This window comes from Camelus ferus, chromosome 2 (assembly GCF_009834535.1).
Source record: "Camelus ferus isolate YT-003-E chromosome 2, BCGSAC_Cfer_1.0, whole genome shotgun sequence".
Lineage (NCBI taxonomy): Eukaryota > Metazoa > Chordata > Mammalia > Artiodactyla > Camelidae > Camelus > Camelus ferus.
The window spans coordinates 87,681,584-87,969,941 of record NC_045697.1 but is presented as its reverse complement, the minus strand read 5'-3'; the positions used below and the strand labels follow the sequence as shown (position 1 = coordinate 87,969,941).

General features: G+C 36.1%; 3 long non-coding RNA genes and 1 other non-coding gene across 5 annotated transcripts; 2 read left to right on the top strand and 2 right to left on the bottom strand.

Annotated features, from left to right (window-relative positions):
- The first annotated feature begins 82,745 nt into the window (after positions 1-82,745).
- LOC116658274 lies at positions 82,746-264,761 on the top strand. The gene is made up of 5 exons (XR_004313579.1): positions 82,746-82,873; positions 96,096-96,192; positions 123,113-123,376; positions 259,179-259,266; positions 259,751-264,761. It is a non-coding gene; the product is annotated as an uncharacterized LOC116658274 (long non-coding RNA).
- Positions 108,580-147,709, bottom strand: LOC116658276. Its single transcript, XR_004313583.1, has 3 exons — positions 147,611-147,709; positions 145,107-145,197; positions 108,580-108,905 (listed from the first exon to the last, which is right to left on the bottom strand). It is a non-coding gene; the product is annotated as an uncharacterized LOC116658276 (long non-coding RNA).
- TRNAA-CGC lies at positions 207,852-207,923 on the top strand. The gene has a single exon. It is a non-coding gene; the product is annotated as a tRNA-Ala (tRNA).
- Positions 235,711-241,737, bottom strand: LOC116658275. 2 transcript variants are annotated; one of them, XR_004313581.1, is made up of 4 exons: positions 240,448-241,737; positions 237,813-237,957; positions 236,527-236,768; positions 235,711-236,023 (listed from the first exon to the last, which is right to left on the bottom strand). It is a non-coding gene; the product is annotated as an uncharacterized LOC116658275 (long non-coding RNA). The 2 variants fall into 2 exon arrangements; XR_004313580.1 differs by lacking the exon at positions 240,448-241,737 and having other exon boundaries at positions 237,813-238,912.
- Positions 264,762-288,358: the final 23,597 nt, after the last annotated feature.

The window sequence follows — 288,358 nt, the reverse complement described above, 5'->3', positions numbered from 1 at the left end:
AGGAAAGATTACTTTATTCCTAATAACCTTTGCTATTCTGTAATATAATCTTGGGCACTTCAGTTATACTTTATTTGATAGTATGATTCATGCGCTCTGTTATTCAGGCTGCTCTTCCATGGCTCTCCATCCATCCTTTGGATATATTTATTTTACAGAGGTAATATGTTAATAAATGTTCCACTTTAGCTAGAGAACTTACAATGTGTTCTTATTATCTAAATCAGAGTTTCTCAACAGAGGCATTATTGACATTTTGGGAATGGAACTTTGCTGTAAGGCATTGTTTCTCTTCACTGTAGAATATTTAACAGCATTCCTGGCCTCCCTCCACGTACTAGATACCAATGGCATCTCTCTATGTCTAGGGACAACCCAAAATGTCCCTAGAAATTGTCAAATATCCCCTGAACCAAGAACTTATATAAGAAAAATTTTGTTAAGCACCTATATACAATGTGTACACTTGTCCAATTTTATATCTTCTGCAAATTTTGTGAGACTTCATAGCTTAATGATATTAATTTATATTGCAGTAAGAACAATTTAGTATGACCAATTAAATGCCTTATGTGGACCATGCACTTAAATAAAGGAGCTTCTCTGTTCTGAACAAACAGAACTATACAAGTGGTCTCTAGTTCTTAAACTCAGATTGTGTAGACTCACAAGTCTAGAGGTCTGGGAAAGGAATTCTAGGAAGGGGAATTTAAAGTCTGAAGATAATGTAAAGGAAGAGGAGTTGAAGACAGCAATTAGAAACAAAATGGAATGAAAAGCTGAGTGAGGAAAGAATGCTAAAACCATTAAATCAACAGAATTGATGGCAATCAGAGGGCAATATGGGAAGCTTCTTCCTGGGCATGTAAAGCTGAACTAGCAGATTTAACACAACTTAGAAATATTGTCCAAGTCACAGATACACGTTTCTCTCAAGATACCGTGATGAATGAAATAATACAAAAAAGTAACCAAAAAGAGTTCCTGCAACAGAATATGGTGCTTATTATTCACATGACTTAGATGCAAACTTCTGGGAATCTCTGAAGTTTAAGGATCTTTATCCTTTCAAGAGAACTCTCCCTATATGAAGAATCTTTGATATCATGTCAGTATCAGAATAATTTGGATAACATTTTGAGAAAAAGTATTAGAAGGGGAATAAATAAATTATATGTAAGATTTGTTTCCTGGTCTGTTAGTCTTACTCCCCCAAAGTCAAGAATGTGACAAACACATGCACAAAAGGCGAGACAGTACCCAAGAGGAATTATACCAAGAGATAGAAGCAGACTGGGCTATCAAAATTCAAAAATGACAGGGGGCTGTGGTGAGCTGTTTGTAGCAGACATTCTTAATTCAGACCAAATACTCCCTTGAAGCAGAACTGCACCCCTTGGTTGAGATCTAATTATTAGAAATGCTCTACTCCACTTCCCACCCCCAACCATTAATCTTTGATTTGGCTAAACTAAACCAAATGACATTCAAAAGAGATTCTATTTCTTAGATTCATAGAAGGTTTTTACAAATGAATTTTGTGGCTGGGTGCCAGATGGATGAATTTGGGAATAAATAAAAGGTCTCTGTCTACAGAGTAGATAGCATCTATATTAAGTTTAGAAATAAAACATCAGTCAAAGCATTAAAATCTGATTTTCTCACCACTGTGGAAAGATAAGGAAAAATTGAGAGCATGAGAGATTGTGGTTTCCTCTAAAAGGACATCATATGAACTGATCCACCTATTCAAGTTGGAGCTGCCAGTTCTGTTTCAAACAGGAGACTTTGAGTTTTACTTTCATGTGGTGAAGGAAGGGGAAATATTAGGGGACAATTTTCATGCAGACTCAAATTAGGACTCCAGTTGCTTTCAGGTCTATCTTTCTGACTGAAAAATGAGGATGGTACACTTAGATATTTGTTTTCCAAAGTATGATCCATGAAATATTATCCCAGGAGAATCTCCTTGAAAAGTATTCCTGGGCAAATAGACACACACTATGTTTTCTATAACATGGGTATATAATATGGATAATATTGTGTACCACATATTACGAGTTTTTCAGTCCACCCAATATAGTAGTATCACTATGCTAATTTCCCCCTAAGCAGCTTGACCAAGATCACACTATATGTAAGTGAGAAGGGAACCCAGTACTGTTCCCTTCTTGCAGATTTAGGAAGCACTTTAGAGTAGAACTGATCTCTAAGAGCCTTTTAGTTAAGAGTTGTTTAATTTATATACACCAATGTATTTTGCAAATTATATTGACCACAGAACCCTTTTTTTTCTCACAACATATTTTTAGGTCTGCAGAACTCTCTTATGAATATAAGATTAAAAAGAAGTTTATCAAGAGGTATTCTTACATAATCCGTTCAGAGACAGCAAGTATATCTTCCATTCTGGCCATGAGATTGTGGTTCTTCAGTCTTGAAACTAGATACTGAGAATGAAATGAGCAAACTTATGTCCAGTAGAATAATATTGAAAAGGGATCAGTTAAATAGTTATGCAGCATACGTCCAAGGAAACCCACACGAAAGACTGTGCCTGCAGATGCCAGTAATTATGTGTCCAGAGGGAAAGCCCTGAATCTGTGGTCTAAGCCCTTCCGGCTCTCTACTTACTGCCCTGATGTTGCCAAGCTTTCCAACTGCCTGGTTGAAAGTTTTATGGAGAATTAGACAAATTTTGCTTTTGCTAGCCTTTCTGACAGCTAACTACTATCTAGCTAAAAAAGAATATGGTACACACAAGCACACCATCCATGTTAAGTATGTAAAGCATTTAGAAGTACATAAATAACATAATGCGTGTAAAACATCTCAAATAATGCTAATACAAAGTAAGAGCTAATAATGGGTTATAGTGTGGACAATATTGCACAGCAACATGTTACAAGTGTTCATCCACCCAATGCAGTAATGTCATTATGCTCGTTTACATATAAGCAACTTGACCAAGATCACATTCTGTGCTGGTGAGAAGGGGGCCAAGTACTGTCCAAATACAAGTTTCTTATTCTGAACCACTTCCTCCTACAGAAAGCCTACTGGTCAAATCTCAGCTCCAGCTTGGAAGCTAGTGGCTGCTCCCCTCACTTACATCACGTGGCTTCAGGGTATAACAAAGGAGTCAGTTCTTCTCCTATTCAGGGTCTGAGTGGTTGGTCATCATTGTTACTGTTTCCAGTTCTAAGAGAAAAAAGATGGGTTGGGTGATTTTTTTTTCTTCTAAAACCTGTCTTTTCCTTTGTGGAATCAATTTTATGCATAAATGAGTTTTGAAATAAGTAGGGCCAAAAGACAAAAATCAAAAAAAGACACTACTATTTCATATTTCTCAGCATTTTGCAGTTTATAAAATAATTATAAACCCATTTCATCTTTTATGATTATAAAGCTACTGTGATATGGGTAGACAATAATTCTTGTCATTCTAAATGTGGAGAAATTAAAACTATGGAGAGAGAGACTTTTAATAGTACATAAATTACATTTAAGAAGCAGGGATATAAATTTAGAGTACTATGTGCCATGAAAATCAATGTAGATCTGCCATACAAAGAAGCTTATGTTTAGAACTTCTAAGAATTGAAAAAATATACTTTGAATTATCACTCTTCAATTTTGTTTTCCATTCTTTAAAAAATTAGATTTCCAAGGAAATCCCAAGGCAGTTGGTCAGAATTCAGTGTCTAGAGGCTAACCATTCTCACTATGGTTGCACTCTAGGTGAATAAATCTGTTACTGATATAATAGCATGTTGAGTGCCCTGAATGAGAAACTACAGTCACAGACTGGAGAACAAACTTTCCAAGTATTCTGCAATCAAAGAAAAGCCACAAATAACTTCCCTCCTCCAGGGCCACCAGTCAGCATATAGACCTCCCCTGCCCCTCTTTTCATTTATATGACTATCACCTATAAGAAATCTTGGAAAAATAACTCAGCCTATTAGGGAGATCACAAAACCAAACTGAGGGGGTACTCCAAAAGAATCACTAATAAGCTTCCCTACACCTCTCTCAGAAGAGGAATAGAAAGATTAGGATGATCTCAGGGTGGCGAAAGGAGGCAGAAGCAGAATACTGTGCCCTCCCACCATTTGTCATGGCTAAAATGCATGAGTTTGCTGTGGATTAGGTGAATACTATAGAAGATAGATGAATTTTCACCATCATACCTGAATCGCAATGAGGATGCTGGCTAGGGCAAAAGAAATTGAGAAGAAAGAACAAATGGATCTACCAGCAGGGGCAGATGCTGACAGGAGTTGAAAGAAATTTAGCTGAGGCCTGATGTCCTTTGTCTGGGAATTGTGGTGTGTGTGTGTGTGGGTGTGTGTGTATGTGCGTGAGAAGGGGTTTCTTCCTTGGTTCCTGAACTCATTCATCCTCCCTCTGAGAGATCCAGCGTTTTGGCACAGCAACAGAAAAGACATAAATGACATGCCCCTTTTTTGAACTCCTTTCTCCCTGACCCTATAGACGAAAGGAAACAGAGATTTAGCAGGAGGTAGAGGGAGACAAGTAGCAAGTAACTAACCTGTGCTTTGCACACATATGCCCGTGCTCTAGGGTGGGGGGCAGGGAGGAGAAGTGAAAGAGCAGGCCCGGCTTCCTTCTCATGTAGAAGCAGCCAGCAGGGGAGGGGAAGAATGTTATCACTAGTTCATCAGTGACTGACTTCAGATTATATGGGATACTATAGAACTTTTGTTTCTGCCAACACGAGAGACAAAATCATTTTATCAAATATAATACTGGACTTATAAATCGGAGTAGACAAAAATTTTGATTATTGAAATTTTCTAGGAAGTTATCAAATCTGCCCAAAATGTTATCCAACAGAGAAGAGAGATTTCATTCTACAACTTTGAAGGTGATAATGGTTAAAACATAAAATAATCTCATTTCTTACACTTGGCAAAGTTGAGACTCCTCAGCACACAGGAACACCACTTAAGGTTTTATACATACACCTTCTTAAAGGGTCAGGTTCCCTACCCTGTATTTATTAGAGTGAGAGTTCTATTTTTCTCCTGGAAATTCATTATCCTCTATCTTCTCTCACAATGAAAATAAAAAAATAAACCAAAAAAAAAACAAAAAAACCCCACCAAACCAAAAAACTGACATTTCTCACTCACTGATTTCTATGTGTTTCAGTACGTTGGGATCAAAAATACTCAAAATAATTTTAGTACAAGTTCAATGGCTAAATTCTAAACACAGCACTTTGGGAAATCAAAGGAGTGACAACTAAAACTAATACATACCAGAGAAAGAGAAGAGGTGATGTGGAACACATATGCAATACATATTTAAACATCTAGATGACTGGAAAATATAAATCAGCTTATTTTTTTTGCCAAATCTGACTTAATTGCAACTAAGATTGAAATTTATTAGGCAGATTTGTGGTCTGTTATGGGCTGAATTAGTGTACCCTCCCAAATTCATATTTTGGAGTCCTAAATCCCAGTGCCTCAGAATGTGACTATATTTAGAGATAGTGCCTTCAGTAAGAAAGAAAAAAACCCAGCCTTCTCCTCCTGAGAAGAGAAAAACAGAGCCTCCTGTGTTTCTCCTTTACTCTTACACTGCTAACACACACCAACAATTCTGCCATCAGATGTGTGGGGGTTTTCCTCCACCAAAAATTCTCTGACAGCGGCTGACTGTCCTATAATTTAACTCAATTCTGACACCATCTACTTGGAAATAGTATCAGATCCCACAGGTTAAGGGCTCAGTCTCACGTGATTCTCCCCTCCCCCACTTCAGATGCCAATAGAAAGTAGTAGGTTTCTAGGTTACCCACAACTTCTTTCCAACTTGGCTACAAACCAGAGGTTCCTGTGACCCCCTCTTTGGGTTTGATTAACTTACTAAAATGGCTCACAAAACACAGAGGAACAGTTACTTATATTTATCAGTTTATTAAACAATGTAATAAAAGTTACAGAAGAACAACCAGATGAAGAGATACATAGAGTGAGGTCTGGGAGGGTCCTAAGCCCAGGAACTCCTGTCTCCAGGAAGTTGGGGTGTGCCACTCACCTGGAAGCCCTCTGAACCCCATACTTTTGGGATTTTTATGGCATCTTTATCACGTAGGCATGATTGATCATTAATTCCATTTCTAGCCCTTCTCCCTTCTCAGGAGAATGGGGAGTGGGCCTGAAAATCCCATGTTTTTAATCATGGCTTGGTGTTTCCAGTGACTAGCGATTATTCAGGAGCCATCCAAGAACTTGCCTTGAATCACCTCATTAAAACAAAAAATGTTTCTTTAACTCAGGAAATGACAAGGGTTTCAAGAGACTTTTGCCAGGACCCATGGGCAGAGACCAATATATATATTTTCTGTTATTTCACATGTCTTTAAAAAGGTAACTAAGTTAAAATTAGGCCATTAGGGTAGCCCTAATATGATATGACTGGTGTCCTTATAAGGAGAGGAAATTAGGACACAGACACAGACACATATAGAAGGAAGACCATGTGAAGACACAAGGAAAGAACAACCCTCTTCAAGCCAAGGAGAGAGGCTGCAAAAGAAACTAATCCTATTAGCATCTTGATCTCAGACTTCTAGACTTGAGAGCTATGAGAAATAAATTTTTGTTGTTTAATTCACCCTATCTGTGATACTTTATTATGGCAGCCCTAGCAAAGCAATAAAAGGTATATATCACAAGATTCTAAAGACATAGCAGATTTCCAATTTTAACAAAACCAGAACATCCAACAGGACAGGAACATGTTACCGTAAGGGTTAAACATATATCACACAAAGTGTCAATAAAAAAGAGTTTGCTAGCACTTCTCCTGCTTGAAATACATATCAAAATTTAGAAATAAATCCTCTTAACGTTTCAGCATTTTATTTTCTTCATGCACTTTCAGCTTTGATTGGTTTATTTTCCCAGGAATAGAACTCTTGAGACATAACTGATTTCCAAAAGCATTATTAATAGCCAACTCAAACAGTTACAAAATCATCAACACTTATATGCAATCTGTGGGAAAATAAATCCATTTTTCCAGCTTTATTGAAAAATAAGTGACATATATTACTGTATAAGTTTAAGGCATACAGCATGATGGTTTGATTTTCATATATTGCAAAATGATTATCACCATAGGTTCAGCTAACATTTATCTTCTCATCTAGATAGAATAAAAAGAAAAAAAGGATAAAAGAAAAAAATTCTCTTTGTAATGAGAACTCAGGATTTACTCTCTTAACAGCTTCCCTATATATCATACAGCATTGTTAACTAGAACTTCATTCTTAAAAAAGAATCAGATAGCTACACATGACCAGTTTATGAATCTAAGCTGAAATACAAGAAAACAGTCAAAACCAATGAGTGGGTAGAAATCCTCACACATACCAGGTGCTCATTATTAATATTATTATCTGTATTTAATAACAACACTACTCTGAAATTAATAACTCATTTGGGTCCAAGATACAGCAAATAATTGCTCCCACATATTGAAGGAAATGCTGAACTTACTGTAATTGTTTTTTGTCCCCAGAATTCCTTCTCCTAAATGTTACATGAAAAGCTCTTAGGGGACACAGATTCATATTTTGACACATAAATTAATATTAGCAGAGACATTTTTACATATCCCTTTCTGTCTCCCCAGACTTTATTCTGATTTCAGTTCCAGCTTATAAGGAAGTTAGAGTTGGAGAGTATCTCTTATTTCCAAGTATGATAAGTATCTCTATATCCATTTTATCACTGTTGTCAAAGAAAGAAAGACATTTAAAGGTAAGTAAATAGAGTACTTTTTACAAAGAAAAACAACTTTAATCTCTTAGCTGTCTCTAACTAAAGTTCCATTCCAACATGGTAGTCCTTTTGTTATCCCTAATCTGTATTGTAGCTCTTTCTAAGACTGTACATATCTGTCCACTCTTCCACACTAATTCTAATTTTATCCAAGATTCAATTTTAACTTCACTGGTTATGGAAAAAAGAACATGTTATTTTATCTAAGTATATTTGCCCATGGATCCCCCTTGTCTTATGCCGTGTGCTTTAGAAATATTATGCTGGAGATACTGTGAAAAAAGTATCAATAAGTTTCAGTACAACCTGAGTGACAGTAGAAAAATACAATATTCCCAGCTACGGAAAATTGTGATTTTATTTTGTTAAGAAGAATTATAAAAAGTTGAAAATAAGGCAAAAAAAGAAAAAAAAGGAAGTGCTACTTCTTTTCAACAGCAGATGAGGGTAGCACATTCCTACTCAACAATTACTTAAGTACTTATGAGAATATATTCTTTTTCTCAACTCCTTGTTTATGGCTGATTAAAGTCTCAGACTTAATGGAGTTACATGTTAACTTGCAGATTTTTATCTGGTAGATATGTGAATAATTTCTGTTCAAAATAAAAGATAACCTGAAAGATTAAGGGGTTTTGTTTTTGTTTTGTTTTGTTTTGTTTTGTTTTTTGCCCTTTAGGAGATTAACCAGCATTGTACCTAACTTTACCATCTTACTCAAAATGGCCTGTATTAAACTCTTTTAGATACTCAGCCTCTCAAAGCTTTTTGAATTAGTCTTAGCGGTTCCCTGATTATGACTGGTTCTCTCATTAATTAATGAGTTGAATACAGTTGTTGACATGTGTTTATTTTATATTTGTATGAGTGTCATGTTTTACATTTTGGAAAATTGTACTTTAACAACTAATAAAAAATGGTACTCTTATAGGAAGGGATTTTTTTAATTTTTTTTTTTAAGAGTAAGATTTCATCTTTAAATATTTTGCCTTTGAGATGTTGGAAATATCTTTCTTTTGGACCAAAAGTCTCCATCATGACAGTTCTCTTCCGCTTGAAGCATGCAGGCCTTACGTAACAATAGGCTTTAAAATTGTAGCTTAAATTTTAAAGAAATTTAACAATTCACAAAGACAAAATTGCTATGACATCTTTTGTGATTTGGCGTTTCTAATATATTTACATATGTTGAAGTTTGTAATTTTGTACCAGTCTAAAAACTTCAGAACTTACAAAGTAGAAGCCTCGTAAACCTCTAGATAAAGATTTCTTGGTCTTGCCTGCTATCTAAAAATGTATTCCAAACTTCTCACTGTAATGTCTGGTTGGAAACAAAATATGTCTCTCATCTTCCCACATCAGGATAAATAAGAGCACAAAAAGAATAGTGACCAGAAGTCACTCTATTGTTTTTCTGCAAATTAATTTTGTGGCAGACACTAGCCCTGGGATTACATCTGCAGCAGACAGGATCTTGCACAGGCAAAAAGCAACAAGATGGTTTTCTAAAAGCAAGTTGTTTTACGAATTTGTTGGCTTGTTAAATGAAACAACTTAAAGCTGAACACATGCCATAGTGATTTCACTTCGCCAGAAAAGTCAGTTCCCCTGGCTTTTTAGTTTTAGAGCCCAAAGTAGTCCTCTTTCTGGGCTGGAGTCGCAGATCTGAGCCATTTCTCCTACCTGAGATAAAAAGTAGAGATCAAAAAATAGTAAGTATATAAAAATAACTAACTGAAACAACATGAAAATGATCCAGTCAAGTAAAAGAACCAGTCCATGATTAACAAAACGGCTATTTTTTTTTATAATTTAGTAAAGATTGGTAAATAGTTTCTTATGCCTAGTTATTATTTAATTTAAGAAAGCCAGACATGTTGATTTGGGCAGGATTGATACTCAGTTATGAAAGTGGCTACAGATCCCTTCCTGATGCCCTTCATAATGGTGGTGATATTTTCCTCAAAGGCTGAATATGTACATAAACACATGTATATGCATGCTAATTAAGTAAAACAATTCATTTTAGGTGTTAAAATATAAATGCAAAAATTAAAAGATAAGCAGAGCATATGCTCTCCATTTGATTCTAGGTCTATTTCTAACCCCTGTTGTTTTGTCAAAAAGTTTTAAGTATAAGCCTAAAAATAGGGATCTAAATTGAAATTCTGATTATACTTTAAAGCACTAAGGACAGAGCTGAGCAGTGGCATCCATTTGACCTTCATGGTCAAAGGTGGTGATAAAGTCCTCCTTCATAAGTATAGCACTTGAATACATTATTTAAAGTGATACTTCTGGAAACTGGTAAATTGAATATATACCTTAGATTATGGTAATAAACCTCTTTGAATGCTTCTAATGTGCTAATAATGTAGCTTGGTTAAACACTGTATCTTTATCTTACTTGATCTTCACACTATGAAGTATATTCTGTAATTTTATTCCAGTTTGTAAATAAATATTTGACACTTAGATTAAGTAATTTGCTTAAAGTCAATCTACTCGAACAAAAATGGGATAGGAACTCAGAGAATCAGAGTTTGAGTAGATTTCTAAACACCAGGCTAATGGCCTCCTTCAGTATTATTTAGTATCTGTGTAAATTAATCTTGGCTGAGAAATGCAATTAACACTTAGTTACCTTTTTCTTGTATTATCTCTGACTGCAAGGCTATTGATCATCATAATTAACCAAGATCCTCTTTAAGCCAACAGGTAATTACAGTTGGAAAGAAGAATCTAAACTTTACCATAATTAATTAATTTATAACTAGTAATCCCTTATGGGCATATGTTTTAATTTAGTTCTTTGTTTCTGCAAAAAAAATAACATAAAGAAGGTCATAATTCATTATTTTATCCCCATCCTGTGCATAACACACCTCCATCTTCATAGGAAATTAGAGGTATTTTTTTAATCAAAGGAAATGTATTTCAAATCCCCCAAATTCTGCTGTTACCAGTTCTGTTTTATTTTCAGTCACCCATTACAAGTTCCATGGTTCTGTTTTTTTAATGGAAGCTAATTAAATTCCCATATTCCTTTTACTATGTATGTTCTCTTAAAAATACATTTCTTACTTTAAATATCTATAATGTATATTAAAGATAATCAATAACATTTTGGTATGTTTCTACCCCAAGTGGCACAGAAACTCCCTGTGATCTGAGCCCTCTCAAACCTTTTGTTGTAGTTCCTTTTTGAAGTTTTAAAAAGTGATGACTTCCTACACACCGGTGGGTTGGCATAATACCCCCATGCCTGCAGCTCCTGTGCCATTGTTAGCATTGTGTTTTGATGGGCTCCACACTCACAGCTCTCCAAGGATCCGTGACTGAGTTGAATGAAACCTTTTGCTACTTGGCAAGAGTAGTAAGAACACATAAAACCTGCCAGCTGTCAAGGATGTAAATGGTGATTTTGTTTCACTTTTTAATGAATTAAAGTAGGATTGAAATCTATCCAAAGACAGCATGTTTGGCCTTTGGAAGGAAGAAAAATGAAAGAAAGGGGTGTTTCTGCTATCCAGGCCATGGTATGCAGGGTGGTATTGACAATCAGTATGGGGAGTCAACACTCCAGGAAAGCTATCTAAAGACTGTTTTTGTTGTTGGTTTCCTTCCCCTCTAATCAAATGCACTCCAATGGCCCAAGGCAAACCGACCCTCCCTATCCATTCTTAGAAAAATTTCTATACCTCTGACCTTTCCCAAAGACAAAAACTGGAAATGTTTCCTTAAATGTTATCATCTTTCAAATCATTGAGCAGGATGGGACAGAGGGGAAATTACTCTGAAAACTATGTATTTAAATTTGTTTGTTTGGGGTTTTTTGTTTTTTGTTTTTTGTTTTTTGTTTTTTTTTGCTTGTTTGCTTGCTTTTATTAAAGCCAGCAATGGGTAAAATTTATTTATGCAACTTGATTCACTGAACCACAGTAAGTCCTTATAGTAACTGACAAAACACAATTGCACATCTGTCTCCCTAATGCACTCAGAATTACATTATTTTGTTAATAGTTATAGTGTATTTTTCATACAACCATTTAATTTTACCCTATTAGGTATTCACCTGTATAACAAAATATACAGGTTTGCCATTATTGCCACTTGTGCCAAAGTAGCAGGATCTCTAACTCTCCATAATTTAACTGTTTGTTTTTAATATGAAAACAATCTTCTGGTGGCAACATGGCCAAAAAGCACAAGAAAACAGATGATTTTATTGTCATCCAATCTTCATTTGCATTTTTCTCAATAATGTAATAACTCGGATTTGGACCCATAGTCTTTTCTCGAATATAAATACTTTTAAGTTCTATACAGTTTGCTTGCCCTGTTTCTCTCCGGAATTATCAACTCTCACTATGTTAAAGGTCCTTTGTCTATACATTTGTGATTCACCTTACGAAATTATTAAGGCATATGGTCCAGTATCACATGCTTTTTTTGACAAATAATGAATAAAACAGAATCAGGGGATTTTTCTCTCATTGATAAGGAGCATTTCCACTGAGCCTTGAGTCTATGTATTTAAGCTTGCCTCTTAAATGGCCTTTAGCCCAGAGGGTGTAGAGGTCAAGTATTCAGAGCCCTTTAAGAAGGAACCAGAGCTACTGCTTCCTGGAAAACTAATCAGAATCAACAAAAAACATCTTGATGGCAAATCTGAGACTATCCTCTCAATACAACAATCAACTCAAGGCTCAGCAATGAGCCAAACCAAACTCTCTTGTAACCAACCACTTCTGAACCAAAGCCAGCACTTGCTTAAATGATTAATCACTTTTGCTTGAGAAACTTGGTTGTATTTGCATTTCAAGCTTCCCTATTGCCTTTGGTTGGAGAGATAGTGTTCACAGGGCCTACTGTCTTAAATGTGCCTATGTAGAAGTAAATCCTCAGTGCTTCCCACTGACCATATCTCTGAGTTATTCAGCATAGCTTAAAACTCTTTATTTTTCTTTTATCATTATATATTACATGTAAAACAGTCAGCTAGCCATCGTTAATATTATTTTCCAAACAAAAGCCTCCCCTCCTTCCCTTTTCAACATAGCAAAGATTGCCGTAAGTGACTATAAATAAGTAATGTAGTAGGTTATCAGTCATCATCTCTTCAAGTACCCATGAGATGTTTACGATTGCTGTACACTGCAGGATATAAAAATTCTAAAAGTTTATTCATGCACTACAGCCAGAAAAAAAAAGTATGTATTCAGTCGACTTTTAAAAGTGGTTTACAATTTCTAAATTTCAAAGTATTGAACCTTCTCAATGTTCAGAATAGTGAAGTCAAAATCAGAAGACCTAGCACTTAAAGTCAGAAATTATATGTTCAGGTGCTTGATCTTAGTCTCATGTTCTTCATCTGCCATCTGTCAATGAAAATAATCAGAATGAATAATATATGTAAAAACATGTTTTAAACAGTCAAATTTTCTATTATACTTTATTATCTAAGTAAATAGACTTTTTGGAAAAAGTAAATTTTACCTTAAGACATATTATAAAATATTATTATTTTATATATTATATATTTTAACTTGATATTCATAGACTATGAATATGAATATCAATATAGAATAGGATATGAATATCAAGTTAAAATTTCCTTTGATTTTTGGTCAGTTTATTACACATATAGGTACTTCATTTGTAGCAATTCACACACAAAAGTATTCCTTAACTTGTGTATCAGAATTCAGTCATTTTCTTATGACTTTTTCGTTGAAGAGGATAGCTAATTTTAGTCATTGCATATAATGTTTTAAGAGTTTACTGCTACTCAATAGTTTTCAATGGATAAATTATATTTTAATGGTATGTTTTTTACTCACAGGCCACCTCAAAACTCCTTTAGCTGAAATTATTTTATGTTTTCTGGAGCAAAACACAAATAGACAAGTTGCTGTTTATAGAACTTCTACACACTTTAAAGAAACATTTTTAAACAAATAATTAAATTTGTTCTATTTTATTTACATGTGTATTTTCCAAATCTCAAATTAAAGTTAAAAATTGACATAGAAATGTAGACAAGAAAAGATTTAATTGGTAACATTTCAAAACTACTTTAGGTCTATGATCTATTTAAGGTTAATAGACCATTGTTTTTAAAAATACAGCGTATGTGGTTCACTTGAATTTGGAAGAAGGCAGAAGAAGAGAAGGAAAAAAAGAAATGACTAAATGCAATATAACTGGGTGGCATTTGCTGTGGTAGGTAAGGACATAGAAAATCAACCCATGTAATTTCTGCGTCTATTTTAGAAGCTAATCATCTGTAGACACAGAGATTAAGTAACTTGCCATAGGTCACACAGATAGGAAGTGGTAGTTTACTTTTAAGAGTCAGCTGACTTCTTAACCACTAGGAGATATGGACTTTTTAATACTGGTTTATAATTGGACCTCAAAATATAAGTCTAATTATTGACTTTTCTGAAGCACAATTTAGTAAAAATTAACACACACACACGCATATATAATCAACCTCAGAAAAGAGCAAGATAATAAGACAATGTAATGAAAGTGTTTTTTTAACCATTATAATCATAGCAGTAATAAATGGCAATAATATCTCACATGCATTGAGCACTTATTACATGCCAGTCACTGTATTAAGCATTTTAGAATAAATCTGTTTATTAAAAAATAATATGAGGTAGAGTCTAGTATCTCCAAGTCACAAGAAACTGAAGCAAAGAGAGGAAAAGTTGCCCAAAGTCAACCAAAATTAGCTGTGGTGGAACCAGAGATTTGAATCTAGGAAATGTTATTTTAAAGCTTAGATTCTTAAATGCTACACTCTTTTAGTTTTACATAATTGCTTTACTGTTTCCCACTTACTAAAATTATTCTATAAACATTTGCAACTTATCTTTGACTATATAATGTACCTTGAATAAGGAAGGTCACATTTTTTATGTCTTTCATCTCACATATTGGTTTTACATTACTTTTGAGCAGTCAAATCCCAAATCAACTTCGTCAAGCCCTGAACTTCAAAGGGAATAATTCATACATTTGAAAATGTGTTTCCTCTCTTTAAATTCTTTACTTCCCTAAGTAAATCTTCATCACTGATATAATGTTCAGGCCTGAAATTATTTTCCATTACTGAAATTATGGTCAGAAAGTTCTCCAGGTATTTATTCAATAATTATCTTTTGAGGCATGAATTTTAGTCTGTTCCAAAACTTTGTTTATGTTAGAAAAAAAATGACTTAGAAATTACATTTATTCTATTAAGAGGAATAAATTGATGTGTTAAAAATATTATTCTATGGCTTTTCAAAGCCAGGTGTATTTTCTCTTTAGAAAGAACTATATGCCATTCTCGGTATTCTCCCCATTCGGTATTGTGTGTGTGTGTGTTTTCTAATAAAAAATGGATAATTCTAAAATTAAGAAAACAAAATTTTAAATATATTCACACTAAGAATTTTTAATCATAAACTCTTTTCTAATAAACAAATTATATAGAATCAAAAAATTACATGGATCAAAATACAGAAGTTATAAACGACATAATTAACAGATAGCAAACAAGTTATGTCAAATATTTAGGTTTATCAAAATATTTAAAGGCAAATATTCTTGTGAATTTTTAAAAATTGAGATATAATTAACAAACTATTAATTTCAGGTGTACAACGTAATGATTTGATATTTACATATATTGGAAATGATCTGCACAATAAGTCTAGTTATCATCTATAGTTACAGAATGTTTTTCTTGTGATAAAAACTTTTAAGATCTACTCTCAACAACATTCAAATATGCAGTGCAGTATTAATAACAATAGTTGCCATGTAGTATATTAAATCCTCATGATGTATTTATTTTATAACTGGAAGTTAGGATCTTTTTGACTCCCTTAACCTGTTTCACCCACTCCTCACCCCCAGCCTCTGGCAATCCCAAGCTGTTCTCTGTATCTGTGAGCCCAGTTTGGAGTTTGTTTTGTTTTGTTTTATCGAGATCATACAGTATTTGTCTTTCTCTATCTGACTTATTTAACATGATGCTTTTAAGGTCCATCCATTTGTCACAAATGGTGAGATTTCACTCTTTTTTATGGCTGAATAGTATTCCCCGTATGTATACTCTATGAGTTTTTTCTTTATCCATTCACTCTTCATTGGACACTTAGGTTGTTTCCATATCTTGCCTATTGTAAGTAATGCTGCAGTGAACATGGGGATGCATATATCTTTTCAAGTTAACGTTTTCATTTTCTTTGGACAAATACCCCAAAGTGGAATTTCTGGTTCATATAGTAGTTTTATTTGTAATTTTTTGAGGAAACTCCATACTGTTTTCAATAGTGGCTACAGTAATTTACATTTCCACCAACAGTGCGCAAAGGTTCCCCTTTCTCCACATCTCACCAACACTTGCTATTTCTTATATTTTTGATAATAGTCATTCTGACAGGTATGAAGTGATTTTGATTTCCGTTTCCCTGATGATTAGTGATATTGAACATCTTTTCATGTACCTGTTAGCCATCTGTACATCTTCCCTGGAAAAATGTCTGTTCAGATCTTCTGCCCATTTTTTTTTTTTTTTTTTTTTGGTATAGAATCCTTTGTTAAAATGACTGTGTATCATTTCTAGATTGGAGTGGGAGGTAAGTGCTATTAAACAGTATTTTCAAATAGTTAATTGTCCAAACTGTGAACATAAGAATACTAGAATCCATTTAAAGATTTGATGGGTATAACTAGTGGGTTTCATTTGAATCATTAACACCTGACAGAAAAATTTATGTTATTCCAGAAGGATCCACAAGTTTCAAAATAAGTAATATTCTTATTAGCATCTTTATAGAGACCAACTAGACAGTCTTACAATCAGAAGATTATAAATTACTTTTTAAAATTGAAATATAGTTGATTTATAATATTATATTAGTTTCAGGTGTACAACATAGTAATTCTATATTTTTAATAGATCATACTCCATCTAAAGTTACTACAAAGTAACGATTATATTTCCCTGTGCTGTACAGCATATCCTTGTTGCTTATTTATTTTATGCATAGTAATTTGTATCTCCTGATCCTCTACACATTTTTAGTCAGATTGGGTTTTTTTCCCCTTTTTTCTATTGAGCTGTTTAAGTTCTTTATATATGTTGGATATTAATTCCTTATCAGATACATGATTTTTGTAAATATTTTCTCCCATTCAGTAGGTTGCTTTTTGTTTTATTGATGGTTTCCTTTGCTATTCCTGTGAAATTTTTGCAATGAGCTTACTCTCTCTTGAGTAGATTAATCAGATCTAAAAGTTTTATAAATAATTTCAGAAAAGTAATTTTATAAACCAATTCTGAATGTAAAAAGATATGTCTAACCCCTCACTCAGATAGCTGTGATCTGACAGATTTATCATCTATGACTATCATTCTGTGTAATTAGGATTAGGAAATGAGTAGGAAAAATTTACTACTCTTTTCCCTCTAAAATAAGAAAAATTTTAAGTATCTGTTAAAAGAGATGGAATGGAGAGTGAGAAGTTCAATATATGTCTTATTGGAGTATCAGAAGTAGACACTAAAAAGATTAGGTAAGCAAAGTATTTAGACTTAATGATTGAAAATTTTCCAAAAATTGTGAAAGGCTTGTATCCTCAAAGTCAGGAAATACAATGACTCCAAACACAATACATAAAATGAACCCAAACATATTATAATCAAATATCAGAAGAGAAACAAAGAATAGAACTTAAAGGCAGTCAGGGCAAAAACAGGAAATCAGCTGCTTGGGAACAACATTTGCACTAACTGAGTGACTCCTCAACAATAACAATAAAACCCACTTTGGAACATTTTAAATGTACAAGAGAAGATAACTGTACAACTGGAATTATGTGTACTGTGGAATTATTTATTAAGATGAATGTGATATAAAGACATATTCAAAGAAACAAAAATAGTGCGAGTTTATTACCACAGACCTTCTCCAAAGGAACTTCTAGACTCTGGAATTGAGATAATGTACTTGAGGAAGCAGGAGAACAAACCTAGAATACAAGATGGAAAAAAATAGAATAGTGAGAAGATAAAATGTTAAATATGTGGGTAAATTTAAACAAATATTGATGATGTGAAATAATCATTTCTCTTTTGAGGATTAAAAAAAGGTAGAATAAAGTAGCATATAAACTATTCTCAGTATCTTGTGTTATCTGGGAGGATAGTAAAGCTGCTTATCAGCTTTAGATTTTTGTTAAGAATATTTGTTAAATTCATAAGCTGAATAAGGCAGGTCACACTAAGGAAACAGCAATGATAAATTACAACAACAAAGGATTAGTCTCTGTCTATTTTATATCTTTCATGGGTTAAATATGGCTCTACTCCCTAACCTCTTCCTTCCAAATCAAGGCTGAAGGAGCAACCCCTTACTTAGGATATGCCAGAAAGGAAAGAGAATTGGCAGATACATACCTTGGCTATTAAAGTTGCTAATTAGCAAGTCATATACTGAAACCTGATGTCAAAGGCAGGAATATATCCACTAGAAGACATGGGTCTGTAAGAACAGGTAAAGAAAGAGTGACATGAATTATTTAAAAAAATACATTGTTGCAAGAGCAGTAAGTAAAACAGAAAGATCATCAATAACTGGGCAGCCTTTATCTACTTATGTAGTTCTTGAAACTTCAGGTAACCACTCCCTTTCTCACCCATTGAGATGTAAAGATAGTAATGCATTCTTGCTGGCACTGACTTGGGCTTTTTCATTACCTTGCTAGTTTCCCTTAATCTCATCCATAAATCTTTCCGTTAAACTCTCTTTCATCAACCCTATTGAATGTGCCATTTTTTTCCATCCAGCTAGGTCTCTGACATGAATATGTATTCTATTATAAGCCTTATTTCTTCTAGAAGTGATGCTCACACAAGTGAAGTCATTTTCTAAGCTTGCACAGCAGGACAGGGAATAAAATCCAGATCTGAATCTCAAGTTTTCAAATGCCAGTATCTATAGATGTCACCATGTGGGATGGTAGATGAAGACTGACCTGTGGATGATACTTGGTCTGTTGAAAACTTATTTATAACAAAATATATTTTTGTAATATTTCAGAACAAGCAATGCCATTTAGGGGAAAGTATTATATCAGTATTAAGGGTTCTCAGCAATCTCGCAATGACAGTATTTTTCTGAGAGCAAGTCATATCACAGAAAATCTGGGACATTTTAAGGGAAAGATTTCATATAAGAGGCAGATATCAGCAATAGCATATTTCAAAATGTGAACTTCATTGGGAATGGATATCCACAAAGAGAGCCCAAGAGTTTGCTGCCTATTAGCCTTCTTTCCAATTCCCATAAATCCAGAGCAAAGTTGCCAAAATCTTAATGTCACAATTGGTGCAAAGGGAAACATGTGGTGATGGAGGAAGAGAGGATGGGTAGTCCCCCGTGTGATACTTGGCTAGGTTTCTGGAAAATAACAATAAATTTGCCAAACCTAATCTGAACTTGCTCAGCTCTGTTGAGCCTTTCATCCTTAGTTAATGTGAAGTTTTCACCATCACTGGAAGGCCCGCATATCTTAATCCTGCTTTTTTTGTGGTTTGATGATAAAAACCATAGCCCTTCACAAGTGCACATAAAATTCAATAAAGCCTTAAAAAAAGATTCTGGTTTTGTTTGGCACAGGGACTTTGTCGTCTGGAATAGGGCAAAACTGAAATTTCAAAGGATGAGTTAAATCCACAAGAACCCAAATCACTGAATCAATTCAGCCAAATTCGTCCAATTTAAAACTACCCAACAAAGAATCCGTTATGATCCTACTCTTTACTTGTACTGATATTGAAGATCATCTTTTTTTCTGGCTTTATTGAGATATAATTAAAATATAACATTGTGTAAGGTTAAGATGTACAGTATGATGATTTGATACACATATATATTGCAAACTGATTACCATAATAAGGTCAGTTGACAAGACACATCCATCACCTAACATAATTACCTTTTGTTGTTGATGTTATTGTTGTGAGAACTTTTAATATTAACTATCATAGCAAATTTCAAATATACAATATAGTATTGTTAGCTATAGTCACCATACTCCCCATTAGATATTAGATCCTCAGAACTTATTCATCTTATAACTGAAAGCTTTGACCTTTGACCGACATCTCATTTCCCTGACCCCTCAGCCCTTGGAAATCACCATTCTACTCTCTGTTTGTGTGAGTTCAGCTTTTTTAGATTACACATACCAGCAACATCATACAGTATTTGTCCTTCCTTGTCTGACTTATCTCACTTAGCATAATGCCCTCAAGTTTCATTCATATTATCACAAATGACAGGATTTCCTTCTTTTTGTATGGCTGAATTATATTCCACATATATATACACACACATATATATACATATATATATTATGTAGAGAAGTGCAGACGTTTCATTAAGATAATAATTTCATTTCCTTCAGATATATACCCAGAAGCGGGATTGCTGGATCATATGGTAGTTCTATTTGTAGTTTTTTGAGGAACCTCCATGTTGTTTTCCATAATGGCTGCACCAGTTTACCATTCCCACCAAAAGTCACAAGGGTTCTCTTTTCCCCACATCCTTGCCAACACTTGTTACGTCTTTTTGAAAATAGCTTTTCTAACAAGTGTGAGATGATATCTCATTATGGTTTTGATTTGCATTTTCCTGATGTGGAGATTTTCTTTATTCAAAACTTATATAACTAATTTAAAACTCTGCATTATTAAAATAGTGTTTTAATATCATATACCTATTTTAATAACATAAATCTCAACTTATAAATAATTGTTTTCCTCATAAACAGGCACATTTTCACTTCAAGTATCATTAATTTTTTTGAATTAGTTAATACAGTCACATGATATTCAAAAGTTACTAAAGAGTGTAGAGAGAAAGATATGTTTTCCTTCTACCCTCTTACCTAGTCATGAACTCTTCTCATTGGAGACAATCCAATTACCAGTACTTGAGTATCCTTCTGGAGGCAGCCTAGGAACATACAATAAGCACCTCTCTGTATGTGGGTCTGCTGGTGTATACATATATTTATTTGTTATTTTTATTTTACACAAATGATAGTATGCTCTGTAGTGCTTTGCACTTTGCTTTTTTTCACATAAAATAAGTCTTAGATATTATTCCATAGTAATGCTATAATGGATAAACAGGATTCAACTGCATAAGTGTATCACAATTACAGCTATAATGTAGCTACATTATATAGCTATAATATAATAATTTTTAAACACTTAGTTTGATCCTGGCACTGTTCTTATGCTTTGCCCAGTTCAATTCTTACTATTACTGTTATTAAATTTATTTCACATATGAAGAACTGAGGGACAGAGAGATTCATAAACTCACAAAAGATCAGAGAGAGAGAAGGTATCAGAGGTGGGACAGGTGGGACAGTTTAGTTCCATATCCTGAGTTTGTTGGGAGGTAATTCTTCATGGGTCTTTTGTGTTGCCTCATATCTTATGAACAGAGACACTGGCTGATTTTGTCCCAGACTATTTTTTCAAGAATGTTTGTATAGTAAACAGATTTGGAAATAGAAATTTGAAACTCTCCCAAGCAGAAGGAAGTTTCACTTATTCTCCAAAATCATAAAGATAACATCTCCCTCTATAGAAGAGGACAGATTTTCTTGCAGCTAATTATAAAAGATTTGAGTTCTCTAAGCTGGGGTTCATAAACTGTAATCCAAGTCCACTGTGTGTGCAGCATTCATATTAACCCTTCCACATTGACTCCATGGAACTGTTTGATTACATTCTACTAGGAGCTCAGTTGGGGTTGGAACATCCAAGATGGTCTTATTCATATGTCTGCTGCCTCATGGAGTGGCTAGAATGTTTGAGTATTGGCAGGACCATTCTCTCCTGCAAGGTGACTGGTATTCTTACATGATGCCCAGAACACCGAGAGGGTAGAAATCAGAAACTTAAATCCAGAACAGTCGTAGCTTCATTCTGCCCTGTTATTGTAACCAAAGAAACTCACATGGCCAACCCAGATTCAAAGGGAGGAGAAGGAGATTCTATCTCTGTGTGGCTTCAGAAGTGTGCAAAAATAGAGACATGGGATGAATCATCAGCAGCCCTCTTTGCAGACAATATACCACAGGTTAAAAATATCACCTATGTTTTCTCAAGTATTTTATGGTTTTATATGTTTGTGTGCTTGATCCATAATTTACTTCGTCATGACAAATGTGTTAGAGATAATACTTTAATTTTAACTAGCAAGCTCTTCTGAATTGTAAGTAATGCATCTTTTCCCTAATAATTTAAATGAATCCTTTACAATGGATGAAGGTTCCATACATCCTTATCCACTTCTTATCTCTACTGTTTCTGTAATACATGTAACGGGACAAAACCTGTTTTAATTGTAATACGTGTACTAGCACGAAACCTGTTTTAATTCAAAATTTTGAATCTCTTCTCAGACAAGCTCTTGTCCTAGACTTCCCTATCTTAGTGCATACCATCAAATAAAATATAGGAGTTATCAGTGATATATCTTCATAATCATATGCTCTAATCAGAAACATCCATCATTTCTTACTAGGCTACTAAAAGAACTCCCTCATTGGTCTCCTTTATCCTACTCTCTACCCTTCAGTAAATCTTCCGTATGACAGAGGGATCATTTAAAATTTCATATTAGACTTTTTTACTCAAAACATTCTGGGGCTTCTGTCTCACTTCAATAAAAGGGTTACTTTCCCATAGCTTATAAGGTCTTAATCTTTCACCAGGGCTATTCCTCCAGTCTCTTCTTTATTTACCCCTTTTCTCAGTCAACATTAAGTATATTAAAAGCTTCTTGTTTCTCAAGTGTGCCAACTTTTCCCCAAGTTAGTGCTTTTGAAATTCTCTTTCCTGTAGTTAATCACTCTTCTGTTAAACATTCCCGTTGCTTCTTTTCTGACTTCCTGCAGGCCTCTGCTGAAATGTTCCTTCCTTAGAGAGGCCTTCCGTAACCTTCCCATCTGAAATACCCTCTTCCAGCATTACTCGCCATCCCTGGGCCTACTTTACTGTTCCTAACAGTGTGGTAATTTCATAATATTATAAGTATGAATTTGTTTATTATGTCTCTTCTGCTAGAGTATAATTTCTGAAAGAGAATCAATTTCTTTTTCACTCCAAGGATCTAGAGTGTTACCATCACATCAACAAGAGAAAGGACAAAACCACATTATCAATCAATAAATGCAGAAAAAGCATTTGATAAAATTCAACACCCATTTATGATAAAAACTCTCACCAAAGTAGGTATACAGGGAACATATCTCAACATAATAAAAGCTATATGTGACAAACCTACAGCCAGCATAGTACTCAATGGTGAAAAACTCAAAAGCTTCCCACTAAAATCTGGGACAAGAAAAGGCTGCCCACTATCACCACTCCTATTCGTCATAGTCTTGGACATCCTAGCCACAGCAATCAGGCAAGAGAGAGAAATAAAAGTGATCCAAATTGGAAAAGAAGAGGTAAAAGTGTCATTATATGCAGATGACATGATACTATATATAGAAAACCCTAAAAGGTTCACACAAAAACTACTAGAACTAATTGAAGAATTAAGCAAGGTAACAGTTTACAAGATTAATGTTCAAAAATCAGTTGCATTTCTTTACACTAATGATGAATTAACAGAAAAAGAAAGTAAAGAAGCAATCCCCTTTAAAATAGCATCCAAAGTAATAAAATACCTAGGAATAAATCTAACCAAGGAGGTGAAAGAATTATACACAGAAAACTATAAACCACTGATGAAGGAAATTAAAGAAGACTTAAAAAAATGGAAAGATATCCCATGCTCCTGGATTAGAAGAATCAATATTGTAAAAATGGTCATACTGCCCAAGGCAATCTACAGATTTAATGCAATCCCTATCAAATTACCCAGGACATATTTCACAGAACTAGAACAAATCATAATAAAAATTATATGGAACCACAAAAGACCTAGAATAGCCAAAGCATTAGTGAAGAAAAAGTAAGAAGCTGGAGGAATAACTCTCCCAGACTTCAGACAATACTATAGAGCTACAGTCATCAAGACAGCATGGTATTGATACAAAAACAGACATATGGACCAATGGAACAGAATAGAGAGCCCAGAAATGAACCCACAAACTTTTGGTCAACTCATCTTTGACAAAGGAGGCAAGAATATACAATGGAATAAAGACAGTCTCTTCAGCAAATGGTGTTGGGAAAACTGGACAGCAGCATGTAAAACAATGAAGCTAGAACACTCCCTTACACCATACACAAAAATAAACTCAAAATGGATCAAAGACTTCAACATAAGACAAGATACAATAAACCTCCTAAAAGAAAAGATAGGCAAAACATTATCTGACATACTTCTCAAAAATGTTCTCCTAGGGCAATCTACCCAAGCAATAGAAATAAAAACAAGAATAAGCAAATGGGACCTAATTAAACTTACAAGCTTATGCACAGCAAAGGAAACCATAAGTAAAACAAAATGACAAACTACAGAATGGGAGAAAATTTTTGCAAATGATGAAACCGACAAAGGCTTGGTCTCCAGAATATATAAACAGCTCATATGACTTAATAAGAAAAAAATAAACAACCCAATCCAAACATGGGCAGAAGACCTAAACAAGCATTTCTCCAAGGAAGAAATACAAATGATCAATAGGCACATGAAAAAATGCTCAATATCACTAATTATCAGAGAAAAGCAAATCAAAACTACGATGAGGTATCACCTCACACCAGCCAGAATGGCCATTGTTCAAAAGTCCACAAATGACAAATGCTGGAGAGGCTGTGGAGAAAAGGGAACCCTCCTATTAAAAATTTCTTAAAGAAGAATTTGAATATTTGAATCTTGGGTTGATCAGATGTCTTATTACAAAAATTCAATCTATTATATTATTATTATTCTCATTGTTATTTTTATTTCATCACAGTGTCATTTTTTTCATTTAAAGACTGAACTCAGTATATATCTCCTACAATCTCAAAGGGAATTTGCCTTTGCAATTTGCCAAGTTAATCTATTTTCTAAGACTTTGAATTAGAATTTATAAATTTTGGCTTAAACTTTTGGATGCCCTTTCTGAAAATAATGTCTTAAATTATTTGAAAATACTGAATATATTTGAAATAGCGGAATAAATTAAATATTTTGTTTAACAGCTACAAGTCACCATATATCTACAGTGGGGTCAGCAGAAAACCTACCATGCAAATGCTTATTCATACTAAAGTTTTCTCTAAGCAGCCAAAAGTGGACACTCTATGGAAGCTTATATTCCACTCTGTGAAGTGTACTTTAAAAGACCACAGGTTAAAATCAACTCATGTAGACCAGTCATTGTCCTCCAGTTTGACTGTGCAAGGAGGAAGAACAAAACCTAACCACTTAGGACTTTGAGGGGCATCTTATGAATGGGCTAAGAAGATATTTTCTTAGACCCTGATTCCCTGCATTAAAGCAGTAAGTAGCTACTTCTATTTCAGAGCATTGATTGTTTGTGAACCAAGATCCACATTGCACCTTGGTCATTTTGTCCTGGGACCAAGTAAAATTCCGTGAAAAACACCAAAAATAAAATCAGTAACATCAATTAAAGGGTATTTAATATGTGTTGGGCACTTTGCTAGTTCATTTATGTACATTATATGGTTAAATAAATACTTTAATTATTAAAACACCTTTTCAACAAACACTTAATTCAACAAATCTACTTATTGAGTATCTTCTCTGAGCCAGCACAACCTAAAGAAGCAGTTACTATTGTTTTTCTCATTTTGTGGATGGAGACAGTGAGTTTTAAAGAGAATAATGTTTTGCACAAGGTCACATGTTAAATAGATGAGGTGGGATTTGACTTCAGGTGTTCCTGATGCTTAAGTCCAAAAGTAAAACTCCTCACTGCCTCCCATGATGCCATCATTAGCTACTAAGCATGTTTTACCAACCTCACCTAGCTCTCAAATACACTTCTTGTATTTTTTTGGAAGCAAGCCCATCCAAACATTCACTGTGACAATGTAGAAAGGTCAAGGTCTGGGATGTATTTCTTTGCATACCATTTCTCTCAAGCCACTGTTTTCAAATTATTGCACAAGGTGCCACAATATTCCCTGGCTACACCAGAGGCAATATCTTAATAGATCCAGTTTCTACAATAACAGCCATAGGTCAGAAAATGAGGGAGTTACGGAATGAGTGGTTTGGGGCCTGTGATTTTTGGCCTTGCACTGATGAGAGTGTATAATCTGGATAGATGTTAGCTTTCTAAACAAACATAACCTCTGGTTGCATTAAAGGAGGAAATAAAGTTTAAACTTGTTCTCTTCATTAAGCAGCTTTACAAAACTAGCATTTGTTGAGCTCAAAATGGATATTAATTCTGATGAGTGAAAATAATGATAGGAAAGATGGAGCTACCAGAATAATTTTAAGTCTTTACTTTTCTCAAATTATGGATACTTCACCAAAATTTGTTTGAGACTACTCATTTAAATATCAAATAAGAAGTAATAAACATGAGTGTGTCTGTCTGTGCAAAGGTTTTGGACTAGTGCTGAGTTTTGATATGGAGGCTGGGTTTCAATAATATTATTCTCTTTGGAGAACTTTCAGGACCGGATGCTACCAGTGTGATAGTGGCAATTTATATGCCCCACCTCTTTAGACAAAAGTTCAAAAGTTCACTGAGAAGAAAAAGGTATTGAGATAAGGAAGAATTACAATTTTATTAATGGTGAACATTGTCGTCAAGGAATACTATGCAGCACAGCAGGTCTCAGTTGTGACCTGTGTTAAAACATGCTACACCATGGGAAAGAAACTGCAGAGAGAAAACATCTGGCTCTGTTTTTTGTTCATGTCAATCAATCATTAAAGAATATGAGAAAGAAAAATCACTAGCAGAGAACTATTCTTTATTCCCAAATGAATAATGCAATTGATAAGTAGGAAAAAATAGGTCTACAAAATAAAGTGATTTATATATGAAAAGATTTTGGATAAAACCTACTGTGGCTTTTTAAGGCCATTCATATTTGTTTGAAAAACACCCGTTAATATGTAAGATGAAGATGCAAATATACCATGTTCTTTACTCGTTGTATTAAAATGTATTTACAGTTTTTTGTACTTTAAAAATGTCAGGTTCTAAAATCATCCTATTAGTTTGAAGACAGTAGCCTAATAAAAGGCAAAATACAGAAATGAATAATTTTGATGCATTATAAAGAGCTATATTCTGTACTGACATTGTGTAAAGAAATGTAAAAATCTCATGTGATCTATACAGGGTATTTTTCTTCGACTGGTTTTGAAGGACTTCTGATACCCAGATCCTGATAAAGATAGATTTTATTAGCTCATCTATGCAACTGAAATATTTATTAGCACATATAAAGCTATGTCTTTGATTTTATAAGTAACCTACTTATTAATAACTTACTAATATAAAACTAAAAATAAAGCACTAGTGAAAAACCACATATAAATGCTGAAAGAGAAAAAAAAAAGTGTTGAAAAAGATCTTAGAACAGATTTTTCTGCTACAAACCCTATATATATTCCTAAAAGTTTTGCATAATACAAAATCCTACACTAAAATTACCATGGGTTATGTATGTAATAGAACCAAACAGCTTAAATGTTCATAACTTTGTAGTGTGATCATTAAACAACAACAATTTCAGTAATAATACTAGCACAGATAAATTCCCATAGACATTTGCAATCAGAATTGAAGTCCACAGTTGTTTCTTGCATCCTTAAACCCTGGGTAAGTGCTCTACCCTTTTAGGTGTGGGTACTGGAGGGCATTTCCTTGAGAGTAGCACTACTAAAACTAAAAGCCTGGTCCAAGAGGTAAATTTCTATATAATTTGATATTTTTAAGCCTGGGACTGTCTCCACAGCTTCTCCATCTATACTGGCAGCTTCCCCAGATAACTTAATTCTGCGAAGTATAATAGTTTTTGAAGCACATTGAACAAATACATATTGTAACAGAACAGAACAATTCAATGTGATGTGTTGGAAAGGGAGAAATTCTGTTTCACACAAGCTGAACAAATTTGATGGTGCTAGTTTTTGTTTTGTTTTGTTTAAAATAAACTTTATTAATATAACTTTAACATACAATAAAATACACACATTTTAAGTCAATGAGGTTTGACAAATGTATTACACTTGAGTAATGGCCGCACCAATCAAGATCCTTTCAGTCCTGTGACTTTTGAATCCTTTAAGTTTTTAAGGTGGTAGACTAGTCTCTGGAATCCTCTTCTGGAATGAGGTATTGGTTTTGATTTATTATCTTGGTAAGGGAAGAGGAACTGCTCCAAGGGCTTCTACTTGGCCTCTCCTATTAAAATATCTCTTACTATACAGGTCAAGAGACCAGTGAAAGGGTTCTGCCAACAGCTAAGTGCATCCATTCCAATGATACATTCCGAAACGAGGGAATACCCAGCAGCTACCTCTGTCAACCTAACAGTTCCAGTGTGAGATGGACCTGAGTAAAGATTTCATTTATTACCTGACTCATACATCCCTTCTCTAATAGGGCTGCCATGACAACCCAGTGGAGCCACACAGGGTATCAACAACTCAGATCCAGTATCCATTATCTCTCAAAAAAGCTAAATATTCCCCTTTGTCTGAAGTATATTTACTTGAGTAAATGGCCATAGGTCTCTTTGTAAAAGGACTGAGGTCACTACAGTGTAGACTTGCCATGGGGTTGGTTGCAGGTCCTGCCTCATGGATGTCTGGCTTCTCTTTCAGTTGATAAGTGGAATCTAAAAAATAATACAAATGAATTTATTCACAAAACAGGAACAGATTCATAGACATAGAAAACAAACTTATGATTACCAAGGAGGAAAGAGGGGAGTTCTTCTGTGTCTGAGAACTAGCCCAGGTCTGAAAACTGGACAAAGATTTTCTATAGTGGTGGATGACCTCAGTCCTATCTGTTCTTGATCTTTTAATGATATACTTCTGTAATTTAGCCTTCCCTGGGTACCTTTGCAACCTTTCCATCCTTTAAGGTTGCTTCCAATTAGCTATGTGCTGCCACATGTCTCCTTGTGTTCTGTGATCCCATTATCCCATTACTGTCAGGGAGCACAGTTTTGTAACAGCCTCTTCTACTATCAGCCCTGGAAGACCAGTACTGAACTGAGGACCTCCTCATTAACGCATTCAGTTACTAACTTGATAAACTGAGGATTCCCCCATGGCATCCAAGGAACATGGTCAACTAATAGATATGTTGATCTATTATAGTAGACACTTTCTAGTATAACCACTTCTCTGAGCTTTTTAGTTCTTTCTTCTACAGTTTGGTATGGCAATTTTGGCATTTTTACTTCATTGAATATGGGTGATCACTTTTTCCAAGCTTCCTGGAACCATCTTTGTATGTATTAGGATATTTATGGCAATGAATCGTCATTGGGGGTCTTTTCCAGCTTTAGAAAACTGCCCTTATGTTGACAAAATTGCCATTTTCTGGCTTTATATTCTTCTCCACTTGATTCAGCACTCTCAGGATCCACTTCCAGGCATACTTGACACTCCGTTCTTGCAGAGTCATTTATTCAAGCTCTTCCTCTCACACGCACTTTCACTCTTACACCTTATAAATCTCTGAATCACTTAATAGCTTCATATTCTTTTCTTTAATTGAAGAATAGTTGACTTAATGTGTTAGTTTTGGGTGTACAGCAAAGTAATTCGGATATATGTATATATATTTCAGGTTCTTTTCTATTATGGATTATTACAAAATATTGAATATAGTTCCCTGTGCCATACAGTAAATCTTTGTTTATCTATTTTATATATAGTAGTGTGTATCTGTTGTTCCCATATTCCTAATTTATCTCTCCTCTTACCCTTTGGAAACCATAAGTTTGTTTTCTATGTCTATGAGTCTATTTCTGTTTTGTAAATAAATCCATTTGTATTATAGATTCCACATGTAAGTGATATCATATAATACTTGTCTTTCTCTGTCTTACTTCCCTTAGTATGATATTCTCTGTGTTCATCCATGTTGCTGTGAATGTCAGAATTTCATTCTTTTTATGGCTGAATAATATTACATTATGTATATTTTGTGTGTGTGTGTGTGTTTGTATACCACGTCTTCTTTATCTATTCATCTGTTAATGGATGCTTAGGTTGCTTCCGTGTCTTGGATACTGTAAACAGTGCTATTATGAACATTGGGGTGCATGTATCTTTCCAAATTAGAGTTTTTGTCTTTTCCAGATATATGCCCAGAAGTGGGATTGCTGGATCATATAGTAGCTCTATTTTTACCTTTTTAAGGAACCTCCATACTGTTTTCTATACTGCCTTCATCAATTTATATTCACATCAACAGCATAGAGGGGTTCCCTTTACTCCATACCCTCCCCAGCATTTATTATTTATAGACTTTTTGATGATAGACATTCTGACTGATGTTGAGGTGAGACATTGTAGTTTTGATTTGCATTTCTCTAATAATTAGCCATGTTGAGCATCATTTCATGTACCTATTGGCCACTTGCATGTCTTGTTTGGAGAAATATCTATTTAGATCTTCTGCCCACTTTTTTATTGTGTTGTGGGGGTTTTTTTGATATTGAATTGTATGAGCTGTTTTTATATTTTGGAAATTAACCTCTTGTCAGTTGTGTTGTTTGCAGATATTTTCTCCCAATCTATAGGTTGTCTTTTTGTTTTGTTGACTATTCCTTTACTGTGCAAAAAGCTTTTAAATTTGATTGTCTCATTTGTTTATGTTTTGCTTTTATTTCTTTTGCCTTAGGAGACTGATTTAAGACTATATTGTTACAATTTATGTCAGAGAATGTTTTTCCTATGTTCTTTTCTAAGAGTTTTATGGTGTAATGTCTTATATTTAAGTCTTTAAACTGTTTTGAGTTTATTTTTGTAAATGGTATGAGGATGTGTTCTAATTTCATTAATTTACATAAGGCTGTCCAGCTTTCCCAACACTACTTGCTGAAAAGACTGCCTTTTCACCATTGTATAGTCTTGCTTCATTTGTCAAAGATTAATTGGCTGTAGGTGTGTGGGTTTATTTCTAATGACTGTAGTCATGTGGGTTTATTTCTGTGCTCTTTATTATGTGCTATTGATCTATATGCCTTTTGTGCCAGCACCATGCCCTTTAGATTACTATAGCTTTGTAGTATTGTCTGACGTCTGGGAGGGTTAGGCTTTCCGCTTTGTTCTCTCCCCTCAGGATTGCTTTGGCAATTCTGGGTCTTTTGTGGTTCCATAGAGATTTTAGGACTATTTGTTCTAGTTCTGTGAAAAATTTCTTGGGTAATTTGATAGTCACAATAAATCTATAGATTGCTTTGGATAGTATGGCCATCCAATAGCATGAGATATCTTTCTATTTCTTTGAATCATCTTCAATTTCCTTTATCAATATTTATAGGTCTTTTACCTCTTTAGTTATTTATTCCTAGGTATTTTTTGATGCAATTTTACATGGGATTTTTTTTTTTACTTTCTCTTTCTGATATTTCATTGTTAGTGTAAATGCAACGGATTTCTGTATATTAATTTTGTATCCTGCTAACTTGCTGACTTCACTTATTAGTTCTAATAATTTTTGTATGGGGTCTTTAGGGTTTTCTGTATACAGTATTATGCCATTTGCAAATAAAGACAATTTTAACTCTCTTCCAATTTAGATACCTTCTATTTCTTTTTCTTATCTGATTTCTGTGGCTGGGACTTCAATACTACGTTGAATAGAAGTGATAAGAGTGGGCATTCTTGTCTTGTTTCAGAATTTAGCAGTGAGGCTTTCAGCTTTTTACTGTTGACTATTATGTTGGCTGTGGGTTTGTCGTAAATGGCTTTTATTATGTTGAGATACGTTCCCTTTATACCCACTTTGGTGAGAGTTTTTATCATAAATGAATGTTGAATTTTATCAGCTCCATATTCTTGAGGTAGCATTTGCAAAATAAAGTAGTACAAATTATTCTTTGGTATATTTCTAAAAAATTTAATAAAATTTTCAGCAGATGATTATATGCATTCACATACACATGTAAAATCATTTGTCAAAGTTTTGGAATTAGTTCATCAGATTAGCTGGTGCTTATTTAGAATAGTAGTCTTCAAAGTGAGATGGGTGCACAAAATGATCCACTGGGGTGTCAGAATAATAAGAAACTACTAATGTGTTGTAACATTTAATATATGATGGCTGGTGTCCTCACTCTGTAAGTATGCCACATAGTTAATTATATATCACATTTGAGGGAAGAGTGTGGGATCCCTATCCCACAGAGGTAGATAGCGGTCCTTTTTCACATTCTTCACTTTCACAGCATTGTAGTTTACAAGGCTCCTGTTAAAATAGATTTTCACTGTTACTTAAAATAACACATTTCCACAATACTTTGTATCAGATGAAAAGTGGCAATAAAACTCTTCTTTTTTAAACACATAAAGATTCACTGCTTATCTAAAGTCTTTTTTCCCCTTAGATGTCTTAGTTTTGGGTTAGTCACACTCCTCTGTTTGTGACACAATTGTAATTGGTCCATAGATGTCCCCTCTTTTTTATTACTTATTAACCCTTTTATCTCCATGCCCTACCATCTACCATAAGGAACTATTCTAATGCTTTTAATGGGGTAGAGTTTTTTTCTTCTAAGTACTCCTATAAAATATGTATTACTGTTTTGTGTTCATGTATTTTAACTTATATAAATATTAATATACATATATTTTATTATTTTCTTACTTGTTTTACTCATCACTATGCTTTTAAGATTTATGCATGTTTATTTCTATTTGTATATGTAACCTGAGACCTCTAAGTGCTGCTATAGTATCTGTAGTGTGTACTCACCATGTTTTACTTAACTGCTCTATTAGTAAAGAATACACGAATTATTTCTGACATTTCTAGAAATGTTTGTACATATCACCATTTGTACATATTATCTTTATATTATCTAGAATATAAATCTGGAAGCAAGTTTGAGGGTCATAGAATATGCATGTTATTGCCAACTATTCTCCAGAATAGCTGTCTGGGAAGTGGAAGTCGATATACCCCTACCAGCAATACATGGAGGTTACCTATAACCCCTTATAGTTACTGGTACTTTGCATTTGCATTTTTTAAGATATTGCTGAACTGATGGTATAAGTAAGAAGATATAATCTATACTTACGATTTTATATCTAGAATTGTCTTAATTTGTGTTTTGTTATTTACTAATGAGTTTGTATTTCATATACTTTTTAATCTTTTGTAAATCTTCCTCTGTAAATTGCTACTTAAATCATTTGCCCCCTTTTCTATTTAAATTAAAAAAAATTTCATAGAAGTCTTACATGTTCTTTATTAGGTAAATTCCTAGAGATTTTATATTTTCCACTTACCTATTTCTGAAATAGATAAATACAATTGGATCTTTTTTCCAGTCAATCTTGTGTCCAGAAACCACACTGAATTTTCTTGTTCTAATTTTTTTGGCTTTTCTTTATAGTTAATCATATGTAAGAACATTATAAAATTATCTTTCCCTTCAAGACTTACATCTGTTATTTTGTTTCCTTTTTAAAAAAATTTGGATGTTGATCAAAACCTAGTCATAAGTTAAACAGTTCCAATGATAGACAACATATTTGTTTTATAGATAGGCCTAACATTAAAGGAAAAACATCTGAAGTTTTATCAACAAATACAATATTAACTGGTGCATTGTTATATGAAAACTTTTCAAAAATGAGGAAAATTTATTTTTATTCCTAGATTTTCTAATTATTTGTTGTAAATATATATTAAACTTGACTTTAATCATATTAACTTTTCTGTCTTTTAAGACACCCATATGATTTATCTGCCTCAGTTTATTAGTGAAGGTATTTCACAGAAAGAGTTCCTGCTATCCATCATCCTTTCAGTCCCAGGATTAAAAATGCCAATTGATTATGGTATATTTTGTGATATATTGTTAGACTTACCTAGTTAATATTTTGTTTAGGATATTTGCTTCTATGTTTCTAAGACAAATTATTCAGTACGTCCTTCCTTTTCTTTTTTTCCTTGCTAGTTGTGGGATCAAGATTATACTTACCCTATACAATAAGCAGGCAGATTTTGCAGCTTTTTATTTTCTAGAAACACATATACAATATAAAAAATAACTATTTTTTAAAAGTTTGAGTAACATCAAACTATTTTGAGAAGAATTTGAGGAATTATGGTAAAGCAATCTAGATTTTGAGAAGTTTGTGGGAGGCTCTGACTATGATTACAACTTCAGTTTCATTAATACTCACTGTTTTGTTTAAGTCTTTTATTTCTTGTTTTACATTTTGTGTGTTTTATATTTTTCTCCAAGTTTATCCCCTTTAATTAAGTATTCAGATTTACTAATAAATTCTTGTTCATAAGAATCTTTATTATTACCCATTTTTGGTCATTTCTTTGAGTTCTAACTTCCTGAAAAATATGTACACCTATAAAGCTAAAAGTTTTCTTCTGAATATCATTTAGCTATCATAGACATGTTATCTTTCAGGTCTAAGTACTTCACAATTTTCCATATGATTTCTCTTTTGATCTAAAGTATATGTGATTTTTGTTTTCAGAAAAGTGAAATTTTGTTAACTATCTTTTTGTTATTAAATTCTAATTTTATTCTATTATGGCCAAAGAACATGATTTATAAGCTATTTGTTTTAGAATGTATTCAATATTGCTTTGAACAGTAGTAGAGGTCAATTTTTATAAATTATTCATGTATGATAAAAAGTATATTCTTTCTTTATTAAGTTTAGAGGTTTATAAATACCTAATAGTTGGATCTTACACATTACATTATTTATACCTGTCATGTTTGCCATTTTACTTTTTGTCCTGCTTGATATTCTTAGCTATTGAACAGTTATATTAAAAATCTCTAACCACAATGGTTAATATATCTATTTCTTCATACATTTCTTTTATATATATATGTATTTTTTTAATTGAAGTATAGTGAGTTTACAATGTTGTATCAATTTCTGGTATACATCACAATGCTTCAGTTATATAGGAACATACATATATTTGTTCTCATATTCTTTTTCACCATAGTTACTACAAGATATTGCATATAGTTCCCTGTGCTATAGTTCCCAAGTTCACTATGAACTTGTTTAATTATTTTATATATATTAGTTAGTATCTGCAAATCTCATAGTCCCAATTTATCCCTTCCCACCCTCTTCCCCACCCACACTACCATAAGTTTGTTTTCTATGTCTGTGAGTTTGTTTCTGTTTTATAAATAAGTTTGTTTGTCTTTTTTTATTCTTTTAGATTCCACATATAAGTGATATCATATGGTATTTTTCTTTCTCTTTCTGGCTTACTTCACTTAGAATGACATTCTCCAGGTCCATCCATGTTGCTGAAAATGGTGTTATTTTATTCTTTTTTTACAGTTCAGTAGTATTCCATTGTATAAATATACCACAGCTCCTTTATCCAGTCATCTGTCAATGGACATTTAGGTTGTTTCTATGTCTGGGCTATTGTAAATAGTGCTGCTATGAACATTGGGGTGCATGTATCCATTTGAATTAAGGTTCCCTTTGGATATATGCCCAGGAGTGGGATTGCTGGATCATATGATAAGTCTATTTTTAGTCTTTTGAGGAATCTTCATAGTGTTTTCCATAATGACTGCACCAAACTACATTCCCACCCACAGTGTAAGAGGGTTCCCCTTTCTCCACATCCTCTCCAGCATTGATCATTTGTGGACTTTTGAGTAATGGCCATTCTGACTGAGGTGATATCTCAGTGTGAGGTGATACCTCATTGTAGTTTTGATTTGCATTTCTCTGGTAATTAGTGATACTGAGCATTTTTTCATGTGCCTTTTGGCCATTTGTATGTCTTCATTGGAGAAATGCTTGTTTAGGTCTTCTGCCCATTTTTGGCTTGGGTTGTTTTTTTGTTATTATGTTGTATGAGCTCTTTATATATTCTGGAAATGTCTTCATGAATTTCTGTTAGTTGTAACTTTATATATTTTGAAACTATATTATGAAATATGTCATCATGATGAACCATGATATCTTCATTCTATATTGTTCCTTTTTCCAGTATGCAAAGATCACATTTGTCTCTTTTCATTGTTTCTTGCCTTGAATTATACCTTGTGAGATACTAGTACCTGAAAATTAACTATACATTTCCCTTTAAAAAAGACCTGTGGTCCAAATTTTCTGACCACTGCTATGAATTCATTTGACTATACGTTCCATTTCAGTGAATAAGACCTAACTGCTTTTTAAAACAAATGTGTGCTATGAAGAGAGAACTTTGAAAATGGATACTTGGAAATTTTGTTTGTTGTTTTAGATTTTGGTTGCCAATAATAACATAGAAAGAACCCTTACTCCTCAAAATTTTCCACTTGATGAATGTGGGAGAAGAGAATGGGCATGTGTGGCTCAGGCCCCCTCCCTATTTTTGGGATCTGTCCTTTGTCCATGCAGCAATTGCTTCTGGTATGCAACAGGCTTGGCAAGAAGATCTGAAGTCCGGGGACTAGTTCAACTCAAGAGGATGTAAAAGAGCAAGCTGATTCGATTGTTTAACTTAGTCACATATTTAACTTAAGTTTATTAGTAATAAAGCTGACATTTTAATCTCATCCGCCTGACTCCCACATTTACATTCTTAAGTCATTCCAAACTTGGTGAGAAAAAAAAGAGTATTATTAGTATTATTATTATTACTACTACTACTACTATTTTTCCTTTGGGTCCTCAAATCCCAAATAGTCCTGTTATGGAAGTGAAGAAACATATATGATTGCTATATTCCCAGTGCTTTTGCTCAATTAATTGGCTGCAAATATTTGATAATAGCCATAAAAATGACAGTGAAAGTGGGTAGTTGGTATTTGGCCTTTGGTTTCTGAAGCTCCTGGAAGGCAGGGAATGACCTAACGATTCTTGGTCCAGGAACATCTGGGATCTGGGGAAAGAAAATGAGAAAATGGAAATTTGAAAATATAGAGATTCATTAAGACCAGTCATAGTTTTTAAATTTATCCATGGATTTATCTTATTGCATTCTATCATCACAATGCCTTAATGTTTCTGCTAATAATGGAAGTACCCAATTGGTTTATTATCCAGTTTTTAAATTATAAAATTATAAATTATAAATTATAAATAGGCCTCTGGCATTCCTTCAGCTATGTAGAGTAGCTAAAATTTATCAAAGACCTAAATATTTCATGTTTGCAGTAGATTAAAGATGGTCAAAAATTCGTTGACACTCTTCCTGTCAAGAGATTGGTTCTGTGTCCCTCACTATAAATTTAGTATGCTTTGATGACAGATGTGTCTCTTGGAACATTACTTTTTGGAATCCTAAACCACCACATAAACAGTCTGATGTTTCTACGCTAAAAGGCATCCCAAGCTAGCCACATGGAGATACCATACAAAGAAAGGAGGAAACAGCTGACAGACAAAATCAACATGGCTAGTAAAGCCATCTTAATCATCTCCAGCAGTTAGAGCTACCCGATTTGAGATCCAAGACATCCTGAAGAAGAGAACAGTCATCACTGCTGTGCTGTGCTGTGCCTAAATTCTTCACCCACAAAATCATGAACATAATAAAATAGTTGTTTTATGTTATTCAGCTTTGGGGAGATTTGCTTCATAGTTATAGATTATGGGATAATCATTGAGTCAGAATTTGTATATACATATATAAATATATTTGTGTACATGTATGTGTATAAATGCATGCGTATGTGTATATATAATATATGTAGGTATCTTAAAGGAACTATCTGAAATAGATTTCAATTATCCATTCAATTTTTTTAGTTATAATTATGTCAAACTTACAATAAGAATGTATATTATTATTTCAAAGAAATGTCATTTAATTCAATTAGTATCCTCATTTGTCAAATACCTGGAAGCAAACTGATATGCCAAATAAGACTAAAAAAAATATTTCTTAATTCTTGATCTCGATAAAAGCCACATTGCTTTTATCTATCTTTTGTGCTTTATAAGGGTCGTGCATTTTTTATAATGGGCCAGTCTAAAAGACACTGACTCAGAAAGCTTGATTCTTTTTTAAAGTGTTACCTATTTCTGCTTTTTCTTTGTTATAAAAATCTGTCTTCAAACACAACAATGGGTTTGGCCAGAAAAACTCTTTTTGAAAAAGAAGTAATTTTAATAACATGAGTAATAAATATTGCAGTTTGTTAAAACAAAGCACAGTGTTTGTTCTCTGAAAGCATTTATATGAATGTATAGGTTATTTGTAACACTGAAAATCCTTATTTAAAAAAAAAAGGCTGCAACATGATTTTAATAAGAATATTTCAGGAATTTGTCTATCTTTTGACACATCTTTGACTAGAGAGTACTTCCATTGAAGAGAAACTAAGTTATTAAGAAAGCAATACCTAAGTATAAATGAGTCAATGTCTTAATTATGGAGATATTCTTTCTATTTTAAAATGGAATTATAGAAGGAGGTACTGATGTCTCTTAATAAAAGAGGGGAAAGTACATTTTGAGCATTTAATTCTCATCAATAAAGTGACTTTAATTTTAAATGAAAGAGAACTCTCATTTCCAAGGTCAAAAGTGGTGCTAACAAGTAACTCTTCTTCCTGGGGCTTAGTTCTGAAGTTCAAAAGATTATTAGGTGACTTTTACCAGTCTCTGGAAAGCAAAGGATTTTTTGCCTCAGTTAAATGGTACTTTTCCAATCTATTTGTGTGGGGGATTCAGGCATTGAAGTTACTAATTATCATTATTAGGTGTGACGAGATTTCCGTTTATCAATTAAAAATGCACTTCAGTCTGAACTCCCAGGGTTTTGATCTTCTGCTATAACAGAATGATAAAAAGTGTCATGGATAGTCAGTTTTAACTTACGTTTCTGCTTTAAGTAGTCCTGCAAACATAGACTTGTCCATCTATCCCCCTGAGACAGATTTCATCCCTTTGTGATTACTCAGAGTGGCCACTAAAGGTCACTCTTACTCCATTTTCTCAGGCCAGTTTTGAAACATGAGCCCAGGTATTAAAATCTGTGAATCTCCTATCTTTGCACTAGCACAGGATGCACTTGGGATGGAATATTTGGGGGCCAAGGAGTACTAGTTAGCATACCCATCCAATTCAGAAAGAAGCAAAATCTACCTGTGTAAGTGAGAAGTTTGAAACAGAAGGTTTGTGATACAGCCTCGCACTGATACATTTCTAGGAACTTCATCAAAGTTCATAAAGTTTATTTTAAACTGGACACTGGCAGATGTGAAATTCAGTGATTATATTCTGGCCCACAATGAAAATGTTTTATTTAAAAGAGAAATAAATCTTTTTCAGGAAACACATTTAAAACCTCAAATATTTATTGAGTTAATAAATTACAACTGATCATATTTGGAGAGGGGAAAGAAAGTTGAAAATAGCACTTGCCAAGAATTTAACAGCTTAAATCATCTGTAAAAGTAAAGACATTACATGTAAGAGCTATTTCCTTTTTACACATTAGAGTTTTGGATATTTAGGAAATGCTCATATTTAAAAGTCTTGGATTTCTTAGGTAAAGGAAAGATCATATTTTTCTGCACAATATACAGGAATTACTTCAAATAACCAGTATAAATGCTTAATCTCACTAATAATCAGGAGAACATAAATTAAATCAATTAAAGATCTGTTTAACTGTAAAAATGACCAAAAAAATTTAATGGGGAAATATCAAGTATTAATATTGTGGGCAAGTACATCACATTTTTCTGGGATGGTAAATAAGTGGTGACATTTGGCACTCTCTGGTGAAATAGAATGTGAATTCTTACAGATCTGACAATTTACTTCTAGGATTTACCTTAGGGAAACACTCATTTGTTCAAGGAAGTATGTATAATAAGTTATGGTGAAAAAAGTAGCACAATCTAAAGTTAATTATTGAGAGACTGTCTAATTCTGTATCACAGAATATCATTCATTAGTTAAAAAGAATTATTCTTTATGAGCTATGATGGAAAGTTTTTTAAAGACATTTAAATGATGAAAAATTGAAATGCTATTAGATATGTAGAGTAGAATAGTGTACCTCTTAATTTACAAAATTATAATGTTGGTTTGAGTCACATAAAATTGCTAATGGTCAGCTATGTTCAATCTACAAATTTCATATGGTTCAATACATACATAGAAATACTGAGAAAGTAAACTAGCTTTTTCTATGACCTAAGATTAGAGTAGTGATATGAGGAGACTTTTAATTTTTAAATATCTTAAAGTGTTTTTTTAATTTTTTAAATATTTAAAATATTTTTGCAAGGAGAATGTACTTATATATTGTGTAAATACAAGTTATTAAACAGATATGTGATTTTCCCCCAAATTTTAAATCATTTACATTCATATGTATGTATTATATAAATTATATATAATATATATATTTGCTATATATATATATATCTCCAGGTAAAATATTAAGCATTCCTGTTAGCAGATGTCAGCAAAAGTCAACTTGCCTGTCAATAAATAAAATATGTTGGATAAAAGTAGCTTGAAGTCCTATTCTGGGTCCTCTAAAAAAGCCAACTCTCTCCCCAAGACATACTGTACAAATTTGTAGGGCTAACTTCCCATGCTAACCTCTGATTCAGATCATCTTATGCTAAACTATTCTAGTTACTTTCAACAGACTTTTCAGAAGCAAGGAATGGGTTTTTCCCTTGCCCTTTCCCTTCCCCTTTTTCACCCACAGAGTAGTCCCAACAATAACAATGAACTTTGTAGATGTTTCTGGTGATTTAGAAAGATAGAGGGGTTTACATCACAGCATATAATTGTGTTTAAAGAATACATTCCTTTTCTTAATAGTTTCCTGTTTTATTTCTGCCCACTCGGGCTCTGACTTCCCTACTTGTTTTTCACCCATCCTTCCAACTACCTTTCATGGATTGTCACTAGGAATCACAATTACCTATATCTCTGTTAATGGACAGAGCAATTCAACTCTCTCCAAGATCTTGTTCCAACTCAGGTTGACATTCATTTTTGCCTATGCCAACCTTCCAGGATCCTCTGATGAACAATGTCATCTTATCCTTTAATGCTATTTACTTTCTCTAGAACACAACTCTGAGTTAAGTTGTGGTTATAATTTTTCACTTTTTACTGGTATATAGATTAAACAAAGTATGGCCTTGGTCCTCATAGATCTCAGAATCTGGGAGGAAATAGATAAGCCTAAACAAAGTTTAGTTATTATATAAATTTGGATAACTTTGATTTAAAACTAGTTGAATATGTTTCTTAACTGCACTTCTGAGCACACTGAGAACAGTTATTATGCATAGGGATTCTTCAACAGACATATCTAGTATATGTCATTTCAAACCTCTTTGAAGACAAAACTCTTACAGAAAGAGAGTTCTGTAAAACCTGCAATTGAAAACTGGTTAGCACCTAATTGCAATACAGTGCAAAAAATGTTAAACCACTAATATAAGACAACAAAAGAAAAAAATCAGTAATTGTTCCTTGGAGGAAAGAATCAGGAAAAATTTCAAAGAAAAGTAACATTTAAATGTGAACTTGAAATATAATTTTCTGAGCATTTCCTTGCTCCAATTAATTCTACAAATTGTTGTCAGAGTAACCTTCCCAAAGCACAGTTCTGATCATGTTACTTCTGAGGTCTGCACATCAAGTATCCTACTTAAGGTTCCTTTCATTCTTGTTCAAACTTACTATTATAGACTTACTTTCCTCTTCTTTCTCTCATGTGGTATATGCTCTATACAAATTAACCCTTGATATCAATCCCTCATATATTATAGGTGCTCAATGAAGTAATATTTTCAATGAGCATGAATGATCTCTCCAAATGGTAGCAAATGTACAGTGATCTTGATATATTTTTAAACCTTTAGCATATAATAACTTATTTGATAAAAATAGTCATAAAAACAGCAGAAAGTTATTATTATCCATGTAACCGGCATACACAGTACACTCAATTCCCTTAAACTTTTGTCTCCCTCTGATCCTTAAACATTGTTCTCAGTGGAGAACAATGCTCCCCTACCCCAAAGTGAAAACTTCAGTTAGTTGCAGGGCTTTTCTGCCAATTTTTAATTATAGAATGCCTTATGGTCACAAGTTATGAAGACAGCCTCAGTTCAGTAAATGGTGCCACTCCAAACATAACCTACCATTCAATCTCATCTTTTGTAGCTGACACCAGCCTTCAGCTAGATGCCAACAAAAAAGAGACCATGAGCTTGCTGCTTCCAATTGTTGCCTGCTCTTCTTCTCTGATACTCCAGCGTGCTGTTTCACTCCAACCAGAATCTAAAATGATCGGGAAGAGGACAGGTAGGTAGGGGCAGGAGGATACTTTTCACTCCACACTGAGGGGCTTCTATCTCCTGAGGTTGGCAGATACTAAAATGGATTCTTTTTGGTGGAGTTTCCTGAGGATCTTAATATGAACTCAGCAGAATCCTGCTCTCTTTGGCAGATGGGTCTTGTGTCCCCTGCCTCGGACACCTTCTTGGGATTCCTGTCTCTTCACTGGGTGTCTGTCAGCATGCATCCAGTCTTTCTGCTAAGATTTCCGCTCTCTTCCCCACGGCCCTATTGAATAGGACCTCAAGTGACCCCTCCGTTTTGCATGGCCCACTTATGGAGAGAGGAAACACTTGTGAATCCTTTGCCCCCCAAAATTGAATGAACTCTGGGCTTGCAGCTCTCCCCTACATCTAGGCTTCCCCACACAGTTTGCCAGCCTTTTCATTGCTCTCAAGATTTCCTGGACAAGAGAGGGATCCAGTTCAGAGTTCTCTCAGTCACAAGTCCTCCATTTCTCCACCCTCTGGACTTTCTTGTATTTTCTAGTAGATAAAGAGAGTCAGTAGTCAAGTTCTTGGCTATTTCCTATGAAAATTTTCATATGCAGATTTATCTCACAGATTGATATATGATAACTTATGGGAAGAGACTGCAGTGAAAACTGAAGAAGGAAGGATCAGATTCTGATATCCCCTTATACTCATTTTTACCAGAGGGAAAAAAGGAAAGAGAGAAGTTAGTTTTCTAGACCTTACCAAGCATGTCACAGGTTTTTGGCACTGTGTAGGCCCTGATTATGATTAAGATCAGATCACCTGACAGTGAGATGGGTACAAAAGCTTAGAGAAATTTTATTTTGATTTAGAAAAGTAAATAAATGAAATTGGCATTTCTTTACTCAAGTGTTTTGGTGTCAAATTTATACTGGCCCCACAAGATAAACCAAGGCCTCCTGCCTCCTTCCAGTGATTTTCCTACTATGGGATGTTTAAACACCTAAGAAAAAAGGTATACACATCCTGTGTGGTACTTTGTAGAAATGGATACAGTTTGAGTTATTTTTAGTCTATGGTGGAAGCCATAGCAAATGGTGAAATTTAATCAGAAACCATGATGATAGTTTATTAACCAAAAGTTAAAAAAGAAAGTTTTACTTATATTTTTAAATCAATTAAGTATTCCCCAAAAGTGATACTCATGACCTAAATAAATGGAAATACAACTTAATTTTGTGTTTTTGTTTGCTAAGGAGCAATATTACATAAAACCTCCACACTGATGATGAACAAGATATGTTAAAGCAGAAATTAATTTATAAAGAAAATATGGTCATTTTCTTATTTATGTTTACTCTAATGGTACCTATTAAAAGGGTATTTCTATGAATCACAAATGAAAAATATTAATGAATATATCAATAATTATATAATAGATCTTGACTCGTAGAATGAACATTGTCACCATTTCTATTCACTACTCACCAAATACAGGATCTTGTTCATAAACTTCTTCATGCAAGTATACTGTCTGTCTCCAAAGAGAAATCAGGTGAAAATAAAAGCTCTGTTTCCAAAGTCACTTTTATTTAAAGAAACAATCTAATTCCTCACACATCTCTCCAAAACAGCAAACAACTAAAATGGCATAAGATTTGCCAGAGTCCAGAATGTCAATAATTTTACTTTGGCTAATAATTAAGGGATTTACTTGCCTTTTTCATGTGATTCAGCTTAGTAGAGAGTATTGTTTCAAATTTTCACATGCACAGAGATTTCAATTTAAAATTTTTTAAATCTTTCATTTTCCTAATAGATGCTACTGCAACTAAATACTTTCAAAGCATTCAATTCTATATTTAAGGAAATAATTGTTTCTGTTTCCTAACTAATGGTACCTACAACACCCATGTCAAATTTAAGAGGATTTCCAAGGTTATCAAAACTTTTCAAAACTTCCAAACTCTATTCTTTACTAATAGTTTTCTCCACCCAGTATTTATACCTCCTTTCCCCATACCAAAATAATTCTAAGATCTTGAGCAAGGAATGTCATTTTATTAATGACATTTTAATTAATGACATGAATGATATCATTTTATTAATGACATTGCCAGTTATCTCAGACTTTCTCTTATTTTTATCCTTAATGATCAAGGAAATATTGACATGACAAAATGGACTGTGCTCTGATAAGATCTGGCTGTTTAGAATAGAAACTACTGTGAGATTTATCTTTTTAAAATGCTTACTAATTGTACAAAGTGCTACAGGTGTTAGTAGAAACAGAATAGCGAATCTATAAAAACCCACATACTAAGGTCCTCTGCTTTATGACAAAGGCAACTTTTTTTCCTGCTGTGAAGTGGGAAAGCATGGTCTTATTTTTTCAAATGTACTTCAGCAATTGAATATAGAGAGAAAAAGTATCTTGACATTAACCTCATGTCACACACAAAAGTCAATTCCAGGTGTACAGAAGATGTAAATGTGAAAAGGAAAACAATAAAGCTTTTAGAGTCCAATACAATAGCCACTGGTCATCAACTGTTTACAATGTAAAAAGTCAGTTCCTTGCTCACACTAGTCACATTTTAAGTTATCAGTCAGTACATATGTCTAGTAATTACTACATTGGACAAAGCAGGATAGAACATTTTAATCATCTCAGAAAGACCGTGTAGTAGCAACAATCTGTTTACTAGGACACAAAAAGCGCTAACAATAAAGGAAAAAATTATATACATATTAGAAGGGAAAACTAGAAACTTCTGTTAATATACTTTACCTTCATGAAATCATAAAAATGAAAAGAATTTTAGTGCTATAAAACTATAAACCATAAATAGACATTTAATGTGGTAAGTGAGATATTTTACATCAATTAACTTGCTTTTTTTTTATTTAAGAGTGCAGAGCTGTACATTCAGGTCCAGTTCTATTTTCAGTATTTCTTGGAACTTTACTAATACCACTACCAGTGATGTGTACTACATTATCATGTTACTCAGTAAGTTAGTACATTAAGGATTTGTTTATTAGTTTAGGAGAATCATTATCCAGGCCCAGATCAGTTCCTCCCCAAGTTTATACCATCTTAATAAATAGCATTACCATTCATTTTATCTGGTTGCTCAGTTAAAAATAGAGTAGTCATGCATGATTTTTCCTTCTCGCACACAAAAACTTAATCCATTTCTGGATGTCCTTAAGGGCACCACCTACATTCACTACCAGGTTTATCTATCAATAGAAGAATGTTTGAAGTAACAATCCAGAGTTAAGGATTCAACAGATTTTGTTTTTCCCTCAGGCACTCTCTTGACAGGCCTGTAATGAAAAACAAGAGAAAGATGGTCAGAAGTCAAAATTTCAAACATTTCAAAGTTCAGTTTGTGCCATATTGTTCTTACCATGCTAAATCTTTTACCACTCACTTGAAAGTGAATTTATTACATGTTCAAAGAGGTTGTTCAGATGCCTGCTCTGCTTGGTTTTCATCAGTACAGAGAGGCTGAGATGAATAAAACTTACAGGAGAGAATATCAGAGAAAGGACTTGAAGCAGTAAGTGTGCAGAAGCTCTTTACTCTGGGACAAGAGGAGAGGAGAGAGAGCCACTCTCTGATGGAAGCCCCAAAAGAGGTGGGCTCACCTCCACATGAAGGAGTGTGGCACAACTTTCTGAGGCTGTGACAGAGACCAGATTATCCTATGATGTCACTGTGGCTGGTTTGGAACTGGTTTTGGCCACACCACTCATGACCTTATGTCATTATTTGGCCTTGGAACAAAATTCTCTGAGTCTTTGGTTTTAGCCATTGTTTCTTTTAATAGTAGTATAGGCAACTTTGTCATCATCTAATTGTTTAATATCAATAATAATAGTAATATTTGTCAATATCAACTGTTTACTTTATGCCAGGCATTGTTTAACACGCTTCACATGCATTGAACACCCCCTTTTACCAACAACTCTCGAAGTAGGTACAGTCAGCCCTGCAAATCCATGGGTTCTGCATCTTCTGATTCAACCAAACTCAACTGAAAATAATTTTTTTAATTTTTCAGAGATTTCCAAAAAGCAAAACTTCAATTTTCTGCCTGTCAGCAACCATTTACATTGTATTCACAACTGTTTACACAGCATTAGATTGTATTAGATATTATAACTAATCTAGAGACGATTTAAAATATCCTGGAGGATGCATGTCAGTTATATGCAAATACTATGCCATTTTATGTAAATAACTTGATTTTGGTATCTGAGGGGGGTCCTGGAGCCAATCCCCCATGGATACCAAGGAACAACTGTACTATAATTGTCCCATTTTATAGATATTGAAACTGAAGCATAAAGGGAGCTAAGTTATTTGCCCAAAATTACACAATCGATGAGAGACAAAGCTTGGATTAGAACTCAGGCATCTGACTTCAGATTCCAAGATCTTAATCATTTACAGAGTTTTAAATGTAAATGAGAGGTCAGGAAGACAATAATAGATGTGACAGTTGGACTGGCTAAGTCTAAGGTAGGGAGCTATGGAAATCTCTGGTAAATTGGAAGGATTTGGCCAACTCAACAAGTCATATTAGTAGTTGGATATATTTATTAAAATGAAAACAATCTTAAGGGCTAACACTTTAGCTAAGTTGCTGGTTAAAGATACAAATACAGGCTTCTCTTTTCCAAATTTCCTAAAAAGTTTAGCCCCTCCTCTTTCTTCTACCATTAATGAAGTTCTAAACTTCTCTGAAGACACAGATATAAGGTTTCTGCACGCTCTGAATTTCTTGGCTTTAATCTGAACTGTATTCTAACTCCTTTCCATGTGCTATTGTCTCTCTTTTAAGCTTCTGTAATTTTTTTCTTTGATATTCTCAAATTTCACTATAATGTGTCCAGGCATAGTTTTGTGGGGGTTTTTTCCCCATTGTCTTTCCTCTTTGCCATGCTATGGACCCTTTCAGTCTGAGATTTTTTTTTCTATTTTTAATTAATTCTGAGAAATCTCTCTTGATTATTTCCTCAAATATTTCCTCCTCTCAACTTTTATCTCTTATTTTCCAGGAATATTATATAGGATATTTCATTTATGCTTCTCTCCCACATGTCACTTAATTCTTCTGTAAGTCTTCCATATGTTTATCCTTTTCTGATTCCTTCTGGAATGTTTTTTAAACTAAACCTTCAATTTGTTACTTAATGGATTACTTATTTACATAACCTATTATATTCTTTATTTAATCTATTATAACTTTCACTCATAATATTTCTGCTTGGTTCTTATGGTTTCTTATCTGTGTTGCATATTTTAAATAAATTCCTTTATCTCTTCTAATTATTATGCTAAATTATATTATTTAGTTATTTATTCTACTTTCTGCTTCCACTGAAATATGAATTCAAGTTTATTTGTAGTTTTGAAATAGTTGTGCTCTCTTTAATTCTCTCTCTTTCTGTCTCTCTCCCTCCTCTCTATGTGCCTATGAAATCATATTCCCTTGGGGTTATTGGATAATCTAACTGGAAATGCATGAAGTGGGAGGGAGGTGGATCCTGTATTCCCTGCTGGTTCAGCATTTTGGTAGAAATTGGAACTGAAATCTCTCTTCTACTCTTTTTACTGTTTTCCAGATATGATAGAGAACATGTGCTCTGACCACAAAGCAATAAATTTAGAAGTTAATAATAAAAAATATAAATAAAATTCTTAAACTTGGAAATTTTTTAAAATTGCCAAGTAGCTCATGAGTTAGAAAGAAATCAAAACAAAAAAATTTAAAGAGTTAGAAGTATATGATAATAAAACGCATCTCAAAACGTACAGGGCTGCATAAGCCATGCCATAAGGGAACATTAGTCTTTTTACGTGTGTATGTCAGGAAGTCAGAAAGGCTGTAAATTAATGATTTAAGTGTACAACTTATGAATGTAGAAAATGAATAACAAAATATACCTAAATATAGTATAAAGAAAAATAAAATAAAAATAACAGCATAAATTATAAAATAGAAAACAAAGATACATCTGAGTATCAAAAATGTAATAGATTAGGGGTGATATAAGCAAGATGGCAGATTAAGAAACACCAGACCCTCCTTCCTCCCTCAGAGAAACAAATTCAACAATGCATGGACCAATGTAGAATATGTTTTGAAAATTTATTAAAAATGGACAAATGCTTTGAGAACTGTAACTTATCAAATCAGAATTAAGAAGAATTCAAAAGCCTGATTAGTCCTGGAACTATTAAAGAATTGAAGTAATAGTCAAACAAAAATATTCCCAAAATAAAACTTTAGGCACAGATAGTCTTATTAGCTATTTCATTAAACTTTCAAATAATGGATAATTCCTATGTTAGGAAATCTGAAAGTCTTAGGATAAAACTGACTGTTCTATAACCATGATAGCAAGTAAACAGCAGAAGTGGCTTTAACCATATTTAGTTGATCAATGACAACTCACTTAGTCAACCTTTACGTGAAAGCCAACCGATAAGTGAGTCTCAAGCGTCAGTTAGGCGGCAGCAGACTCACTACAGATCATGCTTCTAAAACTAACATTGACCTACACCTACCTGTGTGAGCAACAGCAACAACAAACACACACCTAGGAAACTAATAGAAAACCCACTTCTGCCCCATGCCCAGCCCAGTACAACATAAAACAAACTCTTAGCCAAAATCCTGTGTTTCAGAGCAGCAGTTTACGTCTCCCAACGAGACCATGCATGACTCCCATAGCCTTTCACTTTGTAACATTCTATAGGGTGCTCAAACAAATGAGCATGTTAACCAGATACCTGTGCCCAAATTCCATTTGTCCTTCAAATTTGCTGCCAAATGAGCCTAATTAAAAATGAGCACTCACTTAATTTGTAGCATTTTTGTTGATAACTTATTTTTGTTTTTTACACTACAATGTATAACCAATAGGTTTTTATTGTAAGGCAATCAGGCTTAAATTATGGCATATGCCAATTAGGCCTTTTTTTTTTTAACTTTTTTTTATTGAGTTGTAGTCATTTTACAATGTTGTGTCAAACTCCAGTACAGAGCACAATTTTTCAGCCATACATGAACATACATATATTCATTGCCACACCTTCCCTCTCTGTGAGCCACCAAAAGATCTTGCACACACTTCCCTGTGCTATATAGTACAATCCTGTTTATCTATTCTACATATGCCTGTCAGTATCTACAAATTTTGAACTCCCAGTCCATCCCTTCCCACCACTCTCCACCTTGGCAACCACAAGTTTGCATTCTATGTCTATGAGTCTGTTTCTGTTTTGTATTTATGTTCTTTATTTTATTTTATTTTATTTTTAGATTCCACATATAAGCAATCTCATATGGTATTTTTCTTTCTCTTTCTGGCTTACTTCACTTAGAATGACATTCTCCAGGGACATCCATGTTGCTACAAATGGTGTTATGTTGTCATTTTTATGGCTGAATAGTATTCCACCGTGTAAATATACCACTTCTTCTTTATCCAGTTGACGGACATTTAGTCTGTTTCCATGTCTTGGCTATTGTAAATAGTGCTGCTATGAACATTGGGGTGCAGGTGTCTTTTTGAAGTAGTGTTCCTTCTGGATATATGCCCAGGAGTGGGATTCCTGGGTCATATAGTAAGTCTATTCTTAGTGTTTTGAGGAATCTCCATACTGTTTAAAACAGTGGCTTTCCTTGCTTCCCTCTCCCACTCTTAATGATTTAGATGTCTTCTTTTACAATTTTGTCTTTATTCTTTTTTGTAATTCATGGCAGTTATCTCCTTTCCAGTTATGAGTTTCTCATTTTTGTAGCATCCTGCTTCTTTTCTATTTAGACTAGACCTGTCAATATTTCTTTCAGCATGGGTTTAGTGTTGCTAAACTCTTTTAGTTTTTGCTTGTCTCTGAAGTTCTTTATCTCTCTTTTGATTCTAAAGGATACTTCGATTCCTGGATAGAGTATCCTAGGCTGCATCTTTTTTTCATTCAGGACTTTGAATATATCTTGCCACTCCCTTCTGGCCTGTAGTGTTTGTGTAGAGAAATCAGCTGAGAGCCTTATGGGGGTTCCCTTGTAACTCAGTCTTTGTTTTTCTCTTGCTGCTTTTAGGATCATTTCTTTATCCTTGACTCTGGCCATCTTGATTATGATATATCTTGGTGTGGGTCTGTTTGGGTTCTTCCTGTTTGGGACCCTCTGAGCCTCTTGTACTTGGATATCTGATTCCTTTAGGTCTGGGAAGTTTTCAGTCATGATTTCTTCAAAGACCTTTTCAAGCCCCTTTTGTTCTTTCTTCCCCTTCTGAAACCCCTATTATGTGTAGATTGGCACACTTTATATTATCCCATAGGCCCCTTATATTGTTTTCATTGTTTTTTATTTGTTTTTCTCTCAGCTGTTCTGATTGTGTGCTTTCTGTTGTCCTGTCTTCTAGGTCACTTATTCATTCCTCTATATTATGTAGCCTGCTTTGTACAGCCTTTAGGTCAGCTGTCATCTCAGCAAATGAGTTTACTAATTCTTGGTTCTTCTTTATAGCTTCTATTTCACTTTTGACATATTTTATATCTCTAAACACTTCCTTTTAGTTCCTTCAGTACTTTGATTACTCCTTTTTTGAAATCTTGATCTAATAGGCCATCAATGTCTATTTCCTTGATCATGCTTTCAGGGGATTTCTCTTGATCTGTTAATTGGGAGTGGTTCCTCTGCTTCTTCATATTGCTCATATCTCTCTGGCACTGTGGCTAAATGAGTATCAGTTATCTAGTTCTGGAGGTGCTGTGCTCTTAATGATTTTATCGAGAGGTCTTTGTGTCTTCGCCCTGTTTGTTGAACTCAGCTTGCTGTTTCCAGAGGCCTTCTGCTGGCGCCCTCATCTGTGCTGCTCCCAGAGGCTGTCGGCTAGCAGATAGCGCTCCCTTCCAACCCTGGGTCAGGTGCTGAGCTCCTACCTGGTGGGTAGGCGAGTCACTCCGCCTCCTGATGCCGCAGTCAGATGCTGCGCTAGGGCGAGGCAGGTGGGCGGATCACGTCCCCCTCCAGCACCGTGGTCAGGTGCTGTGTTCCTGCCAGGAAAGCGGGTTGCCACCCGCCCTCTCCCGGCGCTGGTCGCTCCGCTGCTCTGTGAAGCTGCTCACTCCACCTCAGGTCAGTGCTCCGAAGGGCTCGGGGAAGACCGCAGAATGGCCCCACCCCTGCTCCGTGCCAAATCTCAGCTCCTTGTTTGTCTTGGCTGCGCGAGTTCTCTGAGGTTCCAGGGCAGAAAGATCCTATCTGCCTCAGGCTGTAAACAAGTCTCCGTCCTGTCTAGGAGGTTGTGGAGCCCCCGGGTGCGGATTTAGGGCTCAGCCCTGCCCCCGCCCCCACCCGGGCGCTTCGCACAGGAGATGGCGGCTGTGGATGAGCTCCACCTCTCTTCTTGCAAGAAGCACCAATTATGGCGGTGCAGGTCTGAGGAGACAAAGGCTACGGTGCCCCTCCCCCCAGAGCACACCAGCCCAGTTGCTTTGCTTTTTTTGCAATTTATAGGGGACCAAGGTTGTTCTGCTCCATATCCCCTCCCAGCCACAGCACACAGCCCCCTGCAGTCCCCTGGGGCTGCCCCAGTGCAGCTGCCTCAGTCCTCTGCCCGGCTCGGGTGGCCTGTCCCAGCCCCCAGCTGCCGGCTCGCGTCTCGGGCTGGGTGTCACAGGGACTCTTTGTGCCCGTTGAACTCAGTTCTGTCGGTCAGGGGGTGCTCGGGGCAGATCTGAGCCTCAGAGGCTCCCCCTCCATCCCACTGGCCTCTCTGTTGGAGAGGAGAGACCCAGCAAATGAGCGCCAGTCCTCCTTTGCCGCTCCCACCCCGCAGGATTGGTCCCGCACTGTTTTGCTTTTTCTTTTTTGTTTTTTCCTTTTCTCCTACCAGATTTTTGGCGTCTTTGTCTTTCAAAGAGGGCGATGTTCTGTCGGAGTTCAGCAGGTGCTCTGGTTAGCTGAGTAGGTCCGTAGATGTGAGTTTTGGTGTATTTGTGGGAGAGGGTGAGCTACAAGCGTCCTTCTACTCCACCATCTTGCTTGTCTCTGGTTGTATTTTCATTTTCATTTGTCTCAAGGAATTTTTTTTTAATTTCAACTTTGATTTCATCATTGACCCATTGATTTTTTAATAGCATGTTGTTTAATCTCCATGCTTTCCTTTTTTTCTCCTTTGTTTCTCTGTAGTTGATTTCTAGTTTCATGGCATTATGATCAGTAAAGACGCTTGAGATAATTTCTATCTTCTTAAAATTGTTGAGGCTTCTTTTGTGCCCAAATACATGATCAGTCCTAGAAAATGCTCCATGTACACTTGAAGAGAATGTATATCCTATTTGTTGGGAGTGTAATGCTCTGAAAATATCCACCAAATTGAATTTTTCTATTGTATCATTTAATTTCTCTGTTGCCTTATTTATTTTCTGTCTGGAAGATCTGTCTAGTAATGTTAATGCGGTGTTAAAATCTCCGACAATGATTATATTCCCATCAATTTCCCCCTTTATCTCTGTTAGTAATTGTTTTATGTACTCAGGTGCTCCTATATTGGGTGCACATATATTAATGAGTGTAATATCCTCATCTTGTATTACTCCTTTAATCATTATAAAATGTCCTTCTTTATCTTTCTTTATGGCCTTTGTTTTAATTAGGCCTTTTAGTTTGGAGGAACATCATATATTGAAAATTAGAGATAGGCTTTTGTATAAAGTCACTAGATGTTTTTGTTGCAGTATTTAATAAATATTTTTTCAGTTAATTTGCTTATCATTTCCTTTCCCTTTTGTTTGACTGTTTGTACAAAGTATAATCTCATGTATTTTTGTTTTGCCCTGGATTGTCTTGAGTTAAACACATAACACAGTGTGCTTCATAGGGAAACTACAAAAAAAAAGTTAGCAGATCATTAATCTTCATAGGCTGTAATGGCTAATGTCTTTAAGCAAGGATTCTTCATACAGGAGAAAAACAAATCTTTGGAGATATCCAAGATTTGACACCAGATTTGGAAAAGAGACAGTGAGTACAATCAGGTAGTAAAATGCATCAGGTTAAGATAAAACTAGACAGTTCAAATTGGCACCTGACAAACTCTTCCACGAGGCAACCTATCATATTTGGAACATGTTGACCTTGTTAGTAAACAAATACTAAGAAGAAATATTTTCTATGATAGCAAAAGATATGACTAATTGATACCTCATCTGTAACTTTATTTCCTTTATCAGGCCTGGGAAATCTTCCAGGGAGCCTTCCAATTCCTTTCTATAATATTTTAATTGTACCTGTTTCCTCATTGTCATCTAATGTAACCTAATAACTGTTGTCCAGAGTATTAAATTATTCTACATTTTGTAGAATCTTTGTCCCAATAGATGATACAACAAATGATTCAAAGCCATGAACAGGATAAAATCATGCTGACTGAAGCTCAATGAAAGATCAGACTTCTGCAAACAAAACCACATTTTCAAGAAAAATCACTTTTGTTAAAAGTGGTGGAAAGCTGGACAGTCCCTGATGGTCTCATGAGCAGCTTTGGTTGATTAAGAATGAAATGGGAGACCTGAGAATTTTATAAGCTCCCACACTACTAAGAAATTGTTGATGTTCTATTACCATGGGTGGTATGATACAAAATATATATTTGGTCTTTGCTTTGTATTCCTGGCACAAAACTTCAAAAACCTTTGGAATTTCCTGAGTGACAGAAATGCTTTTTATTACTCATAACAAGCCTTGTTTTGGCAATGAAGTTAAGCTAGCACGGTGACTCATGGTGGACCCACAGAAAGTTTCAACAGAGGGGCTGGCCAAACACATAATAAGAGAATCAGACCTTTCATTCCCACCTCCCAATATCTGGGGGGGGGGGGAGCTGGAGATTGATTTAATCAAGTGCTAATAATTTGATCAATCATACCTATGTAATGGGGCCTCAGTAAAAAATCTTGAACAAGGTAGTCCAGGGCACTTCCAGATTGGTAAACATCTTGATGTTTTGGGAGGGAGGTGTGCCTGGATTCCAGAAGGAAAGAGAGTGTGAAAGTCCTTTACCTCCCCTCTCCCAATCCAACCTTGTTCTGTGTCTCTCTTTGCTTAGCTAATCCTAAGTCTTATCCTTTACAATACAACTGTAATCTTCAGTACAGCACTTTCCCAAGTTCTGTGAGTTTTCTAGAAAATTATCAGATCTGAAGGGGCAAGGGTTCTGGAACTCCTGAATTTGTAGAAAGTCATCCAGAAGTGCAGGTAGCCAAAAGACCTAGGACTTTCTTCTGGTATCTGAAGTGGTGGCAGTTTTGTGGGACTGTGCTCACTAACTTGTGTGATCTGTGCTAACTCCAGGTAGTTAGTGTCAGAATTGAACTGAATTGTAGAACACTCAGTTAGTGTAAGAAAATTCGTGTAAGAGGAGATTTTAAACCTGTTTAGTTAACCAGTGACAGCTGAATGAACACACCTTTGAGAGCCAACCAATCAGTGACAGCCTTACATTATGAAAGTCAGCTAAGTTTCAATGGACTTACTCCAAGCTATGCTTCTAGGACCAGTATCCCACTCCCATCTCTCTAAACAACACTGACCATGCTTCTGTAACATTGACATCTGCCCATTTCTGTCCCTATATCCATCATAACCAGAATCAAATCTTCCTGCCAAAACCATGTATCATCAGCTATTTGTTCCATCCAGTGTGACTGTATCTGGCCACTGTAGCTCTCTGTAGTTAAATAAGGCATAAATCAAGCTTTTCTACTAAAGATAGTGCATGGTAGTCTGATGTTTTGACACATGTAAACTCTTTCATGGATTGTGAAAAAAGAAACACTCCTCAAGTTATTCTAAGAAGTCATTATAATTTTTGAAACTGTCAGAAAATGATAATACAAGAAAAGAACTTTACAGACATATTTACCTGATGACTATAGGTGAAAAATTCCTAAACAAAATATCACCAATTTCCACATGGCAGCATAGTAAAAAAAAAAAATACATTATGATTAAGTTCAGTTTGCCCCAGGTATGTAAAGATAGCTCCATGTTAACATTAACGGATTACATCATAACAATTAATACAGAAAAACTTTTGATAACAATGTAAAAGTATGCCTAAAATTTAAAATAAATCCTTATGAATTAGCAATAGGAGGCAACTTCTTCAACTTGATAAAATAATTTATGAAAAACCTACAGCGATTATGATCCCAAATGGGGAAATTTTAGAAGCACTCCATTTAAAGTTAAGGTGAACAAGTTACTCCTATCATCACTTTCATTCAATATGTATTTGAGCTCAAAATGCAAAAGACAGGAGAAGAGCATTATTATCTAAGGAATAAAAAAGAGAAAATAAATTTGCATAATTAGCCAATGATATAATTCTTTACATAGAAAACACAAGGAAACTACAGGTAAATTATTAGAAAAAATAAGAAAATTTGAAAGATGGATGGATATAAGATTAATGTATAAAAATCAATTATATTTGCACACACTAGTTATCAGCTCAGAGATCATTAATATTTTTGTGATTGATCACTATGTGGCTTTTAGAATATAAGTTAAAATAAGTGGCATTGAAAGTTTTAAAAAAGACTTCTAGTTCAATATACTTATTTGTTTGAATTAGGGTTTTTTAAAATTACTTATTGCTTATGAGATTTAAAACTAGGAATTAGAATGATTCAACCAATAGGTGATAGTCATCAGTAGGTAAATAGATAATTAGAAAAAAGATATTTTATCTCATGGAAAAATGCATTTCCAATAATATTTTATTTATGTTTAATATGATATATCGAATAGTGTAATATATTATTTTTGTTTGATTTTATGTTATTATATTTATAATGGTAAGTCTAATGATAACTGCAGTCATTTCAATAAACTCAAACACCATTCACTCTTTTCTTTGCCCAGAGGGACCACCACTCTTTGTGCTCCAAATACTTCTGCTGTGGCTTGGAACACGCCCCCAGGCAAAAAGCCAAGGTGAGCTTGGAGGTCACTTCATATGTTTCCTTGCTTTCAAGGAATCACAGTCCTGACTTATTTGGGGTCCAATGCTTAAAAACAGTTCCTTCATATATTTTGTCCAGATTTATAGTTATTTGCTCAGAGGTAAGCTGATACTTGTTAACTCCCTTATGGCTACAAATAGAAATTAACAGTAATGTTTTTACATGTCACTCTTTATAAAACTCTAAAAATTACATCCTCTTCAGATATTTAATTTATGGTGAAACATTTGAGATAGAAGCCTAAAAATGTGCAAGTGTTTTAAAGTTGCAAAGGCTAAGGTGGTGAATTATGAGATCTATTTGTACATTTTTGTTTGTGATACAGAGAAAATTTGTAGGCTCTGGGATATGTGGTCCTGAAAATGGGAAGAGAAGTCCCATGCTAGAAATGAAGATTTTGGAGCTGTTAGTATAGAGTCTCATTTTGGGGTTCTCAAAGTAGATGTAATTACCTAATTAGAGGCAGTCTTTTAAGGAAAAGGAAAAGGACCTAGAAATGAGTGCTGAGGAAATCCAATATTTAACTGTTATTCAAGGAGGAAGTACCAGAAAACAAGACAAGGAATAAAGAGAAAAAAGGTAGGAGAAAAAAAATATGAAAATGCAGCTTACAAAAGCTAAGGAAAATTTAAGAAAGATGAGTGGTCCACTATCTTAAAAGTGTAATGAGATCAAGAAAGACAGACTGAAAGGAGGCCACTGAAAGGATCTAACAGCGCACAATAGTCTTGAGTACATTTAAACTGAGATGCTAAGTTTTCAGAGGGAAGTGTGGAGATTCAGAAAAGATAGCACCACATGCAAGATTGCTTAATGGTACAACACAATGTGGTCCAAAGCACACATGACAAGATTTGCCTTAGATGGAGTTTTGGCAACATTGGTTCTAAAGGGATTAAAAATAGCCTTCCTTAAGGCTCTCTAATTCACTTAGGTGTCTAGATATAATCAAGAGCATTCGTAACATCAAGTACATATTGTTTAACAAAGGGGGAACTAACCTATTTTTTCAGTCGAAAAAGATGTGGCACCACTTACCCATGCCTCCTATTTTACACCCTGGTTCCAGTGCAGGATGTGTTAACAGTCCAGGCTTCTTTCTCTGGTTGTTTTGACTTCACCTCACTGGTTTTTTGTTTTTGTTTTTGTTTTTGTTTTTGTTTTTGTTTGCCAACCTTCTGTTCAGAGAAATTCACATGGGTTGGGTTGGATTGGAGGGCATTGTTCAAACAAGAAGAAAGTGCCAACTGCAGCAGTCTCATCCCATTATGGTTCTTTTGTAAAGTTTTTATCCTCCTTTTATCCTGCTAGGTTATGCATTTTAGAGCAAGTTAAGCTTTCCAGTAGGTCCATCTCTTCCAAGAGTGTTGTATCAGAAACACTGTATCTCAATAACTCATTTCCAACTCAGGGAAGCAGAGAAAATAGTCATTATTGGATCAACAGGTTTATTTTGCTTAAGGAGACAAAATTTAATAAATAGCAGGAATAAAATTATTGAGCTAAATATGTTTAAGGTTTTAAATAAAATGTAGGACTTCTATGTTCTTATGAAGGATAAATATTCATAAATGATATTTTGTGTAAAAAGAGCATGGATTTACACATTTGGTGATGGAAAGTTTAGGTGGATCCCATTTTATAGCTACTCTCTTCCTTATGAAATAGGAAGAATGATAATTTGCTAAGAAGTAAGAAAGTTGAGGCTAATGCTGAAGTTGAAGGGAATGGGACAAGTTTAAAAAGTATTCCCTCAAAGTAAGAGAGACATAACTAGAAGAATAGTGAGGGACTACTTGACATTGTTGATCATTAAGTCATATTGATACCAATCTTCTGTCTATTTTATTTCCCCCCTTCACCCTTCACCCCGAGGTGTTTAGCAGGCTACATTTAGGAAAAGAGAAAGCAGATACCTGGAATCATGAAAACTAGAATCTTTTCCAGTGTAGTTAGAAAAAAGAATGGCAACATGGTTCAGAGTATTGACTAGAAATGAATAAAGACAAGAGAGGGCTTTTGCACTTGAGGCAAGTTGAGTGGCCAAAAAAAAAGAGTAAGATGGCAGGCAGGCAAGTTTAGCAGGCAAAATGGAAGAATATCCAAGAGATTGTGTGCAGAAAGCAGATGTCAAGAACTGTGAAATATTCAAGATTTAACCCTATGTGCCATACTTCTATGAATGTACATAGAAGACACAGACCATTAGTGTGGAGATGAATAATGATTGATTACTCACAGGAATAAAATTAGCCAGAATACATATAATTAATTTGTAACAGTTTTCCAGGATCTATTTTCCATAGGGCAACACAAAGGGCCATGTGGACACACATGGACACACATTCAGTGGCTTGATTACAGGAGAGGAAAGTTGAGTTTAGGGAATACAAAGTTTTTATAATGGTCAGTGAGCACTTGGTAGAAGATATTTTTATTATACTGGATGGTAAACACAACTGCCCTTTGCTCTAGAGGACAATATCTTTCAAGATTGTAAGCAAACATGCTTCTTGTCCTGGAGGGAGACTATTTCTATCAAATTCTTTGAAACAATTTTCTATATACCCATTCTTTTAAAGATAGTTCAGAACAAAGGGCAATCAATACTTCACTTTCAAAATGTGCAGAAATGTGAGACAACCATGGAGACTTGTCTTCCAGTATTGGGCATCTGATTTATGGGTTTTGTGAGAGAAATAATTTCAGGTGATGACAATTTCCTGGCTATGGTTTTGAGAGCTTATGGCTGAGAAGTAAATGAACCAAGAGTTGGATATGTTGCTTATTTGAATATTGAAATTTCCTATGATGATGGCAAGGGTTTGAGTTGAAAGGAAAACAGGAATTAAAGTCTTCAATGAGAAGTAAAAGACATAATATATAATAATGAATTATACATAATGTAAGCTTAAGTATAGGACATATAGGACATAAACAGTGGGGGTTAGAAAAGTAGAATGTCTATCTTATAGCTAGATGGTATAGCCTCAAACAGAGATTTAAGACAATGAATATAACTAACAGCATGAGGAAAATGGCTTTTACATTAAGCTAGTTGAAAGATGGAGGGAAAGAAAATATCTTTTTGAAATGACACCATTGTCCTAATTCTCAAGCTTCAGTGGATGTTTCTAATAAAACCCAGTGAAGACAGTTCATTTAGGAACCTGATACCACTTAGCACATCATCCTGTGTCTAAAGATTGAAAAAGATTCAGCTGAAATGCCCATGTATGGATGACTAGAAGACATTCCGAATCTACCCAACTCTAAAGTACTTCTGGAAGTATTTCATGTTGCAATCATTCTCTGTGTACTGCTTAAAAGAAGAATAATCCATTCATGTATTCCCTCACAGAAACAATATAGATCTAAGTAAAGGACCAATATATTTTATTTAAGAACCCAGCCTTTAGAGTTAGGCAGAAATAACTTTTAATCCCAAGACTTAATCCTTGTTTAACCTAGAAGAAATCAGTTAAGGTCTCTTTATTTGGTTTCTTCATCTATAAAATAAGATGATGAGAGGAGAATGATGATGAACATTATGATGATAATAAGGTTGTTTTAGAATTAAATGAGACAAAATATAAAAGTCTTGATAACTAGAAAATCCATGAATGGTAATTATTATCACAGTTATCATTTTATTACTATGGTGACATAAAGTTCATCTTGTCAACAGACAGACTTACCTTCCTCACTCAAATCAGAAGATTTGGTATTTGTCTTTAAGTAATCTTAAATCATATCTGAAATTATAGTGATTCTTCCTAACTTGGAATACTGCATTAGTGTTTCCATCTCAATTTAAATCAGTTCAGATCAATTTAGCAGATTATACGATTTTTAAGACCTATTCCTGTTCTGGGTTCTTGGAATAAGTATATGAAGAAGTTACTGTCTGCACATAAAGTATACAAAATTTATCACATGCTATGACACAGATGTTACCTCTCTGAACACCTTTAGTTGATTCTTAATAACTGCCTGAAAAAGACTCTAAGACCACATATAGATTCAACAGGGGAAAAAAAATCACCCTGTTTATTCTGAGAGTTTGCTAGAGATTAGGGGAAGGTTGCATGCATCCTAAGCCAGATAAGAGCAGAATGAGGTAACATTTAATTTTATCTGTGAGTACAGCTTTACTGCTTTACTGAGAATTTTGACATTTGAATTAAGCTTGAAAAAAATGAGTAGGAACACAGAAGAAAAGTTGAAAAAGCATTTGAAGCAGAGAGATAATAATAAACAAAGACATGCATGAGACAGAAAGGATATTAAGTACTTGGGAAATAGAGTCTTGAAAACATAAGAGTGCACATAGCAGTAGGATATGGGAATATACAGTAAATGGGCTTGAATGACATGCCAAGGATTTGGACTTTGTCATGAGGTAATGGGAGATACCAATGAAATTTAATAAACACTCGAACAGATGAGTATTTAAGATTACTGGCAACAGAGTATGTGATATATTTAGAGGAATAGATGCTGAAAATGAGACTAGATACTAAAATATTCAGGTACAAGATGGGTATGATCAGTGGGTAGAACAGACCTTGAGAGAGATAAGCACTATTGTGACCAATTAGATATGGGAACTATGAAAGAAGTGGTAGATAAAAACACCTTTCAAGTATTCACTGAAACAAAATAAGTAGATTAAAATGGCATTAAATAAATTTGGTTTTGAACATGTTAAACTTTCAAACTTCAGCTGCAACTTTATGGAGAGTCAGCCACATTCTAGGTCATGTTGGCAAACTTTTTGTTGAAGGGTCACACAGTAAACATTTTAGGTGTGGTGTGCCACACATTCTCTCCTGCAAGTACTCAGCTCTGCCATTGCAGTGAGAAAGCAGCCACAACAATGAGTGAGCGTGACTGTACTCCAATAAAACTCAATTTGCAAAAACAGGCAGTCAGCCTGGGGACCTGTAGTTCAGGTGATGCTTAACGATGTGAATGTGGCAAAGTTCACCCAAAGAAAGTAAATGTAAACAGGGAAACAAAGTTTTTGTAGAAGGTTGAGGAAGAGGAGATAAGGATACTGGAAAAGAGTAGTCAGACATGTAGGAAATTAACCAGCAAAGATCTGAGTCATGGAAAAAGAAAGATAGCATTTCCAGGAGAAAGAAGTGGTCACTGGTGTTTCATGTTTTAAGTTTGCCAAAGTAACTCCATCAGGGAGTGAATGATTCAGTCAGCCAAGTGGAATGTATGTCATATTTTCTAAGCTAATCCAAACTAGAAAAAAATATTTAAAGTAGTACTCTTAGTTGAGTTCAATGAATGGATTACAAACAGTGATTTCCCTCCAGTGTCGACCACGTAATATCAAAATTAGGAGGATGAAGAGAAGGGGCAGTGTGCAAATGTTTAGTATGAAAGGATACTGCCATGGTGCCCATTATAGAGTGATCAGTTACTGATATGGTGTTCAGTTGGCTGGTGCCTATTTTGTGATTTTGTTTCATACCAGATCACACAGCTCGTAAGATGATTTCCAATACAAACAGCACTATTGATTATTTGGTGTAAACTGTTATAAAATTATTTAGAAACTGTGTCATATTTTTCAGAATCATTCCCTAAATGATATAAAATTATTTAGAAACTATATCATATTTTTCAGAATCATTCCCTAAATGATATTGCTTTTTTTCTGACACTATTCTCTCCACTTCTTATTTTTCATAGTGGAATAGGGCTCAGAATTTGTTAAGAGTAGTAAAAGAATGAAAAAAAATGATTCTTTTTCTAGAAACAATATACTGAACTGGACAAAGAAAAGACAATCTATAAGTCAACAATCAGGAGCTAGTTAAAATTACATGTATTTCCTTCCTTAAGAATGTATGGTTTCTGTTCAAGATTTCAGGATTTGTATTGTGTACCTAAAGGAAGCCATAATCCTACATCCTATTTGTGGTAATGCTTTCATGGGAACTAAAGGCAACACATAATAAGCAGATACCAATTCTTATTGCTTCATATTCCAAACCGTATAAAAATGAATATTATTCACTAAGGTTTACTTAGCCACAACTCCCATTGGCTTTAGTGGGAGTTTTGCCATGGCTAAAGACCACAAATAAGGTCCATGTTTCTGGTAATAAAAAGACTGCCCTGTTACTGTGGAGAAACTGTTAAACCACAGAGTGAAAGAAAACAGTTTCATGTCACTGGAGAAGTCTCCAAGTTGACTTCCATTAAAATGTAACCTTATATTAGGATGTGGATAATTAGAAAGTACTTAGGATAAAGGACAAAGGTTACTTTCCCAAAAGAGAAATTGTGTTCAAGTGAATGGAGGTTGTAGATGGGACGCCTAGGGATACTGGCTGCTTTCCCATTTTGACACATACTTGACTTGTCTTCTTTGGCAAGTTATACACAGGTCCTCCCTCTCCCTTGGTCCCATGTGCCAAATCCGGGCCCTGGTCATCTCACAGCTGGACTACCCTTACCTTTCCTTCCTACAATACTTCCTGCATATCTGCTCTCCAATCAACCGAATACTCTCCTGCTCATATTACCTTCATTCCTTTTCATTCAGTTCATTTTGCTCTTCTCTTTAAAAATCTCTCAGCAATTTCCCATCCTTACCTTCATAAAAGTTATTTTCTCGTCTTTGGCTTTCAATTCCTCAGTGACCAAAATCTGCCATCTGTTCATCCTCACCAAACTGATCTATTCAAGTGGAAATACTGACAAATCCAACAGAGAATATGCATTGAGAAAAATCAGCCCTTCTGAATTCCAGGGGCTAAAATATATGTCAGCCAGTTTGGGATTCTATCATGTGGCAAAATGAGTATCCTAAAGCAATTTGTTAGATTTTTTTTTAATCATTTTTTTATCTTAATGTCAAAGACAAAAAGTTTCATCTAGGTCTGATTACCCAAAACCTCTTTCTGTTTTTCCACATAATTAAAACTGTAGGTTTTTTGTTTGTTTTGTTTGTTTGTTTGTTTTTAAGCTGGAATGGACTTTTAGTATTATCTAGTCTGTGGTTTGAAAACTGTTATTGTTTTCATAGCAGAATTATTTATTAAAGACACATTTTATAATTTTTTTTTTTTTAGAAAATGTGTTGCACTGAACCAGAGTGAGAGTACCTGAGTACTACTCACCCTCCTCCTGTTCAGGTCCTGAGGTTGCTAGGGGCCATAAAGACTTCACCAGTATATTCTAACTTTCTCAATTTACAGCTGAGAAAACCGATGCTGAGAGAGTATAAGTTTTGTTCTGAGCTATAGTTAAAGGCAGAGCTGGCACCGGAATTCAGTGTCCTGATTCTGAATCTCTAGGACTTCTTCCACTACTGCCTTCATAATCACTCTTCTTTATTGTTTGTTTGGGAAACCATATGTCCAGGTTTCTGTGATGAATTTTGGCATAAATCATGGGAATGGTTGCCTTTGGTGGAGTATGATGTCTATACAAAATGGTTCGGACACTCTCTGGTCACCAATCCAGTAACACAAATTCAGGAGCTTCCTTGGGCCTATTAATTTCTCTTGGCTAATCCAATGATTGAAATAGAAATTATTAATCTTCATGAAAAAAATCATGAATAAGCATTCTACCTATTAAATATATGACTTAATGATTGAATTTATAATGCAAAGCTATTTGAGAATTATTCACATGGATGAGGAAGAAGAACTATTAGGGTAGGAATAGTCTCCTGTCAGGCCCAACCCTGACTTTATGAGGTGCACACACACGGCGAAACTACACATGGAGAAAAAATGTTTAAAAAAAAAAAAAAACTACACATGGAGGTTGATGTATCATATGTCTAAATATTTTAAGGCTGTAAGTCAAGCTAGGCCCAGCCATGCCTGAGTTCCTGTCCTCCCATCCACCGTCCCCTGCTACCTGAGGACTGCTCTATCAGCCCTGAGATTTCAGGACTTCTTGGCTCTATCCTGGACCGATCTTCATTCTATGGAATGGGTCTTCTGGAGCAAGGTAGAGTGGAAACTGAGGCTGAGTCCAGGACTCCTGGATGGTGTCTAAATCTATTAGAACCCCAAGTGAGACTGACTTGGTTAGCCTCCCTAGTAGTCTAGGGTATATAATTTTCCCTACTCCACCCTCACTTCTCTGACTCAGCACCTCCAGGTTAAGCATCTCCCCAAACTATCCCTTGTCCTGCAACTCTTGACTTTAACATTTTTCCCAAGCAGAACTCTGTCAAAAGAATAACCAGCTCAACGCATTGAATAGCCATTTCAGGACAAGAAAGTACTAGAGGTTTTTATGGTTTAATTGATCCTGATATTTTACATTTACATAAATTTAACAGTCTTGTGTGTGATGCAGAGGAAGAATTCTCTGAGCCCCTCTGATTAAGAATGAACAAACAAACAAACAAATATCTTGTTGAAGGGAAACTTCTTGTTTTTGTGATTTCTGGACCAGAATATTAGGCATTTTTCAACTTTGGGCTACAAAGCATTATAGAAGCAATGTGGAAAGCTTGTTTGTTAAATTTTCTTCATAATTATTTTAGAAAACAGTTTTGGTTTATAAAATAATTGATATTCATAATTAGTTTATTCTGACTGAATCAGATGAGACTTCCATTTCAATGGAGAACTACTATAATATATAGTTCTTATAATTTTTTCACTCCTAAAAATCACCTATTGAGTTAAAAAAAGAATGCCTTCAACCATCAACTAAATTCAGTAGCTAACATGAGCATTTTAAAAAGTTTATACACACCAAAGCATGGTGCTTTAACATTAGAAATAGTTCTGTTTCTGTAATGTTTCCGCTCATGCTGTTATTTTCCACTGACAGGTAAGAGTGAGGTTTTGACACTCTTAATATAACATAGGGTGTTAATCTTATAATCACCCTGTCAGCACTTTCTGTCAGAGTGTTAATGGCCACCTTTCAGCCACTCAGAGACTCTTGCCAATAAAAATAATACCGGCATCCAGCCAACCAGAAGTTATTCAGCTACTTTCTTCTCTTCATTTTTTAAAAGCAATGAATAAATTAAAAAATAAAAAGTACCAGCCTTCGAGGCAGAAGTCTGTATCTACATCCTACTTCCCTATTTCTGCAAGTCAATTCTTTGCTTGGTAATAAAATTCAAACTTTATCTTTGGTCTGAACCTGTACTACATTTAAGCTACTCAAAGTATTTCTTAGTTTTCACATAAATATTCCAAGAAAAAGGCCAATCTTGACTGAAAATAGAAAGCATCCTTTCAACCAGATTGAAAGGGGGAGCTACTTATACACAGTTAAGAATCACCAAAGAATCAGTGCATATAGGGGTTGGGGAGTGGGAGACAAACTATTGGGTGTAAGATAAGCCCAAAGATGTAGTGTACAAACCAAGGAATAGAGCCACTATTTTGTAATAACTGTAAATGAAAAGCAATCTTTAAAATTTGTATAAAAATTTAAAAATTTTAAAAAATAAAAATAAAATAGGGCTATAAAAAAGAACCAGTGCATCTAAAAGCAACAACTAGTATACCTATATAATGCTATAGGTATATTTACTATACATTAGGAGACTCTAAAATCCATTTCACACAGAAATTTGAAATAAAACAGATTAATGAAATTATAATTGCCTGAATTTTTATGTTCTGGATTGGATCCTTCATTGAATCAAATAAAAGCCTACAACTTTTGTCTCTGGCCACTCAGCAAGCAAATAAAAACCTAGGAGGGAAAAATATAAGTTGACTGATAGGAAAGATTATCTCACCAACTGACAGTTCCTTTTTCTCATGTTCATTTCACTCTTTTGCCTTCTAAAGACATTCATTTAGGTTTGAGGACTTCTGTTCTGTGTTAACAGCTATCTTCCAACTCATCCAAGTTATACCCAACCACCCTGTATTTAAACGTTCTAAATTAGTGCTTTTTTTGTGTGGATGGCTATATGTGTTTGGAACATTTTTGGCAAGGAAATAGCTCTGTGATGCATAATTTTTTATTGAAATATAAGGATATTTAACATTACACATAGACTTTTCCCAGTGGAATGCCTACTCATAAATCTACAATTATCATAACCACAAAGATCAGTATGAAAATAATCTAAGACATACTGAACTGAATTTCTCACTTTTTGTTTCACCTTAGCTGATGTGCCTTTTATATCTCTTGTGTGTTGTTTTTTTAAAAAGTGACATGTATGCAATAGTACTATGATTAGTATTGATTAAAACAAAGAGTTTATGCAGTACTTGACTGATTGATTTTATGTTAAGGATAGATCTGTCATCCTTTTCTTTTAATCACAATACTTTTCGATGGTGTTTTATTTTTCCTAATGGCAGACTGCACATGGAAAATATATTTCCAAGAAATATAATCCAAAGAAATTCGTAACATCCTCTTTTCATTGAAAACTAAGTGAAATGTATCAGCAAATCTTTCACTGGGTTTGGATCTAAAACAGGGAAAACAATGAAGTACCAAGTATAGAAACAATTTTATGAGGACATGGGTAACATACTTTTCTGAGAGAGATTCCCTTTCCAAAATGCTGGTTAAAACAAACTCAAAGTAAAATTCAAAGCTAAAAAAACCCAAGTTCAGTTTAAAAAAAGAATGGAAATTTAATCAAGCTTGTATTGGGTTTTATGATTTGCCCAGAAACAGAAGGTAGGAATGGAAGGAAGTCAGTGAGTAGAAAATTAAATTATAAGTTCAACTGAACTTGCTTTAAGCCACTATAGTTGTCTCTAGGAAAATGTATTGAAATCTAAATTAAAACTCAGATGTCTCATTTGGTAGAATTTCAGCAAAATTATGGCATATACAAATGACTTAGTTTCTAAGGCATTTTTTATAGATTAATTCTTTTTAAGCAAAAGAAGCTGCTAATATAATTTCCTGTAAGTCCTTAATTTCATCTGTAAAATGAGATCCAATTAGATGTGGATTCTCCCTCCTCCACCAGAAGATCTATTTTCTCAAAATCTTTAGTGTTCTATGAGAAAAGAGAAAGGATTATAGAGTTGTGGAAGTAGACATTCTTTGGGTTCAAAGTGATGACATGTTATCATTTGGTCACTGAGGAGGTAAAAAGTGGTCCAGACTGACAGTTAGGCTTAGTAGAAACAGATAACCCAAACCACTTTGATTGGTATGTGACACTGTTTTCTTGAGCCAGCAATCAACTCTATTGAATTTAAAGTACTATCAAACATGATCAGCAACTTGGAGACACTCTATTTAATGATCTCAAAGTTTCCTTTATATTATATGATTTTTCTCAGACTATAGTTTGTTTTATCTATCAAGGACATGTTATAACTCTATCGAGTATATGCCATTTTTTCTAAAGATATGGAGAGAATTTTAGTTTTTTATTTTTCTGACTCTCTTTAAATTGCATTAATTAAATGGTGTTTTTATTTACATTTCTATTCACTACAAATGTATGATCAATAATCTGAATATATTCTTGTCAAAGCAATATGCATTTAATTAAAAAAATAAAGTGCCTTCATATTCCTTCTTTTTCTATTTCATAACTTTCTCACCCTCCAAATGTGAGAGACTCTATTTTCTTTTTTTTTAATTGAAGTATAGTCAGTTTACAATGTTGTGTCAATTTCTGGTGTACAGCATAGTGTTTCAGTCATACATATACATACATTTATTCCTTTTCATATTCTTTTTCATTATAGGTTACTACAAGATATTGAGTATAGCTCCCTGTGCTATACAGTATAAAATTATTATTCATTTTATATATAGTAGTTAATATCTGCAAATCTCAATGTCCCAATTTATCCCTTCCCATACCCTCTACCCCCTGGCAACCACAAGTTTGTTTTCTATGTCTGTGAGTCTGTTTCTATTTTGTAAATAAGCTTATTTGTGTCTTTTTTTTAGATTCCACATATAAGTGATATCATATGATGTTTTTCTCTTTCTGGCTTACTTCACTTAGTATGACAATCTCCAGGTACATCCATGTTGCAGCAGATGGCATTATTTTATTCTTTTTTAATGACTGAGTTTTATATATATATGTATATATATACACACCACAACTTCTTTATCCAGTCATCTGTCAGTGGACACTTAGGTTGTTTCTATGTCTTGGATACTGTAAATAGTGCTGCTGTGAACATTGGGTTTCATGTATCTTTTTAAATGAAGGTTCCCTCTAGATATATGTCCAAGAGTGGGATTGCTGGATCATAGAGTAAGTCTGGTTTTAGTCTTTTGAGGAATCTCCATACTGTTTTCTATAATGGCTGCACCAAACTACATTCCCACCAACAGTGTAGGAGAGATCCCTTTTCTCCACACCCTCTCCAGCATTTATCATTTGTGGACTTTCTGATGCTAGACATTCTAACTGATGTGAGCTGGTAACCTCATTGTAGTTTTGATTTGCATTTGAAGGATTCTATTTTCATGCTCACTCATCTTTTACTTGTTCCTGAGTATTCTAGCATTCTGAAGTTCTCACATTCACCTGAGTCAGGTTTTCCAGATACCAACACATGGCAACATGGCATAATATTAGAGGGGTTTCTGGTAGTTTTTTTTTTTTTTTTTGCACTTAACACATATTAAATAATAAAAGGAAAAAATTCTAATTGATAAAGGCATCATGTAGTTTTATTCTGTAGCTATATTATTTTGTTTGTAAACAGCAAGAACAAAAAATGACTCTAGGTTGACTTTACAAAGAGTGACTCCATTTGAAGGACATATGGGATCTTGTAGGATTACAGGGAAGGCTGAAGATGAACAGCCTCTCAGCTGTCCAGAACCAGTCTCAGTAGCAAGGCTTGCTTGACAGTCTTCCTGAGGAGTGGGTGAAATCCAGCTCATTCTTTCAGCCTTTGCTTTGCACTACTGAAGTTCAGAGTCCCTGGCCTTCCCAGTGTGGGGACATGCACAAACAATGTCCAGGGATCTGAAAGCAGCTTTTGAAGGGGAGGGCAGGCACATGGATTTCATGTTCCACTAAGATGACTTTCAACGAGGGGAGGTTCATCTGCAAATTAAATCGTGGTGCTGGGTGGCCAAAATACTAAAACTCATTACAGTAATATTTATCTTTATAAGTGAAGCACTATACTTTCCCACCAGTGGCAAGGAAACTCACATAAAAAGTGATGGTTAGGTAATGAGAAGAAAAGAGGGGGAAAGAGCTTACTTTTATAGATACTCTAAAACCAACCAAATGAAGTCTTATGTTAACATACTGTAATAACAGCAAAACATTAATGACTTAGAAGTTATAGGTCTAAGTCACTAGGGACTGACTAAAAGAAACTGGTGTTAAGACATTTACTTAGGCTGATGACAGTTTGCTACTAATTAAATCATTAACTGAGGATTCTGCAACACTTTGGCAGTACTCAACATGCTTGAATCAGTTTCTCACACCTAGTTTAAAGGAATGCTCTTGCTTTCTTTTTATCATTAAATAAACTTTGCTTAATTAGCAGTTACCTTCTCAAGTTTGCCAAACATAGCTTGGCACTTAGTCTAACTAAACACAGGATAAACTAAGAACAAACTTTAAGAAAATTACTTTATGGTATTTTATTAAATATACCAATGAAAGTGCAAAACAACACAAAACAAAACAACTTAAATAGAATTTCTACAAAGATATCAAAAAATACTTTTTTAAACTTCCAAACACTCAGGAAAGAAATGAATAAAGAAATTGAGAAATTTTATGGGAATAAGGATTCAAAAGTGGGCACATGATATCAGTAGCTAATTTATTCTCTTACAAACAAACTTAAAAATCGAAATAAGCAAGAGTAAATCCAACTGGTTTTTCATTATACTCTGAAATGTACCACCATAATGTGTCATAAGCAGAGAAAAAAACCTTCCTCCCTCACTCACCTGACCCAACTAAACTTTTAAACTTCCTAACTCTCAGCATCTAGTTTGTATAATATATCATCAGGAAATAAAACTAAGTTATGAAACCACTAACTGAAAAGTGACAGGCAGAGACAACATTTTGAGGCTAAACAATTAGTACATACTCAGAAAGAAGATCTGTATTATGAGAAGTTTTTAAATGGCTGCTGTTCTCAGAGTTTGAAATTCATTTCAGGAAGATGAGAATGACTTTGAAAAAAAAATTAAACAAGACAAAAAGCAGGAAGTGCTTAAGTTGTGCAAGAAAGTAGGAAATGAGTTGAAGCTTGAGGATGAGATGCAGTTTTAAAAGATGGAGAGTGAATATTCCAGGGAAGGCAAAGATAGTCATGAGTGTGGTGCCAGGCAGGGGCATCACTTGTAACTGGGAACAGGAGTTCTGGAGAAGAAGGGTCAGGATCACATGGTGTGGGATAGGAGAACTTTGGTTTTGGTGGACAAACAGAAGATTCACCTGGCCAGATCAAGAGGTCTAAAGAATAACAGAAAATGGTGTTGATTAGTTGGGGTCACATAATGGAAAGCCTTGAATAACATACAGAAGGAACGTAGAGGTATTTGTACTTGAAGAAATAGGACTTATCAGAATGATAAGTCAACAATGTAAATCAGAGAAAAGTCTGGATGGCGTTTGCAGAAAGGATATGTCTACCTCTGTGTTTCTTTAACATGATAAATACCAACAGATTTAAAATAGAAGCTGAAATCAACTAAATCATAGAGACCAGAAAATGTACTGCCAAAGAAATGGAAAACCCACAGTTACATCAATGATATGACTGAAACAGAAAAAAAAATTTTTTTAAATAAAAGTGCAGTATTTAATCAAGCAATTGAGTGGAAATGTCAGCCCCTATTGCGTTCATGGTGCTGAGCTATAATCATTTAGTCTTTTAACCTCTAGCCTCAGGTCTGCCTAGTCTGAAGCCAATTCTTCTGTGTAGAGCAGGGAGTATACTGGAATCTTCAGTCTGGGTGTCTGGTTAAACATCAAGGCAGCCACGTGCATTTATCACTTTTCCCTTCTCAAATCCTACTAAGTTAGCAGAGAGAGGGAAGGGGGAAGGAACAAAAGGAGGAGGAGAGAGTGAGAGAGAGGAAATGAGGAAGCAAGTGAGACAGGCAGAAGAAAGCAGGAGAGGGACCAAACATAGACTAGCAATTTCAACTACTTAACTATTTTTTGAAGTATGGGAAGCACGTGGAAGGGTAATTACCTTATAAGAGGAGAAGTTACAAACTAAGGACCTGCAGAAAGGAATATCAAAAAGAAGGGAGATTATTTTCTCCTAAAGAACTCTGTATTTGGAGGTAATAAACTGCCAAAGACTACAAAATAAGATGCAGACTTAAAAACAGGAGAACTGCTTCAAAAATCTGTGTGTGGAACAAGTGCTACACACACACACACGCACACACACACACACACACACATACCCATCACAGTCCTCAATGTGGAAAGCTACAGGATCATTCTCTCTTGGCACTCCCCACCCCAAGGCACACACAGACTTTTGACCTCTCCTCTAGCTGTGACCTCAGGAGATCATGAGTCTACTACTTGTAGAAATTGAACCAGTACTTTCCAAATTTAGGGACAGCAAACACAGAGAAGAATGGCTGTGAAGTGCCACAATAATAAGAGGGAAATTATGATGAAGTCTTTAAAATTGATGCTGGGACCTCCATCCACCTCCCTCAACCCTTCTCTCACAGTGTGAACTGTTGAGGAAAATAACTCAGGCAGACGAAGAGATGATTCTTCTCTGGAGAAACATGAGTGTTTCAGAAAAATGATGTCTAGATATTGACATACAGAAATCTTCCAAGAAAAAGTAAGCTTGCTGTCTAATCATGCTATTAAAAAAAAAAAAACCCATTCACAAGCCCACTCAGACACACAGTGTCCAGTCCCTTTCTAGAGCTCCTTGTTTAATATCAATGAAGAACAAAGTATTATTTGAGGAAGGCCTGCAACATGGAAGCCAAAATAAACAAATAGACAAAAGGGAAGAAGAGTGAAATTGCAGAAGTAGAAAAGACTTTGAAAAAAAATCTAGAGTTAACATCATCAGCTATATACGAAATGCCATTTAATCTATGATATATCAATAAAGGAGTTGAATAGAAAACTCTGAGAAATCAACAAAGAACTCTTCGAAATTAAAAGTGTGATTGCCAGAAACTTTTAAAGGGAAGTTGCATCCTCCAGGAATTGGAGGTCCTTTTCTGATGGAATACACATTTTTTCCCAGTTGGGCTGTGTCTTATTATACTCTGCTTGTATTATGGCTGTTTCTAGACTCCCAGAAAGGTCACATTTCCAAAGGGCAACCAAATAACCAGTCCCTGCCTCCTTGGAAACATCTCTGCACAAACTAGATTATGGAAACCAATGTGCCAAAATGCTTCTGCTACATTTTTAGGGTTACCTACTTTTTGGGGCTATGGATAAGAAATTATAAAGGTAGTACTGCAATAACCACATCTTTCAAAAATAAGTTTCAGTGTTTATTTTCTTGTTATTAGTTTGAATATTGTATATTGAAATTTCTGTGTTTATGATGACTGTACCATAAAATGTATAGAAAATTATAAATTAGACTATTGTCTGCAATAAAATACTATTTATCTGAGAAAAAAAGAAGTGCAGAGAAGGGACTTTTTCATGGCATTAAAGCAATACCATAATGTCAAATGGATTTGGACATAAAGCACATATTTTCTCAATACTTGTATTTTAAAATTTATATATAAGCTAATGGATTCTCTGAATTCTCTGAATCCATTAGCTTCTATATTCCTGCTGAACCCCATTTGAATTTACTGATAACACATCAGTTTTACATTTAGCAGCCTTTGTTAAATCTTGGAGACAGAGTGGTGAAAATAAAGTTAAATAAAGCTTATGAATTTTCTATAAGACAGATTTATTCATGTTCTTTCTAGAATCAGAATGGCTAATTAAAACTTGACTATAATCTCAGCTGGACATTAAACTTACCCAGTTTCAGAATTCCCTCCAAATATTACTGATGATAAAATATTAAGGAACACAGTAATAATTTTAATGGAATTTATCACTTACTTAATTTTTTTTCCTTATTTAAATTTTATTTCTTAAAAAAATTATTAGTTTTCTGTTGTTACTTGGAGGAAGTAACACATTAAATAGGGTAGAAATAAACACTTTTGTTTCATTGACTGAGGTTACCCATATTTGCCATGTGCTGCCTATCTGGATTTTAAAAATTTGAATTCATATTGAATTTTATAAAAGATATGTGCAGCATAAGCAATTAAAGTTTATTTTCCAAGGGATTCCATGCAGTTGCAAGTCTTCCTCAAGAATATCATTAAGTGTCATTTTTTATTTTTTAAAAGCAATAAAAACATGGAGTCTTTATTTTCCACTTAATGGAAAGTTTGAAATTGAACAGGCTGTAACATCTCAGCTGCCGTCCTTAGCTCCTTATCCATTTTCTATCACTTGACTTTGAAACACTGAAATTTAATTGGGATAACTGGATCATTCACAGAGTTATAGTTTGACCACTCTTGGTCATTTTTTCCGTGTTAAAACAGGCTGCTTCTAAGAAGGTGAGTTGTATATGTATGTGAATGCCATTAGCAGAACTGCAGTAAGAAGCTGGACTAAAAGGGCAATACTCAGGATGTGCTCTACTGTAAAAGCTTAAAATATTTGAAGTTTGAAAATGAATTCATTATATGGAACATATAAATATCTATTCTTCTAAAACTCACATGAACATTTACTTTTACTAGAATACTAATTTTTTGTTCACAAACTTGTATAAAAATGTAAAGTTCATTTGGAGAAATATTAAGAGACATATTATATTCATTGAGATCAGTAACCTAAACAACAGTTTTTAATCTTTAATTTTTTTTTTCACAATAAAGCCTATATTCACATTACCTTCTTATCCTGGTATTTCAGTTTGGGGAATAGTTTAGTATTAGCTCTTTATTACTTTTTAAAGAATAACAGTAGCTACATTTACTGAATACAGAAACCATGTTAATTTGTGATGTTCAATCATATCTTGCTCACTCTTCATTGTTTCTGAAGTTTTAGTGTTTTAATCTGTTTCTGTTAAACTCCATCTATCCAATCTATTTGCCTATGGAGACAACTTGTATCACTATCATGGATCTCCTGAAATATAGCAGTCAAAATTATACCTAAACTATTTCAAGTAAAATGAGACTAGAATTTTGTACAAACCAAAAACATCATATTAGCTTTTTGATAATTTTCTTGACTGTCACAAATATAAGCCAGGAAATAGAGGAGTACAGGTTGTAAACTATTTTGATTATTTCTCTTACAAAATTTTTATTTGTCATGAATTAAATTTATTTTTGAATATGACAAATTGGAAATTTTTGATTGAGAGAGTTCCTAATATACATAATTGTTCTTCTGCTCCTTCCATTTTTTCTCTCATTTTCTCAAACCATTAGTATTCCGAGGCTAGTGCACAATTTTTCTGTATTTCAAGAAATTTCTTTGCCCTTGGAGACCTAGTACCTGGAACTTAAATATCTAATGAGCAAGTCTAACTAGGTTGAGAAGACTTGAGGGAAACAGATTAAAAGTTATGAAGGCATATTTAGCACAAGTCTAAGCTTGATATTCACCAAGTTTAGAATTTGGGTTTAGATTTCAACTTGATTTATCTTTTACTAACAAAGTGTTGACATTTTCTTCCTTTATTAGTGAAGTCCAGTTTTATGGAAGAGAAAATACCATAGTAATTTCCAAAAGCAAGGGACTAAATCCAGGGGATTGAATGTTTACAATATCATTGGAAGAACTGAAGGAATGCAAGTCAGAGGCCAACTAGGTGGAAGGTGGAAAGGAGTTTGTGAGAAACAACCACATAATTTACTGCACTCCCTCAGTCTAGCCATTCAAACCTTCAAACAGGCATGAAAATTCCAAATTAGATAGAATAGCATAAATAAAGCAAGCAGCATTTAGTCTGAGAAATAATCAGCTCTTGAAAAAAAGAATCAATGTTCTACTAATGGCGCTAGTTAAATATCCTCTTTAAAGATACTTTCTAAAAAGTATTTCCCCCTGAGTTTCAGGTTCAATATCTAGGACAACAAGTTTATCACTGATTTGGAAAAATAACATATAGGTATATATGTCCTTCCCTATCCTCATTAAAATCTTCCTAACACAAAATTTGGGAGCAGATAAGAATTGGTCTATAAAACAGTACAGTGGAAAGAATATGGATTTTACATGGATTTCTGAGACAAGAATGAGTTCTAATTCTGACCTCAAAGATTAATAACTATGCAATCTTCTACAGGTTACTTATCTTCCTGGGCCTTTGTTTTCTTATTTACAAAAATAATTAAAATACTTTGTAGGGTTGTTTTGAAAAGCAAATGAGATAATGTGTCTTAGTAAACAATAGTATTTACTGAAGGAATGACCTATACATCACAGATATAATACAACACTTCTGCCTTCTTTTGTCTATCTGAGACATTTAGGAGATAAGCAGGTTATTGGACAACAATTTCTGTGGTCATGATGGTAATAGTAGAAGAAATACCAGAGGGAGAATGGTAGTTTCTATCATCCAATGACCCACACCATGTGCTAGGAACAGTGCCAGAGCTTTGAATACATTTACTTTAATAGATTTAATGTATTGAATAAATAAAATAGTCAAATAAAAGCTTGTAGTAGAAGAAGAAAATGGAAAATAGAACCTGAGGGAACAGCCCACTTTGGAAAGAGCAAAAAAAGGGAGTCAGCAAAACAAAGGGTCCCAATGATTGTAAAGGAATAGAAGAACCAAACAAATACTGTCACATAATGAACAGGGAAGAGGAGAGTTTCAAGAAAGAGGAAATACTGAAAGGTACAAGATGCAACTGAGATAATTAATGACTTAATCTTGGACTTTCCCAAAGTACAGAATTGGTCATCTCCACTCTCTATCTTGAGCATTGTTATAATTTTCAGAGTCCTGGCTGAGAATCACTTTTCCCACTTAGGTTCATAATGTTTATTTGTACTTAGTCATGTCCCTTTTCAGATGATGGATTTGGCAAAGTAAACTAATTATTTTCCACTTTGCAACGTTCAATTATAATTTTCATATATATACATATATATACACACATATATACACATAGTCACACATACAAAATATATAATAAAACATGTATTTCCATAATATTGGTGGATATTTAATTTGAATAATATATTTAATTTTGAATAATATATTATAATTTGAATTATAATTACTATATATATAAATAAAATACAATATTCTCACTTACTGCAGGTATCTGGTCATCGTTATCCTTTACCTATTTACATAGTCTTGTTAAATTGTTCTGAAACTAAGCACAAAATTTTGCTTCTCTGAAGAGCTTAGCTATTGCTACAAAATTTGTGACTGTATCCTCCTTTTCCAAACCATTGCAATAACTGTAAAATTAGATGTTTAGTACCAATCTAGTAAACTCCCATCAGCAATATTTATCCATCAAAGAAATGTTATTCATGTTTCACATAGCCGGTGTTTAACATTACATTTCCTCCAATTCATCCTGACACAATTTATTTTAAAAAGTACAGTATTGGGTGCAAACCTCTAGAAAAAAACTTTTCAAAAATATAAATTATTTTTGCCTAAAATTAATGTAGAATTGACAAGTTCTAACCTATTGGACATGGGATAATATCTAAGAGACATTTTCTTTTTGTTTTACTCTGCAGATATTGCTGATTTAGAAATTAAAAAATGCTGTTTTGTTAAGCTTTGTCCATTATTGTTTTTCAGAGGTTTCCATGCAATTATGTTATTCTTTATGTTGACTGAATGGTGGATTCTGTAACTTAATTCACCTAGCCTACATCACAGAGGATTTCCAGGGTTGATGCTTGCAGAGCTACTTAGAGATTAAGGTCTCCAATTCCCTCTGGGACCTGAGTTATTGTCCAAGTGAACAAATTATGGCTAAACTGTCTCAATAATTCTCAAAGTAATCAGTTCTTATAGATGTGGGGTGATGACTTATTCTTGGTTATTAGCTTACCTTCCACCAGGCCTCCTTTCTTTTGTAGTTCAAGATTCTAATTCTGTGTGTCTAGTCTTTGAACCAAGTCATATATTCTTTGGAGTCTCATCACATATGGCCTTATCAGCTCCACCACTTGCTGAGCTACTCTCAAGCAATACTTGCAAGCTGCTGAGAACCAAGTTTCTCCGTGCTAAGCTTTGGTTTCCTCATAGGCTGTTCTCCATACCTCCCTCAAGAACCAGCTTGATGTTTCCTGGTTTAAAACCGTCAAAGTTAAAATAGTGAAATCAGATTTTATTCAGTAACCACTACCAGTAAGGGAAAGAACTGAGGTCCATTCCAATTTGCACAGAAGTAACTGGGTATTTTAAAGGGAAAATAAGTGGGTAGGTAGAGGGAGTGAGCAAGGGCTCAAACAGAGTCAGGAAAGTTGTAAATTGGATTAAGTCAGCTGTATTAGCTAGCTGGCAATTATGAAAGTTAAGATTCTATCCACCCCAGAGACTAGGCCCTATCTTTCCTGATGATTTACATGTCAAAGGAATGGCTTTCAGGAACCTAAGAAAGGCACCCCTGAGTTGTAGGAGGTACATATACCTCTCAAAAGGACAGAGGAAGAATTAGAAATTGTAAGCCTTTTTTAGAAACTGCTCTAAGAAAGGGAGGTCAGGGCCTATGGTTAAGTGCTGGCTTGAACAGTAAATTCTTTGACAGTCCTGAGTATTTTCAGGCAGAAACTCAAAAGGAGTCTTGAGTCTTCCCAGGAGCTTGGTTTTAGTCTGCTAGAAGTCATGTTAAAGTTTGGTGAAGTCTTTTAGTGCAGGAGTTTGAATGGAGTGTTCCTGCCAAGAGTTTTTGCAGGCTTCAAAATTACCCCTCAGAGATGACCAATTCCTGGAAATTGCTGTTTCTCATTTGTCTCTGGTTTCACAAACTAGAGAATGGTGAGAATGATAGTATCACTGCCTGCCATTCTAAGAAGGATATTTCAGAGGGAGCAGAGACTACTGATTTCATATTTTGTTACAAAAAGTGCTTTGTTGAATTCTCAGTAAATGGTCCATCTATGCCTTGAATGGTAAGTAAGCATCAATAAACCGACCAGGAGAGAGAAGGAAATTCCATGCAAAGGGCCTATATAAGGCCAAAGTCACAGAAAATATGCTTTGATTTTATATGTAGCTGCCAGCACAGTAAATCTTCTAGTATGTTAGTTGATTTCTTTTCCAAGAAGCTATTATCATCTGTACTTGTTATCAACTAAATTTTCCTTAAGCATATACATGCTCTCAGTTCAGTGTCAATACCCAATTCTGAAATGTTGGAAAACAGCTTTTGTTCTCGCTGCATCAAGGACTTTGCCTTGGCCCAATGCAGCACAAGCCATCCATTAAACATTCACATTCAAAGAGTTAGAGTTCATGGGATCCATGTAATATACTGAAACACCTTTAAATATCCTATGCAATGCTGGGGATTACATTTTTCCTTTTAAAAAAATTTAGCAGGTTGGTGTAAACTAAATCTTAACCAGAATATTAGTACAAAGCAGATAAAATATTGAACAGCTCTGGCAGAAGTTGAAGGACATGTCCAGACCCCACTAGCCTCCAAAAGGAAGTACCTCTCTCCTTCTGAAGGTCCATTATACAACTCCATAAATACACAGAATTCTGTAGAGAACTTTGAAAATTATTGGATTAGATGAGAGACAGCAAATGAAATAAGAGACAGCAAGTGAGATAGTGCATAAGGGCCCGTGGAACTGATGCCAGCAAGAGCAGAGGCCTTCCAATCTGATATTTTTCTTTGGCTATGCTTGCCCAGAAAAGTGCCAACAGCCAGCAGCCCCAGAAACTGGGTCTCTTGGTTCCCAAAATGATCCTCAAAGCTGAAAAATCTTCTAGCTCAAAAAGCTTCCCATTTTTGGAGTAGGTCCTTTACCTAAATTTAGTACTGGATCATTTATAGATGTTTTGTTCCATTATAGTCTGTCCTTGAAAATCCCATACTATTTGGTCATTTATTGGTTAAGTAAATGTTTAAATAACATTACAACCCTGTGAAATTTCTACCCTTTATGTGACTATTGGGGCCTCATTTAAATAAACTTAAAGGCTGTTATTTATCACATTTTGGGATTCAGGAAACTTATGAACAGACCCTTCAGTAGATCTTACATTTTAAACACAATTTATTTGAGAAGTATACAAAAATCAATTTTAAATAGTGTATCCCCATACAGGTAATAGAGTGAAGACATAGCTTTTTATTCTGGGAAATAAACAGGTTCTACTTCAGTGGTCCCAAAGATCTGATTTTTAAAGTATTCTCAAGAGCACCTAGGCTGAACGGAAGCAGAGGAAAGAAATGCAATAATAGATGGAATAAAGATGATGATGTAAGAGGCACCTGAGTTCTCTTCCTCCCACAGATGCACTGAATGTACAGCCATGCATGAGCAATCCTCTCTGAGAGAGATCTAGAAACTGAGTGACTCCTACATGTTGGGCAAATGAGAGAATACCTGCATCCAAACAGATAGGAAAGGCCAGATGCACTCTTGACATAAACCCCACTCCTTGCACAGTGCCATACAATCAGGAGAGAACTCTCAACTCCCAGCTTCTCCCTGAGGATGGAAGAGTTTGGACCCCACATCTGGTGCCCCAACTTTTAAGACTACCAGTGGAGGGCAGGGTTCCCAGAATACCTAGCTCCAAAAGCCAATGGTTCTCTGGTCCCTGAGACCCACAAGACTATGGTAAACAAAGAAGTGATCTGTAAGTGGTGAGAGTACTTGGCACAGCTATCCCCCCAGGGCTTTAGGTAGAGGGAGCAGGCAAAATTGCCCATCTCCACCTCTTCCTGAAAGAGTTTATTTGCATAATTTAAAAGCTACCTGATGTCAAGCTGCTAAATCATAAGACAGTAAAGGCTAGCTGAGATGGTCCCCAGAGACCAGGGCAGCTGGAAGACTGTACTCTTGCTTTCTCCTTCCAGCGCACTCCAAATCACCAGTAGCTCCCTGGACAGAACTTGTACACAGATCTGGTGCCCTAGCTTTTGCAACAGCCACTCAAAGGATGGGTCTTTGGATTACCAGGCTCTAAGAACCAAATGAGAGATTGCATGCACAAGTCCCACAGGACCACAGCAGACAAAGAAACAATTTTTAATAGGCACAGGGGCAACCTCTAGCAGCTATACACCTGGGGAAGCAGGTAAAAATGCCCATATCTCAGTTTCCTCCTGGAAGGGGCTTAACCACATACTTCCAGCTGCACCTGAGAGTCCAACTTCCAATCAGTCTGCAACTAGGTGCTGACTGTGATCCTCCCCCTTAGGACACTGATGGGTATTGGAACACCCTCAACAACTGGGAGCTACTGAGAACAAAGAAGGAGGGTTGTACAATCATGAACGTTTGGGAGACAACTAGGTGCTCAGGCCAGGCCGATCAGCAAGGTTCATCTCCTACTTGAGCTCACTCTGTCAAGGCTGTCTCTTTCATCTACTGTGCAGAAACCCACAAAGAGAGTCAAGGAAAAAGAGGAAGCAGAGGAACATGTTCCAAACAAAATCTCCAGAAACAGATTTTATTGAAGTGGAGATAAGTGATTTACCTAATAAGAGAGTTCATACTAACAAATATCCTCACCAAGGTCAGAAGAACAATGCGTGAACGAAGTGAGAGTTTCAACAAAGAGATAGAAAATATAAAGTATTCTCAATAGTTCTCTTTTATTGATTTAGAGCAGTAATGTTTATTACTTTTTAAAAGAGCCAAATCTGTTTTTACACATATCTGCAAATTGTTAAGGAAAATGCATACCATTTTATTCTAATTTCATACTATTTGTAGGTATATAGATATTCTTATATATCTGAAATAAAGCTACCAGATGTCACTCTTTTATATCAGATATTGCTCAGAATATTTAAAAATTCTGGTAAGTTCACTGCAGTTCAAATAAAGAGGTCTAAGAATCTTATCCAAGCAGCTGTGGTTCCTATTTGAATTTTAGCCTAGATTATTAAAACCTCAAACCACAAAATCCCCTAGGAAATCTTGCATAAGCATTGTTCTCATTGAAAAGGGCTGGGATCAGAAAGGAAGCAAGAGGTTCATGCTTTAGTTGGCTTTAGAACATCAAAAACCCAGTGGTCAATTCCCCTTCAGATGTGTGTTCATAACCCCTTTTAAAGGCAATGAAAATTATATGTGTGGATTTGGGGAGAACATACCCCCAAGTAAGGAAATTAAGAAATGCCAAGAACAACCAAATTTCTTTGCTTCAAAAAAATTGGCTTAAACAATAGTTATTTTAAAAAATAATTTTAAGCAATATGTCAAGTAAATCTATTCATCACTGATAGGATTTCTATGACCAGTTTGAAGGAAAGACTTAAAAAATATTTTAACCATATTTCTTTTCTGGTTTCAAACAGAAAAATACAGTTGCTAAGCTATTTTTGAAAAAGCACTTATTTATGTTTCTCTAAAGCAAATATCTCATAATTCAAAAATTGGTTATTTTTCTACCAGGGCCTGATGGGAACACTTTCATATTTGCTAATAGTATAGCATGTAAAAAAAACATTTTGTAGACAGAGCTTCCAAAACAGTAATGCTTTAGATATTGCTTTTATCACTGAGAGACGAGGTAATGTTCTTAAATTTTTCTAAGAATGTCTGTGATAGACAATATTAATTTAGCAGAGGAAAGGTGAGTAAGGGAGGAATGGGTAGGGGAGTTATTATTTTTGACAAAGCGGATAGGGAGTTTGGCCGAAAATACTCTTCACTATATCCAAACCACAAAGGTTTACTAAACAGAAATTTGAAATCAAAAGACAAACAGGATGTTCATCTGGGACACATTTTTGGACACATACTTTTAATACCACATGAAAGCTGTGCCATCCAGATGTGAAAGCAATAAAATTTAAACAAAAAACCCCAAACAATAAAATAAGAAGTGAAACTGAATGATAGCCTTTAACAAGGAGCCCGTTCTGTCACTGGATCAGAGACAAAGCTATTTACTCTGAGGAAGAGGTGGGGCAGGTTCTGTAGGCCTGGGCTTCCTCACAATGGAAGAAGTAAATAGCAATCTGGTTTTAGGAAACAGTGCGCTTTGGCAGCCTCTGCTTTCTGGATTTCTTAAATTATCTGTTTTAGACTGAAGTGGAAACTTATTAAAGTCAGTACTTTAATATCAGATCAGCTTCAGGAAGGAAAACAGAGAAAAAATTGTTGGTACATATTGTACCCAGAATGTTACGAAGCAAGAAGTGAATAACAATTTCTGTGAGCTACCTAAGGCTAGTCATCCTATCACAAATACAAAATGATAATGTCATTAAAACTCGGCACACTTAAGAATTTGGAAATAAGGTCTTTGCTAAGACTTAAGATAGGACATGTTACCGTAACATAAAACTATTGTCTTTTTCACACAACCGGAAGGGAAATTTTTCAAGTATCATGTAAGTATTTTTCAGATTCTTAATTTTAATATTTTAAATTACAAATGAGAGGTAACTAGGCAGCCATAAAAGTCGTTACTTGAGTTTCATATGTTTTAAAATGGCAAATGTTATGCATTTAAATTCACTTTTTTTTTTAATAAATAGAGTGCTCAAAGTCCAAATGTCTATTAACAATGTCTGATTCTCTTGTCCAGGTTGTGATAAACCCTGGCAGATGCTATCTACCAAATTTCCAGATTAAGTTTCTGTCATTTGCTGTATTTCAAAAAAATTAAATATAACATTCTAAAACATGTATAAGCCATTTGTATTTTCCCCCCAAACATTAGTTTTGGAGATCAGGAATTAAAACTTCCAAAATTTTGATTGTTTAAACATTTGTTTTCTTTAAGCTTTATCTGCTATATTCTTAAAATTTAAGGCAAAAATACTTAAAGTAAAAGAGTTAAAAGTTATTTTTGATAGTGACAAAGTCACATGTTTTATATCCTGTAAAGGAAGAGAAGACGCTTGGGAAAGCACCAGTTTGTGAGACACAATTATTTCAGAGAAGTAGATTATTGATACTTAATGATAATAATCTTAGAACTATTTGAAATTTTTATAATTTTTACTAAAAATTATTACTTATTTTGTACAATTTTGAAGTATTTTTGACAGAGTTTTACTTTCCTAAATAAAACAGAGGTTGACCTGCCATAGTTTACAAAATAATAGTAGCCACAAAATACTTTAAAATAGAAAGCTTGAATAAATATTGATGTAAACCCAAGGGAAGCACATGGTTGGGTTTCCTTTCTCCTCTATTTCATTAAAATTGATATAAGACTTTACTATTCATTCTTAATTGGATTATCATGCATTTTTCTCATAACAGTTTGTCATGATTCTTGAATTATAATTCAGATAGCATTAGATTTTCCTTTAGTGCTTTGAAACTTTGCTTTTCATTAACATGTTTATTCTTGCAGTTTTGAAGTTTATATAACAATATAAATTTGTTATGCTAAATGTGTTGAAGAGTGACCTATAGTATGTTCATTTTAAACAATATAACAAATTACCACAAATTTATCAACTTAAAGCAACACATGTTTATTATCTCATAGTTATCATAGGTGAGGAGTTCAGACACTCCTTGACTGGATTCTCTGAGATAGTCAAGGTACAGACTGGGCTGCAGTCTTTCTGAAGCTCAGGGTCTATCTGGAGCTCCCACTGATTGTTGACAGAACTCAGTTCTTTGTGGTTGGAGAATTGAGTTCACTGTTTTCTTGCTGGTTAGGTGCTGTTCAGCTACTAGAGGCTACCAAAGCTCCCTGTCAGGCGACCCTCTCATAACTTGGCATCTTACTTTTTCAAAGCCAGCAAAAGAGGCTCACTCTTGCCTGTTAAAGGAAGTCTTATATAGCACAGTAACATCACGGGAGTGATGACCCATTACCTTTGCCATATTCTATTGGCTAAAAGCAAATCACAGGTCCCACCCACACTCACAGGGAGAGGATTATACAGGGCTTAAAAACAGAGGACACAGATTACAGTGGCAATCTTTAAATTCTGCCTCCCACTCTACTGTTTTACTAAATTAGGAGGACACTTTTATTAAAAATGATTTCAGGCATTCAAAATATTACTTTAAATCTGGGAGATGTTAACTTACTTTTTTACATAAAATTTATTAGTATACTTAATTTTAATTTGATATTATTCAATATAACCAACTGCGTGTACATTTAGAGAGTAAAAGGCACAGATAAAATTTGGCTCCCTGTAAAAGCAGAAAGTCACACTGAAAATATTTCCTTCAAATATTGCCATTTAATAAGAACACTTTTAAAACAAAAATGATATATTTTAGCTTCCCTCCTCTACACTATTTTGGAATTCACTATTTTTGATATTTTTATTACAGAAAATGAAATTTTTTTCCTTTCCTTTTTCATTCATTCACTCGAGTATATATTAAGTCTCTTCTGTATTTCACGCTTTTTGTAAAGTTCTGAGAATGTCAGTTAAAGAATAATGAAGAATTACATCTTTTGTCATTTACTAGCTGTATGACAATGGACAAATTACTTGACCTTTTTGGGCTTTAGTTCACTCAACTTTCAAATAAACATGTATAATTTTGATAGCATTTCATTTGCAAAATAATATTTAGTCTCTACAATAATCCTGTCATCATAGGAGGCCTGAATATTCTGAGACAAAAGATATAGCAAATCTTTTTTACAAGCTTGAGTCTAGTAAGTGAGAGAATATCACAGACTTAACACTGTTATCATTAAGAGGAGTACACAGGAAGACATGGAAAGCATAAAATCTGAGATGAGTTTTGATGGATGAGTGGGAGTAAGCCAACTGTGTCACATGAATTTAATAGCAAATGCAAACAGGTGCATGAGAGAGCACGTGTACTAGGGGAAAGTGCAAATAAATCAGTCAGATGGAATGTAGTCTGTAGACACAGATTTGTATGATAATAAAGTATCCAGATAATCACAGGTCAGATCAAATAAGTACTGACTGAGAAGCTCAGACTGTATCCTGAGTAATGGGGAGCAACTGAAAGATGTTACACGAGAAGTAAAAGAGTTATCTTCCAAGGGATTAAAAAGAAGGCTGTTAGAAATGGTGAGGATGGGATGGAGCGAGCTATTAAGGAGGTAATGTAATTAGTACTTCATGGCTAATTGGAGGTGGAACATGAAGATGAAAAGGAAAGGAATAGATGACTTGTGGGTTTTTTGACTGAGTGAGTTGACGGTTCTTTCATTAACCAATAATGGAGAGGGAGGAGGAGGAGAAATTTGAGAAGGAAAGAGAAGATGAATTTAATTGGAGAATAACAACTTTGAACTTGAAACATCTTTAGAATACATCAGGGGAGATTTCCAGCAGACAACATGATATATAATTATAGATCTTAGGATAAATGTATTTGCTGACGTACATGTTAGAGTTTCATCAATGTTTGTACATCTAAAATGTCTATAAGTTCATCCAGGGAAACTGAGGGAAGACTGAGAATTTAAAATGGTATACAAGGTAAGTCAGAAGAAATGGAGCCCATAAAGGGCCCTGAGAAACAATAGTCAGAGTTCTAGGATAAAAACCTGGTCACAAAAATATCACAGAATTCAAATAATTCAAAAGAATCAAGAAAGAAGTAAGGAGTCCAAATGCTATAGAGAGCTAGAGTAAGAATAAAGATTAAAAGAGAAACTACTGATAAGACTTTCAGTAACTTGACCAGAAACAATTTCAGGGAATAATAGGAAAGGAAGCTGTATTTCAGTGGATTGAGAGTGGAAGAAAGGCAATGAAATGGAGCAAGCGAAATTAAGTCATGCTTTACGCACATCTAGCGAGGACAGGGCTAGGAAGTAGAGAAGTCTTTATCAACAGAAATGAGATAGGTGGGGGATTTTATTAAGATATATACATAGCTAGTTATTTACTCATGCAGTATATAAGGAGGTCAAAATATGCATATATAATACACATATATGTGAAGAGAGAGATAAAGATATAGATATGTATAGCATATAAAGGTATGTGTGGAAAGATTATGCATATGTTATGAGGTCTAAAGCACAGAGATAAAAACATGGGCTATGAGGCTAGGCTGACTGAGTTTGAATCTCAGCTCTACTGCTCACTGGTTAACAAACAACCTTGGGCAAGTCATTGAATCACTCTCTACATAAATTGTCTCACCTGTAAAATGTAAATAATAATAGGATCTACTTTATTAATATTGTTGAGAGGGATTACATAAGATAAATAAAACATGCAAAGTGCTTAAACCAGTATATAGAACAGAGTAAGCGCTCAATACATTTAACTGTTGTTGGTTATGGTTCCTAGTGATCAATGACTAGTTTAACCAGAAAAGGAATTTAATAAAGCATGACAGGTAGCTCCTAGAATCTCTGCAGTCAGAGTCAAGCATGAAAGCCACACACCACGGAACAGCAACCAATTACAAAACAGAGTTACTCCAGCGTAAACACCACTATACTCAGCATTGATCATGATGATGCGGTTTACACTGCTGTTGCTGGAGACCCACAGTTTGTGCCAAAAAGAGCAGGGCCTGATGTCAGAAGCCAGATGCTGGAAGTGCCACGTTTGTGACACTGTTTATTTCCGAATCAAAGTCTTACCTCAGCACATCTTATAAGAGTCTGCACATCAGTAACAAGAAAGATTGAGGAAGTAAATTCTGGCTTCTCTTTAGCAGAGGCTGTAATCAGAATGTGGCAAACTCTCCAAATACAAGAAGGGTGTTTCACACATACTTCGCATTCAAAAATATCTGATAAATATTCACTGTTTCACTCCTCTGGTTAATGGAGGTAAAAACTTACACCTAAACTTGCTAGAAAAATGCACATCAGTCTTATGTGGTTTAAATAGTTTTTTTTTATATCAAACAGTCTTGTTTATAAAGAATCAAAACAGATTTCTTCTGTATAGCGCAGGGAACTATATTCAATATCTTGTAATAACCTTTAATGAAAAAGAATATGAAAACAGATGTATTTATGTGTGTGTGTGTGTGTGTATATATATATATATATATATATATATATATATATATATATATAAATAAAACTGGGACATTGTGTTGTATAACAGAAATTGACACATTATAACTGACTGTACTTCAATTAAACAGAAAAAAACGGGGCTCTGACTCTCAAAAAAAAAAAAAAGGAATCTATTGAAAGTCCCGTTTCTCATCACAACTGTTCTTCACATTCTCTTCTTCCTTCCTGAGGTGGTTTCTGGGCTCGAGGAAAATGTAGCCCTCATGGAGTTGGGCAAAAGAGTCTCTCAGGCCTCCTGCTCACCCCCATGCTGACTTCCAGTGGAGGGAGCCTTCAGAGGGTCTTTGACATGAAAGGAAACTGCATACGTGCCTCCTCCCAAGGTTCCAAACAGGAAGTGGTAACAACTTTGCTCCATTCTTGGCTTTTCTTCACACTTAATAACATGTATCGCATTTGGAACCACGGTCTAAAGAGAGGCAATCAGGACCTCATCGTATATTTGACCCACCCAGACCTAGCAATAGGAGAGGGAAGGCTTCCCCACCAACATTTATGACAGACTTTGTTCACGACATATCCTGACTTTTCTTTATTCTTGGTAAATAGAAAATGGGTATGATCTAGCATGACAAGCCAAATACATAATACCTTAGTACATTAGTGGAAGCTAGAGGGTTTTAGAAATAGAATTTCTTTTCTAGCCAAGCCTGGCTTTCAAAACTTCAGTCTTATAGTCAACCCAGATATTTTATTCTGAGCATCAAAATCTGAATCTTTACTGCCTCTGACTCAATGCAATCCAGCTTCCACAATTTCAGTCGTCCTCAAGGCAAACAGATGACTGGCTGAACTGGGGGAGAGTCCTACTAAGGAAATGCAAAAGAAAAAAACATATTCACCCCTTTTAAAAAACATTGTTATCATGCTACACAAAAGAGGCTTGACCTGCTTATATACCAAGAGTAAAAGGCAAGTAGGTCAGAGTAGCCTGAAGTCAGACTGGAGAGAACCAATTTGTAGGTTAAATTGCACAAGACAGAGGGTGTAGTTTCAAAGTACAAGCAAAAGTATTTGTCTTAAAAGGAGAGAGAGCCCTTCCACTGAAATAGAAGAGAAAGGCTAGGGGCTTGTAATAATTAATTATCACTATATTGACTCCTTGCTGCCAATATATTCTGAGTCTGTAATTTTTTGGTAATAGTTCTTTGATTCTAACAACGAGTGAATTGCAATGTTAAGAAATGTGAATGCTGTTTAACATGATTGGAAAGAAATGGGGATGGGAAGAATGGAGAGTTCTAATGTACAATAGTTATTTTAAATGGAATGCTGTTGCTGTACAAAAATGTCCCATCTTCCTGTGATCCTTCCTTTAAACATATTTAAGTCATTTTATTAGAAGATAATAATCCTGTCAATTTACAACACAAGCACAGTGTTTTATTGTTTTTGCTCACATAAGAACATTAGCCAGACCCAAAGTCACAATGTGGCCTATTCTCCATATTAGCTGGTTTGGGTTTTAACCAGGACAGATGCCTTGTCTTGTATTTTCTTTCACTGTTTCCTTTTATTATGTTTCCTTTCATGCATTTCTTTTATTCAACTTTAGAAATGGAATATGGCAACCAGATTTTAGACTATTAGCTTATTCAATAGAAAATGCATAGTCCTCTTTCAAATTGCACATCTGTCTGCTCTCAGGAATGTTAAATAACAATAGCACAACAACCAAGCTGCTTAGAATAGGAAATAAAAACCACCATGAGTTCTGGAACACTTGGAAGGATACTCTAGGCGGAATGTAACTAAGTAGTTGGAATTTGTGGTTTAGGCCACCAGGGTTAAAAATATGCCTTCTGAGCAATGTGCCTTAGGTTTTTTTTAAAGATCAGAAAATACCAGCACATATAATAGGATGATCAGAGCATCCTTCCTCCAGGCACCTCCACCATAAATATTGATTCTGTGAGTCTTACACGATTCTGTTCTCTTAATTAAAGCCAGAGAGGAGAGGAGAGCATGTGCTCTTAGGAAAAGGGAGAAGAGAGTCCTCTTTGTTTCCCATTAGGGCACATGAATTCCAGTTACCAGGGCTGCCATCTTTCTATTTCATCTGCTCAGCTAAGAAAAACAAATTCATTATATTTTACATATCACTAGTGGGAAGTTACAGAAGTGAAGATAACAACATAGAAAAGAATCTTGTTGGAGAACCATTTTTCTAATGCACTTTACTGCCTTCTTCCTTTATCCAAGGCCCCAACACCAAAAATACAATGGATATGGGTGGTATAATCATACCAAAATGATATAAAATGAAACAAAACTCATCTGCTTCCAACAATGGGAAAGGTGAAAATAAAATGCTCAAGGAAAAAAATTAATTCTGCTATTGCAGTATTATTATATGTTTAAGTTTAATAATGGCCCCAAAGTTAATCAGGTCTTAATCTCTGGAAACTGTGAATATTAGCTTACATGACTAATGAGATTTTGTAGGTATAATTAAGAATCTTGAAATCTTGAATTATCTGAAAAAGAATCCTTAGAATTATCCTTATGAGATGGAGATAAATGGTGATTTGACTATAGACAGAAGATAGATGGCTCTGTGATGAAAACCAAGGTCAGCAGAGCCAGAAAGAGAAGAATCTAGGCCATTGGCTTCGAAAAACAAAGAAGAGGCCATAATTCAAGACATGCAGAGTCCTGGGGAAGCTGGAAAAGGCAAGCAAACAGGTTTTCTCCCAGAGACTCTGGAGGGAACGTGGTACTGTTGATACCTTGATTTCAGCTCAGTGAAATCCACTTAGGATTTCTGACCTCCAGACCTGTAGGAGAATGCATCTGTGCTGGTTTAAGCTGCTCAGGTTGTGGTACTTTGTACCGGAGTACTACACATGGTTGTAATCTACCAGTACAGTGGAATAAGCATCCTGAAAGCTCTGTATATCACTTAACCAAAGTCTGATTTTCATGATTGTATTCTGAGAAAATGTTGTCCCTGTTTATGCTATACAGTGTTTCAGAAAATAATAAGAACATTTATATGACAGTGTTATTTAATACATAGTTTTATTACCTTCAGAATATCTCGATCTAGAAAATGGTAATAGCATAATATGTCAAAAATTTTTCTGCCAGATCACCCTAAAAAATGTTTTTAATGTAAAACTGAAAATTTAAAAATAGTATTAATGGCCTTGAAAGTCCTCTGAACCACACATTTTACCTAGCAGAACATATAGGAATGTGTGTACAAAATTAAAATAATACAGCAAAGTTTATTGATAATTTTTTCATATCTTGTTAAGTAATTGAAAAAGTTTCCTGGGGAACAATTATTTTAATTAACACTGAGATAATTAAAAATATCACATAAACTCATTTGAAAAATAAGACCAGCAAATTTAAACTCAACTTCAGTTAATTGAGTCAAAAAAAAAATCTTTATTTTTTTTGGTAATGCGCTGACAGATAATCCATGTTTTTGTTGTTGGTTTTGCTCCTTTTATTTTACTTGTTTGTTTTTCAAATGTCTTCATTTATCAGTCAGTTTTATTGGGATCAAGTAAAGCTTCCAGAGGTAATAAATTTGACACATTTCACTTTATAACTGATAAATTTCCACTGTATATATTGACTTAAAATATTTCCCTGGTCATAGTCCCAGAAATGATTTTCAGGCATTCTACTAAATTTATTTCAATATAAAAGGAGTTCATTCCATATCAATGGAAATACTAATACTTACTGAATAAAAGATTATTAATTTTAGTAAACATTTACTAAACATTTATCTCCATTTACTTTATTTTACTTCAGACTCCCACAATTCTCACTTGGGTTACTATAAAAGTTTCCCAACTAGTTACTTTCCACTGCTTTTCTTTAATCATCAATTTTCTGTCCTATTTTCAGAAAAATCTTTCCACAGTGCCATTCCCATGATTAGAAAATTTAGATAGCTCTATATTTCTCTTGAAATAAAATCCACACTTCTTAGTATGTTTTATAAAGATCTCCATGAATAATAGCTATCATTTCTTTCCAGTCTCATTTGCTATTCTCCTGTTTACTCAAAATGAAACATTCTCAGATTCTCTAAATCCACTATTGCTTCTGTCCTCTGCACAGATTCTCTCTGCCTGAAAATACTTCTCCAAAATAAAATGTTTAGTGGGTGGCTGGATATATGCATCTCCAAAGTGTCCAGGAGATGAATCTAAGCTGGAGTCATCCGGGTAGAAAGTGGGCTTAAAAGCATAAAATGTATTTGCAGTAGGAAGAGTTTGTGGATGAAAATCTGAAAAGCACTGGCATTGAAAGAATGGAGAGGACAAATAGCTCATGAAAGGGATTTTAAAAAGAGCAGTCAGAAAGATTAAAGGGGGAAAAAAGCAAGGACAGTGTGGTTTCATATAAGCTTATAGAAAAGAGCATTTCAGAAGATGAGGATGTTGCCAAACAAACCAATTAAGGAGAACAGAATAATACCTGTTAGCTAGTGATGACGTGGTCACTCCATTCTCAATGAAGTGATAAGATTGGAAAGTTGAAGTGTTGAGATTGAGAATTTGGACCTGTGAGTCCAGGTTTCAATATTACAGTAGAGGAGACACATAAATGAAAAGTTAGAATATTGATTGATTCAATAAATGGTTGAACCCACCTTGACAATGTACAAAATTTGGGGTGAAGAGGAAAATAATGTCAAATCCTTCAGTAAATGGGAAGGACTGAGAAGGGGTCAGGAAATCATAGATCCCAGAAGGATGAGAGAGTAATATAGCTGATGTTTGAGCCTGTATAGTACAGGAAGATTTACATGGTCATGAAAGAAAATGGTCTGATCTTGTAAAAATTTGGGAAAGGACATTAATCCTGTTTCCCTACCTGGGGAATGAAGAGTGAACGCTTAAGAGCTATGCTGGTCTGTCCTCTTAAGTTTCATTCAAAGATTTCCTCCTGGTATATAGCATATTTTATCTTAAAGTTCAATTTGAAGAAAATTCATTCAAAATTTGACTAATGTCATCTAAGTTATCAATTCTTTATATTCTCAAGGTGACAAAACTAATGTGTGCTTGAACATGTTATTGCTTGACAGCTCTTTGTATTACAACACAATACACTGTACTTTGTTATGTGGCATTAATGAGTGTTTTCCACCATCCTTGTTATAAGCTGAGTATGTATTAGAAAAGTGTTTCTATGCCATAAAATAAGACTGTAGATCAGAGTCTTTAGAAGCCAGAATTTAGAGTCTGTTTGGGTTTGAATACCAAGTTATTTTAGGCAAGCTATTCAACTATCAAATCCATAGCTTTCTCACCAGTAATATGGAGTTAATAAGTCCTATAGTGGTGAGGTTAAACAGTGTTTTACAAGTGCTTAGCACAATGTGTGGCACATATAAAAACCTATTATCTTATAAACTTGTTGACCTCACATGCCTATTCCTACTTGGTTTCTGATTTATTTAGAACTAGAAAGAATGTTAATCAAGAAAAGGCAGAATTTCATTTATGACATGCATTTAGGAGGATACTGTCTAGAGAACAAATGTTTTGAAACAACGTTTTTTCAAAGGGTGGAACCAGTTCTCATACTGTCATCCTTTCCCACAACCATATGCCGTGGTTCCATACTTGCCAGAAAATGAAATTTGCTCTTACACAGACGCAGTCATTGACTTTGATTCAAATTCTTATTGACATGTTTACTTCTAAGGACACTTTATTTTGTGATTGATTGACATAGGTCCAAAGGGCTTTTGTTTGTGACAGATTTTCAGAAGTCATTGCCATGCCATGTTATCTTTAAATGTTATGTCTTCCTTCTGTTTATAAGTACGCTTCTATGCCTTTTTATTTGCTATTTCTCTGACCCTAGTACCGTTTCCTTTTTCTCTACCTACTGAACTCCCACATAATCCTCAAGATCCAGATTAAAGTTATGCTAGACCAAATGTTGCCTCCCAGCCTGAGTTCATCATTCCCTCTGCTGAATCATCATCTTCCTATGACTCCAATAAACACGCAAGTCAGAATCAAAGTAATGCTTTTTAAAACTCATACACCTGAAATGCATAGCCATGCACATGTGTTTTGAAAAACAATGATAAAAGAAATGCCTATAAGTATTTGTTGTGCATCCCTGTGTAAGAATAACTGCTCCAGTATAGTACTTATAAATAATAACAATTGGTTTTTAAGCCTTTTTTCCCCACTAGACTATTAGGTCTCTGAAGAGAAAGACTTGGTTCTGGTTTTTGTATCCACAAAACCCAGCTGGACATTGTATAAAACATACTCAATAAACTTTTATTTAAAGAATGAATAAATGGAAACCAGTTTTAACTTTATTAGAGCAATTGCTTGGATATTCAATTATTTTTACCATTGAGAAGAAAAGCTGTAGTCTTTCCAGTGTTACATATTTAGCTTAAGGACTTTTTTGTCCCAACATGACAACTAAAATCTGAAATTTAAAAATTATTTTGCAAAGATTACTTTGCCTCTAATTAATATAAAAAGTTATTAGCTGCCTACCTCTGTATTAAAGGCTGCTGTTGACAGATATTATTGTAGGTCCTGTATAGTGACTATAAAATGGCAGAGAACAAAGCCTCAGACCACACACGTTTAGGGTGAAATTGGATAATGTGGATCAAGAAGTCATCACAAAATAAGGTTTTCTAAATAGGATTTTTACTTGTTGAAACTTTTTTGAAATCACAAGCTGAGGAATTTGATACTTTTCTCTTTTTTCCTTCTTTTCCCTGACTTCTATTATGGAGAAAACATTCAGGTCTGTGTAGTTAAATTGGGCACCATTGTAGAGTACACATTCTGAGAGGCACAGCACCAGTTCAACTTGCAGGCTGCCTTCAGTGGGCACAGAATAGCAACAGGAACTAAAGTGTAGTCGATGTCACCTCTGTATCATAAAGGCTGAAATTTGAGCAACTGCTGATGGAGAGACTGCGAATTTCTTACAGTATTTGTTGGTATTCGTGTAAGAAAGTGACCAGCACCACATGAATCAGCATGGGATTCCTCATACAAAATAACTGGTTGATATCAGAGAATAAGGAAAATAAAAGAAACAAAATGTTTAGGCACAACCAAAATGAAGACAGTTCTATTAAATATATCTGGCCAAAGACTTTAGCAATAATCTGGTGGTGGAAAAGTTGATAATAATGCCAATATTACTGTGTAACTATATACAAGTTTATTATGGGAAGGAAAGATCTGCGAGGAACTTTGATATTTTTTTAAGAACGTGGAAAAGTATTATTTCTTTCTCTAGAAATGAAGACAGCAATTCACCTTCAAGCTGTTTTTCGTTTTTTGCCTTGAGGAATTGAAGGATTTATCTGTATCCATGTTCACAGTGGAATGGTGTGGGAAAATTGAAGCTTCCCGGAGAAGTTGCTCATAGGTAGAAGAAAGGGCCTCAGCAGAGCTTTGGCATAGCTGAAGTCAGGAACAAGTTGGATTTATAGAACATGTAACACTTCCAGAGAAAAATTATGGCAGTGGGGGGAACATTCTCAAAATCTGCTGAATGGAGCCTCAGATCACAATTTGAAAAGTATGAAAAGGGCGACCACAATGGCTGGAGATCTTGGGTCTTATGTTTATTTATCCATATTAGTTATGTAATAAACCACAAATATTTCATTCCATAAGGTGGCTACTCATATTGTCAATTAAGTCTTTTGTTGTTTTTATTAAGCCTTGATTTAATAGTTTCCCTTTTGTAAGATTAAGGAGAAGTACCTTAAGTAAGTGAACTCAACTGACGTTTGCTCTCACTATTCTAGCACTCAAGATGGGTAGACCATTTAAGCAGCAACACTTTAAAAAAAAAGAACCTAAACAAAGCCTGTTCCAACTAGGGTGTGCCACATGGAGAGTTATTATTCTAGGTTAATATGAAGAACCTAAGGAAATAAGATTGTGGAAGGCCTCCTGTAATCACAAACAGAATCCCATCATCCAACACTGGCTCACTCCAGCCATGCCACAGCACCCTTGGATGTGTCTTCAGAGACAATGTGGAAGCAAAATGAAGAGTTAAATAACCAACCAGTAAAACTTTAATTTCCTTTTTTTCACCCGGTAGTGGGAACAGGATGAACTATATCAGAAAGAATTTTCTTTTCTCTGTTTTCTTAATCATTGGCCATACAGATTTGTAACTAATTCTTCCTGTATTATTATTTAGTTTAGTATAATAACAATTACAAATTTTTCAAAGAGAGCAGTTATATCTTTTAATTTTCATGTGTCTCAGCAACACCAATGTGTCTGTTTATCCCCAGTATATAATAGATGATCAGGAATTTTTCATTAGCAAATCTTATTTACGACTGTGGAATCATAGCTTAATCACCTGGCAATGAGTGATGATCTTTAGAAGCTTATGGATCAGAAGTGACAAAATCAACCAAAAGAGAAGTAGATCAAGGGGCCACTTTGTGTTTCTGCTGGAGATGAATGGATTACACTGTGAATAAGATTTCCTAAAATAAACATGTTAAAAAAAATAACTTGCAGCCCTTACTAAAGGCACAAATTTATTTGGAAGCATAAAAAGGTTTTGTTTAAGAATAATTTGTTCTCCTGAACCATCTATTCCAGTGATGTTGCTGTGTACAGTGAAGGTTCAGACTGTGTGTCCTGACCTTAGACATGCAAGAGATGGCCTAGGTCACTTCACCTGCCAAACTACATTTATGTAAGTCTAAGACTCTTATTATTTCAGAGTAATTGTCTTCATTTTACTTTTCTTATTTTATTTGGCAAGTTAAACTCTATTTACCAACAACATAGACCTCTTAGATGTCCCAAGTTGCTAAAGCAAATAAACAAACACATACACACACAATCGAAAGATACTCTTAGGAAAGTTTCTCTGATGATAAGGCAGTAAACAGAAAGTCAGGAGACATGCATTGTAGATGGTAAGATTAGGGTGGGTGGCCTTCCACAGGATATTGGATGTGATATTGAATGGCGGTTCATTATGGGAGAGACATCCTGGAAGGAGAGAAAGAAAATGGTAACCAGAAAGAGAAAACATCAACATGCCCTGATGAAATTGCAAGGCTTGGCAGTGATTTCAGAGTTCTCAACAAAACAAAAAGAGTAACTGCATGGGACAATGAGGTATTTAGGAAGGAATACGTTGCAAAAGTCTAGGGAGAGATCTCCTCTCCAAACTGCCTCCCCAACACCACCATCACTCCCCTATTCAGCTGTATAACAGTAACAGACTACACAAAACTCATCAAAAAATTGGCAACCAGGGGCACAAAAACAGACACATAGATCAATGGAACAGAATAGAGAGCCCAGAAATAAAACCATGCACATAAGGTCAACTAATCTATGGCAAAGAAAGCAAAAATATACAATGAAGAAAAAATTATCTCTTCAACAACTGGTGCTGGGAAAACTGGACAGCCACATGTAAAAAATAAACTTAGAACATTTTCTAATACCATATATAAAAATAAACTCAAAATGGATTAAAGACCTAAATGTAAGGCAGGAAACCATTAAACTAGAAGAAAACATAGGCAGAACACACTTTGGCATAAACTGCTGCCAGTGTATTTTTGAATCTGTCTCTTAAGGCAAAGGAAACAAAAGCAAAAAATAAGCAAGTGGGACCTAATTAAACTTAAAAGGTTTTATACAGCAAAGAAAACCATCAACGAAATGCAAAGACAACCTACTGAAAGGGAGAAAATATTTGCAAATGATATGACCAATAAGGGGTTAATATCCAAAATATATAAACAGCTCATATAACTGAACATCAAAAAGACAAACAACCTGATTAAATAATGGGCAGAAGACTTGAATAGACATTTTTCCAAAGAAGATATACAGATGGCCAACAGACACATGAAAAGATGCTCAACATCGTTAATCGTCAGAGAGTGCAAATCAAAACCACCATGAGATATCACCTCACACTTGTCAGAAAGGCTATCATCAAAAAGACTACAAATATCAAATGCTGGCAAGGATGTGGAGAAAAGAGAATCCGTGTACACTGTTGGTGGGAATGTAAATTGATGCAACCACTGTGGAAAACATTGTACAGGTTCCTCAAAAAAATGAAAACTAAAAATACCATATGATCTAGCAATTTCACTCCTGTGTATATACCCAAAGAAAACAAAAACAATAATTTGAAAAAATACATGCACTCCACTGATCACAGCAGCATTATTTACAATAGCCAAGATATGGAAGCAACTTCAGTGCTCATCAACAGATGAGTGGATAAAGAAGACATGGTATAGATATACAATGTACTACTCAGCCACGAAAAAGAATGAAATTTTGCCATTTGCAACAACATAGGTGGACTTGGAGGGTATTATGCTTAGTGAAATAAGTTAGAGAAAGAAATATTGTGTGGTATTACTTATATGTGAAATCTAAAAAAAAGCAAACTAACGAATATAACAAAAAAGAAACAGACTCTCAGATACAGAGAACAAACTAGTGGTTACAGATGGGAAAAGAGAAGGGGAAGGGATAGGATATGGGTAGGGAATTAAGAGGTACAAACTACTATGTATACAGTAAATAAGCTACAAGGCTATATTGTACAGCACAGGGAATACAGCCAACATTTTATAGTAACTGTAAATGGAGTATAACCTTTAAAATTGTGAATTGCTCTGTTGTATACCTGAAACTTTTATAGTATTGGAAATCAACTATACCTCAATACAATTTTTAATTAAAAAAATAAATATTCCACCTCCAGTGGTGGGGGGAGGGGTGGAATTTGGCAACACGAGGAATAAGGAATTTGCCTAGTCACTAAATCAAAACTGTTGTATGCTTGTTCAATATACTTAATAAATCTTGAAGCAAAGAATGGGCAAATGTGACTATTCCTTAAACCAAATAGCTTGGGGAAAATCAGGCTAGTATGCATTTTCATGCCTGTTATAAAACTGCTATCAAAAACAGTATAGAGATTCCTCAGAAAAGTAAAAATAGAGCTACTATATGATCCAGCTGTTCCATTTCTGTGTGTATATATTTATATATATCCAGAAGAATTTAAATCAGAATCTGGAAGAGGTATCTGAACTCCTATATTCATTTTATTTTGAAATTATAGTGCTATAATTTGCTGTATGAATTAGCTAATTCAGAGATAATGTTGAAACCAAAAGAGTCCTATAGGATATCCATCTCCATGAGAAATAAATGGATTTTGAAAGGAGATTAAATAGACATAACAAAAGTTTGCTTTCAGTCTGACTCATGAAAAAATTTATTAGGAATTGTCATTTCTGAAAATGACATTTTAAAAAAATCATTAAATAGAATAATTTAGTCAGAACTCAAGATTTAAAGTTTAACTGCTGACCGCTCAATCATCTCAAACATACTGTTACCACAGTGCTTTTATTTCTATATTTTTCCTGGGAAAACAATGTCTATATATTTACTGGGAAAATATGAAGACAAAGTATTCTGTGTATATGTACAATGATTGTTGTACCTTCTTACTTTAAGTCCGAAAAATAATACATCTGTTTAACATCATGGCTGCTCTGGAATTCTCATTGAAAAGTTTTTTTTAACAGACTACTCCAAGAATATCCTTTGTTTCCTCTTACTGTGTAATATTAAATCCTCTATAAACAAAGAAAGCTTAACCTTTCCCTCCCCTCCTTGGTACCCTTTCTGATAAATCAGCACGCAGAAACATTTTAAATCATATGTTTACATATTAGATATTTGGTTTATCAGTTATTTCTTCCCCTAGTCATTCTTCCAGAAACAAGATGGATTTAGACATAGACACAAAACATTTTTTGCCAGCAGTTTCACTGTTAGTTTGCATATGTGTTTAATTGTACAGGGTGTACCAAGTGTTGTTGCTATTTTCAGTCATGGTTTCTTTGCTGGAAAATGGGATCTGGTTTTTGTGAAGCCTGACCATTCATATTTGATTTCCTGAAGAAATTTGTTTGAAATTTGTCTAATATTTCAGTACCTTCACATAGCTTTAATTATTCAGAGTTTTTCTCAGCTGTCCCACCAACTGGCTGCTGCCTTTAAAAAAATGAGGTTACAATACTGTAGACAACATTTTGGCATGGTCTCATCAGAATCAAGATGGTCTACAAGCCAATATTCACTTACATCATTTACTTTTGCATAGCATACAAAGTAAGGTAAATGTGATTTTGTTCTAACATTTTCTGTAAGATTTCACAATTATTCACATCTTCTTTCTCCCTGAAGCTTAGCAACCCTCTTTTTTTATATAAACTCTAAATTCTAAAAGTTTTAACCATTATATGGTTTATATACATTCATATGAAATCCCTCTTTAGATTTTAGCACTACCCACTTTAGCATAATAGACAATTCTATTAAAAATCCTCTTCGAAGTTATTAAGCTGTTAAATGTCTAAAGCTACCCCTATAAACTCATTAAGACTGAGAAAAGTATAGCTTTATGCTGCTAACATTCATATCATGTTTTTACACATAGCTTTCCAGGTTTTGATGGCTGTACAATTAATCTAATAGATTTTGAGTAAACTGCTGTGCACCAAATGTTAGGATGCTGATTTCTAAGTATTACAATCAATCACAGGATGACTAAAAGCCTGTGCATTGCACTGTACCTGCTGCTCCCCAGACTGTTGTGTGAGAAGTTGCCTTGGCACCCAAAACACTACATGGAAAGCACCTGTAGCACAGCGCCATTAGGAGGGGCCTATGCACCAGGCGGCGTGAGTGTCCTGTAGAGCTGTAAGGTACAGTTTTCCAATGGCCAGTCAGATTCTGGCACCAGTGATTTCTCTCAGTGCCAATATTATTGTTCAAAAATTATTCTTTAATATTATTCAGAAAAGAAATTATATAATTCCACTATTAAAAAAAGCAAAATACAAATTTAAAGTATAAGTAAATACTACACTGGATGAAAGAAAAACTAAATCCAGAATACGAAACATGAGGATAGATGGGAGAGAAAACTCAGATAACTGTTTTCAGAGTAAACTGCAAATAACAAGGCCTTGCTAAAAGTTGGTACAATTCAAGGAAATACCCAATAAGAGACCACAGCATGTTTAATTCCTCTTTGTGGGGAACAGTTATTTCATCTGTGAGAGTTCTAAATGGGCAGAACCAAGAAGATAAAGGTTCACCTTAAATACTCCTCATTTTGCTGATTAAGAAAGTGAAATTAGGATATTTAGTTATTCAAAGACATCTAACTTGTCAATCAAATTTTGAACCGAAGTATTTTTCTTCTAAACACAATAAGAAAAAAAGACATAACTGTATCTTAAAATATTTTCCATGTACTTTTTCCATTTGAATTATGGAATATCATCAGGTCTTTGTTGTATTGAAGCAACCAAAATCCAATTACTGTTAACATAAAAAAAAAATGAATGTGTTGGAAAGTTAAATACTCATTATACCTTATTTGTATTCTAATATTGAGGATGGGCATGTTTCTCAATTTAATTATTGCAATATAATGCTTAGAGTTTAACACTAATTCATTTCTTTTATGTTTTTAAGTATATAATTTTATTAAAAACTATTTTTTATTCAGTGATATTAAAATGCAATATAAACACTAAAAAGAAAAGTATTCATATACAGAGTACATACAGTCTGATCATTATAGGCAAAACCTCTGGCTTATTTGAAAGTGTAATTTTGTTTTACAGACATGAAACAATCAAGATAATTGATTTTATAAGATATTTAAACTAACATTATTGAGTTCTTTATTACAGATAGCAGCTGTGCAAAGCAATTTACAAAACTGATTTTTTTTCTTTAAACAACCTTAAACTTAGGTACAGCTAAGATGCTTATTTTGTTTAAACTCAGTGTGAGGGCAATACAGACTCAGTCTGCATGATGCTAGATACATAACATTACTTGTTAAATGAGTGTTATGAGTTTAATATTTACTGAATTAAATATGATTTTTTTTAACAATTGTTAGGTAGAAATGTTTCACTTAAAGCCTCTCCAGTGAGGAAAAATTTATTTATTATTCATCATGAAGTGTTTCTACTTCTCACTTTTTTCTTTTTCTAATTTTTTATGTTTTATCCTTTTGATCTTAAACATCTGAGATCACAGATAATTACTTAGCTGCGTATTTCTGTTTTGACTCTTATCTAGCCAAGAGTGGAGGTAAAGGATGAAGAAAGGATTGACTAACTCTCCTCCAGAAAGAAAAGGGAAAGAAAAATTCAATATAAGCATAACCATTCAAAACACTATGGATTTATGTACTTTTGAAGTCCTGGAAAGAGATGAATTCCATGCAGCATCCCTGGACAGCGTTTGTACTTTGTCGATGTAGATATGAAATACTTCTCTCTAAATGGCCGGGCTAGACAAGAAACATTATATCTGCCAACCCTCAGTTATCCACAGAGTATTATTAAATTTGAAAATTAAACAGGCCTCTGCCTTCTCTTTTTATTTCACTTATATTTTTTTTCTTCCTGCTAAATTTTTGACAATTTTTACTACCAAGTGGTTTTCTACCCAAATATCTACCTAGAAAAGAATAAAGAAAAATCACTTTTAATGGACCATGTAAAAAGGAGTTAGAGAAAAAAATTAGCTCATGTAACACCCAATTTTCAAAAAAAAAATTCTTGTCATATTCTGGGTAGTGCACAGTTTAGAAAGAAAAAATCTTTCATTTGAGACTTTGAAGTTGTCTTAAAATTCAAAATACCAGGCAATAGCAAGTGACAATATATAATATCTTATGTATCTTTGCCCAGCATAAGGTATAGTCTTGCAAGTGTAGACCATTTTTGCTATAATCAAGCAGACAATACTTGCAATACTATATTTTCCTGTAATACAGCAGAATTTGGCATCAATAGTTTTATGTATATGTTATTTCCCATAAATTTGGCAAGGGTACTATCAAGATTAAGTTTCCATTGCATAGAAATTTTTAAGCATATTTTCCAAAAGAACAGAAAGTTTAGAAACAAAATATATAGCTAAGAAGCCTTATTAAAGTTACTCCAGTGAAATTTAGTTTTCATCTATTGCCTGAAGGGCTACATATGAAGAGACTAGATTAGAAATGCATGCATTATTTTTTCTAACTAAAAAAATCTCTTTTTCCTTCTCATGCAAGTTCAAGAGGGATGACTTTAAAGGTGTATTTTCATGGGAATTTCCTCCAGTCTCTACCAGGCCCAAGGTATGTTTAAGTTAGTTCCAGCCTGAGGCCTGTTATCTAAGGACAGAGAAAAAGTCTAGTCCATGATCTGGGTGTACCAGTTACCCAAATGTTATCAAGGGACCTGTGCAATTCTCACTTTTTAATCTAAATGTTGATACTATAAAAGCAGGCATAATCTGAGAATAGGTGATATAACTCCCCAAGGAAAGCCCTTGTCCGATTTCTTTTAATAAGGCACAAATTTTAAAAAAAAGATGGTTAGGCAAGTTTTACATTTCTCTCCGTCTGACTTCCACAGACATAAGTCTTTATATGTACTCAGTTTTTTAAGACAATACCCAAAATATTGCTGAAATAGATTTTGGATCAATACTAGATATATATGATATGGCAATTTTTAATTCTTTTTCTTGTTTAGACTTTTCATACAAACCTATTTTCAATGAAGGTACCTAATTAAGAACTTTTCTCAATTTAATATGGTTTTGTGAAATACTTCCTATATGTCTAATAAGATATTAATTATTATGGTGATATTAAAACTAGATTTGGAACAAGCAAATTGCATACTTTATATAAATCAACCAAAAAACATAATTTAAATAATCTGGTTAGAATGCAACAGAATTTGAAAAGCGAGAGATTTTATGGTAAGTTAGAAAAGAGAACAAGGACTAATCCTACTAAGAATGATCATTATATCCCCACACAGCAACCTGACACTTGGCAGGAATTCAGAAAATATATATTGAATAAGTAAAGAAGTTTGAAGACAAGGCAATCTAAACTATACAATGTGTCATGTAGGCTGGAACATGAATGTAACACTTTCATAAACTTGATGAGGAGTTTTATATTCCACAGCTACATGGCAATTGCCCAGTTCTGATATGAATGAGAGAATTCTGACCAATATCGGAGACATCCCTGGGACAGCATCATCCCCTGCTGTTGGGGAATCATGGTCAATAATCTAAGAAAGACGAACAAGCATGAATACAGGTGTATGGAAATCCAAAACAATGTCTCAGCCATCAGTGTCCTACCTTGGAATCCTTAATGAATTTTAAGGATGGTATTGATAGACTGACTAAAGAGCTGGGGTGGTGGGGCAGGGAAAGAAACATGTCTGACATTCAGCATATACTTTTTTTTCTCTTTATCTTTCTGTTTCCTACCCTGCTTCCTTCTTGCTTCCCACCTCCCCCATTGCACCTACACAAGTAAAAGCAATATTTGATATTATACAATTTAAAAACAGTTTATTCTGAGAGTGATGTTTAAGTGAGTGCTACTTTAAAAAAGTATGGTCAAGCCTCTTTTGTTCTTGCCTAACTAAAGATAAGAAAAACATTCCATGCAATAAAAGTAGTTTAGTTTTCTCAAAGTTCTGGGAATGATATTTATCTAGAGACCAAATGTCACATCTTCAAACAGAGGCGTCATGCAGTTATGGTGTCATCATAGAATGCAGACCATCTGGGAAAGGGGGCCTTTGCCACACCCTTCTGGACCCTGCTGACAGGACTGCGAGTTACATTGGGTTGCTGTACACACACAGCTGCTGGCCGGGTGAATTTCTCAGTAGAGCTTTTCAATTAGTTGGCTCCTTCTAGCCCATTCCCCATAGAGGATGCAAAAGGGTAGCACCTGTTCATTTTGAGTGCTGACTGAGGAAAACAGGCTCTGAGAAAGTCCTCAGAGCATGTGGGGATGAAATAATGCAACCAGGAAGCTTAAGAGACAGTCTGACAATAGGAAATGTTTCCAGTGGCTCAAGATTTTGGACAGTTAAAGTCTACTAACTGAGAAAGGAAAGGAATAAAAGATGTGTGTAACTTTCAGTGCAGGGTTAACCCGACACACAAAATACTGATTCCTGTTGGGGCGGGAAGTGTAGGACTAATTCTGTGAGGTTGGTTTGAGTCATGTTAATTCTCTCTTCAATTATCTGTAGACAAGTGATTCATTCTACCAAAATTGAATTCAATTCATAATTCATGATTGGACATTTTATTTACCTTTATTTTCAACAAATTCTCCAGAAAAATTGCCATAATCTCAGAATTCTATTTTCTAATAAAACTGTCTAATCTCAACATATGCGGTTTTGTTTATTTAAAATAGATGTTAAACTTTTATAAGCACTTTAAAATAATTTCTGCTGACTCAAGTTTAACAAGTTTCTGTCTCTAGAGGATGATTTTAAAATACCTCCCAGAGACAGAACATCATGAAAGAAAACACTCATATGTCATTAATAAATAGCAAATATAACACCATTCTTTGAAGAAGGTGAGGATATTCTGTTACATTAAACTAGAGATTAGTCTGTTTGAGTCTCTTACACAAACCCAGTTTCTTTTTGGAATAAGCACATGTTCCCCACTTTCCTCCCATGTATCTGGATGCATATTTACCTTTGTTTTATATTTTAAGTCACAGTTTAAAAAATAGGGGTTCAGTATAGAAATATAACATAATATAGACAAGTTAAAAAAGAAAAATAAAAATACCTAAAATTCAGTCACCAAGGGAAAAAACAAATAAATTTGAGAAAACAGCTGTCTAGACTTCTCTCGATATCCAATCTAGGCATATTTATCTATATCTTATATGTGTTAAGGTATATAGATAGACGGATACAAAACCTGACAGAAACTTCATGATGATAAAGCATCTATATTGTACAGGCTATTTTCTAACCTACTTTAATTTCATTCAGTATTTTTGCATGTCTGTAGAATAGAACTACATTATTCATTTTGATATTTGAATCATAAACATGCTAATTTCACTACATTTTTACCGTTACTGGGTATTAATTTTTTTCTTCTAATCTGATGGGGAAAATATGATATTTTGTTGTTTAATTTTACTGCATTTATTTGATTTTTAGTCGAATTAGAAAATTTTCAAAGCGTTAGTGACTGTATTTACGTGCTTAGGAAATTACCTGTTCAAACTCAGTATTTCATCTTATTGAGTTGTTTACTTTTGTTTTTAATAATTTCTTATAACAATTTGTATATTATTGATATTGGCATTTTTATATCTTAATGTTATAAATGATAATCCCAGACTTTCATTCACTAGGTGCAAATAAATGCATATATATGTGTGTGAATGAATGTGAGCAATAGTATTTATTTATTATTTCCAGGAGTGAAATCCTTGCTCTAGGTCATATGCTTCTTTATGAAAGACTACCCAATATTTATTATGTTTTGCATACAGAATATACATTTTCTTAAAATTTTGGTGGGCAAGGAACAGTGTCTATTAACAAAGTAATTTGTTGTAGAATACTGTGTAGATACGAGACAAAGGGAAGAAAGAAAAAGAAAGAAATTGAGAGGAGTGAAAAGAAAAATACTACCTACAGGGATTTTTCCGAATTGGCTTGATACTTGAATTGTTATTGTCAACCAGGCAAAAGGCCTCTGAGTAGGTGTCTACCTTAGAATTGAAAAGGTTTATCACTTGTGACCAAATTTTTTTTGTTTTTGCAATAGTGAGCAAACTGTCAGTCCACAAATGTGTGTCATTATTTGCATCACAACAGACACAGGCTAAGCTTCAAGTGAAAGAAATGTCACTGCACAATGTTTAGTCCTGGAAAGACATTTTCAAACAGAATGATGTATAAAAGCAGAAGACTGATTCAATCATGTGATGAGAAATATCACCATCCAGCCACAGGCTCTCTCCTCATTTTCCCAAAGTTGTTTGGTCACAGTGTGATCAGAAACAGCAGAACAAGATGGAGGTGGTGATTCCTTGATCCCATAGTATAATGAGTGTCATCCCTGTGTAATGAATGCTAGATGGCTCCCTTACAACAGCATGACCAATATACCCAAACTGGTCTCACAATGCATTATTCTTTTCTGATAAGCATGGCCATCTCTGTCTCTATGGCTTTTTTTCCCCAAGTCTTCTATGGCTGACCAAAACCATTCTGATTGACATCCCATTTATTTAGAGATGGCAGGTTACTCTCTAGCCCCTCTGTCCTAGAAACCATTCTTCTTGTTCTTCTTTTTTGAAAAAGAAATGAATTTACATAGCTCTGCTCTAATCCGTTATTTAAAGTTCAATTCTCAGAGTACCATGTCATTTCCAAATTATTGTGTTATGCCTTGTTACCTCCCAGATATCACTTAAAATAAAATTTCTAAATTCTAAACCAAACCTTCATTATTAGTAGTAACAAAAATTCTAAAATTCTTGTTGGATGATACCAGAAAATAGTCATTATGACAATAATTGTTATATTTAACAACATATTTATATAATTAGCTAACTTGATCAGTACTTCATAGTTCTAGTAATAGCATACTAATAGTATAGTATGGTCATAGCACAAGGATTTTAAATAAGGTATATCCAAAGGGTGAAGAAGAAAATTATTTCTGCATAAAAACAATGAAATATATGTATATACAGTGATAAGACTGCAATTTTTCAGAGTCCATCAAAATTCAACAGCCTTTGAAACTTTTTATTATGTTACTTTAATTTATGCTTCTTGTTCAAATTATGTGGAAATTTGTTTTTGTTTTACAAATACTGGCTGATGCATCGTATGGTGACATGCTGGCATTTGAATATTTCCTTCTTTTCCTCCATTTTTCTAATGTAGACTACCCAGCAGCAAGTGGTCAAAAAGAAAACACCTAGACATAAAAGAGAATTCTAAGAAAGCAAAACCCTGTATCATCTATTTCTGAATAACTGAAGGTTGGCACATGTCCACATTTTCTGAATCATCTAGAGGGACTCGTTTGTCTTTGAGCACATTAAATCCAACTCTTTCAGATGATCTCCAGTTTTAAAGAAACTTGGACTCTACTGGTTAAATAAAAATTCAGGCTGATTTCTCAGTTCATATAATAAAAATAATGTGTGCTGTCCCAGGTTCAGGTGTTCTGAATTTTTTAAAATATGCAGTAAATTTGATAATTAACACTTGGATAAGTAAGCATGCAGGATATAGAACACACTTCAGGAAGAAAAAAAAAAAATACGTGTGGTGTTAGCAGAATGGGAAGGCTGCCCAGAACATGTCCCCTGCTATAAGATTAGTTTGGGAATTAGGGATTTACAGTGCTTACCCCCATCTAGAGAGGACTTGGCAATATTCCCTAAAACTGCAAAGATAAATTGGTGGGAGTGAAAGAAGTAAGTGAAGGCCAGAGGCTGCTGGAAAACAGGCTTTCCTGTCACTAAGCTGTGATACTGTAAGGAATTTTGAAACCAACCTAGGTTCTAGTGTGAGAAAAAAAGACAGTTTCTGTATTTTAACAGCAATGACAACTGACCAATTTGACCAATTCAGTCTTTGAGCAGTCAGCCTGAGAAACATAATGTAAAAGTCCATCTTGAGAGAGGAAATGGTGGTAGGGTCACCACTCAGTCAAAGAGCTTCACAGCTTATCTCCTGTCACAGTGTCTTGCATCCAGTGGAGTTTTGAGAATAAGACTGAATGATGATGATAAGGTTGAAGGCAATAATGAATGATGACAAAGGTGAGATTTGAAAATAATTAGAAGACTATTGCAGGCAGGAAGAATTCATAATTTTTTAAAAGTGAATATGTGAATGTAAGTGGGGCAGATATGAGACATTGGCAATGAACTTATATTCTTTTCAGAAAGAAATCCATCAGAATTTGCTATCATTCAAAAATAAAGTAAAACCAAAAAAAGACTGTAACATGGTGAAGTAGTTTCTAAAAGCTATTGCAAAAATAAAACATTTGAATTCCTAAGGGGAATTAATTATATTAAGCAAAATAAACTGGGATTTAAAGTTTGCCTGGAAATTCCCCTCACCTGGCCCTAGACACCACTTTTGGTTTCTTATTTTGCTCTCTGTTGTCCTCCTGTCCTCTACTATGAGAGGAAATTCCAATTTGAATGCAACGTTAATGGTCTTATTTTAAATATTTTAATGAGCAGATATATGTAATTTGCTATTGTTCCCCTTTATGTCTTCCTTCCTCCTTCTTTCCACTTTTTATTTCTCTTGCCTCATTCCTTCTTTCCCTCTCTTTCTTCTTCATCCCTTCCTCCTGTCTACTCACTTTCTTCTCTTTCTCTTCTCTTTCCCTCTCCCCACTGCCCATATCCTAGAAGAGGTTCAGCAGGAAACAGCTTGCATTTCCTCAAGTCAAAGACATTCATATTGTAGTACTTCTCTTGGAAACCTAAAAGAGAAGAACAAAACAAAACAAAAACACTCAAACTCTCAAGCTGTGCAGGTATAAATTTGATCCCAGCCTGCCAGACCTCTGCAGCTGGCTTTTCCACCAGTATTCGGAAGCATAGATTTTAGGCCATGATTACACAAATCCAGCCTTTTCCAGGTCTTTGTATTAGGCCTGTCCAGGGCTTCTTTGGCATTCAGTTTACGTGGACTTCAGCATTCAATGGAGTAATGAACTGAGTTGATTATAGGAGAAGGATGGAGAGTTCCAGACTCAATCAAAGCTGATGTTATATACATTTCACTACAGGTTATTTTAATTCTTAAACAAGAGAAACATGAATATACCAAAGATTATACCTTTAACAGTCAATTGTGATCAGTGGTGATTTCTAATTTAGGCCACCACCATAAAACTACATTACTCCTGACTAAAAAGGAAAATATTCATAGAAATCTTTCTATTAAACTTTCAAAAAGCATTTAATAGATTTTTCCTTCAATAGCATGTTGTATTTTTCAGTATAGGCAGACATAGGCTCTGTGTTTATTGCCTGACAATACAGAAATCTTCTTTACACTTCAGCTATAATAAAAAACAGGACTGGATTTGCATGACCATGGCAGAACGCCAGTGTTTTTAGATGTGAGCAAGGGAAAATCATGACAGCTGAAGTGCACCCCTCCACCCCTCCACTGAAAACTGGGCAAAAGGCACATCTGTGTGAAAATATCTATAAATTTTCACTTATGAGATGAATAAGTTCTGAGGAGCACATATATAGCATGGTGACTGTAGTTTATAACACTATATTGTATATTTGAAATTTGCTCAGAGAGGAGATCTTAAGTGGTCTTCCCCCCACCCCTCCCAAAAAAGAGAGAACTATGTGAGGTGATGGAGTTAATTATACATTAATTAACTTGATTGTGGGACTTATTTCACAAAGTATACATATATCAAATCATCACATTGTACACTTTTAAACATATTGCAGTTTTATTTGTCAAATATACTTCCATAAAGCTGGAAGAAAAATAAAAATCAGTCTCATCTTCAGACCTCACTCCTCTGTAGGGTTGCCAGATAAAAATATAGGATGCCCAGTTAAATTTGAATTTCCAATAAAACAACAAATAATTTTTAGTACATTATGCCATACTTATAATTTAAAATATTTGGTGTTTATTTGAAAATCAAATTTAAACTCAGAGTCTTGGATTTTTTTTTTCCTCTACTAAATCTGGCTATCCCATACTACAACATACCTCTCCCTCTCCCAGCTGTTCCCTTACCCTACTTTTGTCTTCTTTGCATTTATCAAACCATCTGTTATTACATTGCTCATTCATTTTTTACGGGGTCATTGTCTGTGTTCCAGCACTGAAATGTTAACTATACTGGAACTTGATCTCCTAGAACAGTGCTCAGCATATAATAGTTGCTCAATAATACTGAATTAATAAATGAAACATTTATCTAAAAAATCTGTTGCTCGTCCATCAGCTATGCAAATAATTCACATGGATAACTAAATCTACAATATTTGCTGTTTATCTTTACTTTTGCTGGTTGCTTCCCTAGTTAGGGTGAAAGCATTCAAAGATAATGGATGATGCTAATATTTGTTGACTACTTACTATGTATTTGCCCTCTAAGTTATGTACACTTAATACTCACAAAAAAATTATAAAATTGGTGTAATTTTTACTCTCAGTTTGGCCTCTGAAAAATGAAGCTTAGCAAATAATCATGTCCAAGTTCAAATAATCCAATTATTAATCAAGCAAGACTTGGAGACCTCATTTAAAACTGTCCATGGGGTAAATTATTTTCTTAGTACTTATTTTATGTTGTTATTCTCTTATAGTAGTGGAAACTTAAAAGACACATGAACAATATTGTTGCACTTTTTTCTTTTTATGAAAATGTGTTTTTACAATTCCTTGTCTAATATACTGGCAAAAAGTAAGAAAGAAAAATTACTAGCAAACAACTAACTTAAATCAATCTTTGCTAACAAATTAAAAGAAATTTAGTACTTCATTTCCCAAGGGTGAAATTACATGGCTTTTTAAATGAATTTTACTTTACTAATTGTAAGTAATTAAATATAGTATTAATACAATTTCACAAGAGTTTTCATTTTGGGTTTTACTAATGCAATTCTACATACATTCAGAGAAACTGAGAAGAGAGATCTGCAGTGTGTTTTCTTATGTTATTCAATATTCTACAGGCTTCCTTCCAAACCAAGCAACTAAAATGAAACACAGCTTCCCTTCCCAAGAGGGTTTCACTTGTTCCTTTTCTTGCCTCCATTCCCTTGACCCCCTTGCCTGTCTTCCTGTGCTTTTGACTTTCCTTCTCTTTTCTTCCACCCACAGGCACTTTTGAAATGGACTCAGACGAGAGGGTGAGATCAGAAAAATGCCTATAGAACCCTCTACGTGGATCTGGCAGGCATTCAACACAAACGCAATTAGAGGGCTTACCCTTGCGTGAAATATTTGCTTTCCTGATAGTCACCAACATTAAACTTTAGGAATGCTGGGGTGTAGTGTTTCTATGTCAGAGCTAGGATCCTCAACTTCTCTTTCCTCAAAATTTGTGTGTAGTATCAGAAAGCCCACCAAGCAATCAATAGGAAAGCATGAAGTTTATTAAAGTCTACTTGGGACAGCTGCATCTTCCACTGGTATCTTTGGCCAGGGTCTGAGAAGTTATAGTACACCAGCCAGAGGTACTGAAGAGCATTGTCCTTACATAAATATTAAATGCCCTTGGCAAGTACACCGTGCCCTGGGCTCAGAGCAGTGTGACGTCCTGAAGTTCACCTTCATTGGTAGACACAGGCAACTAAACAGGAAATTGCAGGATAATTGATAGAGGTGCTTGATCTTCCTTATACCTCTATATTGTAGAATTTCCACAAATTAAAGAAGACTAAATAGAATATTTGATTTGCTTTGGGCAAGGATGAAAATATTTCAAATGTACAAATTTGATCAATTCACTGATACTTAAGAGAAAAAAGAAAAAATATATATATGCAGACACATCCCATGTATTAGTTAAGTAAGTTCTGAAATCTGGAAAATATTAGTTTGTAAAGTTTTTTTTTTTTCTTTTACCCTAAGTCACTTAAAATTGTTGTGGTATTACAGTCATTGATTTCAGTCACCATATTTTACACTACATTGTATCCTTGGAAATTAGTCTTAAAAATAAGTGTTGTTCAATAAATATTAAAGTTTAATAATACAATACTAAGAAATATTATACATTGTTAAATTATATGTAGAGGTCTTTATCTTCTTCAAAACAGAGAATCAAATGAATAGACAAACACTAAAAGTACTATGAAAGAAAAGTAACGTTTATTGATGTTCAGGATGTGCTAGTTACACTACTAAGGATTTTGAAAGCATTAAGTCATTCAGTCTTTGGATAACCTTGAGAGGTAACAAACTATTTTATAGATGAGGAGACTGAGACTTAGAGAGTTTAAAGAATGTTGCCCAAGATTATACCTTGTAAGGGATATGCTTTAGCTTCCTGTAGCTGATGTAACAAATTATCACAAATCTGGTGGCTTAAAACAACAAAAATGTCTTCTCTCACAGTTCCAGAAGTCTGACCTAAGTACCACTTGGCTGAAATCGAGGTGTTCACAGGGCTGTTTTCCTTCCAGAGATTCTTCCAGAGAATCTCTCCCTTGACTCTTTCAGTTTCTGGTGGCTCCTAACATTCCTTGGCTTGTGGACACTGCGCTCCAGTCTTCAAGGCCAGCATCTTCAAATCTCTCATTATTCCATTTTCACAATACTTTCTAGTCTGTGTGTATGTATCTAATCTCCCTCTGCATCTCTTAGGAGGATGTTTGTGATGGCATTTAACACCCAGCCAGGTAATCCAATATAATTTCCTCATCTCAAGATTTTTAAATTTAATCAGTTCTGTAAAAAGTCTATGATATAAGGTAACATTCACAGGTTCCATTGATTAGGACCTGCTGTCTTTTAGGGGCCATCTTCCCTCCAACACAGCATTAGATCTAAGATTTGAACAGGCAGTCTGCCTCTAGTGCTGTTACACTATGACACTACATCTCCAATAGATAAGATTTATCTAGATAGAGAGGAAATGCAATAAATGAGAACCTTAGCAAAATGCTAGACTATCATAAAAAGCTGGCGAGAACTACTAGTGGTTTTATGGAAGGAAGAGACAAGGTGACACCAGCATTTTCAGGATGATTGATGTCCTGTGGTTTGAAGTGTGGTGTAAAATAGAGAGACCTGACATTGGAGTCTAACAGAACAGGTAGGAAACAATTGCAGTAATTTATGTAGAAAATTATAAGAGCCTGAGCTGGGGGTGATGGTGTAGGAAGTGGATAGTTTGGGCAGGAGATATGAAAGAAATGCAAAGACTTGTGACTAAGTAGATCAGAACCACAACACAGTTGGAAGAACTTTGCGTTCATTCAACAACATTTGTAAGTACTATCTATCTATATTTGGATCCAAATATGGAGAGTAAATCACAGTTCTTAACTTCAAAAAGTGGTATAAAAAATGAGAACAAATCAACAAATGATTAAAATAGAGTGTGATTAGGATGATCTCACAGGGTATGTGGGAAGACTGTAAAAGCACTGCTCGGAATGGGTGTGTACGTCAGGGAAGGTGTTTTATTTTGGGTTCTTCCCGAAGCAGGCCGAAGACAAAGATTCCAGTCCCAGTAGGCTATAAAGTCAGTAAACACAAGTAGGGGAATGGAGAATTGAGACAGGGAAGAGAGGGAGGCCAATAAAGCATTCATTTTCAAGCCAGTTGTCAGTGTGGGTAACTGGAACTGCATTCTGCTGGGACCCTTTGGGAGCCAATGTAGAAAAGATGCTATAGCATTATCCCACCTAGGACTGGGGTTGCTGGGAGATTTATACACCAAATCCCAATGAAAAAATTAGAAAATTAGGTTATTGTGGTTGTCATAGAGGCACCATAGTATCTGCCTGAAAACTAAATACTTATTTTTCACACATAAGTCTGACTTTAATAGCCTTTAAAATAATATTTCAGTAATGGTTAAATATTTTTATTTTCATATCACTAGGGAAGAAAGAGATTTATTAATACTGAGAATGCATCGGGACCCTTCAATCCAATAATCCTATATTGCTGTAATAGAGTCACTAATTCTCAGTATTAAGGGTATTTATTTTTGTTTCTGAACATGCCTTCTACGTAGGGCTACACTTGCCGTCTTCCATACTTCAGCCTTCTAGGTCTTACACGGAAATTGTGCAAATAAGGCAGCATAAATCTGAGTTAACATCTATTTCTCTTTTACTTCATTTCTTCAGAGCTTCTGTAGAAGTCTTTTTACCTTTTTTTTTAAAGGAGGGCTATTCCACAGTATGACAAACAAAAATTTAAACTAGATTTCTACAAAGAGCCATAGGAAGAAAAAATCTCATGGGCTTACAGAGATGGATCTTGTGCTCCACTTGCAGCAGCAAGTAAATCCCTCAGCACTTCCCTGCCTGAGCGCCTCCCTCCACCTATGGCTCTCCACTTCCTTAGACTGTGTGCATTTCAGTGACTTATCAAACTACTAGAGGGCTAGTCCATCAGGAATCTTATCACCTGCAGTTTTTATGGACTGTTCAGTAATAAAAATAAAGAGGAGTTTGAACTCCCTGACATGGAAACCTTCAAGAAGCCATGGAATGTGGTCACTGGTATTTCTGGTATCTTTTAAATGTCAAGAGAGCAGAATTTCTCTTGTCAGTTGTCACAGCAAGGCTAACAATTAAAGCCATCTGCTCTTCATTTCACTCCCCAAGGGCATCTTTCATTTTTCACCAACTTCCTGTTGTTGACAGCACAGTTCCTCCCAATTTCTCTCTGAAACTGTGAAGTCACCACCAGGCTCAGGCCATTCAGGGAACTGCTGGTGTGCTCCAGAATGTCCTGTGCCCCGGGAGCTGCAGCCTCCAGTAACTGGGACCCGCAGACTGCAGTAACTGGGACCCTGCAGCAGATCCAGTTCATGAAGAACACTGGCTCCTCCCCAAGCAATGCTGATGAGGGCAGTAGACGCACTTGTGCCAGGACCAGCAGCACAGCTGACACTGTGTTGGGGTGGGGAGGTTCTCATTTAAGAAAAAAATAGGAAGAAAGGAAAAGAATAGGTAAAGAGGGGGAAAGGAAGCCAAGAGGAGGTGGAGATAAGGAAGGAAATGAAGAAGGAAGATAGGGAAAAAGAATGGAACATAAAAGAAAATGGAGAAAACAGAAGAAAGCAAGGGAAGGAAGGGGAAAAAAGAAAAGCTAGTATGTTTGGGGTTTTTTTTTTTTTTCTTAATTCGGGATCATTGCTTTACTCTGTTGGTGTTAAAATACCTGTCCATCACAAATTTTTTATGCCTTTATTGTTGTTGTGTTTATCTTAAAAGAAGGATGGTGGCAAATGAAAGAGCAGAAAGTATATCAAACAAGTTTGTAGATTCCATAGACTCTGTAAGAAACCTTAAGGTGAACAGATTGCAGTGATTCAGACTAATAATTTTGCTGATTAATGTACCCAAGGGCTGTTCTTTTTTTGTTGTTATTGTGAGAGTGCCATGAAACAATAAGAAATGTAATCCCGATGCTAAGAAAACCACCTTATAGTTTGGGGGATAGATTTTTCTGTCTGATATCCAAGGCCATCAGATATCATATACTTATAAATGTTGTGAATTCATAATGCATGTTTGAATGAGTTTATGGATCAACCCAGTTCAGACAAAAGCAAAGTTTCCAGAAATTCTGTCAGCCTGAAGATCATGTATAAGCTAGGGAAATACACAGTTGTCATCATTTCAAGCAGAAATTTTAAAATACCTAGTTAGACTTGTTAATAAGCTTTTCAGTTTCATATGCACTTTTCTAACTAAAGCAAATAAACAACTTACAAGGAATAATTCTCTTTGGCGCTCTCTCATGGGATACTTTCACTGATTTCTTCTCCGTGTTCCCTTCTAATGGGGCCCTCAGTACTCTGCCTTTCCCTGACTCCTTTGGCAACCGTCACTCTTTCAAAATGAGTCCTGTCTTCCAGCCTCTACCTGGTCCCAGGACAGTGCATGCATCCTAAACCTGCTAGACTAAAAACCTGCAGGCTGATCCCACAGCTCCCCTCTCTCCTTACTCTGCCAGTGTGAGCTGCAGTCATCCTGCCACCTATGAACTTTTCCAAGCAAAGGTCAAAATCTGCCTCTACAGTCCACAAGAAGGAAGCCAGCTCCTCCAAGGTCCTGCTCCATAGCAAGCCCACGTGCATTAGCAGCTCAGCAAGCAGGCAGTCAGGAAATAAAATGCCAGGAATTCTCCTTCTATGATATTCCCACTTTGCTTCAGTACAGTGTTCTTTTCCCCAGAATCTCTTCATATAATTTGGTCAAGGCTCTCTAAGTTACTGCCATTCAGGCATGATGGAGATGGATAGCTAAACAACCAGACTGCCTCACTGTTGGTCTGGTGGGGATGTGTCTGTCACTGTCTTTGAAGTATTTGGGCACTTACTACACATTCACCCTTAGTTTAGTTCTGTCTCTACCTCTACCTCTAACCTCTACCTTTCTTTCTCTCTCTCTCTCTCTCTGATGCACTCTGTCTTCTCATTCTGTGGCAACCTTGAAAACTGTATGTTTAAGATGGCAACACTTCAAGATAGAAGAAGCCTGGAGTCACTGCTTAGAGGAGAGCTGCCAAAAAGAACTTCCCAAGCCACATCAAACTGTGAAATGAGCAAGAAATAAACCTTTATTGTATTAAGCTACTGAGATTGGGGGATTTGTTTGTTATTGCAGCATGGCCTAGTCTATCGTGTCTATTCCAAAAATTGACACCTGAAGTAGAGCACTGATGTAACAAACCTAAAATACAGGGCACTGACTTCGCTCACAGGTAGAATAAGCAAAGGAACTGATATGAGGGGCTTAGCAGTTGACAATCTATGTTGCACAGTGACAAAATATTTGGATAAGCTGTCTCGTGCAATAACTTGAGAGGCAGACCATGTGCCTGCTGAGTGAAAAGCTCTAGGGGGATAGCCTGGAAAATACCATGTTATTGTGTTTTGACTATTATTGGCTGTGCTTAACAAGTTATTACAGGAAAAGGATGAATTTAGAAAAGAATTGTCTAGTTTGTAAGTGATTATCTCAGGGAAAAGAACTTGAGACATTGCAAGTTTGAAGAAATCTAGCTGCTTCTAAACCTGAAGGGGTGGAAAGTGGGTTTTTTGGATGCTATTAGCAATAATGGTCCAGTAAAAAAACTTCTCAATTGAATAAAGAAAACCTAGGAAAAGATGAGATTAAGGGTATGTTCTCCTCATTTGTTTTGTTTCCAGATAGGCTGAAGTAGCTGTCCCTAAGTCAAAAGAGAGAGGCTTGAAGACAAAAAAGCACAGAAATGAGCTAAATAACTTGTCTTTTAATTTCGAGGGACTACACTGAGAGGTACCATCTCTAAACCCTGTAACAGAATGGTTTATTACTTGAGATGATACTTAATTTCATGTGTCAATTTGACTAGGCCATAGTGCTCAGGTATTCAATCAAAAACATTTTTCTAAATGTTTCTGTAATGGTGTTTTTTTAAATGAGATTAGCTTTTAAATCAGTGGATTTTGAGTTAAAAAGATTACCCTTCATAATGTGGGTGAACCTCATTCAACTAGTTGAAGGTCTTACTAGAACAAAGATTGACCTCCCCTGAGCAAGGAAGAATTCTGTCAGCAGACTGTCTTTGGACTCAAACTGAACTCTTCCCTAAGTCTCCAGCCTTTTGGACTCCCGCATCAGATTTCAAACTAACCAAACCTCCACAATCATGTGAGCCAATTCCTTAAAATAAATCTTTCTCTTGAAATATATGCATATCCCTTATTGGTACTAATACACCTGAATATTGCGAACTTTCTACTGGATTTAATAACTGGGTAGTACTTTGAGTTGTCCCTCTTAAAAAGGGTCAATATATGTTCTAGGTATGGGAGGGAGCGTGAAAGTGTTATTTGGTCATCTGAAGGGGGAGCTTTGACAAAAGCTAACTAAACATGCACTGATCCCATTTCTCCTTCAGGGAACACAGGAAGGCTACATTTCCGAGCCTCCCTTCCAGGTATATTGGGGCTATATGACAATTCTGGCCAATGGGATAGGAACACTGAAGAAAAAAGGCATTAACAAAAATATTTAAATCATATTTATTCTTTCAGTCCAAAATAACTACTGTTAATATTTTTCATATGACCTTCTATTACTATGTGCTTGCATATATATGTATATGTACTGTATAAAGTATATACCATAGTATATATGTATACTGTACATACATAGGTTTATGTACATATGCACATAATTATGAGAAAATCTTGTTTGGGGGAGTTTGTACAGCACACATATATACTATGGTATATACTATATATAGTGCATATACATACATATGCAAGCACATAATAATAGAGGGTCATATGAAAAATATTAACAGTAATTATTTTAGACTGCAAGAATAAATATGATTTAAGTATTTTTGTTAATGTCTTTTTTCTTCAGTGTGAATTTGTCTTTTGCAATTTAAAAAGAAAAATATGATTTATCAAAATCAATCAAAGCAATTATCTTTCATGTTTGAGATCCTCACTTCATTCCACCATGTAACAACTCAGTCATTTTCATCTTCCACTGTCTTCCATTAGCACAATTCAATGACTATTTTCCATATCAGGACACTGTATTAAGATAGGCCAGGATTTGTTAGGGTAACAAAATAAACGCAGGTCTCAGTGGTTTAACATGACAAAGTTTCATGTCTCACTTAGGTCACCTCCAATTCAAGCCTTTGGTCATTATTCTTTACGTGGTGACTCTAGCATCCATCTCCTTCCTTCTGGTTACATCACTAGCTTACCTACATGGCCCCAAAGTCCCCCCAAACAAGAGTAAGAAAGAACATGTATGGAGTTTTATGACCAGGGCAGAAAGAAATGTACATACATAGGTTTGTGTGCACATGTAACATATAATTATGAGAAAATTTTGTTTGGGGGAGTTTGTAACATAAACAAGTATTTCCAAGTTAAAAAATATTCCTAATAAATGAATTTTGCACTTCTCACTTATTTCCAGACTTCTTTTATGAACACAGGCTTTTAAAAACTACAAATGGAAAACTTTGTGCTATTAGATCTTTATAGTGTATTCTATTCTATGACTTGACAGATTCTTACCAAAAAAAATCATATTTTCTTGCTGGCTGGCCTTTAAACTGAGAAATAAAATTTTATTTGAACATCTATCTATAATAGAATTTTAAATATTATACACACTATTTTCTCCTTTGTTCTTTTCGCATATTTCTTTATATTGAATATTTTGTATAGCATTTCTACAAATTATTTTATTAGTATCCAATGATAATAAGTGCTAATCTGCTCACCCAGAGTCCTAGATTAGATCGTTAGATAATATTTACTATTATGAATAATTCTGGATGGGCATCCTTGAATTTAAACATTTGTCTATATTTTCAATGGAATTGTCAATGTCTGAATGGATTGTCACACACTGATATGGAAATTTATCACCACCTCTCCTACTTAATGCATAATATATTTATTTGGTTATTTAAACATTAACATTTTCTTAACATTAAACAAACAGCATTCCTCTAAGTAGCCACAATATTTATAAAATTAACAAATAAAAATTCATGTATTTAACAAATTTCCTCATTATCTGCAAAACTACTTAATAAAATCCTTCAAAACATCCAATTAAAACTTTAAATCTAGCCTATCCATTTCTCTTAAATGCATTAGACATTATAATTAGAAGAAAAAACACAGAAATGTTATTACATAGAAAGAAGATACAAACTTAATATTCTGGATTTAAGTTTCTTTTGCATGACTGTAATTCTTCTTGCTAACTTTTGCTTTTTATAATTTCCTGGAGTTACCTTCCCAACAATGCAGTAATTCTACCAGACTCAAAAGAAAAGCCGCACTGTCTCAGACTAGCTGCGGTTGCAGAATCTGGAATGCCAACCTGTTGATCCTTGGTTGGTACAGAACTTGACTGCACGGTCTGAGATGATTCTCATCTGAGCCTCTAGCTCTTAAGCAGTGTCTTGTTGTGTAAGAAAGTGTCTATTGCTACCTCATAGGACTTGTCAGTCCATTCCTTTCACATGAATGTTAATTTTATGAAGCTTGAGGCTTCCGAAGTGTTGCTGTAACTTCAGTTTCTGTATAACCGCCATCAACTAACTCATTGTTCTGCTCTTGCGTCCTGTTGCCCTGGTCAGTTAGTACTATTGCAGACTTACCCGTGCCTTACCCGTATCTCACCACCATTTTCATCACTGACTGTGATGTTAGCTGTAGGGTTTTTGTGGATACCGTTTATCACATTGATGAGGCTACTTTTGAAAGTTATAGATAGCTGAGAGTTTTTGTTATCAATGACTATTGAATTGTATCAAATATTTTTACTCATTTATTGAAAAGACTACATGATTTTTTCTTTGTTATCCTGTTGATGTTGTGTATTATAGTGCTCATTTTAAAATGTTATATCAATCTTGCATTCCTAGGATAAAACCAGTGTTGTGCTGGAATAAGATTGTACCAACCCCTAAGAGTCAATAGTTCAATTTTCAAGAATTCTTCTAGCTAGTTTTAAATACAGACATTATTAAATACTAAATTATATAAACTTAAGAAGAGAATGTATTAAAAACAAAAGAACTAAATCCTCAAAACTCATCACTTCCTAATTATTACATTTCACTATCACCTGTGCTCTTGAGGTGATTTTTATCTATTTTATCTGTACGATGGAAATACTATGTAGTGGTATGCCTCCCTACTCCTGCTCAGTGATGTCACATTGATAACTTAAACTCTCATGCTGGAAGTATTTGCACCATGATAATAAGCAAATATTACAAATCAGAGCTTGATTTATTGTTTTATTGATTATCTATCCTTATAAAAGTGAGGAAGAAAAAGCTAATAATGCTGATTTAACTTAAAAGTGTGTGTGTCTAGCCATTATATTGTGTATAAGACAAAACTGCTTAAACTAACTTCCAGTATTTGAAAACCATTAGTTGATTCAGCAAAAAATGGTGCTCATATTATTGATGAATGGGTGAAGTCCTACTACACTTTGTTATTTCACTTTTGTCTTACTCATTAACGTAAACCAAAATATCAACCAACATTTATATTGAAACTGCACTTATTCATCTGTTGCAACCATAGGTTGTCAACAAATATAGTTCAGTAAAAATCAATAAAATCAATGAGACTAATTAACTATATGGAATTAACAATAAAAGTAATTTATATTTTATTAAGATTTATAGATCTTATAGTAAACATCCTTTATATCAGTAAATTTATAATGAACTTGTGTGTGCCTATGTATATATAATATCCATATATCCCTTTTTAATTTGGAGAGCCAGGTGTTAAATATTTATCAGCAAATCACTGGATAAAATGCATTCCATCATGATGTACTTCTGTTCTTTTAATATAACTGGACCTGATTATTAGTATACAATTTAAATTTTTTTCTATATGGGTCCATGGGGGATATTGGTATGTGCTTTTTTCCCTTTTTTGTAATGTCCTTGCCTGTTTTGTATTGGGTTTATATTGGCTTAATGAAATGAATTAGAAATATCCTCCCCTTGCCTTTTTTTGTCAACAAGTTTGAATGAGGTTATTATTATTTTTTCTGTAAATGTATATTAGAATTAACCTGTCAAGCCATTTGTAACTAGAGATTTGGGATTTTTTTGGCAGGAAAGTCTTTAATTACAGATTCAATTTCTATAATACATATACATCTACTTAGACTTTATGTATATTCTATGTGCATTCAAAATACATTTCTTATCTCAATTTATACCATAGTTGCTTTTCTGGATGACACAAAGTATATCCAAAATGTGTAAAAATATTCAAGATTATTTTTAGCTAGGATTAGAGATTAGACTCAGATAACTGTAAACAGGTTTTTCATATACACATATAGAGATTAGACTCAGATAACTGTAAACAGTATTTCATATAATGCAGGGGGTAGACATTTGAAAGCCATGAGTGTTAAGAGAATTATATGATCTGGAGTAAAGTTGTATTTATTCTCCTCAATATTTACACGTTTAAATTTTTAAAACTTCAATTTTCTTCAATATACTATTCTTTCCTCAATATATTGTTCTTTCTTCAATACACTATTGAATAAGTACTTCGATACAATTTTTAATAAAAATGGAGACAGTTAAAAAAAAAAGAAATCCATGAGTGTTACGGGACAACTTTTTTTGTACAACACAGTTCTGTGTTTGTGGGACATCTAGAAACCCTGGTTAATGTCTTGTATTGACTACTCATTGTCTTCATATTTCAAATTTCCATGGGCCTAGCTAAAATTTGAAAGGATAGAGTGATGAGAGTGGGTCTGATGGCATAGAACTAATACTCTTTGACAAAATCTGCCTCTTTGGCTACTCAAACAGACATTTATATTCTTCCCCTCCATGGAACACACCCTCTCCATGCCAAAGAAATGACCCTAAATTCTATCCAGTGACTACATTTAACTCCAGTTCTGAGATTGCTTAGTCCTAATGTGCTTCTTGTGGTTCGATGATTCATAAACTAAAATGCAAGGCATCTGCCTTCAGTATACCACTACAAAACACTGGAGAAAGAACAAAATAATCTTAGTAAAGTTACTCTCTAGTAACAGTTAAGTAGTAGATGCAATAGTTTCTGATCCATAACAATCATTAAGTTTGGTTAGTCAGGAAAGCAAAGACTCCAGCCCCTACTGGTGGAGTTAAACTCCTTCTTTAGCCCACCTAGAAGCCATGGTTACTTTCTCTGGAAAGTTTTTCTATAGCAAATAGGCTTTAAAGCGGCCCTTATGATCCCACTTCCTGGTGGTCACACCTTTGTATGATCCTCACCCCTTGAGTGTGGGTCAGATCCGCAACTTACTTTGAACCAAAAGAACACGGCAAATGTGATGGGATGTCACTCCCATAACTACATTACATTCTGTAAGACTCCTTCTTGCTAGCAGACTGATTTGTTCCCTCTGTTCTCTCTCTCTCCATTGCAAGGTGTCATAAAATGAATGGCCACTTGGAGAAGCCTACATGTCGAGGAACCATGAGCAGCTTCTAGGAGCTGAAGGCTGGCTTCAGCAATAAACTGAAACCATTAGTCCTGCAGCCACAGAGAAATGAATTCTGCCAACAATCTGAAGGAGCTCAGAAGCAGATTCTCACCAAGTCTCCAGATGAAGATGCAATCCAGCCTACCTGTTCGGACACTTGGAGCCAAGGACCAGCTAAGTCACACCTGGTCACCTGACTCACAGGAATGTGAGTAATACATGTGTTTTGATTTTAAGTCAATAAGTTTGCAGCAGTTTGTTATACAGCATTGAAAACTAATACACTCTTTTATCAGCTGTCCATGAGACCGGTGGCTCTGCCCTGAGGAAGATTCTTGCTTGTTCGCAACTGAGGTGTGAACTGGGTGAAGCTGGGGGTCTAGAGGCTGCTAATGTCTTTAAAACTCCTTCCTGCAGCTCTAAGTTAGGTGTCCAGCTACTCTCAGCCAGGCTGTAGGCTTATTTGTTGTTTCTGTTTGGTTGGGTTTTGTTCAGCACTGTAATTCTCTCTAAAGTTCAGTACACTTCTTTTTAATTGGCTTCAAGTCAGTTTCATGTTTGAATAACCACAGCCAAGTGTCTTTCTAGAAATTTAAATGCAAAGTCTCTTGTCTTTTACTTAATGGACTGTCCTCTCATTCTCCCAGCTGCTCCACGTAACTGCTACTGATTTGAGGCTTTCCGAAATAATGGTTTTGCATAGAAAGGCAATACAGTTAATTTCATCTCTGCCAGTAGATTGCTTATAGCCTCTTCAGTTTTTCACTCACTGTTTATAGCAACTTCAATTTGGGGTGCAAAAACAGTTGGATTTTTTTACCTAACAAGATTTCAAATTACAGAACACTTGGGCAATTTAGACATCTGAGTCAGATACTGCCTCCCCCCAGCAAAATCACATATCCTGAGTGGCCACTCTGGCTTGAATTCCTTTCTCTCCATAGCACTTTGCTAAATGCTTCCAGGCAACCAACATGACTTACTGAATCTTTCCTACAACTTCCCCTAATGATATGGCTCCTGGCAGTTCTTGCAAGACCTTCTATTATAGGTGGCAATCGGTGCCCAGAAAAGAAAAAAAAAAGGAAGTTCTTTTACCCAGGAAGAAGAAAGGGTGGATGTTGGGGTTGAATACTAGCAATGACTGCCATGGGTATTGTATTCGTTTTCTATTACTACAGAGCAAATCATCACCAAACATGGTGGGTTTTGAATAATCAGCCATTCTATTTTCCTGTGATTCCATGGGATCAGTTGGAAAGTTCTTTTTTAAGTCTTTTCTGGCTAATTAATGAGGTCACTTGTGAAGCTGCAGTCAGCTGTGGGTTGTCTGGGGCTGGTTGGTCTAGGAGTCTGAACAGGTATGGTTCCTCTTCCAACTCTGTCTTCCAATAGGCTAGCCTTGGCTTCCTCACATGGTGACCTCAAAGAGAGCAAAAATAGAAGCTACAAGACTTCTCAGAGGCTAGACTCAGAACTGGCACATCATTTCCACAACATTCTGTCTGTCAAAGCAAGCCTTAATGCCAGCTCAGATTTAAGGATATGGGGAAACAGACTCTACCTCTTGATGGGAGGAGTTGCAATAAATTTTTAATCATTATAGGTATTAAATCAATACTTACAGAGCAAAGAAAATAATTAGTAAAGAAAAGAAGGAGAACAAAGAAAAAGAAAGGAGAGAAAGAGGGACAAAAGAGGGGAAAAGGAAGGGGAGAAAAGAGTATTCTCAGACATATTGAAAAGTAAAATACAGGGGAAAATACTCAGGATATAATAAAGCCAGTGCCCTTAATACAGAGAAATAACATTTAATAAATTTTAAAATAATAAAGTAATGATCATAAATTTAAAAAATTGTGAAGTTGAATTATATTTACAACACTCAACCTGTTTCACTTATCTAATGTTATACAGAAAATTACCCCAAATTTAGTGGCACAAGCAACCATCTATTCTTCTCACAGCTTCTGTGGGTCAGGAATTTGTAAAGAGCTTGAGTGAGGGGATTTGCCTGGGGGTCTATCAATTGTGGTCAGATGTCAGTTGGAGCAGCAGTCTTCTCAAAACTTGTCTGAGGCCGGAAGTTCCATTCCCAGGGTGTCTGACTATCACAGCTGATAATTGGTACTGGTTTTTGGACCAGGGACCCCATTTCTCCACAAAGAAATTACCTCTCTATTACGTGTCTGAATATGTTTGGCTAGTGGCATGGTGGCTAGCTTCTGCAAGAGCAAGCAATCCAAAAGGCCAAAGCAAAAGCTGCAATGACTTTTATGATCAAATTTCAGAAGTCACACACTGTCAATTTCACTGCAATTTACTGGTCACATAACAACAAACCTGATTTAATATGGAGGATTATATGCAAGCATGGAACAAGGAGGCAGACATCACTGGGGGCTGTCTTGGAGACTGGGCACCACAACCAGAAAAGATTTTTTAATGTGAAATATACAATTTAATATTTAAACCAACAAAACCTAAAAACAGGAATAACGCTATGAGATTCAAAATTATTGTCTGTGAGGTAAGGCAATGATAAAAGGTTTATTTCAAGTACAAGATTTACAAATGGAAATTCCAAGTGTCACTGAATCTCTTTTACTGTTTAATTATGTGAAAGAGGACAACGGGAGGAAAAAACACATGTGCATCTGTCTCTCAGTCGGTAGGCAAGATCCTTTCACATTTTCATTTGACAGAAGAACTCAGTAAAATATCTCCAAGCAAAAATAACCTCTGTAGAAATTTTGGCTTCATGTAAGATTTATCTCTTCTGATAGGCCAGTGAGCAAAAATAGCCCACTGTTATGGACTGAATCATTTCTTTCCCAAATTAGTAATATTGAAGCCCTGACCCCTAAAGTGTCTGCATTTGAAGATGGAGCCTTTATGGAGGTAATTAGGGTTAAATGAGGTCATAAGGGTGGATCCCAAACCCATATGACTGGTGTCCTTATAAGGGAGAGAAATAGCAAGGATGTGCATTTACAGAGGAAGGACCATGTGGAGACACAGTGAGACGGTGGCCATCTGCAACACAAGGAGAGTGGCCTCAGCAGAAACCAAACCTACTGGTACCTTGATCTTGGACTTCCAGCCTCCAGAACTATGAGAAAATAAAAACCTGTTGTTTAAGTCACTCAGGTTGTGGTATTTTGCTATGGCAGACCTAGAAAACTAACACACCCACCAACATTTAAAATACATTTGAAATTAACAAGAGAAAACTGGTTGGTAGCATAAACGTTAAAAATGGGTTCCCTGTTTGGGGGTTTAGATTCCCTGTCTGGTATTTAATCTTTACCTTAGATAAATCTTTGACACTTCCAAATATAGAGATATCTATGGCATAAAAATGTAGTAGCTAGGGACTTGGATTTGTGTTAACTTTAAATATTAATGTTGACAAACTAGCATTTCAACCAAATTGGTCATTTATCTGAAAGCTTTGACTATCACTATTATTTTTTTTAATTTTTAAATTTATTTTTTCAACATAGATTCCTAGGTGCAGAATTTCTGTTTTGAAGTATGGGTATGTTTTTTGAGTCTCGGCCATTATTGGAAGCAGAGTTGCACTGCCATTTACAGTGCTATAACAAAGGGAGGGCAGTTGGGTAAGAAATGCCTTTTCTGGTTGCCAGTGGAGATGGAAAACTGTCAGGCTGTTCCCTGTGTGTCTGCTCAGCAGCTGGCCTGGCCTAAGGCTTCTTGTCTTCCAGACATTCTGTTTTCAGAGAGAGCAACCCTCCTTTGCAAAAGGCCCCAAACTAGCAGAATTGGGCCCCTCTGATATACCTATTTCCTCTCACTTGTATTTACCTAAGAAATTTTGTGCATAGAAAGGAAAAAATGGAAAAGATACTCACTGCAAGACAGGAATGAGATTTGTGTTGTCACTGCCTTCTAAGTATCTTAAAACACAGCTGAATGGAGAAGGATTATGGAATAGTAAAATGCTGTCTAAAATATTCAGCGAATGAATAGCATGAGACATTTACCATAAAAATAACACTGAACCAAAGAAGCAATTCCTTCACTGAGTGCACCCACAACTAACCTTAATATTGCTGTGAGAAATCTGTTAATAAATGGCACTGTAGTGGGTCAAGAAACTTTTTATTTTTGTTGAGTCTTAAGACCATCCCTTCTTAAGGGTAGTAGTCATTTGTCACCAGAGTTTTGTTGTTAACACTTGTAGCAACTTTTTAGAAATAAGTTACTGTAGTTTATCATCTATCTTGAAGTTCTCCTAGGGTTAATTTAGTTTTTAAAGTCTAAACCCTGAATGTATTTTTATTTATTAGGTCCAGAAAAAGATACCATTTTTGTTATAATATTCTAGTTTTTAGAGCCACATCTGGGTGAGATACGGGTATTCATGGATTAAGTAGACTATTAGCCAAGAGAAAAGAAGTAAAAAAGCAGAGTGGTTTGTAATTTTTTTTTAAGTGAGATCTAGAGTTTAAAAAGTTAACTTCTGTTCCCAGATGTGTTACTACGAACTACGTGACTAACACATTAGGAAAGTCACTTCACATCTTTGAATGTTCTTCCTTGTCTGTATAAAAACATCTAAGATTGTGGTGTTAATCTACTGTGGAAACATATCAGTGTTTCCCACGTGGGAGGAAGTCTCGGTAACACGCTTGTCGGAGCAGGGAAGTGTGTGCTGTGGAGCAAGTCAGGGGAGGCTCCACCCAGGATCAAGGAGATGGGCCCGCCTGAGCCACCAGTAGTCCTTTTGCATGTGTGACCAAGAAATCTTCACAGAGAAAAACTCCTCTTGAGAAGAGAAAATCAGGCTCTTGAGCCAGCATTGCCGATCTCTCAGTTGTCAGCGGAGACCAAGTCTGAGACAGTCCTGGCTGCTGCCCCATGAACTTACACTGAAATCTTAGCTGAAGCAGAGACTATGTGTAAAAGCAGAGACATAACCATGAATAACGGTTTCTTAGAAACTCTTGTAAAACATTTAGAGATTAAATGATGTTTGTATGGAACAGGTATGACAATTTACAATTATGGAGAAAGAGACATTTTTCCCTACTTCTACTTGGAAAATAGCATAGTGTCCAGGCACTAATGGCTCCAGCAAACACAAGAGACCTTCATGCACCCACAGTTCAGCCCTCCAAAAGCAGCAAAGAAGATGTGACTTGGCTTGATGAGAGAGAACACAGCTTCCCCGGCACAGGTATCAGGTCCTCAGAGTGGACTCCAAGCAAAGTGACACCTTCAGACCAGTTTAGAACATCAGCTAAAACACTTTTGGCAAGTGGACTTAGAATGGTATTGATAATTGAGTATGTACATAATATAGTTTTTCAGACATTTTTCAATCCAGCGTATCACACAACCAGGGCAGGCAGAAGAAAGGGAAGCATACTCCACTTCAATAAAACAAGCATGCTCTAGACTTCTGTTTCTCAAACTGTCTTCTGTGGAACATAATTCCCCACAAATTAATGAAGGCAAAATTGGGGTTTGCCAGAATGTTAAGACAAGATATTAAAAAAAGAATTGGGAGAGATGATAGACCTAAAGGACTGAAGAATGGAGAGAAAACTTAGAATTCTAGCCATTTCTGAGTGGAAAAACAAGAATAACTTGAACAGAAGGAATAAAAAACAATTAAGGTAAGCTTATCTGAACTGAAGAATATTCTCTTTTAATATGTGCTCTTACTAGGTGCCAGGCACTCTTTTAAATACTTTAGCTGAATTGTCTCGTTTAATTCTTAAAATAATCCTCTGAGTTAGTTTACATTAGTCTCATCTGGAGAGAAGGAAACTGAGCTTTCTAATGGTTAAATGGGTGCTCACTATACTGTTCCTGGGACTACAAGTCAGAGAAGAATATAGTCTTAATGTCTTGACATACACACGCACGCACACGCACACGCACACGCACACACAAAGGAGTTTACCATGGACTCCAGGAAAAAATGTATAAACAGACATAACTCAGACACATTTTTATATGATTACACATAAAAGTATGGAAAAATCCAGGAAGAACTAGTATATTAATTATAAAGTAAAAAGAGTGGGCTATCTCAGATATCTTCTGTAAAGCAGTAAATATTGGAAAACAAAAGGAGCAACATAGTTTTGAGAAAAAAAAAGACAATAACCAGTGTGTCCTTTGTATCTGCATCAATATACACATAAAGAGTCATAAAATACATGACACAGGTGGTCTTCTAAAATATAAAGGGCTAGAGATGAATAAAAATTAAGAACTGAAGAATATGGATGACAAAATATAATTTAAAACAATTAATCATATAAGTAAATCTAAACAATTGTAAGTCTAACTACAAAATTAAAGGCACAGTTTTTAAAAGTGGTCTTAGAAGATACATAATTTCAAATTTAACTTTGTGTATTAATCTGGATTTAAAATAATAAAGTTTCTCATGTCATGTGAAAAAAAAATCTAATCTTAATTTTTTTATAGCCCAAATTTCTGAAAAGTTATACAGGATAGTTAAAAGCACAAGCTTGAGAGAGATTTATTAGGCAAAGGCAAAGGTTATAAAATCAATTCAGCCAAAAGAGATTTCAAGGTAAAAAATATACATAACAGGAAAAAGAAGGTTATCTAATACTGATAAGAAGAGATAACAGCTATGAAAGTTTATGAGCAGAATAATATGTCATAGAGATATACAAAATCAAAATGAAGTTTAAAAATGTTGAAATGTTAACATTGAAAGAAATGTTAGGAAATGAAGTAAAACAAACCTATGAATATCATAATGGGGACTTTAAATAAGGTTGCCTTGTGCAACTTTATGTATAAATCTTCATAGGACTTAGAGCACCCTAAGTTGAATTAACTACTTACTGAGGTCTCATGGTACATTCACAGGTGTTATTTTCTCATAGGAAAAACTCAATTAATTCCAAAATGCTGAAAATATATGTATTTTCAAATAATACAGGAAATTTTTTTAAGTTATACATAAGATATTACCAACAACAAAAAAAAGGCCAACGCATGCAGACTTGAAAATGTCCTTAAATAACTCTAGTGCCAATGAGGTATATAAAATTACAACTAAAATAATATTAAGACACTAAGGGTGACAGTGCTATACTTGAAACCTATGGGTTACCCAAAGCTATGTGCTCAGTTGAAACCATAACTGTAAATATGTTGGCTATTGAAGAACCCTTTGAATGGACAAATCTTCAATCTACATTCCTATTTCTGGACTGCTCTTGCTCTCACCTCCCCTTAAATAGGTAGTTCTTCATTTCTACAATTAGTTGCTTAGCATTGATTAATTTCCACTCAAATGTCATTTTTCCCAAGAAAGCCCTACCTTATATCCCAAACCATATCAGTTCATACCATTATTTGTAACACATTTTATTTTGATTACTGATTCACAAAATAAGAGCAGGTTGCTATGAAAAAGGAGCAGGGAAAAAGACTTAATGGAAATTAAAATTAAAATTCCCAGAATGTAAAAGTAAACACAAGGGCTGGAAGATACATTTGAGGAATTCCCTTACAACAAAGAGCAAAAGGACAAGGCAAAAAAGCAAACAAGAGAATTCAATTCAGGAGACCGGAAACTTAACAATTAAGAGTTCCCAAAAGAGGGAAAAGAAAAAAAAAAGGGGAGGGAGAGGGCTTAAAAGAAATATTACAAATAAAATTTTCCAAAACTGAAGAGAGTAATCAATCTTATATTAAAACTGTTAAATGTTTACAGTGGACAGCTTTTCACCAAATGGACTCAAACAGCCCATCGGACTACCTGGAAGCCCTTTTCTTCTATTAAACCCACTTCCAGGTACTTCATCATTTTCTGATTGGTGGACTTGGCCTCTGACTGGCCTACTCAGAGAGCTCCCAGCCTCACATCCGGGGGTGGGAGAGGACCCTGCTGTTGGGGGAAATCAGTGCGGAAGGCGGACATCCTCCAGTCAGGTCTGCATGGGTAGAAGTGCCACAGCGTGCTCAGAAACTATACCGTCATCACCCCTGGGCTCCCTTGGACTGGTCGCACATTAACCAAACCCATGAGACACTGATGCAAGAAAACCAGAAACTTAACTTATTAATGTAACAGAAGATGTGAAACTATGAACCAGGCTGAAATATCAGAGTTCAACTATGAGTACATTTTCTCCTCCACGGCCCAATCATGGGCAGGCAGTCACATGGCAAGCGTGGACAGAAGCAGAGCAGGAAGGGTTTCTAGATTAACTCAATGGACTAAATTTCTGTTATATGAACAGATCTACTGCCTGGAAAACAATTAACTCTAATCACGGTGCACTCTTCGTGGACAGTGGCCGAGACACGACTGTGAGCACCTGTGTGACTCTCCTTTCCCTGTCCTTTCTGGGCTAACTGATGCACAGAGGTACAGAGATCCACGGATGCAGATACCCCTAAACACCCAAAGCCCATCTCTGTGAGCCTCAAAACCAGACAGCCAGGGTTTAAATACCACCTCTGCCACTTACTAGTTCTGTGACCTTGGCCAACTTACATGCCCTCTTCCTGCCTCAATTTCCACACTGTAAAACTAGGATAACAATCAAACCTTCCTTACTCGCTTGTTGAGAAGATTGAAGGATTCATTTCTGTAAAACTCTCAGAAAAGAATGTAGCACATTTTTGGTGCTCAAGAAATGTCAACTTAATATTAAAGTGATTTACAAAAAAAAATGGTTGAAGCAATTTCATCTTAAATTGATTTTATATAAATTTGAAAACAACATGAATGAGAACATTAAGAATGAAATGAAAAATTATGTACATTTTTTCCTTTATGTTCTTTTTTATAAACCTCTCAATATTTTCCAAAATGATGCATGAAAACCCCTGCATGTTTCTCCCTGCTCCAATGCAAACACTGTCTCTTCTCCTGAACTTGGTGGGTTTCCAGAGAAGCAGGCAGGACCTGGAGCAGGTCTGGGACTAGCATGAGATGAGTGAGGCCCTCACCTCAGGTATAAAAGTTAAGTTGTACCCCAAAACTCAGTAACTAAGATAAGTAATACCTTAATTCAGCATTTTAAAAAATCAAAAGTAATACAAAAAATCCATGATGAACAAAATATCAAAATTTTTAATAAAGGCATGAGTAGAATTACTGAATTTTCTTTTTGCCTCAGGTTTCAGTGTGGTTCAGCACAGCACTGCTGGTGAGCATGAACAAATCTTAGAATCTGTGGTATCTTTTTTTTTTTCAATTGAAGTATAGTCACTTTATAATGTGTCAATTACTGGTGTACAGCATAATGCTTCAGTCATACATATACATACATACATTCTTTTTCGTATTCTTTTTCATTATAGATTACTATAAGACATTGAATATAGTTCCCTGTGCTGTACAGTGTAAACTTCTTATTTATCTATTTTATATATATAGTAGTTAGTATCTGCAAATCTTGAACTCCCAATTTATCCCTTCCCACCCTGATTCTCCCTTGGTAACCATAATTTTGTTCTCTATGTCTGTGTATCTTAATTAAGGATTCAAACTCACTACTTCCTCCACCTTGTACCAGTCAGAGAGGGCCTGGGGTGAGCATGAGAACAGAGTGAATCCCAGAAAGAGAGTGTTCTGAGGAGATCTGTGCCCCATGAGAGGGGCCATAGTACTCTCCCACAGGAGAGTTTTACTACATGTGCCTCTGCATACGCTTTCGTTTGGAGTCTGGGCAGGTTGGTTGAGACAAGGAGAACGCTAGCACTTGCAGCTGTGATTAGCAAGAAGCATAGAGACATCCTCAAGGGATGTCTAACTGATGGGATATCAATGGGATACTAATTGATTCCTGACCAATGCATCACCTGCTCCCAATGCAAGAGGTGGCCACATGTACCACCATCCACAAGATGGCTGCCACTTGTGGTTCCAGCACTGTGCCTGCTGAGCAGGTGAAGAACAACTGTGGTGCAACTAAGGGGACAGCACAGGAGCCAGCTAGAGGGAGAACAAGCACAAGGCTCAGCATAGGTGGCTCACACTGTTGGAGGAACAGTTGAACTGTTGGAGGAAAGAGAAGACAATTGGCCCATAAAATAATAACAAAAACACAAAACACGTAAGAAAAGTTAATGATGACACGTGAATACACACACAGATGCACACATACACATTACAACTTTTCTGGCACTTAGAAAACAACATGATTTTGAAATTTAAAGAAAATTGGTGGTGAATTAAAGAGGGAACAATTACAATAAAATTGAATGACCATGTGGGTGAGACATCTAATAATATGGAAGAAGAAATAGGCATATGTGACAAAATTATGAAAAGATATGCAAGAATAGGATGACAGATTCAGGAAGGCATGACTACTCTAATGATAAATATCTGCAAGTGGTATAATTGATGGAAAGATAGGCACACAGTCAAACCGCTTGGGTAAATCAAACAAGTTGTGTCCATCTGGGGATTCAGAAGAACATCAGAAGAGTCAGAGTACACAGCATGTTCTCTGAGAAAGATGCAAATCTCCTGGCCCCCAAAGGCTTAGTAAAACCTACACATTTGCAATTAATAGTATCCAAGTCAATCAAGTTTGAGAGCATACCTGTCCTCTTCTAAGTTTGGCCTGATACACAAAAGCCGAGAGTGCTCCAGGATGGAGCCTTGTCTGGAAACCTGCTGGAGACCTCTTCACCTGAGTCTAGTGCACCTCATTAATCTTGAGGTACACAGTGCTTGATATGATTGCTACAGGACAGTACTCAGTACTCTGGCTTGAAACAGTTTGTCAAGCATGTTCACAGCCTGCACAGTCTAACACAGCTTGATCTAGTTACCATCTTGAATGCTGTGCAGTTTCGCAGGGGTTTCTAGGAGATCCCAGCTATAGGACCCATCATCCTGCAAGGAAACTGAAAATGGGGAAGTAGGAGTCCCAGTGAGAGGAAAAGCAACAGATGCCGGAAAGGATATCATTAAACCAGTAACATTAAAAATTTCTCTAAGCAGAGAAAAGACTTGAATTTTCAGACCAGAAGGGCTCACTGAGTTCCAGGAAGGGCTCGTTAGGTAAGACACACACTAATACTACATATATCCTGATAAAATTCCTGAATACCAAGTAGACATCTTAATAAGCTTCCAAACAGAAGTGGTTATTTGCGAGGAATAATAAATACATTTAACATTGAACTCCTTATCTGCTACAGAGGAATTAAGAAGAGAATTGATCACTTATCAGTGTCAAAAAAAAGATATGTGGGGATATGCAGAGATCAAAAATATAAAAGAGATGTGCTTTATTGGAGGCAATCACTAAACAAAGGATTCTAACCAAAAAAAAATTAATAAGAACAGAAACCTTGAGAAGGGAGAATGCAAGATGAGAGAATTACTGAGAATATGAACTTTGAAATTAAGGGTGGCCATATTTGGCTAATTTCAGGCCATTGAGATATAAGCAAATGACATGTGCTTGACTTCTGTGTTTTCTCTCTTTGGAAAAAGGTACTTGCCCTGGGCCTCATCTTTTTCTCTGCTTGATGGCTAGGAAATGGGGAAAATCAGAGCAAACTTGAAAGACATGTTGAGAATGAGAGAGTTGCTCCACCAATCACAGGCTGATCACATCTGGACTGACTTGTGAGAGAATTAAATGATAGTGTTTGGTCCCCTGTATTTAAAGTCCCTTTGACACAGCAGCTTACTCAACTAATACATTAGGCTGAACCATGTGGGATTGCTGATGTTCACTGAATAGTTGTTGACCTTGGAAAAATGGCAATTTTATATGGTTCAATCTAACAGCTCCTATTTCATAGATCAGTTGAATTTCTGTATTATAAATTCCAAGGCCTCCCAATATCTGTTCTTGTCCCTCTATTTTCCTTAAGGAGAAAATAATGAGACCCTTAGTCAGTCTTATTCTTTTAGGACTAGTGGTTCTTTGTAAACCAAAAAATGAGTAAGCATAGTGATGGAAAGGAGAAATACTATGATTGTATTCTGACAGAAGATATAAGAAGAGTAAGGCTCAAAGGATTCTACCATTTTAATGATTTTTAATGACTTTTATGATTAAAAATCATTTAAATTTTAATGATTAAAATCATTTAAAATTAAATTCACAGTTTAAGCTGTGTATAATAACACAGCTAGTATTAGTTGATGCCACAGATCCACAAGAGAGTTGACATATAGTTACAATGTCCCAGGAAGTTGTTTTTCCCTCTAGCTTGGCTCAGGGTTGAGGTACATTTCTTTGCATTCTTCTGGGAGTAAAGAGGAAAGGGGGTAGTTTAACTCCTCTTAACTCATCCTGAAGATACAGCTTTGGGCTGCTTCCACTTCCAGGCAGGGCTGTTTCTGACTCCCCATTCTAGGTGGAACCTGAGCCTTGAATTCAGCCTGTTATGTCTCAGTGCAGACCTCATTCTGGAAGGTCAAGTTCACCTCATTCAGCAAAGACTTTCAGGACAAAAGTAGCTTCAGTCACTGTCTTACTGGTCTAGGTTCCTGCTTTTGGTTAGAAGTTGTCCTGAGAAGTCTTCTTATGTTTTTTGGTTATTTGATTCTTTTAAGAATTTTTTAAAAAAATATTTCACCCAGCATTTTTATTTGTTTTCAGTGGAGTATTGGTTCATAGTCATATTATCAGAAATTAAGGTCATCAATAAATAGAAAAAAATTTTCAATATTAAGTTTGTTAAAGTATTGAGGGGGTCAGAGATGTATATATCAGGCACATCAATACTTCCCCATTTCGCCTACCTCCACCCCTCTCCCCATCATTTTATTTATATTCTCTGATTTACATGGGGCTCGAAGAGCCAACTTGAAGCATGTACACAACCTTCAAATGGTGTTTTTGCAATTAAAATTCTTGTGTGGAATGCTAAAAACTCAATGGCTGTTGGTGACCAGACATTTCATTTGATACTTGAATATCTCTGCTCTATAGCAAGACATTTCTTTACTTGATATCAAATCTCTAAATATGTGTCCCAAATACATTTTGCTTGATGATTAAAATCTTTCAAAGACAAGAACTTGACAATATGCCTGAGGTAATTATAACAGGAAGAATAATAAAATGAGTAGATATCTCGAGCCTTAAACATGAAAGAAAATGAGAATCTTCTTCCCAAAGGTATGTAGTACAAAGTTAAAATATTAGTCAATGATCAGGAATGCAAAAGAATCCCAGTGTTTCTATGAGTACAATGTGAAGTTGTTGTATTTGCAAGCCCTATTTCTTTTCTTTCTTGTTACTTCTTACTTTGAATTTACCAAAGAAATTCTTCGTACATAGTATCTCCTTCATCGACTGTTAAAAAGTATTGGCACCATAGACACAAAAATGTACCATAAAACATTCCTTTGCATTTTACATAGTTCCATGGGAAGGAATTTATGCAAATCATACTCACAGACAAAACATATCCTGGTGACATCATGATTTCACTGAAAACTTTCCAACACTGAAAAAAAAAAATGTTTCTTCTGTCCTTAACCTCCCCCTCCAATGGCAACAGGCACATCCAGCTGTTGTTTTTAGAGAAGGGAGTCTGTTGAAGCACCACCCTGTTTTTGATGGTCTCATCCTTCAGCATATTTGCAGAGTGCTAAAATCGGTTCCTCATGTTATGGTCAAGGCTGGAGTTCTTTGTTCTATAACTCCTTTCTGATTAAGATTTTCAAGAAGTTATTAAAAATAATAAACAAAGAATCCAGAGCAATGTTATTAAAGGATACACATATTCTTGTTTGCCATCCTGACAAAATTCTAAACAGTTTCAAGCTGTTATAAAAATGAATATGTAATTAAAATCATAAGCCAACTAAATTAAAACCATTAAGAATTTCATCATAATAAGATATATCAAATTCAAAACAAGATTTTATAGCTGATTTTGGTGGGGCATTGAAAATGTCATACTTCCTAGCTTTATCTTTGTGGTTTTAAGCAGAAATGATTTTGGCCAATGCAGATTTTAAAATAGTGAATGCAATTATTTCATTCTTGGAGGAAAATATCCCTACCAGTGCCATCATTATTATAAGTGCCTCATAACAAAATCTTCACCACTTCAGCCCAAAATCCTGAAGAAAATTAGTGAAAATGCAGAAAAATGTTTTCTGATTATATAATCAGGTATTTGGTGCTGTACCCTCAGGAACAAAATAAGTTTCTCCTGAGCAGAAACCACAGGTGCTTACCACAGTGTCTTCATCATATAATTTTGCATTGTTACATAGGTAAATCACATACCCTAATCTGAATGTGCAAGGATTCTTGGAGAAATAAATAAAATGTAGATACATATTATTTCATAGTAATCTTTTTGCATAAACAAAAACCTCAATCTGCAAAAATGAGCCTGTTGTGAAAAGTTGTTGTTGTTTTTTTTAACTAAACACTTTCTAGGTGGCAATTAATTGGACTAAAATGCGGGGAGTGAATTTTTATTTCCAGCCCCTTAATAGGCCCATTTCTTTAAACAGCAGTCACAGTGATAACGTTTTAACAATCTGTTGAGGATGAGTTAGAAGATGACTGGTAGAAATACTAAGAAAAATACATAAAAGCAAGGCTTCACGTCCAATGATCCTTTGGGCCTTTGGCCAATTTTCTTAATTTACACTTGGTCTCTTTGTTTCTTTTTCTGTAAAATTAGAGAGTTAGACTTGAATTGGTGGTTTTTCTATTCTTTTAGCCAGACAACCGTTGTTCAAAGTGCCCTGACAGAAATGCTCACACAGTGCAAGTGCTGTGACTGAAGCAGCTACACCTCCTTACCTATTTCTGCATGGCATGTGGGCATGATGCTAGAGGCACACCAGCCATCTTGCAACCACAGGAACAAGATTCACAACCCCTGGATGACAGAGAAATAAAAAGAGCCTGGATCCCAAAAAGCATTAGGTAGCTACCATACTAGTCTTGTTCTAGCTGAGAACAATAAACCCAATTGTTTAGGCCAAACTTAATTCCTAACTGATAGAAAAGTCAAGCTTTTCTTTCAACCTCCTCTATCCCCTAAAACTGGTAGTACACTGGGATAGCACTGTTGAAGCCAATGGTTAACAACTTCTGAGTTACAGAAACCAAAGCAGGTAACTAGAAGATGACCACACTCAGCCTTACGTGAAAGGAAGTCAAAGCTGAGTGAGGCAGAAATTCAAACACCGAAGGACATAGGAGTAGACTGTGGGGGAAGGCAGGGGCAGAGACCAAAGACACAATTGCGTGTAAGCTCCTGCAATAAGAGCTTGCAGCTGTGTCTGCAGAGATTGGACATTAGGAACTGTGGCTTATAGATAAGCAGTGAAAGCAGCTGTGAACACATCTGTAGGCAAGGGAATGAATGAGCAGACAGGAGTCTGAGTAGAGCAGGCTGCGTGACAAATGACCGAAAAGCAATAATGAAAGCACACTCAGTAGCATAAGGAATCAGGGAAAAGGTGGGAGGGTCCAGGTTTTACAGACTCACACCTATTCCTGGGCCCTTAATAGTTTAAGTTCAAAATTCTTGTTTGATTATGGAAATTGAGTTTTGAATTAGGAATGTGGGGGAGGGACTCAGAGAAGACTAAATTTGACTTATTGAATTAAAGGAATGCAGCATATCATTAACCTAGAAGAGACAGTTGTATATTAGGTTCACAAATGTAATACATAATTGCTCTTATTTGCAAAGGAAATGTAGCTTGTTTCTCTTTAAGTAATCTAATCTGCATCTTGAACTCCCATGCAGCCTCATTGACTCACTTGTAGGAGATGGGAAGGATGGGAGAAGCTTCTGTTCACAAATGAGTGGTATCTCAAAATAGTACCTCACTTTTAAAAACAGTTTTGTGTACTCCAGTCTCTAGTGTGGGGTCGAAAAAGGGAAGGGTTCCTAAGGGATCTCATAAAAACAGGGAACAGAAAGTCTTCTGTTTTTGTGTGTCTTCTTCTGTCTGTGGAGGGATAGCTCGACTAATTCGGTCCATAGATCAGTGTCACTGGTGAGCATCTAGTTCTGTCTGGCCATGTGGGTAGTGGATAGTCCTGTGGGTAACCTGCTTGATTAGGGTCCTGTAGTCTTACCACTCTGAAGCCTTTGAGTCTGGTGTTAGGCCAGCCTACCCTCCACTCAAGAGGATTCCCTTTAGTCAAAAGCACACTAAGAATGCCAGTAGGTGTAACTAAATCTGTGCTTGAACTCAAGATTCCAGAAATTCCCATGTGCTCTAATATTTACCTGAAGCCCAAAATTTGTGGTGACTGATGTATTATCTTTAAAGACTCAGACATTGACACTCTCTGAACTCCCTAAGAAAATGACTGTTGAGTGACTGAAGTACAATATCCATACTTCAGAACCAGTTTTGACCATATGGAAACTGGGGAGGTGGAGCCAGCAGCCTCAAAGTCTCTAGCTGAGGCAGTCCTTTCTCCAAGTAATGCGAATCGGACCTAATAGAATAAAAGTATAAAGAGGCATTTTGAGTTAAGCACCTTCTTCCAAATTCAACATAATTTGTCATAAACCCCATCTGTTGACAACAGAAGTTGATAATAAATTGGGATGGAGGAACAGAGGGAGGAAGAAGAAGCGGAGGGAGGGAACAGAATCTGGGAAAATTCGAGAAGTTGGCTCCAGTCCCAGCCAGCCAGGGCACACAGGAAGATTATCAAAGCAGTTAAAAGCCATGACCTTACCATCTCAGCATCCTACAGGATGGCTCTATTACACTGATGACATCTCATAGATTTTACTAAAAATAAAAGCAACAGATTTCCTTCCAGACTAGTAAGGCAGATATGGGCTTGATAACATACAACACACTTGAAAATATAGAGACCTTAGTGAAGTTTGGGGGGAAATGTCAAGATTTCAACTTCAAAATGAAAATGGTCAAAAGGTACAAACTTCTAGTTATAAGATAAATAAGTCCTGGGAATGTAATGTGTAGCATTGATTATAATTAACAACACTGTATTATATATGTGCAAGTTGCTAAAAGAGTATGTCTTAAAAGTTCTCATCACAAGGAAAAAATTATAACTATGAGTGGTGATAGATGTGGTAATCATATTGCAGTCTATACATGTATCAGGTCATTATGATGTGCACTTTAAACTAATGCAATGTTATATGTTGTGTGTCAGTTATATCTCAATTTAAAAAAAAACTGAATTTAAAAAAACAAAGAAATGAAGGACAAATTGCCTTCTCTTTTGCTTGCCACCACTAATAAAGAGGTGTAAAAACTGGTTCCATCTTTGAATTTTGGAGGTAACATGTATCACATCTGCATTTACTGTGTTTACTGATTTACTGGTATGAGTGGACTCAGAAAAGGAAAAAACTTGCTACTGGCTCTAGGCTTGAGTACAAGGGGTCCACCCACTTGGCCTTTATAATACATCTGACACAACAAAATTTGAATTATCTGCAGTAGACCACATGTCTTATGTATTCTGTAGCAAATCCTGGTCAGATAATCACCATGGAGGCCCAGAATATTCAGTCAAATACAATCCATCAACTAATAAGTATTCTTCCTTGGCAAAAATCATTTGGCCTGATGTTCAGCCCTAGTATAGACAAGAAGCATAAAATGTAATACCAGGGATTGTGTAATCTGAGCCATACATCTAGAAGTGAGTGATAACTGATCTGTTCAGCTGAAAACTAAGACAAACATAGAAGTATTTCCTTAAAAAGTGAAAGTAGAAATATATGCTGTCTACTCAGGGTGGCCCTAAAGGACAGTGGAGGGGAGAAATCTCCCCCAAAGGAAACACTGCATCTCATTGTCTTTTTTCCTGAAATCAACTGTAAATTGCATAACAGGTGGCTTATGCTACCAGCAGGCAGATTCTTGCTGTACTACTAGCCACTCCCCCCACCACACACACACACTATACTCCCCATCAATCCATATCTACGTTCTCACAGAAAACTCCCTAAGACAAGTTGACTGAGAAGGGAAGAATACAAGTCTGCTTTACAGATTGCTCATACCAACAATAAGTGAACTGTTACTGTGTTGTAGTCTACTCAGTGTGGCCCTAAAAAACAGTGGAGGGGAGAAATCTCCCCCAAAAGAAACACTACATTTCACTTTCCTTTTTTCCTAGAAGAAGAGAAATGGCCTAAGGCACAGTTCCAAACTAAGTCATAAGTCATTGGCTAGTAGTTTGGTAAACAATTAGGAAATTGGAAAGAGGGATACTGAACAATTGGTGACAGAAATAATTGGGAATAAGCCTAATATATTTGTGTTCCATATAAATACTCCTCAAGCAAGCTTGTTTATGTTTTTCTGTCTGTTTATTTGTTTGACTTTTTATTGAGGTATAGTTAGTGTACAATATTATATAAGTTTCAGGTGTACAACATAGTGATTAACAATTTTTAAAGGTTATACTCCATTTATAGTTATTATAAAATATTGGCTATTTTGGGGGCTTGGCTGTACAATATATCCTTGCAGTTTATTTATTTTATACATAATAGTTTGTACCTCTTAATCCCATATCGCTATCTTGCCCCTCCCCGCTAACCTCACCCCACTGGTAATTACTAGTTTGTTTTCTGTATCTATGAATCTGTTTCTGTTTGGTTATATTCACTAGCTTGTTGTATTTTTTAGATTCTGCATATAAGTGGTATCATGTAGTATTTGTCTTTCTCTGTCTGATTTGTTTTACTTAGCATAATATGCTCCAAGTCCATTCATGTTGTTGCAAATAGCAAAATTTCATTCTTTTTTTTATGGCTGGGTAAGCATTCTATCGTATCTGTACACCACATCTTTTTACATTCATCTGTTGATGGACACTTAGGTTACTTTCATATCTCAGCTGTTGTAAATAATGCTGCTAGAAACATTGGGATGCATGTATCAGTGCTTTTGGTTTTCTTTGACTGTATACTCAGGAGTGGCATTGCTGGGTCATATGGTAGTTCTATTTTTAGTGTTTGAGAAACCTCCATACTGTTTTCCATAGTGGCTACACCAATTTACATTCCTGCCATCAGTGTACAAGGGTTCCCTTTTTTCCACATCCTTGCCAACATTTGTTATTTGTGTTCTTTTCGATGATAGCCATTCTGATAGGTATGAGGTGATATAATTCCCCCTGATTTTGGATGCTTACTTTTGGATATATTGCCCACAATAAACTTACTAATTTAAAACAAATGATAAAGCATCATTATCACTTTTTTTATTCATTCTAAAAAGAGTATTTGAATTTACAATGCCAAGGGCAACAAACAAGAATGCCAATTTCAACATATCCTCAAGAGCACTGGGTCATACTGCCTATTTCTGTCTATCTTTATTTCTACCTGTCTATCCATGTATTTCTTTATCACCTATCTTTATATTATCTATCTATAATTGGACAGGCAAAAAGTTGTCTCACTGTTGTTCTCAGTCATTAATTTAATCATATTTATTGACAATCTGCTATGTTTCAAAAATTGTTCTTGGTATTATTTAAGTTGGATTTCTTTGAGCTATAGGATTTTAAATGGTCCACATTTATTTTTTACTAATTATATTTTCTCCTTGAATCTGATAATCATGTTTTTCCTTTTGTTGTTGATAGTCATGTGGCTGTAAATCTGGATCTGTTCTGGCTGATTCAATAAAGTAACAGTCATTACTATTAGAGTAATAGTCTCCCCTGGGCAGAGAGGGGATCCATGTGGTCTTAGAATCAATAAACAAGAAAAGGAATGATGGTTCAATCAGACACTAGGTTTTAGAAAACTAGTTTCAAAGGTTTAGAGAAAATACAGCATGATTCCATGGCATCTCACTGATACCTGCTTCTACAGGGACTAGTGCAGTTCTGAATACATAGTAGGTCTTTGGCAAATATGTCATTTACCTTCTTTGTAACTCTCTGTGAAACTCCTTTACCCTGTCTGAATTTCACTTTCTTCAGCCGTACAATGTGGATAAAAATAAGACCTGCCTCAAGACGAAACTTCAAGGAGAAAATAGGAGAATTTGTTTCATCATCTGAACAGCACTTTAGGAATAAGAGGGATGAATAGTAGGAAGTTGTGTTCACGTTTTCATTCTCAAATAAAATGCTGAAAATACTTTATAATGCTTGAAAGCCTTGCCAGTTTTCTAACTGGAATTTTTCTATTGAATAAAGTAGACAGTCTGCATGGTGGAAGATTAGACATTCTCCTGGAGTGAATTTTTTTTAAAGGTGTATTCATTTTGAATAGAAAAAAATGAAGCTAGTAAACATTTTAATTTTCCTTGAGTTTGACTTCATTCAAGAAGATGTTCCATCATGGACCAAATTTATAATGTTCTCTGAGAATAACACAATGAATTACTGGCAAGACAAAGTTTCACAAGGCCCCACCAGGTACTGGGGAATTTGAAACAGTAAAAGACTAAGCAATAATTTAATCGGATTCCATCAAGTAACATGGTCTAGAATGAATAACTGATTGGTCATTATGTATTATTCTTTTATTATGATTTTGTTAAGGATTTTTATGAAGGAGGTTGGTCTACAATTTTCTTTCCTTGCAATGTATTTGTTAGATATCACAGTTATGCTGCCCTCATAAAACAAATATGGAAGTGTGCTTTATCTATTTTTGGGGAAAAAATTAGGTGAGATTGGCATTATGTCTTCCTTAAATTTGAGAGAACTCACCATGAAAACCATCTGGGCCTAAAATTTTCTTTATGTGGAAGTTTCTGATGTATAATTCAATTTTTCTGATGAATGTAAGGCATTTATATTTCCTGTCTCACCTGGAATCAGATCTGTGTCTTGTGTGTCAGTCAGTTGTGTGTTTTTAAGGACTTTGTCAATTTCATCTATAGTGCTAAATTCATTCATATGAAGTTTTTCATAAGGTCTGAAACCATTTTGGTTTCTGTAATATCTGGAGTAATCTATTTTTCAATCCTAATACCAGAAGTTTGTGATTTCTCTCTCCTTTATCTTCATCAATGTTGCTAGAGTTTATTATACCTTTTAAAAAAAACCCAACTCCTAGTTTTGCAAAAATTTTTGATTATGTCTCTTTTCTATTTCTTTGATTTCTGCTCTTATTATTTCTTCCAACTATGAATTTAATTTTACCTTTTTCTAAATTCTTAAAATAGTCTTATGATAATATTAAGGTATTCGCAATGGCTTCTTAAGGTGGAAAATTAGATCATTAATATTAAGCCTCTCTTTCTTTCTAATATAAGCATTTAAAGGTATAAATTTCCCTCTGAGTACTGTATTAGCTGCGTGCCACCAATTTTGATAAGTTGTATGTTCATCTCATTTAGTTTAAAATATTTTCTAATTAATGATTTCTTCTATGATCTATGGGTTATTCAGAAATTGATTAATTTTCAAATATTGGAACTTTTCTAGAAATCTTACTGATTTCCAATTTAATTCCATATAGTCACAGAATATAATTAATTACCAGTGCTGCCTAGTCCTTTGAACTTCATTGAGACTTATTTTATTACCCAGTGTGATCTATGCTGGTTCATAGTTCAGGTGCACTTTTAAAGAATGTGGATTCTGTACTTGTATTATATGTTCTGTAAATGTCTATGAAGTAAAATGATTGATGGTTATTTTTATATGTTAACTTGATTGGGCTAAGGAATGCCCAAGTACCTGGTAAAACATTAATTCTGGGTGTGTCTGTGAAGATGTCTCAGGAAGAGGTTAGCCCTGAATCAGTAGACTGAGTAAAGAAAATCATCCTCACCAATACAGATGGGCATCATCCAATCCTTTCGGAATCTGAATAGAACAAAAAGGTGGAGGAAAGGTGAACTTGTTCTCTCTGTTTGAGCTGAGATAACCTTCTCTCCTGCCCTCAAATATCTGGGCTCCTGGTTTTCAGGCTTTCTGTCTCAGACAGGAACTTACACCATCAGCCACCATCACCCCCAACTTCCCTCTTACCCATTCTCAGGCCTTTGTACTTGGGCGAATTACACGACCAGCTTTATTAGTTCTTTGGCTTGTGATAGCAGATCATGGGACTTCCTGATCTCTGTAACGATATGAGCCAATTCCTGTAATGAATAACCTATTGGTTCTGCTTTTCTGGAGAACCCTGACTAATTAAATAGTATTATTTATATTTTCTCTTTTCTTAACTGTGATTATTTTTGCTTAATTATTATAATTACTGGGACAGATGTGTTACATTTTCCAAATGCAGTTGTGGTTTTTGCCTCTCTCTCTCTTTTTATCTATCAGTTACTGCTTTATTTTTGTCAAAACTCAGTTTTTAAGCATATACACATTGAAATTAATTCCTCCTGATGTATTCACCCTTGTGACTATTATAGAGCAATTCAGCTGTATTTTAAATAGTACTTGCATGATATATAATTTTTCATCCTTTATACTTTCAAGCTTTTTGTGCTTTTTTAGTTAAAATGCATCTTTTAGTGACAGCATTTAGTTGGATCTTGCTGCTTTATACAAATCAACACTGTCTTTTAATTGGAAAACATAGGCCATTTACCTTTAATGCAACTATTGATATGGTTAGATTTAGGTCTGCCATTTTGTGCCTTTTCTCATATGATTTTGTTGTTGTTGCTTATCCATTTCTTCTTTCCTGTCTTCTTTTGAGTTAATCAGTTTTAGTATTCCATTTTTATTTCTTTCCTGGCTCTTCAATATATTTCCTTGCAATTTTTTAGTGGTTGCTCTAGGAATTACAGTATCTATCTTTAAGTTATTACAAACTATGTAAAGTCAATATTGAACTACTTCATATAAAGTATATAGAAACCTTGTAACAGTGTCATTCAATTTACCACCCCATATTCTCTGTGCTGTTTTTGGATATATATACAAACAGAGCTATATCTATATATAGCTATGTCTATAGTGATAGGTAGATACAGATACATATCCAAAATTAATTTAATTTTGGTTTTATATCATCATACATCTTTTAAAGCAGTAGTACTCCACCAAGGGCAATTTTGCCTCCCAGGAGACATTTAGCAATACCTAGAGATAGTTTTTATTTTCGCAACTGTGAGGGGAATGCTGCTGACAACTAGTGGACAGAGGCCAAGGATGCTGCTGAAAGTCTTACACTGTGCAGGACAATCCCTCCATACAAAGAATTATCCATTTATATATATATATATATATAAATTATCCATTTATATTCACACTTAAAGTGTTAAACTTTCTAGGATCATACGAGGTACTTATTAGCTGATGATCAATCACTGAGTTTGCTGAGTGATTTAATTGTGTTGTGTGGTTCCACATGAGAAATTCAAAGACAACTAGAAAGAAACCAGAGTTCCATACAAGGGAATCTCAATAGTCTATCAACTGTCTTCTTTCTCCTCTCTCTCTCCTGGTGTGAAAATACCATCCGAGTAATCATTGTTAGGTTATCTTCATTTAGGAGGAGTAAAGGAGGAAGGCACACACAAAAATCTAGCAAATTATGCTTGCATATTAAGTAAATCTTAATAAATTAAACCCTTTTGTACACAATTATTACACATTTCTGAAAGTACAATGTGTACTTCCTTTTTCAATTGATACCTATCAGTTTTATTAGACACACTGATAAAATGATAATGAACTCAATTTTGGCAAAGAGCACAGGATTTCAAATAAGACCTGGATGTGAATCTCTGGATCTGTCACTTCCCAAATTCACGGTACTGTCCTACCAGCTCTCTTCCAAGCCTCTTATTATCTTTTTTTTCTTCTCTGTAAAATGGAGATAGTATCGATCTCATAAGGTGGTTGAGAAACATCTTGTACCTAGTCTAGCATAAAAGAAAGAATTTAGCCAGTCCAAGGCTTTGTTCTAGCTTGGGAATCTGGTTTGTCGGCCCTGTGACTTGGCTCCTGTGCATAAAGATACATCCCTAGGAAATTGCAGTCTGTGCTGAGCTATCTACTACAGGCAATTGAACCCGTGCCCCTGGAGACACAGATCAGCACTACTGAGATAAGGTCCAGTTGCATTCTGTCACAGATCACTCATTTCAATTAAACCTACAGTGAGCAGGGGCAATGGTGAAGGGTGGCCACTGCATCTTTCCCCATGTTCCCAGGGAAATGCACTGAGTTCAGTCCTGGAAGTAGTTGGATAAACTGCAACTTGCAGCAAGTCAACTCCTTATCGAGATGTCACCAAGTCCTGCAGCTCACACACCTTCTGAATTGCTCAAGGAAGGTTTGGTTTACTGGGCATTCCGAAATTCAAACAGGAACAAAGGCTTTTGGTCCAGGCAGTAAGCCCTCTATTTTACAGACAGCCTCAAAATTGGCAGCAGTTCTAAAGTCACTTTCACACCAGCTCCAAAGGCTGACTGGAGGGGCCTTCTCTAGTCCTGGGAGAACCATCAAATCGAAACACACTTGCACACACAAGCACATGCGCTCAAACAAATGGCATATCTTCCACTTCGTACCTTGCTGGCCACAGCTGCCGTCCCGACAGGGTATTCAATCACGCAAATGTCTTCTGTTTGAAGGCTGTTTCCACCTCCAGTCAGGCAGGTTGTTTTTAGCACATCTGACAAAATAGGCCAGATCTGCACAGCAACCTTTGAGAGGAAGTGCAACAAAAGACATCCAGCTGTGCCGAATTAAAAGGTCTTCATTCATCACCTTCCATCAGTCAAAAAGCAAAAGGAGGCTGACGTTATTTGTAAGAAATTTAAGGGTGTTATTATTCACCTGTAATTAAAAAGAATGGTTTGATTTGGCTTACAGCCTGGAGGAGAATGAATGCTTTTATTTTGCCAGGTTATGAATTTTTCCAAGTCATGAATAGGCTCTGAAAATGAGGCAATGAGACGGAGGAACTTCATAAAGTAGAATTTTCCTCAACCTGTATTCATTTGTTTTTTTTAAATTCAGTGTTTCTTTACCTTTGCTCTTCTGCTTTGGAGAAGTGCTCCCAGAGAATAGAAATCAAGTGTATTTTGAGCCCATCAACATGAAAAAGTCCATGTAGAAGGTTTTAGATGTGCCAAGAAGACCAAATCTGAGGATATTTATTACAGATGCATGAAGTTACTTTTCTCAGATACACTATTCAGAAAGAGTGGACAAGTAAGGATTTCTGTGGTATACGGTGAAAAAATACACACAGTAACAAAACTAGAGATAGTCTTTAAATATTTGTATGCAGCCAGAGTCCTGGAAGATGGATGTAAGGATTTGCCAAGCAATTTTTTAAAGTAAGTTCTTCTTCGACCATGCTTTTTATTCCTGGAAGTGTTTAAGGCAACTGGCAGACACATTAAAACACAGTGTTAATATTAATTGAATGAGAAAAAGGAAAAGCAAAGTAGGAAATAACAGATGAAGCTGAGATTGAGATATTTGTGCCAAATAAGTGTTTATCAAGTCCCTATGTAAGCCACCCATGCAGCTCTGAGTCTTCCAGCAGCCAGTGCAGAGAGGGATCTAAGATCAGTTGCCTGGTGTGTAATGCCTACAAGATTAAAATAGGAGAGGCACACGTATTTCTCAAGCATGCTAATTAGCATGGTCTGACAGGCCGAGGCTTTGGAGGCTGAGGAATAGTTCCCAAAACTGTGTACTGGGAAAGTTAGAAATTTTCAGTAGCAATTACGACTTTTTTTTTTGTATTTTCAGAGTATTCATGTTTTTATTCTGATATCAGTAAATCCAAAAACAAAATTTTCTTTAGGATTGGCAAAGTTGCTGTTGGAAATTAATAGAGTAGGTGGCCTGGAGGCAGTTCTTGGCCAACAGGAACAGCATGTGGGGACAGTGTCAGGCAAGGGCTTGGTAGACCAGTAATTTGGGGTTTTACTGCATCCCATCACTCTGAGCAATGTACACTGAAGTGCAGGGAGGGAAAGGATGGGGCCACTGAAATTGAAGCTGCTTGGACGCCCTGTTTAATATTTGGTATTTTGAAAACACTTTACACTTGCCAGTAAGTAAATCCAGATGGGATTCAAATCAGTTTAGCCAGTATTATTATCCTGGCTCGCTGATGTGGAGAGTCAGGTCTGACTGATTTGCCCAAGGACTTTCAGTTCCTACAGAGCCACCATACAGCCTTTTACCACTTCCTGTACATCCAGTGAGCCAAAGAGAGTCCTGGAAGAAAACAGAGACTCATATTTCCTGTTCTTGGCTCAGCCCAGCAGGTCAAAGAAGCTTCTAAACAAAGGGAAAATGTTTATCCTTATAACTTGGCTGGTTTCTTTTTCAGTGATTTCTTACAAACCTGCCCATGGCCAGTTTTTTTCAGACCTACTGCCTAATTTCTATTAGGCCATTTTTATTAGTCTCAGGTTATTTTTCTGAATAGTTATGAATAACAACTTTTCCCAATTTACCTGTAAGGAAGAGAGCTGTGTGAGAATCTGGAACTGAGAATAGAACATACATTAAGTTTGTATAGATGCATCCTCATTTCTAAGCAAAACCAAAATTGTTAAAATTTTCTGCTATATCCAAGTTGGACATTATACATTTATTCAGTGAAGTAAGTTTCCCAAACTTTCCTGATGAGGAAAATCATCTCATTCAGGCTGATTGTTAAAAAAACAAACAAACAAACAAACCAAAAAAAACCAGATTCCCCAGCCCCACTCAGACTTGGCTGAATAAGAATCTTTCAGAAAGATCTAGTATGGGAAATTATGCCATCAAAGGCTCTGGACCCTCATGAATCCTGAATTCAAATCTCATTTCTTCCACTTAATAGCTGTGTGACCTTGGGCAATTAGCTTACCTTCTCTGTCCTTCTGTTTCTTCATAGTGAAACGTGAAATGATGATTTACTACTTGAAAAACTCCAGATTTAAAGGCAATTTAGTAAAGAAGGACCCAGCAAAGAAAATGTAGGAGGAGCCCAAGATAGTTTTGGAATCAGTCTATTTCTTAAAAATTGAGTAGTGTTAAGAAAAACTGCCTTCCTTCCAGTTAGATTCATTTCAGTCCTAAGAATGAGACTGTAATTTTCCAAAGAAGGATGCATTCTCAGCCTACTTGTAGATATCTAGAAGGAAGCGACCATCAATACTGATCACACCAAAACTTGAGTACAATTTAGAAAGTATGAAATAAATAAGCCACTCTAGCATTTTATACTCTCCATGATTCCACATATTTCCAATCTTAAATCCAAATATTAACCTAACAGCAGGACTTTACGAAATGTTTTAAGAATCTCATTTCTAAGTAGCTCACCAAATATCAGAAAAGATATCATTTGTTCCCCATGAAAAGAATCTTCTACTCAAATGAACTACAAAATGATCTTAAGTTAAAACTGTCACAGAAATGACGTGCTCAAGAAGTCGGAGGCAGGCTCTTGATCAGATGACTAATCAGTGGGAACACTGGGGAAACGTATCAAAATGAATAATAGAGCCAAAATACATAAATAACGCCTGCCTTTCTTAACACTTCGCTGAAGCTGGTTGTTGACAAGCCAGATGGCAGAGGTCATTAGTGCCTTTTGGCTCTGGTGTCCCTGCTGAGGAAACTCAGGACTGGAAACTCCGGACTGGAATAGGACCACCATTGTTAGGGCCCCTCAAAGCACAGTACACTAAAAGGCCCCTCTGGTAGCCGGGGAACAATGCCTTAAAATTCTTTTGTTATTCTGCAATGCCTCAAAATTCATTAAGCCTCATCCTCTTTCACCCAAAGGCACTTTGGGTACTTAATTAAGTTATTGTTTGCAGATGTGGGATAAATTCAGTCACATCACAAAAGAAACAAATTCAGTTCCAAATGTTAACACACACCTCCCTCTAAATGGTAAATCAAGATTCAAGTTGTGTCTGGAAACAGTAATGTAACAGTCGGTCTCTTTCTGAATAAAGGGGCCAAAAGAATATTTTTTTAAAGGGGGAATCTATAAGCTGTTAATCTTATTTTGCATCTTGCTTACCCAAATCTGATGATTTATGTTTAATGTTTAAAAACAGTTAATGCTCTCACGTAATTACTGACAGAGTATTGGTCATTTTAGGTGAAAGAAAGTTTAATACTAAAGATAAAACATGTGATCAGGGCTCTCTTGCTTCTATCTTCATGAAGTCTGTCCCCTAAAAGCAAGCAAGCCCTACTCCATGGAATGTCCTCCAGAAGCTCCAGTGGTCAATGAAGATTTTGCTGCTAGAAAGCTCTAAAATGGATTGAATCACGAAATTATGATAAAGGTTCTTACTCCTTTTATCGAGTTAGTAACAAAATCTATCACCCTTATTTGAGAGAAGTCATTCCTTGGGTCTTGAAAAATCTCATGACATGATTAGAGCTCATGTAAGTTACAAATCCAGAGCAATATGGGACCTTGGAATAGGAAGTGATTCTTGGGTCCACATAGGTCTCCTGAATCCCAGGTTATTCTTTCCCTGTTCCCTCTCTTGGCTCCAAAGGCAAGTCAAACCAACAGCAAACAGTGCCTCCTGCCTAGAGCTGGCACTAAAAGTGTCCCACAGACATTATTGAAAAACATGGCAAACACAGCCTGCAGTGGCTCTGCCCCTTAATTTCTGTACATGAAATCTCTCTTTATATATCCCATGCCTTGTCATCAAGAGTCATAGACACAGCATTTGAAACCAAGTTTATGTCCTGGCTGAGGTCTCCATGGTCCTTGAGTATTTTCTCAGGCTATCCCGGCCCACTCAGCCAATGTTTTGTGTGCTCAAGATCTAAAAACCCACCTATGTTTGCAGAGTCTTGTGCCTTTACTGACATCTGCTCCTTCACTTAAGGCCACCACCTTTATAGACATTGAGGTAAAATTTGCCTATGAAAAAGTATCACTTACCATAAGCTGCAGTGATATTTCAGAGGAAAATCTCACAAGGCTTATGCCTAAATCCTAAAGCCACCTGAAGACCCAGCCACACTCCACAATAGGCCACGGTACACTCTCCAAACTTGCTCAGAGTCTCCTACTAAAATCCAAGGCCCAAAGCCTCACCTACCCTGTGTCTCTTCATATGTGTTTTTGTCTGAACATAACATACCTTGTCTTCTGTTACACAAAGTTCCCAGTGCCAAGGTGGGGGAGAGGGGGAAGGTGGCCTGACAGAGGGCATCCTTCTCATCCACCAAGATTCTGTGCCTTTGGTGAAATAAGACAAAGGAGTCGGCTGAGGAAGCCTAAACTCTCATCTTATGCATGTTAAGCTGGAGGAGGTGACTTGGTGAGGCAACCTGACTGCTTTGGTCTTGGAAAACTTACCCAAGGGAGATTTTGAAATTTGCAGAGCAAACAGACTTACCCAGGTCATTGCCTCTCTCTGGACTGGGTGGAGAGAAAAGGAGAAATAAGATACCAGGCCCTCACTCACAAGAATCTAATAGATCGGCCCCATTCCACCAAGAAACAGTGCACCAGTGACAGATACCTGACAATCAAATAAACCCTTTCACTTCCCTGGGAGGAGTAGAGTTGGGCTAAGGGACTAACGGATGCTCTTCCAAAGGGATGGAAACATTAGCATCAGAGTGTAGTGTTTCTACGCAAATTCTTACAACACATAAAAACAGTACTTTTGATTAATTAGAAAATTAGTTCTGTAATGTATTGTATTTTTGCTTTTTCCAGAGCATCTAAGAAGCTTACAGCTAAGCGTATTTGCTCAAGTATAATAGTTTGCTCTAGCTATTTGTACTTAAATACAAATAATGCATCAAAAAATAAATTCAGAATCATTCCTTTGCTTTATAAAATTTAAGCCTTCCATATTTCAGGGAATTATAAGACTTGTTTACTCTGAGTTAGCAATCAAATGTGATTTACCATGATGGCATATTGCAGGAAAATCCTTCAGGAACATAAGTATTTTGTCAATACAATGTAGCCCACTGATTTTACAAAAATACTATTGATAACTGCTAAAAATAAATAGGTGCATACTTTTTTTTTGAAATTTAGGCTTTGTGTTGTCATTCATCAGGGCTACAGATATAAAGAAAGTAGGAAGGGATGATCAATAGCCATGAGTTAAAAGCTAAATCAGTTTCAAAAGTGTTTTCTGGTGTGAAATATCAGCAAAACTTCTTCAGAAATTATTAAAAAAAAAAAAAAAAACACAGGTGAATTAAAGATACAAAGGACCTCCTTCACTGTAGGTCAGGGTTTTTACATAGCAATAAGCTCATTCCCTTCTGAGAATGACTGGAAATTATTTGACTAAAATCAGTGATAAAAAGAGAAGGAATGAGAAGGAAATAGTCTTGAAATAAGTATATTTTATTTAAGTCCTTTGTGTTGGCCAAATGTCAGTGTAGATAGCAATATTTAGTCTCTCTAAGATTCTTCACAGTTTGATCCACTGACACCATGGTTTTCTTAATTTCCTGACCAGCGGCATTGCGTGTGATCGCTCTGCATGGCCAACAGCTGGTGCCTTTAACCCAGCAGATGTTTTTGTGTCTCAGTTGTAATCATCATACAGACAGGGTCCAGGATTTTGTTTTCCTTCACACCCTTCTCCCACATGCAGAAACTTCCTTCAGAAGACAAAGGGAGTGTGCATAAAAACACACCACAGGGTGTGGATGAGTTTAATAAACTCAGTCTCTGGTGTATAAAGGGCCTAACTCTTTCCTACCAGAGTGGGATTATACAACATCTATTGAAGTAATTTGAAATGGTTCCTATAAGACCAAAACTCACAGCCAACGAAATCACATAATCACAGAATATTGAACTTGGATGGGACCAGTATAGTGTGTGTCAAAAATGAATAATATATGGGCACTTTTAAAGGAAAAAGTTATTTAAGTTCACACTCCACCCCCCATGTTGATTTAAACTATTTTTGTTATAATGGAACTTAAATATGTGCATAAAGAATGTGTACACCATAAAGCAATGTAAGAACTTCTCGTGCCTTTGGTTTCTTCAACTTCTGACTGGGACAGAGACTATCATGCCACTTACTATAAGTAGTAATGATCTTTCAAGGTGAGAGTTATGCCAAGGTGTCAGCATGCCCACCACAGCTCAATCAACTGGACCCTCGTGCTACAGGGTCTCTTGTCCTCCAACGGACCAGCCTGATTGTTCACATAGTGCAGTTTTAAGCCCAGTGAGAGGTATCCCCAATAGACAAATGCTTTTTAAGCCTCTATTTGCTCATGTCCCATTGACCAAAGCTGGTCACAAGGCCAGTCCACATTCAACAGAGTGAAGAAAGGCTCCACTTCTTATTGGGAAGACTTGCATATATTGTCACTATTTTGCTATTTACCACACCCACAATATTTCTCTACCCATGTTCTTTCAATTTAACACTTAAATATCTCTCAAATTCATCCATTTCATTCTTCAGGGAGATTCCTTAGAATAAACTACCATCATCTCCCATAGGACTACTGTGGCAGCTTTCTGACTGGACTCCCTTTAACCACACTTACTGCCGTAACAAGAATGCCACTAAACAATTTTATTTTAAAGTATAGATATTATTAAAACCTTTGAAAGGCTTTCAATTATGTAAGGATAAAAACTCAAGTCCTTATTATGGCCCATAAGGCCCTCCATGGTCTAGTTCACACACCTCAAATATATATGGCTTCCCATAAGAGTGAGCGAAAACATGTACAGTAACCGGAGGGTGGGTGACTAGATGCCTGATCTGGTCTGAAAAGGTCTCTCAAGAAAGGAAATTCAGGCTAAGGTTTGAAAGATCTATAAAAGGTGACTGGAATGAGTTGGGGAGAGGGGATGAATATTTATATCAGTGGCAATTTCACATCTATTTCTATGATTTGTTATTGTTTGAAGGCTGAGATCACATCTGTTTTTAACACCATTAAATTCCTGGTGCCTATCAAAGTGACAGGCAAATGCTTTAGGTAGTAAAAAACTTTAAGACAACAAGATTACATTTTGGATACCTAAGCAAAGAGTAAAATTTTAGATTTACATGAACATCACAATATTTTAGAATCATACTTCATTAATGTTTGAAACCATTATGTTTAAGACATATGACATGTGTTTCTGGGACTGATAACGGAAATGAGGAAATTTGGGTTCTAGGACTAATGCAGCCATTGCTCATCAGTTAAACATTCTTGGTCTCAGTTTCCTTACAGAAAGTGAGAAAGTCTGTGAACATGGCATCTAAATTTTTTTCCAACATTCTAACATTATGTGATGCTGATTCTGAGATTTAAAAATAAGCAGAAAATCTTAGCATAGGTATAAGCTCCAGTCAGAAGTGAGCACATCATACATTTGCTTATCTTAATTTGTTTTATATTTATAATGTGTCTTCAATTTAAGTAGCCAGAGAATATAATTATACATAAAGATCAAATTGCTCAAAATGTTAAATATAGACTTTTTTCAAAACCTAGACAAAATAAAAAATAAAGCATAGAATAAGCATACAATATGTAAACAATAGAATGAAATAAAATTAAATAGTAATTCTCTCAGCAGCTAATAGATTAACTCCCCTAAATTTGTGAACTACTTAGATGCCTCACATTCAGAAACAGGCTGAATTTCAACAGATTTTAACACATGGGACCTGCTAATGAAGCATCTGGAAAAATCCTAAAATCAAAACACGCACTTCAGCAGGACAATTTCAAAAGAGTATAACCCAGAGGCTATGTCCCCCAAGCTGAGTGTGGCAGGAAATAGTTGGGCCCCCGCACGTCAGGGCAAAATTTCTGCAGCACTTCTCAATAGGACATTTAAAAAGAGAAAAGCAAATAGGCAACACAGCAGTAGGTATTTTTTTTTAATACATTTCAGATTTTACTCAAACAAAAACAACATGTGGGGTTCTGAAGTAATTCTCTAATGAATCAAATAAGAGATTTTGAACCTCTTGATACCCAAAGTAATGGGTTTTATTCTCATGAGTCTGTGAGACTTCTGGGGTAAGCTCTAGTTTATTAAGGAATGTACCTGACTTAGGGCATCAGAAAAGCAGAGTTCAAGGTCAGCTATATCATGTGACCTTAGTTTCTCAATCTGACATGTAAATAGAAATAGGTGGTAAAAGAATAGACTCTGGAGGCTGCTTGGTTTTTAATCCCAACTCTCCCTGAGAAAAAAATGTATTCAATAATTTTGCATTTGATAAATGAAGTGTCATGTATTTTGTAGCCTAGCCACTAAAGAATAAAAAGTTATAAATTCCAACTAGAGGATAGAAAAAATGCTGTAACAAGAAATAACACTATCACAAAAGCAAGCAGAAAAAAATAAGAAAAAGCAATCTACAACAGGTTGTATAAGTAGCACAAAAAAGATGGTAAAATATAGTATCAGTAATTATATTAAATATAAATGAGCCATATGCTATAATTAAAAGGCAAAGACAAGATAAATTAAAATGCAAAAATCAAATAAACACCTTTAATTAATGATGCATATTAAGAATAGAGATGCATAAAGAATAAAAATTTCAAAGTTTGAAATAGATATACCTTGTAAATATTAATCCCCCTCAAAAATGAGACTATACAGCAATATTAGGGAGAGAAAAAAGATGTCACAGCAAAAAATCATTACTGTATTTCAACAGGGTCACTTCAAAATGAGAAAAGATGTCTATTACAGATCACCAAGAGGTTATAAAAAGTTTTTTGAGGTTAGAAAATTTTGAACTTTACTGTATGTAATAAAAACAAATATTGATAAAACTAGAAGAATAAAAATACAAATCAAAAGTCAGAGTAGGAGATTTAACAAGCTTTTCCTTATAAGGATATAATAAAAAGAAAAAATGATATAGAAAAATCAAACAGCTTTTTTAAAAATTTTATCTAGTAGATTTTTATAGAATATTCCATTCAACAACCTTAGAATACATGTTCTTTTGCAATATGCACACTTATAAAAACTGACCATATCCTGAGTTAGAAAGTATGTTCAACAAATTTCGAAGAATTTAAATTACACAAGCCATTTTCTATGATTAGAATTTAGAAATCAATGAAAACAAATAAACAAACCTAGACATATTCCTAATGTTGGAAATTAGGAAATGCATTTCCTTTTTAACTCGTCCTAAAATGTGTATTAAAATTAGAAAAATTTTGAACTGAAATACTAGCCAGCCTAAGGGATGCACCCAAAGCAGGACTTAAAGAAAAACTGATAGCTTACTATATATTTAAAAAAAAAACAATAGAATGAAAATTATTAAAATAATTATCCATCTCAGTGAGGTAGAAAAGGCCAGTGTAACAAATGCAAATAAATAAATAAGAAGGAAAAATAATAAAGAAGTAAAAAGCAAAGCTAATGAAATAGAAAATAAGCATGCTCTAGAAAGGGTCAACAAAGCCAAAAGTTGATTTTTAAAAATAAGTTATAAAATTGACAAACTTCTGATAAAATTGATCAAGTGAAACAGAGAAGGCACAAAACAATAATAGTAATGTAAAAATGAACATCATTATTATTGATGTACACATTAAAGAGATGAGATGATATTATGAATAAATTCATGTCCAAAAAAGTGGAAAATTTCAACAAAATAAACTAAACCCTAAAAAATATATATAACTTACCAAATGGACTCATGAAGAAACAAAAAACCAGAATGTCCATTTTAAAAATTGGATAACAGTCACAAATCTTCCCATAAATTAAATTCCAGGTCCAGCTGGGTTCAACAGCAAGTTTTACCAAACATACAAGGATCAGCTAATTCCAATATTACACAAATACTTCCAGAGAACAGAAACAGAAGGATATTCCCCAAATTATTTTATTTAACAAATCTGAAAAGGAAGTTAGGAGAAAATTACTAACCATCTCATTCAGGAACATTGATGCAAAATACTGAACAAACAAAGTAAAAAAAAAAATAGTAGAAAAATTTATTAAAACAATAATTAGCAACTTGGGTTTATCCCAGGAATGCTAAGTTGTTGGAACATTAAAAAATCAATTAGTATAATTCACCATATCAATATATTAATCACCTCAATAAAAGCAGGAAATATATTTGATAATACGTAACATCCACTTTTAGAAAATTTCTTAGTATAATAAATGCTATTTATCTGACACCTAAAGGTAATATATTCTAATTAAGAAAAAAGTGAAGTATTCCTTTGTGATCAGTAGAGTGACTGAAGTATACATGTACATTTTATTCAACTTTTTGTATATTTCCTAATAAATGGTGAAAATGGCAGCCACAGCTGCATGAAAATATTTGCAAGGACTAGAACAGATAAATGAAAATTAACTAGAGTATATAAAGAGCTCTTCAAGTGAGTAGGAACAGATAATAGAGAAATAGGTTAAGAATATAAACAGGCAATTAACAAAATAGGTAGACTGAGTGGTTAATAAAAACACCTAAACATTTTTAACTTCACTAATAATCAAAGACATTCCAATTAATTAAAAACATAGCATTTTACCTCTATCAAATGGGAAAAAAAATTGTAAATATTTTACTTTCTAAATTAAAAAAATAATGTGTAAAAAAATGTGATCTATAACAAACAGGGAAAAAGGTTAATATACTTTGAATCTTAAAGAGGACTGTGGATGCTTTTATATTTTGCCTTGTTTTCTGGGTTTGAAATGATTCTTAGTCAAAATTTTTAAACTATTTTAATATAATTTTACAAAACACTTTGTATTAGGATTCAGAGACTTAACCTTGAATCTATGTTCACTAGCTGTGTAAACTTTCTAAACCTTAAACACTTTCTAAACATCACACAATTTCTAAGCCTCCATTTTTTCACTTTTTGAATAGGAAGCATATTATCTATTTTATATGATTATTTGTAAGTATTAAAAGGAAATTTTTAAAAAGGAAGTTAAAAGTGGTAGGCTCAGAGAATAACGTCTGTCCAAAAGTGGCCTTCTACAAATGTTGTCATTTATGTTCTATAAGAAATTAAATTATTGAGGGCAGATTATTTTGCATATTACCTCAACTTTCAGCATCTCATTTCTTCATCCATAAGACAAAGTGATACTTTATACACCTGCACGAAGCAGCTGTGGGAAGCTAATATGAGAATTTCCTTGGCTGCCCATGTCACTTAGAGCCAGGGAGGTAGGTCCTCACAGTGCTTGACAAGGCCCTTCCTGAGCTGCCCTCTCCTTCACAACCCTCCCTGTTACTTACCTCTCCAACCTCCTCTCTCCTCAGTGGGCCCCATCAGTCACAAGGGCCTTCTTGCTGCCCTTTGAACTTGCCAGGCAAGCTCCTGCTTAAAACCTTTGCATTGCTGTTTCCTCTGTTTAGAACACTCTCCCCTATTAAAATTGTAACACTGCTCACCCAGCAATAAACTATTGATTCTCTTTCCTGCTCTACTCATTCTTTTCCCATAGCATAGATCACCCTCTAGAAGCCCACACAGTTAACAATTGATAAAGTTTGTTGTTTATGGCCAATCTCTCCTTGCTACCAAATCAACCCAACAAGGACTGAGGCCTCTGCTTTTCCAATGATGTACCCCATGTGCCTAGAACAGTTCCTAGCACATGGTAGGAACTTGATAAATATTTGTTGAATGAATGAATGTGTGGGAAAAGCCCAACCTTTGGGAAAAAAACACAACCTTAGAGCTCTAAGCACGTTGAACCTTTGTTGCCCAAATAACTCTTGACTTAACTTTATGATTTACAGAATTACAGATAATTTTGGAAATATACATGCAAAATACTCACAGAAGTAATTTCTAAAAATAAACAATATTGGTATTTATAGCCCTTTAACTCTGAATACAAAAATAAAAACTTGTGGAAGAAGATGAACTTTTCTTAAGAAATTGTGGCATAGATCAATGAGTAGTCCTGTTTCAGAACCCCATGCTATCAAAATTGGAGGACAGTGGTTCAGGATGTGGATAACCAATGATGTTGTAAATGTGTCAGTGACAAATCCCCCAAATAAGGCCCCAGCTTTCCCAGAATAATTGTTATCTGATAAGTCCTAATGAGTAGATGAGCAGTTGATGCCATCAGCATGGTATTTCCAGAACATCTCTAGATAATCACTGTAATAAGTACGTTGGATTGGTGTCCTATAACCACCCAGCAGGAAAAACATACTCACAGATGTTTTCCAGGGTGTTGTACCTTCTTTTATTGTTCGTTTGCTTGACTAAAAACAATATATAGATATAGCTCTTTTCCATGTCAAATAACATTCTGAAATGTAAGTATAAAAAATAAATTTAAATAAGATAAGCTATTATAATTTTAAACAAGGGTTTGAATCTCATGCCAAGTTTGGAGCAGCGGGGACAAAGCTGGCAGCAACTAGTTGGTCATACCACTTGCCATGTGGAAGGGGCTGCTCAAGCACCCCAGTACACATGTGGTCACTTGGGCACTGTTCTGCTGTACCCTGCTCTCTCCGAGATCCTGCAGAAGGTCCAAGCATCTTGATCTTATTTATTCTGCTTCTAACAGCTGTGACAATTAGAGATGCCCTCATGGTTGAATCAGAACATTCTTTAGTCAACAAAGTAAACAGCGGTGCAGCACTTTGACTAGAAAACTTTTTGGTCTGACAAGAGTGCTTTTCTAGGTTCAGGCATCTGAGAAAGGCACTGATAATACTGAATCAAGGGAAACTATAATCCAGGAAGAATTTTAGAAAGCACTAACAGGTAAATAAACATCTTTATGGGGCTCAAACCCAGGTAAGATTTTTCACCCTACACAATTCTCTGTAAACAGATTTAATCACAGTTTTCATTAACAAGAATGAAGTATTCCACTCCACAAAGTAGGAAGATAAAAAGGAAATAAAAGATGTATTCCTACCCTCCATGCATTTAGAAGCTAGTTTGAAAGAAATGACGTGAACATTTATAATTTTTAGGAGCTAACATCTGAACAATAGTTTCGAAATAAATCAGAAAAATGTTCAACAGAAAGAGACACCTAAATGGACTGGAGTGCTTGTGAAGGAGCTAGATTGGAAAGCAGGCATTCCAAAAGAAAGATATTCCTTGGTAAGGTGTGGACAAAGGGGCAGAGATGGGATGAGTAGGCTGGGATCCGACGGATATAAAGTCTGGTGCTGTGGGGATAAGAATCATGTACTCATAGCCTTACTTTAGCTCTAAGGAGTTATAGCATCCTGCCCATGGTTGTTTTGTTGATATTGTATATGCACATATATTTTAGCTGACCTTTCCCAACTGTATATTGACTTCATCTTGCCTATCTCCAGCCAAATTATCTGATTAGCAACTTCCAGTCCCAGATTACCACCAAATCCTTTAAACCATAATTATGGGCCCAGAATAAAATATTAATGCCTTCTATTAATCATTGGCCCCAGCTTAGCACACTTATTTTTTTTCTCATAAAACAGAAAACAAATGTTTACTATAACGATGAGTTTGATCTAGCCAGCTTAATAAATGAACGGAGGGAAAGGAAGCCCAGTGTGGTTGTGAATAGCCGGGGCTCTGGAGCTGGATTCCTGGATTCAGAATGCTGGCTCTCCCACTTCCTGGATCTGACACTGGGCAAATCCCTGCACCTCAGTGCTCTCATCTGTAAAACGGAGATAATAATGGTTCTTCACAGTATGGTTGTGAGGATTAAATTATTTAATACTTCCAGTGCACTTTGAACAGAGCCCTGGATAAGTGGTCATGCTACTACTATTAATAATATTAGTTTTATTACTGAGCGAGCTTTGGAAACAGTCACATGGCTCACACACATTCCCCCCCCCCAAATCTCATTCCATAGGAACCTTTTCAGTTTTTAAAATTTACGATGTTAGTTTTGCTTGCCAAGAGAAATTTCTGTAACATGAATCTTCAGCACATGCCAGCCAAGAGCTGGAATTCACGGAGACCTCAGGTCACTGAAAAGTCAAAAAGCCCTCCCAAACTATGGGTGGACCATCTTATGGACTGGGACTGTGGTCATTGCCATGTAGGTTGGTCAATACGAAAGACAGAATGTTCTCAGAGGTGGTATGGATTCCTAAGACAATGAAGCAATTGGGAATTTGAAGATTTTCTTTTCACTGTTCCTAAACTTTGGGCATAAAAAAATTCTGGAAGGAACTTTTTCTGGCTGCCTAAACTGAAGGTCCAAGGACAGGTGGGGAAGATTTATTTCCAAGGCAGTTTGCCATTCAGACACATATGTCATAAGCACCTGTAGCTGCAGAGTTGTGTCCTGCAGAGGTTGTGGAGAGACTGCTAACTGCCCACCAAATATCTATGCTTTTTTCTTTCCTTGTGTGCAACTGTGTTTGAGAAGCCCCCTGTCCAGTAAGAAACTACATATTCCTACACCTTTTAATTTGGGGTAGGACCCTGAGACTCAGTTCCAGCGAGTGGAAATTGTCCAAACTGATATTTTTAAAAATTCTGCCATGAGATTCTGCACTTCCTTCTTCTCCTTCCTGCAGGCAGGATTTGAGGCTGGGAGTGACTGTGAACACCAACTGTTTCCTAAGCCCGGTCCCTACATGCTGCAGGGAGAAGATCCCATGCTGCCACTTAGATCTGATATGAGTGAGAAATGAATTTCTATGATGTTAAGCCACAAAGAATCTGGGCTTTATTTGTTTCAGCAGCTAGCATTACATTACTAAGTATAAATTAGAGAGCTGCCCTTGCCCAGTCGCAATGATAGCCAAGCCACAAGGCATAACTCAACATTTGACCACAGCCTTAAAAAAACAATGGGCATGTAGATGTCTCATTGGACAGTATGATGAGAAAGTATCAGACTACTGTGAAAAGTTACCAAGAAGTTTGGTTTCACTGTCTTCCAGCGCAATTCAAAGCTACAAACCTTGTAAGAAGCTACAAAATATTCACGAATTTCAGCATTTTTCCAGACTAATGAGGTTTAGACAAACTTTGAATAAACATCTAAATGTCTGGGTGCTTATTTAAAAGCAAAATAAATCCCAAACCCTTTAGAGGCCTTTGTATTAATAAGGACTATTACTGTAGTGGTTGTGGGATGAAATCAGCTATAACAACAAAGCAGTAGCTATAAAGTTTCTCAGTAGAGGGGGAAGCTGTTGGGTCTTCCTTGGGCCACCTTCTCTTTGTAATTACTTCTAAATCGTTACCTTATGCCAACCTTCACTACAACAGAGACCCAATTCTGCATGACTTTTAAAAGGGACATAGAAGAGTACCTGTCAAAAACAATTATTGTGGTTGAGAGAGAGTGAATATCTGATTTTAGTAAGAAAAATATTTATGTAAAGGGAAAAAGACTATAAGAATTTAATAGATTTAGTGCTACAATAAAGAATGATTAAACAAGACTGATGTCTGCAAAATCTGGTAAAAACATGTAGTCCACCTTCCTCTGTAGACCCTGTCTCTACATAAATGCTTAGTAAAAAGTCGAATCACTTGAAAGGAAGGATTTGACCACCCTTCTGCTAAATCAGCTTTATGAGCCATTTGCTCAGCTTGTCCTGGGTCTTGTCAGGTGTGTCCTATGTTTACCATACTTGTCAGCATTTGTTCTCACCTTTCACTCAGTCGTACCTTTTAGTGCATTGACAGCTTCCTTCATCAAATTTAATGGCCTCTTCCAGACAAAGGGATAATTGACTAATCAGATCTTCTTATTTGCAATAATCCGAAGGAACCAATTTCTTAGCAGTCCCCCAGAGAGTTAAAAGCATGTCCCAGGCCTATAAATGATGGCAATTCAGAAATCACTAGGTATTTATCACTCCCATGGAGCAGAGGACTGCACCTAGGGGTGACCTTCCATTGAAAAATTCCACCTCAAGTCTTCCGTCTCTTTATCTTATGCTTACTTTTTTTTTCAACTAATGCAAAACGTTGATTTTTTTTTTTGTAAGTTAATAACTGGTATTTTCATAAAAACTATCTTAAAATTTCATTAGTGCAATGTAAAAAGGCAGTGGTTTTACAGATATTTTGCCAATGTATACCTGGAGAAACAGTTCAAACTTAAGCTCTGTGGTATTTTATTTCTAGAACACAAGAAAGTTCCAATTTCTTGACAGTGAAACATAGAGCCAGATCTCTACCACTGCATTGAGTGGCCATTTGTTGTTTCATACTCCCTAATTCTGCTAACAACCTGTCAAATGTGTGCTTGAGGAATCACACCCCTTTCCCCACTCTCCATCTATAGAATTCACATAAAATTGACACCATCCAGTTTCAAGGATAGAGCTGAGCAAAGCACTGTATCTCTCTAGTGATGAAAATTGGTTAAATCACCACTTTCCAATCTTTATCCACAGGCTGGCTACAAAAAAAAATGATAATATTAGCATGCCACAGTAAGATAAAAAATTAAGCTACTGACAGCCAGAGATGACTAGCCCAGGTCTCTGGCTACCCAGGTCCTGCCAGACTGCACTCTAAGGCAGAAGAGATTTGATACCTCAGCACATGTACAACTCATTCAAGGAATACCAGCCCTACTACAGTACCCAGTGTGCTTGGGCACACCAGCTGAAACTCAAGGTTAAGGGAGACATTTGCAAAACAAACCAGAACAATTCAAGATGATGATATTTGATTCCTGTTTGCGCTACAGGGAAAGCAAAGTCTCTATTTCCCTGTGAACTTGCTACGATAATGATGTGAGCCTGGCAAAGCCAGGACTACTCCGTGGGGCCAAAAGATGGTGACCTCATGTGAATGCACTTGTGTCGCAATGAAAAGGAGACATACCTTGAAACATTTCATTTACATAAGCCAAAAAAATGCCTTTTTCACTTAAACCGATTTCTGTGCCGTGCAATTGAAGTTAAAACCGATAAAGTTCTGTACGTATCATAATTATCTTTTCATCTGTTGTCTTCTCAGCTGGACTATAAATTTGTTGAGGAAGGAGCTATATATTAGCCAAATTTGTATGCTGAGAAAAGTGCATGGCCCTTAAGATGAGATACTCCATCAGGATACATGTTTGTTAAAATGAATGTAAGAATGCATATTTCTGCCATCAATAGTTGGCCTGTTATAATCCATAGACTGCTGAATGGCTTTATAAGCAAGGCCTTAAGAAACTGGATGCCTTGGAATATGTGGAGGAAAAGAGAATGAGTTAAATGACTTCAGTTAAAAATTGTATTTGCCAAATTTATTTTTTGGTCATTCAAATCTGCAAATCTTTCCTTTCAAGTCAAATGGCCTTAAAGTTACAGTAAATAAACAAAAACGCTAAAACTGTTATCTTTCAATTCTATTTTCTGGTAATTACTTATTCTATGCCCTTTCCCCAAATCATACAATCTAATTGCTTCCCTTTTTATGTTTTCCTCCCCTAAAAAAAGGAATCAGTTCTTATCTCCAAATCATGAAAGTGATGGGCAGATGATCACAATGACCAAACAAACCAGTCCACAAGTCAAGCTGGACATATCTAATTTTTAGACCTCTCCCCTTAGCAAATCTCCATGACTGATCTATAGTAAAATTATCTTTAAGTTTGCTTTGGCAATTTTCAAGTTTATTCAAAGGTGAATCAGGATAAACTAGCCCTGACTTTCTTTCACAAACACTATATTGAAGTTCAACTGGGAATTTAGGAACAGGAGTCAGACTGGAAGACTCATGGTGTTTTGAGCAAAGCAGGATGTCATTTACAATGCTCTGAATGTGTCAATTGGATGGCAGGCTTAAAGGGAAAAGGAGAAAGATATGAGATAATTTTTCAACATTTCTCTCTACATGGAGTCCATTAGCTTAGTCCCCATAACTTTTCTCTTAGACCTGCACCTGGTGTCCCTGAATTGTCTTAAAGTGGTCCTCACTGGAAGAGAGTTTAAAGCCCTTAGATTTTAGTAAAGAGATCTCAAGCTCTGGACTGTCATCCTATAGTCATCAGTCATTCACTTGAAAAGAGAATTCCATGCTGCGTTAGTTAATGGCTAAGAAGTCTCTGCTTCAATTACAAAGAAACATCAAGTAGAGCTTTCCCTCCTCTGCTTTCCACCCTACAAAGAACATCACTGCACTGTGAGATGACTATTAGATGGACAGTGAAGAGCTCTAACTTCGAGATCTTCCATCTCAAACTAGCTAAAAGACCTTGTTTCCATCTTTATTTTAAACTCTTTTAACCTCAGTTTATATATTCATAAAACAAGGCTGTGCCTCAGAGTCTATTTTTCTATAGTTCAGTGATTCTCTAGCACTGGGGCAAAGTGGCTGAGAACATCTGAGACCACGTTGTGTGTCATTATTTATTTCTGGAATATTGTCAAGCCTTCTAACTGGGGTTCACTTTAATGCTATACCAGTATATCTCATATGCCAACTAACACGAGGGATATGCTCCTGTTACGGCAGGAAGTGGTGACAGAATCAAGGGGAAAGTAATCAATTTTATTAACTTATACATATGTAAGGTGCCTAATTACCAATTTATTATAGAATTTGTTTGCCAGGTCCTGGTAAAACATCTCCCAACTTCTCACTAAATTATCTTTGTATACTATGAAATTAATGGAATTAATCAAATCCTAAGACTAGCAACCAAATAGTTACCAGATTATAAGAGGAATTTCTACTCATAAGCTTGATAGAACTCAGTTGAAAAATAATAATATGGCCCACTCAGCCCGTATGACTGAAAGTAGGTAGAAAATCTTTCATCCTTTGAATCAGATATGCAATAGCTGGACTAAGCAAAAAATGCAGGGATGTGTCTTGCTTCTTGAGATTGCTGGAGTACTGCTGCCCCGTACCACCTTGAATATCTCCTCCTTTACATCTCTTCCATCAGAGGCTGAAAACCCAAAGAGCAACAGGATAAGAGGTTGGGCAGGGTTAGAGGAGCATGGCACGTTGACACTGATGTGCAGATCTTGTCATTAGAGAGCTATCCAGAGGAACAGATTAAAGAAGAGTTTGGTAACATGACTGTGCTTTTTTAACACTAACTTTGTGCAGAGTTAGAAAGTACAGCAGTGAGGGTACCAGAAGCCCCTATCTATCTGGCAACCATTGTTATGCAATAAGTATGGGTAACTGAACTTGTAGCATATCATCCATCTGTGCTTTGTAGAAGATAACACAAGCAGGACTCAAAAGAAACGTGAACGGGGCCAAGAACAGAGCTTACTCTTTGATGACAAATTAAGACTGGTGTATATTATTTGTGAAAGAATAAAAATAAAATATGTACATGAGGAAAATGGAAAAAAATGGAAAAGGGAAAGAAGACATTAAAAAGATTAGCAAAACTCTGAAAATTACCAACTGGAGGAACCAAAAGCAGTAGAAAATTTTGGACTATTTTATTCAATCCTAATTGGAAACAAGAGAATATAACTGCTATGTGACAAAAATATGAAACTTATAGAAAGCACAGATTGAAATGAAAATACTGTGAGAAGAGAATGAAAAGAAATTAAGAGAGATTAAAGAGAATGAGGTGAGAAGAGATTGCAAAGGAACAAAAAATGCAATACTTAAAAATGGGAAAGGATAGTCTTTTCAACAAGTAGTATTGGGAAAACTGGATATCCATATGTGGAAGAATGAAACTAGACATCTATCTTACACTGTACACAAAAATCTACTGAAACTGCAGTAAATATTTGAACATAAGACCTGAAGCCATATAACTCCTAGAATAAAACACAAGGAGTGTGCTCTTTGACCTTGGTCTTGGCAATAATTTTTTAGATATGACACTAAAAGCAAGGGCAACAAAAGCAAAAATAAATAAATGGGACTAGAGCAAACTAAAAAGCTTCTGCACAGCAAAGAAACCCATCAACAAAATGCAGAGATAACTTATGGAATGGGAGAAGACATCTGCAAGTCAAATATTTGATAAGGAGTTAATATCCAAAATAGATTTAAAATCTTGTACAACTAAATAGCAAAACAAACAAAGAAACAAACAAAAACCCCTGAAGAATTCAATTAAAAAATGGACAGAGGTACTGAAAAAACATTTTTCCAAAGAAGATATACAGTTGGCCAACAGGTACATGAAAAGGTGCTTAATACACTATAATCATCAGGAAAATGCAAATCAAAACCGTAATGAGCTATTACCTTACACCTGTTAGGATGACTGTCATCAAAAAGATAAGAAATAACAAGCGTTGATAAGGGTGTGGAGAAAAGGGAACTCTTGTGTTGGTGGGAAGTAAATTGTGTAGCTATTATAGAAAATGATATGGAGGTTCCTCAAAAAAATTAAAAATAGAACTACCATATGATCCAGCAACCCCATTTCTGGGTAGACATCCAAAGAAATGGAAAACAGTATCTAGAAGACACACGTGCACACCTCTATGTTTACTGCAGCATTATTTACTACAGCCAGGCTGTGGAGATTAAGTGTCTATCAACAGATGACTGGATAAAGAAGATGGAATATTATTCTGCCCTACAAATGAAATCCTGCCTTTGTAACAAGGATGAATCTTGAGGGCATTACACTGAGTGAAATAAGTCACAGAGAAAGATGGCTACTGTATAATATCACTTACATATGGAATTTTAAAAAACCAAACTCATAGAAACAGAGATTAGAAAGGGGCTGAAAGATGGAGGGAAAGGGGAGATGCTAGTTAAGGATTACAAACTTTCAGGTCTAAGATAAATAAGTTAATAAATAGCATAGTGACTGTGGCTAATGATACCGTATTATACACTTGAAAGTTGCCAAGAGAGTAAATCTTAAGTGTTCTCACCATAAAAAATAAGTGATAATTATGTGATATGATGCAGGTGTTAGCTAATACTAAGGTAGTAATCATTCTGAAATATATGTGAATCAAATCAACATATTGTATGTTGATTTATATTTATGTTATACATATGCATATCTGTCTATATTTATACAATGTTATATATCAGTCATATCTCAATAAAGCTGAAAAATGCAATATTCAAATAAAATGAATATTGGAGTCTAAATTTGCTTTGTAAAAACTTGAATGAATCCTAATGACATGGAGGACAAAATTTAAAAGTCCCTCCAAACTACAGAGGAAAAAGCAAAATGTTTGGATTTTGAAGATTAAGTAAAAAATTCTCAAGCATCCAGGGAATTAAAATTATAATCTATCAATAAAGAAATAAAAATTAGTAAGCTATCATACTTCTTATCTGTTATATAGAATGCCAAAGGCAATAGACTAATGTTTTAGAGAATTTGGGGAAAAGTATCTTAATCCAAGCTTTTTATTAATGATTAATTGTATTTCATAACAAAACAAAAAGACATTATGAAATATGTGAGCACTTAAAAATATATTAGCCACCAATCCTTCATGAAAATATTACTTGAGGCACATTATTGCCAATTGAAAGCTGAACAAAAATTAAGTATTTAGTATATTAGGATGTGGCCATAACTTTGGGGGTCATTATCAGCCTGCCACACTACAGTGAAAGTAAATTGTTAAAATTCCACTCATTAAAAGAAAGAAAAAGCAAATTTCAAGTTGACATAAAATTAAATATAAGGATTTAATTTCTTTTCTTCTTAAGAATAAAACTTTTTTAAAGTGATTTGCTTTTTAAGAAATAAATCCACAAGGATGGAAAGAATGAAGGAAAAAGAGTAAACAAGAACATTTCCAAATCAAGAAATCAGATGACTGAATGGCACTTTATATACAGATTCAAGACAGAGAGAACTAAAGCCAGAAATGGGGAGAGCTCAGAAACAAACCAATTTAAAGAGGAAAACGTCTGAAAAGCTTCAGCATGCAGCAGAATCAGGTAAGTTTAGAATTGGAGTGAAGGATGCAGTGTTAAAATAAGATGAAAGTTGGAAGAAAGACATTTTAAGACATTAAAGACATTCGAGGACTAGTTAGAGCCCTAAAGCCCCGGATAGCTTCTCCTACTCCATGACTTTAGGTGGTTACTCTTTCTGCATCCCTAAAGAAATCCTAAGTTTTAATGTCCAGAAAAAGTAAAATAGAAATTATCTGGAAAGGAGGATTCTAAGCACAAATACCTTTGTACTTAATGAAAACAAAGAATTGTTAGATGCAAACTGTCATTATCTCTCGGCTCACCCTGCAATGAAGTTTGAAGCTGGCAATCTCATCCACTTGTCGAATGTTTCCAATCACTTTTACTCCCCCATTCATAATCAGGTTCAACACCTGAATAATAGGGGTTGAAAGAGAGGAAAGGAATATAGAAAAACATAGCGATGTGAGGGAGAAAATCATTAATAAAATAATTTAAGATAATATCACAATATAGAATGATATGAGTTTCTAAAACAGAAGGGCCCACTTCATGCCCAAACCAACATTTGAGAGCAGACCACAGCAAAGCATATCACTGTAAAATTGTACAGAAATGCAGACAAGAACTTAATAGCTTCCAGAGAAAAAAGAAAAAAAGAAAAACCTAGCAAACAAAAAAGCAGGTCGCATTTAAAGGATCAGGAATCCAAATGGCCCCCACACTCTACCATTAACAATCAGGAACTAGCAATAATGTGGCAGTGCTTTCAAAATACAGAAGGAAATTTACTTCCAACTTGGATTCCTATAGTAGGATCTATTTGATTCAAAATAGCAATCAAATAGAGGAAGATTAGAATAACAACATTTTGAGCCATAAACAGTCTTTGAAAGATCTCACCTTCCTCTCTCCAGAAGCATCAGTGGGATGCTCTGCCAAAATGAAATTGAACACAAAACAGAAATACAAGAGCAGTAGTAAATAATGAATCCAAAGTAGGAAGAGAAGTGAGGGAAGGAAATGTCCTGGATATTTCTGAAGGGAGCAACAAGTCTAGATTTCATGGCAAAGCCCCCCTGCTCTTTTCATGTGTGCCAACATTCAAGCACATGGAAGTCAACAGTCCTCATTGTCAATGATGAGGTTCATATTGGTGATGGCCTAAATCTGAGATTAAATAGTGGAAAATAAAGACTAATATGCATGGTTGCAATGATGCCTGCTATCTCTCTTTTAACCAACAACTTGACAAACCTTTTGATCATCAAAGACTACAGCACAGAGGAAAACACAGATCTTCCCACTGAATGAAATTCTTACACAGTACATTTCATCAAATCTAAGAGACTATCCATTGCAATTTGCAATTCATATAAGGAGAAAGAATAAACAACCAAGACTGAGAATCTAATTGATGACACACACATACAGCTATAACCAAACTGCTACATCCTCACTAGTGGGTAAATGAAAATTAAACCCAATAGGCAGAGAAATAGCAGGAAAACTAGCATGTCTCAAATTTGACACGATCTGGAAAGGGAAAAATCATCTCCTACTGGAATTCGAACCACAAGCCAGTACTCATGTAGGCTTTGTGGACTGAATTCGCATCACTGATGTTGTTCAAAAAAACCAAAGAGTTTTAACCTCGGTAATTTAATTTGAAGTAGTGTCAGGTTGATAACACCTCAGGTGACTGGCAGAAGCAAATGTAAGTCCTCTTGAGAAGAACTCAATTTCACTTGATTGTAAGATGCATCCTAATTTCACACTTAAAAATTGAACACATGACACATGGTATGTAAAGGCTTATAAATGTCTAGATGTCTCAGAAAACATGTAAGGGGGCCCCATACAGTGAGATGAAGTTCCATCTAGTGAGAGGAATGAGTTGTTTATTTAGCAGAGGGAGTATGTGAAGTACTCCTTCTCTTTTCCGCCTTTCTTAATTTTCTATGCTGCTTTAACAAATTGCCACCAATTTGGGGGACCAAAACAGCACAGGTTTATTATCGTACAATATTGTAGGTCAGAAGTCTGAGAAGGTCTCACTTCTCACCGAGTTAAAAGCAAGGTGTCAGGAGGGCTGCTTACCTTTCAGCAGGCTCCAGGGGGAAATCCATTTTCTTGTCTTTTCAAGCTTCTAAAGGCCACATGTATTCCTTGGCTTGTGGTCCCCTTTCTCTGCTTTCAAAGACAGCAAGATCTCATCTCTCTGTCCATCTATCTTCAAGTCTCTCACTAACTGCAGCCAGAAAACACTCTCTAGTTCAAGGATTTTGTATGATTAAATCAAGCCCATCCAAATGATCCAGAATGATCTCCTCATCTCAAGGTCCTCAACTTTAGTCACACCTGCAAAGTTCCTTTATCCATGTAAGGTTACGTATTCAAAGGTTCTTGAGATAAAGATGTGGACATCTTTAGGGGAGGGAGAGGAGGAGCAATTTCTCTGCCTACCCTATTGTTTCCTTTGAATTCTGTAATTTGTGGTGTATTACTGACTCAAGAATGGAAAAAAATAATATACATTCTCTGACAAAGAAATTATAAATGCCCCTTGACTTTGCAATTTCAGTTATAGGATTTTATAGATACATTAGTAACAGGGAAAGAAGGGTATATAGAAGGTTATTCACTGCAAAATTGTAATATCAAAACACTGAAAAGAACCTAAGTGTACATCTATGGAATGGTGACTAAATTGTGCCTGCATACAAAATGGAATTCTAAGCAGCCATTTGAAAGAATGAAGAGACTCATTATGTACTGACGTGGAATAATCTATAAAGTTAATTTTAAGGGAAGAAAAAGGCCAGACACAGGAATAATATGTGTGCCTGTGTGTTCATGTGTGCAAAATAATGTATGTCTGTACACTGGCTTACAGAGTCATAAATTATCTCTTGAAAGATACACAGGAAATTGATAACAAGAGAAACTGATAAGCATGTCTTAACAAGGGAAAACTGGATCCAGGAGGTAATATTATGAGGAAGGCTCTTCACTATATACCACTGTGTACATTTTAGATTTTGTGTCATTTGAATGCATTGCTCATTTTAAATGTTTTAATTTAAAATTAAAAAAAAGAACACTCAGATTGCCCTTTAAAACATAATCCAACAATCAGTTATTTAAAATAACTGTATCTTGAAAATAATACAAATCATTACCAAGAAAAAGATACTAGTATATTTATGAAGTTAAAAAAAATAAAAAGAAAACCAAGAGGCAGTATTAAATCAGACAAAGTAGAAATTAAGGCCAAATTCCAAAATCTAGAATAGAAGAGTTATTTTACATTGTTAAAGAGTTAAAATCCTCAAAAAAATGTGACTCTGGAAGCAATGTGTCAAGTAACAAAATGTTGTACATGTGCATTTATGGACCATACAAGTCTTTACCCATAAGACAAAAAGAATTTGAAAATAAGGAAAAATTGACAGTATTACTATTTCTGAGAAAGGTCTGAAGCATCTTTAACCCTTGTAGAGCAAATAAAAACTATAAACTCAGAAAATTATAATAAATTGATAAGATTTATTTGACATACACAATTTCAAGTGTGTTCTTACTCTATGAACTTGAGGGGGAAAAGCCTTATAGAATATAATCTCTTTTGCGAACTATACTATTGCACAACGGAGAATATTTTGTAATTATTTGCACCTAATGAGATCTGTGGTGTACCCGACAGCCCTCAGAAAGCTCCCACCTCTGTTGAAGTTAAGATACTCTGTGGACAACTAGGTCTATTTACTTCCCAGTTACCGTTTCCTGATCCTCTAGTTTTATGACATTAAGTTTATGACAAATGTAGGCCTCAGAAAAACTGAAAAATACTATATGTTATGTAACTTCAGGGACACTCATAAATGTCAATAACATAAACATTAGACAAGAGAATGCCAAGAATCTGGTGAATACGAACAGTGTATGCACAGATAGCAAATGCACATGGAGGGCAGAAAAGTAATCTCAGATAAATGACCTAAAGTGGAATTTGCACAGTCTTTCTCCTCTGGCCACAATGCAATAAAGGACAAAGCCAAAACTAAACAAATAAAGGACAAAACCAAAGCTAAAACATAACAAAAGTGAGATGATTTTAAAGACAAAGCCAAAGTTATAAAATCCTTTATGATTAAAAAAAAAAAGAATGAACGTAAGTATATCAGCAATCAATTTTAGAAAATTTTAAAGCAATAATAAACAATCTCCAGGGAATTAGAAAGAAGAAGAAGAAATTTAATATCTATTGAGTGCCTTTTCAGACAAAATCCTAATTATTTTTCATACATTATCTCATTTAATCATGAGAAAACATTTAGGTCCACTTGACAATTAAATATATGTATACATTAGAATACATTTAAATAATTTACCTGCGTGTACAAACATAGATAAAGCTAGAGATTTCTTACCCAATTCTAAGTCCAAATTCTATATTTTCCTTTCTTGAATCAGTCTCAACTTACTGTCATTTTAAAATGTGGGTCGCTTTTTCCATCTGTTTTCTTTATTTTTACCAGAGAAGCTTCTTATTTTTTATGTATTTTTTATCCTATGGACCTTGATTTGGATATTTAGTCTCTTCTGATAATTCCTCCTTTATCTCTCAGCTGTTACAAAGATTTATTTCCTATTAGAAAAGCAGAGGGCTGATGTCAGAGGGCTTCTGTGTTGCATACTAGCTATTTCTGGAGGAAAGTAATTATTGAGTACATTTGTGATGCATTTCACATATGTTTGTGACAGTACAATTGCAGTAAGTCTTGTTTTTAAGTGGACTTTCTTTCAACAAATGATGTGTTTTATTCTGTTTCCCCTTTCCTGAGTTTTAATGACCACATCCTTCAATGTAGAATTATGTTCCAACTTCCATTTTGCAGTCTAATGCCAACCTCCATGCCTTTTCTTCAGCTCTGCAGAAAATGTGATATGTTCTCCCCCAGTCCTCAGTCTCAAATATCTCCACATAGAGAATATGAGAATAAAGGATGGATGATGGGTGGGCAGGACGGATGAATGGATAGATGAATGGATGGATAGATCTGGCATACTTTCACAGTTTATTTTTGACCATTCTCAAAGATGAAGTTATTCATTATAATCTGGCACTGCAAACATTGTATACCAATAAAAATATTTTAAATTATTTTTCCTCCAAGTTTAGGAAATATATGGTCTCATGAAACTACTATGATAAATGACATAGAAATAAGATATCTTGAGCCAAGGGTTCAATTTTCAGTGTGCTATGCACATGAAATTTTTTCACTATAGTGACTAATTTTAGTAATACAACCAAAATTATATGTAGATGAGGTTAAGAGTAATTTGGCTTTATAAGCAATGTTTTTCCAGTGAAATGTTCCTTCCATTCAGGTGAAGAGACAAGAATCTGTTTTCAAGTATTGCTCTGTAAACTGCTTCCTCAACAGCTTGGTACAGGTGTTATCAAGAAAAAGAACATTGCAGGAAGCAATTCACTACTGAACAAGGGAAGATATTACAAGATTCTTGATAAAATATGGTCTTGATCCAGAGGCAGGAATGGACCTATGAATCATCAAAACCACAGGAGAGAAAATTGGATTTTGCTCATGAAGTTGCTGAAATGTGGCATTATCAGACATGCCAGTCTATGGGGCCAAAGCTTTCACAGTTATCTCATTGTAAAATACATACACTTTTTTTCTCAAGTATATTTAGTACTAAACTTTAACTAAAATCAGCAAGTGATGTTATGAATTTCCATCTATTTAGGGTAATAACTGAAAACAACTGAAGTTTTAGGAAAACCATATGCAATTGTGAAACGGCACGTCAGGGAATTAAACACCAAAAATGACGTTATACTTAGTGTGGTTTTCTCAGGAAGCTAGGATGGGGAGGATTCTAAGTATACTTGTTTCAAAATAGATATTTGTATTTTCTGAATTTGTTGAAGTGAAAAACATGGGAATCAGTAGAGCATCTCTGATAAATGCTGGTGTGACTTTATAATTAATGAGTCTGTTCAAACTGGCAATATTTGGCTAATATTTTCCCTACGAAGAAGGCAATGTTTACAGCAGCCTAATATGTCCTACAATGCATTTTCAAATCTAGCAAATGACCTTCATACCCACCTCTAAAAAAAATATTAGTTATTTCCATATTTGGTAGAAATTGGGTATCAACTCTCCTGTATCCAGAACCCCTGAAAGCACTAGATGGGGATAAATCTGTCATTCTGTGACAAGAAAGGATAAGAGTTATAAGCATTTTACTAGCTCTAAGAGAAAAAATCAGGGATAAAAACAGAGAAAAAGAAGAGAAGAGGAATAAGAAAATCGGAGGAAAAGCGTTTCTGAAAAATAGCTACATCTTTAAAATAAGTTAATTTTTTAAAATATAAGAAAGATGAGCTCATGAGTGGTAATGATACGAAGATTTAAAGGAAACTCAAGAAGGAAAGAACTGGGGACATTTAGGATCAAACTGGAGCTCTTGGGTGGTGGTTCTTTTCAAACTGGCCTCTGCTTGCCCCTAAAGGATTTGAGAGTTAGTGATTTAAGGCTATTATTTCTTTACAAGCCTCATGAGATTAAAATACAATAGAGCCCAAGAAATAGCCTGGGTGGGACGTGGGCATATGCACTCATTTCCTAGTTGCATTCAGGTGAGAGAGCACCTGGCTGTTGTGAGCCATTTTATAGAACACCATAAAAAATGAACTTATTAAACCAAATAATTATCAAACTTAAATAAACTAAATGTATGTTTGTGCTAAATCAAATACTGTGTTAGATGTGAGTGTAGGGAAATGAAAAAAGTTATTGAAAAATTGAAAAACATAAGTTCATTTTTGGTATTTCCTATTCAACCATTGCCCTTTACTTGATTTTTACAGTAAAATAACCTGACCTAGTTCATAAAATACTAGAGTTCTATGGCATCTGAGTTTCAGGACAACTCTCCCAAAGCACCTTCTTCAAAGGACTGTATGGGAATTTAAAATAATAATTTATAAAAAAAAAAAAATTGCTTTCCTGTCATAGATTTTTTTTTAGGGTTTTGCAATTTTTGTTTTAATTGGAAGGAAGAGTCCCCTCTAAAAATACGCCCCTTTTAATAAGGTTTTGAGTTCTAAACAAATAATAATTATAGAGGTATTTTGATAGCTAACTGTAAAACAGAAAAAAGTTCCCCTTATAATGTATCTCTTCCCTTTACGAACTTTAAATTGGATAAGAGGGTTTATTTAACTTAGAGGTTCCATATCATTTTCTTCTCTCTTTTTTTCCTAATTTATAACCTCACTTTGAAAAGTTGGCTGCTCAACTTGCTATTTTTAATGTGAAGGAAACTAAACAAAGGCTCTTACAGTACTGCTCAAATATCTAAAATATTAAACAAAAGTCTATTGACACAGAGAAATAACCAAACAACTGCTAATGATTTTCCTATAATTTCCGTATTTTTATCCTATTTTTCCTAAAGCGCTAGCCAAATTCCAGGGGATGTTTTGGTTTTCTCACTCTGGCCATTGGAACGGAGCTGTGGAGCACAAGCAGCTGCAGCTCATTTGCAGCAGGAGTGTCCCCGCAGCCCAGCCGGCCGGAGAACGGGCGCTTCTCTTCCGCGACTTTTCTGAACTCGTTTAATCAGTGCATGAGAAAAAAACAAAGCAACACAAAAAACCCTCCTGAGGTGATTGTAAGAAAACACAATGGTAGTAGTTTAAATGGAAAAGAAATTGTGTTCAAGTAGGCAATTATATCAGACAAGTAAAGATCACATTTAATTAAATGATCTCCTTCTGTCCAACTGGGGTTTACTATTGGCAGACAAAGAGATTAGTCTGCTCTGAGAGTCTAGTCAAATATATAACAAAGGAAAATATTCTCCAATTTAGAGTCAAAAGGCAGTTACACTGCCATGTCTTGAAATGGGCAGTAAGATATCTTGATTTGACAGATGTATATAGTCATTCATGTTTCTAATTAAGAATTTTGGGGAGGATCAGGGCTCTCTCCTTGAAGCTAGCACTCTTTTTTTCTTTCAAGTGTCTTATATGGCATTCCTAAATGTCTTCTTTTCTGCTATTCTACTGTGGAACATTCAGTGTTTCTCTGTATAGATAAGAGCCTACATTTCAATGTGTCATGCAAAAAAAAAAAAAAAAATCCCCCCAAAACAATACCCCTATTATTACCTGGGTGTGGACTGGATTCTCTCAGTACATTGTTTTGGCTATATTGCTCTTGGGCTAAATCACTATTTTCAATCCACCGAACCATAATGGAGAAGAAGGAGTGCAGGAAAATCAAGACTGTGGACACAATACTTACACCCTCAGCCGCAGCCCTTGTAATTTAACAATAACAGAACCGCATTAATAGTGTCTTGGGCTACAGCAGCGCAGGTCTTTGGTACAGCTTTTATGACCTATGTTTGCAAGTCAGTGGATTGTAGTCATGTTAATGGCAAACACTTGGTGCCCTCAGAGAAATTTCACATTAATAAAACCTACAAAGCACATTCTGGTCCTTTGAAGTTGCTCCTAAACATGTAATATTAGCTTGTGAAGCATTAGATGAGGAAATGAGCTCGATAAGGACTCTTGTAGTAATAGTTCTAAATTGATTATTTCCTTCCCAAAATAAACTTGCCAGGCAGCCCTGTGGGCTTACTTCCGAAGACTTGCTCTGCCCAGGAATTTTATCACAAGGAAACGAACAGCAAAAACGCAGACACACTGTGATAAGGCACATTCGCCAGATAGTAATACAGTTATGAGATGCTGGCTTTCTAAATGAACTTAAGACCTCTTGAGTGCTGCCCTGAATTAAATATTCATTAACTTCATCCTACACATGGGGTGAAGAAAGAACAGTGTCCTTTAATGCTGTTATATTAACTAGTCGAACACAAAAATTTCTAGTTAAGTATGAAGGAAGGCAAATTCAAGCCTATGTGTATTGTGGTGTGAAAAACATCACACTTAGTCATATGAAAAGATATGTAAAGAACAATCTTTTAAAAGACGTCCACAGAATACATCCTTAAATTTAACAATACTGTATTTTGGTGTCATTCATCTGCATCTTCTTTTTGAAATCAGAGGCAAAAAGTCAAATTTTCTATTAATAATTTTAAAACTCTTTATTCTGATCTTTCAGACATGTATCTACATAAAAAATAAATATTTCTTTAAAAAAAAAGAAATAATCCTCTTTAGGAAATAGCATTTTCTATATTCCTTGCACTTCTTCGATCAGTATTAGCCACAAAAGAAATAGAATTTGGAACTGGCAATTCTTGTGGTTTTGGTTTCTATAAAGAAGAGTCTCTTCTTACCCAGAATTACTGTGTGACAAAGTTTACCCTAAGCACATTGTTCCTGCCATTGTTTTCAGACTAATGTATAAATACTGATTTATATAATTCAGATGGCCTAACTTTCCATCTAAATTTGTAGTTCTTCCCACCATTTATCCTGATCCAAAATTGAATCCAATTTGTTATTAGGACATTTAGAAAGAACTCTAATAAAAGAACAGAGTTGAGGCAACTGGAATAATTATCATTCTTTTATCTTTTCAGAAAATACATTTATAGCAGTCTAGAAACATAATTTTAATTATGAAAAACATGTTCAGTAAAATAAGATCTTCTCCCCCAATTCCCATTGAAAAGATTGACAATCACCATGGCATTCTCTTCATTTTAGCCTTTAAAGAAGCACTTTCACTGAAGATTCATTTCTAGTTCACTATGATGTTATCATTTTTAAGACTTCCCTGGAACTAATATATTCTATGAACTAACTTTCAAATGGATGTCTTTTGTATGACTTTCATCCCTCTAGTTTTAACTCCATTTTGTCCATGTTGCATTATTAAATTCCTGTATGTATTCTGGTTCTCTAAAATCCATTTGCCTTGAGTCTCTGACATGTGTGATGTTTATAACACCTCACGATTTAATACCATTTGTTAAATCCACTTATGTGCTACCTTATCTTCCCTCAAATCATTCTAATAACATTTTTGTATAATCTAGTCTCTATGAATGGGTCTCAATACTTTCCTGAAATATCTTCCACTAGTGTTCTATTTTAAAGTATCGTGGCTAATATTATTCAACATGATCTCATTTTAGATGCTATTCCCAGGAAATACAATGCTGTGAAAGGTTATCTCATGCTTTTCTACATACACAAAGAGACTTTTTGGAAAAAGAAATTTATTTAGAGTTCTAATCTGGAATCTGGAAATTAATGTAATTTTTACTTCTCATTATTGTTTGACTTGGTTCTGCTTACTTAACTAGATAATTATATTTAATATTTCATACTCTGAAAGAAAGTAAAGAAGGTTTATCTTTCTTAGGGAGACCACAATCTTTGCTTCAAAGAAAAACTTGAAAAATGTTCTTGGAGTTGGGTGTAAGAATCCAAGAGAATCCTCAAGCCAAAAAAAAAAAAAGATTCCTAAACTGCTTTCCTTAAATAAAGGAATTGGTTCTGAAAGGGGAGACAAAGAGAGAGAAAAAGAAAAAGGAAAGTTGAGAATCCTATACCATGGAAAGCAATGGTGAGCAAAGAAACCAGTGAATACAAGGCTACCAGTAGATGTTTTAGCAGTTTCTTTCTTTAATGAAGGGTAATTGGATATTTTACTATGATCCAGGGACTATTCTAGGCTCCGGTTATATACAAATGAGCAAGTAAATAACTACCTCCTCAAGGATCTTCCAATCTTCTGAGGAAGTCACACAATAAACTAGGTAGATAAATGTAGATAGATATAAACAGACAAATGGACATAGATGTTAAATACATAGATAGGTTATATTGGCATTAGATACAATGACAACAGTGCTCAGGAGAAAAATTTCAGCACAGAAGAAAATAGAGAGTGTAGGATCAGGGGTGGCAAATGTAAACAAAATCATCAAAGAAGTTCTCCCTGAGAAAATGACATTTTAGGGAAGAGATGAAGCAGGTGAGGGAGATACAAATGAAGCTATCTTGAGGAAGAGCATTTCAAGCAAGGAAAACAAAAGTGCAGTGTATTTAAAGACGGAAGATGCCTGGTGTGTGTCAGGAGTCTGAGGAGACTGGGAGAGAGGGAGCAGAGCAGTGGGCTCGGAGAGGCGACGAGGGGCCAGATCACTTAAGAAAGTAGATGTGAATTGGAGCCTGGTCATTTGGTGAATAGGCTTTTGGTGAGTTAACCTAGATCTGAACTCCACAGGCCAGACTGGGTGCTTGCTGTTACAAGTCTCTTTTATACATGAGGGTCATGGGTAACCATGCTGACGTTGCTTCAGTTTCCGTATTCTGAGGAGCTTCAAAGAGTGTGTGGCCTCTGGGAAGTTCTTATGTTTTGTAAGTGAGATGTGTGTATACACACACACACACACACACACACACACACACACACACACACGTCTTAATTCCCATTGGTTTCTGCCAGTACTGTTGCTGACTTAATTCACACAATCAATTCTCCAATCTTTGAATATATCTTCACATAGACTATCTGTTATCATTTATCTTATTGCCAAAGATGCTTAGTAGATATAATAGGTCAGTTGGTCGTACACACAACTGCAGCCCAGCTCAGTACCACATGCAAAGAATCATAAACCAGGCCAAATCCCCCGTCAACATGGTGTACAATAGAAAGTACCCTGCAACATATGCATCTCTTTTTTACCTTCCAAATTATCCATCTTAGGAAGATAAGGAGCAGAGAAAAAAGAAAATCATTCAGAAAGGCTGTTAGAAGAAGTTGGGGGCTAGGACATTCATGCCAGCTACAATGCATCTTCTCAGTATAAAAATTGCATATAAACAAAAATAACTATTTTCAATGCAGCTGCTTTGAATTCTCCTTCCTAAATTCAGCATTTATATTTATAAATGTGAATTTATAAATGTAAATTTTCACATTCAGTACCTAAGCTTATGTTTGGAAAATGACTAGAATGGTTTTGTAAGAAGTTGTTAGCCTTTTAAACATGTAAAATGCCATTAAGAAGGCTCTTCCAAGGCAAAATCCTCTACCCAGTAGGTCATTCTCTGTACCCATCAGGTATTCTCTGTACTCCACGTTAATTACTTTTTGATAAGCTACCCAAGTCTTAAGAAATGAGATTTGAATGGCTATTCCTAAAGCTTAGTACCATCTTGTCACCTTGCTCAGGTTGTGTTCAAGTTAAATATGAGAATTTGTGACAGAAAATTCCCAGTGTTCTCTCTTACCCCTGAAACTTTCCCAGCCCTTGCTTTGATACTGAAGTTAAGGAACCCACTGCTTCCTCAAGTACTGTACCCCTTTCTCTACATAAAAAAACCAAGATTGTCCCCATAGAAATCCAGTGTTGTCAACAAGTGAGGCAGACAGCACAATGGTCCAGAAACATGGCTTTCTCAACAGAGCAAAAGAGAGCCACTCCCTTGGGCTCCCTGAAACTTTGGGCAGGCAGAGATGAGCACTAAACCAATGTAGTAATTAGGAACTACTTCTTTCAGAGAGGCACCCCTAGTTACTGTCTGCCCACTGGGGAAATCATTGACAGTCCTATTATGCAAGTACTATGCTGTACCTGATGTGGTCTGAATGTCAACGTGTTGGCTACACTCTGCTGATTTTTTTTTCCAAAGATGGAGAAGGGGGTGGGAGAGAGAGAGAAAAAAAGAAGAAGACAGAGTCTTTATTCTTGGGCAGGGGGGTGGGTAATATAGCCTTTTAATAATCCCAGTCCATTAGCATCAGTTTGCAAATAATCTGTTTAGTTTCAAAGTTGGTTATCAAAATATTCAGTAAGTACAGCATTGCATGCTGTAGACTTCATTTGGTTTTTTTTTGGAGTCACCCTAAGCCAAAAAAACAAAGTCCACTATTTTGTCTTTTGCAAGGGATCCATATGTGCCTATAAATCCCATATTCAGGGTCCACTTCCCGGACTCCTCTATCTTGCCTGGCAGAGAAGCCCCTGGCTGCCTGGTAATCAACATGCACTCCTGCCATCCTCACCTTGCTGTGCATACTCTCTTCCCTTCCCAGTTTCACAGTTTGGCTATTTTATGTAATTCATTCGAGGGCAGACCTTCCATGCCTTTGGATTAATCTGATAAATGATTATATGCTAATGGATTAGGGTTGTGGCTGAAAGTCTCAGTTCATTCACTTAAAAAAATTTAAACTATAACTCTTCATCACAGTGCATTTCAACGTGACTAGATGTATCCTTTCATTCCTAAACAGATATTTTGTAATGCTGCCTCATTGTTCAAACATTAACTTCAGAGGCAAACACAAACTACTTACACACAATTTTTTTAAGTCTATACAATGCATTAAATTAAGCATCATATAAGGAAAATAAGAGAGAATGGTTTATGTAAAGTTGATATAAAGTTGTGTACTCTGGAAGACATAGTGAAGCAGTTGCTGTGTGGGCCCTGGACTCATGGTGACTGGAGCATCTGTAAGTGCAGGCTGCTAGAGGGAGGCGCTGTTGCTCCTGATAGCAGTCTTCAAAACGGCGAAGTAGTGACGTTCCAAACAAAACAAGAATTCAGTCTTTTTCTGAATTATCCAGTGGTAGCTGTGGCAGACACACCCAAGTCGTGTCCCTGTGCAATCTCCTTCCCTGAAAGTGGATGGAACCTGTGAGTGACTTTCCTGCTTCTAAACAACAGATCACAACAAAGGTGATGAGACATCAGTCTTGTTGATTATGTTTGACCAGGTGGCCGGGATGAAGAGAATTTTATAAAGATCCCTAATCAGTTAATTTTGAGTGCATCAAAAGAGAAATATCCTGAATGGGCCTGGCCTCATCCCGGAGAGCCCTCTCAGTGGGTCTAGAAACTAAAGATGGAAAGCAGCAGAGATGCTGTCTATTGCTGATCTTGAGGAAGGCAGTGGCTATGACTTCTACAGCTGCATGGGTGTGAATTCTGCCACCAACCACGTGAGCTGAGAAGAGGATCTAGTTTTTAGATGGGCCGACATCTTAACTGCAGGCTTGTGAGAGCCTGAGCAGGGGATTCTGCTAAGCATGCCCAGACTATTGACCCATGACCCAGCAAAAACTGGGAGATAATAAATATCTGTGATGTGAGCTGCTTAAGTGTATGGCAGTTTGTTATGCAGCAATAACAAACAAATGCAGTTACATGCATCATGTATTCAATGTATAATAAAAACAAAATTCTTTCATGTATATATGCAAAACACACGTGGAGATTCAGATCATTACAGTGTGTTGTTCACTTAAGTAACGTCCAGTGGGACTTTTGAGTGTCAGTCAGAACATACGAGAATTCTTTTTTATGTAGAGGATCCCTCTCACTGCAGGATGGCTATACTATTCCAGGACCCCATCCAGTAACTGCCTGTAACACTCCACCAATCACTGCTAAGGAGGAAAAAAAACTCTTCCAAAACTTTCCAAATTCCCACTGTGGAGACTTTATTTTCCTAGGTAAGACCCAAAGGCCTATAAGATATTAACAGAGTCTGGAGCCAAAGTTCTGCTTCTTAAATATATTTTGGAGTCGACGGGGTGAGTGTTAAAGACAACTTTAAGAAACTGATGAAAGCATTAGATTCCTTTCCCCTGGGGGAAAGAAATGAACAGAAAAAAGAGCACCAAGTTTTTCATAAAATTGTGGGGTACTGGATCCCCTGAAGGACATCTCTGAGTCTTTACGAGTGCACACTCCTTACCCTATGGATAGAGATTTCAGAGCTGGAATATGAAGATAAGGCAATGCCAAATAGATTGGGGAAGTTTCTTTGTAAATAAAAGACTTAGAGTCTGTTCTTTAAACAGTTCCCTCCAGATAGAGGGCAAGCTGCTAATCAGCCAGCCAGCCACTAGCTAATAAATCTTCCTTTCTAGTTCGTTTGCTGCCCAGGAGTGATCTGAGAAACTGAGGAAGCTTGAGAAGATTCTTAAAGATAATGAAAGAATAATTACAATCATCTCTGTTTTACTAAAAGTTTAATTAAAAACAGTTATACAGAAAACATGTGTTTCTTATCCTTCAGTTGTTTTGTAATCAGCAACAAAAATGTGAAAGTAGCAGCTCAAAAAAATTAAGGAAGCAAGAACATTTTAAAGAAAGCAATCTGAGGTGCAGAGTAAAATCTTTCTGGTGCACAATGTGGGACACAAAAGTGAAAACAATGAAAATAATTCTTATTAACATTTTTAGGGACCTTCTTTTTTCATGGTCCTTTATTAGTTTGTTGAATGTATACCCCAGTTCATTGTTCATTTAAATGATCTGATTTTGATTGCAATGATGACATTTGTTTGAGCTCTTTAGAAATCAAGGAAATTAGACAATATGTATTGCAATTTTTCCCCCAAAAATGTCAGTTGTGTTTTCTTTGTTGACCGATTCTTTTCACCAGACAGAAGTTTGTTTTGCTTAGTAGTTGAATGGTTTTCTTTGGATTCTCATGGACACTTTATGAATTCTAGGTTCAACAACACTTAAGAAGTCCCACTGGGACGACTGAGTGAGGCAGAAACACAAAGGCATGATTTTCAGCCCAACAGGGAACAAAGGCCCAGCCATTTTGGCCCCAGAAGGGAGATTGTTGGGATGGCAAGTCTGACTCCAGCCCACCCTGCCGTATGGGTGCATCACAGTTGTACTTCTTCCTCTGCCCCATTCTGTTTCCCCTACGTTCTTTTAATGGTTGTTAATCCAGAGACATTGGAACGTGAACTCATTGTGGCATAAGAGTGTGGGTAAGGGTGAGGAGCATTACACAGAAGTAACAGGAGCTACCCTGATGCAGCAGCATCGAGATGATGGAAACATCTCAGTTAAATTCAAGCATGATTGTGTTCAAAGACTTCATGGACCCTGGGCATATTAGTTAGGGTAAGTGACACTTCTTGCAGTAGCCAGTAAACCTCTGGCCCTCCCTTCATTCAGTCTTTACAGAACACATAGTCACTTTGTTTAACTGAAAAATCTTACTGAACCTCTTTCAATAATTTTCAAAGTTTGTTTCTTACTACAGTGGGTCAGAAGCAATCCTTGACCACTGAACCATCTCCATTTTCTTTAATCTTTCTTTGAAACCCAGCCAATTTTTCTTTATCACAAATCACCAGAGGCTGCCAACGATAGGCATTACCATAACTATCTGTCAGGCATGTGGTCTGTCTTCTAAGTTATCCACAGGTATCAGTTTTACCACATATTTTCCCGTGGCTAAGAGCATTCTCAAGTGATCCTGTTTGCAACATCTTTATTTTTGGAATCTGACTACTAATCCAATCCTAAAAATTTTAGAATTTTTATTATTCCAACACTCCACTTCAAGCTACTGATGTCTGAGTTAGTTAAGGTAACTGACCTAATGCTGTTACAGATGAGCTCCCCAATCTCAGTGACTGCCCAGTAGTTTATTTCTCACTCCTATGCAGTCACACTGGTTGTTTCAGCTCAGTGGGCAGCTTTGCTCAGAGCCATACAGGGACCAAGACTCCTTCCATTTTGTGGTTCTATACTTACTTAGGCCACTAGAATCCTCTGCATCCAGCAGTTAGAAGGGGGAAGAAAATGAGGAATTATGAATGGATAGTTTTTATAGGCCAGACTTAGAAGTGACAATATCACTTCTATCCACATTCTGTCCCCAAGAAATCAAACACATGGCCACAGGCAAAGGAACCTAAGAAATATAGTGTAGCTGGATATCCAAGGGAAAGACAAAGTGAGATCTGTGAGCAGCTAGCCAGTCCCTTCCACGGAGATGGAGCAAGTAAGATGACTGGCAGCTGTGCTGAGGGCTGTTCCCTTGGGTGAGAGCAGCTAACAGAACCAGTAATGAGGCCAGTTAGAAATAGGGCATCTACTTTTGAAGAATCCAAGCACAAGACAAAAACCCAAAGAGTGTCTTCCCTGAAAGCACGAAGAGGAGGCCCTAGAAGATATCACTCTGGTTCTGCTTACTAGCAGAGCAACTTTGCCAGATAAGCAGAAGACACTGTGCAATGGTGAAGTTCTACTGATTGGGGTCTTGGCTTGCTCTGCATTCCCTCCAGGTTGCCAGGTTGCTGCAAAAGCATCTAATCTCACTTGAGATCTAAGAAAGGAACCCTCATCTACATTAAAAGGGAGATAATTTAGGAAAAACCTATTAATCTTCTTTTCAGTAAGGATTTCAAGGCAATAAGGAACACATTTTAAAAGTAAGATCACTGAAAAAAATATTAAGCAAGAAGCACAGAAAGAATTACTTTTTTGGATTTTTTTTATTGAAGTATAGTTGATGTACAATGTAAGTTACAAGTGTACAACATAGTGATTCACAATTTTTAAAGGTTATACTCCATTTATAGTTATAAAATACTGGCTATATTCCCTGAGTTGTATAATATATCCTTATAGCTTATTTATTTTATAGATAATAGTTTGTACCTCTTAATTGCCTGCACTTCTCTTGTCCCTCCCCCCCTTACCTCTCCCCATTGGTAACCGCCAGTTTGTTCTCTATATCTGTATGTCTATTTCTTTATTGTTATATTCACTAGTGGGGTTTTTTTTTTGTATTCTTTAGATTCCATGTATAAATAATATCATACAGTATTTGTCTTTCCCTGTCTGACTTATTTCACTTAGCGTAGCACCCTCCAAGCCATCCATGTTGTTGCAAATGGCAACATTTCATTCTTTTTAATGGCTGAGTAGTATTCCTCTGTGTGTGTGTGTGTGTGTGTGTGTGTGTGTGTGTGTGTGCACCACATCTTCTTTACTCATATCTGTTGATGGACACTTAGGTTGCTTCCATACCTTGGCTATTATAAATAATGCTGCTATGAACATTGGGGTTCATGTATCTTTTTGAATTAGTGTTTTTGGTTTTTTTGGATATATACCCAGGAATGGAATTTCTGGGTCATATGGTAGTGCTATTTTTCGTTTTTTGAGAAACCTCCATACTATTTTCCACAGTGGTTTCACCAATTTACATTCCACCTACAGTATGTGAGGGTTCCCTTTTCTCCGTATCCTTGCCAACATTTGTTACTTGTGTTACTTTTTAAATGATTCATTGGAGGAAATTTTAAAAAATGATTGTATTGGTTAGCTATTCCTGCTTAGCAATATTCTTACATATATTCTTATTGTCCATGCATCTGCAAATACACTACAATCTGACTGGCCTAGGCTGGGCTCAGCTGGGAAGCTCTTTTTGTCACTGTATGTCTATTATTTAGCTGGAGTGCCTCTGTCTACATCTTTCTTTTATCCTCCTCAGGGAACCAGCAGGTTATCCATGAATATCACTGGTATATTTTTCTCATGGCACTCACAGAGTTGGAAGAGGAAAAGCAGAAACATGTGAGGTCTTCAAGGCCTTGTCTTGAAATACACACTATGACTTTCACTCATATACCATTGGCCAAAGTAGGTCACCTAGCTAAGCCTAGGGGCGAAATGGAGGAAGTACATGCCGTCTATGGTGATGAGGCCATGGCAAGGGAATGATGCAGGAAGGGGTGAAAGATTGAGCACAATAATGCAATCTATCAAATTTCTTTCCACAAAAGTCAAGTAACTTAGCTCCAAAACAAAGGACAGAAAAGAGACTGTCCTCTCTCTTTTCACCAGGGCGTATCCAGATGTTGGTGTCTTACTCTTCATATGTAATGTCTTTAAATCTGTAGATTAGTTCAAAAATTATTTTCTATTAATGCTTCTTTTCAGTGTGTGGTTAGTGTATTCAAAGGAATAAGAAAAAGAAGGTCTGGCAAACAGGAAAAAATTAAAATGAGCTGAAAAAGAAAAGGAAAAAAGTACTGTAAATTATAAATTTTGTAAAACTAATATAATATTAGTTGTAAGAATACAGAGAAAACTCATTAATGTAGAAAGTTAAGTTAGGCCTGGTGAACCACTCTGAAGCTCTCTACCAGATTGCAGATGAAATAAAAAGGAAATGAAACAAACAACAGAGAAGATATTAAATTGGAGGGCATGCTGGAATCCATATTTGATAAATCATTCTTTAAAATAAAACAGAAGAAAATATTGAAAAGAAGCATGAATAGAAAAAAATGGAGTTGAATCTAAAGATTTAAAGAGGTAACATCCGAGGGGTAAAATACCAACATGTAGCTGTACCCCGATGGAAAAAGTAAGAATTCAACCAGACCAGAGGCTGGAAAGAAATGTAACCTACTACGAAGAACAATTCAACTGAAGTAGGACTTCTTCTCTACTGAATTAGACGCTGTAAGAAATGGGCAAACATAACTACAAACGCATCAGGGGAACAAACTTTCAGCCGCATGTTCTATATTCACTGAAGCTCTGCTTCGTGTGTAAAAAGAACTGAAAAGTTATCATCCATATATTTGTCCTGGAAAAGAAAAGCCAGACAGACTACTCAAGAAAGGAGTATTTCAAGGTATTTCTGTACACAAGAAAGGGAAAGTGATGGTGTAGCAATAGGAGTGAGTATTAGAACTAACATTAAGACATGATATTATATTAGAATGTACATTTTAGCAATATTTGAAAGAAAAGTAATTGAGCCATCACATAATATGAAAATAATACTTTAATACTAATATTTTAAGTATTTAATTATACTCTAATAAACTGGGTACAAGATCATAGATTATATTTTTAAAAAGCTATAATAGAGAACAATGTAAGTTTATGACCTTAAATTATAACTCACACAACTTCAAGCTGAAGAATAAATTACAGAATTACACAAATCAAAAACTGGTTTGAGAAAAAAAGGAAAATGACAGCAGTAGCAGGCTACTTCATCCTACCCCACAGTCCCTGTTAATTCAAGGAAAACAAAAGTGAATAAAGAGAGAGTAAGTAGAGAATCAGTTAGGATGCTCTGACCAGTAACAGAAAGTAGAATTCAAAACAGTATGAAAATCAGGGAAAACATTTTACATTTCTTTTTACTTGGTCTTAAATAAGAGGAAATATGAAAGAAATGCAGTGATTCTGTGATGTCAGAAGAGAGCAAGTTATCTTTAATCTTCTACTCGGCAGTTTTCTCTGTGGCTAAATCCCCTCCTGGTTGCAAGATTAAAATCACACTTACCATCCACACATGCAGACATGGTCATGTCCTGGGAAAGGAAAAGGATAATTAACCCCTTATTCATCTCTCTCTCTTTTTAACTGAAAAATATTTTATAATCAAAATCTCTCCAGCAGATTTCTCTTCAACTTACTCAGTCCATCAGTAGAGAAAACTTACTACCATACAATAAAAATAAAGTAAGCATTCTGCTAATGAAGTTAGGAAAATAAAACATAATAAAGACTAAGAATTAATAAAGATGAACGAAGAAAATACTGATTTTTTAAACTGCAAAACAGCAGAATGATAAATAATCCCCAAATGTATTTTGCTATGTGTCAAACCCCAGTAATAGAAATGTGTAAATACACAAAATTAAAAATAAAAATGGAGATATAACTAAGGCTGTAGAGCATTTTTTTTAATTATAAAAGGTACATAACAGCATACATATAATGAAAAAATACAGGAAAAATTAGTTTTCTATTCTACCAGCAATTGTTAGTTTAAAAACACAAGGAGAAAAAGTTCAGAGCAACAGGAACTCATAAATTGCAGATAGATGTGGAAAATGGTAAAATCACTTTGGAAATCCGGGATATGTGTGAAGGTGAACATACACATTCCCAGCAACTCCACTCCTAAACATGGAGCTAACAGAAATCTGTACACCGAGAGACATAAAAGCATGTTTAGAGCAACATTGTTTGTAGTAGCCCCAAACTGAAAACAACCCAAATGCCACCTACAGTAGAACAAACAAACTGTGGTTTATACATATAATGGAAAGAACTATCGCTGAACCCGACAACAAAGCAGAAATATAATGTTGAGCAAAAGAAGCCAGACACACAAGTATGCATGCTCTCTGACTCCAGTTACATGATGTTCAAAATCAGGCAATAGTGGTTACCCTAGAGGGACTTCACGACTGGAAGGGGACCTGGGATAGGCATCTGGGGTGCCAGCAATATTCTCTCTCTTTATCGGATGGACATTACCTGAGTATGTCTGTAGAAATTCTTTGAGCTGTACATTTATTATTTTGCAGATTTCTCCACATATGTTAAACTTAATTTTAAGAAATTACTGAAAAATTTCCAAATGTTGGTTTCAAAATTTTCCACCACTTACTAGGTGTATTGCCCTTGGAACGATATAAAAGCCACTTCAAGCCTCAGTTTTCCCATTTCTGTATCTAGGATAATGATTGTGCCCTCTTTATATGGTTTTTGTGAGGAGTAGATAAGATCATTCATGTGAAATGCTCAGCACAGTGTTTGGCGTCTAGTGAGAACTGAGTAATTGACAGTATAATTGAGAATTATTAGCAATCTATTTATAAAACCTATAAGGAGGAAGGAGTAACATCTTACTAAAGGACTTGAATGACTTGACTATATTCAGAAATTCCATATTTATAGATAAGATGTAGATAGATGTTTATAGGTGATATTTAATGTGGTTGTAAATAGGGTCAGGAATAGATGGGGATATTTCCTGTTATTAAATAACACATGTGCATATATTTTATTGAGGTGTAATTGACATGTAACATCATGTTAGTTTCAGGTATACAACATAATAATTCAATATTTGTATATATTGTGAAATGATCACCACAATAAGTGTAGGTAACACGCATCACCATGCACAGGTACAATATTTTTTCCTATAATGAGAACTTTTAAGATCCGCTCTCAGCAACTTCCAAATATACAATACAGCATTATTTACTTTAGTCACCATACTGTACATTAAATCTTAATGGAATATGATTTTAATAAAAATTCCAAATATTTTGGGAACTTAGGCAAAATTTTCTCCAGTTCATTGAAATGGATAGAAATAACCAGTCAATGGTTGATTGACCAAGGCAAGAGTTATATTTGTGATTATTTCTCTGTTTGGCAGTGCCTAGCCCAGTTCCTCAATAAATAATTTTCCAAGCAAGAAAGAAAAAAGAAGGGGAGGGTATAGCTCAGTGGTAGAGTGTGTGTGTAGCATGCACAGGGTCCTGGGTTCAATCCCCAGTACCTCCATTAAAAATAAACAAATAAATAAATAAATAATTACCTCCCCCTCAATTTTTTTTTCAAAAAAGAACATGAAGATATAGTTGTAATCTGTAAGATCACTGCTTACGTCCAAGTTCAGATAAACCATAAATGATGCTGAGATAAGCATTCGGAAATCTGGCCTTCCAAAAATAAATATCAGATTTTGGCAAAATACAATAGCTGAAGAGGGGGACTTTGATACATTCCCAATATGTACATCTACAAATCAGTATCAAGGTTTTAAACATAATCTCTTATATGAGGGAAATCGGTTTCCAAATGCAACAATAATTCATAAAGATGCAAACATAAAGGCAAACTAACTGTTCAAAAGTAGAGGGTATACTTAAGTGAATTGTTATATTCTTTATAATTTACTAAAATTAAATATTATTAATTGAATTATTTTAAAATCAGAATTATTTACTAATCTTTAAGTATTTAATGACATGAAAACATTGCTGACATATTGTTAAGTAAGCAAAATTAGTAAGTTTCATGTTCAAATACATATATTTTATAAATATATGCAAAGATAAAAAGAGGCTAAGAAAAGATATAGTAGAATCCTTAAGACTAATTATTTGTGTATAGTCAAAGTATAAATACATTTTTACTTGTGTTTTTTTCCTATGTTTTCTGAATTGAGCATGTATTACTTTATTAAGTAAAAAATTATGAAAATGCTCCTTTCCTGAAGAAACAGCAGAAAGCTAGAAAAACCACAGAACAACATCAGATGCTTGTCGAATTTTATGTCCATTCTAAAGTCTGGTCTTTTTCCTTTTTACCATAATTTTAACCTTGTGAAGTCGTTTAATTTCTCTGTTTTGATACATGTAAAATGACAAGATCATTAAGTTAGTTCTTACCTGTCTAAAGACATAGTAAATAAGCCTTTAAAGCAATACATATTAAAATTCCCAAAAGGAGGCCAAATGAGGGAAAAGAGTTGTAAACTTTTAGAACTGCATGGAAAAATAAAGATAGTTTTTTTTTTTTAAACCTATAGCTCCTTTTCTTGTCTGAATTTTGGTGTCTTATGTGAGATAATACTGCAAGCCAGTAGCAGAGCTGCAGTAAAGCACTCAAATCATTAACAATAACTAATATTCAAATAACTCTGTTTTTTAATAGTAATATAATTGTAACTTCTTTTCAAAGTCACTACCTTTTATTACTATTTATTAATATGCATTTTTTCAGCCAGTCATTCCACAAGTATTTATTAAATGCCTAATATGTGCCTGGCTCTAGGTTGTATGTTGGGGCTGCAGTAACGAGTCTGTTCAGAGCTCATCTGAGGATGATCAGTAATGGAGCGCCATGCCAAACACTGGGTGCCAAATGTTCTTCCACAGTATAGCCTAAGTCACAGGTCCTTCTACCAAGAGCCCCGTGACACAGTAAATAGAAAACAAGCAGAGAGGTGCCAGAAGACTGGGGTCCTTTGTCTGGCTTCCATTTAGGACTAACATTGAAACATGCATGACAAATTAACTTTAATCTTAATCTTAAAGATTTCCCAAATCTGGTTGCTTGACTTGGTATCCATTTCAAATTCTGATTTTCTGAAATAAATGAAGTCCACACCAAGCCCTAAGACATGTCTGTGGAATGAAATTGGTATTTATTAATAATAGCTTTTGTTATCTAATTGAGATCATCAAAAAAATTTAAAATCATCTTCCAGAATTCTTGTTTCTTTCTACATTACCAACTAAACCTTTAAAAGAACAGAGGAGTATTCTTTGGGTTTTTAATTTAGGGCATGTAGTGACATGATCTTGTATTTTGATGGTTTATTCTTATTTTATAAATAATAAGGAAACATAAATTGTATTCAGTTATAATAATTGATAATTTATCCATTTCAAGTCTTTACACAGTAAAATAAAGTTATATAATTGTATTAATTGGCATTACAATATTCTACTGAAAATATTTCTCCCTCATCTCCTATGGGCCTTCCCCAACACACATGACTACCGACCCAAAGAAGTATAACAGCAAGAAAAAAATTACTGTTTCGTTTTCTAAAACCTACTACAAAATTCAAATTTTTCTCAGTATCTGTCACTCACTGTATAATTTTAAGAATTAATAAATCAAAAATTATGCTATGGAATATTATATCTTCTATATGAATTAGTATTTTAAATTGGCTTATTTTATTTGTTGATTTGTAGGTATAATTAACATATTGTGGATATACTTATTCAGATACGTGTGCTGTTAATATTCTTCCCATGTGTGGCATGTCTGTTGATTTTCTTAGCAATGTTTTTGTTGAGCATAATTTTTAAATTTATCTTTTTCTTAAAGTTAGTAGGTTTTTGTTCTTTGTTTGTTTGTTGAAGAAATATTTGCCTTTCCCAAGGTCACAAAGATACTCTCCTACATTTTTGTCTATAAGATCTATGGTTGTGAATTTTATGTTTAGATTTATTAACCATCTCAAAAAACCAGGGGGTAAGAAGTTAGACAGCAGTTTTCCCATATTGATATACAGTTGTTCTGGCAACATTTGTTTAAAGTCCTATTCTTTTTTTTTATTAGTTATTTATTATTTATCTGGTACCTTTTCCCAAAAGTCAAATGACCACCTATCTGGTAGTTTATTTCTGGCCTCTACTCCATATCAATGCCAGTACCACACTCTATTGATTAACACATGTATACAGTAGGTCTTAAAATAAAATAGGGTGAGTACTCTTACTTTGTGTTTCCTTTATCAGACTTGTTCTGGCTATTCTAGATCAGGTCTTAGAAGCTGCTTCTAGCTGCCTTCCATGTGGCCTCTCCATAGGCAGTTCATGACATAGCTGTTAACTTCTCCAAGACCAGTAGGAGAATCTTTCCAGTATATGCTGGCAAGGCAGAGTGACCTCATTAAGAGAAAGGCGTCTCATCACTTTTGCCATCTTATATTGGTTAGAAGCTAGTCTTAGTTTCTGCTCAGACTCAAAGGGAGGAGATAATACAGGGCACAGTGCATTGGGTTTAACTTAGGTGGTGTCTGCCACAACATTTTACGTTAAATTTATTCTTGAGCATTGTATAATTTCTGATGCTACAGAAAATGATAGTTTTAAGCTTTCATTTTCTAATTTTTGGTTGCAAATATATAAAATATCATTGATTTTTGTGTTTAGAATGTGTATCCTGTGAACTTTCTATATTCACTTATTAGTTCTAGCACTTTTTTTGTAGATTCCATAGGGGTTTCTATGTAAGCAGTCATGTCATCTGCAAATAACATAATTCTACTTCATCTTTTCCTATTTTTATGTCTGTTCTTTACTTTTTTTTCCATTCTGTACTTTCTAGAACATTTACTGCAATGTTGAATGGGAATGGTGAGAATGGGCATCCTTCACCTCTTCCTGATCCTTGGAGAAAAGTTTTCACTATTTCAACATTGTGTGTATTAGATGTTGTTTTTTTGTTTTTGTTTTTGTTTTTCACAGATTCCCTTTATCAAGCTAAGGAAGCTCCTTCAACTCCTTCCATTGTTGGAAGAACATTTTTCACTGTAAAATTGTTGAATTTTGTCTCACCTTTTTTTCTGCTTATACTTCATAGAATGACAAACTTTTCTTGCTAAAACCTGCTCATATTGCATATTCTTGAGCTAAATAAAAGATTATTGTTTTAAACTATTAATTTGGGGGTGGTTGATTATGCAGCAGTAGATAATTGGAAGGTTTGGGTGCCCAGATGTGGGTGCTATCATAATAAAAATCTGATGTATATGTCCTTGGTTTGGGGGCATGCTGTGTCAATACAGGAACTTAGTGTTTTAGGAGAAGCAAGTTTAGTATGTTCCAGCCACTGAGTAAAGCCCAGTGCAGCCATAACAGAGTGGGTGAGGGGGATGGGTTGGAGATGGTGCTGCAGAGGTAAGCGGGGCCAGATCACATAGAGTATTTGAGGCAATGTAGAGTTTAAATTTCATTCTTCTCACAATGGCAAGCCATCGGGAAGGTTTTCCATCAGAGAACTGATGAGATCTAGTTAAAGTTTTGAAAAAGACACTATTAAAAAGCTGCCATTTAATAATGAGTTATAAGAGTAGACAAACAGAGACTAATTAGAAGGCAGTCTATGTAATCCAGGTATGAAATGATGGAGTCTAGGACTAGAGTGTTGAGGCAGGAGGAGATGGGAAATGGTAACTTTATTTTAAGCATGTTAATAAAGACATACTTTCCTGCATTCCATATGTGCTCCTCTATTATGCAGTGTTCTCTTTAGGAATATCCACACAAGTAAATGTAAGTAAACTCTTTAAGACCTCAATTGCTTACAATCATGTTTCTACTTTTCTTTGCCCAACAGAAAGCTCATGGCCAAATTTGTGGCTCAACCTTAGGAAGTTATAACATGTATATCTGTGCACTATTTTTCCCATTGCTCTCATTCATTTCTTATTTCTATCATTGTTTTCTCCAGCCTGATTTTTATTTTGCTTTAAATTGCCCAGATTTAGATTTAGATTGCCCATTGCTTAAAGTGGACTCAAATTCTGTATGGAATCCAGTGATATACAAACATGTGTATTAAGTAACTTTAAATATATGAGTCTAGAAACCATGGAAGAGAAACTTGGTTGAGATTGGCCCGGGCTATGCTGGACCCACTAGTTTGCCACCTGTTTTCTTGAAATAGTCCCAAACATGGGAGCTGATCTGCCCCTCTCACATGAAGACAGTTTGGTAGCAGGCATGACTCTGGACCTGGGCAGTAGCTATTAGTTACTGTCCTAATATAGCTTCTTTTCTTTATCCCTTAACCTTCCTTAGACCCTGGTAAAAATTAGATTTGGTCTGAATATGTGGGAAATTACAGAAGAGGGGACTACCCCAGGGGATAGCAGTGTTTCTTTCTCTAAAACTGAGATGGTGGTCACTCTGGTGATGGAAGATAGGTTTTCCAGCAAATGCCAGACTCACAAGAGGGACTAGTTAGTTAGCTACCTAAAAGGATGGTCAAGCAAGATGGCAGGAGCATAGCTGGTTGGAAGTCTGTTTTTGAGTATAGATAATGCCAGAGCCTAAGGACTTCTCAGATCTAACTAGGGGATGTTTTATGGGATTAACATCTGACAACAATAAAACTAGTAAATGTTCAGATCACAGTAACTTAGATTAGACACAAAGAAGAAAGACAAGAGGGAGGAGGGAGCAAAGGGAAGAAGGAGAGGTTGGAAGGGGAGAAAGAGAGGTAGGTGCAAATCTATCTGTACCTATGTACACTACCCTGTGTATAAGCACTCCTCTCTTTTGTAGATGTTTCCGTGTGTTTTTTCCTGTATATTTTTCCCAAATGGATGCTAGCCTAGATATTTCAGAGTGAATTATGACTTTTTCTGCATTTAAATCCATAACCCTGCCCTTGCAGTTTATACCTGAGAAACATAGACCTATTTAGAATAGGATGACATGATCGCCCACCCTAAGGTCATTGTTCTTTTTTGAAGAGGCAGCCTTTGAAATAAACAAATTAGTAAAGCAAAACACAGATACTTTCATCTGCCAGATCCAATGTAGTAATTTAATAGCCATGAGATTATTTAAATAAGTAAAGTCTGTAAAAATATCATTATAAAGCCATTAGTTTCAGCATTTACTTAGAAAGTAATATTGACTCCGACAGAAACAATGATCTGGGATTTGTTTGGAAATTATGTTCTCATTCATGGGAAAAAGTTTTGCCTAGTGCCTGGTATAAGCAAAGAATTAAAAAAGCATAAGAATCAATGATGATTTACCAGTTAGTGTTATAGATATTTCACAAGTATATACCACACTTATTTCTGTGTAGATACTTATGCCTTTATTTTTCCTCCTCCAGTAGACAATCCCCTTTCTTTAAAGAAAAACTTATGTTCTAGCACTACCATGACTAAGATCTTTATGAATTTTTCAACCTCAGTTGAGATTTATCTCTTCTGAACACCACACAATCCTTAGGCCACAGTAGAGGCTTTAATTATATCCTTTTCATATAGCATTTATTGTTCATATAAGTTTGTTATATCTTCCCCCAGTGTTGCTGAAATATCTGCGATGATGACACCCAGGTCTTGGGAGATCTTAATGAGCTATGTAGAAGATAAGCCTATACACTATTACAAAAATTAAATGCTATTTTAAGACTTTTTTAAAATCCAGAATACCAATGCATATATTGTATTTTTTTAAAGCTATCAAAGATACCAACATACTCAAAGTAAAGGAACCAACCAGTCTCCCCAAAACAACAACAATGATGATAATGACAGTTACTGTTTGTTGAGTGCTTACTATGGCACACACCGCTTAGCACGTCATATAGATTAGCTCACACAGTCCTCACGACAGCCCATGACTTGGTTACTATTATGACTTTTGATATTAGGCACACCTACTTGGAAATTCATATCATCATCAGGTAACTTTAAAATTAGTTTAAAAGGATACGTAACTGCAACATGAACTGTAATACCCTGATGTCAGTATGGCATCCTCTTTCCATGGGGAGAGACAGGATGACATGACCCAGTCTCTTTCCTTGATCATTATTATTTCCTTACTTCCTCTGAATTTGAGCTTTGTTAGGTCTTCTTTTCCTAATTCCTTTAGATGGTAAGTCAGGTTGTTTATTTGAGGATTTTTTTGTTTCTTGAAAAAGGCCTGTATTGCTATAAACTTACCTCTTAGAACTATTTTTGCTAAATTCCGTAGATTTCGGAAAGGTGTGTTTGCATTTTCATTTGTCTCAAGATATTTTCTGATTTCCTCTTTGATTTCTTCACTGATCCATTGTTTTTTTTAGTAGCATATTGTTTAGTTTCCATATGTTTGTGCTTTTCCCATTTTTCTTTCTGTAATTAATTTCTAGTTTCATACCATTGTGGTTGGAAAAAATGCTTGATATAATTTCTATCCTCTTAAATTTGTTGAGAGTTGCCTTGTGACCTTGCATGGGATCTCTCCTGGAGTATGTTCCATATGCACTTGAAAAGAATGTGTATTCTGCTGTTTTGGAATGGAATGTCCCGTAGCCATCTATTAAGTCCAGCTGGTCTTATTGTGTCATTTAAGACCACTGTAGCCTTACTGGATGATCTGACCATTGATGTAAGTGGGGTGTTAAAGGCCCTTCTACTATTATTGTGCTATTGTCAATTTCTCCCTTTATGTTCTGTTATTATTTGCTTTATAGATTTAGGTGTGCTTGCACTGGGTGTATATATGTTAACGTATCCTCTTCTTGTATTGATCCTTTTATTATTATATAATGCCCTTTGCCTTTTGTTATAGACTTTGTTTTAAAGTCTATTTTGCCTGATATATTTTCCCCCACTTTCTTGCCATTTCTGTTTGTGTGAACTATCTTTTTCCATCCCCTTGCTTTCAGTCTATATGTGTCTTTAGCTCTGAAGTGAGTGTCATATAAGCAGCGTATAGATGGATCTTGTTTTTTAATCCAATCAGCTGCACAGATTGGGACTGCCCCTGATGTGCTGCCTGTGTAAGAGCCAGCGGTGATCACCCCTGCCGTGCTCAAAAGCCAACCCAGGTCTGAGTTGCCTTGGCATCACATGGCAAGCTCTCTTCCTGGTTGTTGCAGACTTCAGTGTGCAGTGCAGAGCTGCAATCTAAAATAAGCAAGACTGGAGCATTCACTCATCTCAGGCTGGGGCATGCACTGGGGTGTTCATGGGAAATTGGGCAGTTTGCAATCTACCCTCTCTACCCTGCCTCAGGAGCAAGCCAGCACTAAAGCACTCCTCACAACTGGAGTCAAAGCTTCCCACAGCCCTCCTGTTAGTCCCAGTGGCCTTCCAACCAGCCAAGGGGGCTTGTCTGCTTGTCTTTCCTGTGTCAACCCCAGGACTGGAGCAACCAATATGTGGCTCATATTGCTCAATCCCCAGGGCAAATCTCCACCCATGTTTCTTCCCTTTTCATCTGATGTCTCCTCCAGGGGCACAGGCCCAGACCCGATCACTTCTCTTCCTTTCCTATCTGATTCTGTGAGGATCTTTCTTACAGCCTTGGTTTTTGCCAGTCTCCAGTTAGTTTTCTGTGAGAATTTCTTCACATGTAGATGTAGTTTTGATGTGTTTATGGAGGGAGATGGGTTCCACATCCTTTTTACTCTGCCATCTTGATCAATCTCCATAATGTATTTTAAAGACCTGTGAAATGCAAAACTTGGGGACTCTTTGGTACAATAGAAAGTGCATGTGCTTGGTAGTCATACAGGATGGGACTTAACTCCCAACTCTGTTACTTACTATTTGGATGACTTTGTTTAATAACTTAACAACTCTGATTTTTAATTTTATCACACCCAAAATGGGCTTATTAGTGACTACCTCAGAAAGTTCTTGTAAAGATTGTGTGAAATTGTATTTTCAATGCACTTAGCATGGGCTTGTCACTTAGGCAACCAAGACTATTATTGTTGTAGTTGTTGGTTGGGTGGAATAATGGTAGCAAAGATAGTAATATTAACAATTGTGCCTTTTTTTACTATTGCTGTGGGAAAAAAGCAAAACTTTTTGTTACTAGTCACATGGAGAATTACAGAAACAAAAACTTCATATAACAGTCATTCTCAATAGTGTACTTTTCTTTGTCAGTTACTGCTATGGCCAATCACTTTTGCATACATAGATGGATTGTGACTTCTGATTAACTCTTTCCAAATAAATTCAACTCATATCAAGAGATTAAGCTAACTCATATGTGATTAAGCTAAAACATATGTGATGTTGGTTTCTGCTCTCAGTGCAGTTTTAAACTGTTAAACCCACACCAGCTGCTTTCATAAACCAGCGGTCCTAATCACCCAGTATCACTCCTGAAGGCACGTTAGATTTAGAAGGAATGTGATAACCAGCATGAATTTTAGATTTTAAGCAGATTTATTTCAGTTTCTAATCAAACTCATCCCCAGCATTTCCCACTCTTGGGCAAAGAAATTTAAAGCAAAGAAAATTGAGCTCAAAGAACTAACAGATAAAAAATTTTATGCTGACCATACCAAATCATATCCTTCATTTCTACTTATGTACAAAACTCCTCAAAATGATTGTCTTATCATCTCCATAGTTTAAATAATTTTTTAAAATGATCTTCCCCTCGTTCAAAATAGAAACATGACAAAAATCAAGGAAATACCTTACAGCTTGCAATTTCCTTGAGATTTCTTATAAATAACTGAAATAATTCATTTGAGTCTAAAGATGGGGACAGTAATATACACTGTCTTCTAAGATTTCATCCCAAAATAATACATCTAAGTTAAAACTTACTGTGTTGTAAGCACTACTTTCCAAGAGCTTAACATGTATTAACTCATTTAAAGCACATAGTAATTCTAAGAGAGAGATGATATTATTATACCCCGTTTTTTTCCTCATTTTTCAGATGAGAAAACTAGGACATACAGGCTTAAGTATTTTGAAATGTGGTAAATATTAAAGCCAAGATTCAAATCCAACAGTTTGTCTCCTTGACCCCTCACTCTTAATGCTTATTTTATAATGGTTTAAAAATTACAGATATTAAGAATGACATTCAGGGATTATTTTAATATAAAAGATATCCAAGTGATTTTAAATCTCATTTTATTTTTTGTATATCAACAAGGTAGCTAAAAAATCACAGAGTTAACAGTCCCGCTAACAGATGGTACAAACAAAGCCGCTCTTTAACAAAGTAACTTGAGCCTATCTTAAAATTTCAACTTTTTTGTTTCACTCCTTTTGTCCTCACCTTTTTCTTTTCTTTCCTGTCTTTTCAAAGGGGTTTTAAAGTGCCTGTTTCAATTTTTTTCCATGTTCCTACTCTTAATTGTCATCTTGTACATGAGGGTTTTCAGTTGCTATGGATGTATGCTGTTATTTGCTTCTGGAAATTTTATTACTTGATTTCTCTTAGTTTATTTCCTTTCTACAGTGTGTTTCAATTATCTCCTTCTCAATAAGTATGTTTGTATAGCTAGTTTAGATTTACTGGTGAATCTTAGAATGTCTAAATGAGTCACCCAGTTCATCATCCCAGAAAAAGTACAAGATATTGAAAGAAGAGATCCTCTACTTGCTGCTTTTCTGAATCGCTCCATCTGCACCCTCACCTCTGACTTCAGTCCTACCCCATGTGAGGGAATGTGCTGATTAGAGTTTCATCTATCTTTTAAAGTTCACATACAGGAAAGAAGAAATACTTTATGTATGTGTATTGCTGTTTTAACCTGAATATTCAAAAATACCTGGCTAATGCATACACTAGACTCAGGTTTAAAATTCTCTGGTTAAATATATACAATATCCAAGGAAAAACTAATCAAGGGAAGAGTTCAATCCAAAAGAAAGATCACATGAGGATGGACATGCCTAAGTGTGAAAATGCCAGATCTTTCCTTATAATACAAAATGACAGCATGCAAAAGCCTTTACTGATTTTCAGCTGTTAAATTCATTATCTTACATAATGGGCTTTCCAGGTAAATCAGCAGAGGGATGTAAAATTGCATAAATTTGTTCACCAGGTTGTAAATGTGCCAGAGTAGCTGTTTTTCAGGTATTCGAGTTGACCCAATAGCTGAATGCTCACTTGTGTTAGTAGGTAATAAAATACTCACGGCTGGACCTCCTTCTGGTCAGGTGCCAAGCTAATTATCTATTACCTGATATTATCCAGGAGTCCTCTTTATGTACTTCTGGTGCAAGCAGGTAAACTACTTAATCCTTCCTCCAAATACACTAATCTGAAACTAGTCTAGATAAAAATAAAAGTGAATAATAACCATAATTTTAAAGTAAATCACCAAATAAGTTCACTGACATAAGTCTTGAGGCATTGCTAGTGATCCAGTGGAATGTTCCTTCTGTCATTTCTTATACTTGGAAGCAATCTATTGAAAGAGGTAAGAACAAAACAAGGCTAACTGATCCATCAACATGATTACTGACAAAAGAAGAAAACAGGTTTTCCAATGTTGTGTTCTCACTTTATTACAGAAGAAAAAATGGCTCAAGATTACATAATTGGGAATGAAGGAACCAGGAAGAGATCTGAATCACTATGACTTATTGGTTTTTTACAACCCTTATTGCACTGAATAGCTGCTTCTTTTTATATCATATTGAGTACTGCTATGTTTAAGCCATTATAAAATCACAAAGTTGAACTGTGGAAATGGCTCTAAGTAGACATTATGATCTGGATACCTATTACAAACAGTATTTATGCAGAAGGAAGAAATTCTTAAGAGATCTGAATAAGCCTGTCATTCGTTTGCTTACTTATTACTGAACATACATGAGCACTATTTCCTTTCTTTATAAGTGTATTAAATTTGGAAGAAACTAGTACTGGAAGTATACTATAAGATACACTCATAATAATTACAACAGTAGACTTCAAGGCAGTGTCTATGAGAGGCTTTGGTGTGCTTGGATTATACTAAACAAACCCTGAACAAACAAGAATAAGATTCTTATGGATGTGTCGCTTTGTTGTAGCTCCTCGTGGCCCATCTAAAGTGCTTATAAGCAGGTGAATTTTACATCTTCCTGAATTAAACATGTTATTCTGTTTTAAATACATTATTTGTTTCTATTGTACAAGTACTACTTGATTTGCCATGTTTAATTTTTTAGTATCTTAAACATGTATTGATTTAATTCTAAACACCAAGTATTATTATACAATACTTCCATTACTCTAGACTGCAAGTAATCCCCCTAATGATTCAGTTGAACTGGAGATTTGAAAAATAAAAACAGACTTAAAGGCATTAAGAGAGTGATAGAATGATAACTTTAACTCATAAAAGGGTACCAATTTCACCAATTTACTTAGCTAAGGATATCTAAGACTAGAAAATAATATTTAAGATTAATTTTATTTTTGTGAGTTTGTTTTATTTTTAATGTAGTTTCATCAATACAAATTTTCTGTTAGAATAGCAGGAATAAAAAATGCCTATTATTGAGTAAATCCTAGTTACACTCTTAAATTGAAAATGTCATTTAAATTTAAGTGTAATTTAATAAATATTTATAGAGACACTGTTGAAGACACATGCTCGGAAGTTGATGGTAGGAGATGGCTTATAAAAAAAAGTCATAATAATCCAGTTTTTAAAAAAATAGAAAATCATGTACTTTTATGATTGTTTCAGGATGTAAATTTCAGTTGTATGTTAATTCATTTATCCAATGTTTATTGAATACCACCTCTCCTTCAGGCTGTGTAGGCACTGGGGTCTCTAACAGTGAATTGAACCCAGAATAGTGCACTACACAAGTAAAGTTAGGTCTGCACACAGTACAAAAATGGCATGAGAAGCATTTAAAAGTAAACCCAAGAGAGCTGAAGTCAGGAAAGAGGAAATATCTGGCTAGGGGCATCAGCTCTTCCTGAAGGAGGAAGCATTTAATTTCGAGCTTGAAGGATGGCTAAGATTTCAACAATTAAAGGGAGGAGGGCTTTCCTCAGAGTTATAATTAACAGTATGTGCAAAGGCAGGAGGTAAGAACTCAGGAAGTATGCAAGAAGAGGTAGCATGGGGGATTTTCTGGCTGTGATATTGTGTATTAACCCATACTATCATTTATACTTCTCAGACGAGATGATGGGTTGAGTGATTTCTAAGCAATTAGGAAATTTGAGATCCTTTTTCTCTTCTTCTTGGTAAATTGTTTCCCTGTTTTTTTGTTTTTCTTTTTTTCATTCTCAGTAGCATATTAGTAAGAACCAATTCCATTCTTGTTCTGCTCTGATCCATTTCTGTATGGCAGCAGCCAGAGATTCTTTAAAATGCAGATGTGAGGATGTCACTCCTCTGCTTAAAACTCATCAATGTTTTCTCCTTTTACAGTTCCTGAAATAAAATAAAATAAAGGAAAAGAAAGAAAATAAAATCTAACAAAGTATTGTCTGACTCAGAGCCTCTGAAGAAGTTCTTCCGTCCACCAAAAAAACTTTTCCTCCCAATTTGCCACACTAGTTATGATTTATCATCATTAGAAATCAATAAATGTCAGTTTCTTCCCTGATTCATCTAATCTAAATGAAGTTTTCTTTTAATTCTCTCTTGTGGGGCTCCTAATCCTTTTCTTTTTTCCATTACTTATCACAACTTGTAACTGTTTGTCACTTACATGTTTACTTATATCATGATACTCAATACCCGTTCCCAGATCTTCTATCCAAGTAGAGTAGAAGCTCCATTAAAAAGGCATCATTTTATAATATATATAAAATAGATAAGCAACAAATTTATACTGTATAGCACAGGGAAATATATTCAATATCTTGTAGTAACTTACGATAAAAAAGAATATGAAAACAAATATATGTATGTTCATGCATGACTGAAGCATTGTGCTGAACACCAGAAATTGACACAACATTGTAAACTGACTACACTTCAATAAATATTTATATATATATATATGTATACCCCAAAATAAAGGCATCATTTTAGGTGTGATTTACCATTGTGGACCCAATACCCAGTGTACCATCTGAAGGTAAGATGGTATGCAACAAACATTGGTTGAATAAATCACTTTACATATCCTGAAATCATTTTTCATATTCTGAAGCATAAAAGTACATGATTTCTTTAAGTGGTTTATTATGATTCCTGTTTTCATTAAAATCTAAGCCAGAATTATTACTTGCAATTAAAGGGAGAAAATATTTCTTGAGTATCAAACTCTCTGTCAAAGTAAGTTTAGCATGTTGATTTGATGAGCAATATTCTTTTTATATTCAGCTTCAATTTCCCAAGCATCTGGGCATCCAGCAGAAAGTCTTTAAAGTTATAACAATACATTTCCTTCTGCAGCTCTGGAAAGCAGAATACACACACACACACACATCACACACACACACAGCTCTCTAAGTATGAAGGTTGGCATTCCACTTGGTTGTTAGTCTTACAGCCACAGAAAATGGAAATGAAGGGCCACAGAGAAGAAAGTGAAAGTAGGTAAGGAAGGTAAATGCTAGATTCCATTTCAGCTATTCCTGAATCATATTAAATTATGGAACCAGAGTAGCTGAATCTCATCGAAAGCTAGGAATTATATAGTGTGGCAGATCGGATTTTCCAAAAATCGATCCTGTCTTCCATTCTCATTTATAACGTGACCTTTACTCTGATCAAAAAGTGGGGTCTATGAACCGCTTCATTAAATAAGGGTGGGCTTCACACTCACTTGGAACCAACAGAATGAGACCCACGATAAGCTGCATTACTTGCGAGGCTAGGTCAGAAAAGGTCGTCCCGTTTCTACATACATTCATATTACAACCCGGCCACAGAAGGAAAGTGATGAAAATGAGGTGAAGATCATCTCCCGGGTTCTCACATTTTTCTTTTTCTTCTATAACATGTTCTTGGCTAAAGAGATGAAACTTTCCCCCCCTTTCTCCATCATCACTTTCCAGATTTCATCATTTCAAAGCAGCCTTGCCTTTGAGTCTTCCCAGCTGAGGCCCCAGGCAGTATGGAGCAGAGTCAAGCCTTCCAAATTCCTGACCCACACAATTCATGAGCATAATAAAATGGTTGTCGTCTTACATCGCTAAATAAGGGGTGGTTTATTAGACAGACAAATTTTACTGTTTAGCATGACATACAAATCTCTTATGATTTAAATTACCTTTATAGTGTCATTTATTTTTTAGCCAAACTCACCTTGGTCATAAAAAGTCAAAGTTATCGTACTTGTTCTTTGGTTGAGACTTCTGTTTTCATCTCTGCAGCATCATCTAACTTGAGCTTGCTCCTCACAAGAGATGGCGTCTAACCCAAAAACTCAGCTCCAAAGTTAGGGGCTGCTGCCTGTGGGCACGTATCACGGAGTGATAACTATGCGTTTTTCTGATTTAAGTACTTTTCAGATTTATCCTCTGTGCACTACTGGAGACCATACTTTTCACTCCAGAAAATCTTAGGGCTAACATCTCGCTGAAATAAAACTAGGCTTGCTCAGCTTAGAGGGTATTGATTCTGGTCTGTTTAGCTAAACTTTTCCTTTCTGGATGGGTGGTGCTTCCTTGCCTTACATGACTCATTTTTCCATAATATCTAAAGTATTTTAAGTTTAGTAGGCTGTCATAGGTGACACGGCTCATACGGGGATTACAGAGCAGAAGCAAACCTGTACACTGAGCCTCCCTTCTTTTCAGGTCCCTCCTAGTGGCCAACTCTGCTCAGAACTACTCCGACCCACCTTGTTCAGCAGGTTCCTCAGCCCTTCTAATTGGAACCTTGCCTGAACATGACAACCAGTTCCTATGTCCTTCTCTCCAGCCCTGGCGTCTGCAGTTTTGCCTAGCTGGATTACTTGATATATTTATCCATCCACTTACGAAAGTAAGAAAACCATCTTGTTTCTTTAACAGATGTGGATTTGCTTACGATCACTAGATCTGTTTCTTTATCTGTGAAAGAGTTAGACTAGATATGCCATAGTTTCTACCTCGATAGAACTCATGCACTTGGAGTTCTGAGCCAGCAAGCACGCTGAGGCTACCACGCTGTTCTGAAGCCAAGCCACATGGAGAGACCAATTAACAGGCGCTCTGGTTGCCCGTCTTGGTTTTCCAGTCCTCCCTACCCAGAGACCAAATATTTGAATGAACAAGCCTTCAGATGATTCCAGCTTCTACTCCTCAAGGCAGTCCTAAAAATTGAATCTGATCATGACTCTCAATTTTTTCTGTTGAATAACCTTAACCTTTAGGATTTTCCAATGATATGTGCTCTAGAGTCATGTAGAATTATAAGCATACCAAACACAAAATTATCTGTACCATATTAAACTTGCACTGGGGGAGGGTATAGCTCAGTGGTAAAGTGCGTGCCTCGCATGCACAAGGTCCTGGGTTCAATCCCCAGTATCTCTGTTAATAAATAAATAAATAAATAAACACAATTACCACCCCCCCCTAAAGACCTGATGAAATAAACTTGCAGTCAGCATCGTATTCAATTTGCAGGTGAATTTTTTGCATGGGTTCTGTCTTTGTGCATGTAACTTGCACTTTAGTAGCAATAAATAAAGCCATAAACATGCAATGAATAATTTTTCATTAGTTGTTATTGGAATCATGGCTTAAAGTTACTTCATTTTTAATTATCCATTGAATTTTTTATTTATAATCATTCTTAAAATTCTCCACCCAGTCAGGTTGAGACATGCCTCATGTAAAGGGCTAAACTCAGGCAAGACAGAATCAATTATCTGTTCAGTTTCAAACTCCAAAAACAATCTTTTGAAGCTCATTTTAGGTATAAAAAATGTGAAAGATATGACTTCCAGCTGTAAGAGTCAGATTTTGTTGAGAGGAAAAAAAATAGGATAGAGACTTGTATTAATCATGTTTCTATTTAATTTCCTATAATTAATGATGCTGTGAAATTTGGGTCCTTGCAGATACTGGAGAGGCTGCCCCTCCCAGGATTAGCTAATTCCTAGAGATAACAAATGACTTCCCTAAGGTGTGGTTTTCATGTGCAAACTGACCAATCCAGAGTCCATACTCTCCTACTACCTCCTTTATCAAGCTCTCATAGGTTGAGCCACTATCCCTCTGCCCTAGAATCACCTCAGGGCCAGGTATCAGGCAACTAGGGGTGATCCCTACACCCCAGAAATAGTCACACACTCTGTGGAAATAGTCACACCAGCCAATCCTAAACCTGTTTGGCCTGCTTAGCCTGCCTTGCCCATTGCTTCCATGAAAACCTTACTTAAAGCTTTCGTCCATGCTTCCCCTTGTTCCTCTGCCTCCTGACCGACCCGGGTTCTTCCCCATGTGGCCCCATGTGTGATGGCATGCCTCTTGTTTCTAAGGATCTGTGAATATGAACTTACTCCTTCAGGACAATCATTTCCATGTCTGTGTGTCTTACTATGTCTGATAGAAACAAATTATAGGCACTTTTTAGAACAAGATTCTAGAGGTCAAACTTTGGGGAACTGATCACAGAGTTTCTACTCTGTACCACAAAAAGTGGACAGGTTCCTTTCTCAAGTCCCACTTGAACCTCTCCAGGCAGTTCTTAATGCTTCTCATAACTACTTCCCAAGCAAAAGGGAAGAAATAATATGGATAACTGGGGAACCCACTCCACTTGGACACATTTTGAGTGATTTGGAGCACTCAACTTTAAACAAAAAGAGACCCTTGTTCTGTGGTTTTCAGAGCAAAGCATAGTTTTTCCTTCCCACACGTGGCTTTTGGCCCTTATCTTCCTTGGGGGCTTGTTTTGGTTCATGAATCCCTCCCATAATTCTCTTTTGCTCAAGTGATTAGTCAACCTTCAAAAACAATTTTACAGACATCAAGATGAAAACAAAATAAAATTCATTTGTGTTTGAGTTTGTGATAAGTAAGTCTTTTAAAGCATGGGACTCTGAGTAGAGCCCCTCTTGTCTGGGACTCGAGGAGGCATTGGCTCTATTAGATATTGAGTCTTATGATAAATCTGTAGCATTGAAGACAATATAGTATTGCCGAAATGATGGAATTTAACTCAAAATCCAGAAACAGACCAGGGCATTTATAAAAAACTTGATTTTTGACAGAGAAGTAATTTAAAATGGGTGAGAAAACCCACAGCAAAAAAAAAAAATGTGACAATGAATATATGTATGTTCATATATAACTGAAAAATTGTGCTCTACACAGGAATTTGACACAACATTGTAAAATGACTATAACTCAATAAAAAAAAGGTTAAATAAATAAATAAAATGGGTGAGAAAAGGCTGTGCATTCAATAAATGGTCCTGCAACAGTTGCTTATTCCCACGGAAGAAGCCTAGACCTGGCTGCCACAACTTGCACAATGTCTCTTCTGCTGCATTTTGTTAATCAAAGCAAGTCACAAAGCCAACTCCTGTTCAACAGAGTGGAGCAATAGTCTCCACCTTTGAGAGAGGAGCAACAGTGCCATGTGAAAAAGTGGCAGGGACAGAGAGAGACCTGAGTCATTAAGGGAAGAACTGCCAGATTTAGCAAACCAAAATACAGGAAACCCAGTTAAATCTGAATTTCAGAAAAATAATGTTTTAGCATAGTTAGGTCCCAAATATTGCATAGGACATACATATACTAAAAAAAACTCATTTTTTATCTGATTTCAAATTTAAGATGGGCATCCTGTATTTTATCCTGTAGCACTAATTAATGGCCATTATTGAAATGTTTACCACAAACATGGGCTTCTAACTTTTACATAAAACAATCATAGCTTGATATAGGAAATATCAATCAATAAATATTTCTAAAAATATATGTACAAAGAAATGTTTTAAAGTGTAGGTTTCCAGGAGTTTTGAGCTCTTTATAAATATTAAGAGCTTAACAGTAGAGAATGGCGAGACCAGAAAAGTGATTTCTGTTCAGCAATGTCATTATCTTTAGGTGCATGCTTCCTCCATTTATCAGTCTATTAAATGTACAAGCCAGATTTACCAACTCATTCACATTCATTCTCGTTCTCACATCTCTCCCCAGTACGTTGAAAGAATGAATTCAGTCACAAAGGTAGTGTTCCAGAGCTGCTGTGGTGAAAAGATATTTCCCAGCACTCTCCCGGTTTTTATATCCAAGGACATTGTCCCTTAGGTCTCACCTTCCAGGCTGCAAAGGACCTGTTCTGATCTCACTAATGAGTGGGAAACCTCAGTGCCTCTGACAGAAGAGAGCTCCACAGGCCATCACACAGCAGACTTGTTCAGTGGAGCAGAACAGCTTCCCAGGAAGGCATGATAGATTTTATGACACTTCTAAAACCACCTTATTCTGGCAAGAATAATTTCACCTAAATTTATTTTTATCTCCAATTTCTGTACATCTTACTTTCAGTCATGATTTTATTGAATTCCAGTAGGGTGTGTAATCGTGCACTGGGTTGGGGATACATGAGACCCTTGTCCTTAAGTAGATGAGAAAAACATCAGGAACAGAAATATAAATATATAAAGACAAGAACATAAGAGTCATCTTTCTAACAACTGAAGGAAAGGGATGGCTAATAGCCAAGAATCCTTGGTGAAGTCAGAGAATCATAAATGGAGGTTTAATGGAGGGGATCATGTGACAAGCTGAGCAGGAAGAAGAAAATTAGCAGAGACTACCGGCTGTTCTGCAGGATTCAGTCTCCCATTTTCCCCTTAGTTATATAACCCTCAGGGTTTGCTGGGTATGTGGTCACTCGAATAAAGACTACATTTCCCAGACTCCATTGCAGCTAGGTGTGGATCTGTGGTTAAGTTTCACCCAGTAGAATGTAAATGTGAAAACACCATGTGTAGTTTCCTGGAAACATCCTTAGCAGGAAAGGGCCTGCCTTTCTTCAGCCTTTCCTACTTCTTGCTGGCTGGAATGCTGACAAGATGGCAGCAACAAAAATAGCTCTCTTGAGATGCGAGGTAGAAGCATGAAGTAGAATGCTGAGGGTGAAGGAACAGCAAGACCAGAGGAGTCTTGGTGTCTGATGCCACACAATGCCATACTGCTTACCTCAAGTGCTTACCCCCAAATTTCATTTCCATAATTCAGAAGTGCATATCTGTCCTATTGAAACCCCACTTCGGGGATTTTCTATAAAATAAAATAGTATCTACTCATAAGAGATAAATAACTTAATGGCAAAATCAACTGCTTAATAGGAAATCAAAACTATGGTTACCAGAATACATTTCCCAAAAAGGAGTGATCTTGTAATAGAGTCAGAAGCTTGTTATTCCCCAGGGTCATTCAGGCAGGTTTCCAATTGAAGAGCAAGGCAATGGGGAAAATATTTGAGACCAACTCTAAATGAGCCTGTCATTGAAAAGATTTATTTTCAAGAAGAGATCACAGGGTCAAAAAAGAAAAATAAGGATCGCTTGCATTGAAATAGCTCCAGCCAATTCCTACCAAACCGGGCTGAAAATAAGTACAAGTCAAAGTTGCAGTGAAATTAAATATAACTCTGGCCAATCTCTCTTAGTCCTTAAAGATGGCTGTAATTGAGTTGTGGAATAGCCGGCAAAACATCTTACATGGCACACCATTTTCTTGACTATCAGTCTGCACAATTATTAGATAATTAAATTATGGTACTTTTAACCCAACTTAATTTCCTGGCAATTTAACTTGTTCTTTCTTTCCCCAACTGACAAAGCCCCAAATAAGCATGTAAAATTGAGCATTACTTAGCCATTTGAACAAATATCAGTATTTATTTCAAATGTAGTTAATTCACAGAAATTCTGTTACCATTATCAAGCCATTGACAGTATCTTCCACTCAAATAATTTGAAAAAGTAGAGAGTAGATATTCCTTAATTTTTGTTAATTCTTTTTGATTTCTTGCTGTTAAAGTAGCATTTGTTTACTAGGCTGAGATTTTAAACTTCTTAGATAGCATCATATATTTTTCCCTATAATATCTATCAGTATTTTTCCATAAAGAATTTTACAGGCAACTGGAAACTTTCACTCTAACACTTCGTGTTACAACTTTTATGTCAGGAAAGATATTTTGGGACTCCTTTTGAGACCTTTCAGGGGGAGGCTAGTGATGGCTGTCCCAGCAAACCATAGGGCAGGATGGAAGCTGATTATGGTCTTCACACTTCCTCCCATGTGAAGTGAGCAAGGCGGGCCACACTGACTCTGCTTTGAGGGGGACAGTGGCAAATCTCAGCTAGTTGCATAGAATCAATACAAGAAGACGTTGAAAACAGATCCACAAAGTAGATCCTACTGTATGTATATGATTTAAATATTCCCATCTTAATATGAAGTCTGGTATTAAAATCTGTTGAGCCTAACTTTTTGTTTAAAGGTGATAAGGCAAAATAATAAACCAAATGAACAAACAGAGGGCTCTAAGAAGCTCAAATATTTACATTTCTTTATATATCTATTTACACAATTCCTAGCTCCTATCTGGAAAACAGCATCTCTGCTTTTTTACCATCTCAACATGCTCAAATCACTCTGGAGTAAGGGTCATCAATAATGGCTTAATCAAGAAATCCACCAGAAGTTTACCAGTCCTTGTTTAACATGACCTTTCTGTGGCCTCTGACAATGATGAATTATCCCTATTTCCAGAAAACTCTCCTCTCTCTTGGCTCCTGTATAACTATTTTCTCTTGGTTTACCTCGTCCCTCTCTGAGCAATCCTTCTAAGTCTGCTTTGCTGGAAGTCCCTGAAGTGTTAATGTTCCCCAGGGTCTTGATCATAGCATTGTCTTGCACTGCACTTTCCCGTGGTTCGAGCACTACTCATCTGTTAAAGAATTCCAATTCTTGATAGTATCAGCCTCAGCACACACTCTCAAGATTCATTGCTATAATGTCTGCTATATTCTGGATATTTTTTTCATTTGAACACCCCAAAGGAACCAAATCTGTTTATAGTTCGACTTACTTTCTAAATCTCCTCCCTCCCTCACCCCATCTTCATCCTGTGCTACTAAATCCTATATATTTTACAGGCTAAATATCCAAATCTATCGTTTCCTCTTTTCTCTGTTTTCACTGACTCTTATTCAGCAGTCAACTGGACCATTGCAAAAATTAAAAGAGGAAACAAACAAGCAAACAAACCCTTCTAAATAGCCCTCCTGCTTTTAATTTTGTCCCATTTCCATTGTACAAAAGCTTATGTGGTTCTTCTAAAATATCTCACATAACCACTTCTCTAGTCAAAATCTTACAATGGCTTTCCTTCACCTGTAGGTCAACACCCATACCTTGCTGGTACAGGATGCCATTCATACTTTGAGCACCTTCATTTCTGGATTCATCTACCACTCTCCACATACTCATCCATGCTTTAGCCTCCTTGAACACTTATGTTCACTGCATGAGCCACAATCTTTCTTTCCTCTGTGCCTTTGCACATGCTGATATCACTGACTGGAAAATACTTCCCTTCTTTTTCTACTTGGAAAATTCCTCTTTTAAGACTCATGCACATATCCTTTCTCCTGTGACTATGTCACAGCTTCTTCTATGCGGGATTACATATCCCCTTTCTTATGTTCCTTTGCATTTAGTGCATGTTTTCACTGCAGCAATTTACACAGTGGTTTGGAAGCACTTCTTTACATGTACATGTTTGCTTTATGAGGAGAGAAACCATGTCTTACTCGTTTTTCTATGACCAACACCCAGCACGGTGCCTGGTGCTCAAAAGATGTTTGTTTTGTTAATATTAAGCAGAGAAGGGGGTATGCAGATAAAAGACATATGGTCCTTGATTCCACAGAAATACATTAAAAATCTAAAGGGTTATCACAGAAAAAATAGAAATAGATTTGCTTTTATTCTACCAGAGAGAAGAACTTGAAAAATTCACAAAGAATTGAATTCTTGTTTAATAAAATAAAGTACTAATTCCTGGAGTTATTCAACAACCAAACAGGAAGTCCCAAGAGTTAGTGGGTTTCCCATTACTAGATTCAAACTGAAACCAAGTGGCCTAATCAGCCAGAAGGTGGGCTGTCGTCAATACTTGTAGTAGATGAGGGTTGAGATCTCTATAAGTCTAATGTCATCCTGTGAAAAGAGACGTGTTTTGAATGATTCTGAAATAATTTTTTAGGAACTAAGATTATTGGCTATCTCTGCCTTAATTCTGTGTTTTAAAATATTAAATATCAATTAAGTTCAGTGTATTTATAATAAGAGTTCACTGAAATTTCATAATTCCCCAGTATTCCGGTCATGCAAAACTAGAGACATTGTAGTGGGGTGATTTGGGGAGAAAGCAATAACTACCTATCTGAGTTTGGATACTTAGGAAACATGGACACAGGAGTCAGACAAATGGAGGTCCAATAGCACCTTTGTTACCAATAAAGAAGAACAGCTTTGTTACCAGTAGGCCGCATTCTTCTGCAGGCCTAATAAATAACCCTGAATTAAAAATACTCACCCTCCCAAAGAACAAGATGCAGACTTCCCTTGCTGTGCTGCCGGAGTGTGAAAAGCAGAGCAGGAGAAATATCATGAGGACCCAGAAAACAGTAAGCTAACACTAATGTGTTTCCTCCCATTTTCCACAGTCAGTGGAGGGAGTGAGGAAAGGGTGGGAGAGAAGATAGAAGTGCTTCTTCTACAAATTCTTCGGATTGCTGAGAGGAATTTTCCTCCTCTCTATGAAGAGGGATTGAAAAACAGCGAAAAAGAGCTGTAATATACTCAAGAGCGAAGCCGTCTTTCAGGTGCCTCTTAGTCTACGATTGGCTTTGCATATCAGAAAACGTCGTCTTGCTTCTTCGATATTTTGAAAGAATAGAAAGTCAGCAGCTATACTAGAGACTAACCTCTTTCCTTAGGATGAATTGTTTTACCGTTTGCACATGCACCCATACAGTCAACAGACATTTATTAAATGCCTGCCGTGCTCCTGGTGCTTTTGTGCTAGAGGTCAAAGACAAATAAGCCCCTTTGTCCTTAAAGACTTCTAGCTGGAGAAATGGCCTATTAAATAATAGTAACAACAACAACAATAATAGTAGTGTGATACACATGGTAACCGATGCAGGGATATTATGCTATGAAGGAGAAATTAATTACTGGAAGAAAGAAAAAGGAATATGGTAATGAAAATGGCAAAGATGTGGGGGAGTCCTGATACAGGCTTTGAAAAGTGAGGCAGAGCTCACCAGGAGAAAGTGGATGGGCACAGAGACACCCCTTGGAAAAGAATATCCATCAGCAAAGGCTCAAACATCTCAATGTGCAGAGCTCCAGGGAGCACTAAACTAAAAGGAAACCATGCTTGATATTTGTGAAATATTTTCACATTTAACTTAAAGTTTATTAAAGTAAGGGAACTTCTGCATAGTTTAATATGGTTACAAGGACCTAGATGTGAGCCATTTTGTGCTAGTTAATAATAACCAAACGATTTAGGGTATTAGTCATTAACCATTAACAAATACCCGCTGGATCCCTCATCTTTGGTTGATTTCCAACAGTTATATCTCAGAGGCCTTGGCACTTGTTATTTGAATTTAAGCATTTATGTCTGGAATATAAGGACCAAAGATATTTTGCTTCTGGGCCATTAAAATTTTTAGAATAATAAGCCATTCCCTCGCAGCCCCTCTCTTTGGTAGAACGCCATTCAGGAATGTGTTCCCTATCAGAATTCATGAGGGAAATAAAGCAGTGCTCTTATTAAGGAAATCCATTTCCTCCAAAAGGATAAAGTATGACAAGGACTGTTTTTTCAACCTAATGTAAATTTCATAACATCAGCAGTGTGCTGTGCAAACTGCCAAATAGAAAGGCTCTCTCTCACGCCTGATCCGCAGAACATATGGGCTCAAAAGGACACAGATTCCGTGCACCTCAGGGAAGCACATCCTCCACCCTGCTCTCTAAGCTCTAAACCGGTGAACCTACTCCTATCTCTTGAAGGCTTAGTCTTTATTAGATACCTTCTTTCCAGACAGATAAAATGATGAGGGGTTTTGTTTTTTGGTGTTTTTCTTTTCCCTTTCCCGTCCCTTTCTCTTCACAGATACAGCACCAGTGATTGAAAAGCCTGGCCTGCAAATCTGACAGTTCACTTATCTGGGTCTATCTCTAAGTACAAGGTCAACATTATCTCAGCCTGCATCCTGTGTAATTACAGTATTTGGCTGGCATTGCTGAACAGGGGCTGAAATCCATCAGGTTCTAGTTAATCTGCCTTGAGTAACCACAGCTGGTTGGCCGGAAGAAAATGATTATGAAATAAAGTTGTTGTGTCTTAATAATAAAGATTACTGATATGCAGGGCAAGATGGATCTCAGGTTAACCTTTTCCTATGTATGAAGGCTCTGTATAATGTGAGGCAAAAGGAATTTTTCTGTAAAGTCTTCTTGATTTCATATTTTGTGTCTCCTTTCTTTTCACTCTTACCGAATGTCCCACTAGTCCTGAATTTTCATTACTCTTCAGTGAAACACATATATTAACCTTTTGGACGTTTTCCAAACAGACCAAACTAGAAATTTAATAGATATGAGATCAGCTTCCTTCTTTTTAATTAGTCTTCAAACTTAATCTTGTCTTGTTTTATTAAGAATCAGTTTATCTTGCTAATGTTGAGGCTATGAGTTACTCACACTACAGACAGAACAATGATGAATTTACAGGGTAATATTAGGTAGTATGTCTAGTGATGTGTGGCCTGGGGCAAGCAGTATAGTCAACACATGAAACAGACTTGCAGTTGGGCGAAAACTCCCCATCACTATCTGTACAACATGAACAACTCAAGCACACTTCCAATCCAATAATTTTGACCCCTTCCAATAATAAAAGATGATCATAAAATGTTTTATCTGGCAACTGTGAAAAGCCTCAGGCAGTGGTACGGTGGTTAAGAGCATAGATTCCAGAGTCATACCCCGTTCTGCCACTCACTAGCTGTGTGACCTTGGGCAAATTACTTGACTTCTCTGTGCCTAAAATTTCTCAGATTTAACATGGAGATGATAATAATAATAGCTGTCTCATGTGGTTGTCTTTAGAATTAAATGAATTAACATATCAAAAGCACTTCAGACAGTGCCTAGCATTTAATAAGCACGGTAAGTGGTTCACTGTTGATAAAATTAAAACAGCTAAAGAAACAGGGCGGTCTGGATCATGATCCTGTTGGATAGTTAGTAGGTAGGGCTTGCAAGATTTTTAGCTCTAAATTCTTGTGTTTGATATTTGACTTCAGGCTATTAACATTTAACCAGAGGCTCATAAATAAGATGAACTATGGTTAAACCCATCACGTTAATGTGTCTACTCATAAGAAAATAAGAATGCACATAAAAATGATACACTATGGATTGCATTTGGCAGGGTAGGGTGAGAGCAAGAGAGGACGAGGGAGGGTGATGTGCTTGAGGCTGATGAGTCTGGACATGGTGGCTCCCAGGCTCTTCCTTGGTCCACTGCTGTCATTGCCCTTAGCACACATGACCGGGATGACTGTGAAGTCCCTCCTACGAAGGAATTCATTTTCCTTTCTAGGTTTCCAAGTCCACTTTCGGCATCCATGCCTTAGCTGTTGCGCTGAGTCTTCTGTCTTCATAATTACATCTCTAATGTAATGCATCCAGCAACGATCCTTACTTACATCCTCTTAATGACATACCTACTACAGGTCCATGCCAAATCCCCTTTGTCAACATTTAAGTCAATTGGTTAATACTAAACAAAACAAACACATAGAGACAAAAGAAAAGCATCAGTGGGGATTTTGGGTGAAAAGATAAGCTGAGGAATATGTATTTTGAATAATTTCTCTTCATTTTTTGCATGCTTTTAAATTCTGGAAATTGCTTGGAAATCATTTTACAATAGCTCTTTTTCATTCTTATGACTCTTACCTGACTTCCTAAAAGGTAACAAAGGAAGAAGTTTCAGGACAGACTCTAGAAGTTCATGATGTGTTTGTTCATAAGATTTTAAGACATCATACACACATTTATATATTTTTGTTGATCTCACAAATCTTCCTTTATTTTAGCTGAAGATAATATATAAAAGTCAAAACATGTCAAAACATATATATCCTCTCTATATAACAGAAAAGTCAACAATTCATTTTAGAGGCATTCTGTGTATTTTGTAATCTAAAATGAATTTCTGCCTAAGTCCCTATTTCTCACCATAGTATATCTACATAGCTCTTATTAATGTCAAGGAAACTATTCAAGTGTCCTAATGGAAAGATAATTTGAGAACAAATGTCTTTTGAAAAGTAACAACCACTGTCAATTGAAAGAAAAGAACAGCTTTTTTTGGTTAAAGTTTGATACTGGGGGTGGGGGTGGGGAGGGATGTCTGCAATTTTGGTTGCTAAGATGAGGCTTTTTGAGGCATCATCTTTTCAGATGGAGTTTGTAATGGGTGGGTTTTAAGATTGTCTTTTGCTCCCAAATTGTATCTCTAAATGTAAGGAAGGGAAAAATGAAATCAAATCACTTTAGTAAAATATTAAAAAGTCAAACTATTTTAAATATATCAGTATGAAAATAGAACTTTCATAAGATCTTCACTTTCTGGGGTTTTTTTTGTTTTGTTTTTTTTAAACAGCGGTCTGTTTTTTCTTTAATACTATTCATTGCTGCTCGTGTTTCCAGTCTTATACTGAGCTTCCTAACATCTGTTTTCTATTTTTCTTTAATTTCCCCTCATGACCTTTGGCCTATTCTCTGTGTTTGGAAAAACACAGGAATTAAAGTAGACATTATCTCTATGCTTTCTCCAAACTGCATAAATTCACATTTTTAGCCTGCCTTATTTCTAAGCACAGGCTCTCTAACCACAGAATCAGTTTGTCTGTTACTGAGGAGGAAGTTTCATAATGTTCAAAATTGGGATCTGTAACCCTGGAGTGTGGCGTCCTGGGGGCTGCAAGGGCTTGTAGGGCACCAGAATATCTGTTCTAAATCTGTGGCCACTGTGAAAATTGCTCTGGCCTCGTCTAGTGTTCTAGAAAATCCCCAAAGCATGACACACTTGAAGTTATTTTTATAATTATAGCATTTAGTCTCTCACGTGAGACTGAAGAATGTGATACTAATATAGGATGAGAACATATTGTGCAGGTTTGAAAAAACATCAGTTAAATGAGCAGTTACTTAACGATCATGCTTAACGAGCTAAATTATTCACCAAAGGTAACAGTGAGAGAAACAAAGAGGAATTCAATGCTGTGCTAAATGCAGACCATACATTAGAACACAGAAAGCCTGAGCTACACAGAACCGCTGGGTAACCAATATTCTGAATAAATGGGTGAATAGGTGGGGGATTATCCAAAGGAGCCTCCATTTTTCTAATGACTCTGAATATAATATATACTTTTATACCTCCTTTTAATTGAATTATAATTTACATGCAAAAAAAGTACATAGATCTTATGTATACAACTGGGTAGGTTACCCAGATGTACATACCTGTGTTCCATGCCTTCTTAAACAGAATATGCCTAAAACAATTATAGTTTTCTTGGGAACCCAGGTGCAGATACTATTGTGTTAAAATATATAATGCCTTCAAAGTCTAGTGATGGGACTTGAATTTGTTGCCTTTACTGTAAGAGACTTTATCTTACTTGGTTCTTTCTGCTTCCTGTAGATTTTTCTGCCTCATTTTAAATTTTCACTTAGTTGTCTTTATATGCCTGGACCTAATGTGGAATCAAATAAGATGTCCAACAAAAGTTTGTAGTAACAAATTGGCTATTGGACATCCAGACTTGAGGGCATTATATGGTTAGTGAAAGTAAATAACGTCGAGAGTTTTTGTCCTAAAGGAACAAGTATTAGTAATGTTAATGAGTTTTTAGAGGTCACAAAATATCTTGCTTATCCAAACTGAGGTAAGACTTGCTACACTGACGTTTTGTAAGTACCACTGACAGAGGATCTGAAACTACAGCCATGCCGAGAAGGGCTCAGTCATCCCGAACCTAACAGAGCCAGCAAGATAACTGGCTGAGATGCTGATATCACATTACACAACCAGACAAGTCCTATGAAAGACTCTTCAACAAACAACCTGCTTCTGTAATATGGAGGTTCCACACAGACCTTCTTTGTGCATTCGAAAGCGTCAGAGAGATTTCGCCTTCTTATGCTCAGAATTGGCCAAGATCATGCTGCACAATCTTGAAGAGTTTCTTTGATTTTTAGAACAAATATGCTCAATTAGAAGCTTTGAAGGAACCCTTGGAAGGAACGCACCACTATCTCAAGGCAACTTTGTCAAGTAAGGCACGTGCTTCCAAGACTCTAAGGTCAGCTCCAAGGAGCCCAGGTGGGCCACCCCTTCACCCCAGGGAGTATCACTCATGGGGATATTAGGGAGGCAGAAAAATAGTTAAGAACCCTGACCTTGAGTTACCAGTTTGGTAAAGGTGACCCTATAGAGGAATTATACGAAGTCCAAAAAAGCAGAATTCCCCAAGAAGCAGAAACCACAGCTAATTAGATCAATTATTATCACTGGAAACTCACTGCAGAGAGAGCATTATGCTATTACCCAAGACAGCCGCCAGCAGGCTGCCGCCATGCTCTGCACTCACCCGACCCCGCCTCAGCCTGAAGGCCACTCGGCTAGAGAGAACCAACAAAAATCACAGCTTTTCTACTCCTTTTGGCACCAGCAACTAGTTTTACAAGTTCCCTTCAAAGATTGAATGACTTCCTGTTTATCTCTACGAAGTGCTTTTTATACAGATTTTGCTACATATTTCAATATCAAACAAAGCATTTCCCTCCAAGAAGCACTATTTTAGAGGATAAAATGCAAAATTTTCTGGGAAGACAAAGGTGAGCCTAAAACAAAAAGATGGACCTATGATGTTCCTTACTTTTATAGTTTAAGATCATTTTTATTAATTATTTACTTGTAACATTGCCTGGGTCTGTGGATCTTTTTCTACAAATGCTCTCTTATATAGTTCTTTGAAATTACAATTTTAAAAAAAGTAACCAAAGTGTTTTCCATGATGTAGAGAAGTAAATAAATAAATCAGAAACCTTAAAAAGGCTAGCTATTTCTGTTCACCATCATACTTGAAATGAGGAATTTATTTTTGGTCCACTTTGTATTTTTCTCTTATGTGTCATAAGAGTGATTGTCAAAGTAATAGAAGAGGATCTTTTCTTGACACCAGAACTATGAAATGTAAGACAAATTATTTTATTTGGCTAACCATTTTTATAGATCTATATTTAAACGCGATTAAATCCATTTTAGAATCACGTCCATGTGACCCTTCATTCTTCCTTTCCAAGTTTTTTAGTTTCTCTTTGAATATGCTGTATTCTCCACTACAAAGTCTGCATATCCGGTGTTTATTCCCACTTTCTTTTAAAACAAATTAGTCTTGGCACAGTGCAGGCATACTTTCAATGTTTGCTTCCTCCTCTTGCTTGAAATAAAGGTTCAAAAACAATTTCAAAAGAGCCAGGGATCTCTCAATTCTCTGAACACCTAAAGCACTTTTTTAAACCATCATCCAGTAGAAAATGCTATTTCCTGGAGGCCCAGTTTATGCACCTCCCCAGATGGGACTGTTCTCATTTGCCCCAGCTTGCCTCTGCTGCTTGTCCTGCTTTCTCACGTTGAAAGCCTGGACTCCTCTCCCCAGCATCACCTTGTCTTCCAGCAGCGCGGTCTCCTTGGCACCTGGACAGTTGGAGCCAAACACTCCCCAACACCTCAGTCCCACGCATCAGCACTCGGAGACACTGGCTGATCTGGGGGGCTGCACAGAAGGGCCAGGGAGCAGTACCTGAAAGTGCAGGGAATTCAAAAGAGACAGAAAGAGAGGGAGAGAGGGGAAGGATGAGGAGACAGCACATTCTCTCAGCTATACCTTCCTTGGCCACTATTTCAGCGCACAACACGCCATATTGCTTCTCCAGAGACACCCTGTTTATGCGGTCTTTTCTTGTTGAGCTCTGGCCAACATAATAACGTGACATTTGTATTTACTCTTCCTCCATCTCTGACTCCCATCCATTTTTCCCTCCTCACTTCCCTTGGCATTATACTCCTCCAATGAAACATTAGCACATTAGCTTCACCACAGGCTCTATTTTCTGGAGAACTGGGGCTTAGATGCCATTTTTACTAGATTATATTTGTTCAGGTTTAAATCTCTCTGTATCCTTCACAGCACCTGCTTTTGTACAAAATACTACTAGTATATACCACATACTAGTAGATGTTAAATAATACATTCCTGCTGGAAGATCAGCTAGTTTAAAAAAAAAAAAAAAAGAGCATGTGTCTAAACCCCTAATGGAAACATCCACAAAGAGGCTCGTCTTTATCATTTCTCTTTATAAAAAGCATGAGTATTTACTTGAAAGTATTATGTATCAGGCAGCCCCTAGCTGATAAATAACATTTAAAAGCTATTTTCAACCTATTTTTAGAATGAGAGAACTAATACTTGTATTTTCAAAGCAGAAACATCCACGTCTATAAACTCCATTCTTAAGTCATGGTTGTTACTAAATTTTCCATGCCACTTCCCCCAAACTAGAAAAACCTTGAACTAAAATTAAATGATTATAAAGCATTTGTGAATCTACATAAAGTATATTTTTATAGAACTTTTTTTTAAGGAGGGCTCAATCATCAACATCTGTCTTTATAGATGCCAAAATTACAAATTCCTGCGCCCCATGCTACTTCTCAGTTTCTGGATCTGACTGATGTTAGTGCTCAAAAAAAACAAGCAAACCTATTGACAAAGTTATTTTCAGTTGAGTATCCAAATATTTTTATTTAAATACCTCTTTAATCCCAATTGCTTTTTTTTATCTTTCGTTTTGTTTTGTTTTGTTTTGTTTTTACTTTTTTAAATATTGGAAGAGAGATTCAAAAGTTGCTCAAAGACACATGGCATAAAGTGTCAATACTGGAACATGAGGAGTTTCCGCTCTGAAAGTTGCTTGTTTATCAAGCCAGATACGATCCTATTTAGACACCCAGTGCTCTTTCAGAAGTAAGACTTCCGCAGGTGTGCCGCTGGCCACCCCTCTTTTCTCTCTAGAGGGGAAATTCTAGCTGTCTCTACAGTAAAGACACTCTCAGATGTTTGGATTTTAAAGACATTGTGGGACCACTCAATATATGAGGAAGAAACAGGAGTCCAGAGTTATCTGCTCTGTAATTACAGTGGATCTCCTGGGAGCCCTCCCATAAAGCTAACAAGATGATATACAGTCAAAATAGAGGATCTTGCCTCATATGTGTGAGACAAGCACAAATGGTAAAATGAGATAGCACAGCATAGAATTCACATTAATAACATCATGTAACCCACACTTGTGTTATGTCAGTGGTAATTCCAATGCATTCATGATAGTTGAGAGTTCTTCTGCCAAGTCATTCCCTTCATGTACCTAAGACTGGAGAGCACACTTCAAGGGTATAATGACTGGAAATTGGGGGAGGGGGGAATCTTATTACAGAAGCCTTAAATGCCAGAAGCCAATTTATTATTTAAATCAATTCAGTACAAGGTAAAGAGTTACTGAAAATATTTTTGGAACAGGAGAAAAGTAATCTTAGGGCTTCACTCAGAAAAAGAGTTTGGTGTTGTATGTATTATGGGGAGAGTAAAAGTGAGATGATTTAAGATGCTACTGCATTGGTCCAGACAACATGGACTAGAAGCACGGGACAGATGCAAGGGACAGTAGAGTGCAGAAGCTCTATGACTTGGTTCCCCTTGTTCCCATTCCACCTCCCCCATCTTCCCAAATTAAAGTGAGAAGAGGCAGCCATGTGGACTGCTGGCAATGGTCCTCACTCTTCCCAAGGTACCAGCCCAATCTGCAGCCCCTTATGTGTAGTTCTGCTCAATCCAGTTTGAGCTACAGTTGCTCTAGGCAAGATGAAGTTTTCTGACTATTTTTTAAATAAAGAGCTCACTATAAATTCTAGATTTTGGAATTCTAAATTTGAAGCCTAATACTAAGGTTCTCATACTCCAAAAATTTTTTGTCTAGTCTCTAACTTAGTGACGTGAGATATTTGTGCTGTATTTGGTTACAAGTGTTGTTTATTTGGAGTTGGGGTGGGCACACAGGCACGGTGCATCACTGATTTCACGATGAGTTCAGATTCAATCTGTTCCTTCTTATTTCTCATATCATCTCTTAATAAAAAGTGTTTAAATGTCATTTTAAAATACTTTTCAGATTTTATGTTACAACTAAATAACCTTATTACAAATTTTTGTCATCTTTGGTAATTCTTAGTAGCAGTAAGAAAGCATTGCTTTCTTCCTTGCTGCCTAAACCTTGGCTTATTTAATAGGTGCTGAACATCAAAGTGTAACTAATGGACCATAAGACACTTAAAACACCTTCATGGACTAATTAGTAAAATTTCCTTTATGTAATTCTTGGAGGATCGATCTCCAAGAAAATTACAACCTGGTGACAACATGAACAGAAAATGCAAGGTTAAACCCTCATTGTAACAGAATAGCAAATAGTGGCCACTTGGCTGATCATAGCAAACATGAATCAAATTAGTACTTATCCAGTTCATTTATTATATAACATTTGCTTAAAAACTGCTTTCTTTCTATGAAATTGAGTCTTTTAACTGAATTTTTTCATCCCGAAGCAAATAATTTTACTGTAGTGGCTACTGATCAATTCTTTAAGAAAATATCTAGGTAGAGACTAACTTTTTTAAAAATTGGCTTGTTTAATAGTTCCAGTGTAATTGAAGAGATCCTAATAAGCCATTTTCTGTATTAGGATATGAAACCTTGTTAAGACAACTAAATATTAATAATGCCTTTTCATTCTTCAAATACAAATTAAGGGGAAAAAACCTTCTAAATGAAAAGATGGAATCAATGAACTAAATTCAGCTAACACGAGTCTTATCCTTTAGAAACAGGCTGTGCTTGTTACTAACCAAGGATTCCTGAGACAAGGAACCTGACTTCATCTGTTTTACCATAAATATTTTGATTCAAGAGAACATAAACTGGCTTTCCATATCAGGGAAAAACCTCACCTTTCAGTCCATCTTCAACCACCATAAAAGACTTTCAAGTGAGGAAAGGTGAAAACAAACCCAATCAGTTATTAGCAGTGTTTGTGAAAACAAAGTAGACTGGTCTCTAATTTTGAGTTCAAAAGTTTATCAAAAGCCACATTTTTCTGAACTAGTTAAGCAGACAATAGCCTCCTTGATCTGCTGTTACTTTGAAAACATAATGATCTGTTGTTTATTTTTTCATATTTGAAACTTGAAACAAAAGCCAAATGTAGTTTTTAAACTGCTTTACTTCTCTTAAATGATCAGAATGTGTGATCCCGCATGTGTGCAAACTGACTTCTTTTCTCTGAAAGCTATATGCACAACCAAGGTTTACAGATACAGTCTGCCCTTGCCCACAAAGCCCTCACCAATGTATTGGCATAACTAAATAGTGTATTTCACTTTCAGACTGTAAACAGAGAATTTACAAATTCTCAACTGGGAAAACCTACACATTGAATTTGAGTCTGTCTAGCCTGAAGTGCTGGAAAACTCCCAAGACATCCTCCTCAGATCCATTGGGGATGTGAGGCAAAGGTGAGACTCATCAAGGTAGCATGGCATCCTTGTACATGTTCAACAGAAGGGACCCAGTTGAACACATTCAACTTATCTGTACCTGTGAGGATGGCCTTTTGTGGGATTTTTAACATGTGGTTTCTGCATTGTTTGGGAGTGTTCAATTTTGCTATAGAAGTCAGGAAAAAATGGAATGGATAAAACTCATAAGAAATATCAGAAAGTAAGTCAATCAGTAAAGCATATTAAAGATGGGTTGAATTGATGGGCCATATGGTGTTTAAGACAGATAAAAACAATGAAACAAATACTAAATTCTGGAGAGGGTTTGGAGAAAAGGGAACCCTCCTATGCTGTTGGTAAGAATGTAAATTGGTGCAGCCACTATGGAAAACAATATGGAAGTTCCTCAAAAAACTACAAATAGGTTACCATATGATCCAACAATCCCACTCCTGGACATATATTCAGAAAAGACAAAAACTCTAATTTGAAAAGATATAAGCACTGTTTATTTATATGGTATATATGTACAATGGAATATTACTTAATCATAAAAAAAGAATTAAATGCCATTTGCAGCAACATGGATGGACCTAGAGATTATCATACTAAGTGAAGTAAGTCAGAGACAGATATAAAGATACCACTTATAGGCAGAATCTTAAAAAAAGATACAAATGAATGTATTTACAAAACAGAAACAGACTCATACACATAGAAACCTGTGGTTACCAGGGGGGGAACAGGGGAGAGGGATAAATTAGGAGTCTGGAATTAGCAGATACACACTACTATATCTAAAATAGATAAACAACAAGGATCTTCTGTATAGCCCAGAGAACTGTATTCAATTTCTTGTAATAACCTATAATGAAAAAGCACCTGAAAAAAAAATATATATAGCACCTTTCACCTGCCAAGCCCCTTGCTTTACGTCCTATATTAGTTTCCTTTAGCTGCCATAACAAACTGCCACAAACTTAGTGGCTTAAACAACACAATTAATTTCTTACAGTACTGTAGGTTGGAGGTGGGATATGAATTTCACTGGGCAAAAATCAAGGTATCAGCTGGGCTGTGTTCCTTTCTGAAGGCTTTAGAGGAGAGTCAATTTCCCTGCCCTTTGTAGGTCACTCTTTAGCCAGTGGTCCCTTCCTTTGTGTTCAAAGTCAGCAATGAACATCACACCTTTATGACCCTACATTCATCCTCACTTCTGTCTCTGCTGTAGCCAGAAAATCTTCCCCAGTGTTTAAGTACACATGTGATTAGATTAGATTCATCTACATGATCGAGAATAATTTCCCCACCTCAAGGTCCTTAACACAATCATGTCTGCAGAATCCCTTTTGCCATGTCAGACAATATATTGGCAGCATCTGGGAATCAGGGCATGAACACCTTAAGGGCAGTATGCCTACCACACCTGGTTTCTGTAACCATGCTATCAATAGGGAGGGCCAGAGCATGTGACCATGACTAAGCTGGACTTGATTGGATGGGCCTTCCGTTTACTTGCTCCCTGTTTATTCCAAGTGTGTCAGTTTATTCAGTCCCCTGTCCTTTACTACCATTGTACATTTGCAGTTCTTTAATACATTCTGTGATATGAGCATTTTCTTTTAGTCTGTCTGTCTTTCTGTTTCATGAGCTCTGGAATGAGCTGCCTGAGAGTGTACCTGGAGGCCACCACTGAATCATGGTAATGCCGTAAACAACAGGATCTCAGTCTTGGCTGGTCCCCAGATGGAGCCACTCAAACCCCACAACCTCATATACGTAAATCAGATGAGAATATAAATAATTGATCACTTATCTTTCCTGGAATAAAACAAGTCTATTACTGAAAGAGTAGAAGTTCAAATCGATCAAAAAAGAAACCGAGAAAGCTACGAGTAGGAAGAAGCAGATATAAAAATGGAAACAGTTTTAATTCAGTAGAAACTAGAAACCAGAAAGGCATACTGCTTGGATTGCCAAGAATGATAACTTTAAGCCTGGAGTAGAAATTGAAGGTCAAAGAGGGAAGTTATTTGTGGTAGCCAAAAAAGGTCAGTCTCAGAGCAAGAGAAGTTTAAAACTAGAAAAAGAATTCTGATTTTTCAGTAGGCAAGCCAAAAAACGTGACTTAGGCATATTTTTGGCCTGAGCAGTGACATAAAGTTCTTTGTGTCCCAGGTTTCTTAATCTTATATTTTAAGCTGGACCCTGTATCCATTTTAGGCACCCAGTATTTGCCTATCTACATTACTGGGCACCTGTTATATGCAAAGCATTTTCCTAGGTGCCTTAAGCCTGGCTTTTGGAAAACAAAAATGGAAACTAATGACTGTAGCACACCATCTGGCTCCTGCGAACCCCTCCAGCTTTTCACATCAGCCTTCCCCTTACCTACAGTGTCTCCTTTCTGCTATTCAACACCCCAGTGAATAACACCTGAGTTATTTCCACTCTTAAGGTCTTTGCTGTTGCTTCTTCCGGAATGCTCTTTTCAGATTCTGCCCCAAGTTGGCTACTCCCTGCATTAGGTGTCCGTTCAGATGTCACTTCGGAGAGGTCTTCTCTGCCCACCTTGTCTAAAGTTGCATCCCCCACTCCTACCCTAGCTGTGCTCTATGGTGTCACTTCTTCCACAACCCCCATTACGATTTGCAAGTACCTTATGCATTTGTTCACTTGGAGTCAATAATCTGTTTCTTTGTTTCTGTTCACTAGAATGCAAACTCCAGGTCTGTGTTCTCACGTCTATATCACCAGCACCCAGTGCTCAGTGTTTTACACATTTTAAATAAAATCTGAATGACTACATTAATGACTAAGTAAATGGGTGGATGAATGAGTTTAAGGATGAATTAGATTATGTTTTCTGATAACACTGTTGAAGTTGTAATTCTACTGAGATATGTACAGAACTAAAAATTGTCATGTTTCTGACTGGACTATATTCATGGTTCCCAAACTCTGTGCCCAAGCATACCAGGAAACTACAAGTAACATTCAGAGGTGACACTGGATAGGTTAAACATTTGAGGAATTTATAGCAAAACATGTATTAGACACCATGAGAACTGCTAGATCAAGGTCATTCACACTTTCAATGTTAGAACACATTCCATTTTTTGATGATGTCATATTTTGTGAAGATGGGTTTTCTATGGTTGCCATCATAACAAGCAAATACCATGCAAAAATCAGTGTAGAATAGGAAATGAACTTGGTGGTATGCATTCTGAGTCCAAGACTGGCAAAACAGTACAGGGCTCAACAGGTAAATAATCTGGTAATTAAAATTAAACTCTCTAGTAGCCACATTTTTAAAAGTAAAAAAAAAAAAGCAGGTCAAATTAATTTTAATGATATATTTTATTTAACCCAGTCAGTCAAAATACTACAATTTCACATGTAGTCAATATAAAAACATTAAAGTAATACTTTAACCTCTTTTATGCATTCTTGGTCTTTCAGTTCAGACCAGCCACACTCAGATGCCCAGCAGATACTTGTGGCCAGAGCTGGTCTACAGCCATAAGATCTCAAGCAGAAGCATGTTCCATTACAAAATTCTCCTATTTTTTTTAGTCTAAAGAAGAAAAATTTTAACCAGGTCATAGGGCAAACAACCAATAATTGAACACAACTTAAAAGAGAAGCTAGGATAAAATACTGTTTGCATTTATTACAAAATAATAGTCTGTCAATGATTTCATACTTATTCACCTGATGTAATGGCATCCTTTTAATGAGATAATTTGTTTGGAGCATTTACACAGTACTTGGCATGATTCTGGATAAGTATTGAGTATTGTTATTAATACCAAGGATATTGTTGCATATTGTTATATAGCATATTGCTGCAGGGAAGTGTGTTTCAGCTCAGTGTTACAGCTCCGTTGTGACAGCAACCTGGATCCAGGCGAGAGACCAAGCAGCACTCAGAGAGTTGGAGAACTCAGGTTTATTATGCCGGCAGGCCCAGAGGAATTAATATTCCAAGCTCTGGACCCCGTCTGTAGGTTTACGCAGGCTTTTATAGGCTGCCAGTTTATACTTTGCAACATCATATGCAAATAAGGTGTAACAAAGTTGACTAATTAGGAACGAGCTTTGTAGAAATGGACAAATCAGGAGTGATAGAAATGGGCCAGTCAGGAGTGAGCTCCATGCAAATGAGGCATTATGAATGGACCAATCAGGAGTTAGCTCAGGGAACCAATAGAATCTTAGGTATCAGTTCTGCTTTCCTAGAAGTAAGCCGTTTTAGAGTTAAAAAGCAAGATAATGCCGCTGGGCTAGGGAACCAAATGGTGCTGGTAGGAGAGTAGTGGCCCTGCCTGGGGGTCCTGCTATCTTTTTAATGGGGCTTCCCACCTCAATATCAGTTTATCCATATCCATAAGCATGACTAAGAAGAAAGAAAGCATGACAGTACAAAGTACCCATCAATTTCTTTTTAGACTCTTCCTGGTAAACAATGGCCAAATAAATACATCAGGAGATATCTGTAAATTCAATATAGAAGGTGAGTGGTAGATTAAGCATTTCTTAAGAATTTGAAAATCTTTCAAGTTTCTGAGCTTTATTAGGTTATTCATCCCTGAGCGTCTCAAATACAAGCCTCTGTCATTATTGTTTTGACCAAGACTCATCAGTGCTTCAACCACGAATTTTCAGGCGTTTGCCATTATTCACAGCTGCCTCATTTTGGTTCAGTTTAGGGGAAAAAATAATGTGCTAATGTTTTATTTCCACATTCTCTGTTAAGAAACCCCTTTCGTTACCTGGTCCATGTGCCTTCCCACTTAGGCAGTAATGTGGCCAGTGTGACCACCCTTACCCTGGTTAAAGCAGAGTTAGCATTCCCTTCAAGCATGAATTAATGCTAACCTTTGTAAGGATGTATTTAACCTCTTAAAAATCCTGCTAGTTTCTGAAATATTCATTGTACTGAAATCAATAAATCACTGAAATCCCCACTGGGAGGGTAACTTCCTGAGGTCTCAGAGGCCAAGCCAGAGTGGAGCTAGTAAACATCAGTTTCTCACAGACATGCAATTAGAACATCTGCTTGTGTCTTCTATGCCTATTAAGATGTTTACTCTGTTAATTGTAGGCATAACATGGGTATCCATCAGTATTTTTGTTTTCACTCCCACTACAGGAATTCAATAACAGAGCTCTAACCCGGGCCAGCTACCTTGCCAGTCAATTAGCAACTTGTCTTTTTAAAGAGAGTATAAGAAACGCACTTTGTCAGAAGCAAATGATGACTGGTGAGAGACAATCGTGAGAAAAAAAAAGTCTGTGCAAGTTGCAGTGTGGACAAACGTATTTCACCAGCATTTATTTAAATAGTTCTGAATTTCATAATTGGGTTGATTAAATCAAAAAGAGCCACTTCTGGCATCTAGGGATAGATTTTGAGCCTATCCAAGCATTTTTAAATGCTAACTTCTTTAGCCTTTCCAGCTGTGCCGTTAATTTTCCAGCTTGGGTTTTTCTGCACAAATGAGGAGTAATCATCTGTCGTTTCCTCAATTTTAGAGTATTGGGAGAGAAAGTATATACCAAAATGTCTGAATTAGAGGTTACCGAAAACTATTAGTTACATTTCAGTAAATTATCCACATTTAAAAATTGAACTAGATAGATATAACAATCATAAATTCATTAAATTAATCCACCTGAAAACTTTGAAATATTGGTGAAATTTAGTTATGTAGTTTACAGATTATGTTCTAATGGTATCATAAACTTTAGGCGATATTTAGCACACAAAATTTGGGTTTCAGCTGTCTCTAATATTGCTAAATGCATAGAATAGTTTGGCAGCATTTAATATAAACTTTACTTGGTATTTACCCCAGGAAACTTAACTTGTTCCCATTTACAGAAATTATTATGTCATAGTAAACATCTGTATAAAATCTTGAAAATGTAATTGATATTTAATTTACATAAATTTCTGTCAAAAAATTATCCTGATAATCTGATAAGGAATAAAAATATCGTGTTAATTTCATCTTAATTTCCATTCATTATTTCTGATGAATATAAATAATGACAATTGCCATGAATAATGATAATACAGAAGCAAGAATTTGAGAATATTTAGGAAACATCTTGCTCTGCGTCCAGCACTGTCTCTAAAATATACCAGCTGGTTTAGGAGAGTATTTCTATGTCACCAGTCCATTAAAAGAAGAAATTAAAAAGAAGGTAATACTCACCTGAAATTGAATTTTAAGATGGACTTTACATCCACTATTTAAGTTGAAATTTCTGAACTTCCTCAAAGGTAAGCACAACTAAAGTAGAAACTCGATTGCTAAACGTTCTGCCTCAAATGATATTTTTCAAACATCTGGAAACATTCCTTTGCCTCCCTTCTGAAACCATAAGAACTACACACTGCTGAAGCTTGATGAAGAAATTTTATTTCAATGACTGTGGAACAGATACTCTCCATGTTGGAACTATGTCGATGCAGGGCTTTTCCAGTTCATAGAATGTCCTGGGCTGTTCGTGGCTAAGAGGTGGGTTGTTTTGTTTTATTTTGTTTTTGTAAGGCTTATGGACCCCTTCTCCACTTAGCACACCTATCTTAGCTCTAGGAATCAATCCTGTTAGCAAACAGCTTCCATACAGCTTCATAGTCACTTTACCTACTGTCACAAACTCAGGTGGCCTCAGTACAGTCAAGACTCAAATGAATCCTTTGTCCTTATTAATATATACGTATTCTGTTTCTAAGTTAAACCAGAATGGTAACTTCACTGGGGACTGGATTCATGCTAGAGTAATTTCTACATCCTTCTGTTGTTCTATCTCAACCCACAGATGGGGATGAAAGAAAACATAGTCTGTATGTATCAGATGTGTGCATGTTATAGCATCAGGCAATTATGAAAACGAAAGGAATACGCATAGCCTGTGACTTCAGTACTCACACACTTAGCCACTGTGCCATCCAGCCTCTTTATAATGAAAAAATTCAACACCTATTTTAAATACCCACTAAGGAACATTTTTCTTTGAACTATGATCAGAAGAAAATGGAATTTTCTAAATAAGGGATCCACTACAAGAATGATATAAAAAAAAATATTCCATAAAACTATAGTGTAGTTCTTCAAAACCTGGCATGTGAATTTTAGAAAGAAAATATGCAATGTTTATAATAAAATATATAATTTGGTTTTAATGGTAAACATTAGTATGCACATGCTTATATGTTTCTGAGCTATAAATCAAACTCACGGAGGGAGATTTTCTTAATGCGAACCTACAAGTAAAGCCACGTCCCTCAGAAAACATGCAGACTATACAGCTGTGCAGCTGAATAGCACATTATATGGCCATGTCCAGTTATCATGAAAATTGGCCAGAATTCCTGCAGGCTAATCCAGTATGGTTTTGATAACTAAAATATAAAACACATCATAATTCACATTGTCATAATGTAGACTTAACCAAAACTCAGCAGTTTTGAAATCACTAATTTATGTAATGATCATTCCATCAAAGTTGAGTACCATGGTAATAATTTATTAAATTATTCACAGAATTTCTGAAACTGTCTCAAAAATATATGGGGCCAAGTTCTATGAAATTCACTAAAGTCGACAACAACAACAAAAAATAAGAATGAGCATAAAAGGAGTGTTGTTTATTCTCTAAACCTTGCATACCTTACAAAACCAGAAGCTCCATCAAATTTCTTTAATCACATGATGACAAAACGTCAGAATTGGAAAGGAAAAAATTATATCTAGTCAGGAACATAATTAAGAAAAACAACGAAGGCTTTTAAGGTTATTGTATTAGTCTGATGATCATCCACAAAGAGAAGCTCACATCAAAATGCAATCTTCTAGGTCATATTTTCTTCTGACAATTCTCTGTACATTTTCCAACCCTCTAGCACAGTCTGTGCACCTGCAATGCACAGCAGCCTGGACACGATGCTGTCCCAGCGCCTCTGCCATTAACCTTGTCACACAATAAAATTCTGTTTACTTTTCAGCCTCCTAAATTATACCATAAGAACCTTAAGGACAAAAATCTATCTATCTTATTTTCTCTTTATTGCTAACACCTAGTATAGACTGTTGTTCTTTAAGTATTTGTTGAATTATACTAAATCCAACACAGTAACTTTTAAGCACAAGGGAAATCTGTTTCACTTTGTTTCCTATATTATACATTTACACACTAAGGGAATGTGAGTGTATATGTATAAGTAAATTATACATACACATTAATATGTAATGGGTATATATAATTTATATATAATTATATATAACTGCATATATGTCATTATATACAAATTTTATATATATATATTAAACTGTTCTGTCATTAAACTCTCAAGTTTTCATTCTTGAATTGTGTGGTTTAGAATGGAGACATTATTCCAAATTATTGATAAATATTTTGGTATTGTGTATGGTCAGACATAAGAGTTCAGGATTTAAATCCCAGCCAGATGTAAAGTCAAAGAGTATTTGAAAGAACTCCCCCTTTCTAACTCAGCCTTTCCAGAAATCCTACTGCAATATACAAGAGGCCTTCCAAGAGGCTTGGAAAGGCGCTACACCTATAGTCACTATAATGATTAGGGGGAGAAAGATGATAAAAAAAAAAAAAAGGAAACTGAATAGAAAGGCAAGCATGTAGGCTCTCTCATTAAAAATAAAAACTGAGATACAGAGTCAAATGAGCCATAGTTTGAATAAAGTAATGAGACGGACTCATGATGGCCAGCTCTTGTGTTTGCCCGCTTTCAATTTTGAAGGATGTGGAATAGAATGATTTAAGATTTCTTACTGGGTTGTGTTTTCTGGAATTCTGGAAAGTAATCTGTACTCTTACAGTGTGTTCATGCTGTGTAAGGCTGTTTGATATAACTGATGAGAATCTGTACCGAGCGTCTTCCAAAATCACTTCCCTTGGCTTGTAGCCCAAACAAAATGTAGTCACAAGTATTTAACTAAAAAAGATTAATTGTCCAGGTGATTGCATGGTCTTTCTCAGTGGCGTCTTCACTGTGATCCTCTTTCCTTTGTTCTCACACTGTACTACCATACGACCAAGTTGAAGCCTCCTGCTCTGCAGCAGAAAGTCTTGCCCATTAGGGCTTCAAAGTGCAGCCCATCACCCTTAACACGCAGCTCTCCGAATTCACTGAACCGAAGCAAAGGCCAGGGCCATCCTCCCATGGTCAAAGCAGCGGTTTCCCTTCCATATCTAACAGTGCCTTGCTGGAAAACAGGGAACAAGGAAAGGCAAGCCTGACCCTGTCAGCAAATAATAGAAGGTGGAAAGAATGTAAGAGATAGGCATATTGTATTATGATAATTTATACTTGAGAATAAAATTTAGTTTTCTCTTTCAATTATTCTCCATCTGCCCCTGTGAAACAGAAATCCTTCTTTGGTAGCATAAGGCCACTTACTAGCATCCCACAAACATGATTAATAGATTCCAGTCTTCTGAAGGAATACTTTGTAACAAAGCTACACATACACACACACACACACATTATGATTTAATGTGGACAAAAACTTGTAATTTTTAACAATTTTAAACACAATTTTATTCAAATAAAAACAGCCACCAAGAGCTGTTGTTTACAGTTGAAGAGGTGTTCTTATTTAAAAGATAAAGCCAGTAGAGAAAACATCCGAGTCCTTAATTATAGGTTTTTTACACATTGCTGATCATGCTCACATTGGATTGCTAACTTTCTGGCAGAATAAGGAAAGTGGCAGATTAAGAAAACCAGTTTTATCAGTTCTTTGTCTGGATTCTCCTCTGTCTCTTGAGAGAGTTCCTTGGATGATCCAAGTAAAAATGTTTTTACTGATTCATTTTTATTTTCCTGTGTGAGGGAAAAGATTGACACAGATAAAATATGAATAACAGCTACTAAAATATTAATTATTTAAGCCATTACTGTGGCAATCACTTATTCTGATTTTCTGGAACATTCTTGATTATAAACATCTGTTCTGTGGTTCCCAGAAAGACAGTCCTAATATTTTACAACGTACATCCCAACTTTGGATTCTGAACAAATGGTCATAAAATCTCCTGCTTCCCAATAGTACTATGAAAACTTTCTGCAGCACATTCTCCAAAACAGTAAAGGTAACTTTTTCAGTGAATAAGTCGTTTGGGCACATATGTTCTCATGCCCTTTAAAAAGAGATTTTAAATAACTTAAAGGGTACTGTCAGAAGAAAAGATTTCTGACAGTAGTTTTGTGATATGTTGGATCTTCTTCCTGAGAAAGTTTGGGTTATTAAGTGGTATTTGCGTGGCATCCCATCAAAGGGAGCTCAGTTGTTGCAGAAAGAGAGTCTGGGTAATTCATTTGCCCACCTGGATCTCACAAGGCAGTGCCGAATCGATGCTCCAAGCACCAAAGCCATGACAATGCTGGAGCACAGGAGTGAAGTCAGAAGGCTTTCTCAGTCATTGCACAGTCATCAAACAGAGACTGACTGTCTGGCTGAAGTAGCCACATGCTTCATTTCCCTGAAGGCCTACTGGTGCCCAGCTTCAGAGGAACTCGGTGTGTCACCAAGGTGATCTCTGATTAGGAACAGTCAACCATGCAAACCCTGAGAACGGCAGGGAAACAAGGGACTGTCATCTACATGCTGATGGTATAAGGATTACCACACGCCCTATCTCAGCACCCACTCAGAGTGTCCTCCCTGTGACCTCCAGTTGCCCAGAGAGGACCCACCTGGAAAGTCATTAGATGACTAAGACCCCGATCCTTAAGCTTAATCTGTGCTGGAGTAATAACATTTTTTTCTTTAAAAACAAAAATTGTGCGTGTGTATGTAAGCATATGGCTATCTCACTAAGTGTCCTTGCCCAGATTCTACTTCTTCATAAAATGGCAAATTCATTCTAAGGATATGATTTTAAACCTTTTCTGTTACTGAGTAATAATCATGACTGGTCCACAGACCCAGGCACTATACATAACTAAATACTGGTGCACAGGAAAGAATGGAAAATACTCATATCTGGTTACACACTTCAAACTGGCTTATCTAATTTTATTTTGCTTATTTTATTTGTATTTGTCTACCTAAATCACCGGACTTGTCGTCTTCTCCCCGTCCACACAAAAGCAGGAAGAGTAAAAAGAGAGTCTGTTTGCTGTGGCGTACGTTAGTACATGAAAACCGGATGGAATAAAACGAGCGTGTGGTGAAGTCAGTGAGCTTAGAGGCGCGTATCTGATCAGACCTTTAACCTCACTGTTTCCTCTCCTTCTCTGAGTATTTATTTTAACTCTGAATTTTCGTCTGTGGCCTTCAGTGCCAGAAATATTCTTACATGTTCAGATAAGACACTTTCATCCACTTCCAAAAATGTTGAGGGTGAGGGTCAGATCTGAATTCCTGCTTATCCTGAGGCAAATGTCTCCAACTGGACCAGCACTTGGGATGTTTGGGATGTCTTGACTGACGTCTCTGCAGCTGATGGGGCTGTTTGCGGTCTCTTTTTTTTTTTTTTTCTCTCCGCCATCCCCCTCTTCTGAATTTACACCAGCAGAGACAATAAATCGCTTCCTAGATTCTTCCCATTCCCTCCAAAGCTAAGCTGAGGACAGAAGGCCCCCGTCGATTTTTTCAGCTTGACCCTACCTGTGTTTGGCTCTGGCCACTCGACCATGTCAGCATTCCAGGACCATGAGAGAAGGCCACGTTTGAACCCAACAGGAAGCAGAGGAAGCCAGGCGTTGACATCACCTGACAGATGTGTTTCTCAAGTGGGAAATGTTATTCAGGGCTTTTTCATGGAAATCATTGACAGAGAAAAGGAATAAAGAAAAGAGGGAGAGGAGAGAGAATGTCAGTGCCATGATGGGCATGTTCTGCACCCCATAAAAAAAAGAATTAAAATGACGCAACCTCACCTCCCTCTGTCTCCACTCCCCCTCGCCCCCTCATCCTTTTCGTCTGGAAGTAAACGTTGCTGAAACACTATAGCTACCGGCAGAGTAGCAACACAGAATAACATGGTAGCAACACATAAAACTGTCCGTCTTCAAGGAAAATGGATGGTGAGGTTGAGGGGGGAAATGAACTAAATCAATTTGAACAAGCATGTTAAGGACTGTGAAAGGGCAGAGTTTAGTGCTGCTAGGCTGGAAAACATTTGTCTCTGTCTTCTTGTATTTCCACAGCACCGGGCAGAATCCACCCACAGGCTTCTCACTTGGCTCCAGTCTGACTCTGTGTCTGATTAATGGCAGCTGGAGGTGTCCAGTAATTTCCTCACCTAATAATAAACTGCAACCCAAAATGGAGGTTCCTCTCAAGCCCACAGTTAACATACCTGCACTTACAACCAGGAGGTAGCCAATTACCCTGCCTCTGTGCCCGCTACCTAGGGAATACATGCTCCAGCAGGGCCAAGGCTGTTTTGTGTACTGGGGACCCAATTCCTGCCTACACCAGACAGACTGTTCTTGTTACACAAAGAACACATATCAAGTTCAATCAGAGATGGAAACAAAAAATCAAAATGCTTAGAAAAATCTTCCAGCAGCACCACCAAATACATGTTAAAAGTAATCTCAAAACTGTGGGAGAAAAAAAGGTCAGAGGATGGACCTGGTCTTAAGCCTTTTTGGAACTTAAATTTTAAATTGTCGTTACTGAAATGCCAGCTTGTAATTGCAAAGCCTGAAGCCTAAACAATCAGTCTCATTCCCTGCTACCTCAGCAACCAGTAAAGCTGTGTTTGCCCAGTACTTCTGCCTCTCAGATGCCTTCAGCAATGAGAAATGGTCCATGGCACGCACCATACGGTGATTATGTGGCTTAACTCTGCCATATTCATTAAGTGGTTAGCCTCAACATTTGTATTTATAGTAATTAACACAATTAATTAAGCTGAAGAATAATACACATTCTATACTGAGATGAAAATACAGAATCCTATGTGTGTGCGGGGTTGTGTGTGTGTCTGTGTGCACAAATACGTTAGTACACACGGGTAGTGGGCTTGTGGCGTAGTGGAGACTACACGGGCCTGCATTCAGATTTCATTTCTGCTGCTTTATTGCATGATCTCATGAAATTATTTTAACTCCTGTGAACTTCTGCTTCTTCACTTGTAAAATGAGAATAATAATATTTATCAGTAATAAATGTATGTAAAGTACCTAGTTCAACATCTGGCACATAGTAGGTAACCTATAATTGGTTTCACATGTTAGAGGTGACGTCTAAAAAAATTTTAATAGGTGTAAAATATACATGATGTTAAATTTATCATCTTAACCATTTTTCAGTGTACAGTTAGATGTCATTAAACATATTCATATTGTTGTCCTACCATTACCACCATCCATGTACAGAGCTCTTCTCCTCTTGCAAAACTGAAAGGCTGTATCCATTAAACAATAACTCGTCCTCCCTGTCTCCCTCCCTCCCCGACAGCCATTCTACTTCCTATCACTGAATGTGACTGTTCTAGATTCCTCGTATAAGTGGGCTTATGCAGGATTTTTCCTTTTGTGACTGGCTTATTTCACTTAGCACAATGTCCTCAAGATTCATCCTTATTTTAGCAAGTGTCTGAGTTTCCTTCCTTTTCAAAGCTGAAAAATAATTCCATTGAATTCACATATCACATTTTGTTTATCCATTCATCTGTCAATAGACATGTGAGTCGTTTCTACCTTTTGGCCATTGCGAATAATGCTGCTATGAACAATGGTGTAAAAATATTTCTTTGAGTCCCTACATTCAATTATTTTAGGTATATACCCAAGAGTGGAATTGCTGGATCATATAAAATTATTTTATATGGTTAAATAATTTCATATTAAAATTAATAATCTTCCCATTCCTTTGCTTAGGACCAAAGAGGAAAGCAGTTTTTCTGATCCTTTATTGCCAGAAATAGAGAAATAAAGATGCTTCCTGACCCTTTAATGCCAGCAATAGAGAAAATTGTTTTTTCTCACTTTTAGGGGAAATCAGAATAATCCATTGGGGATGACATAGCACAAGGGATAGGCAGAACTAACTGGCCAGGGCATTACAGAGACACACAGAATCTGTGATGCTGAAAACCCTATTTAACTCATCTTTCTTCTGTATTTTCAAGGAAATCATACAAGGCTTGTAGCCTGATACGCCTCCTGTCCCTATTCAAAGCCCAGGCTGCCACACAGAACGTATTTATTACTATTCCCATATGTAAAAGCCGTGATTCTGGTGGTCTTTAGGCATGGGGAAGATCTCAATGACAGGCGTCTCTACTCACCAGCAAGATGATAAGGAGACATCATGGAGGGCAGACCTACCCATGTGAAAAAAAAATTACAGTGTCACAAGTATTCTTAAATAAAGAAGACTATGTATCATTGAATTGCTGTAACATTTTATGTTACAATGAAAAGTATGTTGTAAAGAAGTATAGTACCATCACATTCTGGCTGAGGCCAACCTGGAAACTGACAGTGAGAATGGGTAGATCAGATGTGTGTGGGCGAGGAGCCTGGCACTAAGATGATGAAGGAGAAGAGACAAGAATAAAGGGATGATGAAAAGATCAGACAAAGAGGAACAGTAGCAGAACAAATCAAAGATATCAGGTCAAAAATGAAAACTTTGCAATGTGAGTGCTGGCCCTCTGTCAGGAGATCCTAAACTGGGGTTGGCCAAGCAAAGGGAGGACAGACAAGGGACAGAACCAAGTTTGTGGCAGAATGTTTCACGGAATCACACATTGTTGGGGTCTCGGTAGAGACTTAGAACAAACAGGAATTCACTTGATGAATTAATGGCATGTGCTAGCACACGCCCTTGCTAACGGTGCTATTTTGTATGACTAAGCGTGTGCCTGTACCCATCGGGGCAGTGTAGGACTGTCTCTAAGCTACATTCAGCTAACTAGATTTGCACATGCCATGGAAGGGGAGAAAGTGGGTGTGTGTCATTTTTAATAGAAAAATGTTAAACCTTCTTAGCCAGCCCCTGAGCTCCCCAAACAGAGGAGACCTTTAGATAAGTGAGGACCTTCCAAGACTCTGGACCATGCAATGTGAACTCTCCACTGGGGATGACTCGGGTGCACTTTGACCAAAAGGGTGCAACTGGGTTGGGAGATTTAAATGTGTGCACGCCAGGGTTCAAGTGCATTCTGATGCAGTCCCCCAGCTTTGTAATGGGGTCTTAGTTTTCCAAGTATCACCCATTGAGCTGTTTCCCTGGTTAGCCTCCTTGGATGTCCTGCTCACAGTCAGTAGCTCCCTACCCAGATCAATACTAACACCTCCCTCATCATTCTTAAAATGAATCCTTACCTTTAATCTGAGTCTCTCGTAGGCAAACTAGTGCTATTTTTTCCTGTTTCCATTCTACTTCTCCCTTTTAATCATCATAAATCAACATATTATTTTCAAAGGTGTAAGGCCAATTCTGCACCCCCCACCACACACACACACACACACACACACACACACACACCTATCTTTATCAGAAAACCTGGAAGAAGTTTTTTATTTCTTTGTTTTTCTTTTTAAGTGGAAATCTTATATTGCTGTTTACGAAATAAGATTAGGAAGCAGCCCAATGAAAGAGAGAGAAAATCCCCCAAAGACTAGCAGTGATACCAGGAGGGCATCCAAACTGGGCTCCAAAACTGGGCCTGCCGTGGGCCAGTCATAGATTTAGAGGGTATACTTCCTCCTCTGTTCTACTTGGCCTCAAAGTTGCTGTTCCTTCAAGCAAAAGAAAAAAAGGAATAAATCTACAGAGAAAAACACACCTCAGGAGAATGAAAGGGTGAGGAAAACACGTGGAAACCTCTAAGCTTCACTGGCAAGCAAGTCTAGAAACATCAGCTTTGTGAAAACTGGAAAGAAAGTTTGAAGACTTGAGCTGCTGGAGAGAAGTGAGTGAGTCCTTGGCATGTGCGTCCTCAGTGGGGTGAGCCTCGACTAGACACACCCAGGGGGCTGCCTCCTAGTGGCTCTCTGATTATTACCTGGCATGCTGCAGCGGCCACCAACAGCCCCTTGGCTGCTTCCCACCAAACTCCCTTGTCATCACCGTCTCCAACTCCCCACAGCAGTCCCTCCCCTTATCAAAACCTGACACTCCCATCCCATTCGTGTCGGCTCAGCTGCACCGGCTGCTGCCGAGTCAGGGTTCAGTGTCGTATCTGAATGTTCAGTGATTCACGAAATGTTTGTGGAGTACCTATTAGGTACCAGAGAGTGTGCTAAGTACTAGGGTGAGTAAGATAAATAACCACTCATAAAATAATAACAAAGGGAAAAGAATGGAGTTTAGAGACGTTACACAAACTGAACCACATCGATCCCAGTCAAGGCAGAAGGAGATGTCCTTTCAGGGTCTAGGCTTCGATGTGAGATCTGGAAAGTCAGAAGAGGTCTCCCTGCCACTGACTACAGAGCAGAGATTTAAAGAAAGGATAGGAGTGACCTAGATTTTGAGGGGAAGGGGATGGTAGATGGTGGGGATGAATGTAGGGTGAGAAGGGGCATTTTAGCAGAAAAGAATAATATACACAAAACCCTGCAGTGGAAGAAAGCATGACTTCTCCCGGGACACTGAAAAGAAGCCAGTGTGGCTGGAGGCCAGGGAGCAATCAAGGTGGCGACGAAGTAAGAATTTGAGGCTAGAGAGACCTGCAGCACACAGACAACTCAGAATTGTGTGGAGGATATGATGAGGGTTTTTATTTTTCCCTTGATCTTGGTGGAAGGTCTTTGAAATGCCAGTTAAGGAATTAGGATGGATGAAGTACCTGTACAGACAGAGTCACCATGGGCTGGCATGATGGACAATGGGGATGTGTGCAACCTTAAAAAGTTAGTAAAGTGGATTGGAGATTAGTCACCTAAGGTCCAGAAAAATGACAACTTGAGCTCAGGGTCCTGTCCTACCACTTACCAGCACCTTGACCTTGAGAGAATTCGTGAACTTCTCTTAGTGTCAACTTAAGGCACCTACTGTCAATTGCAGGTGTGAGTATCAAATGAGGTCGTCCATTTGAGAGCAGTTTACAACCGCCAGTGGTGTAAAAGTGTAAAGCAGCAATGAGTGCTGGCAACGTTACAGCAATACTTGTTATGACAGTAACATTAAAACATGTATTAGATAGTTTTTGCTGTGGCAACAAGCAAGCCCCAAATCTCAGAGCTAACTCTGGCAGTTATTTCTCACTCATGTTAAATGAGGACTGCAGGCTGGCTGTGGCTCTGGTGCAGGCTGTGGGCTGATGGAGTCTGCTTCATTTGTTTTCTCAATCCAGAATCCAGGCTGGAGGAGCAGCACCCATCTCATACCTGCTTTTCTTGAGGGGAATGGGGTGGAGGGGCAGAAGTGAAAGAACTTCTCAGATTTGGCATATCCCTTGGCTTGAGCAAATCAGACGACCATGCTGCACATCAATGGGAAAAGAATGCGTTATCTTCTTTGGGGTAAGGAGAAAAGGAATATTAGGAACAATAGTACAATCTGCCATAAATATTTGTGTGTATGTGTGTTCAAAACTTTCTAAATCTAAGGAAAAAAAGAGTAGACGTTGCAGATTGTAGCTATTCTGATAATAGGAGAGGGGTGTGGCTAAGACAGGACATCTATGTGACTTTTTGTGAGACTCAACAAACAAAAACTTTTTAAAGTAAAATATATTTCAACTATTAGATGTGTTCTTCAACATTTTTCTAAATTAAATAATGGGAGAAATTATTTAAACAAATAATTTTCATGCCCTATTTAACACATAAAATGAAAATAACCACCCCTAATTTGCCATTTTTGTGCATTGAATATGAATCTGAAAGATACATACAATATGCTTCCAAAAAATACACACAAACTGTGTAGCATGCCATCAGGCTTGCCAACTGCTAAGGAACTTGGTGCTATCAGAGCCACTGATGTGGTTGCACAGGCTGGTCACTGACCAAAGGCACCAATCAAGAGAAAATAAGAGATGAGATCCAACCCACCCTTTGCTCACCAAGCCAGCTTCCCTGGTGCAAAGCTATGTCTACTCAGAGGAAGGGGCAACAGTTTCCAGCTTGCACAAATGAGTCATGTAGCCCCAGATGAAGCTTCAGAGGGTAAGCATCAACATCCTGGGTCTGGTTCATAATGTTGTGTGCAGTGATCATGCCAGTGACAAAAACTGTCTGAACTACACATTAAAACCTCAGACTAATATAATTCACAAGAGACTGTATATAATCGATATTTTTTTTTTACTGGAGTAACATAGAGTAAAAAATAAAACTGCCAAAAAGACAGGATACTCAAATCTTCTGTAGTTTTTCTTTTTTAAGTAGCAAGTGCACAGAAGTCAAATTACAATCTGAAGATGATCCTAGAACTGGATAAAACGGAGGCAGTCATATATTTTCATGTTAATGGTAACAAGTATCTCTTTCGAGAAGTATGCTGCTCCATAGGTGGAAGCATTTCCCTCATGCTCTGTGCTCTCTCTGATTGATACAGCCAACCCACAGCCCCCGTATCTACCAGTTCTTTACTGACCAATCCCCTCCTGACAGACATCGCCTCTTCAGATCTATTAACATCATCTCAGAGCCTTTCCCTGAGTCATAAACCAACTAAATTTCTAAGTAGCAACAAGAATCCATGCATTTTAAAGCCCTTAGTACAATCCATCACAGATGTAGACTTTCTTCCCTGGGTCACTGAGATGATCTCCAATATCTGACTTAAACCTTAGGCTGCTACATTTATGAGGTTTCTCTCATACAGGAATTCTATAATATCTGTGGATACTTAATGTCCAGGTATTTTATGTGTTGAATGTTTACAGCAGTTTTACTCATGGGATATCTCTGACTAATAATATCTTGTAACGTATAGTTGCAAAGTCTCCTAAATTTACCAGGACCAAAGGGTTTCCGTTTCTTAGTACATCTGATATAGCTATTTCAAAGGAAATTGCTCTGACACAGGAGCTTCTAGGTACCATTTTCCCCCTTGAGAAAATTCTGCATACATATTATTCTTTCTTCCATATCGAGTTGCATCTGAGTTTTGGGGTGGGGGGAGGTTGCTATATTTTTGTTTTTAAAGGAATTGGACTCTCTGAGAAAGCCACATGGAATTTTCCTTCAGAGACCTGTCTTGTCATTCCTAGGAACTATGTACTTGTAAATTTTGATATTTTAAGTCCTCAACCCTTCCCCTTAAAGTCACGCAGGGTCTACATCTAGAAGTCTACACAAAGTTTTCCTACCCTTGATACGGTTCAAGCCTTCATGGTCTAGATCTCTGGGATGGTCTTCATAAATGGTCCCATGTAACAATCTCTCAAACATCTGAAAGGCCTGGTCTTTCCAGCATAAAAGTTTCCCATCTTCTAAATGTGCTCTCTCTCCCATAACTATTATGTAGACCTATTATGTAGAAGTATTTGAGTTTCTCCACAGCTCTCCATTCCCCAGAGCACACATGTACACTAAAATCTGAGATAGTAAGACTGAGAACATCCTTAAAAGAAGAGAAGAGCTAAGAGACAAAATGATTAAAGCAAAAGACATCCTTGCAGATTGTTCTTCTACAACTGTGGGGTTTGATACAGCAGCCGCTTTTAGGATCCCTTTCTTTCTTTCTCTGCAGATTTAATCCCTTAAAAGAAACTCTTAATGGTACGTGGATGTGTTGTAGTAATGATAATACCTTTCTCTCTTTTCCTCAGGAAGGTACCACTTAAGGTATTATAAATTCCTGGCATCTATGTGATGGGTCTCTATGAAAGAAATAAGCCGTAAGAAAAACTAATAAGCTATTCCATTAAAGAAAATTACATATATATGACATTTATCAAGTGCTAAAATAAGCAATACATTTATTTTTACAGCAAAGGATAACAAGAGAAAGAAGAAAGAAAAACTGGAAGGCGAAAAAGGAAATAGGAGAGGCAAATGAGATACAGAACTGTATTTGCAAAATATTTTTCTCCTTTGCTTAATGAAACAGTAGGTTCAAACCTTGCCTTCCCCACCCCTCCTCCTGCTTGTCTTACAACTTTTTTGTTATTAAGAGTGACTCCTTTAACTAACAAAATTCCCACTCAGTAGCCACCTCTGGTACATGGCAAATACCTGACTCAGTGCTATTATACTTGTCCCCAAAAGCTCAAAGCAGGTTCAAATTTACATAAAAGCTATTTGCTAGACGTAGAGATGAAAAACATATTTAAGCAACATAGGTATTTTTTTTTATTTAAGTTGGCTCTTAGTGCTCGTTTTTAATAATGTTCATCACAGGAGCCATAAAACTAACAAATTTAGAACAATCCCACTCAATAAAAGAGAGTTGAATTTAGCACCTCAATGTTATTGCCTGAAAAATAACAATTTTTAATTAATAAATAAATTTCCAAACCATGTGTGACTGTGTGTAGTCACTCATTACGAGAGATCCAATTAACCTTCTGAGGCTTAGGGGCCAAATGACTTTACCAGAATATACAGTAAAAGCGTATTGCAAAAATTTCACTGATTCGTCTTACAGTCCTTTAAAATTTAGGCACAAGTTGATTTTCCAGACATTAGTGCAAATGTATATTCCATCTTTTCAGTGAAATTAGATCCTTTTTCCTGGTACACCTAACTCCATGACCAGTTCTAGACAGAGGTATAAAATGCCCATCTTAGGACACTGCAAAGTGAGATGGTGTATATTTTGCAGGGCAAGGTACTCAAAACAGTGGTAATCACACCGCCAAGACCAAAAAACCTCTGAGTTGGACTTTTAGGAAGAAGCCCCTTTCAGAGATGACTGTCTCCATTCTAAAGACATGGGTTGAAACATTTGTTTTATATAAAACTGCTTGTAAAATTGGTCTAATTAAACCTCAAGATTGTGTCTGCTGGAATGTAAGCTATCACACGTAGTGATATTCAAACACAAACACAACTTACAAAGTTTTCAGCTTGGGCAAATAGGAATTTTTTAAAATATGAATTAATACAGCAAACCCAGCAGCAAATGTTATTACAGTATGATTAAAGAAGAAACATTAATATAGTTCAATGGATACAGCACATATAATCTTCCAGGATCTGGCCCCTGCTAGCTCTGCAAACTCCACCCCCACCTCCCCTCCCAGCCCAGCTCCCACCACCCCCACCCCTCATGCTGTCACACGGTGCTCCAACCAAGCACACCTGTGTCACATGCAGCCTCCAAAATCTCCTTGATCCTGAAATTCGTATAAACTGATTTCTCCACCTCAAATCTCACCTCCCCACCCCCATTCTCCAAACTTATTCTCACAGTTCTTCCTTTGATTAATTCCTCCTTGTCCCCTCAAAATGTACACAGGCTCTAAAACTGCCAAAAATGGACATGGCATTAAAACAAACATCTTTTTTAGCCTCTTTGAGGCACTCTCATATCCTGCTTTACATTACAGGATTTGGCTTTGCACAGATCTCCGTTTGGGTAAATGAACAAATAAATGGTCTTGCCTGCTAGCAGAAAAATTCATTAAATTCCCAAGACCTCTTCTAGTACATTTCATTTCATACTAAATATTTCACCCTGAGTATCATATTGATATTCTAGTAGTCAAACTTACTATATTTTCACCATCTAGATTATGTTTCATTTCCAAAGAAGTGTCTAATTTCATGGCTTGTGGCACATTTGATTTGTTACTTAAGCAAACAATAATGAACAAGTCACCGTCTCCCTGCATCTTAAATTCATAGAGTAATGTTAACTGAAATTCCTAGAGAAACTAAACAAGAAACTATGTATAATAAATCCTCATGCTTTTGTTTTCAACAAGTAGCCAAACTTAAGAAAGTACTGACAACTGATAAGTGATGTAGAAAATAAAAAGATGAGTCATTTTTATTCTGGCTTTATCCTTATAATGATCATTATCAAACTGTAATTTCAATTATATTATTGCTCTTTTATGTTAGGTTTGCTAACAACAATCCTGCTCATAATTTTTTCCACTATAAAGATCACTTATATGTGGAATCTAAAAAAAAAAAAAGACACAAATTTATTTACAAAACATAAAGAAACTCATGGACATAGAAAACAAACTTATGGTTACCAGAAGGGAAAGGGGGCAGGGAGGGATAAACTGGGAGTCGGAATTGGCAGATACAAACTACTATGTACAGAATAGATAAATGGCAAGGTCCTACTGTATAGCACATGGGACTATATTCAATGGCTCATAGTAACCTGCAATGAAAAAGAGTATGAAAAAGAATGTGTTTGTGTCTGTGTATAAATATATAACTGAATCACTATGCTGTACACCAGAAACTAATACCATATTATAAATCAACTTTTTACTTCAATTTAAAAAATGGGGGGAAAAAAGATATTCAAAGATATTCAAAACCACACTTGGAAGTAGTGCGACAAGCCGTGTACCTTCAGTGTGAGAGAAGCAAGTACTGCTGTGTTGTAACCCGAGAAATAACAGACTCACTTCTCTTAAAACTTAAACACTGAAATAGTGGGCCTGGGTTCATGAAGTGGACCTCTTTAACAAAGTTTCTTCCCCTTTAAAGTTCTGACACCTCTAAGCGTGCCCTCATTCCTGAACACGATTCTTCTGCGCTGGGATCATCGGTTCCCATATTAAAAAACAAGAGAACAAAGCTGAAAAAGAAAAAGGAAAGGGCCGTTCCTCACTTCCAGGACCCAGGCTTATCTCAGCAGCCTCCTATTTTTAACCAGATTGCAAATGGTATCCCTGATCAAAGGCCCAGAGCCCTGGAGGAACTTGGGCAAACAGCACGCAGCAGAATGCTTCCTGATGATCTGTAAGCAGGAAAGGACTTTTGACATGAAAGACAGCTTACGCAGCACAAGAATAGCCACAAACCAGCTGTAAAATGCTTAACGTTGCCCTTGAACGAATGCAAATTGTTCCAAATAATTTTTCCTTTTTTCACAGCCTCTGGAAGCCCCGCTGGGGCATTTAAACAGCCACATGCTCAGTATACAAAAGCTTCTCCAAGTGGGAAAATACGGTGTACTAATGTGTTTAGAATAAGGGAACTGAGCACATCCACAGTTCACATTTGATGCCTCCTTTTCCTTTTGTTGGGGAATAAGTTCATTAATGACAGACTTGTTTTGGATACTAACTAAGCTTCCAATGTTTTGGCTTAGGAATACTTATTTAACCACTGAAGTGGTTGTTAATTTAAAAGGTAAATGTGTAACTGAGTCTTAACCTAGGACTGTTCATGCCACTGGAATGTATATTTACCTAAAGGTTAAGAAGTACAGTGCTTACTTTTCTTTTTGTTTTCTTTTAGACAAATATATATTATAGAAATGCAATGAATACTATGAGGTTTATATATCTTTTCCACTATAAGTCATGAGAATAGTATTATTATCTAATATTTCATATTTGCATAGTTACAAAACACTTATCTATATATGAATTCATTTACTTCACAAAAAGGCTCTCAAATACATTAATGTTCTTCCACATAATCCTTCAAATAAAGAGGTAAAACAAAATGATCCCTCTCAATAATGATGCCTGTCCTAATCAATTATGTTCATTCTTCATTTAAACTAACAGATTAAAAAGAAACCTCTTAATACTTCATTATTTTAAAATCACATTGTGTAGTTTAGAAAACTATATACCTACAGTTAAAAGATATGCTTTATTTTGCAAGAGAAAATTTACCTTCAAATAATTTGACAATTCACTAATAAAAGTTAGGCAGAAGGGTGTATTTAAAAAATCAAACAAACAATTAAAAAAAAAAAACCTTTAAAGTTACTTTGATAGATACAAATACACTGTACTTGACAGAGTGGGTGTGTTGCTTCAATATTAAATTTAAATAAAATATTTATGAATCAAAACATATAAATTATACTTTATAACTAAACAATAGACTATGCTATCAAATTCTTCTGTAAAGAACATCTTTCTGTAATAAATTATTGCCTTAACCTTATTTATTAAGTCTACATTTTCACATTTGTCTAAAAATAATAAAATCATTTGAGATGGTTACTTTGTGGTCTCAAGTAGAATAAATATCCCCACAAAACCATGTTCTGTATATATATATAGTATAACCAGGGAAGAAAAATATCCCTCTACTCAAATATCAAAAATCACTTTAAAAATTAATGTTTTAAAGCAAACATGCATGGAAAAGAACTTTTCTACAGTAATACGCAGCTTAAAAATATTTGTTTAGAAGCATTGTACTGGAGACTTCTGATAGGGTCAGTGATATTATATATTAAATTTCTAAGTGCTTTCTGTGAAAGTAGTCGTTATCAAAACTAGTTGCTTTTTCAAGCAGAGAAAAGTGGTACTTTTTAAAATAAGTACTCATTTCTTTAATGTCATGCAAACCTATAACATTTATTAGTAAGAGTATAGTATGCATTAAAATCTAATCCCCATTCCCCCCGAGATTTATTTCATATTATACTCTGTCTTTATTTTTATAATAATAAATATGGACGCAGTGAGTACACAAAGCCTTACTGTGCTTCGTTGGGGAACCAGCTAGACGACTAGCACAATTGCTGTGATTTTAAACCATGTTTTACTTAAGACTAATTTTTCATCAGTGTTAGAGGTTAATAACACTGTTATTTCCTCTATTACCTGGATTTAATAAAAGCAGTGGGGCATAACATTCTGTAAAGCCAGGCAATAAGAGGAAATAACACAAATGTTAACCTCTAACATAAATGTAACGGTAATTACTCCAGTCTAGTTTTAAAATTAATGCCTTTGGTAGTGTCCCAAGTGGCCGGAAAAAAAAAAAAAAAACCCACCTCTCTCTCCTCAGAGTTCTAGCAACCCCAAGATCCAAGGTCAAGGGCAAATTATGCCATCAGTTTACATGCTTAACAACAGTTGTGCACCACATCAGCCTTTAATACAGGAGCACATTATATTAAGAGTAACACATTGTTATAAAATAATAAAACTGTAATTATAAATCAGCTAAACTGAAATTGCATATTGAAAATGTTATTTAACCCCAAAAAATGCTGCAATACAGAAAAGTTGATCCATCTTCTCATGTGTCAAAAATAAAATCAGGTTACACAATAAGGTAGGTAAATTTCCAAGTTAAATACGTAAGAAAGGGAAGCATGCAAAACGGTTTCATCTCTACCTAACCGGTACTTTTTAAAGGGGCACTTCAGTTTTATTACAAGTCAGCTTTGTCTTCCATAGCAGCAACTCGTGTCAGCAGCCTCTTGGCAAACTGTTGTTAGCAAGTTTGAGGTTAATTTCTATTAATTATCTCAGATCCTCAAGCCCTGCCATGTGTTCACTGAAAACCAAATTTCGGAGTTCAGTTTTGCAATTCTGTGAGGCCTATCTGCATTTTGTAGGTCCACCAAGGACAAGCATGCCAAGCTTCCATTTTTCCCACACCACCACTCATCACAGGCTTCAGCCGTCTATTATTCCCTGTCATCTTTTCATATTCAGTTTACAAAAGCAAAAATGTGCCTCCAAGCTGTTGATGACCCAAAGTTTGTTGGACTCCTTTCTTAATAAATTCCTTCTGTATGTGGATCTTGTCACTCATCTCTTGTATTCATCAAGGCATGGGCACTTGGTGGCACCCCAAAATGTTTACTGACTGATACACTGACTGATATGCAATAGTGGAAACAAGAGGGGAAGATCTTTGTTCCAGCTGAACTAGACAAGCCCTACTACATCGTGTAGCAGAAACCTAATTCCTGATCCACTTCTTGTCTCATAGACTGTGACTGTCAAAGTGTGAGCATGAATTTATCTTGTCCTAGGATAACTGGCAGGTAGGGTGAGGACTACCGTGATAACTAATTCTTTTAAAGAAAATTCTGATCAGCACTGGCAAATATAATTATGATGACAATGTCATTTAAAAAGTACCTATCAGCTTCATCTTTGGAGAACTTGAAATCTTAATCACCCTATAAACTACTGGGAGGGAAAAACTTCAAACAGGCTTACAGGAAGTTTCAGAAAGGGAAATGGAAAATGTGACTGATGAGAAGGATCTTCAGTGGCCCAGAGCCATGAACAAGGTCACTCAAATAGACAGAAGGCCCTCCTCAGGTGTGGTCCCTTTGTTGTGTATTTACACTGGCTCCTGTGTTGAGAGGAGGCCTCCACGGTCCTGAAAACTGCCAAAAACCCCTGGCTGAGCGCCGCAATAAACACGGTCTGTGATGATAACCTCTGGTGCACTCCACATGTACCCGGATCGTCTGCGACCTTCACTCCCCTCTGCAGCAAGTCAGAATAACATTTGCAGTCCATCGACTTGGGGACACGGGGAGCAATGAGAGCAGCACAAAGGGCGAGTGGTGAAGAGAAGCAGAGGGACACAGCTCATTGTTTGCAAAGAGTGGGCCAGGCTCACAGCCAGCCAGACCGCTCACCAGCTCTACTACCAGCTGATGAGTTAACCTTCTCACAGTCTCCTCACTCATAAAATTAGAATCAAAACTGCAACTACCTCAAAGTCAATAAAATGACCTACATAAAGCAGTGATTACTATCCAGTAATTATAATCCTGCATGGAAGGCTCACTAAAACCATCAGGAAATCAAAATTGCAGTAGCAAATGCTGCTATACAAAGTTGCACATTTATCTTTTATTATCCAAACCAAGAATTCTAGAATAAGTTACCTGATTTAGAAAAGTCCAGAAGAGCACGTGCTTACATTATAACATCTCACTACTACCCACTCTTAAAAAAGAAGTTGTATCTGATACTGCTCCCACTAAGAAAATGCCCCTCACCTAATGAACTGCCAATAACTACACATTTGAAGAAGGAACAAGGATTAACAAATTGTAGTTTCCTCTTAAAAATTTTTCTTGGATGGAAAGAAAGTAAAATTTTCTTTTTTTATTACAAATATTCAACTCTGTATGTATATTTGACAATATAATGAAACTTATCAAAATAAACAAAGACAAATAAAACATGGTATCAATGCCTGCAGAGTTCAGAGGCTAATGAAAGAAAAATCACATGCATAAATAATTATAATACTAACCTATGCTATAACAAAGGTGTTTCAAAGCTTCTGGAGTACAGAGTCGAAAGGATAAGTAGGAATTCATAGTAAAACTGAAATATTTCCTGGACCTAGAAAGATGACTTGGGCCAGAGGAAAAAACAAATTTTCTGAATGTCCTGAATGGATATCCTTTTGTATGCTGACTCTAGGAAGCTAACCAAATACATGGCTGACTGTTCCCACAACAAGAATTACCCAAATGATGGTAAAAAATTGCCCCACACATTCCATCATTACCATGACTGAGTATCCAGAAGGAATTTCCAAGGGAAACATTAATGCTTGCTACCTTCACACAGTTTAAAAACTATTTAGAGCAAGAGCCATTCCTTATTCAGCTTTGTATTCTTTGGCACGTAAAACAAAAATTGTTGTCGGCCACTTAAAGGGCTGGTCTCTCGGTCAGAAACCAGAATTCCCTTAGCTTTGTGGCATGTGCTCTGAATCCAGAAGTTAATCCCCACCAGTCAGAACTACCTCTCGCCTTTGGGGAACAAATCCTTGTTTTAGGAAGACTTCCCTGGGGATCAAGTTATCCCATCAACAACTAGCGACTTTCTTATGAATAAAATAGTCCTTACGTTTGTTGGTCCCTCATTCTTGTAAAGCTTGTTAATTCTGAGAAACTCAGGACTTTCCCCCAAATTAACATCCATTTTCTTAAGGCTCTAAGAAGATATGGTGATGGTTGATGCCATTATGTTATTTAAATTCCGTTAAATGCCAAATCCATTGTTTTATATAAACACATTAATTTTTATCACTCAAGCTACAGAAATCAAGAGGCATTGCTCTATTTTAAGATGTTATAGTGGGCAAGAGACAATATCAAATGAGGTGGCCCATAATCAGGATGCGATTGCCTGGAAAGACGTCTAACTAAAACAGTATAGGAGATAATCTTTGAGAAATTAATCATTGATGGACTTTGTGCTATGTATTTCAGCTTAAGAGCCTGTCTAATCCTAGGAAACTTCTAGTTCAGGAAGATTAAAGTCATTCTAGGTCTCACTGTTTTAAGCATTTGGCTGCAGTCTTAGAAATCTGCTCGAGGACCTCTGTCCTAAAGCTGTTCATTTCTCTGAACGGGATGGACAGGATTTTGCAGTCTGGAACAGTCTGCAATCAGAGCCCAGTCTTTCCTAGTTGACTGCTTAGCAACCAACTAGGACCCAAAGGATATGGACTAAAGACACTTAGAGTTTCCTAATTAAGGCTGCTAATAACAGAAGCTTTCTATATACAAAGCTTAAAAAGAGGAAGAGGCAACTGGAGATGATTTAAAGATAAAGCAGGACATTTCAATGACTCACCCATTACCAAAAGTTGTATTAACTCTAGACAGAGGCTTTGGCAAATACTAACCTCCTGACCTAAAAAAAAAAAAATTTAGCTATATGAGCTTAAAATCAATTACTGTACGGGAACAATTTAGCTATATATAACTATTATGCACAAGCAGCATTTGTGGATCAATAATTTACTAGAAAGAATTAGAGAGGATATTTGCCCTACGGGCTTAGAATTTAAAAGTTAAAAAGCAAAATAGGTACTTTTAAGGATTCAGAGTGGTTGAATGATTCATATTTGTTTTGCGTATGGAACAGAGATGATATTTTCATTTCCTATTTTCAATTCATTTGAAAAGCTAAATGCTTTGTAGTGGTGCAAGGACCACTGTAAATACATCCAGTCAACAAGGCCATAGAAAGACACAGCCACCACTGGTATAGCGTCCTCTAAAGTGAAATTTGAAAATAATAGAAAATTAATTCTGATCAGTATTGCTAATAGAACAATAGTAGCTCATCCTGACGCCACTGTCCTAGGTTTTCCCGTCTCCCCCAGCCAGCAGATGAGTCAGCCCAGAGCAGGCATCCAGCTGAGGCAACTCTGGAAACAGAAGAACTCATAGCTACAAAATACCATTGTGAGACCTTAAATCTATATTATTCTTTAACTTTAAAAAACAAAAAGAAAGAAAACGGAAACGAAAGTTTCCCTGTTAGTAGTTTCCCGTAATCGCCTTAGTAACACTGAGACAAAGGGGATCCCAGTTATGTTACAGATGAGGAATAAAAGTCTCCACGAAATTCCAAGACCTAATAAATAGAAACCTTAGAACTAAAACGGATGTCCTTCAACCTGAAGCCAAAAAAAATCTTCCTGCTCTACAAACCACATGCCATCTTGTTCATATTCCTAAGTTCGTGGGCAACTGACTTGATTTGCTTTCTCTTTGCAGATGTTTCATGGAATTCCTCTGTTATTTAAAACAAATGTATTAAAACCTTGGTTAAAGCCAGATAGAGGAAACCTGAAAGCTATTCTGCATCTGTTTTTGTTACACATGGTAACCAAGGAGACAAAAACACCCACAGGCCCCACTTCTGCTACTGCTAGTAGTTGAGTGTCAGTGTTTTATGGCCTTGACGGCCATATTTGATTTTTTTAAGAGACAGAAAATAAACAAAAACTCTATGTACCGTTTCCTCTGTTTGCAAGAACTGTGACCTTTGACTCTTATAAATCTATTCAAAGCCAAAGTCTGGAGATTGGGTGTTTCAGGAATGTTCAAGATATAGCTTGAGATTTATAGAACTGCAAACTTTTCTTGGCTTTTCTTGGTCCGTTTTATTTGATAAAACTTAACTGGTAAACAAAGTGGCTGCACATCCTCTACAAAACGTCCATTAGGTTATCTTGCTTTATACCAAACTAGAGTTTGTTTGCACAAAGAATTAATGAGAGGGGTTACTGAAGGACTTTAGTCTCTTCTTTTCTTCCACTTGGACAGACTGTTTGCAATACCAGCACTAATGAATACAAATAAAAGTAACTGACATTCTAACGTATAACTCACTTTCAGGGAGTCTAGCTCCACTGTTAAAACAGAAAAAGATGTTTCTTTTAAAAAGTCCTGTGAGGAGTTTGATGTTAAGACAGTTGAAATTTCTATCAGTGTGTATAAAGTCCATGGTGTTCACTAGCGCTGAGCTAGATCTCAGGGTCTTGAATAACGCAATTTCCTTAAGAGTGTTTCAGCCTTCCTATTTGGAATGCGGCCCTATAATTAACGCTGTATGTTGTATCTTCCATAACGAACGTATCATTGGTGTTTAAATTAGCTGGAATTAACATAATATATTTCTGTGTCTAGAAACATTTCAAGTTCAAAAAGCCTCAACATCTAATACTTCAAAATACATTTTAAGAATTTATCATTAGACCAGAACACTGAAGCAGTGTTGCTTGCTTGGCATAGACAGTGGCAGCGCTGACCTTTCTGGCTGCAACTGTTTCCTGAAAACAGAGGTAAAATATCTTACTCCCATCTCTGGGTGTCATCCTAAAACCTCACTTGACAGCTAGCCACTCTGGCCCATCCCTGATGGCAAAAGATTTCTGACTCCCCTACCTTATCAGAGCAGCAGTTTCCAATTCATGGTGCTTGCATTCCAGAGGGTCACAAGATGGACCTTTTATATTCATTTTTAATTTAAAAAATAGGAAAGCAACTAAGTTTACTAATATTTAATATACAGATTGAAACTGGCTCCATCATTAAGCCTTTGGGTCAGAGGGACTTAGGGATTATATTATAGTAAATTTCATGATGGTATTATATTGAATAGAAAAATATTTATCACTGTTTGTACTAAAATGGGGATTGACATGAAAATCTTAAGTATCATAAAGAGACTGGTCATCTCACAGTAAAGTTTTTTAAAAGTTGGAGAATCTGAAGATTAGTTACATGTTTTCCTCTTACTAAAAAAAAAAAGGTTCCAAATTTTTGAACTTTTCTATAATTAAAAATGCCTGCTTAGCAGTATTTAAACACACACACACACACACCCTTAATATGTCCCAGTGTAAAAGCACTTTTAATAAGAAGTGAGAAAATGATTGTTTTGGAAAATAATTCCTGCTATCAAGACAAAATTTTGAAAACAGATATTTGGCAATGTTTTCATCATTATGCAACTTTGTTACTGAAAACAATTTGTGTGTCAATTATAAAATGATCATCTGCACGCTTTGAAAATTAAATGTTGTACATTTTATAGAAATACATGATATGTGTTAATTTGCGTTAATGTTTTATTTAGTGTTTGCATCTATGCTTATAAAAGGATTGGCCCATATTGCACTCCTTCCTCTCCATCTCTCTCTGACTTTCGTGAGTTGGAAAACTTCCCTATTCCTCAGTTTTTGAAAGTGTGCCCCAAATAGATGTTCTCTCTCCTATGAAGATTTAGTAAAACCTGTACTAAAAAAGTGTCTGGTTTTGTGGGTAGGTTCTTGACTGCCAGTTAAGTGACAATGGTTTTAGATTAATTTGTTTTTTAAAATTTCTTTTCTGTCAATTTTGGTAATATACAGTGTTCTGGAAAATTGGCCAGTTCACCCAAGTATTTACATAAAATTTTTAATATTTCCATTCTGCATATACTCATCTTCCTTTTTTTATTCATAATATTTATATCACCTTTTTGAAAATCAGTTTTGTCAGAGGAATTTCTTTCTAAAGAAACAGATTTTAGGGCTTTGTTTCTTTGATTTATATTTAATTCATATTTTTGTTCTGGCTTCTTTATGTCCTGAGTTTATATCCTGAGTTTGTTTCCTGAGTGTACTGTGCTTTTCTCTTTCTACCTTTTGGTGCTGAATGCATGGAAAGAAAGTTAATTTTCCACGTGTCTTCTACACTGTTACATGAATTTAAGATAAAACTCCCTACAAACAATTTAATAACTGCCTTCCACAAATTTTAACATGTAGTGTTTCACTGATGCTTAGTTCTACCGTTCGTTTTTATTTCTTCATATTGTCATGGTTTAAAGCATGGTAACGGAAGTCAGGTTGTCTGGGCTTTCCATCTTAGCTCCATCCTTCACTAGATCTGTGCTTTCATTTCCTCATCAGCAAAATAAGAACAGCATAGAACCCACCTAAGGGTGTTATGAAGTTTATAGCATGCACGTGTCACAGCACATGACCCACTGAACACTCTGCTGAAACTGGCTGCCACCTTCATCATCATCTAAACATCATCAGTATTAAATCCATTAAATATGTTAGAGAATATTGCTTTAAAATGCATAATATGTAAGTTATACCCATATGTTCAAAATATATCATTATATAATGTTATTGGCTATGGTCAGACAATATCATACTGATTCACTGACATTGGTTGTGATTGACTTTGTAGGGTCAATCTGTATGTAAGCTTTGTGTGTGCTTGAAAAGTGATCTCTCTACTCTGTAGTTGTTGGGGGAGGGATTTTGTAAATACACATTAGACCAACTGTGTTAATTTTATTATTCATTGTGTCTGTATATGTATTAAACTTCTATGCTTGACACCAGTACTTCACAGAGTTGTGTTAAAATCTTCTATGTGGATTTGTTAATTTCATCTCAACTTCAAATTATTTCAGTTTTGGCCCCTGTGTTTGAGGATGTGTTGTTAGTTACTCACAAGTTGAAACTGCTACATATTCTTGGGAAATAGCAGCTTCCTCATTAAAAATGATCCTCTTTAGTAATGTATTTTGGGTCTCAGTTCTACTAATACAGTATTTCCCTAATATACTTTTCCATGTGTTTACTTTCAGCCTTTCTATGTCATTGTTTTGCTCTACTTCTTACAAAGAAGTACATAAATCAAAGATTAAAATTAAAATCTCTGTTTAACTGATCATACGTTTAATCAGTTTACATCTATTGAGATGATTTATCCACTTGGATCCTCTCTACCATTTTGTGTTGTGTCATTTTTGTTTGTATTTTCTCTTCTCCTTTCCTGACATCTAATGAATTGATTGAATTATTTTTACTCTCTTTACAATATTGTTAAGTTCTTTTTGTGGAGATGCTTATGTTTTATTTTGTTTTTAAATTTTAGACATATGATTTTAATTATCTGCTAGACCATTCACATGGAAATATGTGGTAACCGAATGGAAACAAGGGGTCATAAACTTAGAAGAGAGGTAAGTATTTTTGAGCAGCATTTTCCATTTAAATCAAGTTAGGTTTAGACATTCACCAGATTGGTCCACTTTTTTAACATTTAAAATAAACTTCCTGTGCCGAAAATTTTTACAAAACAATGTATTTAAACTGGCTTCCAGAAATTGTCCAAATAATTTTTTTAACACAATTCAAGTGCTTTTTTCCCCCTACTTTTCTTGAAATCTCAAGTTTTCCTTGGCAACTTTATCCAAAAGGCTACATTTTCATTTTAGAGATTATACTTCATATTTATGTAAGAGTGTCCTAAATTGATGTTCACAGGATATCTTTCTCTAAGCCCTAGTGGTTTATACTTTCTCTTTAAAATATCTAAATATCCTATAAGTAAGTTGTCATTCTCAAAGTTGTTTTGTAGAAAAATTTGTGAATTACACATCTATAAATTCCTACCCTTTGCTCTCTCCTTCCCTTTTGTACCACCTGGATGCAAAATTTATGAAGCACTAGGGAAGAAGAAGCCATGCAATAGAAAGACCTTGGTCCTTGACCCTGTGCAGACGACCTTGGTCCCTAACCTGGCCTAGGAACCTGATCAACTTCTACGTGAGTGAGAAGAAAACTCGTATTGTGTTAAGCCACTGAAATTGTAAGGACTCCCTGTCAGAGCAGCTACCATTATTTCACTGATACAATTCCATATTTATTTCTTAATTCACTCCAACAAGTGTTCCTTTTAATTGATGTCTATAAGCATTTAAAGTGATTATTGATACAGTTGAATCAGTATCTACCATGTTTAACTGTTCTAATTATTGCATTTGTTCTGTTTCTTCTTATTTCTATCTTTTTCTGCCTTTCCAATTTCAGGTGAGCATTTCATGATTCCATTTTTTCTCCTCTTGTAGCATGTTATACTTCTTTTAAAAATATTTTCAATAGTTGATGAAATATCAAAAATGCATTTTTAACCAATCTAAATCCACCTCACGTAACTCTATGCTGCTTCATGTAATGCAGTTATTCCTAATTCCTCCTTCTCATCTCTTATTCACTTATTTACTCATTTCACTTATCCGTATGCCACAATAACCCAATACTTTGTTACTATTATTGCTTTAAACCAACAATTATCTTTTAGTGCAATTAAAAACAAGAAAAGCAAAAGACTTCATTTTACGTTATGTATTGCTTCTTTGACACACTTCCTTTCTTCACATAGGTCTGAGTTTCTGACCTACATCATTTTCCTTCTCACTGAAGAACTTCGCTTCACATTTCTGTCAGGGTAGTTCTGCTGGTGAAAAAGTCCCTCAAGTTTTGTTTGTCTGAGAAAACCTTTTCTTCTTTACTCTTGAAGAGTAATTTTACTGCATATAGAATTATATGTTGATGTTTTTCTTTCAAAACTTTAAACACTTCCCTCCACTCTTTTCTTATTTGCATGGTTTCTCATTAGAAGATCACTATAATTCTTATCTTTGTTCATATATAAGTAAGGTGTATTTTTTTCCTCTGGATTCTTTCAAGAATTTTCTCTATGTTTTTGATTTTCTGCAGCTTGATTATGATATACCTAGGTATAGTTTCTTGGTTATTTTTTGGAGGGATGGTACAGTAATTCTTCTTCTTAGGCTGAGCTTCTTAGATCTGTGGTTTAGTGTCTGTGATTAATTTTGGAAAGTTCTTAGCCATTATTACCTCATCTATTTCTTCTGCTTCTTCTCTATCTGGTATTCTAATTATGTATATGTTACATCTTTTGCAACTGTCTCATAGTTCTTGGATGTTCTGGAATTTTTTTCCCTTTACCTTTTTTTGTTTTTGTTGATACTGGGTTTCCCTTTACCTTCTAATTTGGTAAGTTTCTATTGACCTATCTGCATTCTCACTAGCTCTCTCCGCAGGCATGCCCAGTCTACTGAGGAGGGCATCAAAGACACTCTTCCTTTCTGTCTTTGATTTCTAACATCTCCTTTTGACTCTTTCTTATAGTTTCCGTCTCTTCACTTACATTACTCATCTGTTCTTGCACATTGTCTTCTCTTCCCTTTAGTCTTTAAGTTATTAATCTTAGTTATATTAACTTCTGATAATTCCAACATCTGTCCCGTATCTAAAGCTGATTCTGATTCTTGCTTGTCTCTTTGGACTGTGTTTTTCTTGCTTTTTGGCATGCTTTGTGATTTTGTTTGAAAGCCAGACACATCATACTAATATTTGCTATAAATGTAGGTGCCAGAGTATTCAGTTTTCTCTAGTATCCTTGTTTTTATTGCCCCTGTTGACTCTGGGCTTCCCTAAGCACTCTTCTTCAGAGACAGCCTGCATCTTACAGCTCTTTCTATCGTAATCCACCATCACTACATCGGAGCCTGGCTGGTGTGGTGATAAAGTGCGGGAGGAGGGAAGCATTATGGAATCTGAAGATTAAATCTCAAGTTTTTAGTATGTCTGGGTCCCTGGGCTGTGACCTTCACAAGCACTTCTTCATGGTATACCTTTCTTCCTCTTAAGTCAGACCAGAAAACTAGCTGGAGTAAGCATGCCCTCCCCCAACTGGGATAAGGCTCTGGTACAGTCTTACCTCCTCAAGCGTATGCCTTTGTTATGAACAACTCTGTGGGAATATTTCATGATGATTGCTCTTTCCCTTTCCACCCCAAAGTCACAAGACGATCCTTCTTGGATCTTCACTGTGACAGCGGTTGGGTTCCTGGAACTTAAAGCTCACCGGAGCCCCATAAAAGCATAAGCCTCACAAGTTTCTCACTTTCCCCCTGGTTCATAGCCCCCAGCATTTTCCTCAAAATTACAATTTAAGGGTCCCGACCCTCTGATGGCACCAGCTGCTTCTGCCCCAGGTAAGCAGATCTCAGCTGTGACTCTGGATTTGCCCATCTCACCAAAATCTAAAGTGGGAGTTGGCCCTGTAACCTCTGTTCTCTGATGGGTCCAAGGAAAGTCATCCATTTTAAGTGCATGTAGCTTCTCTGTTGTAAAGACAGGAGGGAGGGACCACTTCCAAGCTCTTCACATGTTAGAACTGAAATCAGAAGTCCTAGTCTTAATTTTCTACTCAGTTGGTAATTCTTCCCTTCACACAAACCAATTGCTCTTATCCACACCTATTTTGTCGGCCTCACATGGTTTTAATGTGTCTCAGAGCAAGAAAACATATAAGTCCTTCTCTCTTAATGTGGAACAAAACTGCCCGCAGAAATCAAGCCTTTGGAGATTTTCTGAAAAACAAACCAAAATAAGCTGTGTCTAGAAAGCAGGGGTAACCATGAATAGAGCACTTGGTCCTGCAAGTCAAAGAAAGAGGAGCATTGTCTTTCTCTAAATCTTTTCCTAACTGAGCTTAAGATATTCACCTAGACTGATTTATGAGAGTGTAAGTGGAAGCAAGGGCAGGGGTTGGATTTCCTCAAACATATTCCTTGTGTCCTTACGTGCTGCTCTTACGGCATTGATTCAGAGCGAAGGGTGTGTCTTACAAATGCTCACGGCCTGTTCCTGTAATATTTCATCACGTGCCAATGCAGTCTTCATCCCCTGCAAAGTAGCAGTGTCGGGGAACAAGTTATCATTCTGAAATAATAAAGGCCATTCATTTTAGTGACGTTTAAAATGCATGAGAACATTTATGACCAAACCCATATATTTCTCACCATGAATATGTGGTATTAATTATCAATCCTGCTGCAGGGAAGAACACGTTTATAACATTATGAAGAAAATCTTTCTTTTACGTTAAGGATGTTCGCATTTGGAAGGAAATTATTGTGTTGGTTAATGTGGCCCAGTTTCTGGTGATAACCTTTCTGCAACTGTCAATATTTTTCTCCATGGGGCTGCATTTCAAAAACATTTGATATGACATTCTATACCATGCTAGTAGGAAATTATGTTTAATATTGTAAAATATTACAATTTAGGCATTACTTGACTAGAATTGGCTACCTGAGTCACACTTCATTTGAAAAAAATAAGAATCTAATTTATAATAGCCACTACTACCTCACATAAGATACAATAACCAAGTAACGCATTAGCTGGCATGCCTACAAAGACAATATAATATCATAATAATATTAGCAATAGTAATAAGGTGATATTTTCAACCCAACACTGAGAAGAAAGACCTTTGGCTCCTTTTATTTTCACAACAGTCTTCAGTTGGATATTTTTGTGAGAAGCAGAGAAGCCCTATAATGACCTGAAAGAACACATGGATCCCCAGAGCCCTTTCCAGATGGAGAAGGCAATGTCCTCTACTTACAGGTCATATGAGTAAAGAACCTGCTGTGGGAGTATCCATCCAAAAATCCTCAACCCTTACAATAGCACCCATTACTGAAATAGCAACTTTCAGCACCAGCCAGAGCTTGGAAAGTTTAAAATGAGAAAAGAGGTTTTAAAGCATTACTTTACATTATTAGAATCAGGCCAGGAGAAAATGGATATCAGGATGTTAGAACTGGCTGACAGGATGAATGTTTCCTGCCATACATTTCTGTGTTCTTGTTCCAGTACCTATACTTACTAATTAGGTGTCCTAGACCAAGTCTCTCTGAGCCTTGTCAGAAAAAAAAAATCTCTTGATGTCTTCATCTCTAAAATGAACTTAAAGGCATCTCTCACATGGGCAGTGATGAGGCCTGTATGAGGTAATTTGTAAAAAAAAAAAAAAAAAAAAAAAAGTTCTGTATAATGTCCAGCATGAAGCAAATCTTCAATACTAGCTCAATGCTCAGACTCATCTCCTTTTTTTTTTCCTTCCTCTAATCCAACTAGGAGAAATATTTTCAACTTAAATGGCTAAGAAATTGGAATAAAATTCCCCTATATTTACTTAGAAATGCTCAGATATCTAACTTTTGTTTGCATATCTTATTTCATTTTATTATGTATCTTGTATTATTTTGTTTCCGGGAACACAGTTGAGATTAGACTTGGCCCCAGCTGCACGATTATGGTTTAATAAGGGAAACAGCACAGACACACATTCTATCTATAAAAATAAGAGCTGCAATGATGACCAAAGAAGTGAGTAGTCAAGAGGATCCAGAATTACGTTGGTGGTTTGGAGGTCACTGGATGTTAGGGAAATTGTCCTGAACTGTCATTTGAAGGAGAACAAGGAAGTGATGAAGCAGAGGAAAGGTGTTATCCAGAGCAAACATTTGGACTGACAGAGAACATCAAGGTCAAGCGGAACACGGCTCTTCACATGAACCAACACCCACCCAGGCAGGTGCTCAAGACTCTCGTCCTTCCTAGAGAGCCCCAGAACGCTCCAGCAGTCAGCACCCGAGTCAGCCCTGAGCCAGACATCATCTATGCTCTAGGCTTTTTAAAAAAATCTCCCTCACTTTTTTCCATTCCGTCAAAGTACTCAGTCCTACGATATCCTCTTCTCTATTTACTATATATAAAATAGGTTATAAAAACCCAAATTTCTTCTCTATAACACAGGGAACTATGTTCAGTATCTTATAGTAACCAATAGTGAGAAAGACTATGAAAATGAATATATGTATGTATATGTATGCCTGAAACATTATGCTGTACACCAGAAACTGACACATTGTAACTGACTATACTTCAGTAAAAAATAAAGTACACTAAGCTCATCTGATATAATAATATTTACTAGTATAACATGAGTGTAGTTATGAAGTACAAAATCCACATTTTCCCAAAAAAGCACTAATAAAAATTCCAGCAGTTTTCCTAGAGCTATCCCAGAATCCACTAATCAAAATAAGCATGACCTGCAAACAAAAATAGAGGCTGAAAATGACAGTTGTCTATTTCAAAGAATGAATTAACATACACTTGAGCTATTCAGTAAAGATGGCAAAATAACTGCATGTGTATTTACTGAAAACATTATGAATTGAGTTATAATATAATCTCAAATTATATAAACATTTACTTAGATAACAAAATACTTAGTTTTGAAAAATCTTACCTTTGGAAATATTTTAGAATTTCCGATGTGAACAATTCAAATCACAGATGGCATAAAACAAATGCAATAATATTTTCCCTCGAATGTTTAGACTGTTTCAGAAACAGAGGTAGGAGTTCATTCCAACACTTAAACATCATGCTAGAGACTCTCCACAACTATTATCACAAAACACCATTATCTCAAAACATTATCTCAAAACAACATGCTTGAAACTAGCTCAACTAATTCTCATCCGAGAAAACCAAAGAGTTTATATTCCATAAGGCACCAACATGCAAAAGATCATCATTGCAAAAAATAAATGTGTGTGTGTATTTTTCTCTTTGAAAATATTTTTATGTTAGAAAGTATATTCTTACTTTTAAAAGATGCATACAAAGCTCACTGAATTTAGTATTTTCATTATACACATCTCCCCACGTCTAGTAAACCAAGTTAAAAAATAATAGCTCACTCTTAGTCTCATATCAGTGAGTAATCACACACAGAGAGCAAACTCAAACAAGTAAGAGACTCACAGTGTCCTCTAGGTGGTAACAATATTTGCTCTCTAGTTAACAGCTAAAGACGTCCAAGTTCTTATAGAAGCATAATGCAGTTTATACCCCAGATTTAGCAAATGTGAGTCAGAGATCTCTCATAAGGAGGTATGCAAATGTGACGGATGCCACTGTTAAATTTAGGATCAGCATCCTCTTACTTGAAGGATAGAAACGAGACCTCCTCTCTCTGGAACACTTACCATCAGTGATGGATGCCACCTAGTTCATATATTTCAGAAAATGATACTCCTGCTGTGTGGACGCTAAGCCACTGTAACCCTACATGTCTCGCTGGGGAGTTGTTTTTTTTTTTTTTCAATAGACCTATTCACCCTTTGCCACATTTTAAAGTCCTGCAGCACTGAGTATAAACTACAGCTTTTGAAATTAGAATAAAAAGTGTTGGTGATGGGCCCACTGTGTATCAAAAACCTTACATATGTCTATACCCTTTGATCCAGGAACTCTACTTCTGAAAATGTAAAGGGAACATTACATATAAATGTGTAATTATATGAATCTTTATTTCAGAATATTTACAACAAAGAAAATTTGTTCTCAAAGTGTTCAAAAATCAACGAAATGAAAATCAGTGAAAAAAATGTCCAAAATATAAGATAAATAAGAAACTATTTTGTAGTCCCAATAAAAGTGATATTCTAAACATACTCACATGAAAAATGCCCATGTAATAGTTACATGTAATAGTATAAAAAAGTAGGTTAAATGTGATGCCATTTTTTAAATTGCAATGAACATATGTAAAAATAGTGGTTTTCTCTGGGGAATTGGATTATAATTGAATTTAATTTTCTTTTTCATTATCTGTATTTTCTACTTTTATTCAATTAGCATGTATTACTTATATAATGAAAAGTTTCAAATTAGTACCAATAAAAAAATGAAAAAATTAAAGTGCAAAATAGACAAGCTTTCCCCTTGCCCTCTCTCCTGTAGCTTAAAATACACAACACAAAGAAAACCAGATTAAGCACATTAGTCTTAAAACAATCAAAAATAAGCACTAAACTAATACAAGTGAAATTCAACTGCATGTGATCTGCTTAAATCAGTATAAATATATATGTCATACCATGAAAAAATGACCACACATAGAGGAAAGATAAGTATGTTTATATCTGAGTTTATGCTATCTTTCTGAGTAACCTTAGGCAAGTCACATGTACAGTTATAGTCATAGAATAAGATGGGAGGAGTAGATGAGTTCTGAAAGCCCTTTCAGATCTAATATTCGATCAACCACTGGAAAAATCCTCTTAATGTAGATGACACCCTGGACTTCCTTCAGCCATCGGAAGGCCCCACACCAGTTTCAGTAACTGTGCACAAGGCCCCCTGGGTAGGGACTGTGTCTTGTATAAATATTTACACTTTAAATAAGTCTCCTTCACATAATAACAGCTCGATAAATACCTGGCAATAAAGCATTCTTCTTGTTATAGTTATATTTTCATGACCTCAGCAAACCTGTCCCAAAATATTTCCAAAAATTTGATCAACTTGTCTGCACAAATAGCAACGGCTAATCTGGTCTAAGATCCGATGCGAGTGTAAAAACTAATTATGGTAAGACTTAGTACACAGGTTTGAGTAAGCTGCTTTCATTCAATTCTCAGCATGAGAGAGCGTGGCCCCCCAAAGCCACTGAGCACCGCTGTTCCTGTGCTCTGCGAGAGCTCGGAGACGTCTTCCATAGCGGCTCTGTTTGATCCATCTTTCTGGTTTGGCCTTCCCTTTGTTCTTCACAGGAGCCTAAATTTGTTTTGGTAATTTCATCAGCTTCAGAAAAAGCCAGAGTAAGTGTGCTGGTTAAAATATTCAGTGAGCACATCTATCAGCATGTTGTACGTGAGAAACAAAAGGCTAAAGCTGCAGTTGTAGCTTTAGGAGCCAGCAGCCAGAATGGGTAGCTAGAGCAGCCCACAATCAGGAAACCAACGGGCCAACGGCATGGATGCTAAGGGCAGAGAGCCCCACAGCAGACAGCTCCTCCGCTGAGCTGGGACAAGGCAAAGTCAAAACAGTGGGGAAGAATGGCAGTGAAGAGCCATCACCACACTAAACTGATCCAAATCACATTCCTGTCGCTCCTCTATAAATTGAATTTATTTTTAAATTTTTGGATTGATAAATGGAAAATATGATATATGGTTTAATCATTAAAATTAATCAAAACTTTCAAGAGTAGTGTGGTGATCAGTCTGCAATATATACAGATATCGAATCACTATGTTTTATATCTGAAACTAAGAGAATGTCATATTATCAATTATACCTCAATAAAAAAAGAACTTTCAATTTTCTAGTTACCATGTAGTACTGAATGCACTGTAAAATATTTAACAGAACTAAACATACTTATTTAACCAGCATTATATTTACTTTTGAAAGCAAGGAGCAGGAAAGAGATCCATTAAAATAAATGCAGTAGATTATTTTAAGTAGAAAGATACACCCCCAAGGGGGGAAAAAGTCTGTGGAGGCAATAGCAAATGTTTTCTGGGACTTTCAGTATAAAAGTCATGGGTTCAGCTCCTGGCTTTCTTACTACTCCATACTATATCATAACGGACTTTGGTTTACAAATCTTTTGTGTTTTTAACCATAATCAGTTATGTGAGTCAAATCAGCAATGTTCAAAAAGGGTCTGTTTAATTCTTAGCTACATATAGAGATTCCAAATGTTGGACGCATGTATGTGGAAGATACAATTTTTTTTCTTCTAGGAGCATACTATCATTTATAAACTCAAGTAAATGTTTATAATTGTGGCTATGCAAAAAAAAAATACATAATCATACCTCCAATAAAAGCCTCTATTTGAGAAATAAGCTATGGTGGTTGCATTATGTTGCATATGTATGTCTACTATGTGACATACACGGGAATATAAAATGTCACGAAGTAAAACAGACCCTAAGTAATCAACTTTAAAATATATTTCACCTAAGATGGAGGGAATTTGAAGACTACTGTTCCATGGTAGTTTAGTTAAGATACTGCCTCTTACATGAACATCCCAATTCATCCCCTGACAGTGATTTTCATTCTTCCTCTAAGCTCCTTCAAATTTTTATTTTCATCTTCCCTTTTCGTTTTCTAACTACTGTGTTATGTACTGCAGGACTTATTTTGGATAATTTATTTTTCAGCCAGATCATAAACTTCAGGAAAAGGTGCAACTTAAAATTTTTTGTGAACTCCATCTACATGCATACACATTGCTCACCATATTGTAATCACTTAATAAATGTTGGTTGGATGAATTCATACTGTCTTTTCCCCCTAGACAGCTCTGGAGTCAGAAGTGTAATAGCCTTTATAGCTTTTACGTATTCTGATATTCTCCCCAAATGAAACATCCTAGAGATCTCAAAATCCCGGGAAGGGCTCCAAGTAGAGCTGATGAAAGGTGCACAACTTCTCACTAAGTGGCCTGGAGAGGCGCAGCTCTCCCCGGCACCTTGTAAATGACTTGTGACAGAAGTGCGTTTTATCATCCAAATAAGAAACTCCATCACTGCAACAGACCTGCAAGACAGCAATGGCCAGCCAACCAGAAGTGATGAGAAGTCTGGTGTAAAACACAACGATGAATAGGAACCGGGTTTTGACCTGGACTGAGGACTGGTCCACTGAGGGGTGGGAGCCATGTTGGTACCCAAATTAGAAGTCAGTGGGACACAGAAGAAAGACTGTTGCAATCAGTGTCAGAGGCCTTGATGCCAGTTCTTAATCTGCCACCAGGTAATTCCTGACTGAGGGAACATCACTTAATATCGCTGGCCTCAAGGTATTTTAAGTTCTCTTATTTTTTAATTTGAAGAGGTTAAACTCAAGATGCTCTGATGTTTCTATAAGCTATTACATTCTATGCTCACAAATCAAATAAATCGTAAGCCTCTTGGTAACTCTGCAGACCTCAACAGTATTTTGAGGATTTTTTTAAAGCACGGTATCTGAGTCGGAAACAGATGATAATAGTAGTAATTATAATAACTAATATTCATTTATTTAACAGATATTTGTGAAGACCTGCGTGCTATCAGCTGCTCTTCTAGGTAATAAGGATACAGCAGAGAACAAAACATACCTGGTTTCACAGAACTTATGTTCTAGTTTAGGGAGGCAACACTTAACAAATATAATCCAGTGTGTCTGACTGCAGTGAGGACCTAGGAGAAAAATAATACAGAGATCGGTGATGGAAAGTGCCAAAAGGCATTTCAGTGCATACTATTGAATACTTGTTACAGGGCACACATTTTACATGTATTCTCTCATTACATCCCAACAACAATCCTAGGAGACAGGTATTATTTCTCTACACCCTACTGCACAGATGGGGAAAAAAATGGGCACAGAGACATCAGTTAAATTCCCCAAGGTCACAGAGATAGGAAGTAATGAAACGCCAGAGCCTGTGCCCTAACCACTATGTAGTACTGTCTCCTGCCAAGTATCACAGTACAAGTCTTTAAAAATTTCATAAACCAAAATAAGCACACATATTTTGTGCATTTAGAACTCTTTCTTTTTTCCCCCACTATGTTAATCACATAAAAACTATTGGAAGTGTTAAAATTTTTAGAAGATGGAATCTTGACACTTGATTTTGGCTTAAATCAGTGCATCTTGGACAGTAAGTTTCAAAAGCACATGTAACAACCATAATGAAAACATCAAAACTGAAAAAAATGGCTTCATGGCGTGGTCCTCAGTCTTCAACCTGCTGGGTTGGTGAAGTGTTCTAAATGAATAGACCCTAAACACCACAATTATCTAGGTACTTGATTGAAGCTTGTTCAAGAAGATACAAGAAGTCATGTTTCAATGGAGCATAACGTCAGAGGCTGGAAGAGAATCAGATTTCACACAGAGCAGAGACACACGACAGTAACACAGAGGAGTGGATACATTCAGGGCTCAGTGGATACTCAGACCTGGCTTCAAGCTCGCTCTCTTTCTAGCCCTATCTCCTTAGGCAAGCCTACTAGCTTCCATGAACCCCAATGTCCTTATCTTTAGAAGAATTATAATAATATCAACATTATATGCATTTTGTGAGAATTAAAAGAGTTCACTTATGTTAAAGGCTTAGCCCAGTATTGGCAAATAGGAAATCTGCAATAAATGTTATGCTACTGTCATTATCGTGAATAAACGTACCAACTTGGGCAAAAGAGACTTGCATACCCAGGGGAGTAAGAAGTCTGATACCTAACAGGACACTTAACGTTATTTTTCAAAGAACCCACCCTGCATGTGAATGTTGAAGGAACCCCCCCGACACACACCTCCTCCCCAAATTGCTGCTTCAGGAAAATGTTTAGACACCAACAGTTAGCAGTAGCAGCATTTCCAAACAAAAAAAGGGCAATGACATAACTTTGACTTGTTTCTGTACATTGATATAAATAACTCAATTAATGAATGTCTTACACAAAGAACGAAGGCGACTCCAGTGGTATGTAAAAACAGCCCTCTAGCCCCAGCCGCCTTCGCCAGCTCACAATAGCCACTGATGACCTGATCATTTCCTCTCTGTTTGGAGGACTTGAAGGCACTTCCCAGCAAGGAAACTTGTGACATTAAAGCTACGCTCATTCCCAATTTATACAGATTTCGTCCCATCGTATCAACAGCCCATATAGCCAAAGAAAGGACTTTCTAACACGTTGTTTCCATGGTGTTTATGTGTTTCTACCCTAAACAGACAGACGCAGATTAAGCAATGCATGTCAATCCCATTATGAGGCTGTGAAATGGGCAGAAGTTTTGCTACACACTCATGCAATCACACACACTGTGAACATCCTGTTTATTTGGCTCGTCCTCCAATGATTGGCCGCGGTGTATCAGCACATTACTGACAGCTGGGAATGTCTCCAGTGGAACATGCCTTTCCGATGACAAACATCCAAATAGCAATGGGAACACGTGTCTGCCCACTGGGTCCTTACAAAGCAGCACAGTTTCTCCAAATGCAGAGGGTGTTGGGTGCTGGGGTTTTGTTGGAACGCCACCGAGGGGCCCCTGGTGACCTTGAGAGGCCGTATGAGATAATACATTCTTGGACCCCTATTTCCGGACCGCTTTGGGCAAGGTCAGGATGGCAGATATCCCACTTCCACAATATCAGATGTTACGGTAATTCCTTTTAGCTAATGTGTAAGAGCAAAGGAATGCCTTCAAACCTCATCTAGGCCCTGTGGAATCTGTTGAAAATGCATGACAGCTGTGGGCTTTGGCGAGGCTGTCTGTGAATGTATGAGATTTGGACACAATTCAAAGCTAGAAATAACTGTACAACTCATAACCCTGCACCACTGCTTGCCCCCTCTCCCCCTCTCCTCATCTCCCTCTCTCTCTCTCCACATCACTCATCTCGCACACGCTGAAGCAGGGTCACCATCTCTCTTCCTCATGACTTTCATGCATTCTTCACGGCCGGGAACTGTGGGTAACATCCTCCCCACACAAACACAGATGTGAAAAGAAGAAAGAAACAGGGGCGGGGGTCAGGGCAACAGAATGATTTTAATAAGGCCTGAGAACAGGAAATTGAGAAAGAGACTTTTTTTCTTTTTCTTTTTTTTTTTTTAGTATCCAATTGGGAGCAGGGAAGCAGCAACAAACTCACCCACTTGTTTAAAAGCCCATCTGCAGTTAGAATCACCATCGAGTTTTCCAGTGATTTATAGAGGCACTCGTTTTCTGAAACCTGCATTATTTTTAAAGGCTGTGACTATTTACACTTGGCTCTTGCCACTTTTATAAGTGTTCTATGCCCCTCACCATTTACTCTCTCACAGCAAGAGTCTGTGTGTAATGCTGCTGAGAAGCGTAGGATGGTTGGAAAAAGTCCTAAGAGGAATGGGGTCCACTTAAAGACTCTCTTTTCTTAAATCAAATGACTGTTATCCAAACACTATTGAGTCTGACCTCAAAATTCCTACTCTTGTCATTTTAACTTAAACGTCATCTCAAGATTCAAAGACCTCTGGCAACACGACTCATGAAGAGTATGACATCCTAGGAAACACTGGCTCTTCTCCTGCGACTCCTGCTACTGCCACGTACAGTCCAGCTGCCCGTCAGTGTCTGTGGGGCGTTGGTTCCGGACCTCCATGGATAAAGGAATCCGTGGATGCTCAGGTCCCTTATGTGCAACTGGTGCAGCACAGTACATCTCTGTGTCCACAGGTTCTCTTGGTTGGCTCTGCAGATGTGGAAATCATGGTTATGGAGGACTGGTTGCATATCTAAAGTATTACCTCTTGGCACAGTCAGGTTATTCTCATACAGTTTTTCCTTTTGGTTAACCCCGGCTTTGACACACATGGTGGCTGTGTGTCAGTCATTAACAACATGGACCCTTAACTAGCCCAAAATAAACCACACATTATCATTCTCCAAAGTTTGGCTCAGATAACTCCCCAAGATGGAGGTTTTAAAAGTAAGGAATTATTTCTACAGCTAACATTACCCCATTGATATCCTAAAATGAAACAAAAACACACATATAATACTTAAAGATAACTTAGGGCATGGAAAGCAACATAAAGGGGAAAAAACAATTCCTACTGAGAATTTGCTGGATGCTGTCAAGCACCTCACGAGCCAGCTGGATCTATTCAATTGTTCAGAAGCAAAGAAAATATTACTCTGGCCATCCATGCACTAAAACTTGTAACACCTAACTAGAAGAAGAGATTCCCAAAGAAACTCACTGGAGGGACACAGATGCTTGCCTGGGGGCATTTACTCTTACATTACGATCAAGTCTAACAAGCTGTGTTGTTTGGATTCCCAGGCCACGATGGATTAGAAACAGCATGTTCAAGAAAGACAGCGTTCTAGTAGAGGAAAGTGTGCTGGCAGCTACCAGAAGCACGGCTGGCCAGCTCACAGCAAGAGAACAGAACAACAGTTCACTATGTGATCGTCCAGGGCTTTTAGGAAAGGGGTCCCAGAACATCACAATATAGCACAGAACAATAATGGATGTTCATAACCTGGACCTTGAGTCATCCAGGAAAAGAGACAGAATGTCTAAGAATCCATGGAGGTGTACAGTACACTTAAGGTATATTCATATCAAAAGAGCAGAAAATTAGAAATTTTGGTAGTTCAGAAGAGCAGATTTCCTTTATGTCTAAAGTAAATAAATGTGAAATACCTCATCGTTCCCAAATCACAGATTTTTAAATCATTGTATTTAAATACAGAAGACTTAACAAGAATTTAATATCAGTCATTTTTCTTATCCTCATAATCCACAAGATAGACATTACATGCCATCAACCTCACTTAAGCACTTCTTAAAAAACTTCAAGAATATTCTACCAGAGAAGAAAACCACAGACAGAGATGCTGCTCTATCACTTAATGTCTAAATATGGATATGGATAATGGTACACATATCACTCTACACACACACACACACACACCACTCCACACCAGTGACAGTGAATGAGGCAAGTGAGTGAGTTAGGCAAGACTAAGGGGACGGACATTTCTGACGTAGAGCATTTATGGACACAGTCAGCAAGAAGCAGACATGCTTAGGGACGAGCTCGTCTGGATGGAAGAGAGAGTGTCTGTCCCCCTGTCTCATTATCTCTACTCTCTTGCCTGGACTTCACACTAGCTCTTCCTAGCACTGAGATTCCCATGCCCCGCTGTCAACACAATACTCCAACCTGGCTCTCATCCTGTATCTACGACTGCCTGCTCGGAAACTCCCTTGACCAATTCTATAATCAACACCAGTGCCACATCCCCTTCTCATGATAACTACCCTCTGTACCACTGTATTAGTTTCCCAAGCCTGCCATAACGAATAACCACAAACTGGGTGGCTTAATACAAGAGAAATGTGTTCTCTCGTAATTCTAGAAGCTAAAGGTCAGAAGCCAAGGTGTAGGGTCATGCACTCTCTGAAGGCTCTAGGGGAGAATCCTTCCTGGCCTCTTTCAGCTTCTGGTGATTACAAGCACTCCTTGGCTTATGGCAACATAACTCCAGACTCCGCCTCCATCGCCACACAGCCTTCTTCTCTGTGTGTCTGTCTCCTCTTCTAGAAGGACACCAATCATCAAACTTAGGGCCCACCCCAAGTCCATTGTAATTCATCCCAAGGTCCTTAAGTAATAACATCTGCAAAGGCCCTATTTCCAAAGAAGGTTATATTCTGAGACTCCAGGTAGACAAATTGGGGGATACTATTCATCCCACTACACCTATCCACATAGTTACTGAAAAGAACAGCCACTTTGTACAGTATGATTCTACCCCTCTGGCTGTGCATAAATATTCCAATGACAGACATCTGTGAACACCAGCTGGTCCTCATTTGACAGCCGTTCCTCTCCCCTTCTTCCCTAGTCTTAGGTACCTCTCTCCAAAGTCAGCTGCTGCAAGTTCCAGACACTTGCTTTCCTCACAGCCAAGAGTGACCACGTGACTCAGTTCAGCCTTGGAGACAAGAGATGAAATGCAGGAGAGACTTGATTTACTTGGAAGCTAATGAAACTTCAGCTTAGGGCTCCATTCTCCCAATGACCCCATCCAAGACCTTGTGCATAAGTTTGTATTTTTAATATTGTTCTGTTTTTATGGAAGATGATCCCCCAAATTGCATTTGTTGAGGCCCCACTAAAGCTGAAGCGCAGTCCTTTCCCTCCTGGCAAACAGGGACTGTCACACGGAGAGTCTTCTTTCCCGCCCCCTTCCCCCTGCTTCAGGTGCCCGTAAGGATGTGAAGATTGGAGCAACAGTGGCCACTGTGCTGTGGTGAGAGGAATGCGGAAGGAGTCCCAGACAGTCCGCCCTTGGCACCGTCCAGGGCTGAACCAGCCCTCGAGCCTCCTCCCTCCAGATTTCCTGCTGTGTGAGAAAAATATACAATAAGGGGTTACTTAGGTTTTCTCTGTCATACAGCAAAAAGTTTCCCAACTGATAGAGCAATTAACCTTGGCTGAGCCAGTTAGAGCCTTGCCCTGAATTTCTGGACTTGAGTCTCAGAGAGTCTTGTCATTGTGCCTTTGTTGGCTAAAATCACAAACTATACAATTCTGGGACCTTTGGCTACCTGAATTCCAGCCACATGGATAAAACCACTCTATAGAGAGAGAGAATGAACGTGGCCCATGCAGAGAAGCCTGGCTAAGGCACAGAGAATGAAGCTTCATGCTCTGGGCCCCGATGCCCAATGTTATGGGAGACTGTGGCCTTTATTCAGTCTTGCTTGTCTAATTATTTCATAGCTTATCCTCCCATTAAAAGCCTCTCTTGCTTTTAAACCAATTCAGGTGTGATTTCTTCCACTAAGAAGTTAAGTGGACTAATTAGTAAAGCTTCCTTTCCTTCTCCCATTCCCTGTGGTATTTCTTCTCTTACTTCTCTTTCCCTTCTGCCAAGGACCTGGAATCCAATCTCCTGGCTTCGAAAGCCCTTGGTGATTAAGAGCAAGCTATGCAGTCAGACACACCTGGGTTTACTTCCTGATTCTGTTACTTACCAGCAATGAAGCATTGGCAAGTAACCATCTCAAAGCCTCATTTATATTATTTCAAAGAAGAGGCTCATGGTAATAACAATCTCCTGTAGTACTAAGACATAAGTAAACTGGTATGTATAGAGCATTCAATAAAATGCTTGACACATGGTAAACACTTATAGATACATACTGATCATTGTCACAAAGGCAAATGTTAGCATTATAACTCCTGAATCACAAGAAAAAAGTCTTTCACTGACCCCAATCTGTCTTACATTTTAACCCTATATCTTTTATTTCCCTCTGAGCCTTTCTTTCCATGAATATTTGTCAACTTGACCTTAAACTATATGGATTCCCACTCTTCTTTCTATAACCCCTCCCGCACTCACACTGCAATGAACAGTCCACAGTTCAGTCTGTGACACCACTATCATTCTCTGTGTTCTCCAGCCTCAGACCTCGGTCTGGTACTGGTTTTGTTAATTACCCTGTCACATGTATGTAAAGTGTATTCCTAACCAAAACCAAAACCAAAACAAAATCACAAGGATTATGAATTACAGTTAGTTGTATTTTTCTTTTACTTTATTTAGTTTAGCTATTCAATATTTTTTGAAATAAATTTGAGTCGCCACATCTTGAATCTATTGTGCTAGACACAGGTGATGGTTCAAAAACAAATGAGGTTTAATTCATTGGTCATAAAGAACTTGTTTCCTCTGCAAGGAGTTATGACATGTGGGCAAACTGTTACTGTTTTTATCACATTTTTCCAGGCCTTGGGGGGAAAAGGCAAAGTGTTTAGAGATTTCAGAATTGTACACTACTCCTATCCAAAGAACACTTTCTTCTAGAAAGTATTACACATGGGTAAGAAGAACACCTAACTGCAGGGAGCCCTGCTCATTATAAACATACGAACTGAATTTGTAAAAGAATACACGGATGCCCTGTCACCTGGGATCCAGCAGACAGAGCAGGTCCAGCCCGACCTGTGCTTTTTAACGTTGGCTCTTATGTCAAACCTCTTTCAGCTCAAACCCTTTTCAGTCAAACCAAATCATCATTTCTTCAAATCTCTTGCTGTTTGTCCCCAAGACAAAAGACAAATGCATCCGTGTGCTGCGGTGGACTTCAGAGGTACAGTGCTTCGTTATGTGGGGAAGACCTGGGCAGCAGAATCCACCAGGTGAAAGAAGATGCAAATGCATCCACTTGTCCTGTCCTTCTCAGGGTAGATGCAATCGATTCTTGCAAAATGCAGGCTCTATCCCCAGCTGTTGCAGAGCACCCATTTTCTTCTCCAGATGATCCAGGTGTGGCATCGGGACACAGTCCTATTTCAGTAAACTAGCACATTTGTCACCAGTGCACATGGAAGCTGAGGGACAGTTTGCAATATCAAACACTTCAAATTTTTCTTAACTTTTGGTATATGTAAGTCTAGAAGTAATATACCTGACCTGTGATACCGGTTGTTTATATTACCATATGGATTTAGATATTGCTTCAAAAGATGATAAGAGTGATAGACTATTGCTAGCATTTTATTCAAGGAAGTTAAAATACTTTAAAACTATTTTCTGGGAGGATATTTTATCATAAGTCAGTTTATTAGAATGGTACAATGTGATGTGTAAAATTTATGGTCATTTAGAATCAAACACTGCTTTAAGAATTTTATTGACAGTTCCAGCTATGACAGCCTTAATAGAATTCTCCAAATTAGAAGTTAAAAACCCAAAAGTCTAGACACTATGGTGACTCAAGACGTGCTTTTAAGTGGGGAACACTGCCAATATAACACAACGAGGGTTAGAAAATCTTATTTTAGCATTACTGATTTTTGTTGACATGAAGGCAAGAAAAAATTTAAGAAATAAACACATAATAATTTATTAATTATGTTTATATTTCATTACTTACCTGAACAATGTCAGTTGATCAATAGAGAATACCCAGATCTGCATAATAGCACATTTAGTCATCTTGGATATTAGCAACGCCACAGTCTTACACATTTTTCAATTTTGACGTTATCCGGGTTTTTAGCTAGGTTTATCTTTTAAATATTTAGACAAATGGTATGTGACTCTCATTCATACTTCAGTTCTAAGCCTTGCAAATGTTAACAGCAAGTCTACTTTTGAAGGTACTTTATGGGTTAAGGACAATCTGAATTTAGCTTTGAAATACAGGCACTTGTTGAAAGAATACTGAACAAAGTTGAGATTGGGCAGACAGGTGAGAAGGCACTGCCAGAGATGAGCAAACGTGCAAACCTGGAGATGCCCATATCCACGTCAGAATACAAGGTCCTTGACAGCACAGATCATGTCTGTTTTGTTTATTGATACGTCTTTGGAAACTAGAACACAAATATTTTTTCAATGAAAGAATGAATGAATAGCTAAGAGTCTAATATGACTAGACCATAAAGTATATAAAACAGAATAGTGGGAGATAAGGCTTAAAGGAACAGAAAATAGGAGATAGAAAATACTTCAAATGGTATTTTTCTCCAATTCATCAGAAAACAGGGCATTGTTTCATAACAGAGAGTGACAGACATCATCTCCCTCTATCCTCTCTTCAAGATGAGGACAGTGTTGCTCTGGGGCATGGAAATTTTCACTCACAGGAGTAAAGAGAGAAGAAAAGAATGGTGAAGAGAATAGAAGAAAAGAAAGGAAAAGAAAGAAAGAAAAGCTACATGTGAAGGATCTTTAGGGGCCTTGGGGATAAATCCAGGCAGACCTTGGGTGGTTTTATTTAGATAAGGGCTCAGCACACTCCCGGGAAGAACAGAGAGAAGATGCATTGGAAGTGACGTGAGCCTCCAGACTATGTCTAGACAAGGTGAGGGACAGAGGCCACCTCCTCACCTCTCAGGACATGTCTCCACGAAACACGAGAAACTCATCCTTCAGTGGGAGCACATCACTCAGCTGTGTCCTTGTGCAATGACAGTGGTCACAACAGTGTTCACAAGTTAACAGGGAAGAGCACTTCAGAGTGCACTGTTACTGGGTTCATTCACTGTGTCCTATGACTCAGTCCTCTAAGAAATTCTGGTAAGTTCTCCATGAAAGAAGAGCTTTGAAAAAATAAAATGAGTGATTGGAATTGAAGGGCCATACACTGAAGGCAAAGGAAAATATTAAGAGAAGTTCCTCTACAGAACCTGTCAAGAAAATGCAGCACAGCACAGAAGACCCCGTGCAGAAGTCTACAGCTAGAACTATGGGAAAAAGAGAAAAAATGAGAGCAAATTTCATGAAATGCTCACTTCTCACAAATGTTCTGAGTTGGTTGTTTAAGATTTAAAGTTTTCTGCTCAGTCACCAAGTTTTTGTAGAATTCTCATATTTTCTTTTAGTTTATAAATATTTTTATTGCTAAAATTGAGGCCTCAGTATAAGACTCCTGACCTGGGTTCACATTTTATAGCTAAAATAACGTATAAAACCTCAAAAAATTAAATAACCAAATTGTTGAATTTTAGTTGGTTTTAGGTCAGAGAGCAAGAATCCATCGAATTTTATGTTCTTTCCACTGAAAATAAAGAAATAACCAAGTTGGCCTAAACTTGGCCATAATTCCCCACTGTATCTGGGGCCAAATTTTTCAGTTAATCTGGCACAAAGGTAGAGTTTTTAATGACACCTGAGACCAGGTGAATTCTTTTAAATGATTTTGATGCTAAAATTTTATAAGGCTACAGAAAACAAAAATTTTCTATTGCCCAAATATTCACTAGATGATACTTAAGGACAGAAAATAAAGTTTCTTAGAATAAGTTATCATACAGTACAATTCCTTTGTATTTTAAACTAGTGCTTTCCCCAAAATAGGCATATACTAACGTCATGCTTCCATGTGGCTTAGGTCTCAGTCAAGACTTTGAAACACGGAATCAAAGTTCAAATATTCCTTTCCTATTTAATGATTTCTTCCATCCAAATTTCATAAGCCAAGGTCAATAAGAATAAAACGTAAGAGTGAATGGAGGTTTTGAAGCAGTGGATTATTTATACTGTGGTTGTGATTAAGACATAAAGTGGGGAAGTAAGATGTAATTCTATAAACTGATTTCATGCAAGCTAACATTTTTTTTTAAAACCCCAAATTGGAAATTCCAATATGAACATAATTCATCTTAGTTCTGAACCACTAAGAAATTGCTGAGAAGCAGAGTCTGATTCCCTATCAGGGGAAAAAATGTAAAAGATAAGTTTAAGCCAGGCTATCTTCCTCCCAAGATACATTTATATCCTAGATATTTCCACCAGGGATTACATTAACAAGTCTTTAGCAAGAGATTTTCTTATTCCCAACACAAACGCCACAAAAGATATGAATTCTGTCCCTTCAAGGTGTATAATTTAGGTGAACCAAGCAAGCACAGGCAAGGGAGATGAGGCACTGCCAGAACCCAAAATTACCTATAATCCAAACACTAGATTGTTCAGAATAGACTACGGTTTCAGAGATTGTCTACAAAATGAAAGTTGTTAGCTAAATTTTAAGAGCAAATAGATCTTGACTTGGAGACTCACTGACTCATATACCACCCTTAGTGAGTGACTATTAGTCATTGGCACCAAGTGAAATTGTGGAGAGTCAAAGATGACAGAGTCCACACTCTCTACAAAAAAAAAAAAAATCTATAGGAGACACAAACACACAGAGAGATAAAGACACTAAAATTCAGTAAGCAATAGGAATATGTTTAGAGTACAATGTGAGCACAGAGGGAAGGTGCCAGAATCAGGTGGGGTTGGGGGTGGGTGGGAAGCTGGCTGGAAGGAACCTTGCACACCAGACGTGTGAAAAGGAAAGGGAGCACATGCTAGGCAGAGAACGGAAATGAACAACACAAACAATGTTGTCTGCAATGAGCAGAGTTCGTGGACTAGGGCTAGGTAAGGGTCAAGAAATAAATAAATACTATGAGAAGCGCTGGGAGATAAGGACGGATGGCTGAGCTGGGGCTGGATACAGATGGTGTAGTGCGTTGAATGGTAGCCCCCCCAAAAGATATGTCTATACCTTAATCCCCAGAACCTGTGAATGTAACCTATTTGGGGAAAATAAAAAGGTCTTTGCAAACGTAATTGAGTTAAGGATCTTGAGATAAGGAGATCATCCTGGATTATCCGGATGAAGCTTATAACTGATGACAAGGGTCTTTATATGAGGCAGAAAGCTATCTGATGCAGAGGAACAGGTACAGAGGAGAGAAGGAAGCCCTATGAAGACCGATGTGGAAACTGGAATTTTACAGCCACAAGAAATCGAGAAATGCCAACAGTTACCAGAAGTTGGAAGAGACAGAGAATGGATTCTCTACTAAAACCCGAAGAGGAAGCATGGCCTTCCTGACACCTTGATTTTGGACTTTTGTCTTCCAGAACTGTGAAAGGATACATTCTTGTTGTTTTAATCCACCTGGATTGTGGTAGTTTGCTATGACAGCCTTAAGAAACTAATAAAGAGGACCCTGAATTCCATGCTGAGTTCAGGCTCATTTCTGATGGCTAATGATTTTATTTTGCTGTAAAGTTGGTTTAAAAGTGGGATGCAAGATTGATAGTTTCAGCAGGGATGATGGGGAAGGAAACCTTTTGGTAAACTATTACAATAATTCAAGAAAGGGATCATAAGACTGTTGTCAAACATATCATTCTGAAAATCTTGAAACAACATAATTCTCATAGAAATGCATCGTCAAAGTTTTACTGAGCTTATTAGTAAGGAAATCAACAGGATGCAAAGCCAGTCTGTCCTGCTGGTGCGTTACACTAAAGCACACTAACAAATGTATGTAGAGTCAGTAAAAGAAAAAAAGAAATCTGGAATGAGATTGCTAAATTACAACATCAAAAATAAAAACAAATTACTTTCCTTAAGAGTCAGAAATTGTAAACTTTGGATTATCTTCTTTACTGGGCTGAAACCATTTGCATTACTACCCAAAAAAAATAAAAGTGCACCTTCTTTGTTTTCTACAAGCTAATATTTATGCTTACAAAACTGTAAAATGTTCCCATGGATACCAGTAAACAGCAAGTCAAGGAAAGTTACATTCTTAAGACAGATGAGTTTTGGGTGATTATGTTAGGACCAAACTGTAGCTTAATAATGAAAATCATGTCATTATCTTTTTTTCCCAAGTTTTGGGTAGTTTTTCTTAATATTTGAGACTCAAGTTGAGTCAAAAATAGAGTGAAAAGCATGTATTTTAGAGAACTTGCAAAGAGAAAAGTTACAAGACTAGTACTCACCTCATTGTTAGGAGAATTACGTAAGTTCAAACGTGCAGAGCCCTCATGGGAACTCCTCCTCCAGTACTCCGTCATTATCTCACGTTATCTTGATGTCAAATTTGTTTAGAAAGCCTTCTAGGAGGATGTATTTTTAATAAAATGCATCTGTGCAGTTTTTGTATTCCTATATTTAATAATATTTGAGTAGCTACTATGTATATAAAGTTACATGATACTTTATTGTATTGCTAAGGTTTGAAAGTGCTAAAAGTTTAACACGTGAAATGATACAAGAATAAAATATCATACAATAAATGTTAACTATATTTAATCAAATGTCAAAATATGTCATTCCCTTCTTATCTAGGTCTTAAATTTACAGTTGCTCATAATTTTTGTGTAACAGGGGAGTTAATGAGACAGGATTAGAAAGCTAACAAGACACTAGATTTCACAGATGACCAGGGAGGAGAATCCTGCTTTTGCTTGAGCAGAACATAGAAGGGACAAAATTAGGGCTTGATGAATTCTATTCACATAATTTATCCTCAAAACAGACTTAGTAACAAGATGAACTTCCTTGGAAACGTGAAACAAACAGAGGTCTTTGTTGGCAGCTGATGAAAAAATATAATCATAATTTTTTGGTTAAATAAAACCATTTGATGATTTTAAAAGGAGCCATAAATGTACTAGCAACTTCTATTTTAGTGGTTACACAGAAGAGGACTTTATGTCAACTTATGTGATTAAGTTTTGATTTTAACATTGGAATATGCTTAGGACTGTATATATGATGTGACAAACATAGGAAACTTGTTTCCAGGATGCCATGTCTGATCCATGATTTCAATGAAAGTGCTTTAAGTTAGCTCCCACAGTGCCTGGTTTACAACTATTGTAGCATTTCTGGTATTGTATCATCATTTTCTTCCTGTACCCTACAATGGGATGTTAGCTCCTCAAAGACAAGAGCCATGCTGCTTTCATCACAAAACTCATAGCACGGTGCCTGACACATCCTAGGTTCTCAACTAGTAATTGTTCAGTTGTAAAGGGATGGATCCATAAATAAAACATTTGGGGCCACAAAAGCGTTTAAGGTCAGTTTGCTAAATTATATAATAATAATAATAATAATAATAATAATAATAATAATAATAATAATAATAATAATAATAATAATAATACCACCTCTAAAAGTGATTTACCTCTGTACAAAAGTTCTCTCAAAGGGAAATATTACTAGAAGTTTCTAATCCAAAGCGTTAAAACATTTACATGGACATACAGAGATACATATTGAGGGGAACCAGGATGTGCCAGTCCAAAATAGGCATCTTTGGCATATTGGTTATTTTGAATTACAGGCACTTGAAATGAACAGCAGGTGCAAAGGCACTCTGACCCTCTTCTGTTTCCCTTGTGTCTCGTGCATTTTCCCCTGCAGGTGACTTGATATCCATCAAACAATGACCATAGTTCCAAAGCACATGAGGCTGCAACATTCACTCTGTACTTAAAGAATAGCTGTACAGGGACGGTGAATTAGGGCTCAAGACCAAGATATTTAAGCAAGAGCCAACAGGGTGAGTATGTCAAATTTTAGGGACAATAAAATTCAAGGAAAGGTTAGGAGCTTGGGGAGCCTTCATTAATCAGGCAGATACCAGAAATCAAAGCAGAACTACATACGCACGAGCGTATGCAGGAGGGCCGGAAGCAGGGAATCTGGCCGGCCAAACATACGGGGTTAGCGCCATTTTACATGGAGGCTGTCCTAGCCAATGAAATTTTCTTGAAATTGGGGGAATTGGGGAAACCTCAGCATATGTTCTACAGAAGCAGGAAAAAGAGCAGTGTACTTCTATGACAACCCCCGTCTACACAGACAGAGAGGATTCAGTGAGACGTTAAATGATGTCTACAATTGGAGGTGAAAGCTAAACGCTATTTCTGACTCAAGAATACCAAAGCAGAGCTCTGAAAAATTTCAATGAATTTTTTTAAGTAATTCTTTTGATTAGCTACATATGTCAAGGTCCCAGAAATATCCGTTAAAAGACACCAGACAGACAATACAGAGCTAAAGTTTCAGCCACACTTGCCTTCACCTGAGCTGGATAGATTGCCTGTTATGTAAGCGTGTCTTGAATTCTCCACTTCATCTTATGAGTCAATTTACTGAGGCCTGAAATTAAAGATGGTATACCACAATATAAAATGTTGTTATTTAATCAGGAAAGATCCAAATCCCTTAACAGGATCAGCATGCAGTATAAAGTCTCAAGTGAGGGACTCCTCACAGTAAGGTGAAGGAAACAGGCAGCTCAAATGCAAAGGGGCTCGAGGAGACAGCACAAGTTTAAGGAAGTTCGATTCTGTTGACCATATGATAGGTACTTAATACTTTGAACATGGTATTCCCTCGTACATGGAATGTGGTTTTTGACACGCTTGCTCCTTCGTGCAATTAATTCATCTTAACTTGCCCTTCAAATTTCAGTTCAAGTGCCTTTCCTTTCTTGAGGGAAGCCTTATCTCATCCTGAGTAAGTTTCTTTACTCAGATACAGTCTTGTCTCCTTCCTTTATGTCACATACTTCAATTTTTAACCATAAAACCCCTTGTGCAATTATTTATTGATGTCTTTATGCATAATGTCATAGTGGAGACTGCGTCTCTCTTTGTTCGCCACTTAAACTGTCCTACCTAGAATATGGCTTTTTCATATGCTGTGATTCAAAAATATTTCTCGAGCGCGTGAATGAATGAATAAATGAACGTCATCACCAACAGAAGCCACTGTTGTACTTAACTCCAATTAAAACGAGTAGAATACAACCATTTGTCCATAAAGATTGGATAAATAGAGAAAAAAAACAGCCTAGGAAAAATTCAGAGGTCAGTTAAAGAGAGACAAATACAAACTACTATTAAAACTTCTACTTCCAGAAAAATAAATCAGTTAAAATCAGTGACTCCTGTTTCTTTAAGGCAATGCCTCCTCTAAACCCAGTTACTGCAATCAGATCATGTAAGAAACAGGAAGACAGTACAGTAATTTAGCCCTGCCAAGGGAGGGTGCTTTAAAGGTGGCTTCAGTCATGTTCCCTTTATACCCAGTAGCGGTGTCCCCCTCTGGAGTTTCCAGTCATAACTGTAATGAGGAGAGTTGGAGAAAAACTCAGTGAAAATGATTAAAGAGCCAAAAAACACAGACACCATGATGAAAGGCTAAAGGAATCAGGATTATTTCATCCCCAGAAAAGGTTGGCAGATTCAGTGATGGAATGGTATGGATGGCGAGCAGCTGTTCTGCATCCCAGGAGCGTAGGTAAGGGAGGAAGGCTTCAAGTGCAGCCTAAGAAAGGACTCCTCCCCTCCACCCCCACATACCTTCTACCCCAGCGCCCCGTGTCTCAGGTGGCCTCCCACGTCTCAGTGCTAAACCTCTTCCATCTCTTTTTTCATGGCCCTCCTTAAAAGTCCTTGTAAAAAAGTTTCCCTGATTATAAAAGCTGGGTGAAGACTCTTCCACGCAGCTACGCTCACTCTCTCCAGCAATTATTTGAATCTGTTGTTTCTGAAATCTTTTCAAATATTTGTTTAAGACAGGAAGTCTCAAAAGGGTCTTTCATGTCTTTAATGTCTTAAGTCAATAGCAAAACTATTTGGTGTAGATGACACGTATTTTCCATAATATGGGGGATATACACCCAGCAAGACACAGTTTTTAAGGGCACTGATGCCAGATTATGTTGTTGCCTGTGGCTTGACTCTAAATTCCTTCTCTTATCATTTCAGGCTCTCCAGCAGTTGCAGTCCTGACTGGAGGCAGATGAGGGAAGACCGAGAGAATGAGGTTGCATCTCACATCTCTCACAGATCCTCGAAATAATAATAGGCTCATCAGTCTTCACTGAACCACATATGATAACCGGATTATTGCATGAACTTTCTCCCCAAACCCTAGGCTCTTTCCCCCTTGTTGATACTGGCAAGTAATAAAACAACTATATAAAAGCTCAAATTGAATGAGGATGAGCGGAATTCAGAACATCTTATCTGACGAAAGTATTTGTAGCCACTGATAGACCTGAGTAACATTTTCAAGCAGAATGATTATTTTCCATTACGGATTCACCACCCCAAACTATCCTTAAGAACCCATGATTTGGGGCTTTATTCACATAGTGTACAAAGGAGTGCTTAAGATTCACTATAAATCTTAAAGCATGGTGCAACAATGTATACAAAGTTCAGCAACTTATTTTACAAGAACTCAAGTAAATTTATTTTAACATCAATAAATAAACAACATATCAAACGAGCAGAGAATCAAAACTTTCATCTACTTTTATCCAGGAAATTTAAAAACGAAATCCTTAGCAGAGTCACAATTCTTTATGAAGACAAGATAGAGACATCTCAAGTTCTTAAAATTCTAACGATGATTTATGTTTTGAATTTTAGTTGTGTGTGCTTATGCATGTGTGTCTTAGCTGAAGAGGAGAGGTGTCATTTTCATATGAGTCAAATTAATTCTTGAAAATATATAAAAAGATCTATCTTTGCACCGAAAAAATTAGAACCCAAAGGGGAAAATATGAAAAACATCAGATAAAAAGGGGATTATCACAAGGCCTGACTTACAATCTTATGTGCACTGTTCAAGTATCCCAACAAGCCGCATATATCCTTTGTGTGATTTCATTTTCATCACACAGAAGTGAAGAAAACAGAAGTTATGAACAACAAAATCACCTAGCACCACTCAATTGAAAATAAAAACCAACCCAAGCAACTTTGGGGATCAGTGCTAACAAACAATTTAATTTCATGTGACCAATTTTGTAGCATTTTTTCTAGAACCAATGAAGTCTGCCACAGTATTTTGTCTTTTGGTCTGCATTTATAGAACAGATTGGGGGGGAAAAATTCCTGTCAGAGTCCAACAAGAAAGAATTTGTGCAATGCCTCCAAGTTTCTAATTGTATAAATATTCATGTTTCCAAACTGCAATGTAATAATTAAAGTAGTGTGTTCTCCTTCAAGAAAACCCACATTTCATAATGGACAACGTTACCCATGGTAACATGGACAGAAGTGCATTTCTGTGCTCTGTTCCACATGCTTTTCATTTAGTATCTAAAAATGATACAGTCATGTGATAGGCAATCCAAAAAAGCAAGTTGATGGAAAAAGGCCTTGGAACTTAATATATTCTTAATAAAATTTTTTTAATCAAAATAGATTAAAGTTTAAATTTAACCAGGTCATGACTCCTTCCTCAAAGTAGCATAAGAAAGTTTCACCCAAGCTTAAATAATCAGTGGCCCTTTGTCCATGTGATAGACTAACACATGGGCAAGAAACACAGCTGCCTGTTTGGCTAAATTAAATGCACTTCTCTAGTACAAGGGCTCTCAGAAGAGTCTTTCTTATAAATAAATGGCTACGAGTGGCCACCATCTCACTGGTCTCCCATGTTTTTCCTCATCCTTATTGTTCCCTTCCCACTCTGCTCCTTCTACATCCACAGTCAAATAAGGTAAGTGGGAGAAGATCAAGCCACTTACTACTTCTAGTTAAATGGAATTACCACTGCAAACGGGAGCTGAACTGGGAGAAATGGGATGATCTTTTCATGACAGCTACCTCTGATTGGGCTCCCGCCAAATACCCAGAAAGGTGTTGGACACGTCATGCATTGTCACCAATCCTTCTTGTCAACCTTAGGGTAGACACAGCAGAGACAACATTAGAAGCCAGGTCTCTCCTACTTCA